Here is a 282,906-nt window from a genome sequence, read left to right on the forward strand (position 1 = left end):
TTCATTCGCCAGCTCCAGCCAGCAGATGACGGGTGAGTGGCTAAGCTAGTCAAGGTGCTGGTGCGTGCTGGCACTGCTGTGTGACCCGGCAGGACGATGGCACTGCTGTGTGACCAGGCAGGACAAGGGCACCTCACGCTGCCAGCTATAACAGGCTGGCAGAACCAAACAACCCCCCCCGGGTGCAGAGGTGAGGTGTTCGCTGTGACTGGGCGGGAGAGGTGCAGAGCTGACACAACTGGGCTGCAGGCATCCGCTCCGCTGCCCGTAGGATACCTGCAGGTCACTGGCCCATGTGCTCAAGTTTTAGGAGCAACGCAAGCTGCCAGTGTACCGTGCTGGGCCACCGCGTGTGGAACGTGGAGCCTTGTTCAGGCAGGGCTTTGGGGCACGTTTCTTCACCTGAGAGCAACCACCCTCCGGGGCCAGGACCGGGGCTGCTGGCTGGCTGGGTGCATATGCTGGGGTAGCAGCACCTCAGCATTTCTCCCGGCCACCCTCTGGAGTGTGCATAAGCACCAGCTGGTACACAGGTGGTTTAGAAGAAAGTTCCAATGGGTTCACGGCTGTGCTTTAAATTCAGGGTAGAGCTACCCAGTGGGTCCCTTTCAGTGTGCAGCATTGGGGAAAGGAGAAAGGCTTCCTGAGGAATGGGTGAAGAAGAGCACATCCATCCTTTATAACTGTAATACCATCATAGATGGCTGTCAGGCAGCTTCCCTGGGGTGCTGTGTTTGCTTCTGGTTGCCCTGCTGTGAAAACAGGAGACATCCAAAGATGGGTGCTGACCTAAATTAGGGCTGCAGGAAAATTTCCCTATGTGGAGAATAAAAGTCCCACTAGTTTAGAGCGGAAACTGGTGAAATGCCGCGTGATAGAGATGTGCAGAGAAATGCCTGGCATAGAGATAAGTCTGTTCCTCTGCTCACCCCCTCACAAGATGTTCAAAGAAATGGAAAGACAACTCATTTCAAACTGGTAAATTGACACACTTCTCACAGAGCCAGCAAACTGGTTTGTGCAGGTGGACAAGACGCCATGCTGGCCAGCAGTTTCAGAGGGCTCACAAGGCATCAGGTACTGATATGAAAAACAAGGATACCCAAAACTCGAGAAGTTTGGCTTAAAAAAGATAGAAGATGGCATGGTTCTCAGACATCTGCTTTGGGGTTCAGGTAAAGAAAAGTGGGAAGGACTTTACGTCTTTTTTCATCCCCTTTTTGAAGCCAGTGTTGCTGGTTGTTGGTAATGGCAGGAGGACTGTCTCTTCAAGCCCGGGCCTTGCAGCAGTACTGCTGACACAGCTTAGGGTGCAGCACTTCTCCCTCGTCCCACATCCAAAGCACCGTCAGGGATGAGGCACTGCCAAGAGCCTGCAGGTCAGCTGTGTCTGAGCACTGGCAGCCACTGCCAAAGCCGTAGGAGAAGCATCCATGACCCAAGAGGCTGGTTAAGGAGCACCTCTGTCATGCCAGGGCACCAGGATGCAGGGGTGGAAAGCACAGGATCAGTGGTCATCAGAAACTACCCTCTCTCCCTCCATCCATCTGCTGCTGTGAGCCCCCTGGGAAACCTGGCGGGGGGGTTGCAAGCCCTCTGAAGTAGCCAGCACTGAGCAGGTCCCTCCCTCGTGTCTGGGCAGTGCAGCATGAACCTCTCTCCTTGCGTTCTCTCAAAAAGGCATTGAGGAGCTCTGAGCCGGCCTGGGCTCTGAGGGATGGACCAGCCTAGGGCAGGGGCTCATCTCTGCTGCTGCCTGCCCTGGCAGCCCGCTTGGGGACGGGCTGTCTCCTGGTGAGCTGCCAACAGGCGAGAGCCATGCGTGCCAGCCGGCGGGTGCACCGGCACGTGCCAAGCAGCACCCAGGGCAGACAGGGCTTCTCTGCATTTGGGTGTGTTTTGGTAACTCTGCCAGTGTGGAACTGCCCATCGGCGCTACTTACGTGGGTGCCAGGTGCACCTTCTGCACAGCTCCTCTGCCCTCTCCTTCACAGCTGGTCTGCTCCACACAGCCTGCCGTCCCCCTGCGCACCTCCAACACGCTGTGCTCCAGCACCGCTTGTACAAGCACCACGCATGCCCTGGGTGCCAGCTCACTGCACGTGCGCCCACCAGCACTTGTGCTGAACGCTTCCTCCAACCACGCTGCATGAGCCGAAGGGTTCGGGAAGCATTTGTTCCCACCAAAGGGGGTGAGGGGCAGAACCAGTGTATATATCCCCCTAAGCCAAAGCAGATCCCATTAGGGTGGGGGTACAGTACTACTAGCATGAGTGCCGTTCACAGGTGTCTCCTGCTGAGATGAGTGTCTTGGAGTCTGGCTGCAAGAACAAGGCCTAAGCAAGCTGTACTCAGTCCTTGGGAAGCTTGAACGTGTCTTATGGTGATGGGTGATGTCGAAGAACACCTTCCTTTGAATGGAATCATTGAGCAGCCACATAATACACTCAAGAGTCATGTATCAATTTAGAGATAAGTAATGCATCCAGCGCCCCTGCCCCCGTGCCACAGGCCATGGCTGCAACCAATGCCCAGTGAACATCAAACGCCCCGCCAGGTTGTGGTCATCCCCTGGAGCACAATTCTTGCTGCTTGGTTGCTGTGGTTGGATTCGCTGTAGCACTAGCAGAGGCCCAAGGTTGGGTCCTGCTGCCACGGTGGCAGGGCTGGACAGCCATGCATCTCTCCTGCCCTCGCGTAGCCTGGAAAGGCGCACGCTGGCCAGCGTGAAGGAAGCTGGGGCTGTGGCCCCTTACCAGCACCGGTAAGTTTACCCCTGGGTGGATCAGCCTTTTTGGTTAAACGGGTCATTGCCCTTCCTCTTTGGGCCTTCCCCATCATCACTGAACGAGACTGCCACCAAGATGAGTCAAACTGTCAGACAACATCTGCACCCTCTGCACGCCCCGTCCATGCGCTTGGATAGTTCAGCTGGGGGGCTCAGCCCAGGCAGCGGATGCAAAGAAGCCTGGGGAGGGGGGGGGGAGGGTGGCAGAGCCTTTTTGGTGTCCCAGGCCTCATGTACCCAGCATGGTGGGGTGGTCTGGCCTGTTTCTGGTCAGATCCCAGAAACTAGACAGGGTCTGTGAAGACAGCAGTGAAAGTTTGGCCTTAAAATGGATGTACTCTACCAGGATTTGGGATCTGCTGACCTGCAAAGCCATGTAGGTGCACGTCTTGAGTACTCGCATCAGCTGCTAAGTCCTCACCAGGAGCAGATCAGAGGTTGCTCAACTAATTACCCAACCAGTAGATACAGACAGACAGGACAGGACAGGTGGAGACTGTGGTTCATCCCTTCAGTAGCCTGGGATGAACTCTAATTATCTGTGCCTTGAAACTCCCGTAAGTCTCGGAGGCCAGACCCTGACACCTTCCCGAGAGCCCCTGAGCTGGGAGGCTCTGGCCAAGCTCACTGTCCCCTGCAGCGGGTCACCCCCCCCCAGCTACCTGGAGCTCTGTGTCCGTATCTGGAAAGCTAGCACAGCTGGGGTTTCCTTTCTATAGCTTCCTTCTTTTCAAACCTAGACATAAAAAGCATTACTAATGACATTCAAAAAAACCCATAGAAGTGGCAAAGCCAAATACTGAATAGCTGGAAATTGCCAGAAATGGGTTTGCCTGCACAGCTGAGCTTCAGCGGTCTTGTGCGTGCCATCACCTCTTAACATTTTGCCCTGGATTGCCACCTCTTCCCAAGAGGCTCCCTCAGCCAGAGGGAACGGTGAGCTGGTCAGCTAGGCTGCCTCCTGTCTTGGCAGGGCTGGGAAGCTCCTGCCCAGTCGGAGAAGCAAGGGAGTGCAGAAAGAAAGGAAGGTATCCTGGCTAGGCGCTGGGTACCTTCCTGGAAGCTGGATCTGTGCCTGCCCCTGCCTCGAAGTTACTCTCCAAGTCGGTGAGCCGCACCAGCGAGAGCTTTCACAGGAGCAGCCACATCTTCCTCATTTGCCAGAGCTGATTTACAAAAGTGATAAAAGGTTGCAGCTGCAAGGTATCAGGAGCTGGGGTTTGGTTAAATAAAGCGCTATGTAGAGCCAGAAACACTGAAAAAATAGATCCTAGTTGGTTCAGCCTGTGTCCCCAAAATGAATGAGTACTTATGACCTAAATCTCTCTTTGTCTCTTGTTTTGCAACTGTTAAATAGGGGTAACTCCACCCCCGCACCTGAAAAGGTGGCTGAGGAAACAGCTTAATTAATATCCCTGAAGCACTCAGTGCTGAAGTGAGGAGCAGTGGAACGAGTCAGTGGAGAAATGGAGCAGCAGAATGTCTGAGCAGGCTCTGACCGCAGGACAGCAATGAAGGTAACGCAGCCATCCTAGGGAAGGAACCTTTGTGGATCACGCAGTTACGCAGCACAGCATGTTATATGGCATGAGGGTGTAAATGCAGCCTGCTTAGGGGAGCTAATTCTGGGATTTCCACACTTCTGCGTGCTTGACTTGCAGTCCTCGTCATTTATCAGATGGTTGGGGTGTAAAGGGCCCGTTTCCTGTACGTTGGCTGGCTGCCCCCAGTAAGGACTGAAAGCGTTTGTGTGATGGGCGTTTGCTCTCTGCTAGGTGGGACGAATTTGGTGGGACTATACTTGAGCTCTCCTGCCCCAACCTCGCTCTCACACTCGCTCAGCTCGGCCAAGATGGCATAGCCCTGGTGATGGAGACAAGCCATCCTGCCAGCTGGGGAAGCTGCCTGCATCGCAGATGGGACCAACACGTGTGACAGAGTGGGACGTGGCAGAAGCTTGTCTGGTAGAGAGCAAGGACTTTGATCAACACCACCATTCACTTAACACCGCCTGCCAGCACCGAATGCCACACAAAAGTCTTCAAACTCATGGGGGGAATGGTAAACAAATTGTTGCAATTGTCCAAATATTGTAAGAAATGATTTGCATAAAATGCTGCATGTGAAGCAGAAACAGCCTCAGTGGTTTACAGGAGGCTGAAGGTGGTAGGTAGCTGCTCTAGGTTGGATTTTTAAATAGCACTATGCACTGAATGGTCATGCAAACAAGAGGGCTGAGATGGATGGGGTGAGACACAGTTTTGAGCGTTGCTGCCATAAGCCTGCAGCAGGTGAGAGGGCTGGAGCAGCGGGTTTACAAGGAAACCAGCAACCACCTCTGCTGAGATGAAGGGATATTTCTGGGCTTTGGAGGCAAAGGGACTGGCTGCAGTTAAGGCTGAGAAATGCCCCATGTGCTCTCTGGGCTCTGAGGAGCCGATCTTACTAGCTTTATTTTATTTTATTTTATTTTATTTTATTTTATTTTATTTTATTTTATTTTATTTTTCCTTCTTTAAACCTTGGGAACATAACTCTAATCCATCCTGCAGAGGCAGGATTCAACCTGGACCCTTTCTGACAGAGGTTTGTTCCCAGCCACTTCATATGAAGGGGCTTGAATAACTTTCCTGAACTGCCCATCCCAAAGTCCCTCTAACCTCATCTTGCTTCAAACCTCAGACCTGAACCTTTCCACCGAAAACAGCTGACCACCCTTTCCATTACAACATATCAAAGACTGCTCCTTCTTCCGCCCCCAAGACTCCTCTTTTCTCGGCTAAACAGACCCAACTTCTTCACTCCTTTCTCTTAGAGCAAGGTTTCTGTGTACTTCTCCTTTGTACTGGTTTCTTCTGGACTTTTCCACTTCTGGACCTGGGACTGTGGGGGGGGGTCCTGGCCTGCAGAGGCAGCGCAGGGCTGCCCTCTCCTCTGCCTGGCCCCCACCCCCAGGCCAGTACCCGGCCCCTTTGCGACACCTCTGCACTGCTGCTGAAGCTTCAGTCTATGATGCTCTGCAACCCCCGGATTTTTCCCTGCCATTCTGCTGCCCAGTCAGTGATTCCCCAGTTCTTCTACCTACACCTTGCTTTACATTTGCATTTGTTCTTGCTGAACTGCGTCTTGCTGCTTTCAAACCATTTCTCCAGCAGTCGAGATCATGCTAAGCCCAGCCTCTAGAGTCCCTGCAGCCACCCTGTCCCAGAGAGAACAGGACTCCCTTCAGCAGTGCCTGCTGTTATTTAGAAGGGATAAATGCAGAATTGGATGGCCCCATCCTTCCCCTAAAAACCTCTGGAAATATCCTGGCTCCATCAAGCTGCTGGTATGGTGGTAGCCTAACACTCGTGAGCTCAGCCAGTGCCACTGACAGCAATTTCGCAGTGACTGCGATTAAGATCAAGAAACCTAAACGATCCCAGAGACAAAATCAGGGGACCTTATTCATGGTGTAAATTCAGTCACCTAAGTCAAGCACAGAGACCAGGAGGCTGCCTCCTGAAGCTCCCCCTGACAGCGGGGGAAAGGGAGAGCCTGGGGAGGGACAGCAGGATATCAGCTCCCCATGTTGTGCCTGCAGCAGGCACCCAGGGCAGCACCCCAAGAGCTGTGAGCCGATGCTGGTGGAGCCACACCGGTGGTCTCTGCTGCTCTGGGTTGCGGGGTCGTAGCTCTGTTTGGAGGAATGGCACAGGGCGCTGCCTGTGAGGAGGCAATGTGGGTCCTGCCCAGCCCAGGGCAGTGAGGTGAAGGCTCTGTCCTCCTTCCCACCAGGAGATACTGTCTCATTTACAGCATGCTTATTCATTGCTTATAAGTGACTGGAATTCATTAGCATCATAGCCAGCTTGAGGGCGAGGAGTGTGTTTGGTCAAGGAGGGAAGAAGGACGCTCTCTTACTCCTGCTCAGCAAGACCAAGTGTCCAAACCCTCTCCCAACATCATGCTCTCCTGAGATTTCTCAACCAGCTGTTAATAAAAGCCCAGCTCTGGGCAAACTGGGGTACAGCTCAAAACTTTCTTTCTGTGGATCAAAGAATAGCCTTTGCCATAGCCAGGTTCTGGGCAGTTTCGCACTGACCGTCCAGCTCCTGCCAGGACACCCAGCTTCCCTGCATGGCCGCCTGCCCATGCACCCGCCGCCTTCCCGATCGCCTGCCTTCAGCTGCTTGGGTGCAGAAGGAGGGAATGCAGCCTGTTTGCCCAATAATGGAACAAGGATATTTTTCCCTGGGGAAGGGCTTCCCTCCGTCCTGCCCTGAGCAACAGCAGCCTGCACAGCAGGGGGCCCAGGTGGTGGTGGGTTTCCTTGGGAGAGCAGGAATCCAGCGGCATGCTTCCCGGAAAGGAAGCGGCGCCCAGGGTGGCAGAGTTCAGAGGAAGCGTAGTGATGCAGCGAGCAAAGGGATGCTTCAATGCTTGTGCCACCAGCACCGGTGCCTTGGGGGGCCTGAAGTCGATGCCCTATGAGCCCCTGTGGCCCCAGTGCCTTTGGCTGCTCCCTCCCCAGAGCTGGCTGCGGTGGAGAAGCCCTGCCTGCTGCAGGGGGGCTGCGCTGCCAGGAGACATGGGGTCCCTCAGGGTGCCTCATGCTGAGCAAGCAAACACTTGCAGCCATGTTAGAAAGTGTGGAGGATCCTAGCGTTTCCCTACAGCACACCAGGAGGAAACATTCTCTCAAGGCTGTGAAATGTTCAGATAATAAGGCCAAGGGTAGTGCACCAGCATCACAGCATGTTTCTAAAGAGGGAAATGGGGCAAAAAAGAGCAGTTTTGCAACTGGAGCTAGGCTAGGTGACTTCCCGGAGCTGCCCAGCCCACAGCCAGCCCCATGTGGTTCTTGCTTTTGGCCACATTTGCCCCTGTGTTGGCTCTACGAGTGGCAGGGCTGGGAAGAAATGCCAGCAATGCCCACACAAGTCTGCACCGTGCGCCAAGCATGTGCTTCTCTGCGTGTGTGCCTTCTGTGCTGCAAGAAGGCGGCAAACCCAAAGCTGCCAATACTTTTGCCCTAATGACAACTGCATCTCGAGTGCCCTTGCTGATGCCCTGCTCCTAAGACTTGCTCTCTGCTCCTGCTTGAGGCAGGAGAAACTCAACCAAAATACTGATATGCAACAAAAACCGGTAAGTGGGAACTGGGAATTGCTGCTTTCCACAGGAGTGGGTTACTGTGGATGGGTTCATGCCTGTTTCTGTATCTGCTCCTCAGGGCACATGACAGAACTTAGCTGCTCTGAAGATGTGTGATTCTGCATGGATGGAGAGCCTGTTGGGCACGTGGCCCTGGTTTTTCCCACTGGCTCTGGCGACACGAGCAGGTCAGAAAGCAAATGGCTCTTTCTTTGGCACTCCCTGCTCCTGCACTGACACCTCCAGAGCCACTAGGATGGGGTACCTGAGGGCACTCCTGAAGCACTGCTGTCCCAGGGCTGCTTGCACATCTTCAGTCTACTTGAGGCTCGTGCTAAGGATGGAAGCAGTCCCACACAGTACAGACCAGGGGAGAAACAAGGGGATGCAAAGCACCCTCTCTTTGCTGCTGTCTGCATGGGCCACGGTCACGTTGGGTGCTGGCAGAGAGAGAAGAGCAAGGAAATGACCTCCAATGTGCCATAATGCTCCTGTCTCACCGTAGTCCTGTCTCACATCTTCTGCCAGCTGCAGTGAGAGCGGGCTGGAGGGGAGCAGGCAGGGAGTCAGGACCCCTGCACAACAGTCGCACCCCCTGGGCTGTAGCCAAGGTCAACATCATGGCGCGGTGTGAGAATTAGGTCTCAGGTTTAGCTTCTGGGTCCATCGACCGTTACATTTACAGCACTTTAATTTGTGTGCCAGAGCTGATCTTCCCCTTACCAGCCAGGTACTAATGAATATTTAAAGTGCTAAAGAGATTTTGGAAAACACCAGTCCTACCAAACCAGTCCAAACATTCTACATTCCCGAGCCTTTCTTTTTAGGTGGGACTGGTGCTTCACCACACACATGAGCCGTCTGTACAAACAGCGTTTACGTGGCACCTGCGGAAGGTACCCGTCCCCTCCCTGGGACCCGCGTCAGTGGTGGTGGGGGCGGCGGGGGGGTTGGGGGTGGTGGATGGCTTGTGGGAGGTGGGTGGCTGCCTGGAATTTCCCTGGCTGGGCTGGGGGTGACAGAGGTTGATCGAGCTGGACGACCTCCTGCCTGCCACAGGGCTGGCACGCGCGTGGTGCCCCTGGAATTTCTGGGGCTCCCGGCAGCACCTCCTCCGCACTGCCCTCCTTTGAGGGTCCAGGTTTCACAGCCAGAGCTGGGGCTTTGCTTCCTTCCATCTCTGCTGTTGTCTCGGGAAAACCCATCTTGCTGTTTTTCAACTGCCCGAAGGTGTTTTTCGGGGGTTTTTCAGGCTATTTTGAAGCTCATTTTTCCCAGATGTGCTCTTTTTTTTTTCTTCTTCTTCTTTTTTTTTTTTTTTTTTCTGTTTTCTTTCTGTACTTTCTTCTTCGCCTTAAAGTTTCCGGCCACGTGACTTTCAGCTTACATCCCCGAGGTTCTGAGAAACCACAGGAGGCTGAGACCTAAAGGGAAGGTGCAGAGGCTCCGAGAGGAGAGGCAGAGAAAGTGGCAGAAGGCGGGGAGGAGGACAGCGTGCCTCCGGACGGGCAAGAGCCGGGAAGCCAAGACCATCTCGGAGGGGCAGAGGAGGGCAGGGGAGAGGAAGACAAGCAAGACAGAAGGCAGGCACACCAAGAGCGCAAAGGAAGCTGAAGAGGCCCTGGGAGCCAAAGGACGGGAGCCATGCCCCACAGCTCTGACAGCAGCGACTCCAGCAGCTTCAGCCAGTCTCCCCCCCCCAGCAAGCAGGTAAAGCGGGGACCCTTCCCCAGCTGCCCTTGGCCGGAGACTCCTTTGGGGTGGGCCATGTGTGGGCAGGAGGAAGGCCACCACTGGCATTTTCACAGTGCACTATGGCAGGGCTTTCTAGGAACGGCTGTGGGGAGAGGAATGCAGGGCTGAGCCCAGCGCCAGGAGCCCTGGCCACCAGGCTGGCTACAGGTGGAGAGAGGGAGGTCTGGTTGCCTGGGCTATGCCAGGGGCAACTTGGGGGGTCGGGACCCCGGCACGGTGGGCCTTGTGATACATGCCAGGCGTGGATGTCGGTGCTCCGGGAAGGAGCCTGAGCAGCCACCTCCTCGCCATGGAGCGGGATGGCTCAGGGGCAACCGGCCTGCTTCCCCCTGCTGTGGACAGCCCTTGGAAAAAGCCCCCAGAAAAGCCCTGCCACTTTGGGGCTGCCTTCTTCTCATTCAGCCTCAGAGGTTTTTTGTCTCAGTAATGCTCAACAGAGGGATTTTGTTTTGCTGCATGGAGCACCTTAATAGTAGGTCTTTCCCTGGCAGATACCGAGACGAGTCTGAGGAATTTCCACTGCCTTTTCTGGCTAAGCTTTATTACATCCGTCGCTTGCCATTTCTCTAGGGCTGGAAATGGTGGCAACCTGAGACTTTGCTCAGAAACCTTGGGGATGATCAGGGCAGATGATTTTTGTCTTGCAAGCAGGGATGGGGAGGCATCCTGGTAGAGAAGGGAATAAAGCACAGGGGTTGCTGCAGGATAGGGTCTGGGCTTGGTGCAGGATGTGGGAGCTGCTGTCTCTGAGACATTTGTAGGATATTGAAGGCAAGGATAAAAGAGGTTCAAAGAAAAGAAAAGATCTTGGGCGGGGTGGAGGAGGGAGAGGATGTGGACAGACTGATGGGCTGGGAAGATAACTTTTGTGGCTGAGTTTTGTAGTCCTGTGGAGAAGTGGTGGTGTGAATGTTAGAGAGTCCACAAAAGAGGCAGCGCAGTATGAAAATAGAAGATGAAAGAGTCTGCGTGACGGTTTCAACTGTCAGAAGGCAGCAGCAGGACCCGATCTCAGCAAAGAATGGCTGATGCATGAAGCTTGTGACCTGGAGCCTTGGAGACCTGTGTTCTCCCCTGCCCAGGGGGCTCAGGAGTGTAGCAGTCAGCACTGCAGGTGCTGCTACCAAGGGACTCCAGAAAAGAGCAAGCACAGAGATCAGGAGCTGCAGCAAAATGAGATCTGGGGAAAACCCAAAAGCTCCAAGACTGTCTAGTTAAACTAAGCAGGGGTCACATTGCACTGTAAAGGCCTGCAACAGATAAAGCCTGAGGGACAGGGGTGATGGAGACGGGGAAGGGATGAAAGGAGGAAAACACAGGCTGAATCTCTGGAAAGATGGTTTAGCCAAGGAGCTGGAATTTCTGCAGTGCCGTATGCCTGCGGAGAGAAGGGGAAGAGAAAGCTTCCTGTTCAAGGAATTTTAAACTGTTTCTGTTCTGAGAGAGGTCCTTACTCTGGTCCCTCAAGCCATATCCCAGGCCCGTGTCTTGGTGAAGGGGAGCGGGTCATTCCCCAGCCACGCTGGGATGCCAAAGGGTATCAGACTGGCCCCTCATAGCAACGGGGATGCCAAAAGCATCACACATCCCTGGGGTATGGCTTTATCCTGGTGCTGAGGGTGCGTATCCCATGTCCTGTGCCTCAGTGGGGTTATCTGCTGTGTCCCCTTCCCACCTACTGCTCTGCAGGGGCAGGGTGAGGGAGGGGATGCCCCAGCACTTCCATGCCTTGTTTCCCTAGGACTCTTCTGATGACATGAGGAAAGTCCAAAGGAGGGAGAAGAATCGCATCGCTGCCCAGAAGAGCCGCCTGAGGCAGACCCAGAAAGCAGACACACTGCACTTGGTGAGCACTCCCACCCTTCCCTGTCCCCAGCGCTGAGGGCTCACATAGAGGACAACGTGCTTTTCCCCTGGGGACTCGAAGTGGAGATGCTCAGTTGAGGCAGGACAAGAAAAGTGAGGACAGGGCAGGATGTAGGAGTCTGTGCTCACAGCAAGAGCACACAGCCCAGGATAACTGCCAGTGAAACATTCGGTTTTGCAGCTAGTTTTGAATCCATCGTTATCTTTCAGTCTGACAGTACCGATTTCCTTTCCTAACCTCTTCTGACCGGCTCACTCAGAAGCTCTTTGAAAGCACAGGCTCACCCAGGCTGGCTCTCCCTGGATTTGTGCTTCGCTGTCACTTACACAGCGGCATAAAAGCATACACAGATGCTTTTCTGAGACGGTACTTTGAATTAATTGGTATGGATGATGGTGCAACCTAGAGTGAAATGGGCCGTCTCCTCTGGCTTGTTCCCTGAGATGCTACACAGTGTAGATAAATACTAATAATTTTTAAATATTTTTAAATGTCTTCATGGTAGTCCTTGCATCTCTTTCTCCATTTAAACACTGTACAGCACCTGGAGGCTTTTCCTGTTGTTTAGCATGGATTTTCCCCCTTTTGGTTTCACCCTGCTGTCCCAATCTCCTCCTGTGGCACCATTGGCACCCCTGAGGCTCTCCCCAGTGTGAAGAATTAGGCGTCTGCTTTTCAGAAGGGATGGTCACTTCTGGCTCTATGTGTTTGGACGGGAGTGTGTGATCAGTGTCGGAGCACAGGGACTGGGCTCCTTGGCATTTCATGTGTTGGTAAGTGCAGTCCCGTGTGTTTTGGGCCACTGGTGGGCAGGATGCAGAACACGCAGCCTGCACTGGGCACAGAGCATCTTTATCCCTGCGCTGGGCTTGGCTGCCCTTTGGAAAGTTGTAGTCAGGCTTTTGAAAAAAACATCCTTTGATTTAACAGTCTTCATATTCCCCAGGATCCCTGTTTTTGGGAAGAATTCTTGAGAAGCCAGTCCTAAACCCTCCTTCCTTACATAATGCCCTCAGTCCATGGTTGGAGCTGGGGTTGAAGACAGAGATTTCACTCTTTGCTCAGTAGCTGATGATCCTTCTAGAGCTGACATGGCTCTAGGCCGATTGCATTACATCTGCCAGCAGCGATGGCTCTGGGCGACTGTGCATGAGAGGGGTGAAAGGACGCCCTTTCCTCGAGGACAGTGCTCTCTCCAAGGTAATCCTAGAGGTAGAGAGGAGCTCTGATCCTCCCCCAGGAAAATCCTGCCTAGCTGTGCACCGAGAAGAACTGGGCTGCCCTTCTTAGAGCAGATGACAAACCACTTGCTTACCAGATTACTGCTGCTCAGCTAGCATTGATAGCACACGTTCCTTATCTTCCCATGGGGATGGGAGCAGGGGGGCTAAGCCCAGTTTGGGTCAGACAGAGAGGATCGTGGCAGGGAGCTGGAGAAATGCAGGCAGGCAAGTGGAGGATGGATGGTGAATTTTTGCTAATGTCTTTCTAATTCCTGGCGGACAGTGACCCCCTGCTGCTCCTGGGCTCATTCCCTGGCTGCTCCTTGTTGGCTCTGCACCGTGGACTTTGCTTCTCTGATGTGGTTCTGCTCAGAAGAGCATGGCTCAGCTTGAGCTATGGTGGTATAAAAGGAGCCTGCAGTTCCATCTGCCCCAGGGCTTTGTAGCTCTTGTTTTGAGGGGAATGAGTCATGGGGAGGCTGGGGCTCCCTGTGCCTGGTGATTCCCATCATCTCCCGAGTTCAACAGCAGTCATAATTTCCAAAGCATTTAGCGTCTTCTGAGAGATGCTCGTTTGCTGTGCAAACTCCTTCTCTGACAGCCGCTGTCACCGCTGGGTGCGTTTCAGCCGGTGCACGGAGAGCGGGCACTGTCAGAAGTCAGCGCTGCAGCAGAGGGGTGGCAGTTTGCTTTGCCAAGGTAGTAGTGCCGCTTTTCAGCGCTTCAGAGCGCTGGGTCCTACTTTAGCTGTCTTTGCTGACTTTGCAGAGCCTGCTGCCACATCCTCCCTCCCTCCTCTGGTCCTGCCCAGGCTGCTGGCTCCATGGTCAGCTGGTGCCTGGGATGCTCCAGCCTAGAGCTGGCTGCACTTCAGCAGCAGTAGAAGCAGCAAAGGCTGCAACGCTCAGGATCGTCGAGACAAGGCTGAGCGTCGTTACCAACACCTTTGTTGTTATTCTCATTAATAACAGTATTAATTCAGTTCTTCTGAGGCCTCGGTTTCTCTTCTGACTCAAGCATCTCCCCTCCTCCTCACCGTGCCGCTGGTTTCCCCGGCTGCTAGCAGGAAGCAGTGAGTCTTTTCTTTCCAGGGCAATGACAGGTTTCCTGTGGCAGGTGGTTTTCTGGTTAAAGACGGCAGTTATTGAGCGCGCCCTCCCCCCGGCCGGGTGGCCCGGGAAGCGTGCCCCGGTGTGCGTGAGAGGGAGCGAGAAAGCCTGGGCGGGAGCACATGCCACAGTCACTTCTCGTAAGCTGGGGTGCACGGCTGGGCCTGCCAGCATCGCACCCGCGCCCAGCCTGGCCGCCTGGGGGAGGGGGGGCTTGCCCAAGCGCGGCTCTGTGCCGAATTTACCAGAAACATGTCATTCTGGAACCTCTGCGGGGCATAGAGGCGCGACGCCGCGAGCCCTGTGTCCCCAGATCATCCCTGTGGCTCCTGCGCTGAGGAAGCCCCCTGTGGTTTTGTCTCCTCAGGAGAGCGAAGACTTGGAGAGGCAGAACGCTGCCCTGCGCCGGGAGATCAAGCAGCTGACAGAGGAGATGAAGCACTTTGCCTCGATGCTGAGCTCCCATGAACCGCTCTGCTCCATCCTGACGTCCCCTCCACCACCTCCAGAAGTGCTTTACGCCACACACTCCTTCCACCAGCCTCACATCAGCTCCCCACGCTTCCAGCACTGAGCCAGCCAGCAGGACGGCAGCCTGCCAGCTCCACTGATGGCCAGAAGCAACATTCTGTGGGGCTCGCTTTTCCATCCAAGGGAGAGAGACGGACGGACGGGCGGACGGACGGACACCCCTTCTTAAAGTGTGTACTCTGAGTCACTTGCCAAAGACTTGCTCCCTGTGCAGAAATGGCAGAGCCACCGGGAGGCATCTTTGGGCAGTTTCCAGCTTGGATCCTGGGAAGAGGAGGCGTTCGCCAAAGGGCACCAACCCCCTTCCCCGGTGCTTGCTTGGGGACGCTCACAGGAGCGTGTGGCACTGGCAGCCTCCGTGCGAGCAACTGGCTGCGGCACGCAACAGCTGGAGCTCCAGGGAAAGGAATGGGAGTGGGGGCAGAGGGGAAGGTTGGGGGCCACAGAGTACCAGAGCAAAACTGGTTTATTTTTGTAAAATAAAGATTGAAAATGCTTAACTCTTTGTTTCCAAAATAGGACCTGAGCTGCTCCTGAGGCCTGGCGTGACACAGTGAGGATGCAGGCAGCAGGAGGGGAGAGCTTGGAGTCCGGGGAACAGCCCTGCATATGCTGGTGTCTAATCCAGGGCCAGCAGCTAGAGCCCCACATTTAGAAGGGGGGCCCATGTGCATGCGGGCAGGCTGAGGAGCAATGTTTTGTGAGGTGATGGGGTCCTTGGGGTACCTCCTTGCTGCAGGGCTGGACCTGGCTAATGAGTCTGATGTAGCATCACAGATCTCTTCCCTGCCGACCCCCTTAGCTCCTGTGGCCGATGGCTACACACATCTCCGGGTCTTGGTGGGCTGTTGGAGCCTTCAGCTTGACCAGCAGCACAGCTGGGAAGGTGCATCACAGCGTGGAGGGGGGTGGTGACGCTGTGCTGGAGTGCACAGGGGAAGCAGGACCTAGCGGGACCATTGCTCCAAAGCACCCTGCTGTAAGGCATGTAGCTGCAGCCTACACTTTTTCCTCTTCCCCACCAGTTGCAGCTCCACAAAAGGCTGCTGTACTACCTCATGCATCGAAGCAGCTGAAATCTGAAAGGTCAGTGAAGAGCAGATTATTTCTGCTGGGTCTGGTCACTTGGAAGCACAAGCTGGTCCAAACAGACCTTCTCTGCATTTAATGCCCCACCAGCCAGCCTGTCACTAACACCCCATCAGCCAGCAGTCTGCCTGTCACTCTCCCTCTGTGCACAAGGCTGAAGCCCACCGGCCAGTGCAGGTCCTGTTGCTAATGCTGGGTCAGGACAGCTGCCATCTCCAAGTAGCATCAGCTGCAATTTTTTCAGCACAGGATACCACAAGCAGCGCCGCCAACGTGGGCAACATGCCAACAACTGAGCTAAATGGGCCCAATTTGCAGACACCCTTCTTTCAGGCACAATAAAGTAGCGTATTTCCAAATGGGTTTTGGGCCATTATCATAGCCCTCAACCAGCTGGGAAAAGTCTGCGATGTGCTGTGCTGTCCCCATTTTCTCTCTCTGGTTCGCGCTAGCAGAATGATAACCAAACACTGCCATGCCTCAGCAAGCTGTCCTCGGGAGAGGCGCAGGTAGCACTGCCATTTCTCCTGCCACAGGCTTGTGAATCTCCTGTCGCTAGCATGGGAAGCATCGTGGCCAGGGATGCCTGGTGTTAGCACGTTGGCCTGGGTGTCACCACCCTACAAAAGCAGCGCTGAGGCAACGGGTGATGCAGCTCTGCCCCCTGCCCCGAAAGGGATGCTCACACATAGGGGAGGAGAGTGGTTATTCCAGGTGGGCAGCTGGGTTTCTGCATATAGGACATACAGAATACATCTACGGGCAGCAAAATGGTTCTAGGCACATTCACAAAAAAGCAGCAGGAACAATTTCAGTGTATCTTACACCACCCCTTTCTGCTAGATCTCACACCCAGGCTTCACTTCATCCATTGGTCCAATGACCAGTGCTGCAGATTCCCCACACAGGCCATGCTTTCAGCCCAGGCTACAAAGGCCGTTCCCAAACTGCTTTTCTATGGGATTTGTTCCTTTAAGCCTGGGAGAGACAACCTGCTGCAGCTCTAAAGAAGCTTGTTTTCATAGGCTCCACTTCTGCTCCTTCAGCTTCTGGTGGGTTTCCTCACAGATTTTTTCACTTGCTGTTCCTTAAAGCTCTGATGCTCCCATGCTTCCTGGGTTACACAGCATCAGAGAAAACCAGCTACTGCTGCCTTGCTTGGGGTTTGCTGTGCAGGACACTGCAGCCTCATGCTCCGCACTGGAGGATGCAACAGAGCCCCGGCAAAGCTTGCACTGACTTAAAACACAGCATTGCCCACAATAATGAGAAATCTCCATCCTTGCTGTGACCTTTGTGTTTTCTCACGGCTACAAAATGGTAAGCTTGGTTTTAGTTGCAGACGGAGAAGGTCCTACCCTGATGTGTATGTATCAGCTACGCCTGCATAGACACAAAGCCACTATTTTTGTTGCAGAGCCATCGAAGTCTGAGATCCTGCAGGCTGGGTGGGGTTCTGTGTAATGCCCACAGAATTGCTAGACTACTCACTGGTAATGTCTCAGCTGCGACTCAGAATGAAAATAAGTGGTAAATGGTGAGACTGGGAGACGGGTTTGCAAAAACATCCTCTCCAGAACCTAAACAATATTCTTGGCATCAACCAGTTAAGATGCCTTTCCTCTGCATGATGCATGGCTGGCTGTGAGCTGGAAGGCCTCCAAGCAGTGTTGTGGTCAGCCGTTTAGGCCAAGCACTGGGTGTATGTTGGTGCTAAGGGAAGCATCTTCTAGTCTTACTCCTCTCTGCCCCAGTCTTGCCCTCAAAAACCTGATCAAAGAAGATGATCTGCATGTTTCAAGCGGTTTTTGACCTCTCAGTTGCTTCTGGTGATTGTTCGGTGTCTCAGATGCAGTGTCTTTTATTTAAGAACGGTTCCCCTGGGCGACCGTCTTTATCACCCAAGCAACAAGGGACAACATATCCTCTCAGGGCCATCAGCCCCTTTCATCCAGCCTCTGAGAAAGAGATCTTTTCCTGAGGCTGTTTGCGGAGCTGCACAAGCTGCCTGTTCAGGCTATGCAGGGAGATTCCCGCACTTCTACGCAGGTGCTGCCTCTTGCTTCCCTTTCCCAGGCTCCTGGCCCCCACTCAAAACTCCTCCAGGCAACTAGTTTTGATTTCTAAGTAGCCAAGTGCTTGTCCTCTGGTGTGGCCCTCACTGTTGTCAGCAAATGAACTGTTAATGAACTCAAACGAGGAGCAAAGGGCAGGGCGGTGTACCAGGGCAATCACCCCTGATTGCTTTCGATTGCCTTCTCCTACTTGCACTTCCCTTTGATCTTCATTCCCCCGGCATCGGGCATTTCTGAAATGTTGTGTGAGTATTATCTGGCCATGCCCAGCCTGCAGGAGCACCGTGCTGCTCGCTGCTTCAAGGGAAGGGGGTGCTTCTGGACACGCAAGGGGAGAAATGGGGTGATGGCTGCGCCTGGGGCAGCTTGTCCCTACCCACGCGGGGTGTCACTGCTTTCTGTCGCACCGCACGGTCCCCCACTGAAAAGCGCCTGAAAGCAGTAAAGGGATGAGGGCTCGCAGGAGGCTGAGAGACTCTTTCCGAGCTGGGGAAGGCCGGGTGGCGAGGCAGCCCTTCCCTGCGAGCACAGCCTGCCGACACTGCGCCTGTGCTGGCCTCTGCTGGGCAAAGGCTCCGCTCCCGCTCCCGCAGCCGCAGCGCCCCGCTCCGCGCTCCCGGTGGCCGGGCTGCTGCCAGGGGCTGGGAAAAGAACCGGGAGCCTCAAGGTTAACGTGCGTGGCGGCAAGGGCTGGGTAGAGCTGCCTGAAAGGGCTGTCCGGGTCCCAGCCACCCCAGATGTGGGGCGGCGAGCTCCCTTGGCCGAGGACCGTGTAGCTTAGGCAAGGGGCCGGTCGTGCCTTGTGGTCCTGGCACGTTTGCATTGCTGCGTGAGGGTGTGGGGGGGCTTGGTTTGGTGTCCCCCACCTTCCCCAGCTCCCTTGGGGCTTGCAGAGCTGGGTGCTGGCGGTGCCGGGCTGGATGTGGGGACCGAGCACTGGGTTAAATAAACACAGACCTGGCCGCAGCCCTGGTGAGCTGTAATTGCCTTTACGGACACCTGTGATGAGAACGGTGGGTTTCAGCATTTTGATACCCAGGAAAGGTTTTATAAAAGCACTTGGGCTGGATTTCTGCCTGGCAGTCTTGTCACAGGGGCTCTGCTGTGGGTGCATCCTGGGCAAAGCCAGCCGAAAGCCCGGTCGCCTGGGGCTGGGAGGGCAGTGAGGGCGGGTGGAACTTGGCGCTGCGGGGGCACCTGCCATGGGCACTTTTCAAACCTCAGTGACCGTTGCTTTTACATTTACTTGCTGGCTGGTGTCTTCTGTGAGGGCAAAACAGAGGTGTGTGGCAAACATCTGTTGATATGATCAGAAGGTAGAAATGGGAACCAGGGGACATGAGAGTTACGTTTTCCTTTACGGCCTTCACTGCATCTCAGTACCTCCTATGGATCAAGGGAAGCTGGCAAGTCTGTGTAGAAGGACAGCAAGTCACAAAACATGGAGGGTGCAGTAATTTTCTCCCTTTCCATCCCCCTAAAAGGACATGCTCAGCACTTCACAAGCACTCAGCATCAGCATTTCAGGGCTGCTTCCATGGTAAGATAAATAAAGATATGACATTTGGTGCTGACTTAAGCTTAACGTATCTCCCCAGATGGGAAGCCCAGGGCAATCTTTTATGCCTGGTATTCCCTTCCTGCTTTGTCCTTCTCAGCTCAGCTGCAGGCTCCCGATGTGACAGGTGCCAAGGTGTGGAGACACAGAGCGAGCCCACCCAGGGGAAGGTACATTCATCCTACTGAATTGGGCTGTTATGATTCCAGCTGTCATCGCTATGATGCCCTCCCTCTAAATTGATTCATATGTGAGTTTTCTTTCTTGTGGGACAGAAGAAGGGGTAATACTCAAACACAGTATGCATAGAGCCAGAAGAGAAGTAAAGGCATGTCTTCAGTTCGGCAAAGGACAGACTAAGCAGCTCTGTTCCCCCTTTGCTGTGGCTTCAAAATATTTATGCACTTGTTTGCAAATCCTGTCTCAGAAGTCACTTCTGTTAGTGCTGCCAGCCCTGCATCAGCAGAGGATAATCTTCTGCATACTGAACCAAAGCAGCAGCCCACAAAAGAGACGCTCTCTCTGCCTCTTACAATGATCACAGTGTCCAAAGCAGCCCTTGTCATTACAAGAATGCTGTCTGGATGCTAATATTTGAGCACACTGAGATCAAAGAAGATCAGGAATCACTGCTAACAGGCAGAGTATTTTTATGAATCGAAAGCTGGAGAGAAGAGAAAATGCAAAGCATGGCATGAAATGGCGAGACTTTCTCCTAGCAAACAGCACTGTGCTTGCTTTGTCCAGGTTCTTCTTCTGCCGTGTTGTTGTTGCCTTATTGATTAATGATCTGGAGGGGATTTGAGCAGTGAGGCAGCAATATGTGTATACATAAAGTTTTTTAGGTTAATCAAAAATCTACCTAACTAAACAGTAGGGAATGTATATTCATTTCTTGCCAGGGCAGGATTACAACCAGTGCGTTAAGGTTACTACACGAGACTGTAATTCTTCTTGCAGCTGAGGTTGCAGATGCCAGCTGCTAAGAGTCATACGGCTTCAGAGACATCCGAACAGAGAATGCATGTTCCTCCTAATTCCTGTACCAGTTCTGCACTCTTTCCTAAGATGCAATCAACTTTTCTCCTCTCACAACAGTGATGGTATAGTGCCCTGGTCCCCAGGACTTGTCCCAGGTTTGTCTTTATTGCTGCAAGGTGAGTGGGAGAAAGAAGAGGAACATGCCCATGTTCAGCAGTGAGCCATGCACATTTCCAGCATTCTTTAATTATTAATTAATGCCAGCTGCAAGCATTAGGAGATGAAAAGCTTTTTTTGTGTCATTGGCATGAACTGGTATGACTCATTGAGATGGAGGCTGGAGGATGCTGAGTAAGAAGGGCATATATACTTCGAGCTTTTGGTATTTGGGGTTAATCTGTGACCCTGATCTGGTCTGGGGATGTAAATCTAGACTGTGGCTGAGTTTTGAGTCTAGCTGGCTCTTTTTTTCACTTCTTTTATTCTGAGCTGAGTGAAGAGATCTTTGTGTCCCATGTGCATGCCTGGTGCGCAGCAGAGGAGTGAGCTGGGTTTGCTCCAATGGCAGAGCAAACAGAGCCTATGCATGGCTCTCCTCACAACTAGCTGTATCTCCGCAGCTTTTCATAAGCAAAGGTTGAGAACTGGGCTTAGATGCTCAAGCAGTGCAGCAGGCTAACCACAGTCACACAGCTTTTGGATTAGAGCTGGTTCTCATCCGGCCAGATCAGAGCACGGGGCTGAGTAAGTTAATATCTGTCTGCAGAAGGCCACGCAGAGGTAGTATAACCACCCTGTCTCTCGAGGGCTGTGTACTAACCAACAACGGCACGTCTGAGGTACCATGGGTACAATGGCTCTTCCATGCTGCATGCTCCTTTGTTACGGCCTTTTCTGGCTGCAAGAAGGCAGCTGAGAATATTAGCACCTCAGCCATGCCGTCCCATGTACTCTTTGCAGTTCAGACCTATATGATCCATCCATACAAACGTTAAACTTCAACTGGACAGAGTTAAATTAAAGCCATTGCTGTGTTAAAGCCAGGCTTTGAACGAGGAAATAAGATCTGTGAAGAGGTGGTAATTCAAGCTGCTGTTGGGCAAGCCCTTGCAGCTAAGGTTTGAAGGTAGTTAGGACAGTTGCATTGACAATGGTCCTGCCCCTGGCAGGGCCACAGGCAAATCACCTTAACTTTGTGTGCCCCCGTTTCCCCTGTAAAACAGATGTAGTGATGCATCCCCAGTGAAGTTCTCCGAGACCTACACATGAGATATGCTGAAAGGATGCAAAACATTATTTCCCTTCCTTGAGTTATGCTTTTGAAAGGCCTTACACTTTGAAGAGGCTAGGTTTGGTGCTCAATGTTATCCTCCCCCCACACCCCAGCTTTGGTGGTTCTGATGGCTGCAGTCTTCTCTAGATGAGATTTTAGATGGTGCAACTAAGCCATCACGTTCTGCGTAGAGGAAGGTAATTCTTGCAAAATTTTGAATGCTGTCAGAGGCTGCGTGGTGCACCACAATAAATGTAGTTGTCCATCATTGTGCGTGGCCCCATACCTTTACACAGGAAAAGTAACAGGAAAGATTCATGAGGGTTTAGGCTATCAAAAGAATCACGTATCTAACCCACAGCAATACACTAACCCGCTGCATTTATAAACGTTACACCGGGTCCTGCGTTCTGGCTGCTCCTGGGATGCAGAAGCTGTAGGTGCCAGCAGGGGACTTGCAGCCCGCCCTGCTCCAGTGGCAACGAGGTGGCCTTTGTCCCACCGGGCTGCCCTTGCCAGCCCATGCCGCACCGAGTGTCCCCAGCTGTGTATCCAGTGTGACCAGAACAACTGGGTGGCTCTGCCAGCTATGCTAGTCTTGCCATTTGGTCTAGTGATACAACTATCTCACTTCTGAACATCTCCACTAAAGCAGTTTGGGTGCTGAACCCTGTATAAAACATTCTTCCTCCACCACCAAAGACCTTGTGATCTCCCCTGCGATGTCTGTGTGTGGGATAGACTGGGAGGTCTCCTGACACCTCTTCTAGACCTTAATCCTATCAGTCAAAATGGGATAGACCACCTGAAGACCTGCACTAGCTAGGCCTTCTAAGTGCCATGGTGAGATTTAGAAGCACAAAACACAATGCTGTGAGCTTGAGAGCAAGGGACGTCCTGTGACCCTGGCAGCTTACACACTTCCCATTTAGAGGGAACCTAAGCATCCTCTTAAGTCTCTGCAGGAACTGCGTGGCCAGAAGATCCAGTAACATTCCCCAGTACCTGCTTTTCCCTGGCAACTTTCACCCTTTGTCCACCTACTCCTTGAACTTCTGGTCCAGTGTGGGAGAGAAAAGGCATCAAGTTATTATTCTTTTCACAATAATTTTCTAATATGCCTCCTGCACACCTTCCAGGCCAGTTCCCAGCCCCCATTTGTTGTTGCCTTGCTTGTCATTGAGGCCTGTTTCCACCCACTAGAAATCAGAAAGCTGGGTTACCATCGCCTGCATCATCCCTAGCGTTTGTATTTATTGGGTGTGCTTTCAGAAAACCAAGCTTGTTCCAAGGAATGTTCTTCAGGCCTTATAGAACATAAAGGAATTGCATGTACTCATTGGTCATAAAGGTGGAGTATGTTCCAAGAGTGTCAGAGGTTGGATTTCTTGAGATCAGTAAGGAAGCCAGAGATGTTAGGCTCTATCTGATGGACTGTAGCATTACATTGTACATTTGTACATATGTACAAAAACTGTAGCATTTGGCCCTGCTTCTGCCTCTGGTTTAGTGCCTTCCAACCTCACAGATACTTCTGGCGACAGGATCCTGTAACCTTTTAAGCACTTGTGTCAGTCTCCATGTAAAGGAGATTTCCCTCTAGCTTTAAAATCCACTTCAAGGGGTTGTCCTGAAATATAAATAATTTTTCATGGCTAAGAAATTTTTATATAAAGACGCTCTGATGAGGGAAATCCAAAAGCAGCTGTGGTATTGCTTCAAGAAGGGAAAGAGGCTCTTCTGAGTAGAAACAGATGCAGCAATGAAGAAAGAAAGAAATGCAAAGCACAGGAGTTCTATTTCGGTCCAGAAACTGGCGAAGGATATAAAGGGGCGATTGAACAGTTCACATAGTCAGAAACAAAACAAAACAGCCCTGAAATGAGAGGAGTTCTGGGAAATGTGGGCCTATAGGTAGGAAAAATACTTGACTAAATTGGCTTTGGGGGAGCCAGGCTTGCTTTCCCACCTGGCTCATGTTCACTTGACAGGCTGCAGGCACCAGGGGCTGGGAGCTACCTTCTTCCACCTACTTTCAGCTGTAATTTCAGCAGGGTCTGTGTTTTAGTTGTTTTTGATTCACCGTTTGCCTTTTCTGATAGGACTAAGACATTGGTTTAGTGCGAACAAATGCACCTTGCTTGGCAGGCTCTGGCTTGCTATGGACTTTTTGTTGGTGATGGGCAAAACTGAGGATTTTCCAGAGAAATTTATGAGCTGAAGGTGGGACTAAAACACAGCTCAAGATGACAAACTGCTTCTGACTCCAGTTTGGAGCAGGGCTGGTGGGAGGCAAAGGACCCAGCGTATGTTTCTTATTCCTCTCCCATTTATCTAAAGATTTTTCGATGTGTGTGCTTTTTTAAGTCACATGTAAAGAAATTTAACTGTTCCCAGTTTTCCTGATGTATGACAATGTCTCCTCAACTCCTTTATTTTTTCTGCATACTCTTTCTGCTTTTTCTTTTTCTGTTATATCCTTAGAGTTCTCAGACTAAGCAGCTGTTGAACCATGACAGTCCTTTTCCTGCTCCATTTCACCTCTGCACTCTCTGTACTGCTATCGCTTACTGCATTCCTGATACATTTAAATCACAAATCTATTAGAACAAATTCCTGTTCTTTCTGTTGTCTCAGGACAGAACTTGGAGTAACTTCGGGTACCTAACCTAATAATAAGTGGGACTGAAAACCTCTTTTCTGGCTTTTGCTTCTGAATTTGCCTTTCCTGTTTATTATGTAAAAGGACCATATTATGGTTATGTTGTACTGTCATAAGCATCCCAGGTGAGGCTGGAGGTTTGCTGGCAAAGCTGCGGCCTGAGGAGGGGGAGTAGGAAGGTTTGCAGCTCTGCCCTGCGGTGCTTTCAGCAGAGCACATAGGGAAGGCTGCGCTGGCTCTGCTTGTCTCCAGCTGTGCTCCTTGCCACTCTGCTGGGAGTAGGAAACACAAGGGGGTGACAAGAAGTGAGCTCTGGGAGGATATACAGCAAGAACCACTGAATTTGCTCCTCTGGGAATAATTTATCCAAAGCTAAAGTGTCTACTTTTGCTCCTGGCCGTAGTCAGGTGGATAGCTGAGGACAGCGTTCCACAAAGTAAATACAAGCCTGAGAAACTTCACTTTTTCATTCTCTGACCCCAGCCTTTGTTTCAGGAGTATCGCATCCCAAAGACAGGTCATTGCTCCCATTTTTCCAAGTGAACTTTGAGCTGTATGTTCAATGCTGGAAGAGAGCTGAACAGCGCTAGCATGTAACCAAGCCCACATTTTAAAGCTCATGCCGAGTAATTGTACAATTCAGATAACACTATGTTAATTAAATGAACTGCAGGTCATAAGTGATCTCCAGGCAGGAATCCATCAGTGTGGTACATTGCTAAAGAGGAAAACAAGAGCTGACTCATTAACCGCAAGATCCCCATGAGGATGAAAACAAACATCACTTTTGGCTTTTGCTTCAGTTGCATTGAGATGTTTTGATTTTGACTTCACTGGATGTTTTCACTTTGTAGTGTGCCATGCCATGAAAAAAAAGTAATAAAAAAATCGGGAGCCAGCTCAAATGAAACCCAGGTTCATCCTCCGGGTGCCCACCCTGGCATCTGGCTGGGTCAGGCACTGCTCACAGGCACACGGCCTGCACCCAGGACACGGGGCTGGGGCCGGTTGTGTCCATCGGCCTCTCCCGCCCCGGGCCTCCCGCTCCCGCCCCGGGCCAACCGCTCCCGCCCCGGGGCCGCTCGGCGAGGCCCGGCTGCGGCGGCCGTGGGGACGGGGCCGCTACCCCCGCTCCACAGGTGCGGCGGCGGGGCCGGCCGTGCCCCCGGGCGGTGGGAGGCGCTTCCCGCCCCCATGCGGGGCGGGGCGGAGGGCAGGCCGGGCCGGGCCGGGCCGGGCCGGGGGCGGTGGCGGCGCCTCCCCGCGCGGTGGCAGCCAGTGAGCGCGGCGGGGGCGGCCGGGCGGGGTTTCCCGGCCAGGTGGGTGCCGGCGAGGAGCGGAGCCGGGCCGGGAAGGGCTGAGCCGGGCCGGGCCGGGGGCCTGCGCTGGCGGCATGGTGCGGCAGGAGCCTGCCGGGGCGGCGCGGGAGGCCGCCGCTGTCAGCGCCGAGGTGCGGCTGTCCCGGCGTCGCTGGGCCGTGCTGCTGCTCTTCAGCAGCTACTCCCTGTGCAACGCCTTCCAGTGGATCCAGTACGGCAGCATCCACAACATCTTCGTGCGCTTCTACGATGTGAGCGCCTTCGCCATCAACTGGCTCTCCATGAGCTACATGCTCACCTACATCCCCCTGCTCTTCCCCGTTGCCTGGCTGCTGGACAGGAGGGGCCTCCGCCTCATCGCCCTGGCCGGCTCGGCCCTCAACGCCCTGGGCGCCTGGGTGAAGCTGGGCAGCCTGAAGCCGCACCTCTTCCCCGTCACCGTCCTGGGGCAGGTCATCTGCTCCCTGGCCCAGGTCTTCATCCTGGGCATGCCCTCACGCATCGCCTCCGTCTGGTTTGGCCCCCGCGAGGTCTCCACCGCCTGCTCCATTGCTGTCTTCGGCAACCAGGTAACGGCCGCTGGCCTCAGCCAAGGCGGGGAGGGCGGCAGGAGACGGGCAGGGCCTGGAGGGCGGCAGCGGGGACGTGAGGCGCAGGCACAAAATTCCCCTTGGGAAACTCCTCCGGCACCTGGAGGGACGCAGCAGGGGCTGGCGGTGGGCCGGCACACCGAGGGCAGCGGGGCCTCAGGCTGCGAGGCTGGGGGCAGCGTGGGTGCTGGGTACGGCTCTGGCTCTGGGGAGTGTGTGGACTGGGGGTCTTCTCCAGTGCTGCCCTTCTCCTCCTCCGTGTGGGAATCTCCAGGCCAGGGCTTTGGTTCAGCGGAACCATGGATGGACTGGAGGGGAATGTGTGGTGCTGGGCAATGGGCTTTAGGCAGAGATTCCTGTAAACCTCCCATCTGCGGTGGCATCTGGACTTGACACTGCAATATCCTCCCACTGACGACAAGATGGGACGAAGGAGGTTAGCTGTTTGCTGAAAAGAGTTCTTGTGACTGAGCCTTGGGGAAAAAGAGCTTAAGCACTATCATACCTGCTAAAAAGTAGGTACAGAGTTTCCACAAGCAGTTGCTTTGGAAAGAAACAAACCTTCCATCAGGTTAGGACGAGGCAAGCTCCCCGAGCACTCTTGTATCAAGGTGGGTCAGGGAGGCCAGCAGCCCGCAGTTGCTCAAGCTGTGGTGGGCTTTTCTTGTAGCCACCTAGTGCTCAGAGGAGATAATTTTTTCCACAATTTTGAAAGGACCAGGAAAAGAGCTTCTTGACCCTTGCACCAGAACACCCACTCATCCCTGTTGCATGAAGCAGACAGGCCAATAGTGTGATGCAATGGGGCGTAAGCAAAGCAAGTGTGGCTCTGCAATGCTGACGCAGAGATGAGGCAAGCAGAACCTGGCCTTAGCTGCTAGGCTGGACCTGTGCCCCTTGCTTTGAGACCCGATATACTACCCTGCATATATCTGTGCACCATCCTGGACCATCCTTGATTCAGCCTGTGTGTGGCTGCTATTCGGATTGCAATGTTTTGCAATTTGGGTAGTTTCTAGTGTGTGGTCCTTCCTCACAGATAACTGTGTGCAGTAGGTTTGAGGTCTCCTTTGCCCACATTCCTGGGTTTCTGTATTTATTTAAATACTGCTGAGGCAAAAAGAGGTGAATACTCGGAGACGGTACTTGAAGAGCTGAAGTTTGTGGAACAGCACTAGGGAATTAAGGAGACTGGTTTACATCTTTTGGAAAGAGGAAGCATGGTTTACATCTTTTGGAAAGAGGAAGCATACTTCTCTTTCTCTGCATGAATCTACTTTACTCTTTGCTCTTATCACCCAGCCTAGTGGGCTGGTTTTTATGTGTTTTAAATGAGTTAGTGTGGAAGGCATTTAACTTGGCATGAGCACTCTGCTGATTTAGGAGTAAATAAGTAACTGAGCATTTTGCTGTCAGATTTTTTTTTTTTGATTGTTTAGGTGCAGTAACTCAACCGTATGTGTAAGAAATCCAAACAATGAGGTTTTCAGCCTCTGCTATATGCCTGTGTGGTATCCTCATTGTCCTAAAAGGAGTGGGTTAGTATAATGGTTGTGAAAAGCAAACTTTGGCTACACTGGTGCTCTGCACGCTGCCCTGGGGGTTGAAATGACATGGCAATGAGACCTCAGTTTAGTACATAGTCTTTGCTTTGTAAGCCCAGACTTTCATTTTAGAGAATTGGAGAAGTCAGAAATGGCAGTGGCTTAAGGCAGGGTGTACTCCATAGGAAGGACCTATTAATTCCCTTAGTCAAGGGTCCTGAGGTGCGTAATCACAGTGAGTGAAAAGTAGCTGTTTTGTTTGCTGTTGATGTTGAGCGGGGTGAAGAAACAGAGGCATCCTTTTATCCTGACTCTGCAGTTAAAGACTGTGTTTTAGGGAGTGTTAGCAAAGGATATAATATAGCGGGTTTGTAATTGCAGTGTGCCAGTATGGCAAATTATTCCCTATGCTCATTCCTCTGCAGCTGTATGACAGTTTTCCTTTCCTTGCCACGTCAGTTACAAATCATCAGGGTGGAAAACTCTGTCGTGAGTTGTTACCATGACGGTGATTATTGAATGCCGAGCACCAGTGTCCCTCTACATCAAGAACTGCAGCCAGCTACATGGAGGAGTGGGGCAGTGTCCCTGCTTCTCTGATACACTTGCTGTCTTTCTGCTCCTACCCTCTCAGCCTTAGGCAGCACTTAAGCAGCACTGTCCCGAGGAGAACCCTGCCTGCTGGTTCACGAGGACCTGCCAGGGTGATGTCTCCTCAGGATGCCGTTGCTGCTTGCTGAGTGATGGTAACCTTCAGGTTCAAAGTTAGCCCTGGAGAGTAAATCATTGAATCAGTCAGACTGGGTATGAAATATCTTTTATAAAACAAACCAACCCTAGCAGATTATCAGATTCTCCTCACTTGTTTCTGGTCATGTGCTGGCTGTGGTATCTGAAGTGCAAAGAAGGCTTAGATTGAGCACTCCTGAATCAAAGCTGGAGAGCTTCTAGAAGAGAAGAGCATCAACACCTGTGGAAGAAGAGATCACATTCTCTTGTTTACCTGCTGCTGGTTTTTATGACATTTTACTTTTCCCCATTTTAACAGGGAGATGCATAGGGTTTTCTGTTCTTTTTCATTGTGCATCTATGGGGAGGTGTAGAATGACGTTTACTTGCATGTTGGATAATTTGGCATTAAAATGTTAGTGTTACTAAAATATTACCAGCATCTCATTGCTTAAAAGACTAGGAAAAATCTACATGGGGTCTTTTCCTCAGGCTGAAAGTCTAGGGTAAGGGACCAGAAGTGTCTTGGAGAGTTCACTGATGTCCTTCAGATGTGTTTTGAATATTGGGCTGAGTATGTCTGACACGCTTGTGAAATACAGCTGTTAGTAGTAGCGTGTGCGCTACATTCTCAGTAGTGTCACTTGTGGAGGAGCTTGGTGCCGGGCATCTACATGGATTCCCATGCACAAGAGGTGGGCAGGAGAGAGCGGTTTGTGTAAGGCCATACATTTAGTGTATTGATTCATCAGGCTGTTCCCTATTTAGGGCCACGGTTCAGACCTGACGGGTTGGAGCAAACGGGCTTCTGATTTCTGTGTTGGAGGGAAACTGTCCCCTTGTCCTCTCTGCTGACAGGACCAAAGCGGGAAGAAATGCTGACGTATTAGCATTTGCAGGAGTATGTCCTTGCTGGAGCAGCAGGCCTTGCCCTTCCTTTGACATACTTGCTCTTCTGTCTTTTGGAGATGAAGAAACACGGTGCTGTGGCATGACAGCACTAACATGGTGGTGAGGGATGTTTAGATAACGAGTTAAATTCTCATGGCTTTTTGAGATCTATAAACTGGAGCCTGGGTGGCCAGGTAACCAGCTCTCTGTTTCAGCTTCCATGGTGTGTGCTGGACTGCTGTGCTTGGGCCATGCGTCTTCATGCATCATTCTTACCGCTATATCTCCCTGTTGTCGCTTGGTGGGCAAGGGACATGGGTGGCATGCAGTAACTGGGAGTGTGTAACTGTGCTGCACAGGGGCAATGAAAGAACATCTGTGTTTGTGACCTTGTATTGCCACCAGTGGTGGTAATTTTTTTGATTGAAAGAGACCTTGTTCCTGGCTTGTGCCATTCTGACAAAGAGAAACAAGCAGCTGATGGGCTTGGGAGTGAGGATGCAGGTGTGTTAGATGATCTTTCTGCTGCAGTTTTGCCTCTTCACTTTTTGACAGGGATTGATGAAGGGTGTTGGTGTGGTTTGGGAGGAAAGAAGCCTTCAGCTTCATATGAAACTCTGCCTCTGGGGGAAAAATGATGCAGCACCGTACTGATGTTCTGGTCCTTGTTCTGATGCAGCTGGCATGTGACTTCAGACATTTAGGGCTTCCGTAACAGACAGCCTGAGGCAGAGCTTTGAGGTGCTATCTGCAGACTGATGGGGCTATCAGTCTGGCAGTGATTAGATGATGGCTTTTAAAGTGGACAAACTGGATTATAAACCCTGAAATGTGCTCCCTCCTGATGGGTCCTTTCCTCTTGTGAACTGGGGGAAAGAGTCTTCATGGGGTAGTGGGTGGGAGGGTGTTGCTGAATAATCTGGTCTGCAGTACCTGAATTGCCATTGGTTTTGTGCTGTTTGTGCTGAGCATGTGCTGCTATTTGCCTCACTGCTAACTGTTCTGTACCTTTTGCCCTTCAGGGAAGCCAGCATCTGAAAGTCTAAGAAGTGGTGTAGAAATGGAGCACAACCTGTGGATTTCCTGTCTTCGAGTGGACTTCTAGATCTCTTTGGCTGTTCTGTCCCTGCTGGAGGTTCCCCAAGTCTTCAGATGAGATTTGGTCCCTGTTAGAAATAGGGCAGGTGGTGGTCTGCCTCACAGCCCTCTGTAGCTTGGCCCTGTATCTCCTAGGGTTTTAGCTATTAGAATAGAGAAGACTTTAGCAAGGAACCAAAAGAAGCTGGTAGTGGCAGTAGTTAATGGTTGACATTCTCCAGCCCTGGATCCTTTCCCCTGTAAAGAAGGGCAGGGTGCATCAGAGCAGTTGGATTACAAGGAGTGCTGTGTGGCCAGCTCTCCGAGATCCTGGATGTGGCTTACTGTGGGAGGGTGTGCTGACCAAATAGCAACGTGGCTTTCTCAGGAATGCCTAATTTTCTGTAAATGGACACTGGAGCCTGAAATGAACTTTTTATACTCATTTATCTGGTGCTCCTTTCCCAGCCGTACAGCAAAGGCAGCTCCCCCTTCTCTCTCACAGAAGCAGTAGGCTTCTGGGTTACGTTCTGTGGAAGTTGCATGGGAGTTAAATGAATGGCTGCAGTGTTTTTGCTGGGAGGGGCTGCTCTGTGGCACCCTCAGCACTTGCCCCTGCAGGACCCCTCGGGGATGGCTATGTTTGATGACTGTAATAAGTCCTTGACCAAAGTGTTACATCCCAACTGAGGATTCCAGCAGCAGCTGAGGTATCTGTCAGAGCTGAAACCCCTCCCTTCAGCTTTACTCTTTTATCTACTGCTGTTGTTTTGCTGCGTTGCATTTTTTTCCCAGTAAACTGGGGGAAGGTGCATTCAAGGCTGAGAGGCCCTGAATGACTTGCATGAAGAAGTAGTTTTCATCATATTAAGCAGTATGAGATGACGCCACAGAAGCAGAAGTGTGTTGAGGAAGGGAGTTGGCCTTGCTTCCAGAAGAGCTTTAATTGTGCAAGTGCAGTTTGAAAAAATACATTATCTCCCACATCAGTGGGAGAGTAAAAAAGAGCCTAAGCCCTATCTTATCTTGTCACAAGGCCTGGACTACAATTTTTCCTTTCACAACTTGGGTCCTTTCTGCTTCTTAAAACACTGCAAGAAAGGTGACTAAACTGGTTCCCAAACATTTACGTATGTTGACTTTCTGACTATTTGGATTTCACAGGTTCTTTTAGTTTTGCTGTCAGTGGTATGGAAGAAGCATATCCTGGACAGCAATCCATACAAAAATACGCTGGGTAGGAACTGTCAGCTTCTACTTTACACAGCTCTTCATCTGAGTATTTTCAATTCTACTGTAGCATTTTATATAGTAAGGCAGCTGGGACCTGTGCTGATAGCAAAGGACTGGGAAGCTGACGATAGGAGTCAGGGTGTGAGAAGGGGGTGGCTGTCTGCTTTCTGCAGATTGCGATACGTGAATTGTAGGGTCAGAAAGTTTAGCTGCTCCTGTAAAAACGTCATGGTTATAGCGTGGGAGGCACCTACAGTTAGAAAAGGAGGGCGCACCACAGGGCAGAGCTTTGTCCTGCAGACAAGAGTAGAGGAAGAGGCTGTGTTGCCCAGGGCTTTGGAATAGGTACCTCCTCAGAGGGGTTCCGTGAGTGAATGGAAATCCAGGTCTGCTGCATTTAATTATGCTGGCAGAACTGTCGGACAGGCATCTGGCACGGGTCCTGTGTGTTTTGACCTTGGTTCAGAGTTCCCCTCTCATACATGTAACAGCAATGCAGTGAGGAGAGCCCTTCTGTTCCCCTTCATAAGGGCTTTCTTACTCCAACAAGAGGTGCATTGTTCAGATCCAGCAAACTCTGCAGCTTCCCCCTCCTCCCACCTGTCAGATGTATCCTTTTGCCGCTACCAGTTATGTTCTGCATCTTTGCACTGGTTTGTGTTACAGGGTAGCTGGTGTGGGCTTTGTGACACCCTGATCTAGTCTCAGCTGTTACTGAACAGCACAGACGTTGCTGTACTTGGCTTGTGCATTTTGTCTGTAAGATTTTTGGAGAGACAAACTATTGTGGTAGTGGTGATCGGAGATGGAGGTTTCTGGAAGGACAGCAGTTGCAGTGTGCAGGCTTCCTACTCTTCACTGAGAACCTTATCTTCCCTGGTGATAATATTGTCGGGTCAGTTCTCATCGTTCATTTGGGGAATCCCAACAGGATTTGTTTCTAAGCTCTTGGTATCTGAAGCCACTTATCTTAGAACCAAGTATAATTAAAAAAATACAAAACAAAACCCCAAACCACTTTTACTGTTGTGTCTGGAGAACAACAACTTGAAAATGTGAAGCCCTGTAGACTTAGATGTATCTGTCAGAAAACACGGACATCAGTGTGTACAGCAGGACCGACTTGTTAAAATGATGATGTCAGTCATTATCTTCCAAAGCATGGTAGTCCCTCTGGTTTTCTAGAGCATTCTTCATCTCTGTGTTCCTTGGTTGATGTGGGTGTTGAGGATTAGAGGTAGCATTGTGCGTTCTGTAAGTAAATGGTTCAAGACTGGTATTGCATCTCTCCAGCAGTTACGTGAATCTTTCTGCTCCCCTGCTTTCGGAGGCAGTGGAGGAGGCTCTGTTAGAAATGGAGGGGTGGCCCTGGAGGGAAACGGTTGGTGTGACCCTCAGAAGACTTCTGGCAGTGGCACTGTGTGTGTGGCTCAGTGTAGGGCTGCCAGGAGGGAAGCATTGGTTTTTTATTCATGCTTTAAAACATTGAATTTGGTGGAGTTTCACAAATGTCCTTCAAAGAGAGGTTTGCAGTGGGTACTTTAGATTCTTCTATTTCTGTTCTCCAGGCTGATCTGGGGTGGTGGTGGTGTGATCAATGAGTCAAAATGAGTGTTAAAAGACGCTCTTCTGGGAGTGGAAAGGTAGAGGAGCTCCAATGGTGTGTTGACAAAAGCAATGGGCTCTCTTTGCTGAGAGCAGGTGAAAAGTGCTCAGGGAAGGACAGTAAAAGAGTGTGTCCTCTTAACTCTCTGAAGTCTTGGCTTGGGAACTTGCTGAGATTGTGTTGAAATCATAGTGTCTGAAAAGCCTGTTGCATGGTGTTTATCGATGCGTAAACGTCAATATTTTGATTGCTATAGTTCCTGTCCATTTGGCCAAACTAGTATGCTGCTGGCCCCAGGGTTTCCTGGCACTCGTGCCTGTGCCGGGCCTCTTGGAACTTCGCATCACATTTCCCTTCCTCCCTCCTGATTTCAGTATTTGTAACAGCAGAGTTAGCAGTTTGGTGTGTTTGTGAGCGAGCAGCATGGGGTTTCTGTTGAGTTGTTCTGTTTTACTCCTGGATGAATACCCTCTGGTCCTGACGCCTCATAGATGAAATCAGTTGAAATAAATTGATTAAGATCTTCCACTGATAGCACTTCAGATTTTTGCCATGCGAAGAGATTCTGTTGATGCAGAAATCTCCCATAAATATCGTGTCATGAACACGGGTGCAAGACTTCATATAGTTCTCCCTTTTTCTTGAATGTTCTCCTTCCACAGTGATCATCTTTTGGCCCTGCAGACTTTCTGGCAGGCTTCCTGATTTTGCTGTGTTTTGACTTAGTTTGTAAAGTTGTTCCCCTGCCTTTTTTTGCCTAATAATGGTTTTACTTTAGTCTGGTCCAGCTTGCTCTCTTTTTTTCTTTGCTTCAAGGAATAATGCCTGGGTTTTGAACTGGATGGTGGTTGGTGTTTTTATTTTGGTGGTTTTTTGGTTTTTTTTTTTTGTGTGTGTGTTGGTTGTTTTTTTTCTCCCAGCTGTGGTTCCTTTAGTCTGTTCTAAAATCTTTTGCTAATATTCTCTAGGCTTACACTGAGCCTCTGATGCAGTGTCTTTACAGCCTTAATGGTGCTTGCAAGCATTTAATTTCTTTGGCTTTTTTTTTTTGTTTAATAATTTCATTTTAACAAGCTTTTTCCCTTTCAGGCAGCTCCCTCTTGCGAGTTAAATACTGCCATAGTGCTTTGGAGGGTGTGTTTTTTTGTTGCTGCTGCAAGGAAGCTGAATTTGAGTGCAGTGCAGAACTGTTCTGTAATATTGATTGTGGTCACACTGTGCTGTTCTAGGTCTAAATCACAAATTGTGCTGCCTCTTATAGGTTATCCTCAGAAAAGAGTATTTATGGAATCAAAAAATGCAGTCTCTGCATCACCCCTGTCACTTAGCCTGCAAGGGCATTGTCGAAATTTCTCACTGTAGTATTTTTCTGCCTTTGCAGTACCTCTCTCTTTCTATCTTTTAACACTTTAATTGACCTTCTGGGTTTGGTGGTCTCTTCTGTCAATATTTGTGCTTACTTATGGATTTTTATAGGGCTTCTGTATTCCTGTTGCTGACTCTTAGTTTTCTTTGAGGTGGAGACCCACTCCTCCATTGATCATTCATTTACTATTTTTATGCTGATACTGCACCGATTATCTTCCTGCAGCAGACTCTTCGTATTCAAACAGCTAAACTTAAATTAGACATCCCATTTTCCATTTCAAGATTTCAGGTACGTTTATACCATCTTATTAGCCACTTGCTCTTGGTTTTGCGCTTGAATCTTGAATATGGTGTTGTTGTTGGGATTGGTCCTTGACAAAATTCAGGTAGGAAATGCATTCCTTCAATTCTTTATCAGCCTTTAAAGAATAAGGTATCTGAACAGTGCACTCTGCTGTAGTTGTTGACTTCCCTGGTATTATGTTTAAAAATTACCCCAAAGTCACCTTGAAATAAAGTGCTAGCAGCCTGGCTCCTGAGGACAGATTCTTGGACATCAAGACAGTGTTGTGTGTTTTAGGTGTAGGGATGCTGAATGATGTGCTAAATTTTGGGAACTAGAGCTTATCTATATAGGTCTTGGAAACCTTTCTGCCTGTACAAAAGTTGGAGATGCTAATTTGTATGCTGGTGAGAGGGACTGCACCCTGAACTGTAATGACTGATGGATGGTCTCTGTGAGGAAGGTAGCACACACTGTTACAGCACCAACCTTGTTTTCACGTTGCTATGTTTTCCTAGCCATGATGTGATAGGTATGAAGGGAGACAAGTTATTTTTCCCTTGCTAAGACATCTTTAAATTTTCTGGTTAACTGGTTACAGTGCTGTCTGTTTGGCTGATGGTGATGTGGGTACTAGCCTGCTGAGAACCAGGCTAAAGATCTCCTTGGGAAAGGTAAAGTACCCGCTGTATAATACTCATTGTGTTGTTGAGAGCTTGGCTTCATTGCTAAAAATGGTATGAATAATCAATCCAGGGTCTGTGATTATCCTTCAGGAAATCTTCAGTTTTAGTCAAGTCGAGGAGCCTCATTTTCATAGGATGAGTAACATTAGTTGCTCTGAAATACAAAATGTAGCTCCTATTGCTATGACTGCTGGGGTTTTTTTTCCCCTCTATCACCTAGTCCTTCTCAAGGGTTTAACAAACTCCTGAGGGATAAAAGTGATTCCTTTTTTGGGAGGGGAAGGGAGAGTACAAAACATTGATTTATGGTTAGAGAAATAGTTCAGATCTTCTGAAAAGACAACAGCAGTTTCCAAGAAGGCTTGAGTAAGTTAGTGTCCTCTTGGGTAAGTGATGACTATGTGACTACCCAGTAAAGGATTTCTGAACAATTTGCAAAACAGATTCTCAATGCCCTCTCTGCTAGGTACATCAAGGGAATCCTTACTTTGGTCCTGGAGAAACTTAAATAAAGCCTGAATCTCTCCTTTCTTATTCTTGTTTCACTATGGTTCAGCACCTTGTGGAATTAGCATGTGATTGCAGAGTGCAGGAAGCCAAGAAGCACCTAGGACAGGAATCCTGCCCAGTTCTTCCAAGAATGAAGTGCTGGTAAGACAAAGGAGCAATTTCCAGGGAGGTATGTATTTATAGACCTTATTTGGTGAAAGGTGGAGGTGCATGTGTGAGACCTGGTATATAAGACCCAGTAGGACTCTTCCCTTGAATGGAAAGGAGCAATGCTGAGAGTCTTTCCCTTGACCTTTGGGAATGATAAAGAGATAGGAGTGAAGCCCAGTGTGGCTGTGTCCTGGGCTAAGCAGGCATGCCAGAGCCACAGGCTTGCACTTTGGTGACAAGCAGGGCAAAACAAACATGCTGCAGAGACAAACCGGCTTCCACCCTCTAGGGGTGATCTCTCTGAACATCTGTTTGGTGCAGTTGCCTTTTCTGTGCAGCTGCAGGCTTCTTTCCCTTGGGCAGAGGAGGAGGAGGCATGCAATTTAATGAAGATAAGGGCTTGAAGCCTCTAAGCTAGCTGATAGTTGTGCTTATTGGGAGTCAGTGAACCTCAGAGATCAGTGGGCAGTGCAGAGGAGAGCAGACGTGACTCACTGTGACAAGAGGCTGGGGATAGGCCACATCTGCACAAAGTTGAGCTCTGGCAAGTTTAGTCCTGTGTCAGAGGCTGCCTGTGCTGTGTGGGTGTTAGGAAGGTTCAGCCTTCTAATGGTCTCTTAAATTTCCTCCTAAGCTCTTTCAGTCCCTGACTTGCTATCTGGGACAGCACAACTTATGTCTGTCTTCAGTCCATATAACCAACCCCTGAATGTTCTCATTCCTGACAGTGCCCTGAACTAGTGGGGCACACCTGTGATCTCTTGGTGACTCTTCCCACCGGCTCCCTCTGATGTCCCAGCACAAAGAATGGACTCGGCACAGATGCCTGTTGCTGATCCGGACCCAGGCTGTTCCAGGTCCCAGTGGAGGGCACTGTTTGACACAGAAGTTTGGCCAGACGTGGTTGAAAATTACTTGTTCATAAGCTAAATAGGGTGTCTGAGTCTAGCAGATAGCTCTGTTTGAAACATAAGCATTCTTCCTGCCTCAAAAATCCACCAGCTGGATGTATAAGGGAGGGAATTTGTGGAGAGTTTTCCAGGGCTGATTTTTATCCCAACTACCAGATATGGTACCTGAAATGTATTTGTTCTGAAATGTATTTGATCTTGATCCTGGCCAGTGAGTAGACCTTCCAAAATAAGTCCATCGGCATCCCAGAAACATGGAGGAGATATGACAGAGAAAGCATGCAGAAAGCACAAGGAGTTTTTGCTGGAAAGCAGCCCAGGCAACGTGTCTGCACTTGTGCCTGGGTTACAGGGCTCCTGGGTCGTTCCACTCTGTATGCTGGCATGCTTGGCTGTGGTTCATGGGCAGCATGCTCCTTGCCTTTCTTAGTCTTTGCTTTCCGTACCTGTAGAGTAATAGACCCTTTCCAGGGACTACGAAGACATCAAGCACTGCAGAATCCTTCTGTAGGGCAGCAGCTGGTTAGTGGTGCTGTCGTGCTGCTGTTCAGTCCTCACTGAGGCATAAACAGTATCCTCTCAAGTCCATTATCTTGGGACAACAGGTCGTGGTGGTGCTAATTGATTCCTATTGATCTAATGTTTCTTACATGGAAGTAGTAAATGCAGTGGGCTTAATTTGACTATATCCTCAGTTCCATGTTTTGCATTCTCCTACCACCTCTCTTAGTGTGATGAGGGCAGCGGATCTATAGAGGCTGTATTGGTGTAGCATGAATAACTACTGTGGGTGGGATTTTTCTATGCTGCTAGACTGTACTGGTTCAGTTAGCGCTGTTCTGGTACTCTTCATGCTTTTCTGTCTCCAGGCAAATGGTACAGTCTGCAAAAGAGATTGGAAATCTCCTTTTCAGGCAAGGATGAAAATGGCTGCATGGCCATCTGGTATCTCTCTTGGGTGCTTTCTCAGTCCTTCCATCTATTGGAGGCTGTTGTGTGTGCCTTGTCACTGTCCACAACAGCGGACATAGACTTAAATCAGGAAATAGCAAAAATGAGGGTGTTGCGAAACAAAAAATTGCTTTTGCCCTAAACCGGGGTGAGTGTGCAGAGCATTAAGAGCAAGCAAGAGCTGAGCTTGAGCATGGCTTTTCTTCTGATATCTGAGAGGGCTGCAACTGCTGGGCAGGGCCAGGGAACAGGTAAATACATGGTGCTTGGGAACCAAATGATGATTAAAATGCAGCCACAAACAGTGGAACACAAAGCGGGGTGGAGGGAAGTGGTTTTTTTTAGGCTCCCCTTGTGTTTAGATTATGCATGAATGTGCTGAGTGCACTTTGGGACTCACTTTATGAGGTGTGCTCATAAGCACCAAAGTAGCTATTTGTTACCTCTCCCATTTGAGGGTGGCATTGAAGGTCTGTGCCACTGTCAGTCCCATTTATCAGTGTGGCAAAATCTGTGCTGCTGCAGCTCCTTGTCACTATCCTAGAGAAATAGCTGTGCAGTTAAAAGCCTTAATGTCCTCCCTAAAGTGTCAGCTGCCACTGCAGGGGCTCCCCAGCTGGACGTGTGGGGCTCTTAGCACAGTGGAGGCCAGAGCTGCAGGGGTTTCATTGTGCAGCCCTTCAGATCAAGCATTTTATCCGGGTGCAGTTGCCAAGCCCCATTACACAATCTTCATGTTTAGGGTACATGCCGTCGTGCTTCCTTTGCTCTCAACCTTGATGTTTTTCTAGGTTCACCTATTGGTCACAGGGTGAGCCTTGTCTTGGGAGGGGGCTCATTAAGAAACAGCGTCATAAAGTGGCTGAACCAGATTAATATCTCCCTCATTAGGAGTGAGCAGGTTTCTGTCTCCGCCGTTGCGCTTGTCTGGCTGGAAAATAAATTAACCCATTAATAAATTAACACATTAACCCAGCAAAGAATCGTGGTGAGTTTTGATGGTCTTGTTTTCTGCCGTTTTTGATGAGCAAAATTGGATTACCAGTTGATCAGGCCAGCACCAGAGCAGGTGCAAGGTAGAGTGGGATGTGTGTATGGACAGGAACATACATGTGTGTGGGAGGACAGGGGAAGCAAGTCCTTCATCTTGGTGGAGGCAGGTATTCATTCTGCTCAATTCCATTGTAATATGAATGAATATCCTGACAGTTGCCTTGAATATCCTGACAGTTGCAAGTGCAAGGGGGTGCTTCTTTTGACGTAATTGCAATGGGTAGCTGGCTTTTATCTCTCAGTTGTTGGGTGGTAAAGAAGACTTTCAACTTGGTTGTGAAATTGGATTACTCTCAGTTGAGCCCTTACTGGGCATCAGGGGGCTGGGCTGTGGGTTGGTGGCAGTGTTGTGGTTCCATGTCACACCTCTTCATGTCCTCTTTCTCTCCTGCTCAGCTCGGCATTGCTGTGGGCTTTCTGGTCCCTCCAGTTCTGGTTCCCAATGTGGAGGATGTGGAGAAGCTGGCCTACCACATCAGCATCATGTTCTTCATGACCGCAGGTGTGGCCACAGCCCTATTCATCCTGGTCATTATAGGTAAGGAGGTGGGAGCATGCACGTGGAACCACGTGGGACTGAGAAAATCAGCCTCTGTGTGTGAGGGGCCTGTGTCCTAGGAAATGGGCTGGGGAGGTCATCTGGGGATGTCTCCTAGCATGCAGCTGACAGGGTCATGCAATATCATTTATTGCTGCTTCAAGCCTTTGATGAACAGCAAATGCAGAAGGGAGTACAAGAGATTGTGAGTGAGCCTGCCAAAGTGTTCATTTCATCCTTTACCTGCATAATAAAACACTGGTGTGAATATGGCCTTTAAAAGCCAACAGAAATTTTCAAAGGTTCACAGTCCTCTTGCCTGCAAACAGGGTGCTGGGCTTTGGGTTATGTCTTGGATCTGACTAACTCTTAAGGGCAGGGAGAAATGGGCAGGTTATATGGCATCATAGAAACAAGCTGTTCCCAGGAGAAAAAAAAGGTTACCAGTTATAATGGGAGAGAAGGAAGCATTAAGAGCAGTAGCCGGACACCAGAGGTACAGTTCCTCTGCTTAACATGTGAAGTGGAAGCCAGATCTTTAACATGAAATGCTGGCATGCTCACTGGAGAGCTGAGCTTGTCTGTTGAACTCTGTGTAATTTATTTTTTTTTTTAATAGGCACATCTTGGCAGCTTGTTCATGTTGCCTGGTGGCTGAATCAGATGTAGACTTTAAAGAATCTGGGGCAGGGAATAGACAAGTTACAGAAGTGGCTGTCTAGCACCTGGTACAGCAGTATCGCCTTTGACTGGGATTTCTGCATGCCACTTTAATGCTGCTTAGGGACAGCAGATGGCTTGGCCAGCCTAAGAACTGCCAGGCCTGAAATAAAACCTGGCATAGGTCATGGCTCCCTAGGCACTGGGCACTGCAGGGCACCAGGCCATGTTTGCGAGCTGGATTTTCCCACTCCACTTTTGCATTTGTAACTCCACACAACATTTTTGCAGCAACTTTGTTGCTGCCAGACACTGTCTACACAAAAAGCTAATTGAAGGCAAGTGTTTCCCCAGCAGCAGGAGTTATTTTTGGAGAGACCCCGTTCCTTCCTGTTTGTGGAGAAGTTCATGCATGGAGACCAAAACTTAAGGGTGGCGGTGTGTTTTGTAGACTTGGTTTTACTAGCCCCTCTGCCATCCCTCAAATGGCTCTACCCACAGTGTGTGCTCAGGCTCCCTGATTGCACTGCTACAAACAGGTGTGCTTTGTGTCTGGTTTCAGTCTTCAAGGAGAAACCCCCACACCCTCCGAGCCGAACTCAGGCCTTGATCCAGTCAAGACCAACAGAGGAGTATTCCTACATGCAATCAATCCTCCGTCTGCTCCGCAATGCCAACTTTTTGCTGCTTATGGTCACTTACGGTAAGGTCCAGCCTTTCTTGTGTGCAGTTATCATCACTTAGACATGCTTAGCTTCTCCCTCCTTCTCTGTCCTCTGCTGGGAAGGTAGCTGGCCTGAGTTTTTTTTTAGGGGAGCGTAAGGATAACTGTGCTACCACACATACCAGGAGTCCTTCTAGCCCAGTAATCTCCAGCAGCGGTACAGGAAAATGCCTGGGGAAGAACAAAAGCAAGGCAAGTACACAGAGGACAATATGCTCCCACTACTGTTCTCCCAGTCTTAGACTGTTTTCTGCTTAGGGAAATCCCCTTAGCCTGTTGTCTTTTTTTTTTCCTAGTCACTTAGTTGCTTGCAATGAATTAACCTAAGTGCTTACCTAAGATATATGGAGCTGTGTCTGAGTGCAAGTCACAGCAATGAGTAAAAGTCACTTCCCAAGGCAAGGGTATGGCTGCCAAGGATCCCGGTGGAGGTCATGTGGAGCATGCAGATGTGCAGACTGCATCAGCTTCCTTGGAAGTCTCTATGAAGCAAATGGAAGGAAGGATTGGAGGACATCTTCTCTTGCCAGCTGTCCTTGCACACTGGGTTTGTTGCTTACCGCTCTTTGGCAGTCTTGGTCTGTTTCTCTGAGGGCAGTGCAATGTGTTGAATCTGTTCCTGAGGCTGAATTGTCATATGGAAAAGTGTTTTTTCTGTTCAACAGAAAGGCCATCATGATCTATGCTTGGCTGCATAATAGGATATACTGTAGCCAGCTAGCCTGCAGGGACTTCTGTCCTCACTTCCAGCCAGCTTGCTGTGGAAGCTCCTCAGGGGCAAAGTTAAATAGTGCAGGAAGTTCTGCCAGCAGTTGTGCCTAAAGGACCTGGTGGATGAGTAGCCAGGATGGAAAGTGAGATGGTGGCTTTGTACCTGCTGAGTGTGCTAATGGTCTTTGGAGTTGCTGAAATCTCTGCTCCCTTCTCAGTGCAGTAGTCTTCTGGAAATGCCCCTCTCAGATGGCCCTTAAGCTCTTGGTTTGCATTGCAGCTGCTGTTTTTGGTTTTTTTTCTGTTTTTTTCCAGGGGGTTTGATATTAGGTGATCTTTGAAGTCCCTTCCAACCCAAAACATTCTATGATTCTATGATAATACATGATGTCCTCTTAGAAGATGGAGATAGAAAAAACTGTCAGGCAGACTATGGAAGTTGGATTTTGTCATCTACTTAGTTCACACTTAACCTTCAGGGAAAATAAAGAAGAAAGCATTTGTTCCAATAGATCTGAACAAGTCCTAGAGCAGAGAGGAGGGCTCTGAGTACGAAGAGGATGTTTAGAATCTGACATCTCTGGGATAATCCCTTTCTGATGGTCACAAACAGTGTGGAAAGGCTGTTCAGTGGCTCACAATTCAGTCTGCCTTCCTGCTGGTCTGTGCATTTATTCTGTTCCTCTCTGTGTGAGCTTCAAGTCAATCTCCAGCTTGATTTGCAGTGGTGACTGTTACTCAGAGAGGGAACTATGCTGTGAAACTTCTTTTTTTTTAAAAAAAAACTAGTCTGGCTTTAAAATGGGGAAAGATTTTCCTACTCAAGTCAAAAGTTATGTTGGCCAAGATGTAAGACATCTGCAGCCACAGGAGTGTAACTGAGTCATCCTCCCTAGCTAACACAGAGATACCTGCAGCATCTCTTAGCTTTTGTATTAGCATATGTGTGTCAGGGGAGAGAGGGGGAAGCCTGCTGCTTGTTCATCTCGCCTGGCTGTAGAAAGAACGGGGGTCCTTACATGATGCCAGAGTCTGCAGACTCTGAGGTCTTGATATTACCAGCAGCTGCCAACTCCTTTCCTGTGGTAAGACTTGCAGTGCTGGAAAAATCGGTGGCGCTGCAGCTATGTTAGTGTTAGTGAACTGTTTGTCAGGAAAACCCTCAGCCAGCCTTTTCCCAAAGGCTGCAGACGCTTCCATAAAGCTGAGGCATAACATGGAATGGGCAATAAGAAATTCTGAATTTATTGGGTTGGGCTCTACACTGGAGAGCATGTTGCTACTGGGAGGCAGTAGCCAGGAAAAGGGTGGGAAAGGCTGCTAAAGTGGGAGTGATGAGACAGCCCCAAAGAATCATCATTTGGAAAGATGATGGTGCAGTGAGGAGGAGGAAGAGCAGTGAGATCTGCATAAGGAACCATTGTGCAGGAGGATGATGAAGGTGAAGAAGAGGAAGACCAATAGTCTGGCATGCAGGCAATGAGCTGTTTAGCTATAGAAGACTTGGGTTCTACTCTGAGGCTTAATAAGGGCTCCTTTTGGAGCTGTAGGCAATAAACTTTCCCTTTCTGGCCTCTGTGAAATAGAGGAGACACTGTGAGGTCTCAAGAATGTTCTTCTACAGCACGTTACAAGCAAACCATGGTAACTAGCTAATGAATCAGGTGGGGCTGGACCTTCGGATGTCCTGCTCCCAGCTAATAGTACTGGTTTTCCTCAGCTGCATGGGCAATGGGCACTGCCCCACTGGAAGCAACTGTTGCCTGTTTTACGGGCATCGAAACAGCTGTAATTCACAGAGAAACTTCACTGCAACTGTGACATGTGAAATGCCTACAGCTTTTGCCAGCCCTCACAAATGCAAATTCGGCACATTGTCTTGATTCTTAGAATATTTTGCCTGACTCTGGTGCCAAGTGTTGCTGCCAACTCTGCATCGCTTTCTGCCCAGCTTGGGAGCAGGGGCCCTTCTCTCTCTTGGAAATCGTGTGCATCAGAGAGCTGCTGTGAAGCTGGCGTACTGACAGTATCAGCTACCAGAGCAGCGTCTGGCTGTCCTCACAAGGCTGCTGTCCTCTTGGCTCAGCAAGAAGTAGAGGTACACAAATGACTGGTCTATGTTTATTCTCAGCTTTGAAGTGAAGCCGTAGTGGGTAGAGGGATGGTGCTGATCTGCCACACTCCCATGTTCCGGCACTGCAGTTTTTGGTGTCTCTAGTGAGCAAGGTGCTCCAGAGGTGGAGATAGGATGAAGCTGAGTTAGGCTCTTGTGGGCTGTTTTGCCATAGCCAAGTGTCGCAAAGAGCCAGCTTTCAAGACTGGAGGGTGCCCTCTTGCTGTGGGCTCTCCAGTTGCTCTCCTCTCTCTCTGGCTGCTGCCCCTTCTGGGTTTCCAGCCTTTTTGAGTAACTTTTGGAAAGTATTAGGTGGATTCCTCCTGCCTAAAGAACGTGTTGCTCTGCTTACTAGCCTCTCCTGTAACCTGACACGTGCTTTTGAAGCAGGGAATGTTGTCACAGGCAATTGTGATCCCCTTGTTTGGGATCGCTTGCATAAGATTCTTCATCTGTTCTCTGTGCCATGAAGCTGTGGAGTGAGCTCTGCTTAATGTTGTCAGAGATGGCATGTGAAGGAAGTGTGATACCCCCTTCAGCTGCCAATCTTGAGGCTCCTCAGAGTGCTTCGTGAGCTATGTAGGGCAATGCGTATCCAGTGTCGCATTGGAGGAGTGGGCTAGGTGCAGGATCGCCGAGTACTTCAGGGTCAGGGGAGCTGGAGGACTTCAGAGTTAGGGGAGCTCCGGGTTTTGTTCTTTTGTCAAAGCTGTGCCTGCTACACTGCACTTCTGTATCCTGTATTGTGATGTTTCTGCTTTTAGCTGAGGCTGAAAGAAGAAAAGTAGGAACTGGGAACCTGACGTGTTATCGTTCTGTCAGGATTACAGGCATCTGTGCCAGAGTTTTTCAAACCCATGCCTCCTTATGGAGCCTGTAGATGTATGAACTGCAGTGGTGAAATCTGTGTCCCCATCCCTCCCCCCATCAGGATCACCGAAGCCTTGAAGAGAAACTAACTGCAAATGTAAATGACTTTCTGAGAAGAAAGTTGCTTTGACTGTTACAGACCTCATCCACCTGGGGAAGGTTTCTCAGTATCGCCCAAGGTGAGAGTGTAGCCGTTGCAGTACTGCTGGTCCAGTGCCCATGTGGATGTTCTTGTTGACTATAAGCAAAGCTCTTGGGTTTTGTGCGCTTTGGGAAGGCGTTTAACTCAGCCAGAGTTGCACGTAAGCTGGAGCAGAGTGTCTGAATGGGACTTGACCAGTATCACCCCAACGGTTTCCATTCTCACCTTGGGTGATACTGAGAAACCTTCACCAGGTGGCTGATGCCTCTAACAGTTAATCTAACTTCCCTTTCAGAAAGACAATTACTTTCACAGTTGGGTTTGTTTCTTTTTTTTCAGGCTTCAGTGATATCTTTTAAAATGCAAGACTTTTCCCATGCAGACACACACACCAGGTGCCTTGGGGAAGTGCTGTCTGTGCTTCATCATCAGCCCTGCTCCTGCTTGCCTTCTGGTGTTTCTTGGCTTGGAGAGGATGTTTTTTACTGGCTCTCAGCAGGGAGAGCGCTATCGGGCTCTCCTCTGGGGAAGAAACCACACAGGTCAATGGCACTGGTGTTAATTGAATCCCAGGTCCTTATTAATGTGTGATGCTGAGGCAGGTGCTTTTCTAGTATTTTACCTTGGCTGGGGTGGTAAGAGGTGGATTTGGCTGTGAGGGAGGGTTGAGACCCTATGAAGGACTTGTGAGACCTTTCAGTACCAGAAATGCGCACAGCCCTTTCGCTGCTAAGGTAAGAACCATCTTGAAATGGCAGGGTGCTTCCTCCTGCATGCGGAGATCTGGCTGACCTTGATCTGCATTTCTTTCAGTAACCTGTGTCTAGCCAGTCTGGCTGGCTCTCCTGAGACTTGGCAGCCTTGTTACAGATCGCTGCTCCCAAATCTATCTCTCTCTGCATTTCTAGCCTTTCACTATCCAGCAGGAGAGTAGCAGGCTCTGAATGTACTGCATTTTTATCCCCCTCTCAGGTCTGAATACAGGTTGCTTCTACGCCTTGTCCACTCTGCTGAACAGCATGGTGATCTATCACTACCCAGTAAGTGTATCCAACCCTCATGGCTCTCTGATACTTGCTGTTGTCCAGCACTGGTTGCCAAAGGGAAGTCTGTGAGAAATGCAATGTCATAGCACTTCTGGCTGGTGCTGGCACAAGTTGGCTGGCTGGCAGAAGAGTGTTGGTTTCTTTTAGTTCTTTACACCACCCCATGCAAAAGCTGGTAAGCTCTAGCAGACACAGCTCCTTTACACCCTAAATGACAGCATTTTCTTCCTTCACCCTGTTCCTGATAGTGATTTCTGCTGGGACATCTGTACCAGGAGGCTGCCCACACTTGTGCTCTGGTGGCAGAAGGATCGGGTGCCTCGGAAACTGAGCTACTGTAGCTGGGGCTGTGTGCCAGAGAGCTCCTTTCCGTGCTGCCTTATTGTGGATCCTAATATTTCTGGGTTGAACTGGCTCAAATCCTAACACCAGACAGCAAGCTTCATAGACACTCTCAGAGGAGTCAGCACAAACCCTGTCTGTGCTGGCCAGTGCTCTCCTTTTTTTCTGGGTTGACTCAGAGAGAAGTGTCAAACCACTTTTCTTCATGGGCCAGAATAGGATGCTGCACTGGCTCATAGTGGGCCCAAAAGTGTTCTTGCAAAGGCTAGTTCTGGTTAGCGTGTTACCAGCAGAAGAGGCATATGGACACTAACCTTGGTGTCTTTTCCTCTCTGGGTTCTCTGCACTTTGCTTCTTGTTGGTTGTGACTTGGCTCCCGCATTTGTGTGAGTGTGTGTGTGTCTCGCCACAGGGGGAGGAGGTGAATGCTGGCAGGATTGGACTCACCATTGTACTGTCGGGGATGGTTGGGGCTCTGATCTCCGGCATCTGGTTGGACAGAACCAAAACCTACAAGTAAGTCCCTTGTTTGCCTCTGTGTCCCTAGTGACTGTGCTCTTCCCCCATACTGTGCAGGGAGTAACCCTGTGCAGTTGCAAGTCGGCAGTCCAGGGACTGAATCGTTGGGAGGGTTTGCGGGGGAAAAAATATTGTTTTTCAAAATCCATTTAGTCTAAAGTGAAATTTGGAAGTGTGTGTTAGTCTGCACTGGGCCCATAGAAGATCTGGTTCTAGAGGCCCCTAGGGAGGCACAGGGGGAGGATGAGATGGCCCAGCAGCTGCTTAATCAGGGATGAGAGAGTTCTTGGCACAAGCAGAATCAAGACTGTACCAGACCATTTCTCAGCCCTTACAAATCAGCTTCTGTGAATCTTTGTCCAGCTTAATGAAAGGCACATTGAATCCAGTGCCCAGAGGCATTGTGTGAGGGCGCGTTGCTGTATTTAGGGCAGGCATAAGGAGTATTGGGGTTGTAAGTGGATGATTCAGAGTTTACTGCCTGATGGGTTGGGGAGACCGATCTGGCCAGCATGTTCTGCCACCTGCAAAGGGACAGCTAAGAGTCTTTGGGTGCCCTGCAACTCCCAGTCCTCAGGAACTCAAATCTCACTGTCACACCTCTGCAGGGTGTCCCAGGGGATGAGGGGATGGAGAATGCCTCTTCTGTCTTTTGTTGGGGTCCATGTAATCAGCTTTTCAGTTGCCCTGCTGGCTTTGGGAACTGTGTTATAACCTGTTGTCTGATCAGGTTGGGTGAGAGGGAGCTTTACTGGTGGTGAGCTGAGGCAATTTGGAGTTCTTTTCTTTGCGACAGCTTTTCACCTTGGGGAGTCCCACTGCCATTATTCTACCTGGTATCTTGGGCCAGAAAAGCATGTTCTCGTTGCGTGCAGCTTGGATGAATCTGGCTAGCTGTGGACTTCCAGCTTCTGAAGCGTCCCTAGCTGTCAAGTACAGGGATCAAAAATGGAGAGGAAATGGGCTTCTCTAACACGAAAGAATGGCAGCTGAGGACTCCTGGGGGCGCTGGAAAGAAGAGCAGATGACTAATACAGAGACTGGCAGGTCGCATGTTGCTGTTTCTAGATTGTTGTGTACCACTGAGCAGTTCTCATTTGGCAGTCCTGGGAGATGGAAACACAGCTGTTATGAACTGCACTAGCTAACTGTGCAATCTAATTGGTGTCTCTTTCCAGCCTGGGGGCTAGTGGTAAGGTAGCCTCAACTGGCCCTGCTAGGGCAAGGGCAGATGGTCTTCCTGATTCTCCCTGAGTGGATCTAGGTTGCAGCACGATGGCTGAATAGCTTTCTGTGGCTCACCAGGCAGAACTGGGACTTAAAATTTAGCATAATGGGAGAGGGGAAAAGTATAAATCCTGGATTTGTTCCCCAGGCTGAGTGCAGAAAAATAGGATTATGCCAGCCATGGAATTTGTCCTACAGACCCCAGGGGCTATCTGGGGATAGATTTAGCCCTAGCTGAGGAAAAACACTGCTAAGAATTTGTTCTCTGTTGCAGCCCACAAAGTGGATTTCTGTGGAACTAGCAAAATTTTTCCGAGTGCCACAGAGTCTTTATTTAGCTCCATTTAAAAGTCTATTTTAAAAAAACTGTCAAGATGCCAGATGTTCTAGGTAGGTACCCTCCCCCTTCCCTCCGCTGCTCAGATAGTGTCAAGAACGAAATCATAAGCACATGAAAATCAGGAAGGAAAGATGTCAAGTCCTTTTTTTAGTCAGCTTGGAGAGAGAGAGGGAAGCAAATGAATGGGATCCAGCTGTGACTGAGGGAAGCAGGGGGAGGTTAATAACAGAAGGAATTGCAGAGTTCTGTATGTGTGTTTGATCTTTACTGTCCCATCAGCAGTTCCTTGAAAGGGTGAGGCTGTGCTAAGTCAGGCTTTCCCCATCTGTCATGCTCAGGCACCAAGTGGCCTTGCATTCTTGCTTTTATTTGGCAGGCAAGTCCCTGCAGCAGCCCCTGTGCTGTTTTTATTTTTGGAATTATCAGGCACAGATTTGGCCTGTACAAATATGCGATATATGTTGTGATGAGCGAGCGGTCCCTGAACTGGAGCTGCCTCTGGTGGGACGGTTTGTTGAGAACAGCCCACCTCTTTGAGAGAACATGTTTTGACATCAAGTTAAACGGGGCTTCACGTACATCCTTCGAGTTCCTGGCTCATAGGAGAGATGTGACAGCTGTAGACGGCTGACTGTTTTGGTATTTGTAGGGGAGTCTGGCTCAGAATCAGGGGTTTGGGGGCTGGATTAATCAGCACTTCACTTTGGTCACATTTTGCTTTTAAGGGCGGTGTTTACATGGCCTCGAGTCCAGCTGGTTCCAGGCAGCACTTCCACTGTCATTGCTGTATCTGTAAGGCAAGATGTCAGAAATAACCGTCCCTCTCCATTGATTCAGCAGAGAACCACCAGTGGTGTTTTAGACTTAGGTCTGTACAGGCCCAAAGCACATTAAAATTTGGGCGAGGGAGGAAAGACTTGGATGTTGGAGAATGGGGCACTTGTGTCTCTTCCGCTGGAAGGCGAATGCTCTATCAGCCTACCTGGCCTGCTGTTCGGGTCATCTTGTAGCCCTTTTCCAGGTTAGTACTTGTATGGTGGATATGCCTTCACCCTGCCCTGCTGTATGTTTTGTGTAAATAACTTATCAAGGCTGTCCTTTTTTGTGACCTTCATGCAGGAAGAGAGTGGCGTAACACTGAGTGCCAAAGGACAATGGGGTGGTGAAAACCAAACCAGCTCACTTCAGTTCTTCCCTTCTCCAGCATCTGACACCTCAATGTCTTCAGCAGTGAGATCCTTCTGGGAGTATAGGGACAAGGTTCAGGGTCTTGCTCAGTCTGGTATGTGCCGTCCTCATGGCAAAGCCTGTGGAGGCCATCTGTCATCCCAGTCCATGCAGCAGAGCGCTCTGGAGCTGCACACAACATCCCCGTGAGCAGCTAAAGCCGTGGCACTTGGCTGTGGCCTACCCCCTACCCCTTGTTCATTTGTTGCTTCAGATGTTGCTTGACTAGTGTTTTTGCAGTGCCAGTCCCCTGTGAGTCTGGTCCTGTGCCTTTGGCTTTCCTTGTCCAAGTGACCTTGTGAGACACTCCTGGGCTGGGCCATGCCCGTTCCTCACCCTAGGGCTTCCTCTGGAGTTGGCTGAACAGCAGTTGTACTCTCCATTTCAGTCCTGTTCCCTGCTGGTGCTGACCCTGGCTGGTTTTTTTCCCTAAGGTCTCTCTTTTCTCACAGCCCTTTGTGTGAACTATTTAATCCACCCCTTCAGGAGCGTAGGGAATGTGGCTGGGAGGGCAGATGAGTGTCGGGGCAGCTTAGGTTCACCTAAGTGACAAGCGTGTCGGCTCCTTCACCAATCTGCCTCTGGCTCTGCTGCAGAGACTTACTTGGCAGCTGGTGCCTTCTTACCACTGCTTCTGCACTGATGCTCTGGGCTTCCTTCCCACACCCCAGCGCACAGGGGTGGGTTGACCCTCGTTGTCCTAAGGTGATGTAGCTTCAGCCTGCAGTCACTGCACTAATGAGCCTACGAAGGAGGCTGGCGGTACCTGTTCCGGGCGAGGATAATTATCAGTCCCTGGAGGGCCGTCATGGGAACAGGTTGCTAAAAACACTAGAACGCTGTGCACATGTCCTCTGTGAATCTGCTTCTCCTCTTTTGTGTTTATATGTCTCCTGTAAGATTTATGGCTATGATAAGAGGCTTATCAAGCAGAACTGTACATTCTTCCACGTCCATTTGCCCCGAGGGCCATGGAGCATTCTTCTTGTCCTCTAGTGAGCATGGTGACAAAAGCCACTTCCTGAAAAACTGGTGGTTTTCTGAGAAACTGGTGACACTGCCTCAATGTCTTTCCCCAGGGATTTCCTTGTTTCCCTGTGCACCAGTGCCTACCTGTGTCCCAGTTAAACCCTTTTCAAAATTTTGGGTCTTGCTTGGACTGCTGGACACTAAATTTCTATTTTTCTGTTGTCAGCTTGGCAGAGCAGGGTTTTGCTAAGGTCTGGTTTAGCAGAAGTCTCCTTGTGTGCTTGAGGCTGTTTCCTGCAGAAGGAGTTGCGTTCAGGGCTGTCTGTCAAGTCCAAGTGGAGTCTGTTCAGTCCCGTGGAGAGCAGGTAGCTGCTCAGCCTGTGGCTTCAGGGTGCTTCCTGATGTGTGAGTTCCACAGCACACAAGTCTGCTGTCTTGTTCTTTCGCAAGGCTCTGTTGATTTGTTTTGTCCTGCTGGATCCTAATGATTTGGGGAGGTCAGTGAGGAAAGCTTGTAGCCTCCTAGAGCCAGCTAATGTGCGGTAGATGAGGTGCCCACGGCAAGACCAAATGTTTTTCTCCATTTTGTCTCCCACTTAGTTCTGCGGTTCCAATAACACTTTCAAGAGCTGCCTGCTTCTATGAGCCTGCTTGCTCTAGTTCTCAGTGGGAGACTGCATGTTCTGGGAACTCCTTTCTTGCAGCTTGACTAATGACATGGCATCAATGTGAAGCAAATTCCTGACCGCATCTGGCCACGAGCAGCTGCTGGCAATGATAGAGTGAATCGGATATAAACTACTTGGAATACTTGAACCATAAGCCTAGGAAGCAGGGTGAGATTTTGTGGGACTATCCTTAGAGCTCTGCGCTGAGATCAAAATTGGCAATGGGGAGAAAAAATAATAAGCCCCTTCCATGTGCCAGGTGTCCCTGCTGACAGGGACTAAGCTTTTTAGGGCCACAGCCCCCTCCTGGAGGCCTGCACTATTGTAGCACTGACTGCCGTGTAGTTTGGAGACTCCTGTTTATGGATGGAGCACTCAGTTTAAACTTGGTCTGTGCAGCCCACAGGGAGCTGTAATTCTGGCCTTGAGCCCCTTACCTAGTCAGCAGTTTTCCTCCACAGCTACTTGTTAAGAGATGGGAGACATAAGAACTCATCAGAGATATCTGAGGAACCTGTATTGAGCAGAAAAAGGCTTTTACCTGCTTCTCTTTCTGGGGCTGTTCCTTAACTCCTCTGTCAGTCTTTCATCTCTTCTTCTGCAGCCTCCAGGCTGCGTGTTGGCCACGTAGCAGCTCTAGAATGGGTTATAGCAGAAATAAAAGCCTCTCTATGCTGCCTTCACAGATGACTTTTTTCCTCCATGAAAGCATTGGAAAGAACACATTCTAGAAGTAACAGTATTGGAGGTTAAGGAATTTGCCTACCACTTTATTACAAAACAAAATTAGTTGTTACAGCAAAATGTTGTTTAGCCTTTCAATACCTTAAATGTGTCTGGTGAACCTTTGCAAGCATGGATCGATAGTTGAAGTCTGAAATTAGCTGCTAAGCCTGTATTTGGGTAAGACTTGACATATGAGCATGAGCCTTGCTGACTTCATTGCAGCAGTGAGGGAGGACACAACCTTAGCTGGAACATTCTGGTTTTATCTGTAGTATTTCAGTGTACTGGAAACATTTTATTACACAATATAAAACTAGCTGCTTGTTTGGGGTTGGATTTTTGACAGTGGCCACTTGCATTAAAAAGGAGGAAACAAAGTTAAAAATTTGAGGTCTAGCTGCTTTAGTAGCATTCTAGGAACTGATACGAAACACATTCTTTAATGGATTAAGATTAAATACGGTAGAAAGTACACAAATAGCTTGTGGTTATACATTTAACTTCTTCCTAAAAGATGATGGCCAAAAAGTTTTGTCAGCTCTGGTAACTGTTCTGCTTTTTAGATCCTGGTGGAATTTCAGTCAGGTAAAGTGTTTACCTTTTCCTTCCTTCCTATGTGGCAAGGGTTCTCTTGGCATCTACTCAGGGATGACAACTGCTAACTTTTCAGTTCTGGTAATGTTGGCCTGGGCTGCTGCATGTGTTGCACAGTACTGAGCTGACTGACGTTCCTCACTGTGGCCAGACTGCAGGTCTGTCAGTTCCCAGGATTTGCCTGGCATGATTTCTGGGCATGGGATTTCTTTGTCCCCTCTGCCCAGAGACAAGAGCTCGTGGCTCAGCTCCTGTTGGCCATGGAACTGGCACTAGCCCTGCTCAACGCTCCTGTGGCTTGGGTGTGAGGCTGCGAGAGCAACATGGCTTGCAAATCACCTCTCTAAGTACAGTAGGCAGTTTAAACACAGAAAGGAGCAGCAATGAAAGGTGTTTTGGATAGCACTGAAACATTGGCACTTCTTCCCTTTGCTTTCCTGCTTGGAAGTGCTCAATCCCCTTGGCTCCTGCTTATAAGTAAGTGTGTTCAACTGGTTATAGTACAGAGAGTGCCCAAGAAAGATTAGTGATCTCTTTATTTGGCTCTTGTTCTCCCCCTCAAGAGGTATGTACAGTATGTGACCAGGGACATGCAGCCCATGGTAGGATCTCAGCTTCTTGGCTGCCTCATAGGTGCCTCCTTATAGATGTGATGCCCTGACCCCACAGGGAGCAAAGGCCCCGGTCATGAGGTAGGGATGTTAAAACTCCTAGGTCCTGTTCCTGCTTCTCCTGTTGCCCTGCTGTGTGTGCAGGCCTTTCTGTGCTCTCTGTCAGTCCAGTTCCTCTGTCTGGGGTAAGGGTGTCAGAGCACTGTGCCGCTTTTTTTAGTTTTTATTTTTCTTTAAACCATGTGCTGCAAACTATACCAAGATTTGTGGGCAAAAAGGAGGACTGGACTAAATAAAACCCTGACTCTGCTTTTCCTTGCAGACAGACAACGCTAGTTGTCTATATCATGTCTTTCATGGGAATGATAGTCTACACCTTCACTCTGAGCTTAGGACACCTCTGGGTGGTCTTTGTGACTGCAGGCATACTGGGGTAAGTTCACATGCAGGCTGCTTTCCTCTACATGCGAGCTGCTAGGGGGTGAGCAGGGAGGCAGAGGTCATGGTGCAGGAAGGATTGGGGAGAGCTGTAACCTGTGTGTGGCTCCTGCATGGTTTAAGGACAAAATGACCTGCTCTTCCCATCTCCCTCTTGTGTTTCATTAGTCAGGGACATTAGTATGGCCCTGCTCAGCTGCGGCTGCCCTAAATGTTCCAGGTAATCAAGTGAAAGCATTTGGGAAGGCAAGTGGTACCAAAGCCCCAGAGATGACCAATGGGCAGGACTAAAAAGCATGTGGGCCTGGGTGGCTGTTTGACCATGCTGGGGCTGATGCCCCTTAGAGTTACTTGTGGAAGATGCTGCTTTTAATGCCTTGTTCTTGCAGCAATCAGCAGCTCCCTGCTGGCCTGGCTCTGTGCCTTGAGGCTGTGGGCAAAAGTATTTCTGGGTAGGAGAGGGTGCCATGGTGAGGGAGTCAGACCACTGCCCAGATTATGACAATGCTAGGGGACACATCCTGTGCAGTCAGTGAAGCATCCCAAAAAGGATATGGGCTATACTGTGCCTCTTCAGTCTTCCTTCAGACAGTTGCTGAGTCTTCCTTTCTCCGTGTTTCTTTACAGGTTTTTCATGACAGGATACCTTCCCCTGGGCTTTGAGTTTGCTGCAGAGTTGACATACCCAGAATCGGAAGGAACATCATCAGGGCTCCTTAATGTCTCAGCACAGGTAGGTGTTTTCACTTTGCTTGCCTCTTTATGATTTAATCTCTCTGCCTATAGTTCCCAGGCTTGAACTCCTATGTCTTGTGCATGACTATTGTAATGTACTGCAGGTCTATGCACCCCGGGACCTGGCTTTTTGAATGATGTTCCTCATGGCATTTCTCTACTGGCACCCATTCAGTTTCTGCTTAGGAAAATCTATCGGGATGCTAGTCATCCTTGCCTTTTCCAACGTTGCTCCTAACACTCTGGGACCTGGCTTTTCTCCACTGAGAGATGGGATTCCAGCCTTAAGGGTCACATGTCTTCCTATCAGCTGCAAGGAGGTGCCTCTGGATGTGGTTATAACCACCCTTTAGCCTCGCTAGGCCAACTGCTTGGCCTGCCTGAATGCTCTGATACTTTGGTAAAGCTGGGAAGTTGTTCAGGCTGCTTTATAATAACAGTACAGCTTGACATTGCCTTTGTTTGTAGATTTTTGGTATTGCCTTCACCATTGGCCAAGGGCAAATCATGGATCACTTTGGGCCGAGTGAAGGAAACCTCCTTCTTTGTTCCTTCCTGTTCCTGGGGACCATTATGACAGGTAATTAAAATTTTCAATTTATTCAAAAATCAACAAATTAAATTGTTCCTCTGCTGTGACTCTTCCCTTTGGGTTTGGCATATGAATTGGCGGTCTTTTGTGCATAGTGGTACCTGCAGGAGAGGGCAGGACCCACACAGTAGTCCCATAGCAATGCTGCTGTGCTTCTTCAAGCATCTAGTCTGTGTTACAAAGAACATCTAACACTTCTTGCTCTGGCTGCTGGCCGAGGTCTCAAAGACACACCTTCTACATGCTGGAGGTATATAAGGAGTCTGTCCTGCCTGTTTCAGAAGTGCTGTCTGCCTCATCCAGGAGAGTGGTTTCCCTTGCTCACCACAATGTGTTCCTACCTCCTCTGGGGCTTCTGCTGCCCCTTTGAGTCCTGGTGAAATTGATTTGGGCTCTGCACTGTGACTTAACTGACTTCACATATCTGTTCCTCCCTCTGTCCCAGCATTCATTAAGGCTGATCTCCGAAGACAGCAGGCCAATTTGGATAATGAACAGACGGTGAGTAAACCCTGTCTTGAATCCCTGCCGTGCCCCTGATATTAGCTCAGGACAACACCCAGCCTCTCTCCTTTCTAGGAACAGGGCTGGCCCTTTCCGTTACGATTGCAGCTGTGGCCCTCTTATCCCACTACTTCTTGCCCAGCCTGTGGGGAAGCTCCTTGTTGGCATTTCAGACAGGTGGCTGTAGTCCCAGCTCTGCCAGCCACCAGGGCCTTTGTTTGCTTTCTGTTAACGTCATGCAGAATCTGTAAGCTCTGGTCCTTTGCGAGTCCGCAGGGCTTCACACATCTTTGTCTTGACTAGGGACAGATGTACGGCAGTGCTGTGCTTGCTTCTCTCCCCTGATAATGCACTGAGCCCTCCAGTGCTTTGCCCTTGTTTAGAGCTGGGTAACTATTCTTCCAGGCCCCTAGGGAGGCGGGTTGTTCCTCTTATTCTCTGTCCTCAGCCGCCAAGTGGGGTTCAGTGTATGGACCTGGAGGAAGCTAGGTGGCAAAGCCCAAATGAGGGCTTGAGCAGCCTGGCTCCCCACACTGTGCAGTGCTGCCGACAAGGCTGCTAGTGCATATGTGCACACCAGAGCTTGGGGTGTGATGTCCCTGTGGCACGCTGTGCGATAAATGCAGCTGTTTGCATGTGGGAGAGGGCCTCTGGTAAACTAGTTGCAGTGGATACTCTTAGAACCTCTCCCTGCAGGGAAAGGGCATGGTTGTTGAGGCTCTCTTCCTTATTGCTCTGGGCTCCTCTTCTAGGATGTTAGCAGAGACATCCACTCAAGGTTCATGAAGCCATCAGCGACCATGACTAGCAAAGTGCATAAGCTCGGTTCTCTGCTGGCTCGAGTCAGTTCTTTTCAGAAGACAGTGCTGCCTTCCTCCAGATAATCTAACCAGTCCAATCTGGAGAGAGACCAGAAGGTCCAAGAAGCAGCTCTGCTCCAACAGCTGCCCAGGAAGGTGGATTTTCAATTACAAAATATATGGGGGGTTTTATTTTTATTTTGCTTTTATTTTTTATTTATTTTTACTGAACTGTCTGAGCACAGATGCAGAGGGTAGGAGAAGTAAAGGGAATTGATGCTGCCTTGAGTAGTTCTTGCATATATAATTCCAGACTAGATGGGGGAAGGGGAGGGGGTGGGTGGGGAAAGGCTGTACAATGTATTCAGTTTGGGTAAAGGAGGCTCCCCTCGTTGTCATAACTTAAAAAGAACTCCTGCTTTTTTTTCTGCTCTGAGGCTTACAGCTTTGGCTGATTTTAGCAGTGGTGAGCATCATGTTCTACGGGACCAAGTTAAAGACAGCTGCTCTCCCAGAATCCTGGTGTCAATGGGGGTAACTGGAACACACTTAGCTAAGCTGAGCAGGGGTAAAGACTAGTCCGTTTTGATACATTCTCTGAGGAGGGCATAAGGGACACCCCATCGCTCCCCCAAACATGGCCTCCATGTGGCTGAACTCACCTGGGTACTTCTCAAGCTCAACAAACAACCCCGGGTGCTCAGCCAGCTGAAGGTGGGCTGAACCTGATGTCCTGTGCTAATGCAATCAGGGGAGCAGCCAGCTGGGCTTGGGCATTATGTGCTGCCTTCGTGAAGAGCTCTGATAGAGTCAGGTACTGGAGCTTTTCTGCATGGCACAGCTGCCTCACATGCTTGGGTGACTACTGGTTTCTTCCTTTGCCTGTTCCTCTTATTTCCCTCCCTACTTGCCTCCATCTTTTCTGGGATGGTGACTTCTGGCTGTTGTTACAGAGACTCCAAGGCAGCAATCAGCTCACGGATTACGGGACTGTAGCTTGTAACCCTAACCCCATCAATTCCCATTCCTGCTCACTAGCTCATACACAAAGGTAGGAAAATCGCACTAATCTGCTTCTCTGAACACTCACAGGTGGCGCAGGCACCAAGCCAATGGCACTTCTGGGGTGACAGCAATGGCTGTAGAGTACTGAGAATCTTTCTGACCTTCTCAGATGCCCATCTGAGAGGAAAGACAAGACAGCTTTCAAGAACAGAGTGGAGATCCCACCAGACTTATGTCAGACAGGGCCATAGGGATTCAATTAGGTGCAGCAAGGCAAAGCCAAAGCCTGGCGCTGGAGCAGATGGAGAATGGAATTGTCAGGGAGTTACTGAGGAGAGGAGTTACAGGTGTTTGGAGACTCTTCTCTGACATTACTTTTACAGTCCAGATTCATAGCTGGAGTGATACCAGGAGCCCTATAGAAGAGTCTGGCTTTGATTACAGCCAGGGCGCATGGCCAGCTTCAAGAAGGAAGTTTAAAAACATCTAGTAATAACAGAGTCATTGGGTTGGTGCCTTTTGGTATAAGAATACCTGAAAATCGTAAAGCTCTGTGCTTGCTGATCTGTGAATCTCAATGGCACTTGACATTTTCTCAGCTGTTGCTCAGGGTGTAACGCTTTATTACTCACTGCCTTCTGCTTTGCACTCACTGGCTAATCTGCCAAGTTAACTACATTACCCTTTGCTTGTCAAGGTGTTCATTGAGTGTGTGTATCACTTAGGGCCACAGCCAACAGGACTAACAGGAAAAAGCAGAGTGAGTCTGTTGGCAAAAACAGCGTTAATACTGCTAAGACTAGAGCGTGTGTTACAGGGAGCGTGAAGCTGCGGCCCTTTTGTGCAAATGTGAGGAAAAGTCCCATGGGCAGGGAAAGATCCGACTCCAGGCTGAATGCTTCTGAAGCTGTCTCCGTGCTGCAGTCTGTGGCAATTTTAGCAGGGTACACGTGTGGTTTTGATTTGGGAGTTAGTAGTTGAGAAGATGTAGCTGCATGAGCTGGGCGAGCCTGCTTGGGGTATGCTGGTATTTTTTTGATGGCTGAAGTTTATGTCATCACGTTTGTTAGCAGACCTAGTTTGGTACAGTTGCCAGTGTTACCACTGACATCCCAGTTGCAAAATAGACACTGCGAGGCTCAGGCATATTGCTGCGTATGCCCTGTGTCAAAACTGCTTCCATAAAGAAAAAAAGGTCGTTGTAACAGGAGAGTCCCTTCTGAAGGGAACAGAAAGCCCATTCTTGGGGAAATCTGCTGCCTCCCTGAGGCCTAGGTTAAAGATGTGAAAAAAAACCTTCCTGCCCTTGTATGGCCCTCAGATTATTACCCATTACTGATTTTTCAGGTAGGCAGTGACGAAGTTGCAACAAGAAGTCTGAGGGCAATCAAGAGACTTGAGGGCCTTGGGATGGCTGGTTAAGGGATCAGGAGCACAAGCAGTGTTCTCCTCTGTCCTTCCAGTTGCAGGGAATGATGGGTGAAGAAACAGAAAGAGCCAGCGGATCAATACCTGGCTTCGAGCCTGGTGTCACGGGTAGAATTTTGGTTCTTTTGGTCATGGATTGGTTTCCATGACACCAGGCCTGCTGGCAACAGGTGGGGTGTACCTGTCTCAAAGTAGGAAAGCTATCTTTGCACAGGCATTAGCAGGGTTCACTGAAAGAGCTTTAAACTAGATTTGAAGGGGGAAAGGGATGAAACCAGGCTTGCTAGAGGTAAACCTTGGTGTGCGGCCCCCATGTTTGAGGGACAGTGTGGTAGCAAGGTCCTTTGGTCTGCCATTTCAGTGGGGGTAGAGGATGGAGATCCGCACAGCAGCAGAGACACAAAGGGTTATTGATGTGTTAGAAACCGTGGAAACACCTGAGAATGGTTGTGTAGGAGTTAGGGCTTCTCCCCCCATGAAGGTGGTGGGATAGATAGCCCAAGTGAATGTCTACACCAGTGCATGTGGCACGAGCAACAAACAGGAGGAGCTGGAAACCCTTGTGCAGCAGGAAAACTATGGTATAGTTGCCATCAAAGAAACGTGGTGGGATGACTTGTACAACTGGAATGTTGCAGTGGATGGCTATAAACTCTTCAGAAGGGATAGGTGAGGAAGGAGAGATGGTGGCGTAGCCCTGTATGTCAGGAAGTGTTTTTATTGTCGAGAGCTCAATGATGGTGACATTAGGGTTGAATGTTTATGGGTGAGAATCAGGAGGAAGGCCAACCAGGCAGATATCATGGTGGCAGTCTGCTGTAGACTACCCAACTGGGAAGAAGAGACAGATGAAATACTCAATAAGCAGCTGGGAGAAGTCTCACAGTCACCAGCCCTTGTTCTCACGGGGGACTTCAACTTAACAGATGTCTGCTGGAAATACCGTACAGAGAGAAGAAACAGTCTAGGAGGTTCCTGGAGTGTGTGGAAGATAAATTCTTGGCACAGCTGGTGAGGGAGCCAACTAGGGAAGGTGCCCGGCTGGACCTGCTTTTTGTGAACAGAGGAGGACCTGTGGGTGATTTGGTGGTTGGAGGCTGTCTTGGGCCCGGCGATCACAAAATGATAAGAGTTTTTGATTCCTGGAGGAGGGGGTCAGCAGAAATGTCGCCTTGGACTTCCAGAGGGCAGGCTTTGGCCTGTTTAGGAGATTGGCTGACAGAGTCCCTGGGGAGGCAGTCCTGAAGGGTCCAGGAAGGCTTCAAGAAGGAAATCTGAAAGGCGCAGGAGCAGGACATCCTCATGATGGATGGAAGAGGAGCTGGTGGGGAAGAAAGCCAGCCTGGCTGAACAGAGAGCATTGGCTGGAACTCAGGGAAAAAAGGCGAATTTATGACCTTTGGAAGAAGGGGCAGGCAACTCAAGAGGACTACAACAATGTCGTGAAATTTGAAGGGCCAAAGCCCAACTAGAACTTAATCTGGCTACTGCTGTAAAAGCAATAAAAAAATGTTTCTATAAATTCATTGATACAAAAGGAGGGGCTAGGGAGGATCTCCATCCTTTATCAGACATGGCGGGGGGGGTGGGGGTGGAAATCTAGTGGCAAAGGATGAGGACAAAGGATAAAGACTCAGGCGAAGAAGGCATTAACAGTAAGACCAGTTGTTTGCTGGATACCCAGCCCCCTGAGCTGGAAGACAGGGACAGGGAGCAGAATGAAGCTCCCATAATCCAAGGGGAAACTGTTAGCAACCTGCTGCACCACTTAGACACACACAAGGCCAAGGGGCTGGATGGGATCCACCCAAGGGCACTGAGGGAGCTGGCAGAAGAGCTCACCAAGCCACTTGCAATCAAATTTATTACCAGTCCTGGCTAACTGGGGAGGCCCCAGTTGACTGGAAGTCAGCAAACGTGCAAGAAGGGCTGGAAGGAGGATCCAGGGAGCTACAGGCCTGTCAGCCTGACTTTGGGGCTGGGAAGGTTATGGAGCAGATCATCTTGAATGCCATCACACAGCTTGTCCAGGACAACCAGCCAGGGTTTATGAAAGGCAGGTCCTGCTTGGCAAACCCAATCTCTTTCTGTGACAAGGTGATCTGCTTAACGGATGAGGGAAAGGCTGTGGATGTTGTCTACCCAGACTTTTGTAAGGCCTTTGACACAGTTTCCCATGGCATTCTTCTGGAGAAACTGGCTGCTCATGGCTTGGACAGGCATACCATTCACTGGGTAAAAAAGTGGCTGTGTGGCCAGGCCCAAAGGCTTGTGGGACAGCCAGTCACAAGTGGTGTTTCCCAGGGCTCAGTGTTGGGGCCAGTTCTGTTCAATATCTTTATCAACGATCTGGGTGAGGGGATCCAGTGCACCCTCAGCAAGTTTGCAGATGACACCGAGTTGCCTGCGGGAGGGCAGGAAGGCTCTGCAGGGGGCTCTGGGTGGGCTGGACCGATGGGCTGATGCCAACTGTTTGAGGTGTAACAAGGCTCAGTACCGGGTCCTGCGCTGGGATCACAGCAACCCCACACAGTGCTACAGGCTGGGGCAGAGCGGCTGGAAAGCTGCCTGGGGGAAAGGACCTGGGGGTGCTGGTCAACAGCCACTGAACAGGAGCCAGCAGTGTGCCCAGGTGGCCAAGGCGGCCAACAGCGTCCTGGCTTGTGCTTGAAACAGTGTGGCCAGCAGGACCAGGGCAGTGCTCGGCGCCCTGTGCTCGGCACTGGTGAGGCTGCACCTCGAATCCTGTGTTTGGTTTTGGGCCCCTCACTGCAAGAGGGACATTGAGGTGCCGGAGCGTGTCCAGAGATGGGCAGCGGGGCTGGGGAAGGGGCTGGGGCACAAGTCCTGTGAGGGGTGGCTGAGGGAACTGGGGTCGTTGTAGCCTGGAGAGCAGGAGGCTGAGGGGGATCTTGTCACTCTCTACAGCTGCCTGAAAGGAGGTTGCAGTTAGGTGGGGGTCGTCTCTTCTCCCAAGTAACAAGTGACAGGACAAGAGGAAACAGCCCCAAGTTGCACCAGGGGAGGTTCAGATTGGATATTAGGAAAAATCTTCACTGAAAGGGTGGTCAGGCATTGGGACAGGCTGCCCAGGGAGGTGGTTGTGTCACCATCCCTGGAGGTGGCCTTGGCAGTGCTGGGTTAATGGTTGGACTGGGTGATCTTAAAGGTCTTTTCCAGCTGAAACCATTCTGTGATTCTGTGGCTGCTGCAAGGACAATGCTGACATGCAGAGTCAGATGTGAGCTTCCAGAGGATGCAGTGCTGTGGAGTTGATGACAGTGGGTCTTCCCCTGTCTTGACCCAGTGGAGGTGCACTCCCACGGTAGAGGTAGGCAGCTGGCTTACTGTTTCCTCTGGGGGCTCATCATCCAGAGCATTGATCTACAAGGTGTGATTCTTCCTGGTGAAGAAGCAGAAAAGATCTGATTGGAAAACTGTCAAAATCTTTAGCTGGATGCTCAGCTGTTGAGTGGCTTTGGTGGAGAGTAGGACTGTGGAACAGCCTGATTTCCCAGTGTATTAAAGAACACACGAGGGAAAAACCCACATGTTGATCTCACAGGGAAAGGGCTTCCATTTTCACCTGGTAGTGACTTCCAGTGACAAAATGGAAAGCCTAGAATTTGGCTGAGCTGTTGACTTTGCAGGGAGAAGAGCAAAGCCATACTTAAAGCCAGTAGCTTCAGTGGCAAGAATCAGCATTTATCAGCCTGGACTTTCTGTCCAGGAATCACAGCCTCTCAACAGGCACCTGTCAGAGCTCTTGGCTACTGTGTCCACACTGCAGGATGTTTTCCCTTCTTCCTGCAGGACCTACCTTGTGTTTACGAGCAGTTTGTCTTCTATCAGTGCCCTTATCTGCTTATGATTATAATCAAACAGATGTTGCAATTAGTGGAACTTGTAGTGGGAACTAAATTAGCCTAACGGCATCGCGGACACCTTGTCCTCTATTAAGAAAGCTGTAGTGTGGTTCCAGCAATCCTCCCACTTGTGTCTGCCTCAGTTCCCAGAGTGCCAGCAGGGTTAGCTTTCTGCATCTCTAGACGCTTGGATCAAATGCCCGTTTTACACGATAATGAGTCTCTTTGTGGGTTGCCTTTGTTGTAAGTACATCTGAAGCCCTTCCAACATTGTGCCTTTAGGTTTCCTAGTCTGTCAGTTGATTCAGCATGCATGTGACGCTGACAAATATGCTGTGCTCAGCCTGTGTGCTCATCTGCTCCTGGTTTCCAGTCTGTGCAAACCTTCCTGTATTGTTGTTCAAGAAGAGTCTTAGGCAGCATCTTGGAAATACTTATAAGCTTGTGTAGGTTTTTAAGAAAGCAGCTATCATACAGAGTGCAAGATTTCAAAGTGGCAGGACTGTCTTTTTGTTCAAATTTGGCTTTGCTAGGCCTCTTTGAAACCTGCAAATGTGATTAATGTGTTGAAGGCACCTGAGACTACTCTGTGCTGCTCTTATACAGTGGTAGATAAACTGAAGTTTTTTGTGTGTGTGTTTCTGCGAAGAACCTATTCTTGATAGCAGAGAGTAAGGAACAAAGTGGTTTCAGACTTTGACCTAGTTTTTGAATTGTAATAAAATTTAAAAACTTTTGTCTGGAGTATTATGCTACCAGCAGAACTGAGCACTTGTGAATGGATGATTTGGATGACCAGGGACCTGCTCTGGGTGTACAGCCACAGTAAGTGATTTGTTTAAAACAGGACTGAAGTTCTGCTGTGTCCTGAAACCATATTCTGGATAAATCAGGACTCGATCAGGGCCAAGTACCTTTTTTTGCTGGTTTTACATCTGCCTGGGTGTAAAGACGAATCTGACGGATCTCAGTGCAATACCCAAAAGCATGTTGCTTTTTGCTCCCGAGGCCAGCGTGATTTAGAGGCTGGCTTAGGGCATGAGGGCAAGCCCTAATAGCCCTCAGGAGCTTACTGGAGTCCCTTGCAAGCTGTAGCATGCTTACTCTCTAGTGAAATACTGCCAATAAAAAAAACCCCTGCTGGAATCTTGTGTAGCAAGCAGAAAGTGTGCACGCCATCCTCTGCTTCGTAAACTTCCCTGCTCCATTTCTGTGCTTACTGTATGGCAAGCAACCTTTCCCTCCTATTCCAAAGCCATGGGCAGGCCATCGGCATCCCCTTTTCCAGTACCATGACTCCTGGCTGTGAGAGCAGCCTTCCTTTCCCAAGGCGGTGGAGCCTTGCAGGCTGCCTGATTTCCTACACCTTTGTTCCTGTAGCTCCACGGCAGGCGAGAGCTGTTTAGACCCCGGAGGTCCTTGGGCAGCCTGTTCAGAGTTGCCAGAGTGCTTCCATGCTGCATTCTGGTGGGGTTTCCCAAGCCTAAATACAGCTTTCCTCTTACTCCTCCCGCTGGCACTACTTCATGCACGCTGCTACCCCTCCTGCTGGTAGGAGTTCCCTCTCTGCGTTTCCTGGCTTGTGCTTCCAGGCATCTCTCTGAAGCTTTCCTGACCTCACTCCTCAGCTTTGGGATCTTGCTGCTGACCTCTGTAAAACGTTTTCACCGGCAGTTTGTCTAAGAGGCTACTCAAAATGAAACTGTTTCCTATCTCTTGCTTCCATGTTGCCTGAACTTCTCCTGAACTGCAGTGGGGATGTGAACCTCTGTCCTGTGTACCTCTGACTCCTGCCTCAGATGTCAAGTCTTGCCCCACAGTGAGTTAACTCAGAACCCAGGCTGTGGGAGGCTCCGTGTTTACCCTTGCAAGCCTGCATGATGCTGTCTTCTGAATCGGTGACAACTGGGGTGTCTCATTGTAAGCAGAGCCAGAACTTGAAGAGACGTTATCCAAAATCCCCTGGGGGAAGGAGAAGCTTCGGGTTTAATCCTAACACACCCCAGAAAGGCTCAGCAGAGGAGCTCATCAAGCTCCACCCAAGAAGGCTGAACTGGAATTGCAAAAGTTTTGGCAGTTCCATACAGCCCAGGATAGGGTGGTAACTGGGCAGGAGTTTTCGGTTGTCTTTGCTTTTCCTCTGGGAAATGTGTGGGAAATGACTCTACAGCTTCCTCCATCTTAAGGGAAGAAATTGTAGGAGGGTTCAAGGCATCAGACTAGTTCTTCTATAGGATTTATGCAGAAAATTTCTGCATAAGTTTGTTTGTCTTATGAATAAGTGAATGTTTGCCTCTTAGGGCTTTTTAAGATATGAGTAATGAACTTTGGAAAAGGCCTTATCTGTACCACTGTGTGGAATTATCCCAGCTGTTAAGTCCAAGCTGGGGACAGGGAAGAAGCAGGGCAGAGGGTGCCAGCCCTGAATGGGGGGTGGTGATGAAAAGACTTGAAGATGAGCAGAACCAGCAATCTGTCTGGGAGTTGATGAGGCCCTCAGATATACTAGAGTAAGGACAGAGAGGAGCTAGTAGCTGTGCTGAGCCTCCTGAGGGTGCATAGGATGCAGGTTCTTTCTGGTGCTTGTAGGGACACTGCGCTGCCCCATGGCATGGCGGAGGAGCTCCCAGCTCTTTCCCTTGCCCAGGGAACGGGCCCTGCAGCTTCACCACTTTGAGGCTGATCTTGTGTCACAGTGAAATATCTTCAGTGAGCTGGCTGTGGGGCTGATACCTGGCTGGGCTGGCCCAGCTTCTGTGAATTAACTGTGGTCTGAGGACTACAGCAAGTAGGTTCAGGGAAGAGGGACCCTTGCTCTGCCCTGCTGCCCAGCAGCCCTTGTCTAGAATGGTCTAGAGGAGAAGGGAACCAGGTGCACTCCTTGAGGATGGTGATTCTTGTCTGGGGATTTTTCTGCAGACTAGCAGGAGCTGTAAATTACCAGCTGGTCTCTCTGAGGCCTGGGTCTGGCTAGCCAGGATCCTAACCATATTGTTTTTCTCTCTCTGACTTGCAGAAAGTGATGCCAGAAGCACACACTGATCCCATAGTCCTTGAGGAATCAAAGCTATGAAATGGAGAGGCGGCAGAGCTGGGAGATGCAAGCCCCCTCATTCCCATCTTTGCTACCTACACCGTCCTGTTACATGCACACCATGGCAGAGGGGGCAGCCTCAGGACAGGCGCCCAGTGAACTGCTTGTGGAGGGAGGGTGTGAAAGAGCAAAACAAGGAGAGAGTTGCACTCTTTAGTTATTACCTCTGCATCTTGCTGTTTTGGAGACTTCGCTGCTTGGGAGGAAAAGTTGGGAAAATCCACTGCTTCCCCCCCCACCCCACCATGTACACTTGAAAAAGAGAAAGAGCACAGGCTGGGAAAAGCCATAGTTCCAGGCTAGCCTTGAGCGCATGAGGGTGGCACCCTGCACGTGGCTGTGTCTCCTCTCACAGGCAAGCTGTGACATGAAATGCAGAAGCTGGACCACACTTGCTCTGTGAACAGCCCTGGAAGAGTTTTCAGCTGGCTTTCTGCCTTCGTGCCCGTGATGCTCTGTTGTTGCACACGTGATGGTAGAGGCCTCGGCACATCACCAGCAAGTACAAAGCAGTGCATCTGCCACTGCCAGCTCTGGTTTTATTATGGGGCTTTCCCAGATGAAGCACTCTTAGTCTCTGGATAAACCTCTGCTCAGAATTCACTGAGGTTGCCCTGATATTCCTATATATTAGGAGTAATTGGGAGATACCAATATGCTTCCTTCTGCCTAGAGGCATGGACTAGTTCTTTAGCTTATGTCAAAGCTGCAGCCTAAGCCCAGCCCCTCGGTACACCAGCAATAGGAGTCAGACCACAAGCTCCCTGGGCTTAGGACTGTGTTTTCCTCCTTAATGATGAAGTGCCTTTTGTGTGTTTCAATATTACGTAAATTTTTTTGTGAAGTGTTATATTGAGATAACTGGGCCAGGGCTCTGGTGTTCTTCACAGCCACAGAGCAGGGTTTGAGTATGATGGGAATCCAGATCGGCTCCACTGTGGAAGCTTAATAGAGAACAGGAGAAGCCCTCTTACTGGCATTTGTGTCTCATAGACACTGCCCCTCTGTATGCTGCTGTTTATCTTCTAAACACAAATACAGACCCTGAAATCCCTTCTTCTTCCTTTCTAGCATCCCTCCGCTGGTGGATACAGCAAGTGTCCTTGTACTCCTCAAATCATGTGTGTGTCATTTGAGGGGACAGACACCAAAACCACAACCAGGTGGCAATGGACAAAAGTAGTCCTCTGACACACCATTTTTTACAAATCATTTTCTGGGTGAAATTGAACAGTCTTTTGACACATTAAAAAATTCAATTCCTATCTGTGATAGCTTGGGATTGAGGATGGGGGTCTAAAATGGCTTTTCAATAGAAGGTTTTATATAAAATAAAAATATTTGAACTGTACAATGAAACCTGATATATTCATATTAAATAGCTCCAAGTGTCTGCATCTGGCTTTTTGAATGGCCTGAAATGTTTTGCAGAAGGGAAAAAAAATCATCTTTCTGCTCTGCTACTGTTGTGCTCTTTTCTTTCCGTGTTTTTCCTCTCTTCTGCATTACATCGTGTTCCCAGCTAGGAGATCCTGCTGGTTCCTTCCTACCTTTGTGTGCTGCCCATCTGCTTTGGGCATTGTTTCATCTAGGTCTCAGCAACCTGTTCCTGTTTTCTCTGTCTTCTGTAGTTATAGCTCACTGCAAAGGTAGCTCAGTCCTTGCTCACAGATGCTGCATGCAGGTTACTGTCACCAGTATGTTGTGGAAGCAAGAGCTGCAACAACTCTGTTCGTGTGCGTGCATGATGTGAGCGCTCAGACCTGGAACTTTGCAGGAAGGTCAGGGAAAGGTGAGTTTGCTGTAAAGAGAGATGATCGATCCTGCAACGTACAGGACAAACTGCTGTTTGCTCTGAGATTGTACATCTGCCTGCTGTAGTGTAGCAGAAAAACAGACAAAGCACCCTGCAGTTTTCTGTCATTTATTAGAAATGGCCCCTGAGGAACACAGACATGCAAGTTACACAGCAGCGCCAGGGCAGCACGCGTTCGTTCTTTCCGTTCTGAAGCGTTCAGTGGATCCCGGGTAGCTCTACACCTCCTCCCCACAGGTATACTGGGAGAAAATTCCTTAGTGCACTGGGCACGCCTGAGACATTGCTGGCCATCCGGGGAGGCAGTCACCAACCGCCCCCTGACAAGCTTTGACACAGACTCCTCTGGGGCTTGGTCTTTGAGCTCAGTCAGTTGCAATGTTGCCTGGGCAAGAGAAAACACTTGGTAATGAAGAACAATTGACAGAGTCCCAACAATGATCCACCAGTGGAACTGGTGTCCTGGAGAAGTTCAGCCGAGCTTTAGTGGAAGTTTGGCAGTGAAGTTAGGAGACAATGCTGACCTACACAGGGCCCTCGGCTTCAGTTTTTCTTCTTGTTCTGTGACAGTGCTTCTACCTCCAGGTACTGCAGGCCAATCAACATCCCCATGATAGAGAAACCTGTGGTGGAGACAGGGGATGAATTGTGTTGAAAATACTAAACAGGAGATGAGGCATTCCCTCCCACCACACCTTCCCTTAGCTTTTAGCCCCACGGAGAGTTTTCCTATGGGTCATAGCTCCAAGGGGAGTTTGTGGGGGGAGGATGCAGAGCGAGTTCCACTTACTTGCTACCATGAGGGGTGCCATAATTCCAATTGTCAAGGCTGCAGTGTGGTAAATGAAGACCTCGGAGAGGAAGTGAACAAGGGCCAAAAAGAAGGTGAAGAGCGTGATGTAGTAGAGGCTGTTGGAGAGCACAAAGAAGCCAGTTATATAGCCCATAGCATGTGCACCAGCACGGCTGCTGCCCCATCTGTCCTCACTGTGGCAGCACAGAGGGCACTTCGTCCCTTGCCTAGTGGAGTGCAAAAGCTCCCTGGGCGACAGCTGAGAGGACAACTGGCGGCGTGTTCAGTGGTGCATTGAAAGTCACAGGCGTTATTTGGCCTGGAAGCCGGTGAAGAGGGGAGAGCAAGGGTAGGGTGCTGGTGAAGTGAGAAGCATGTGCGCACACAAAAAGAGGGCGAGACCTGGATAAGAACTAGGGCGACAGGAATTGGCAGCCCCCAGGCTGCATCACCCAGCACATGTTCCCACCTGTGTTCTGCTACTCTCTAGGGGCCACAGCTGTTCAAAGGGAGCAGGTCCAAGAGATGCAAGATAAAAAATGCAAGAAACAACTGGCTTCACGGTAACTGGCATTGCCACCACCTCCTAAAAACAGATAAAATCAAGTATCTGTACCTCCCTACCACAGACAAGCCCAGACAATCCAAGGACACGCAGGCTAGGTGAACACTGAGTTCTGCTGTGGGGCTGGGGGAGGCACTGACAAAAGGGTGAGTTCTAGCAACTTCCAACACAGGTGTTCACAGACCCAGAATCAGGCTGCCTGGAAATCCCCCTCGTAAATACTTGCTACCACAGGGAGAAATGGCGTGCCCCCCACCGCAGCATCAGGCTGCACCTCGAGCATGGTCTTCAGCCCCAGAGGAGCATGTATGGGAGAAGGCAGCGGGCTGAGACCACTGTAAGGGGCTCCTCACCCTGCCACAGCCTTTACCTGAGCTGTCACAGGAAAAGAAGCACTGCCTATCCGTCAGGCCACAGCAGTAGCCAGTGCTTCACGTCAACGGAGCAGCAGTGCCATGTCAACAGAGCAGCGAGATGCTTTCCAAGCTGGAGCTCTGAAATGTGTGCCCCAAGTTCCCAGTTCTCCCGATTTCTGCCAGAGCAAAGAGCCGGAGCCCCGGTGCGCAGGCTCCCTTTGCAGAGGCAGGAGGGTGCAGCAGTGGCCACCCCCCACCCCCCTATTTACGCGGTCTCAGGGCACCTTTCAGCCCAGCCCAGCGCCCTCCCCGCTCCCTCGGAGCTAGCCGCTCGGGGGGCCACCGGCCCGCAAACCGCAGGCTCCCGCCCGCGCTCCCGTACGTACGTCCTGTTGCGGATGTCGATGGCGCAGAGGCAGCGGATCACCGATGACAGCAGCGTCCAGACGCCGAAGTTTCGAGCCTGCAGCCCGTTCACTGCGCAGAGAAGGGGGGATGCACTTAGAGACCACGCACCGCCGCGCCGGCCGCCCCCCAGACCCGCCAGGGAGGCGCACGCCCCCGCGGCTGGCAGGCGGCCCCCAGGCCCCGCTTACCGAGGCCGGGGCTGGCGGTGTACAGCTTCTCCGAGAGGAAGCTGTGGTCGCGGAAGCTCTGCAGGGTGTTGCCGGCGGCGATCACCGACACCATCACCAGCCAGCTGCGCAGCACGCTCAGGAACCGGCTCATCCTCACGGCCGCCGCACAACCCGCCCGCAAGAACCGGGCCGCCGTCGCTGCCCGGCGCCGCCCATTACGGGCCGCGCTCCCCACCGGCCCCCTCCCGCGCCCGCCTCCCGCGGCACGCCCCGCCGCCTAGCGCTCCCATTGGCCGCGGCGCGCCGCTGCACCCACGCGCCACGCTGACGCGACGGCCTCCGCCGCCAATCGAAGCCCTGGGCGCCCGGGAGGCGGTCCCGCCTCTAGGCCCAGGCCGCCGCGCGGGGGGCGGGGCGGGGCGGGGCGGGTGCGCGGGCGAGGCGGGCCAGCCGCCCGCCGGTTGTTGTAGTAACGGGGAAGCGGCGGGAGGGGCTGCGGCTGCCGGGCCGCCGTGTCCCGCCCGCGGCGGGCGATGCGGGAGCAGGTACGTGGAGCTGCGGCCTTAGTGCCAGGGGCGGTTGGCTGGCGGCCTCTCCGGCGCTTTCCGCCGCTCTTTCTCTTCCTGAGGCCGCTGGGCCCGGCCGCCGCGGGGTAGGCCGTGCTGCGGGCGCGCCCGGGCCGGAGGGCTGTACCCGGGCCGGTGGAGGCCTTGCAGTGCCCGGCTGAGTGGAAGGCTCGGCGCCGGGCAGAGGCAGGAGTTGGTCCGGGGCTGGGCCTGGCGCGGCCTTGTGGGAATGTCCCGCTGGAAGGTGGGAATGGCCCGCTGGAAGGTGATGCTTCTCCCTGTGCTCCCCGGGCTGGGAGGCGATGTACAGCTTGTGGATAGTCCTGTGGGAAATGAGTATTGATAGGAGCTGGGAGTTCGGTTCCCCTGTTTCTCCGGCTGCGCTGCTCAGCTGTGCTTTTAATCCTTATCGCAGGTAACTGCCCTTGCAGGATCCCTTGAATCTGCAGGAAGGAGTCGGAGAGGCTGCTGTGGCCAGGCTGTATGAAAGCTCTCAGAGGAGATGTCAGTTGGGATGGCTCGAGACCTGGAGGAAACTGGCTCATCCTCGGAGGAGGAGGAAGCTTTAAATGGACTGGAGTAAGTAGGAAAAGCCTCACTTCTCTACTGTTTCTATCTCCTTGTGCTTCTTGCAGGATTTTTACTCGTCTGAAAAGACAGTTGCATTCCTTACTCTCCACTTATCTATAAAGTGGAAGATGGTTGGTTTGGCCCTCGAGCCAGTGAGCAGGCTAGCTGCCTTTGTAGCCTAGAAGACCACTGTATTTATCGGCGTTGGAGGTGCAGCTCTTCCTTGGCTCCTCTAAAGTCCGTAGTTTCATTGGTCTTTCTCGGTTGTGTTCCTGAGCTGGGAACTTTCCTGATGATGTTTAAGAAAGCAAAGGATATGAGCATCCTTTCTTTTTGCTTCTTTAGTGTTTTGTTTTAGTTTTTACTTTGCTGCAGAGAATGGAAATCGACTGTACAGTAGACTGATGTGCAGTGTTTTAAAAACTTTTTAAAAACCGGTCTTGTGAGAACTCAACTCCTGGACTTCTTATTACTAACATTTGTTCGGTCTATGTGTAGGAACTTATCTGTGCTTGTGAAGGGGTCGCTCCATTAATTTTAAAGAAAAAAGAAAAATTTCCCCGAGTGGAATCTCTTTTCTGTTTTGCCTGGACTTGCTTTAGTATGTCCTGTTTGTTTTCTTTTGGGTTCATATTGTGACTGAGTGCCCAGCTGCAAACTGCAGTAATGGTTTTCTTTCTGTGATCATAGGATTTTATATAACAGATCTTAATTTTTTGATGTTTAGAGGAATGTTGCTTCATACCAAGTAGCTGGCTCAGACTTGCCAGAGCCTTGTGGATGGAAAGGTCCGGATGACTTCACCTAGAATGTACTTGTAACAGTGTGTCTGCATCATGTGACCAAGGGTCATGCTAGGAATGAATGACTGTCACCTGGAGGATTGAGCCTTACTGCAAATCCTCAGGACAGGCTTAACACAAACTCCCGTTGCCTCGGCTCATTTTCCTGTTATATAAGGCTTTGGCCTGTACTGTAAATTCTGGAAGCTTCTCAGGTTCCTTCCAGCCTGAACAGCTAACTACACCCTAGTAGCTCATTCTTTTTTTAAAGCTTTTTTCTTTAGAGATGGTGGGAGTGCTGTAAAATTAATTTGTCTGGGTGGTAATGGTAATAACTTGGGTAAGAGGACCAAGGTTACACTTAAGAATACTTGTCCTAGCATCAGAAGGTTGCCCTTTTATCTCTGTTCTTGTGTTCTAAGTGTCTTTTGTAGTTTCTCCAAACCTTTGGCAGACAATGATTGTGCACATTTTATGGACAAATGCTTCTGTGTACCTCTGCCAATCTTTGTATTTCTTTTTCTCTGTGTAGATAGAGTTGTGTCTATGTAACTCCTCCGTCTCTGTTTTCTGTTAACTTTTCCATGGATCCATTTCCTTGCACAGTGAGAAGTAAGCAGTCTGAGCTTTATTTGCTTAGGAAGGTCAACAGGTTTTCTTTCTGTGATCTTAGCATTTTATATAACAGATCTTAATGGTTTTTGTGTCCTTAATTCCTCTGAGGAGGTGATAGTTCCCAATGTAGTTGTACTGTTTTGGACAGGAGTGATTGTGTATGTAACCTGTAGCTTCAGTGACTGACTGGGGGCATTGTTGTTGAATTCTGGGCTTGCATTCCACTGCATCTAGCAGAAATTAAAAAGGAAGAACACACAAGTTATCTGTTGTGTTGTGCCAAGCCTGTTCTCATCTGTCAAACTCTGCATGAGTGCCTTTTTGTGCATTTCAGAGTCCAGGATTACAACCAGGCGGCATGCACTGATTTGCAGTTCTTAAATTTGAGACTGGAATCTGGGTTGTAAGGTCTGGTTGTGTGGATGTTGGCCATTATGGTTTATTCTGAATCATAGATTTTTGTTTTCAGGCTATAAATCCAGAGAACTGTAGCTGTGAAAACTCATGGGGTTTTTCCCAAATTACACTCAGCAAAATAAATACAAATTAAATGGAACTCCGACTTAGACTGGCGAGACCAACCTAAAAAGAGGATGATCTGGAAGATTCCCTGTATAGCTGAATACCAAGTGTGTCTAGCGTTATGTGTGAGTCAGCATAGGCAGGGCACAGAAACAACCACAAAACAGCAGCTAAAATGCAAAGACTAAATTTCTTTTTCCTGCCTTGCCAACATGGGGATCCCCAAAGCAGCACCTCGGCAGAGGTACACAAGTGGGGATGCAGACCGTGGAGCTCGGTCCTTGCCAGAGGATCACCAAACCTGCTGTTTGTGCCTGTGTTTCAGGGATTCACACAGATGTAGTTTACCACTGTGCTTTGATCTTCCCACAGCAAGGCAGGAAGTCTAAAGCGTGTTCAGTAGGGTGTCCCTACATCTATCGCAGGCCTATGTCATCTGAACACAGACGTTCTACTAGTCAAATCCATAAGGATAGACAACAATTAGAAAGATACTTGTATTTTGCTACACCCCAGCTTCAAATCACTTGAGCATGTTTGCAGTCTTCCTTGCCAGTCTTCCGTTATTCTCCCACAGTGTGTTTACCTGTGTCCTGCCCACAGGCTAGGTGGACAAGCATGGAGAATTGGTGTGTCCTCGTTGTAAGTAACTGCTGTGTGTGAGGCTCGGCAGTTGCTTATACAGACTGTCTTGCCGTTTCAGGGATCATCCGTGTATCAAGTGGACTGGTGGTGGCTGCAGGAGAATCCCTGTCTTGGTGTTTCACGCTGAAGCCATTCTGACCAACGACAGCTACCTCCGCCTAATTGGAGGTGGGTGCAGCTACGTGTCAGCTTTTGGCCTGAAGGCATGAGGTGGAAGTCTCTTACTTGGATGTTCCCTTCTCTTTGTGGTGGGGAAGAGGACATGGTAGAAAGGAAATTACAGTCTTCTCTTGTTTCTGAGTAGAGATGTTCAGAAACACTTGATCAGCTGGTGAATGTTTATCGCAGCTTTGGGTTGTGACAAGTGTCTGTTTGTCCCTCCATTGGGTCCTGATGTGTTTTGAGTTGAGACTGTCTGCTTGCAAGTCAGACTTGGAGGCTGTGCTAGAACTTACGACCAGAATATAAATGCACCACTCTGTAGCTAAGAACTTAAAATCAGTCACTGCAGTGAATTTTGAGAGGGTTTCACTGGGAAGTAAAGCAGTCAGCCCCACAGTGGTAAGAACAGCGGGAAGCTGTAGTAACAAATCTCTGTCTACAGCCTCACAACTGTGAGTAAAGCCATAAGCAAAATGATTGCTGCTCTGGCAGCACTTGAGTTGGGAGACCAAACCTGTCTAGTGTCATATAAGGGAAAGCCTCTAAATAAGAGGCAGAGCTGTTATAAACAGTCACTCTGGATTGTGAGAGTTAGTGCTTGCGGGCATGTAGAGCTGGGAGCTCATTCTGGATGTGCTGAGTTGGAGAAAAGCTAAAATCTACTCAGCTGCTTTTTGTGAAGATGCTGACACTTCTTTCTTCTCTTGCTTCTCCCTTTCTTAGGTAATTGGTGCCCTCATTTCTAATATCCTATCCAAGCAGAAATGCTTCTGGCTCATTGGGGTAAGGGGTGGAAAAGGTGATTTGTGTGTGGAAACTCCTGATCCTTTTCATGTGAGTTAAAAACATACTTAAATGGTGGCAGAAGCTGATGGTAATAGTAACTTGTATCCTAACTGGAGTGTGGTGTCTCTTCTGCTTTTTCTCAGGAGGTAGAGGCTTTTTATAGTTTCACAAGTCTACTGCTGAATAGTACAACTTGTTAAACTTCTGAGCTTTGTCCAGTCCCAGATTATGATGCTTCTTACTCTTTTCTTTAGAGTTATTTTTACTGGTAGAACATATTTTCTGAGGTTTAGTCTAATTTTCATGTTTCTGTTCTCAGTTTGAACCGATTTGTGAAGTGCCTTTTCCAAGTGATTCTTCATTCTAGCATTACAATTTCTGCCTCTGCTTTCTTTGAACACTTTTATGGATTGCCACATCCTTCCATATGACAACCGGCCTCTGGTCTTGCTGCTTGCTGTTTATCTTACACCTTCAGTGCTGCTTACTGCTTTTGGTTTTTATGACTTGGATAGTGATTTTTTTTTCTTACCTTGTCCCATTTGCTTTATTTCCTACTGTTTTTTGCAGTTATTTATTGGAAGATCAGTACAGATGCCTGAGATGTGAATAAAAATTTGGTGTTTTATTTTGGGTTTTCGAGATCTAAAAAGCGATCATATAAGCTAGCCATGTCAATGAGGAGCATATGGCGTGACTACTTTTAGCTAGGAATACCAATCTTGAATAAAGAGCTGAAATCGTTTGGAGTGTTATAAAGCAGTCTATATAAAAAGCTGTTTAAAATAAAAAATAATCTGGGCATTTTTTAGGATGTCCTGTGCTGTATATTGATATGATAAGTTCAGTGATGCAGCAATATTATACCTAAGGATTGATGTAAGTCAGTTCAATGCCATCATTGGAGTTAACGCCCCAGGAGATGGACGGGCATTTCCTACCATCTTTTGCCTGTTAGGTGCCACTACTGTGTGGGTGCTCCGCTGTGGATGAAGTGTAGCTGTACTGTCGTGAGTCCTGTCATGTTCTGCTCTCGTCTTTGGCAGCAGAGGTAACTTCAGTTTATTCTTCTAGATGCAGACTCTTATTTTTGTGTCTCTTGCCCTCTTAACAGAGCGCTACCACTTATCCTATAAGATTGTGCGAACAGACAGCCGTCTGGTTCGAAGCATTCTGACTGCCCATGGATTCCATGAGGTGAGTACAATGAGCTTCAGATCTGATTATGCACTGGTCTGGGAGGGGATGATGATTATTATTATGGTTTTTGTTTTTTGGTTTTTTTTGTGGTTGGTTTGTTTTGGTGGGTTTTTTTCACTCTGCAGAGTTAGAACGAAGAAGTTGCTGTGGACCCCTGTAAGTTGTTTTGTTTTGTTTTTTCTCTTACATACTCAGCCAGTCAGACAGGAAATATGTCATGATTTTGCTCTCTCAAAGGAGTACCCTTTAGCCTTAAGTCTGCAAAAGTAAGGAAAAACGGATGCTGAAATTAGGTCATGTGTTTTTTCTCTTCTCTCTTTCAAAATGTCATCTCACACCCATGGGAAGATCTGAAGGATTTAATTTCTTAGCCTTTGCAAGCTCACAGAAGCATTTGATGTAGTGCTTCACATTTCTCTTCTAGCACCTGTCTTGCTCTAAAAAATGTCCTATGGGCAGCTAATGACAGTTTGAGAGATGTGTGTCTATGGTGGATTTTCTTCTGAATAACATCAAGTTAAGGTCTGACAAGTTTCCTGGAGAAATCTGAAACACTTTACAAATTGGGTTTAAACAGTCTATAAAAAGAACAAAACAGCAAGTTTGTTTAGAAAAATATGACATGGTTATTTCCCAGTACTACTGTGCAGTAGCTTAGAACAGGAGCCTGGCTAGAGTTGTCCTAATATTAGAGATAGGTAGGAGAGATTGTCTTAAACTAGGATTGCTTTGGTCGCATAAACAAAAGGTCATGATCTGTAGGGTAAGTGGTGCTTTTCATTAGTTCCATGCTTTTGTGTGGGGTTTTTATGTTGCTTTTTAGGTGCACCCTAATAGCAGCGATTATAATCTCATGTGGACAGGATCACACTTGAAGCCCTACTTGCTGCGTTCCCTTACGGATATTCAGAAAGTCAATCATTTCCCTAGGTAAGGCCTTGATATCATGTTTTTCTAAGCATCTTTGTGATGGTTTGCAAAAATATGAATATAGATAGCTTTTAAAAAAAAAAAAAGAAAAAAGTAGCGTATACATGATACTGTAAAGTCCCAATGCACTGGGCCTGTGCTACATGCCGTCTTCATTCTAAACAGTCTTTGGTGTTTTGGGGAGATAGTGTGTGAGTTAAGTGCTTCTCTGTAGCCCAAATACAATTTTTTTTTCTTTATTTGGGGCTTTGGGTTCTTAGTTAGAGATAGTGATGTGTCACCTGCTAAAGTTTACAAACATTGTAAGTTTGCTGTGCTTTGGTCTGTAATGGGAATTGGAATAGGTGCTACAAGTGAGGATGGGTATTGGTACGGCCATAGTACAGAGACAGTAAAACTGGAGAGTAGTTACAGGTTAGGGTTTAGACCTCTGATAGGGCTTCAGGTGCTTTAGTAACTAGGATGAAGGGTTGCTGTAATGTGGTGTGTTTTTATCTGGGGAAAAAATACATACAGTCTCTTGTTTTGGGACTTCAGGTCATATGAACTGACACGGAAGGACAGACTATACAAGAACGTCAGTCGTATGCAGTTGGCCCATGGATTCAAGACGTTCCATATCTTACCTCAGACCTTTATCCTCCCAACGGAGTACCAGGACTTCTGCAGTAAGTCTGGGCTGATGATGCCCAGACCTAAAGCAAAATAACTGGATGGGGGGGAAGGGAATTACTTCTAATATCCTAGCCTGTTGATTGTGCCAATGGTTAAAACAACAAAATTAGAGGAAGCTGGAAGGACAGTAGAAAAAGCCCACATTGTTTCTGTATATATACAGCTTCTACTCTGCTGTTTACTCGATGCCTACCTAAGTCCTTAAGAAACTGATGTGGGCTTAAGGCTCCAGAATTGAGCTTTTTTTGTGTGCACAGTTTTGTTGATGATCAATTTCACAATATCATTGACTAATGTCTGGGAGCACTAAGAAGTACCAAAAGGAGGCACAGGGCAGAGAACTGGATCTATTGGAGCAGCAGGAGGGGCTTCAGGGAGGGGCCATAATAATTGCTGTGAGTCCCAGGGGGTAAAATAGGACATCAAACAAGTAGACTTTGATCTCCTTGTGAAGCTCTCCAAAGCCTTTATGGTAGGCAGCATTCTTGATTCCTGCTCTTCTGTAAACAAGCAAAACTGAAGATATTTCAGACTTCTGCTGTTTTCTTCTAACCAGATACCTATTCTAAGGACCGAGGCCCATGGATAGTGAAGCCCGTTGCCTCTTCCAGGGGTCGAGGTGTCTACCTGATAAACAGTGTAAGTGTTCAGCAAAAGGACTGCTCTTCAGTAACGCTGTCTGCAAAACTATGCCAGCTTCTAGGCAAGGGGCATGAAAATATTAACCAGGCACTGGCCCTGCTCTGGATTTCAACCATATGTTGGTGAGCAGTTCAACAAGGCCTGCTTGGGCCTATGCTGTGTAACCAAAAGCAATCTATTTCTTTGTATGCTGTGCTTATCTTGCAACCTGCTTTCAAGTCAGCTTATTAGGAGCACGTTTGTGCTCCCTGAGACAGTTTGGGAAGCTGTGCTGCCTCATGCTGTCCTTGTGGCTGACAGTAGGCCTGCTTTGGGAAGGTTCCCAGAACTTTCTTCAGTTGTTTCTCCATGTGACCTAAACAGTCCTCAAACAGTCTTGTCTCCCTCTTCCCCCTTGAAAAGGCCAGTTAAAATGAAAATGAAACCTTATGTGATGCGTTAGGATGTATATCCATCACAGAGCTGTTATCTAAATGCCAGTGTGCCCTTACTGAAGTGTAATGGGGGTGATTCTTGTATTCAGTGTGCTGCTTATAGTGTCTTTTGCCCTTTTTGGGCTTCGCAGGGAGTTAGGTTGTCATAGGTAACAAATACATCTGGGCAGGAGCCAAACACATGAGAAGATTCCAATAAATATTCTCAGCAGCAAAACTGACTGGTGAGTCATTTTGTTTTCACTCACTCAAACCCCTTTAGCCTCCCCTGCACTGAAGGGGTCATGCTGCCTCATCTGTTCTCTACTTGGATCATTTCCCATAAAATAAGGGAGAAATTCGCCAAGTGTATGAGGTAAGTATTTCCAGAGCTGCACTCAGCTTTTTCTTTGCTTGAAAGAGAGGAACGAGCTCAGGCTTATGTGGCAGTTGGCCATGAACTGGGGAAAAGACCCTTCTGGGACCAATCTCCCTTTGTGTATATCTGTTCCAGAAACACTTTAGCTAGTTTGGCCCAAAGACTTCACTTTCCTTCAGTGTGATGCCATTAAGGGAGTGTCTTCTAGAATCTCATTACAGAAGTGTTTAAAAACAACAACAAAACCCGCAACAAAATGGCAAACCTTTGAATTTCTTTGATCCATAATAAAACAGGCTGTCGCTTTCGTGTGATGTGCTGAGGGACGTTGAGGTTGCTCCCTCACATTGCATATATGCACTTTATATGCCTAGGCTTCCTGCTCACAATGCTGGTGATGTGGCTGAATACATGCAAAATTAAATAAAGGCAGGATGACTGGTTCTCTTGGCTCTTTTTCAAACTGAAGGCAAGAAAATGTTTTGCAAGAAACTGTTTGTATGAGTAGTTAGAACTGGTTACAAGAGAGAGGCTTGCATGCAGCAAAAAGTAAAGGCTTTTTCAACAGATCCCATGACTTTGTGATGTGTATTTGTCATAGATAGAGCTGCTTTGTCACAGATAGAGCTTTTTGTTCTGACCTACAAGGATAGCGTCTTCCTGGTACAGTAACCACTGCTGTGAACTGAACCTCAGTAGAAGGTGTGGTACTTACTCAGTGTAGGCAAAAAAGTTGGCTACCAGCCCAGGATCTAGCTATAAAGATCACAAGTTAAGGAGTCATTTTCTTCACTTGTGACTTCCTCACCAATGATACTTACAGACTCCTTTCAGTGTCTTCTAAACCCCTACTCCATGTGTTTTGGTTAAAAATTTGAGAAGTAAACAGAATGTCAGTCACTTCTTTAGATGTGGTTTTTTCCTGCCTATTTTCTTACATCATTGCCATGTGGCTGTTAAGTCTGTATTCTACTCTAAGGAGCACTTAACTGGAAGATTCAATGGGCAGGTTTTTTGGTAATGTAATAATTCCCAGGCTTCTGGTTAGGGTATAATTACCTTAAATATGTTGTGACTGACAGTGTTTTTTAATTTTGTGTTTGTTTCTTCCCTCCCCAGACATAGTTGTTGCTACAGAGTTGCTTTAGGAGGGAAAGGCTGGAAGAAATGGTGGGTTTGATCTAGCATTCTTCTTATTCTTTAAGCCTCCTATTTTTTCACTCTTGGATTCTCTGTTTTTCTGTAGCCAAACCAGATTGTCCTGGAAGACAACATCCTGGTTTCTCGTTACATCAGCAACCCCCTGCTCATAGATGGTGAGTGTGCTTAGGAATTGCTTTTCTCTTCCCCCAACCCCAGACCTGAGGATCTCTGCAACCTTTGCAGGAATTTAGTCGAATGATGGAGTGGTCTATCATCTTCTAGTACCTGAAAAATGTAACTAGAGAATTCCTTAAAATCTGGAAGCTTTTCAACTATGAAAGCTTCAAGCACCTACATCAGCAGCAGATAACAGTTTATTGCTCTCAGGGTCTGCTGTAATTCCTCAACTGGATATGATGTCTGAAAGATATTTGCAGTCACTGACTCATGACAACTGTATTCCAGATTTCAAATTCGATGTGCGCCTCTATGTTCTGGTTACATCCTATGATCCACTTGTCATCTATCTCTACGAGGAAGGATTGGCCAGGTAGGGGAGGTTTCTTATTTCTCAGTGTACTGCACTTGGTGAACCAAAGATGTCTTGGCTTGCCTCCTGACACAATGACAAATGAGGGAAGTGCCAGTTAGGGAGTTCTGCAGTTGAAATATATGATACTTCATCGTGCTGTGTCCCATCAGTTTTCATTATATAGATTATAAGATCTTTAGTGAGGCACTTTATTACATATGTAATAAATAAAGCAAGTTTTCAACTCTTAAGGCTTCAATGACCACATGCCATCATTGGTGTGTTCATTCTCAAGTTCATGTTCTTGAAATCTCTTTGGACTTCTGGTGCCTTTGTGCCCCTTTTCCATCCTCCCAAGGAGAAGGGAACCTAGACTTACTAAATTACTGTTTAATCCGCAAGACAAAAGCAGTTGGGAGACCTGTTGTTGGGTGTGTTGGCCTTTATGTTAATACTTTCAGCTGCTCTTCTAAATTTCAGGTCAGTATTTTTATTTTCCACAGTATCAAGTGGGTTTAGACTAGTTCACTGTTCTTACCCTGCAAGGTGTCAGTTTTCTTTTGCACGTGAGTCTTGAAAGATACTTAAGATTCCCAGGAGGAACACTTGTCTACTAAAAATACCTGTTTCTCTTCATCACAGAAGTTCAGCTAAATACCTTTCTATAGTAACTAATACATTTAAAATAATCACTGAATTTCCAACAGATCAGAAACTTAACTGTAGTGGTGTTTGAGAAGACTGCACCATAGGGCTGTTTTCTGCAACAGTTTTAGACAATGCTGAATATGTCTTAGAAGCCCATCTGACACACCCAGAAAGAGTATCTCTGGGGTTCAAGCCTGCACAGCTTTGCATTATACAGATACTGAATCCAACTTATCTTTATCAAGAGCAGATAATGAATCCAAAAAGATACATTAATACAAGAAAAATTATCCTTTAAATTGTTTAACAGATCCCTTTCAGGTGTGTTGTGGTGTGCCTCCATCTGCAAAGGTAATGTGAACAAACTGTTTCCCTAAAACAGGGCAGGAGAAGGTAGCTCATCTTGATCAGTGGAAAACAACTATATTCACTTTAGAAAAGGAGTGTTAAGCATGCCTGGCATGCAAGACTTTCTCTTGGAAATTGGCAATAAAATTATTAGTTGCTAATATTGCATGTTATTGGAAAGTGAAGAGGGAAAACAAGATCATCGATTGTGAATACATGAGGAGATTGCTAGGATGTTCTGAAAATGGGCAGTGCACAGCAGGCCTCCAAAATAGGATTTGCACCATCATTAATTTCTTAAGGGTGGTTCTGCTGATCCTCTTTAACAAAAGAGTTTACTTCTAGAAATATCTAGCTGTGTAAGAGAAAAGTGTTCTACTCTGGGGGCACGTGTGCTATTTCCATGATAGACAGCGTTTTTCTCTGGCTGTACAGTAACATGTTTTGCTTGGAGGGGAAAGTGTATGTGCGGAAGTGCATACTTTCTTTTTCTTTTAACAATTCTAGGTCTAGGGAAGGAAATGAGGAAGGAAATAGGTGTATTCTTTTGACTGAAACACACTGGTCAGACAGTTCTAGTGAATCCCTTAAGACAGACTCATCTAATTATTTAAGTGGGAAGGGAAGTCTGGAGGTTTTTAGTCTAACCTTCTTCTCAAGACTTTCTTAAAAGTTTGGGCAGGTGCTTTATGGCCTTATACTGTAAAGTTTTGAATGTCTTCCAGGAATGGAGATTCCATAGTCTTTCCTGACAACCTGTTCCAACATTAGACCACTCTTACTGTGAATGTGTGTATTTCTTATATCTAATGAGAATTTCTCTGGCTGTAGTTAGACTTGCCCCTTGTCTTTCTGCTGTTTGCCTTTGAAAAAAGTCTGGCTCTGTCTTTATAGCCATGCATTAAGGAGTTGAACACAGCAGTTCAGATCTATTCTTAGCAAAACAATTGTTTCCTACCCAGCTTCTCACTGCACACTGTGTTTTTCAGCCCATTTTAATAGCTCTCTGCTGGACTTGCACCTATTAGTCGATGCTTGTACAGGGAGGGTTCATAGTGGACACGATGTTCTAGATGTGTGTCCAGTGTTTGCCAAGCACTCACAAATAAGAGGTACTGTTCACTTCCCTCAACCTACTGGCTACACTCTTGCTGATACAGCGTGGCACATGGTTAGTCTTCATGGTGGCAAAAGCAAACTGCTAATTTGTGTTCAACTTGTCCACCAGGACTGCTTACCTGTTGTGCGGAGCTGCTTTCTATCCACCCAGCCCGTACTGTTGAACAGGGTTATTCCTTCAGGTGCAAGCACAGGAAGTGTGGATGGACAGTGAGGTGGATTGCAAAGTGACTGAATAGCAGAGCTCAGAGGGCGACCCTTCTCAGAGGGTCAGCAGCGCAGTCTAGCTGGAGGCATCTAACTGGCAGTGATCCCCAGGAGTCTGTACTGGGTCCAGTCTCATTCAACTCACTCACCAGTGGCCTGGATGAAGGGGCAGAGGGTGCCCTCAGCCACTTTGCTGATGATACAGAACTGGGAGGAGCGGCTGGTACCCCAGAGGCTGCGCTGCCATTCAGCGAGACCTGGGCAGGCTGGAGAGCTGGGCAGAGAGGGACCTGATGGAGTTCAGCAGAGGCCAGTGCAGGGTCCTGCCCCTGGGGAGGGACAGCCCCGTGCACCAGTACGGGCTGGGGGGGACCTGCTGGGGGGCAGCTCTGCGGAGAAGGACCTGGGAGCTCTGGTGGGCAGCAAGTTGCCCACGAGCCAGCAGTGTGCCCTGGTGGCCAAGAAGGCCAGTGGGACCCTGGGGGCATTAGGAGGACCGTGGCCAGCAGGTTGAGGGAGGTGATCCTGCCCCTCTGCTCTGCCCTGGGGAGGTGCATCTGGAGTGCTGTGTCCAGTGCTGGGCTCCCCAGTTCGAGAGACACAGGGAACTGCTGGGAGGGGGTCCAATGGAGGGCTACAAAGATGATGAGGGGACTGAAATATCTCCCTTTTGAGGAAAGACTGAGAGAGCTGGGTCTGTTTAGCCTGGAGAAGAGAAGACTGAGAGGGGATCTTATCAATGAATACAAGTATCTTTAAGGTTGAGCGCCAAGAGGATGGGGCCAGGCTCTTTTCAGTGGTGCCCAGCGACAAGGGGCAACGGGCACAAAGTGCAACTCGGGAAGTTCCTTCTGAATATGGGGAGAACCTCCTGTACTCTGAGGGTGACAGAGCCCAGGAACAGGCTGCCCAGAGAGATCGTCGAGTCTTCTTCCCTGGAGACGTTCAAAACCTGCTTGGATGCGACACTGTGCAGTCTGCTGTAGGTGAATCTGCTTGAGCAAGGGGTTGACAAGATCTCCAGAGGTGCCTTCCAACCTCGACCATTCTGTGACAACACTCCAGCGTGAGCAGAGGTTGACAGGAAACTTTCGGTGGGCTGTTCTGTATGGCCTCCAGATGGCACTAGTGGTCTTTAGCGTTGGCGATTTGGATTTTTCCCATACCGTGGATTTGCAGCTTCAGTCTGAGAGAGGTAAGGAACCTGGAGCTACTGGATTCTGGCTTCGTATTTAGCTTTTTTGCCATCCATTTAAATAGTGTGAGTTAAGTGCTGGAAGAGACCCTTTTATTGCCTCACACAGTGTAATGCTTTGGTTTAAAGCTGGGACAAAACTTCAGCTGTGCAGGGAGAGGGAAATGCTTTAACCTTTGGGAGTAGAAGATCTTTTACTCTTCATTTAAGAAAAAAAACCCCACACTGCTTAAGAGTGGAAGCAATTTGTAGCAGAGACTGGGAGGTAAGATCAGGACCTGGAATCAAAGGTGATATTGAAGCAGTCTAAGAGGAAACCCACGAGCAGAACAAAAGAATCTGTTTTCGGGACCTTCGCTATTGCTTGTGGTGCACTATGGTGACTTCCATGTTTTGAGTTTGCTTTCTGAAGGTAGGTAATCTTTGAACTGTGGTCAGGGTGACCTCTTTCATGTTCTCTTAATTTTCTTTTTTCCCTTTTTCTTAGTCTGTCTGAAAGGTAATGTTCCTTTCCAGTATTATGCTTTGCATATTCCAAGTAGAAGAGAAAGCTGGTTGTTCAGTGAAGTTGGTGACCTCTACCAGGAAAGGAGTGCTTTCAGGAAACCATAAGATGTAATCAACTTTAAAAGGAACAGATCTGGTATAACACACATTTGTGATGTTTGACTAGATACTTCCTTAGGCCTGGTTTCTCTTGGCACAGCTAGACTTGCCATGACATGATCTAGAGTAGAATTTGAAGCTTCAGTGCTGAGGAGAAGAAAGGGATTATGGATCCAGCATGTGCAACCTGTGTTTTGCTTTCTATGTGGAAGAGTGAAGAAAAAGTTTCCTTTGAGGAAGATGTAAAGGGTATGTACCCAGAGATGTGTGTAAAAAAACCAAAACCAAAACCAAAAAAACCCACTCAACCAAAACTAAATACCCCACAAAACAAGTAAAGCCTTTACCTGTTGTTGCTTGATTTGTGCTGCCCTGGCCAAAGTTGGGGGCTTTTTTTGGGTGGTTTTTTTTCATTCTTCTAATGCAATTTTTAAGGCACATAACTGACATCAAAGCTTTTTTTTTTTGCTTACCCCCTAAAAGTGTATTGAGTACAACTTAAGAAGTGCTGATGTTGAGTAGGTTCATTTTGTAGCTATTTCCACCCTAGTCCCCATGGAATAAGCTGAATTTAGTAGGGACAGAGCCTTAGGTCAGCAGAGCCAGGTGTCAGACTTCTTGAGAGTTAACAAGAAAGGTATCAGTGAATGTGCTCTATATTTTCATCTTACAACAGTACTTTTCTGGTCTCGCCTCCCTCAGACCGTAAAACCTTCTGTTGCATATTTTGGGCCTGGTCCACCTCTAGAAGGAATGCTGCTAATAGATTCATTTGGGCATATTCAGTGATCTGTTTGGAGGGAGTGGAGCAGGGTTTTTCCTCTCTCTTGAGGCTTGAAACAAGACTGAAGCTGTGCTTAAGGCATAAAGCAGCACTGGGTGACTGAAGATCCTTGTCTGTTGCATTGAAAAATGTGTTGTCAAACACTTTTCTAGTACATACTCTTAAAAAAAAAAGTAGACAAAGCATGCTGCTGTACATCTGTTAAATTGGCAGATATTAAGTAAGTTGGTGCTGGAGAGGGAAGTTACTGTCTAGATTGGCTATTTGTGATTTACAGCTCGGAGAACTGTAGCTGGGACCTTTGCATCGAAGGTAAAGTTTTGGAGAATGAGATGGTCTTGGCAAGCTTGGTCCAGGTTTGCTTAAAGTGTGTAACTCAGTCATCTGATCATATGTTAAAAATCTACGTAGTTTTATCTGAGACTTGCAAAATATGTGATGGACTATATTGACATGCCTTTTATATCCTATTATGAATAAAAGGTACGTTGTAATTAAACCCGTAGTTTATTAACAGACTTTGCAATGTTTTTGAAAGTGACTCACCAAGCCCAGTTACGTGGAGGTCCCATGGCTGCTGTTACAGCCAACTGTTGAATTGGTGGATTATGCTGGTTTTTGCAAGGGCATCCATGCAAGGAGAGAGTAACAAGCTTGACTTGTGTCTGAAGTACTGCTGAAGAGGAAATGGGGCCAGGGACAGCCTCTGCTGTTGTTGAGCCTTCCCCGTTCTGACAGCTTGAGATGCTTCTCTTTTTTTTCCAAATTTTCCTTCCTGTGTCCCTCCTTGTAGGACCGAAAGGAGCCTAGTGGATCTATCTTGTTTGGTGCCTGCGTACGTAATGGAGACTTGACACACACTGTGGGGAATTCATAATGAAATGGCTCCTTGTTTTGGGGAGAATTCTCTATAGTCTACTAAACCTGGGTGTTTAGGCAGCCTTATTTCTGAGCCTGAACAGAAGGGGCCTAGCCCAGCAGGTTTCATGGTCAGGTTTACACTGAATTTGAAAAATGGATTTAAAAAAAAAAAGAAAAAAAGGCAAAACTGAGCTGAAATGCAAATGTTCTTGCCAAGGCCCCAGTGACCCACCGCTGGGGGAGGCTTTCCAGAGGGACAGGGGAGATGCCACAATGGCGGGGCTGCCTGAGCTCACCCCCTCACCTCACATCGACCCCTCCTTCTGTAAGCCTGGCCTCCTAATTAGCCCTGGCTCCGCTGGGATATTTACCTTTTCTCTGCTGGATTCCTGTGGTTTCCAAAGAATTCAGGTGCTCGCTTGGAGCCAAGGAATTCACATTACCTCACAGGCTGCGCTTAGGCCAGAGCCGGCTGGGCCGCAGCTGCCCTGTCCCCCTGCCTGGCCAGCCTCCGCTTCAGTGGGAGCGTGACTGGCGTCTGCACCGACACTGGGCTCCGGCTGCGGCCGCTCCGGTGGGAATCGCCTCGGCAGAAGCTGCGGAGCAGTATTCTTCACTGTCTTTTTCACTAATGGACTTTTGGCGAGTGGGTAGTGTAGCGAGCCAGGAGACTTTCTGCTGCTTTCATGCTTCTTAATTAAGATAAGCAGGATCAGAGTCACTGAGGGGACAGATCTCTCTGTTTATCCATATATGTCTTTTAATAGACATTTGCTGCCTATAAAGACACCTGATTTTTAGACAATGTGGTTTTTCCTTTGAATTGTCTTCTGTAAAATGGGATCATTTGGCTTCAGCCTGCTACTGTTTGAGGGTTGCAAGGAAGCCTACTATATGTATTTTCATATATATGTAATATAAGCATTTAAAAATATTTTTTACTATATGTGTCAGGCCCCTTGATGCCCTGTATTAAATCTTGTTCCTGTGTCAGGTAGCTAGACACTTGTCTGTGGTGTAGGAGTGGCCCTTAGGGCCCTTGGACAGGGGTTTCATTTTGAATAACCTACTTCTGTTGAGCATCATCAAATCTCCTCTTTTGGTTGAAAGAGTTGTTAAAAAAAAGGAGTGGGAAAAATGGCCCCTTGAGCACTATTTGTATACCTTGTAGGGGTGTAGTTACAATATTGACATAGCACGTCACTGTTGTCCAGTAAAAAGTGTCTTGCTGCCTTCAGCAACCTGTCTTCTTGAGGGCATGTTTTAGGAAATCCTGAAGGAAAGGTAGCTAAAGACTAACTAGCAAAATCATTTTTGATATCTTCTATAGATTCCCCCCTCCCTATCTTCCATGTACTTCAAACTACACGCCCACAGCCCGCCCCCCCAGCCCTGTCCCTGTCCTCTGAATCTGTTTGGGTAGCAGAGGGTGGTCTGCCCAGGCACAGTGGGTCTCTGGGTATAACTACATGACACTACATAGCAGACATGATTGGTGTCCTAAAGAATCAGGGAGGCTGGGCAACTCTTGGTGACAGTCTGTACTGTGAGAAACAGAACAGAAGAGGTTCACTGAATCGCAGAGTGGCTGGGATTGGAAGGGACCTCTGGAGGTCACCCAGTCTGGCCCCCCCTGCTCAAGCAGGGCCAGAGCTAGTTGCCTGGGACTGTGTCCAGACTGCTTTTGAGTATCTCCCGGAAGGAGACTTTACAACTTCTATGGGCAGCATGTGCTAGTGTTTGATCACCTTCATGGTCTTTTCTTACGCATCGCAGGTTCAAAGCACTGTTAATGGCAGTGCATAAGCTGAAAATTTACAAATCTGTGATGAGAAGATAAAAAAGGAAAATATTTTTTTTCCTGTTGCTGGAGACATCTGGTAAAACTGCTCCTGGATCTTGTTCTTTAACATAGAACTGTTTGAATAATTTTATCCAGCTTTGGTTAGAGAAACTGCCATCATAAGAGATATCACCAAAACTTTTTTTTATGTTTAGTAAATCACTTACAAGCTTTGGCTCCTATTCATGCTCAGTTGCTAACTGACATACCAGGTGGATGCTGTGGAAAATACTCATGTTGGAGATAGTGGGATTGTGATGGTTTCAAGACTTCTGTTTTCTGTCCTGTACTGCAAGGGAACTGGGTCGCAGGTGGTATTTTGGAGTCCTGACCTTGATAATGTTAAAGTGGAAGTATCTGTAGTTCTCCTCTACCAGTTCTAGTCCATAGAACAATTCCCTTAGGGCATCTTGTGTATTTTCATCCTGATTTTAACAGTAATTCATGGGAACCAGAAAGAGAATTGAGTGGTGCAAACAACTCTCTCTGTGGCCTTAGTTTCATAAACAAATCGGCAGCTAATAGACTGTCAGTGAAGCCAAAGCCTAACATGTGTGGAGGGGAGGGAAGAGGGATGAGGGACTGAGAAAGTGACTCCAAGCTTAAAATGTGAGGAACGTGCTTATAGAAACACTACACTAGTTATTTCTAGGACATTTAAGCAGGAGCTCTGTGTGCAGTCATGGAAAAGACTATCATAATGTGTGCTTTTTCTGTAGTACTTGTTTGAGAGAAAAAGGATTAACTATTCTTTCCTTTTTCCCACTCCAGGGTCTTTTCTCTTCCTCCTTTCCCAGGCCCTGGCTAGATGTCTCAAATAAGCATACCAGAGCTACCAAGTTTCATGCAAAACCATGTAACATCTTATGTAAATATTTAATGATCCAGTTTACATATCTCCAAAATGTCTTGCATATGACAAACTTTACCTTGTGGTCAATTCGTTTCCTGAAATAATGCTGGGGATAAGTGGTGTACAACCTCTTGAGTAGTGTTCTGTTTGAATGTGTGGCAGTAAAAGGGTGAGTTGTTTGAGTTAAGGCAGTGTGGGGAACGTGTGTTAAGGGCAGATCAATGTTTGGCATGGTGTGGTGGATTTGGGGATTTCTAGAGATAAGTGTGGGCTCTGTGATGTGTTTTGTAGATTGTTAGGTCAACAGGGAAAAGTGCTGCACGTCACTTGTGGAGTAGGTGGCCTATTGAAGGTGAAGCTTAAGCTTGCCTATTAGGCTTATAGTGAACTGTTACAAGATGGGGAGGGAGGGCAGTAATCTGTTGTATCGGAATGTCAAAGGTGATTTTTTAAGAGGGGAGGTCTGAAGCATGACAGGGAGGCAGAGAGCTTGGATGCCTCTAGGTGATATACTGTTAGTCTAGAGGCTGAGAGTACTTCTGGAGTCTGAAGGGATTATTAAGGTTTTCTCCCTTGACTTTCTGTTCCTGCTGCTGCTACTGCCACTCTACTGATTGCTTTTGAATGCTCTTTGCCCCTGTCTGATCCAAGAGAAAGTATGGAGGGAAGGCAAATGTGCTGTTGTTGAAGGTGAGCTCTGTAGTGGCGTGTAGTTCCTGGTAAAGGGAACTGGTTGTTGCCTTTGTCCGAGCTGCTGTGTCCGCGTGACTTGGCTGTGACCAGCTAAGGTATGGGCAGATGTGTTGGAACAGTTGAATGTATGAGTGTAATTTCTCTATTCTAAGTTTTGAATTCAGAATGAAGGGCATCTCCTCTGTCCTGCAGAGGAAGGAGGAGCTGCAGTGAACGGGAGGAAGGCTGCCAAGGGCTGTTCACAATATGATTGCTGCTACTTCTGCCTGGGAGGCTGCGTTGCTGGCAGCAGTTTTGTGTGGAAACTGAACAGAGCACAGTCAACCTTGGTTTAACCTTTCCTATTTCCAACTGTATTTTTGGGGTAGAAGCTTTCCTGAAATACTTCTGTTTAGATGCTTTTGGAATCTAATCTATTTGATCGTGATTAGATTTGGAATCTAATCGTGTTAGTAGGTGTCCTTGATTTCCTTAATTTATCTCTTTCCTCAGATTTTAAAAGGACAAGATTCATTAGAAGGGGACGATCTTTGAGAGAATGGGAGTACAGTAAGGCCAGGGAAACAAGTGAATGAAAGTGAAGATCCAAGCAGTATGTAACATGAAGACAGGGGAAGGTGCTTCCTATGTCCTTGCTGCTATGAGCTCTATTATCCCTGTGTAATACATATCACAGAGGTGACCCAGGTTAATACTGTGTTAGGGGACCATTCCTTCTGCACCTTCTGCCTGCCTCCCCTCCACCTCTCAATTCCATTGGCAGGTGACAGAGAATTCAGTCAACACAGGAGAAATCCAAGTTTGAAAACTTGTGGTTAGAACCTGTGTTAACGGAGAAAGCAAATCTGAATTTAGACCAAAACATAGTTGATAACCTTCTAATGGTGGATACAGAACAGACATCCGTTCCTTTCTTGGTTACCTCTATGATATTTCACATTGGTAACAAGAACTGCTTGGTTTAGGTGAGTTGTGGTGAGAAGAATGCACCGAAGAGTAGGAAACCTTTTCTGAGGTGGAAAATTTCACCTGTTACTAGATATTTTTTTTCTACTTGATAAGTCCCATAGAAAAATTCTTTGGAAGAATTCAAAGCAATGTGGATCCAATTGTTTAACCATTCAGACCACACAAACTTAACTACCAGCGATATGTGGCAGTGCTAAGTGTGTTGGGTCTCTGCATTGCAAGGCCTATGGAGTAGTCTAGAACTTGGACAGGATCAGATCACAGTGGGGGAAAACAAGAGTTGTTTGAAGCCGAGCAAGGAAGAGGTGGCGTTAGTGAGCAGGAAATGGTGTTTTGAAGAGTTTCACTTGATAAAATAGTCTCCTTTGGCTGAAGATGCACCTCTGCGTGTGGACAGTCCAGCCCCCAGTTTAGGAGTACTCTTGGATTCCTGGCTGATTGCAGGTTCCCACATAGCAGCATCCACAAGTAATGCTTTGGCTAGGAAACAGTCCTATCCTGGCAGATGATGACCTGGCCTCAGTTATTTGTGCCTTCATCACTCTTTGGCTGGATTATAGCAATATGAGATACCTGGGCATGAAGCCTTTAGCGCTTGGGAAAATATCTCGTGCAGAATGTTGCAGCATGTGCTTGTGGTAAATTGTGTTAGGGAGAAAACAACAGGCTCACCCTTTATTTTCTGTGCCACCTTACCATATAGTTCCTAAATTGCTTTTAGGATCTTGGCCTTTATTTATTCTATTATGGTAAGTGGCCCGGAATCAGGAAAGAAGGGGCTCCCAAAATGAAATAATCATCTAGAAGACTGTAAGATTTTTTTTTTCCTAGGTGTTAACCTGAGGTCAGAGTATTTTACAAGCGTTTAAGTTTTCCTACTTTCCACTCTTACTGTAAGGCTTGTTCCTATGACCTTAGGTGTCTCTCAAAATAGCCTGTAAATTTTTGTTGAAGAAAGGCATTCTGTAGCATGCAGGTCTCTTCTCTTTCCTGGGGAGAAGTAGTATGCTGGATGAGTGGCCTTGTTACTACTGTGGAAGAAAGATACAGTGAAATACAGTATGAAAAGCTGTAGAACTATATAGTACTGAAGGTAATTGTAACTGGTATTTCAGTGGTAGTAACGCTCTTCCATCCCAAGCAAGTGTGAAAAACAAGCGTAAGGGGTGTGGGCTATTGCGAGCATTGTACTTGGATCTGTCACCATTCTGACATCCAGAGGCTATTGATAGAGGCTCTAGAAATAACTTGGATTTTCCATTTGCAGACTTGAACTTAGCATGAGGCTAGTAAGACTGTCTAACCAGGTCTTGGAGGATATATAAAGCTGGGACTCAATTCTGTTGTTTAAAGCTTGGGGCTTTTTGATAGTAGATTTGAATCATTTAATGTTTTGTATTTTTTTGATGCATTGCTGAACAGGCCTGTGATATCCCTTAAGATGACAGCATCCCAGTAGAAGAAAAGGTTTATGTACTGAGAGGTGTAGAGCACATTGAAACCCTTCTGAATAATCAGTTGCCATGGAAATGTAAATTCTATGGGCATGGAGCTTAGACCACTTAATAATTAAGGATGGTCTCTGTAGAAGAAAGCTAATGAAAGCATTTGCAAAGTAAAGAAATACTGTTGCTTGGAAGTATTGTCTACATCTGCCAGGGGTTTATATCCTCATATTTCTGATTATGTGCATAATTAAAAACAATAAGAAGCTGATAGGCATGGTGAACTTAATTGCCCTGTATTTCAAAGTATTGTGGGAGCCATGACTTTGTGAAATAGCTTGCTGCTTGTGCTCAGTATCTTCCAGGATCTAGCTGAAAGTATATGATCAACAAATGTTTTCAGTACACTGCCAATAAATTATCGTTAAAGTGGAGATGATAGTCATAATTAAGAACAAAATATATAGGGCTGTTGTCACGATTTTCAAAACACAAGTGCTAAATCCAGGAAACTTATAGTTAAACTGAGAAGAAATTCAAATACTTTAAGCTGTGGAAATATGTGGAAAGGGAATCCAAACTTCCAAACTCTTTTCTGTTGCCAACTGCTCTGACTTCATATGTAGTTAAAGCTCAGAAAAATACGTTGCAAAATCTTTTTCACTTTTTTTAACCTTGCTACTTAGTTAGTTACATCATGGAGTTGGTTTTTTTTTTCCTGCTCCCACCTGGGTATTTAAGGATAGCTTTAATCTGATGAGCATCTTCATGGATTTGTTGGTACAGTTCTTGTGGAGAGAGAAATATTTCTCAAAATGGCTACCAAGTGAGGGCAGTAGTGGCTCTGTTTTCACTGAAAAATGAGATTTGGGGTTTTTTTTGGCAGTTCTTTCTAAAGGAAGGATTTTTTTGTGTGTGTAACTTGTTAGATGTCCTTGTATAGTTCAGCTTCTGAACTATGGAAAATAATAGGGGAAGGATGAAGAGAGATGACTGTTCATAAAGCAAATTGGGGATGCATTCTTTTCTGGACTTTAACTTCATTGCACAGCCAGATGTCCCAAATTCCCCTCCCTCTCTCTCTTCCGTTTTTCTTGAGCATTGCTGCCCTTTTCCTTCTTTCAGGCTTCACCCAAATCTACTCGCCTCTTCTTGCAACTAACCCTGCTCTCCTTGGTACTTTCTTTCCCTCTTGCCAGAGCTTCTTAGGATAGTGTATGTCTGACTTCCCCTTTACCCTTTTTTTAATCCCCTTCATCTCTTTCGAGACATTAGCATCTTAAGCTATTGTGGTATGGGAGGATGGTCAGAGTGAAGAAGAAAGTGTGTTTTCTCTTGTTGACTTTGGTTTTGAACTAGATAGAACATGCTTGTTGTTACAAGCTGTGGTGGTTAGCAGTGGCTCGTACTGGTCATTCTGCCAACCAGATGCCCTGGATTCTGCCCTTGGTTTTTTGTTTTCTTTTTCTCTGAAGTCTGAGACCTAAAATATATTTCAAAACAGGATTTGATTACAGGCAGAATAAGAAAATGATTGCATGTGGACTGCATGGTCATTGTGGGTCCTTTCCATCTGGAACTATTCTATTATATTGTATTTAGCTTGATGGCGTGTCCTTGTCTGGATGTAAGATTTTTCAAATATCACCACAAATAGTAGTATTGTCCGCTTAATATTTGATAATTTCTAAAAGTTGTTTTGTGGCCTGCTCCTAAAACGGAGGTGCTGCCCTCTTCCTGTCCTGACTCTGCATTATAACTCTCTCCTATGTTACGGCTGCAGGAGGGTGTACCTGCATCTGATTGGAAGTTAATCTTTCTATATTTGCTCAAGTGGGTGTTCAGTCAAATCTATGAAGTGTTCTGACTTGCCGGTGGCTATGTAATTTGTGGAGCAGATCAACTAGAGTGGCTTGAGTATGCAACCAAGCAGGTAATGAGCTTTCAGCTGCTGTGCATCCTTTGATTGACAAAGGCTGATCACGCAGCTACATCTTTAGAAAGCAACTTTTGCATAAGATGTAGTTTTAAGCATCTTAAATTGGCATGGCTATCAAGAGAAACAGTCCTGCACCTTTCCTGGCTGCTGTTCCCATTCTCATGTTGACCTTTTCCTTTCCTGGAACAGGTATACGATCAGTTTCCCTGACTGCGCAGTGCAAATTGGAATGGAGGAGTAGCATGGTCAATTGTACTAACACCTGGTTGCAGGAAGCTACTTTGCTTCCCCCAGAAGCTTGTATTGTTTCAGCATTCATTCAACCTCTTCTCAAAGAGGTGTGCTATTGATAAGAGTACTGTTCAAATGGCTTCAGTGCAATTTTGCGTGTATTCCTGTGCTCATTCAGGGGCTTGTGTCCATTGTATTGTGCCACCACAAGCATTTCTGGACCCATGCAGTGAACTGATCTGATTTGATAAATAACTTAGCAAAAAAGGCTGGTTGTAGATGGCTTGCTGTGCAGGGTGCTCTTGTGCCAGTACTATGCAAGTAAGATAAAGGCAGATAGCTGAGGAAATAGAGTTAGACGTAGCTTAAGTCTGTGTGGCTGCTGAAGAGGGGGAAAGGAGGAAAAGAAAAAGCTTATCAAGTTACAACTTTGTAGCTGGATCAGGGAGCTGATCTACCTTTATCCTTATGCACCCCTTTTTACCTCTCACATCCTGTTCCCTCTGCCTCTTCCCAAGACAACACCGCCACCACCAAAATCCCTCAGACACCTTACGGACCAAAACACCGGGCTGTTTCTCAGTTGGATCAATTCTTTGATTCATTCCAACACAAACATTTGTGATGGTAGTGTATGGCTAAGGGAGTGGTGATGGGGTACGTGGTTACAGGACAAGTAATGCCTTTTAATCAGGAGGTTACCACTGTTTCCATAATAAACAGGCTGATTTAACTGTCGTATTGTTGGCTGTAACAGGGTTCATATGGAGACTAGATAAGCATGTAAGAGTGTCTTGCTCCTGATTGTGATCTTCCCTACAGTCTCTTTCCTTGTACACAATTAAGTGACGTTTTTGAGATATGGAAGGGCTTTGTAGTCCCTGAGAATGACAGCACAGTGCAGCAGATGCTGCCTTGTTGGACAAACTGATCTGGCCTGCAGGTTGTACCTGTTTTCCTGGATGCCTCTTGAGAAGGAGGATTGGCAGTTGTAGGCTGTGTAGCTGGTGGCACTAGAAATCTTTTCCCACCCTCAACCTTTCCGAAGGCATCCTTGGAGTATGTAAGAACTGAGCTGTGCTTGTATGAGACTTCAGGAAGTATTGACTGTGGTATGCATATTGTATATGATTGCTCTGAATGTGTTCCTTTCCCAGGACCGGTGGATCTTAACGTATTTGTGGTGGGTCCTATTGCGAAATCAAAGGGACTGTGACACTGATTTGTCTAAGGCAAAGTGGCCTCTTTTGCCAGAATGCCTGAGGGCCACAAATCTAAGCAGTTGAGAAAAAAAAAATGTGCCTACCATGATGTGGACACTGTTAGGCTGTGAGAACTCCCAGGAGAACAAATGGAGCTCTCTGTTCCAAGACACTGAAAAAGAGACTAAATGCACCTGGATGTGGCCCTTGAGAATAAACTATTTCTTGTGAGGAGAGGTTGCATTTGATGGAGTCTCATTACATGCATTCTCTCCTAGCTGTTATTGTTGAGTCGTCTGTGTAGTAGGTCATAATTACAAGCATGTCACTTGTCCAAGAAATACTGTGAATCTTTATCCCTCTTTACAGATTCGCAACAGTGAGGTATGACCAGGCATCCAAGAACATTAAAAACCAGTTCATGCATCTGACCAATTACAGCGTCAACAAGAAGAGTGGAGATTATGTCAGGTACTTGGCTGGAAACTGGAACTTGATCTCTAGAGGTTGGGTCAATTTACCTAAGTTGGTCTAAGGCTGGTGCAAATCTGTAGAGGTAGGCCAGTGGTGTCAACCTTCTGCTTTCATTTGTTTTTAGCTGTGATGATCCTGAAGTAGAGGATTATGGAAACAAGTGGAGCATGAGTGCAATGCTGAGGTACTTAAAACAAGAGGGGAGAGACACTGCAGGTCAGTACAGATCTTGTTGTTTTATTCCTTTGTTGGATCTTAACCATCTCACTAGCGTGAATCCTAAGAAGTCAGGGAAGAGCCCCAGTGAGTCCCATTTAGCACCAGAGCAGGGTGGAGGGAAGCATTCATTGTTCCTTACAGCTTGCTCGCTAAAGCTGTGGCTTTCATTCTCTATCCCCAGAGATGAGTCCTATCCCCAGAGATGAGGCCTACCCCTTCCCTTTTGCAAATAGTATTCTGAGACTTTCTCAGGGTGTGTTTCTTAATATTTTACCTACATTTCCCGTTTCTTAAGGTCATTCCATTCCTTCTAAAAGCTTCCCTCCCTCTACTGCTCCCATGGCCTGTTCAGTCTGATGAGTGACCAACCTCTGGAGAGCTGTGCCAGTTTGAATGACTCTTGGATGTGGTGTCATCTTTCCATGGCTCAGGTTTTTGCTGGGTGTTTTCATTTCAGTCTGTGTTCCATATAAAATAGCTCCCTCTTCCACACCTTTGCCAGGTCGGCTGGGAATAAATGCATCTGCAGAGCACAATCCAGGTATATCCTTTAAGGGATAAATTACCTGTGATACTGAGGCATCAGTAACACTACTGATAGCAGCTATGTCCATATTGCAAATGTTGCGAGGGAACACTTAGACATTGGAGGAAGGGGTTTGAATCTGGCTTTCAGATGGAGTAGACCTTTTCCCCATCATACATGTGCATGGATGTCCAGTCACATGCACCATGTGTTCTCAGTAAGCTGTGCACACGTAATTATTTATATCAACACATTTCCACACCACACGCAAACCTAAAGTATAAAACTGCACTCCTAATTATTAAGTAAACTGCTGAGCAAGGCAAGCAGGTTTCTCTAACTATCCGTTACAAGGCTTCTTGCACCTTTCTCTGATGCATCTGGTTCTGGTCATAGGGAGGCAGAATGCTGGCTGGAAAGTGTTGGCCTTGTCTGGGCTGGCAAGATTTTTGTGCTCTGGGGTGTTTATATACACTTAGATATTCCCATGCTGAGTTGCTTCCACTTAGTTTTCTTCTGGCACAGAAATTCACATCTGAATTTGCTTGCATGCTCCTCTGTAATTATTCAGGTTCCTGCATGTCATTATCTGAACATAAGAAATAGTAATTGTAGGCCTAAATCGGACTCTTTAGTCAAGTGGTTGGTACTAGATGTTCTTTGGGACAGGGATTACCAAATGTTTGTGTGGGTTTGCTGGAGGTCTTGGCTGTTTGCTTGTGCTCCCTTTGAGGGGTGAGGAAGGCTGTCCTATCATCCCTGCTAACTTTTCAGACTAGGATTCTAGTGTTTGTTCATTCCCTCCTCCTCTCACTTTATTAATTATACTTGAAAACAGAAACTAAGTGTGGTGTTCTTTCTGTTGCATGACTTGTTCCAAGCCCAGTGTAGAATCCAGGTCTACATCTAATGTGGATCTTTTCTTGCCTTTTGCTCTGTCAGCTCAGATTTGTGGTCCTGAGCTCTGTTTACAGTCTCATACAGGAGTTGGAGAGAGCTTCGTTACTGAAACTGCAGGTTATCTGTAGGTCAGCAGGACTGGAAGTTGTCACCAGTCATATCATTTTGAAATGATTTGTGAATCATGGTATGGGAACAGCTGCTTTAGAGGAAGGTGCAACATCACAGAACAGTTCTCTTAAAGTCCACAAGAAAAATTTCTGTATCTCTGTGGCTGTGGCTTATTCTCTGTAGTTTAAGGGCTTATCTCACTAACCCACTCTTGTTTAATCCTTCCTACTACTCTGAGTGGGCAATGATCAGGCTCCAGCTGACTTGTGCTGATGTGCTTGCCACATGTTTCTGCTTACTTGCACTGTACGTATACTCACTTCTGTCATTCCCATTTGTGAGTATTTTTGCACTAGGATACTTATGCATGTATCTATATGCTTATGCTTGCATGGATTTCTAAATGTCATTGCTTTATCATCCATAGGCTCTCATGTGCTTTGATTCACAAAGGTATCTGTCCATATGCATACTCTCATGCTTTTCTCGATATTGTGTGTTACTTCACAATCTACTTTTTTTTTTTTTCCTTCTTCCTCCCCCCTTGCAGCACTGATGGCCAGCGTGGAGGACCTGATTATCAAGACTGTAGTTTCTGCTGAGCTGGCCATTGCCACAGCTTGTAAAACCTTTCTTTCACATCGTGGCAGCTGCTTTGGTAAGACACTGAGGGCATCTTTGTTGATTGACTCAAGTACTGTTTGAAACTTTCAGCTTTCATAGAATCTTGGAGTGGTTTGGGTTGGAAGGGACCTTAATGATCATATAGTTCCACCCTCCCTGCCATGGGCAGGGACACCTTCCACTAGACGAGGTTGCTCAAAGCCACATCCAGCCTGCCCTTGAACACTTCCAGGGATGAGGCATCTGATGCTACAGAGAAGCATGTGCTGCCTATTGCAAGGAGGCTGGATGCTGGTTCTTTTCTCAGTATAGATCTCTGTGAGGGCAGGGGACATTGAATCTCGGTTGTCCCTCTGCCAGCGTCATTCATCAGAATGTCATGCTAGAAAATGGGATGATGAAAAGGGACTTGAAAGGGAACTGGGAAGTGCTGGGAAGTTCAAGTTACTGACCCACTAGTGCCCTTGCAAAGGATGGATGTGGATTATTAAGCATCCCTTTAGAGCACTTAATGTTATCTGTTGATCCATCTAGCCCAGTGTAGTTCTGAGTTATTGCTCTACATGCGCCTGAGGACTGGGGACGAAAGCGCAAATGCCGCGCTTGGAAGGACCGGTGGTGGTACATGCTTCTGGGCTTGTGCTTGTGCGAGAGTACCGCATGGTGGCGTCAAAGCCTGCTTCTGGCAGAAGCTTGATGCAGAGCTATGTGCTGGCAAAAGGATTTGAGAACTGGCTGGCAGCAGTTGCTGGGATGAGGTCCAGAAAGCAGTGGCTGGTACCACAGTGTGCCTTCTCCTGCTTTCCAGTGGCTGCTTCCCAATCTTTCCTAAAGAGGCCTCCTCCTGCTCTTTAGCTGCCTTTTGCTCATGTGGATATATACACGAAGATGGAGTCTCAGGGCAGGGGAAATGAGTCTAGAATTAGTCTCATTCAGCGCTTAAACTAAAGATCAAGCTTGGCTTAAGCTATCCTGTGTTTAGGTATTGGGACTTAATATTTAAACTAGCTGTGAAGGTAGGTCCATTTGTATGGCCCTTGTATTGCACTTGAAAGCTGCAGAATTATCAATACTCAACACTACCGTAAAGGCTGTCATCTTTGGATATTTGGGGTGATGAGAAAATCAAGAATCAAGTAGGAGCCATGGCTGATGTCTTGTTTAGTGACCTGCCAAACTAGCTGCCTCTCTGGCCTTAGCTTCTCCTGACTGACTCTGATGCCTTTGTTCAAAGTTGGAGAACCTTGGCATACATGGGGATTTATGAGTTCGAGAATAGTTTTAGTGAAGTAGCAGTTTATTAGATACTCTAGAAATATCAACAACTGGATTGGAAAAAAAAAAAAAAAGGCACACCAAAAACTTTTAACTGCTTTTTTTTTTGGCTTCTCCCTTTTCCTCCTTCAGTTGTGCCTCTAGATGCCTCTGAGCTGTGTATGTGGAAACTAATGTTCCTCATGTACTTTCTGCTGGGCCTGGCTCTGAGGTTATTCCACTTCCTGCTGCCTCCCCAGGGCTGCACTAACCACCCTCTCAGATGCTCCCCCACAAATAAACTGTTTTGTTCCATTTATTTCAGTGTAAACATAAATTAAGAGCTTCCCAGGAAAAAGAGCTTAAGTAGGAGCCATACTGCTTCCCTAGGGAGCCTGAGGCATTTCCAGAGTTCAATACTTTCTGCCACCTTCCCCCACAATTAAGTGATGGTCCTTGTCCCAAGGATTTGAACTGCCCGTGTTGTGCTGTATGGCTCATTTTTAATCTGTGTGTCTTGTTCTGACACTTTCTGGTTGTGCTACTTCTAACTCTGTTGTAAAAAAAGACAGGGGTTTTTTTTCTAGCTGGAAATGTTCAGAATGGCTGAATTCATAGTTGTTAACATGATGGAGAAAAATGGGAATGAAGGTTTCAAGGCAGCATGCATAGGTTCCCAAGACCCATTGTACTTTTTGTTTTTTGGTGGTGGTGTGTGGTGTTTTTTTTTTTTTTTTTTTTAATTCTGGGCTGTGAACAATGAAACCGCATGTGTGTCCTAAGAAACTTTTCAAATGATCACTATCTCAGATTTCACAAACCTGTATCTGAGACTCAGATACAGAGGCCTTGCTTGGAAAGCTTCTAGAAAAATGTAACTAACTTAGTGTGTATTCTACTCTGGTCTTTGTAATGCTGTTCTAGGAAGTAGAACTTCAACATAATGGCCATCTAGATAAAAATTAAATCACAAGTACTTATTTGTCTGGATTAGGTTGCCAGCTTTATTCCTCTAACAGTTTAGCGCCGTTGTGGTCCTTCATTCCTTTCCCAAGTAAATTATTTTTGTTGTATACTTGTTTTCTGGATTTAAGGGAAGAGACTCCATTCATGGCTGCTTCATGTTTTAAAATAAGACTAGTGAAACAGTCTGTATGGTTCCATCTACCCATGCTTGACTAGAAAATGAGCGGTAGGTCAGGATGATTCTTTTTCTAATGTCAAAGTGGAGTGCTGCTGACAACTTGTGGAAAGATTGTAGTGATTCTCCTTTTGACCATGTCATGTGAGCTGCTGCATTCTAGTAATAATCAGCTCTCAGAGGATTTGGGATGCTCAGAAGTCTTGTTCCTCTGAAGTGCATTGCAGAAAGTAGTGTAAGTACTACGCGATTTGTTGCAGCCTTGTTCATGCATTGTTATTATCAATGTGATCTCAAGCCTTTATTTTGTTCTTTATGGTTAGCTAATAATTCCTCATGTAAAATTAAGCTGCAAGTAAAAATTGCCTTAACCAGGAGCTCCAGGACTCTGAACCACTGTGTTGTCCTGAAGCTGGTCACCAGCTCAGGAGTTGGTTGCCTCTGGAGCCTTATTTAAGAGAAGCTGCATTTTGCATTGACTTTGAGGGACATGACATCTCAGTGTGGGAGCAGGGGAGATGATGGGAATACATATACCTGAGCTGATTAAAGGTGGAGGAGTTCTCACTCCTGGAGTAAGCACTTCTGGGTAGGTTAAAAAAGGCAATGAGGCCTGCTGTCAGACAGTCTGAAAAACTAGCGTTGTTTAGTAGGGGATGAAATGGGTGCAGCACGTATTTTTGCCAGCATCCAGTGTAGCACCATTTTCTGTACTCACTGAAACATGAGCCTGAAGAAGCAATAGATTTATGTCCCCCTGCTTCATTTCCAGCTCTGGTCCACCCAGCCATGACACTGTTGAGCTCTTCTGCAATCAAGAAGGCAGGTTAGGATAGGATATAGTAGATGTGTTGATCCCACCAAAGCAACGAGTTTCTTACTTAGCTGCTCCTGTGTCCTAAAGCTGAATTGGTCAGGTTTATGTTTCTACTCGCATCTACATTAAGATGGTATAGAGCAAACAAACTATTGTACCACTTGAGTGGTGCTGACCTGGAGCTAAATCCTTAAAAAAAGTCTTCATTTGTATGTAATCACCAGTTCTCAACCATCTGTGGTGCTGTTCTTCATAAGCATTTAATTTTCTTAGTAGCAGCAACTGACCTGTTTGGGGGAATGGTAGCCTTTTGTAGTATTGAACAGTGCTGGCCTGCTCCATAATGAATTTTGCAGGACACTAGGAATTTCTATGCAGAGTTGCTTGACATGAGTATAGGTGAGTCCCTACTTGGAGACTTAGGTCAGCCATACATGTACCATACACAGATCCTATATCTTTTTCTGGTATCATAGGTGACCTGTCAAGGAAAAGCAGAACAGGTATTCCCTCCGCTTATCTTTTTTTGCAAAGCTTAATCCATTCTATTTTTATACCCTTACTGTCAGGCTTTGCTTTAAAGCCAGTATGTAAAGATGCTATTTTGAATCTGAAAAAGGTTGTCCTTGGAGTCCTCTGGCACCAGATTCAGGAACCCTGTGCCTTTCAGGACAGGTCTTTTGATGATCCAGTGTGCCCAGGTAGATTTTGTAATATAACTAGATCTTCAGAATTTAACACAACTGTCAGTTGAGCCTGAAGGGTAAAACTAGTTCAAGACATAGGTCTTCTAGTGATAGAGCCTGTAGGAGTAGGGGTCTATCGTACGCTGTTTTCCTTGCTTATCACTTGATAGTTCTGAATGGTATTTGATTGCTGATGATTTAGCACCCGGAGCTCAGCAAAAGAGTCAGGATCCCTGTTGCTGCAGGAGCTTTCTGGTTTCTTTAGGAAGCTGTTCTCAGCTTGGTAGCATCAGTTTACTTTCTCAGGGTGCTTGAGCAGATCTGGGAAGCATTAACTTTCCCCAAACCAGCCATAATGAAATGACCAGCATCGTCAATTTATCATCAGTGGACTTGTGTTATCGAGGTCTGAATCAATCATGGCTTCTCATTCCATCTTCTACTGTCATTGGTTCTTGTAGTCATGTTAAGGTCTTTAGCAGATAGATGAGAACATGGAAGTCAGGAACAGCAGTTATTCTTGTCTGCTAGTTTGCTTGGGACTGAAGTTGTTGGAGTTAGGACCTTGAAATCAGAAGTTGGGCTAATGAAGGCAGGAAACATGTTCTTTCTCCTTCACCTTATGTATCGGTGTATCTATGGAGTCAGCTGGCTTTTATTTTGATCTACCTGCTAGTCCATTTTCTTAATTTGGCCACTAAGTTTGTTGAAGAAGTAGCAGCAGCATTATCTACTCTTCTGTTCCTCAGTGGCATAAGGGAAGCTAAGTAATCGCCAAAGGTGGTTATTGGGATGTTAACCTCTTTGCTCACTATGATTTCACACACTGGGTTGAAGAGCTTTCCCCTTCATGGTTGATGATTTATTTACCCTGTAAGATTAGGATTATAAAAGTAGCCCAACTTGCACCAAGATTCCTGCTCTTTGATGTTAGCCTTGAATATGGCCTTACTAGCATTTCTGACTTCAGAGCAGAAGGGTGATTCCGAGTCTGGTATAGGTGATGAGCCTGACTGTAATCTTCTCTTCACTAAAACCAGTGGTTTATGTAGAGAAGGAGGACAATTAAGATGATGAAGGGTCTTGAGAGCAAGAATTATGAGGAGCAGCTGAGGTCACTTGGCTTGTTCAGCTTGGAGAACAGAAGGCTGAGGGGTAACCTCATTGCAGTCCACAACTTCCTCAAGGGAGCAGTGGACGGAGCTGATCCCCTCTTTCTAGTGACTACTGATAGGATATGAGGAAATGGAATGGAGCTGTGTCAGGGGAAGTTCAGATTGGACATTAGGAAAAGATGCTTCACTGAGAGGGTAGTCAGTCACTGGAACAGGTTCCTCAAGGAACTGGTCACAGCACCGACCCTGTCAGAGTTCAAGGAGTGTCTGGACAATACTCTTAGTCATATAACTTAGTTTTAGGTTGTCCTGTGAGGAGCAGGGATTTGGACTTGGTCATCCTTATGGGTCCCTTCCAACTCAAGATATTCTATGTAGGCACTCTGAAATTAATCCGCTTCTGAAAACTTTTATTTGGAATGTGCCTAGGTGTCCTTCAGGCTTCAGTAGAATGAAAAAAGGTTGAGAAGTAATCCTAGAAGCGATAGACTTTCTCTGGTTACCTATTGTGAAGAAAGTGCCTCTAAGTGATGCAATTACACATTTGGCCAAGCTAGTATGACAGACTCTGGCAGGTGCAGGCTGCATCTTATGAAGTAGGCAAGAACATCCAATGTGTGGAATAAGTCTGTCCTCTGTTGTTCGGTCCTTTTCTGTAATACCACTGAGAGAGAACTTTATTGTAACAGGGAGAGGCTTTATCTAAAAAGGAGTTAAGCTGTATTATTTGGAGTGCAATACAAATTTTTGCACGAGACTACAGCACCAGTACTTTCCCCAAAGCCTTTAGTGTCCAGAGTAGAGGCTTCGACTCTATTACTTGATATGACAGTGTGGTCTTTTGCTTATGAAAGCCTAAACAGTTATGCTGGCTTTTGTAGGGTAACAGGAATGATTTGGGACCTGACTCTGATAACCCCTCCCAAGATGTAGACCTGTTCATGTCCTCATAGCTGTCAAGATGTGGTCTACCAGAGTTGAAGCAGGTGCTGTACCATCACTAGATAAAGTGATGGAGTTAATTCACAAGATACTGTTTAGTCTCTGAAGCCTCAAGTTTGGCAGTGTGTTCAAGAAAGCAATACATCCATCGCTATACTCTTAGTTTTTCCTCTCCTGCACTGGCTGGTTGCTGCTTTGAATGAAATTGCAGCACAGTTAACTTTTCTAACTGAAGCTCCTTGGTACACCTCATCTCTAAACACAGTCTGTAGGATACCTTTAGATAAAGCACAGAAGAAGTACGAGGGCAAGATCAATTTTAGTGGCACAGGTGTAGTTCCTTGCATTAGGAATGTCTGTAAATATGCTCCTGCTTAAAATGAGACAATTGGTTGTTACTGCAAAAGTTGCATACTATGCAGCTTTTTTCGGTGTGTATGTGTCCCTTAACCTCAGGTTGCCTCCATTCAATTGCAGACCATGTACTCTGCAGTAAAGCTGCTTCTTTTTCCCCAGTGAACAAGCTGAAAACAAAGACCAGAATTACAGCAGTCCTCTAGGAATTGAGCTTATTCATTCTATGCAAAATCATGAAAACATTGTTTGTGCTACCAGGCTATCGCTTGTGACTTAGTTTCCAGACTTAGAGAATACCAAATTCTTTGGGGATAATTTCTAAAAGGGAGTGCCAGTGCAGTCTTTAACAGGAATATAAGCCAAACTTGGTTCTAGAAAACTGCACGTATTCCAAAAAGCTTGAGACTGTGTCTCTAGCCTTCCTCTTAGTCTTAAATAATTTCATTGGCAAAAGAATCTGTGTCTGATCTGTTTGCAGTTAGACTTTGGTCTGAAGCTAGCCCTTCTCTTAGGGAGGATGGGAAGCTTGGTCAGCAGTGACTTCTGTATGGGAGTCGGAGTGGAGAGGCAGGCTGTTCCTGCTGTGTGTTGGCAGCAGCTGGTACCTCCTGATACAATTCCAGTCTGTTTAACAAACTGCAAGCGTGAAATATGTCTTTCTGGATTGTAGTAGCAAGGGGAGGGGAGCAAGGGAAGGCACTGCAGAAACTTGGTATCTTAGTTTTTTCTGTTTGTGCCTTAATATTAGCAGTGCAAGGTGAGTTGTCATAAACTTAGCATTGCTACAGCTCAAGGCATGTGTTTCAGTCATTCTGTATTCTTTACCCTCTCTACAGAGGGAAATGGCAGTCATGCTTAAGCTGGTAATTGCAGAGGATATAGTTCTGATCTTGCTATGCTCATGTGACTCTGTCTTTGTGCTGCCTATGTATTTATTTTTACAAATGATAGCGGAGTTTCACAGTAGAAAGGATACTCTTCAGCGTTTAATCTAGGTAGTGCATTTTCCAAATGTGGAAGAGGGCCAAGGAGATATTTCTAGGGTAGTTGAAACCACAGGCAATTTCTCTTAACGCTTGTGCCCTGGTATCCCAGACGGACTTGACGATCCCTTTGTGCTGAGCACTGTGTGGCAAGCTGTGAGGCTTGATTCTGTTGCCAGAACGTGGTTATTGCATAGCTCCTGATGCCCTGAGGTGGGAGTGACATCTGTCTAGGGGTTGTAGGTATGACCTAGAATACAGGAGACTTGGGACATTATGCAGCAGCAGTGGAGTTTTCCTAGGAGACCCTAAGGCACTGCAGATGGCATTAGACGTCTAACAATGGAATTGATTCAACAGGGATACCCTGAAGAGTTTACTCTCCTAAGAAAACAAGGCAGACTACAAGGGAAGGGAGTGTAAAGCACTAGCAGCATGGTCAACAGGTTTCCCATGTATACTTGTAAAAGTGGATGGACTAAGTGAGTAACTGGGTGGGAAAGAGGGAGGTTTAAAGAGCAAGTGGTTTGGAAGGGAGAGAAGTGTGGGAGAGGAGGACAAAGCCAGAAGAGCCAAAATACTAGGAAAGGTCCTTTAAGGGGCAGAGGGAGGGAATGGCCAGCAGCAACAGAAGTAGCAGCTAGTCAAAACAAAATGCTCTGCTTCCTGACTGAGGCTGGGAGGTTGCAAACCAGCAGCTGCTACAGGTCTACTGGTTGCGTCTCTGCCTCGGGCATCAGCTGCCTGCCCAGTGGAGTTTGCTGTGCCTTTAAGAGTCACAAGTCTTCACCAAACCTGAGATTGTATTTTGAAGTAACGTCTTAAAATAATCAGAGGTTTCTCCTGGTCAAAATGATTTGCTAATGTTTACACTTGTAATCCCCACCTCTTCCTTTTCCCTCTACCGCAGCCTTTCTAGTCTGGGGAGCAAGAGAGCCAAATGTAGACTCAGCCTCATTTCTTTGGAGTGAACCAACTCTAACTCTGTGCTGGTTTACTTACCACTTGGTGTCTGGCTACACAGTCTAGAAAAGTGAGCAGGCAATACTCACTCTGCTGCCATTTCCTCCCCTTCCAAGCCCCTTCCCCCCAGCTCATTTACTTCCCATTATAAGCTACATGAGCTTTTTGCACAGCTGCCTGCATAGGAAGATCTTGTCAAGCGCTCCAGCTCCCTGGAGCCAGCATCAACGTCAGGCAGGTGACAAAAGGCCAAGGCCAGAATTCAAGGAAAGCAGCATGGCAAAGAAATTCTCCTGTTTTCACTCCAGGCACTAGGGAACTGGTTAATTCCATGGAAATCCTTCTTCCCTGCCAATACCCTGTTCTGCGGTGTTTTAAAAAAATGTGCATGAGTTGCCCTGATGATCATTAACTGTATTTCTTAATGCTGGAAGAGAAAATTGCATTAATGCCAACTTGTGATTTATAGTCATCTTTGTGTAGCATCCTTCTTGCAACTCCTTCCAAGCTAGAGAGAACGTGTTGTATAGACTGAAATAGTAGAATCAGTCTTGGAATGGGAAGCTGGCTTCAGTCTGACCTGTGTAAAGCAGAACACATCTAGCAGATGTAATATGTTATGAATGTTTTAGAAACTAAGGAAAAAAATATTTCTGTAGTGGTTTGCTGCAAAGTGGCAAGCTGTCAGTAAGATAAAAAGAAAAAAAAGGGACATTGTCTATGTAGATGGAGCTGCTGAGGGTAAGACTTTTGTACTCCCATGGGGTTATTGCAGAAAAACATACAAGAATAATGGAAAAGAAGTTGATTTTTCTATACCTGACTGGAACAATGTATATAGAGATTAAAAAGTTAAAAGGAGAATGAAGTTCTTTGGTTTCCAGCATCTAGTGGAAGAAGTAGATTGGACCTGCTATGCTTCTGTCAATTCTTTGTGAAAATAAGTAGTAGAGTTCTACGTTAACTGCAGTTGGGTCAGCAAAAGAGTTTATTTTTCTATATAATACTTTCCTAAGACTAATTTTCTGCTTCCATTTTCCCCCCACAAACAGAATATATTTAACCTTGATTCTGAGGAAGTGAAATTTCCCACTTGTGGAATGTTACTTGTTCAGCCGTAGAGAGTTTGCTGGATTTAATATAAATTATATAGCTAGAAATGACTTGACAGAGACTAATGTTGGACCTTACCTGAATGTTTAAAGGTGCAGTAAGGTAAACTTACAGTGTCTGCTGTATTTTTAGAGCTGTATGGTTTTGATGTCCTTATTGACGACACTCTCAAGCCCTGGCTGTTGGAAGTGAACCTATCCCCGTCATTGGCTTGGTAAGTGATTCCCAGTTTAATATGAGGCTGGGAGTGTTGCTAGAGATGGTTGTCCTTAAAACTTGTGGTCCTAGGAGGGCATAATTTCATGATGCCTGCGGAGTATTTGTTCCACTGCTTATTGACAGAGAGGACAGTCCTTTGCTTTTCCCTTTGCGTAAACAAACTTATTGCAGCAATAGGTTTTGAAAGAACCCAGTTGGGATTCCATTTTCTTTTTAATTCTTTTTCCTCCACAGTCCGTCATCATTGTTAACACTTCATAATCTCCCATCTTAGGCAAATTTTGAAACTCTCCAGACTATTGTGTGGGGTTTCAATCTGATTGGCTGAGCAGAAGATTTTTGGAGTCCAAGCAGAGTTCAGGCATTATGCTTAACTTAAGTACGTAGATGTATGCTTGAGCTCAAATTTTTGGTCTAGTACTATTTTTTGCTAAAATCTAAAGAGTGTTTTCTGGACTACTGTTTAGCTTTACAGGACACAGATGCACAATACACTTTTGTAATACTGTGAGTAATATTTCAGTCATGACAGTGTAGATAAGCTTTAAGTTATATGTTCCTGGAATAGCCATATCTGACCTTCCTCTTTTTTTTTTTTTTTTTTTTTTTTTTTTTTTTACACCCCCCACCCCCCCACCCTCTCCCTGCGTCTTTATCCTGCATTGAAATATTTTCACACACTGTTTGTAACTCTAGAGTCCACAGTACCTATTTTGTTTTCGGGTGCAACTAGAATGTTTCCACAACATTCAATTTCCTGGTTTGGTGGTTTGTGCTTATATACATACACACTGAACTATTTCCATCCTTTACTACTTAAAGCAGAGCAAAGGATGCAGTTATGATTGCAGTTTTCTTTATCCAAGCTGTTGGCATCTATCACTGTGCTGTAGATATGTCTGACTTTTCTGGTTGTAAGGAATCAAACTTTGCCTGTCTGATCTGAACTGTATTAATTGATTTTTGTGTATGTGTGGATGGGTTTTTTAGGTTTTTTTTCCCTGCTGGATGCTTCCCATCTGTCCCCACTGTCTGACCTCTTCCTGTCTATCACCTTGCCATATAATTTGTTCCTATCCACTAGAGCTAACCTATCCAATTTTATGATGTTATGTGGAAGAGGCATAGGTAACTGTGGGTTTGAAGAATACTATGACAAAGACCTCTATCTACTCCATGAAATGTAGCATAGATACATTCAAAGAAAATGTTTGTAGCCAAGCAGAGCTAAAACAAGGCTGTATGTTGCTGCATTAGAAGACTAAAGCTGTGAAAAAGATCAACAGATTAATCTGTTGCTGTTTTGTCTTTACCTCTGTGTATGAAAATCATCTAGTTTTCCTCCCATGTTGGTTATGTCTGTGTTAAGGACAAAGCAGTTATATTGGAAGATATCTCAAATATTGATGCTTTCCTTTCATTTAATGCCAGACAAATAATACCTTTTGTCCTCTGTTGCATGTGGGGATAGTGATGCTCCTTTGGACCTGAAGATCAAAGCTAGCATGCTCTCCGATATGTTCACTCTTGTAGGTGAGTGTAATAAAAAGCTCCTTCAATCTTTCCTTGCTTTTCAAAAGCAATAAAAAGTAGGTTTATGAGCTGCATGTTATTAGAAGAACGTAATAGAGGAGAACTCTAGTTAAGGAGAGCAACTCTATTTATCACTGGGAAGTTATACGTGGGCATCTCTGCTTCAGGATAATCTGGCTGTGATGCTTAGGTGGTATTAAGAGTCCCTAGTTTGGTATTTAAAGACACTACTTTTTAGCAGGTGACTTCTGTTTAGCCCTCAGAATCAGTATTCATGTATTTTTTTAGGTTGAATATGTTGGTTCTGATTAGGCTCTGTTAGAAATGGAGTCATGATCCTGAAAGCTGTGTGATGTCTAGTGCACAGCACCTTTTAGGTGTCCCTAGTACATCTTAGTTCAGTTACCTGATGCAACTTACCCCTAATACTAAAAAAAGCAGAATTCACGTAGCTTGCTCAGCTGTTCAAGAATGTCACTATGCTGCTATTCAGTAACCCATCTTATTTAAGTACTTGGTTTTGAAGCAAGTTCCAGTTTTATTAAAAAAACAAAACACAACCCTAAGGCAATGTACAGTTTGGCATTAAACAAAGCAAGGTATAAAAAAGGAAAGCATCCTTTTTGGTTCTTGCGCAGGGACAGGATGGTCATATATAGACTGAGATCATTAACAGGAATGCTAGGTTTGTATTTCAGGGTTTGCCTGTCCTAAAGTTCTCATGTGGCTCCTGATGCCCATAGGCTTCGTGTGCCAGGATCCAGGCCAGCGCTCAAGTCGGGCCATTTATCATTCATCTGAATCTGTCAGGAGAAATCCGTACCAGAAGCTGCAGGTAAGTGACGTCAACAAGCCAGAGCTGACGAGGATAGCATGAAAGTCATTCTTACTGATTTTGGCTCACTGGTGAGAGAGCCATTGAATGAGTGAGATGATCTGGATTTCTAGCATAACTACAGAAGAGACTCGGGGGATGCACCTGATCCATAGGCTGTACAGCCACTTTTGTTTTGGTGCGGACCACAAGCTTCCAGAACCCAAGAGTTTTATGAATGTCTTCAAGACCACTTTCTGGGCAGAAAGAGCTTTTTGCATTGCAAATGCATTCACTTGCTCCTGGAATCTCTCACTTCCTTTCCCCTGGATCCTTGGACTGAGGCCTGGTGGTTTGCTGTGACTGTCCATTACCTTTTGCGCTGAGATAGCACTCTATCTCTTTTTGGTTATGAGATGGATTTCATGAATATCTGTGGAAGTGGAGCACTCATAAAAGCCGGGGAGATCCCCTGTGTCATTTGGACACTCAGACGCATTTCTCCTCAGGCAAATGGTACATCCTGGCACTCTCTGCAGCTGATGCGTATGCTCCTGTGAGGGACATGCAGCATGGCTGTGTAGCTCAAGTTCAGTTTGGAAATGAAAAGTCATTTTTGTTCATTGGCAGAGTACCAATACACTTTCCATTTTGGTATAGGGAACACTCACAGAAATAGCAATTTTGCTTCTTGTAAAACTCTTGAGTTACTGGGAGAGAAGTGGATAGCTGGTAAGGTGAGATTTGAGTATCTGTAGGATGTGTGACTGAGTCCAAAGCTTCCAAGGCCAATTTAATAGATAGGGTTTCAGACAGATCCCTCTGACCATTAGATGTGTCAGATAAATTAGGAACCATTTCAGAAGTAGTAACTTCTGTGATCGGATTCTGCAATTGTAAGGTGATCAAATTCTGATTATTTGATGTCTTTTATCTGAAAAAAAATTACACAGGACAGTTTCAGAAAATGGAATTGTTGGGGAGCTTTGAGTTTTAAGGAGACTTTAAACTTCCACATTTGTTTTGTTTAAAAAACTGGAAAAGGGGTATAAGGTGCAGCCAGCTGAAATGTGCAAAGATTCATATGACAGAGCAGTGGTTATGAGATGGGGATTAACTTATCTTTTGGGACAGGTGTCCCCCTTGCCAGGAACAGGATTGTAATCCAGTGATAACGTTTTATGGCATGTTTTTAAGTACCTAAATGGAAGTCCCATGGCTAAATAGGTTTATGGGTCTTTCCATGGTTCAAGAATGTTTTGATCTGCTCTTTGCTTGATGCATTTTGTCTTAGATTGTTGTATCTGTGATACTTCTGTTCCCATTCTCAGTTGCAAAGGGTACTCTGAGGTTTTTTTTTTTGTTTGTTTTCCTTAACTCCTTCATGTGTTAAGTTTTGATTGTTCATGTAGGCCATCTTTAATTATTGTAAAAGTTGCTTCTTGGGAAAGAAATGCTGATACGAGCATTCTTGATCATGAGATACTTACTCTGTTTTTTGAGTTTCACCAGACTGTACTGCAAGTTCCTTGTGCAATCTCTTTGGTTTGATGCTGAGCATTTCTCCCTCTAGGGAAATGAACAATTTAGCTGATTCCTTTGTAACTTCTTGTTGATTTGGGTTGAAGCTCTTTTAACTAGTTGTAAATAATAAAGGGACCTTGAACATGTTTTGTATAGACCAACTGTAGAGAAGAAATCGGCAGTAGTACAGCTAGAAATGATAGATAGGTCTCTTGAGAATTCTTTCTTACACCATTTGCTCCTCTGGGGCATTGGAGAGGAGGAAGGCAGCCTGAGTATCACTGAAGGCAAGAAAAATCTAAACTCCTAAGGTCGTAATTTTCTTTTGAACCTACCATTAAACTGGTCTGTCTTGTAGGCCTGATGCCAGATAAGTAATACAGGGTGCTTTTTGACATTCTGCTGCTGTTTCTACACTGTTTTGGAATGTTAAACAGCATCATGTTTCTCCACAAGAACTGGAATATTTTTGAGATATTTAAACGAAATGGCTTCTGGAATTTCAGGATTTTTACTTTTTTTTTTATACCCTCTGTTCTATGAACAATTCTACTTGACAACATCTGTTTCTCCTTAATACATAGCTATTAAATATTTTCCTCTGGCTAAGTCTTATCTTACAAAAATATGAATTTTGCTCATCAGAGATGAGTTCATTCATCCATTCTGCAGAGCTCTTTTGTGTGCTTTTGAAAATTACATGTATGTCCAGATGCATTCTGCACAGTTGAGCACATCTGAGGTTAGGATTAGTGCTGTGTTTGGAATGGGGACAGGATACATTTGTGGAGAATATATGGGAGATCTGAACTGAGATGATAGGAGCTGGTAGTTACATCTCTGGACTTCAGTTATACCCTTTTGCTTTAGGGTACTCACCACTTCTCTGCATCTTGGGCAGGGATTATGGTGTCTTGGAAAACACAAGTTTTTTATTATCTTTGTGTCTATTGCAGCGTCCTGTGTCTGCGCAGTCACAAACAGCAAATGCCAGATTGGTAAGTAACCTTCAGCTCCCTTCATCAATATAAAGGATGCAATTTCAGATGTTACCTGATACAATACTTCTGGTGCAGCTGGTCCCAAAATATATTTTGCAGCTAAATAGCTGGAGGGGGGCGGGGAGAGAGGGTAGCCAAAAAGAAAAGAGGAGGTGAATAGGTACTGGCATGCATTTCCATGTGGCAAGAGAGAAGGTTGGTAAAACATTTACATCTGTTCTAGTAGCTTAAAACCAGAGTAGATGAGGTGTGCTGAGAGTCAAGGTCAGCTGATCATATGCCTTGAAGTTTTTAAGCCTACAAGTATTTCCAAGCTGCATTTTAAAGAGATTGGATGTAGATGTTTAAAGATAAAGTTTTCACTCTGATCATCAAATAATGAAGACAGTGGCAGCACAGTGTTTTGGATTTGGTAGGTGATTGAAAAGGAAATTGCAAAAACAAAGGAAGACCTGGTGAAAGCAGCAGCAAATAGGAGTGTCCCACCAAAAAGGAGATAAGTAGGTTTTTTTCTTGTGTACTACAGGGGTTAGAATAAGTCTGACTGATAAGGATAGCACAGGTGAATTTGTATTGATAAAATTCAGGTGGCCCTATGAGAGAAGTAATTATTTTCTGTGAGACAGTCATCTGAAGGAAACTGCAAAAATGTGACTGAACTGGGTCAAAATAGATAGAGAGATAAGAAGGGTTTATTAAAGATAATAGAAAAATGTAGAACTATTTTTAGCATAAATCAGACTGATCTACCTTTCCAAATGTTGTATTTGGCACCCTCCTTGCAAAGCCATATGGAGAAATCAATGTTAGTTTTACAAGTCTAACCACCTGGCTGGCTGCGGGCGTGGTAGGCATTATTTTGCTGCTGGGCTTCCTGCATGAACATAATAGCAATGATTCTAATTTTTTTTTTTGAGATTTCCCAGCAGGAAGGAAGGTAAGACAGATGGAATCAGCTTGAGAACCTAATTCATTCTGTGCGCTGCCGTTTATGTCATTCTCCGTAAGTTTAGCTGAGGCTAAGATGAGTCTTATCGAATAATGAGGTTTCATAGAGAATAGGAAGGATCTTTGTGCCAACTGCTGTCAGTGCTTAGTATAATTAGAATCATGATGTGGGAACCAGAGATGCTTTCAGAATTTGGAGATAAAACAAAGTGGTTGGATTTATATATACTTATAAAGATAAGCTGGGTCAAACAGGAAACAAGATCTTTGTGAAGCTGGAGATATTTCTATGGTACAGCCAGAGAGAATTCTGTAGTGAAACACTGAAAAAAAGTGTTTGTGCAGGAAGTTCAGTAAAGTTTTTCTCTAGTATTTTGACAGTAGTGTAGTTTTTTATTCTCAGGCGCCAGAGCTTCACTAGTCATAGGAGCCAGAACTGCCAATATGTAGGCATACATTTTCTGTTTGTAACCGATGAAATCATCTCCATTGTATCGAAATACTGGAGATGATTTCGTTGAAGTATTTCCTTAGTGAAGGAGATGATCTGATATGATGAAAAATTTCCTGTAATACTCTCTTTGAGCAGCAGTTCTCACACAATAATTGTTACCGTAGCATCAGGAAATGGTTTTTAAGAGGAGGTTACCTAGTAGGAGGTTACCTAGTAGGAGGTTACCTAGTAGGAGGTTACCTAGTAGGAGGTTACCTAGTAGGAGGTTACCTAGTAGGAGGTTTTGGAAGAAGTTACTAAAAAAAGTTGTTGAGCTGTGCTTTTGAAATGCAGGAAAGCTTAGGAAGAAAGACTAAAAGCCTTTCAACTTAATGCCATCTACAGCATCAAGCAAACCCGTTTGACTACTGACATTTTTATTTCTTCTGCAAATGCTTGTGTTTCCTACCTTCTTTCAGATTGTCTTGTTTTCACTTGGCTTATTTAATCAGTTTTCACTGGGCTTAACAAAATGTTTCAGCTGGCACCTGCTATGTCTGTCTCCTTTTGGTTTTGGTTGGTTTTTTTTTTTTTTCCTCTTTCTGTGCCAGTCGCTGCAGTGTAACCCATTCTAGTGCAGTGCCTGTTCCTTTCGCAATCGCTTCATCTGCAGATTCTGAATAGCCACTTGCAATTTCTAATGAAACAGAGAATGGGATTCAATTCCAGTAATCCTTACAAATAAAGGTACAGCCTGATCTTGCCATGAGTTTGGTTTTTTTGTATCTGAGCAATATGGAATATTCCCCTGGCCTTATCCAGCTTATGGTTTCTGTCATGTTTTTCTCTTCTTTCTAGATTAAGAAGCCTCTGTGCATTCTTTGCTCAGTGTAATGCTAATAGAGAATTTGAATTCTGTATAAAGGCATGGGACTTTCTCAGTTAGGCCCTTTCAATGTTATTTTTGCAGAGGTAGTTTATCTGAACTGGGCCTAAGACCAGTTGAAATGTACTTGAGAACACATTCAAAGATTTCAGTCTTGCTGGGATTTTAAGATTTTTACAATCCTGCTAACTTCAAGACACTTTGAATTCCTGTTCTTTGTTAGAATTGGTCAGGACTGCCCATCAGGTTAAGAAGGAGCTTAGAGAGACTGACTGCACATTATTTCTTTCTTTACTTTTTAAATTTGCATATGCATACAAATTTGCATGATATACCTATGTACATATATGAGATCTGTTCGTTAAGTGCACTAAGTAGCAAGCTGAGATCTAGCAGTATAGTAACAAAAGAATTAACAGGTGGTGAACTGAATTTTTCACTTTTTCCCTGCAACTTTCTTACCAGTGAATTAACAGCTCTGTTTTTCTAGTGCAGCAACAGAACTGGAACAGAGAATCAAGGTTCTGGTACCATTAGGGTGTGAATCCAAGTGTATGTGGGGCCTGTGAGTGTGAATGCTGGCTCTAAGTGCCTCTTGGGTGAGGATTTTCATGTATGAAATCCTGGAAATGGTGCATCTGGTTTTCTTCCGGAAGGGGCCAGGGGTGTAAATACTGGCACTGATGCCTGAATTCTGAGTCCTGCTGTGCTAAAAACTGGGAATGTAAGTACTCACACTTAATGCCTGCTGGGGTGTGGAGTTTTCAACAGCTGGAGTGTGGAATTGTGAATTCTGGCTGTAGTACTCTGGAGTGTAAATTCTGCCGGGAATGGGGTCCTGGAATTTGAATGTTGCTTTTTTTCTTAAAGTAAGTTGAGAGAGGAAAAGGGGAAAATCTGGATTCACACTGTCTCAACAGCGTACTCGTCCTCTGTCTGCCAGTGATGCTGAAATTAAAAACCCAGTGCCCTCAGGCAGGGAAAAAGCAACAGGAAGGCAAGGCAGCTCTGTGCTAGGTCTCTCCATGGAGGAGGTAAGTAGACTGTTAAATATTTTTTTATTTACCTTGGCTTTCATGCAATATGTGGGGCTATTTGCTCAGGAAAGAGCAAGTGGATGTATATGAATAACATGACAGAAGTAGTATAATTTTTGAAACGGAACTGCTGAGTTTTACTGCTGGTACTGACCTTGCCCTCAGTCGTGCCAGGCATACATATGTGCTCCAAGCAGTGGAATAACTCCTTTAGAATTTAAATGCAAGATAAAATTTCTTAAGAATATCATATGTGCCCAGTCTGTTCCCAGGACTGCAGTAATAGTCTTGTCCTCTGAAACAGAGATTTTTCTAAGGTTTGTTTTTTATTGTATCTATTTTACTGGCTGTTTTCTTTTTCCTGTTTTTATTCCAAGATAAAAGTTCTTCGTCGAGTGAGAGAGGAGAATGAACGGAGGGGAGGCTTCATCCGGATATTCCCCACCCCATTAACATGGGACCTTTATGGGTAAGAATATGAACCCAATTGGATGGCTCAGTGTTGCACTGATTGCTCTGTGTTGAGGGATATTCTGTGTTAGGTATATGTAGATCAACCAGCTTAACAATCAGATAGACATATATTGAGGGATTTGGTAGAGGTATTTTAGTGTTAAGGGATCAGAAAAAAAAAAAAAAGCATCCTTGTTTTTAACTGCTGCTGCTTCACCTAACTGCACTGCATGAAAAGCTGCCAAGCATTGCTTCTGATGTTGCTTTTCTGTCAGAATAAAAATTTCTTCACTTCATGTAATCTATTCCTGCTACCTGCTTTTACATCCCAGAGCTGTATATACTGTGTACTCTGTCATTAGGCCATAAACATAATATAGGACTCATCCTGTGAATGATACTGTATTACACTTTTCTAATTTTTTTCCAGTCTGCACTGTTTCTCTGTCTCTTGCCTCACCAGGAACTTCAGCTGAGAAGTGATGGCTCTCTTTTCCTCTTTTCTGTTATGGTACAGCATATTGTGTCAAACTACTTTTGGGATGCTTTTTATAGGTCATTTATTTCTGTATTATGCTGCCTTTCATTGTGTTAAGCTTTATCTTGGCACATCCTGTATTTTGTTTTTCTAGATCCTTTTTAGAGCACAAGACATCAATGAACTACATGCTGGCTACACGTCTGTTTCAGGACAGGTAGAAAGCTTTTCCGTTTGGGAGGGAGGCAAAGGGCACAAACAGAATGAAAAGGATTGATTCCTCCTTTAACCGGTATTGTAAACACCAGCCTGTGATTTACAGGGGTGATAATATTTGTTTGTATCTTCTCTAGTGTGCCAGTGGCTGTGGAGGTTTCTCACATTTTTTACATGTTGAGCTTCTGAGCAAAACAGACAATACACAAAGGGCATGGGAGTCACTGGAGTAAAAAGATGACTATAGATATGAAAAACCTTCAAGCACCTAGGCTCTTCTGTGAAGAGACTATAGGTGGTCCTTGCTTACCTTTTGTTTCAAAGCTAAAGTCACATTAGAGCTTGTCCTCGTGCAAAGTAGGCACTAAAATCTGTTCCAAAGATTTAGTATCCCTATTTGTCAAAGGTTTAGTATTCCTGTTTGTGCAAGTATGATTAGATGCCTCCTTCTCTGGGTTGTGCTTGGTTGGAAATTACAATTCATGCCACCGGCTGAACTTCCATTGAGAGTTGTATCCAGTATCTTTCACTGTATGTACTTCCTTCTTGATTTTTCTTATCCAAATTTGAGATCTACAATTAAGTAACCGTCGAGTAAGGGTAAGGTTGCTGAATGAGGAGATGGTATTTACAGAAAGTCTTCCTGCATCAGCACTGTACAATTTTTTTTTTTTTTCTGTGCACTTTTGGGATATGTCTGGAGGGTAGGTCCAAATGACACCTTCTACAATTTACACCAGACAAATGCAAGCATCAGTTATAGAACAGCTGCTCAGACTTCCTCTTTTGGAGCCTTTTTTTTTCCTTTAAGTTAGAGCTCACAAGGAATTCTGTAAATTTCATCTGTACAATGAAAAGCCTTTTCATTGTACACATGAAAGACTTTGGAGGCTTTTTAATCCAGTCGATGACCCAGAATGGAAGGTAATTTTTGCTGTTTTTCTCTTTGCAGGAGCAAGATGAAAAGAGACTTTGTCACTGGGAGATCCCGGTAAATGGCTTCTTAATTAAATAACTTATACTTTGTAGGATTTATTTTGAATTTAGATTTCCACAGCTTCATATTCCAAGTCCTGGGCTAACACCTTTGCTACCTGAAATCTGTCAAAATAATTTTAGAAAAGTAAATACGGTGAGCAAAGAGTATCCCAGCACATGGAGAGCTTAATTTTTAAGGAGTAGACCTTACAATTGTTCTTAGGCTTCCTACTTTGGCATTCCTACCACCCAGATTTGTCTCTCTTAAGGAGTCTGGCAGGGTTCCTTCTCCCTTGGTTTAGGCAGAACTTGTAGAAAGGTTGTAATTTTCCACTCAGATTATGTTAATGTTCTTATCTTTGACAAAACAGTGAAGAACAAGCTGTCTACATACAAGGTTCAGAAGACTGGACTCAGGTCCATGTACACTCTTTCCGCTCCTCTCCGTTGTTTTGTACTCTTGCAATTCCGTTTTCCCTGTTAATTGTGCTTTTGAGCTGCTACACAATGGACAGATGCTGCTCAGTCATGAAAGCATGACATATTAGATAAGTGCATTTTGGGGCTTTAAGAGACGATGTCTTGTAAAGACTCCCTTCAAACATTTGCAGGCTTTAAACAGAACAAAGTTAGACTGATCATAAATATTTTTTCCCTGTGTCAGGGAAACTTTCTTTGAAGAAGTTTAATCTACCAAGTCTCTTGTATCATCAGGGAGAGAAGGAGAGAGGGAGATTGAGGATGTCTCTGTATTATGCTTCCCAGAGCAGGTCTTAATGGAAGGCTGGATATGAGGCTGGAAGCTGTAGACTCTCATGCTCTCTTTTATGAGAGAAAGCTTGTTTCGCTGGAGTTACGGAAGCGCCGGCGATGTCATGGCAAGACTAGAGCAGCACGGGCAAGATCATCAGGTATGCATGGCTAGAGTCTTAGATGAGCAGCTAGTCAAGAGCAAGCAAGCAACTTCTTCTCATTTGAAATGTGTGTGAATGGGGTTGTTCTGGCCTTTGTAGTCCCTAAAGGGATTCGCAGGTTGAAGTTAATAGTTTTCATTTCAAGTGTTAATAGTTTTCACTTCATTACTCTTCTGAGTTTCCTGTCTTCTTAGCCTAGTATTTCATTCCCACCATTCCACATCCCCATGTATATGACTAAAGATAGTCAATATTTTCTTGAAGGCAAGCTTGCAGTTGCATTTTTGGGCACAAGAATTCAACAGCATGTGTGCTTCTCTAGTCCTCCAGCTTTTCAGAGAAAGATGAAAACTTGAGACCTTCCAGGCTGGTGGTTCTTCATAGCAGTGACTCTAAGCTGTTGGAAAGAGAGAAATCCTTATCCAAACTGATGTGGGAAGAACTTAAAAAGGTGTACAGAGGTGAATGGTCCTCACAAGTGGCTGTTCCCAAAGCCGTTATCTAAATTCTTTCTAGTAGCTATGTGATACTGACTGCAATGGGAGAGATTGTATGTCATGAAGTGATTTTTAGTGCTGTGTGAAGATACGTGATGTTTATTGGCACATGTGGAAGTTTATATTTTATAGTTGTGTTTTTTCTGATACTCATTTTTTGTTTTTTCATGTATATATGTTAAGTATGAGTCTCTATGTGTGTGTGTAAATATATAAAGAGTCAGGAAAATGCCTTTGTGGTGTTGTCCTGTGTCTTCCCCACACCGTTTTGTAGAGTTAAGACAAGAATCTTGGTCTGTTTTCTCTGATACTGGGAAAATGGGCTTCTCAACTGCCTGATACACAAGCAGAAAGACAGAAAATAATAAAATGTAGTGATACTGAAGATGATGTTCTAAAATGGTAGTGTTCTGTCCTAGCAGTAAACCAAAGGGCATAAGTAGCGGAGCAGTCTTCCCCACTTCTTTTCTTCTTAACCAGCTTAGGTAATTTCTCCTCTGCTACAGGGACATCAGAAACAACAAAACTGTCCCTCAAATCAGACACAGAAGGTGAGGAGGAAGAGGCAGTAGATGCAGATGCAGATGAAGAGCTGGATAGAACTGTGGGCTCTCTTTCGGACACCCAGGTGAAAAGCAAAGCAAAGCTCTCTGACTTGGTGAAAACTACTCGTAAGGAGAGGTTGCCAAAAAAACTTGACAAGAAAACTGAAGATGGAGGAGAGCCGTTGCTTCAAAAAAAAGACTCAGAATCTCAGTTTAACTTGCTGCAAATTCTTCAAAAGCATGGAAACCTGAGGTGAGAGAATTTTGCATGTTGCATTGAGTTTTGACTAACAACTAGTATCAGTTAAAATGTGCCACATGATGAATGTGAGGAGGTAAGAGGACCCTAGAGAAAGGGGCCTGGATTTTGGTTTTAGCTCTGGGCTGCCATAGCAAGTAGCTGGCACAGAAGGGAGATAGTTGCAAAGACTGGCAGTTTACCTAAATACCTGACCTGTTTGATTAGTATAAAGCATAACCCATAGTTTCCATTGCTGTTCTTTAGTCTGGTGATATAAGCTGTTCCTTGGTCAGCTCAGGCTTCTGAAATGCCTCTGTCTTAATGCAGGATACCTGCTATTGAATTCTAAAGTTTGTCTTTTCATTCTTTGCACTTCCAAAAAAGTGGGTATAAACATATGTTAAACTATCCAAGAACGGTTGGGTAGGAATACCTCAGTGTTGCCTCCTCCATAAAATTAGTTTTCTCATTTTTGGTGATAGAATTTTTATCTCTGATAATAATCTCTGCTCAAGGTCATCACCTCCTGAGAACAAGGCAGGAGGTCATTTGACAGAGACAAATTACTGAAACATCTCATTGCCTGCTGTTGAGTATGACTGTGTGAAGCAGGGTACGTTCTCCTGTGTGGCTCTTGCTTGAGAAAGAGAGGTGCTGGAGATTCTATAGAATAACAGCAACCAGGGTCCTACTAGATGTCTAGAAGCATGGTCTTTCCGTGAAATGTGTGTAGTAAAACTGTCTGTCTGCAGAGGGACAGGAAGGGCAACAAGAGTTATCATATATATCTGTGTAGGAGGATTTTACATCTAGATAAGAAGCAACATTATGTTTTCTGTGGAAAAACGTCCAAAGGTAGAGAAAATAATTTTACTTGTTGTTGCTGTCTTAGTTTAGTTTCTGAGAGGATTTATGAATGATTAAATGGATTTGGGGATTGTTCTGGTATTCTTGTGGTAAGGACGCTTACTGTCGTGACAGGGAAGATTCTGAAACCTGTTTCGAGGATGAACATAGCAATGCTGTCATCTACCTATATATGGAACCAACTCCTGCCAAGAACATGAGCTTTGTCTGATGTTCTGGCAGAATCTTGCTGAGTACCCAGTCCTGTTGGGATTCCCCACAGAAGTGTGGTGACCTCATGTTCCAGGATTGTGCTAGGCTTGGCCCTGTCTGATCTGTCATTGATGAAAGCTTTGCTTGTGGGATCAACAGGCAGAGGAGCTGGGGTAATGAAATTTTCATCCAAAAGAAACCAGGTTTGTTGTAGTCAGTTGTTTTTTCAAGTGGTAGGACTTTACTCTCTCCTTTAGTCGGCCTGATGAGGCAGTCTCTCTGCCTTCCACACACTGGGTGTTACTCATGAAGAAGTCACAGTTGAATGAAACATGCTCCCCCAACTGTGCCATTCCTAGGGAAGTAAAATGAAAAGGGAATTACTAGTTCCTGCATTTAGGGCCTCAGGTTTCAATATTCCACACGCCAGAGGAGAGGCAGTGTTAAACAAGGACCTTCTCCAGTTTCCCATTTTGTAATCATGGAATTATCAGGTGCAGGCAGAGAACTGTATTACTGTGCTGATGTTGATAACAGGGGCTCCTTAATTCCTGCTAGTGCAAATCTTGAACTTCTGGTCATGAGTTGTTTGAGCTCCACCTAAAACAAACCTGGCAGCCCTAGAGAGCCTTCAGGGGAGAGCCTTTTCTGATATATGATGGCATTAATTCTTAGTCTGGGTTTAGAATGTTCTCCTGTTGTTCCACACATGTGGAACATAGGTAGGTGTGGTGGCTAGCAGTATATAGAGCTCGAAGGTGTTACAAGACCTGCTGTGCGTTCTGTAGTTCACTGGAAGACAGGAATTGTGACTGGGTGTTTTTATCATGTTTTAGTTCTGGCAGTACTAGTACAGCTATCCACAGAGGATGTTAGTTTTGAGACTTTTGTGAACTCATCATTTGTTTAGCCCCTCTTTGGGCCTGGCATAGTCTTCCAGAAGCATCAAAAGCTAATGATTAAGCAGATGCATGGATACTTTTAGGTAAGAACTGAAAAATTAAAATATATTAAATCGATGCGTTGATCTCTGTAAGTGCTACTATGTTGTATGATTTTTATGTAACCCTAACAAAGTGATCATGAAATTTACAGATATTTCTGGACTGAGTTTTTAATGACATTTCAGGGACTCATGTACCTGGAGTCATAAGGACTGTGTAAGTATCTGAGAATATTCCTAAAAATCAGACAACAAGTAGAGGAAAAAATGGTGAGGTTCCTCAGGAATCAGTCTGAAGCTGATCTTAATAATAAAGTCAAATGTAGAAATGTGCTAATGAAATTTGCTGCTGAAAAAAAGTTCTGAGTCATTAATAGGAGAGAAAAGTAGTGGAATAAATATGGGAAGAACTGGGTGACTTTGAGGATAGGAATAATAAAAGATGAAACTTGATAATTTTATAGAAAAGATGACATTTTCTGTGATGAAAGGGGAATCTGTTACTGACACTAAAGCCCATCTGCTTCTACATTCTTATGAAAAGGAAAGAAGTCATGCTTGGCAATCCAAGGGACAGCTTGTAGTGACTGTGGGAAAAACTATGAGGAAGAGTGGGGATTGGTAGAGCAGAGTGGAGGAGGAGCAGGAGGAGAGGGTTTAGGCCAAGATGACAATGAACAGATTTAGGCAAAACCTTCAGCAATTTCTCTCACAACAGATGCATATGCTAAAGTGACTTCCATTGTGAGGGAATGAAAAGCAACGTGTCCCTCCCAGTCCTACCCCAATCCTCTCCTCAGTTCATGCACACAGCTTCCCAACATGTTCAGCCAGCTGCACAGCAGACTTTTCTGATGTTCTTTCATTCTCCAGTGGTGCCTTGCTCAATGAAATTTGGCTTGTGTCCTTGGGCCAGCAGGGGAAGGGCTCACTTTCACAGATTTAATTCTTTCATTTCCAATAGGAATTGCAGGGCCTTTGTTGTAGCTCTGGCACCAGTACAGAGCCCTTTATTTATTTTACGGTCTGTTGTTGTGGTGTTCAAAATGCTTGTGAAGACAGAGGCCCAAGAGAGCCTTCAATTTGGTTTAAAAATACACAGTTTTGCTGATGTTCATGTTATTGGCTTTTGGAGGAGAGTGGTTAAGGATGTGAAAAGGGAAGGAGAACATTCCATTTTTGGTGACTGTTTTAGAACTTAGTCTGCTGCCTTTTGTATCTCCTGCAATACCTACCCCATCTTGGTGAACTGAAGGTCTCCTTGACAATAGTGGTGGGGTGAAGGGGTCTTTCTTGCCTTGAGCTTCAACATTTGTGCACCTAGGAGGTCCTTGCTGACTGTACTTGGGTTCATAAGCTATGCCTGACTGCTGTAACTCTTCCCATTAATACTCTGAAGATAGCTGACTGGTTCTTTTGGTCCACAGCAAAGTGCAAGCTCGCAGGGCTTTCTCTGCCTATTTACAGCACGTTCAGTTGCGACTGATGAAGGAGGCTGGTGACCAGATCCAGAATCCTGCCTGGGCTGCCAAAGAGGATGAGCAAATGGTAAGAAACTTTGTGTTGGTCAGACTGAGAAGCCGAGCTGAAATCTGCCTTGAGAGTTTTGAGGCCAATTCCCTTCCTTGGAAGAACTGAAGTCCAACTGAGATTATAGTTTTCTATCTTTGTCCAGCTGCCAGTGCTGTATTTCTTAATATACAGACAAGGTAAAGGCTGCTGACTGATACCTGAGCAGCGATAAAGAAGGCAGCTTTTAAGGGCTAGAGTGTGGTTGACATCCAAGCTGCTCAGATCTTTTGCTGATTCTCTGGTTCTCCTTTACTGATCTCTGAGCTTACCTACTCTTGAATTCTTCTTTCTAAGATTCTTTAAGATTACTTGGCAGTATCTGGTTTCCGCTGTGTTAAAGAAAGCATGCATCTACTCAAATAAAACGGGTACCTAGTTAAGCTTTTTCAAACAGGTACCTGCTTTTCTCCTATGTAGTGTTTTACTCTTTGCAGACATCTGTGCTTAGGAATCTTCTTTGCATTCTAGATAGAGGGGGGGTGGGGGGGGAATAAAAGCTTCTGAGGAGAGAGAGTTACTTTCTAGCATAGGTGGTTGTGTGGTTTTGTTTATTTTTTTGTGTGTTTTGGTTGGTTTGTTTGGTTTTTTTAAATGTGATTATTTTTTCTAGGCAGTATTTTGAGGCCCTATATTTGATGTATATACATTTTAGAGTGCAGCAAGCCCAGACCTCCTCACAAACCTTCCTAAAAAGAGCTTTATACAGTAGGCTCTTGAGCCTTCTGCAAATCCAAACGTATTCTTGCTGAACGCACGTTGCAGGGAAGCAGCCAGTGCAGTTCAGAGATAAAATTGTGTGTCAAGAATAATCAGTCGACTCAGTGGAAAATGTTACCCCTGCTCTTTCCAAGTGGAAATTAAAACTGGCTTTTTGAGAGTCACTTTGTCTGCTGTACTGTGAAAAATAATGTTTAAAATAACAGATCAAACCAGCCTGGAGTAATGGCAGTGAGAGGCGAGCTGTGAAATCCAATAGTTTGGCCGTGAGACTGCTCATTTATGCATTAGCAGAGCTCCTAACCAAAAGCAAATCCAGAGGGGAGACAGAAAGGGTTCAAAACACCCACAGGATGCATCTTGCCTTGCCGTATGTTTTCCCCACCAGAGGTCAAACAGACATGGTGAGGGATTGGAATTACATGGCTGTAGATGCAGTAATCTGTTGCTGTGGAGAGGCTGTGGCAATTGGTATACATATATGAAAAGTGATGAAATGGGGCTCATCTCTGTAGTGGAGATATCTGACCAAGATCCCCTTCCCTGTGATAGAGCTGAGAGGGTTTTATGTCAGTAGACTTCACCACAGGCTTTCTTTAACACATCGGAGGTTGTTTTTTGAAATTGTTCTGCTAAGGTATTGGACTTCACAGGTTATTTTGTGTTGCTGCTTTTTGCTGCTTGATGGTTTTGTTTGTTCATCTGCCATGCTTTTCAGACAAACACTCCACAAGTGTTCCCAATTCTGACCCACCTCAGGCAAGATACGCCGTCAGTCTTCTCCCCCCACCTTGGATTTGTAGGGCTATATTAAAAATGTACATTGCAGAATGCTTTTCCTTGCCAGTTGTCAGCTCATCGTCTCAGGACAGTGTGTTTAGTTCTTGCCAGTCATTAGCTGCTGTAGTACCTCTGCTCTGTTCTCTTCTACCCGCATCTTGAAGCTGGTCCGATGTTAACTCCATCTGTCTTGCTTGCAGGAGCTTGTGGTGCGCTTTCTGAAACGAGCTGCCAGCAATCTCCAGCAGTCCTTGAGGATGCTGCTCCCCAGCCGTCGTTTAGGACTAAATGATCGTCGTCGTATCCTGGCTCACCAGCTGGGCGAGTTCATAATCTGTTATAACAAGGTGATTAATTCTTTCTTGATTCTTCTTTTGGTAGCTCTTCTGGTTTCTGTTGTCATCTTCTAAAGTATCTCCTGCTGGCTGCTGTCAAGCAGAGTGTTTTTAAGGCTCTGTTCTGTAATTTACGTGGTCTGTTCACAGTTGCGCATCCAGTAATGGTAGTTTGTCTGTTCAAATTGTGAGAATGACAACGGTTTTACTACATCATATATGCAGTTCAGTAATCATGTACACAAAAGTAAAAAGAAATGTTGATTTGAAGTGGAATTTAACTGGCAGCTTGCTTTTTCTTTGGTTTGTCTTTGATTTTAGTGCTTTGTAATGCTTCTTCCCATTTCTCCCTATTTTTGTGATGCTTCTTTTAGAGATTACATTTTTAATACAGAACAGTATGAAATATGTATTTTACCTTTGTTTGGTATATGGAGGGACTGCTACCTGTCTGTAGTATGGGACTCTGCATGTGCAGTGATAAGGAGAAGTAGGTCCTAATTTAAATAATTTTCACCTCTTTAGATGTAAAAGATGTATTTAGCATAGTGGTTTCATGCTAATCCTTGTTTTGCAAGAACAGCTTCCCCTTTTCTTTGCCCTCTAGCATTTCTTTAGTGTTAGAACAAGGGTAGTTTAAATTTTGCTTTCAGAGGCTGCTGTGCCCACAGGCCTCCAAGCTCCTACAGTTAGCAGAGGATGTTCACTTACATTACCTTGTCAGAACTGACATCTAGTAACTTGATCTGTCAAAGCAAGGTTGGTATTGAACCAAATCTGTTCCAGGGAGTGCCTTGTATGCCTAATGCTCATGGAATTACTCTGTTAGGAGTAACCACAAAACACTTGGGTGGTTCTGTGGTGAGTGAAGAACGCAGCTGCTTTGGATCTAATTTCCACTCAAATTGTATTCAAGCATCAGGATTTTCTGCTAACTCTTGAGTAAATTCACAAACTAAAGCTGTGTAACTGGTAATAAATCAGTGCATAAACATATTTTCTCAGTTAAAACAAGTGAGAACAGATCACTTGAGGTTTTAAGACGTACACATTTTAAGCCATTGAGAGACTCTTAGGCTATGAGGTTTTTTGATGTCAGAGTCCAACATACAGACTTCTTTAACCGACTTGTAACTTCAGATTTAGTAGGGGACTCCTACTAGCAGTTATGTATCTTCTGTAGTGACACAGAAGAAAAAAATAATACCTCCAGCAAACTGAGTAAAACAGATCACATTGTCCTGACTTTTACATGAGTAGTGAAGGGTAGAGACATGTCCCACAGTGGCTTTTTCTTCCCCCTCTTGAATTATCTTTCAAAAGGTCTATCTGACCCTTTCATCCTGGGAATGCTCAAACTACCAGTAGGAAACAATGAAGGGGAGGTCAAGTCTGGTCAGATAAAGTTTGTATGCTGGTATAGGTATTTCAGACAGGCCTGTAGGGTTTTTTTTAATTAACAAAAATGTTTGTATCAATACAACTTCTAGTGTCAACAAGTTCTATTGTGTAAAATAGAAAGATCACTTATCTGAGAGCTTGCTCCCATTCTCACACACAAAGGCTTAGCATGCTTTATTCCAGTATGTTTTAGTGTGTAAATCCATATTTGCCACAATACTGTTTTACTTTCTTTGCTTTTGCTAAAGCAGTGTATTTCTGGTATGTAGATAAGCCTTTGGCAATTTGCTGCGTGACAAGAGAAATTAACTCAAATGAGAACTCCTAGTTTACAGTAGGAAATGTGGATACCCTCAGCATACCTCCTTGATTGAGTTTCTTTTAATGTAATTTTATATTTTTGTTTTCCTTTCTTCCTGAATATCTCCTTTTGGGAAAGACGCTCAAATAAAAGCTATTTTGAAGAGCTCAGTATTTGTGACAGAAACAGCAAAAGTAGAAAGAGGATCTAATATCTGTAAAGAATGATTCTATTTTTTCCCCTCCATACTTCCTTATTTCCCAGCAAAGAGTATATTGGAAGGAGCAGCATGTATTTGTGAAGACTTGACCTCTTCTCAGCAAATCAATTCTAATAAGTTATGTCAGGTGGAGGAACGAGTTTAGTGTATGCTTAGCATGCTGTCTCTGGGGCTGTCTATATTTATCCATTCTGTTGCACATAGTGAAATGCTTATAATATGGCTCTTTGGACTTGATGGGTTTTTTTCTTAGATCCCATGAAATTGCTTTTTTGTCTTCTCTGAGTTGTAGCTATGCTGTGGAACATAAAGTGACTACGTAGAGACACTTACTGATACCGCTTATTAACAGGAAACAGAGCAGATGGTTCAGAAGCGATCAAAAAAGAAACAGGAAGAGGAGGAGGAGGGAGTGAATCCTGAAGGTTTTCAGAACTTTATTACCAGAGCAAGGTAGGAATGGATTTTATTCCCTTTGATAAAGGATGTCCCAGCCCTGAATGTGATGGAGTTGTTCTAAAGGTGATCTGATTGATCTGTAAGCCACTAGATACCTTTATTGACCATAGCATCTGCTCCTGCTCTTGCTGGGGGACAGAGAACTTGTCTTTTCTCTTTTCTCCCTTGCAGCAGCCAAACACTTGTAGCATCAGCATCTGGTGCATAGAGGATATACAGTGGATGTTTTGACCATTAAGTAGATTCCCAAAGGACAGCAGTGTACCCTGATTTCAGCTGGGATAGAGTTAATTTTCTTCTTAGTAGCTGGTACGCTGCTGTGTTTTGGATTTAGTATGAGAATGTTGATAACATACTGATGTTTTAGTTGTTGCTAAGTAGTGCTTACCCTAAATCAAGGACTTTTCAGTTTCCCATGCTCTGCCAGTGAGGAGGGCACAAGAAGCTGGGAGGGAGCAGAGCCAGGACAGCTGACCTGAACTAGCCAAAGGGATGTTCCATACCATAGAATGTCAGGCAGGCTCAGTATATAAAGTGGGAGGAGTTGGCCAGGGCAGAGGCTGCCGATTGCTGCTCAGGGACTGGCTGGGCATTGGTCAGTGGGTGGTGAGCAATTGCATTATGCGTCACCTGTTTTTTGGTGTCCCCCGCCCTTGGGTTTCATTCCTCTCTCTCCCTCTCCTCTTCATTACAATTACTGTTGTTGTTATACTTTATTTCAATTGTTAAGCTGTTCTTACCTGAACCCATGGATTTTAACTTTTTCTGTTTCTCCTCCCCATCCCAGCAGGGGAGGGGAGTGGAGTGAGTGAGTAGCTGTGTGGTACTTGGCTGCTGGCCAGGGTTAAACCATGACACAGTGGTTGCCCTGGTCTGTGTAAATTTCAGACTGGTGCTGGTGAGCTAATGGTCTCCTTTCCTGTGATGCTGGAGCAAATGTGGCAGTACTTTGGAAGGAGAATGAAAACAAAGCTTCTGCTTAGATGGCCTTGAGGTGCTGTGGTTGAACAGTTGTGGCTCTGGCTCTCAAGTTTCTGCTGTCGGAAACAAATCTCATGCTTGCTGCCTCTCCTCAGGAGCTCTCTAGGTCTGGACTTTGAGGTGAGGAAGGAAGGGATTTAGACTCCCTGTCTTTGTCCTAGCCTCTTGTTTGGTTTGCTAAGGCAGTTCAGTGCAAGCCATTACTGTCACAATGAAAAAGCAGCATTTTCGAATAGTGCATGCTCTGAACTTTATCTGCCTTAAACTTAACAGGAGTTTGATAGGAAACGTACTTTCAAAATAGGTAAATACTCTTTATGGCATAAAGCACTGTATGAAAAACAATGGTATTAGAGCTATCTGACTATGGAGAGATCTGAAAATATTCAGCAAACCAGAATTATGTCCTCAAAGTCTCTAGCTCTTGAGCACAAAATCCAATTCCTTTCCACTCCTTTATTTGACCCATATATGCCATGACTATATGGGCAAGGACCCCCATCAGTATCTGAAGACAGCTGGAGTTCACCGGCCTTTTTAATGCCCTTCTACCTTCTCTGGGAAGGTTGACAGTCACTGCTGCTTATTTGTAATCAGTTACAAAACTTCTTTCTTTTTCTCTGTTTGGATACCACTCTCAGTGACTGATTAGAAGTGGATGATAGCTGAGGCTTCTTAAAGTTCGGGAGGCTTCACGCTCTCTTTTGATGCTACATTCTCATGGAAACGGGTTTTAGATTTTGCTAATATAATTGATGGAGTCATTACTGTGACAGATTCATGGGCTCCAAGAAAAATCTCGCTGCTTTTCAGATAATGTTCTATAAAAGAAACCATACTCAAGACATCTGACTACCGTACACCATAACATCTACTCCTGTCACTAGAAATGTAGATTACATGGGCCCACAACATGCTTTTGGTTCTCTGACATCTCTGGCCACTAAAATGACTGCTGCCTCTTGGGGCAGGATTTTTTTGCTTTTGGCCAGAAAAGCTAAGAGATGACTGTTTGGGGCAGAACTGCATACTCTTCTGTTTCTGTGTTATGGGCTACTGTGCCATCATGGCCTGATGCACAGTCTAGGCAGGGGCTGGAAATTTTTTCTGGATCACCTGCTTGAGCGATAAAAAATAGCAAAAGCCGGTTTGCCAACGTTAAGACAATTTCTAGCGATCATTTTTTGCTTCTTATGAAGTAGTAGGTACATTTGAAACCTGATACCTGACACTACTTGGCATTGTGCTTGAAGCTTAAATCAGTGAGCTAGTTATTTGGAGCCAAGCAAAGGGTGTAGATTTCCACTTTTGAGTGTTTGTTCTGCAGTACAGTGAACGCAACACTGGAGAAAATGGGTAATTGTTGTTGCCACTTAATAATTGGGATTGTCTCATTGACTCTCTAACTTTGATATCACATGGATGGCATTGTGTTTAGTTATACACATGCTACAGCTATTGCCTCTAAACATTCTCAGTGCAATGTGGAAAGTATATGCTGGTAAATTCACTTACAAGCTTACACCAGCGACTTTTGATTCTTACATTTCCTCTTCACCTCTATTCTCACTGGTTTGGAAGAAAAGGTGAACTCTGCAGCGTGCAGAAGGTCCAAAAGCCAGTGGCTTCAGCTCTAGATATTGCTTTTACCAAAGCTCAGGCAGGCTTAGACTAGTGCAAGTGTGATATGCAGAGGGCATTTTGAAGGATTGATTATAATTGCTGCTATGCAAATTTATCTTCCTATGTCATCTTGTAGTGTTACTGGCACTATACTTCTCACTTTTGGTGTTTGCTGTGCCATATACTCACTACCTAATGCTGAGGCAACACTCTAAAGCAAAAGGAAAGCATGTTAGATATAAAAACAATTAGAGTTATAGCTTGCACGAGCTCTAATATGAATGGCCAAGTAACTGATACTAGTTTGAGACCCATAGATGCCTAGGACGTCGGGGCAGTTAAACTCTATTCTTGTAAAGAAAACAAGAAACATATGTAAGTGTCGTGAGATTTACAAAAATATGGACTGTTGTGTGTGTTTGTCCTACAGTTTTGGCTAATTAAAAAGCTCTTCCCTTCTCTTTCTTCTCCTCCTCCCACTGCTGAGTTGAAATTACTAACAATGACTATAAAACAGAAGCTGAGCTGAGTTCTGTTATAAACAAGATAGCTGCTTGTTCTAGAGAACACATGGGGAAGATTCACAAATTTAGCTGTGAACTGAATCTCTCCTGTTGAGTTGATCTCACCAAAAATATGTTCGGTGTTTTCACTCACTCTTTGTTTATCTTGGGAAGGCTCCTGAATGCTTTGAATTTTCTAGTGCATAAGAAAATGGCATTTCAGTGGGAATCTCAGGTTTAACCAAGGCGTGTTCCTTTCCTTCTGGTCCTACCGTGCAGAACTGAGCAAATCATTACTGCAAATCATCACCTTGTCTGACTTTCACCTTTTTTTCCACACTCCCTTCTTCAGTCTCCTTATAATTTCTTGTCTTTGATTGTTAGGTGAATGCAGGAAAGCTTGGAATCCTCACTTACATCTGTTCTTCTTTCCTTACTGTAGTGAAAGTGACCTGGAAGAAGTGCTGACATTTTACACACACAGAAACAAGTCAGCAAGTGTCTTCCTAGGAGCAAATTCCACAAGCACAAACCCCAGCAACACCAGTAACCAGTCAGAGAAACAGCTTCAAGGTGGTAAGTTTTACAGGCAGTTCTGAGATGATGTCGCCCAGACAAATGTATAACTTCAGTCTATGGAAAGAGAACAGGCCCCCCAGAATGTTGCTAAGGTTTCTTGAGGTTGCATATCTTCCCCCCTGCCCCCTCCATTGACTTTGGGAAGACTAGAGTAACTGTAATCATACCTTCTTTGCCTGAAGTAAAGTGGGATGAATCTGGATTAGCGTTTATAAAGAAATAGATACGGTGGCTCATGACTAAAAGTTGAATGAACAGACTGAAGGCACTGAGATTTGAAATGAACAGGGAATCCTGAACTCAAAGTAAGGGATGAGAGAAATCAAGGCCTGTTAAACTGTACTACCTACAGTGAGCATACCCATTGGATGCAGAGTCTGTATATTTGACCCTAATTAGGTGTTCCATGGGAGGAAGTTCATTGCCAGCTATACATATCCAGTAGTCCATGTCAGTACAATTGTGATCATTAGAGTTGCATGGTCTACAGTAAATATTAGCAAGAAAGTCCATTGTAACAAGTTTTAAATTCTGCAGTCCTATTCTAAAGATATCACGGTTGCATTGTTCTACTTTCTAACTCCTTGATTTTTGTTATAGAGCATCCTGAGGTGGTGAAAAAAATAAAAGGTGATCAGCCCAAAAGTTCAGTTGCAGGTCTGCCTGCAGAAGGAGCATTAAAAGGCTATAAACCCAAAGAAGTAAAAACAACCTGTAAGTGAACTGGCTTAAATCATCATCAAGAAAAATAACAACTGCACATACTCTTTTTAATAGTCCTTTAAACAAAGGTTGGAACCTTCAGGTTCAAACTGAGGATTCAAATGCCCGGTCCTGGGGAAGATTCTGCAGGTTTTTTGTTTAAACTCAAGAGAAGATACTGTAGAGTGAGCAGTATGAAAGTTACCTGCTCTTCTGTGAGGGAAGATCTAGATATGGCAAGCTTTGAAAGAGGATATGCATCATGTAGAGCCTCTTCTTGTGTTTGCTGGTAGATGAGGCCATTTTGGCTTCACTGTGTTTGAGTTATCTTTGGTATGTTGTTATTATTTAAAAGACCTGAAATGCAGGTTTTTCTCATGAAGTGTGCTCATTATCTTTGTGTAGTTCCAGAAGGATCCACCTTCTCCTTAAATGCTGAAGTGAAATCACCTCGGTGCAGTGCTCCTAGTGCTTCTTCCTCTGTTTCTGGTGCCACGTTCCAGAGAAGTACCAGATCCTGGATACCATCTCCGCCTGCAGCCTCTGAAAATTCACAGGTGCCTGGTCACCATTCATTGCCGGCTCCTCCAGTGGGTTCCAGGCCGATTCAGTCCTCATCCCCACTGCCCTCCTCACAGAGCACAGCTCCTGACAGCTGCTCTGTTTCCACAAACCCAGTGTCCAGTGATACTTCTAGCCTTGCAGGGTTACGCCATTGTCATTCTGGTAGCTACACCATTGGCCCGTTCTCATCTTTTCAGAGAGCTGTTCAGATCTACAGCCAAAGGTTGTGCCGACCATCCTCTGCAAAAGTAGGTAAGTATTCTGAGATGCGTAATAACCTGTTAGTTCGGTATAGAGACTGTGTAATCTCTGTTCTGGATTAGCTAGAAATTTTACATTTCCAGAATTGAGTCTTGTAGAACATGGCTTACCAATGCAGCTTTAGGTTGTAAGGAATCTGAAGGGTAGAAGAAACTCTAGGATTTATAGATGCAGACTGTAATCTATGAGGAAAGTTTTGGGAACAACACACAGGTTAATAGCTGTGGTCCTGATACATATATTTTAATTTTTGTTTTAACGATGGTGTACATTTGCTTTAGGTTGTACATCAGGGTCAGCAAATGTTCACTAGGGTTGCTGTTGACAACTTTTCTAGCATTAAAATAAATCTGACTTTCCAACTGAGTAGCTTATTTAAGGGCATCTGTTTTTAAGGAAAAACTTTATAGACTTATCTTAGGTGTCAGCAGCCAATATTCTCTTGAATTGGGTGCCATTAGATACATTATAATAAAGAGAATATAGGCTTGGAATTGACGAAAGCTTATATAGGCAATACCCATGCAGAAAAGAAGGTTGTATTCTCCTTACAATCTGCAGAAAGTATCATATGTGCTTTTGAATCTCTGTGAGCAGCAGGCTGAGAGTCTGACATACCACGCACTAAGCATATCCAAATGTTTGTTTGCTAGGTTTGTGCCATCGCAGCCCAAGTGGGCAGGGCGTGGGCTCAGCCAGGATGCACAAAGATGCAGAAGATACTTCTTCCCAGGGCAAACGTTATAGCCCCAGTGTAGTAGCAGCAGAACTGCAGCAGCTGGCCGAAAAGCAAGCAGCCTGTCAGTATTCCCCACCAAGCCACATCAGTCTCCTTACACAGCAGGTATGTAAGCAGTAAAGCTGGAGTCCCTGTGACAGCAGAAAAGGCCATCAGTCTGTCACAGGCTTCTGTGTCAGCACTGGGCTGAGACATACTGGAAGGAGTAAATCTCATGAAATCAATTTCTGTCATATTATTGTTTTAAAGTGTTTACAGCAAACAGAATTTTGATTTTCTGTGAGATGACAAGAATGTTGGTAAAGTCTTTGTATAGAAGAAAGTGAGACTGGATTAGAAAATATGTTCTAAAAAACCAAATCTATGCTTGGTCTCATTAAACAATAAACCTAAGTCTTCTCAGATTTGTGCTTTTGTGCAATTTGCTTCCTCATTCCTCCAGTGTGTCATCACGGTGCTGGGAATGGAAGTCTGCAGGATGGGTTCTGATGTAAATCCTATATTCAAATAACATCTTAAAGACAGAATGAAGTGCTTAGCGTAGGATATGATAATCCTTCTGCTAAACGTGTGGTATAGATCAAATTTACATTGGCTTCTGGTAGAATTCCACTTAGTTTCGTAATTCTGTTTGAGTTGTTATGGCCTAAATGGCTACACACGTGGTCATGTTTTGTTCTTTAAAATATGCTGTAGTTGTGTTCATCAGATGTGTTCAAGTTGGACGCTTCTCAGTTAATTAAGCTGCCAACTGGATGTTCTCCAGGATAGGTAGGCACTTCACCTTGGAAATAAATTTTTCCCCTCTTTACTTGCTAGGGACAAACAGTTTAAGTATCTTCACTCTGGTACTTTGATTTTTGGAAGTATTGTTTTAACAGTGATACTTTGCTAAGTTTTCTGAGGCATGTTTAGTAGTTGTAATAGCTACTGTTATTCACTGTTTTTTGCTTCTTTCAGTTTTATTGTTGTATGTTTGGATTTTGAATATCTGGTTGCGTGACTGGCAGTACATCTTTTTCAAAAGGTGGAGTGCATTTATAACTCTAGGAAGCTGAATAGATGTTTGGACCCTTCTACATTCTAGTTAAAGGCTTTGATTCAGTCTGAGCAGTTCCAAAACTAACACTGGCACTCTGATCTTTGCAGATAGGTCTTGAACTTTAAAGGTTAAATCACAAAAACAAACCACCATCTTGATGATGGACTCAGCAGAGAATGTGAACGCTGAATATACCAGTGATGCTGAGGCCTGATCTTGCATCAAGCCAGACTGTACTTAGAGAATTTGATCTTTCAGAGCTTGAAGTGGAATGGGGAACATTGGGAGAAGCTTGTTTGCTTGTCCAGTAATATTCAGAGCTGTTAGTCTGGTTCGCTTAATGAAATCAGAATTCAGCTTTTTTAAGCTAAACTTTGTCAATAAAATTGTTCCAAAGAGATTTGGTAGTGAAGCATTTTCATTTAGGAAATGCTGATTTGTTGAAAGCTAAACGTATGGTGGAAACTGCTTCCACGGATAAAAATTAGTGTCTAAACAAATATTTGGGGAAAAAATTGAAATGAATCTTAATTTATTTCAGTCTTTTCAGAAAAAAGCTTTTCAAAATAAATTCATAGACTCTCTCCATAAAATCACTCATTTCCCACTTGGCTCCAAATGTTGTGGTTTGTTAGGTCTGTCTAGAGAACCGAAGTTGTCCTCTTGCTGCCATTTATATAGCTATTAGATGATTTTTAAACTTTGGTATTCCTACCATAGCTAGTTACTTTTAGTTAAATTAGGAAGTATAAAAGGGGGAGTCCAGAAGGGAATTCACAAAGATCTGCATGGGAAGGGCTGTGCAGCTTCCTGAGCACAGCTGTGTTGGGTGACAACGGTAATTGTAGGTGGTGGAGGCTGAAACCTGTCAGTCAGTCAGTGTAGGTAGGTATACTCAAGTCTGAAAGTGGATATGAAGTGCTGTGGTAGCTCTGGAAATGTGTTGGTCATGGTAAATATGACTGCATTGCTTTTTGCTTCTGGGTTCTCCCAGGATACTTTACCATAGAAGAGGTGGGAGATGTATGGAAGGAGAATGAAGGTGCCGATTCCCTTATTCAAGACAAGCAAACAATAAAGACCTTAGCTCCTAGCAGACAGCGTACATTTTCTGAGTGACCTTGATATATATTGTATTTGGCTACATAGTGTTTGTACAGGCTTTGCTTCTCTAGGGAAATACAGAAACAGGGGTTGGGTTGTGTCTTAGTGGTCTTCTCTTGTCATGAAAAAGATCCGTGTAGAAAGGGATTCACAAGTCAACGAACAGTTTAGAGCTGGAGCTCTATCTGACAATGAATTTTCTTCCTGAGCCCGCATTCATTCAGCCCTAGACATCTGCTCTCTGCTGTGGTTCTCCAGGCCATATTTATGCTATAATCCCTTTGGAGAGATGAAATCTGATTGCTAAGTATGAAAATTTGGGTGGTGTAGTTGAGAACAGTTTTTCTTTTAAGGCAATCCGATTCTTCAATACTGAATTTATGGCACACTAGTTACTAAGCTGAGACTATTATTTTAATCATACATGAAACGGTGATGTTTTGGAAGGTTCAGGTGTAACTGCAAGGCCCAAAGGAATGCAGCTCAAGCATATGGCTGCTACTTGAGTTTTGGTTGTTTTTTTTTTCCCTAGACATATTCTACTCTTCTGTCATCTAAGTCATTCTGATTATTTTTTTTTTGATGCAAGACTGGCTTTTAAAGCCTGCTGGCAACAAGGACCAAGGCTTTTAGTTCTGGGGGACGACAAGGCTGGTATGACAATGAGGGGTGACAAGAGGTACCAGCATACAATAAAAGCATAATAGGGCAGCAGATTCCTGTACAGGCAAAACTGGAGGAGCCGTGCAAGTGTTGGGCTGATTGTTGAGGGACCTGGAACCTGAACACCTGGCACTGAGCCAATAGGGGTGGATGCTGATTTGAAGCAGGGGGATGGAATGAACGGGAGAAGTGCAGGCTTTACGGAGTAGGCTGGCAGCCTGGGAAGTGATTTGCAGAAGGGTAGATATTAGTGAAGTTATTTTTGAGCACTGCATGGTTATAGATTTGGGCAGACAAGGATTTGGTCTGAACCAGGAGGGGCAGAGGAGGTAGAGAAACATGTGGAAGTAAACAGCTGGAGAAAAGTAAGAAGTCAAAGGCCATTGGTATGTGTTGAAAGGGCGAAAGTCCTGGTATGGGAGCGTTTAAGAACTCTGGGTTATGAAAATGATGGCTTTGGGACAGGAAAAGTAAGGGATTGAAGGCTGAGAGGAGGTTAGAGATAGAGCTTGTATGAGGGTGATTTAGTTAATCAGGGCACTACTTCCCTATGCATTTCTAGACAGGAGCCTGAGTTATTTCCCCCCTTTTCACCCCTCTGTTTAAGTCACTTGAAATATAATAGTCCTTTTACTTTAAAAGCATTCTAAAATAAATTGGCATGAAGATGACCCCTGGAAAAGAACATCATTTACCTAAATAACAAAAATAGTACAATTAAGCCACTCCAGAAACTTGTAGTTAGTCTACCTTGTTGGAAAGTACCTGGCTGGTATGAAAGGGACTTGATATTTGGATTTAATTATGTTTAATGGCAAGATTAGGACTATTGATTTGGGGGGGTGTATGAAAGAGAGACTTTTGAAAATACTACTATTGCTGTCGACCGCGTTTCTTTTCCAAGGGCAGGAACATCTATGAGAGTTGAATGCCTTTGTCTGTGCCTTGGCTCCCTGTGTTGTGCCCAGCTGTGTCTTGGGGGCGGGGGCACTCTGAATACATTATCTCCTTCCAAGAGCAGCTGGGAAGCTTGTTTTCTATTCCCATTCTTGTGATAATTGCTTCTGGTATCTGTGTACTAGCATGGGTCTCCGGGGTTCCCAGCAATGTAACCTCAGCAGCTGTGCTTGGAATGATGTTGCCATTATGGTTGGGAGTCCACCTCTGTCTTTGTCCAGTTTCTGCTGTTCTTCACAGTTTCCTACCCATGCCCAAAGCACCTGTTTCACATTTTCTCTCTTGCTCTCTTGTATTCTACCTTCTGATTTAGAATGGTTTAATTTATTAAGCCAATTGACCGCTGAAGTGACAAATGTTCAAAGGGAAGATTTTATGTGTAAGTATCTGCCAAGCTTTGAACCAGACACTTAAAATCTGTCATCTTAAGAAAACAAGATTTTTGTGATTACATCAGTTTTCTGTCTTGTCAGTCCTCTTCATTCACTTCTGAAATGCCAGATGGGAACTTCACAGTGATACTCATAAAATGAACAGTTCTTATAATGTGGGAGGTGGAGACGGTAGGAAGGTAAAGCCTTACTGAAGTGCGATTTCATTCCCTTGTACACAGTTTTCAGTCCTCACAGGCTGTCTCAAAAAGTGTGTGAGAACATTTGGCATTTCATTAATTTGTATTTTTGAAAAATATTTTTCATTATAAAATTTCACAGTGCATCTACAGGCTTATAACATGGATGGAAAAACAAAGGTGCCTTCATAGTGTTACACAATAGAAATATTGGTCTGAAACCTGTAAGTCATTACTTTAATCTCCTGCCTCACTGTATGATGCCTTACTGCCCAGTTGCAGGAATGAAAGAGAGATGAATAGAGAGAAAAGAGGAGCAGTATTATATCTTAGACTAGAAAAGGAGCAGCTGTTTGGGTAACTTTTGTAGCTGTCTTTAATAGTAAGTGCAGGAAAGGTGTTGCCTTGAGGACACACTGGAGTATGACAGTCTGCAGTCAAAATAAGAAAGATAAAATATTCAGCATTACATATTAATAAATGCAGTGAAGCTGCTAGGGAGAATCTTTAAATATAACTGTTAAGAAGGAATGTTAGTTTCTACTTCTGAGGAATCTTATTCCATTTTATTTACTTAAAACCACAAATTTACAATGTTTTTGTGATTACATAAGTCCAATAAAAAAGCTGATTTTAAGTTTGTGACAAAGTGAGAGTTATGTACCTCTGTCCATAAGAGGTCTTTCAAACACTGTCTGATTTTTGCAGTACTCACCATCTAACTATAGTACTCCATAGTATCCAAAAATAACAAGGTGTTCCTCTAGTTAACTACCCAGGACATTTGGGAGTTAGCAACACAGGGATCTCTATGGAAAACGTGTATCTTTGAGGATCCAGTATTAACCTGATAAGTTCATGGCTGAGTAGGATAATAAGGAGGTATCTGAGCTCAAAAGGTCTTAAGAAAACATGTAAGGAAGAAAAAGCCCCTGTCCAAATTCCCCAAGTTTCAACTAAATCCGTCTTGAAGATAGTACATCTTACCTGTAACATCTTTCCATTTTATGAAAAATGTTAAGTGTACAGAAGTGCAAGGCCCATGAGAATGTGTCCGTCGAGGGCTAAAATCAAGGGGAATTCAACATGCTGGACAGCTGCCTAGCCAGTCAGAATGCATATATTAATTAGCAGTGAACAGGCTTCTAATTTGGATCTAGATGCAACATGTGCTGCTACTTCCTTGTGAGTTGGGGGAACATAGAGAGGAAAGATCTTCAAAATATAATATGCAACAGACTTGTGAATAATGTAGTTATTAGCCAGGGAGATGTGTGGGAATGGCACAGGAAATCAGATTTCCTTAAATATGCTATGGATAGGTTAATTTCTCGTTTAGGGGGGATATAGTCTAGGTTTGTAGAAACAAATTTTAGAGGATATGGGCATTAGAGATACTAAATATCTTGTGCATTATTTTTCACTGTAGTATGTACAGAAGAGAAATATTTTTCTTTCCAGGTAATGAAGTTAAGCTCCTAGGAGCAACGATGAGCAAAAAAATGTTTTGTGAGACTTCTGTGGCTGGACAGTGTACATGTAGGTTCAGAAACAAACCACGAAGTGACAAAGTTTCTACTGAAAGGTGTGGTAAAACTGGTGTAAGAGGACAGAAAGGCAATAAATGCACTTACCTGTAATAAGGATCCTAACGTTTCCTGTAAATTAAAGCAGTGAATCTCGCTCCACTAGCAGATATATATTAAATTGATGTTAAAATGGAATTTTAGTTCACCCAGATAAACATAATTCAGATCAAAAAAACTCTCCAAACTACCCAACCTGTGTCTTGATCTATTAGAATTGGAACTGAAAAAAGTAGCATCTAGTAGAAGTGGAGTTCAAACTTTCAAAAAAGTTTTTGACAAGCTTTCAGCAAGGACTGTTAAGCAAGCCAGGTCTCTGAAAGGTGGGAGGTAAAGTTTTGTTACAGATGAAAAACAGAAAGAAAAAAGAAAACAAACAAACCACCCAAACACCACACCACCCCCCAAAAAGAAAACCCTACCACACAGCCAACAACAAAGAAACCCTCTCAAAACCAACAACTGGCCAGCAAGTGGATAACTGAAAACTCAGAATACACATGCTGTAGTGTAACATCAAAGATTTGCAAGGAGGAGGTTCATAATGACTGGCGAATTTTATCTAAAGAATGAATATAAAAGCAAGTTATTTTAAGGTAATAAGGGGTGTGAATTTACAGTAGATTAACTACTCCATAGTATTCATCCGTGTGAACAGATGCTTGTGCAGCTCATGTTCACTACATAAGGTAACTTCTTGTTACCTTCAGTACAATGTGGGCTACAAGTGTCCAGATGTTCAACCAGTGTCAAGCTATGCGTGTGCTGTAAACTTAAACTTGAGCCTACCTCCTGGTTATTTGTCAGTACATCTGTATTCTTTTGTTGATTAGTATGAGAAAAGCTAATTTAACAAAGAGAAATTTAACTACATTCTCTGCCTTCGTCTTGTCCAGAGTAAGTCCGGTGTTTACAAATAACTGATGATGTGACAAGCAATAATTTAAACCATTTAAAGTAATAAGCTTCAAATAAATAATTTAGGGAATTAAAAATGAGTTTTGTTCCAGAAAGCTCCATGAAGGTAAGTGTTCTAAGTCAAGCAGTAAAGGCAACAAACAAATTATCAGCATGTTTAAAGGACAGGATAGGAAATAGTATGTAATTATGTAAGCAGCAATTACATGCCCTCCCTTGGAAAATGGTTTCAGTTCTGGTTGCCATTCCTAAAGTGAATGTAAGAAGAATAACTGGGATTCACAGGTGAATGACTATAACAATTAACTGCAAAATGCATTTTTAACAAGGAAGCAAAAATACCAAGTAGGTTTAGGGAGGAAGTAGGTATGAAGGGATTATGCAGAGCAGCAGATGACAAGGTAAATAAAGCTCACTTTATTAGTGTTTCTTATAAGAAGGGGATATTCAGTTTAGTAGAAGGACATCAGAGTAAAAACTGGTTCTAAAAGTGAATAGTTATTTTCACAGAATATACTTTCTGAAACTTCCTACAGCAAGGTACCATTAAGGCAGAAAGCTTAACAGGCCATTGCTACCTCAGACAGAATAATGATCATTTTGCAAATGATAGATCCCTAGCTTTTAACATACAGAAACAACAAATTAATTTTCCTTAGCAATAAGATGTTCAGTTAGATGCATGGAAAGTAGAAGTTTTTCTATCTTCTGAAATATGTCAGGCAGGATAGCAAGTTTGCTGGGCCATTGCTCTGAACTGACCTTTTGTCTTTAATATTAAGGAACGTGTGCTATGCTGCTGCTTCCATATTTATGACTTCTTTACTACATTGCTTTACTGTAGTCAAGCTAAATTTTTCCTTTATGGTAAGTGGGTTATTGAGACACTTGTGAGGAAATCAATATCTAGAATTAGCAATTTCCTTAGTTATGGCATGCAGATGATGGGTAATTATTTTTGAAAGTGGTGATGTCTCTGTCAGTATGTGTACTGTCATTGTTTGCCTGCAGTGTTGTCAGTGTGTTAATAATACTCAGTTGAATTTTTCAATTGTCCTGAGATTTTTGTGTTGTTTGTCCATTGCCTAGCATAAGCCTAAGACAGTAACAGTACTATTGGAGAATCAAGGCAGATACATTGGTGATGAATTGGGGAATGAAGCCTGAAGACGCAGTTCAATTAAGTTCCTATCATTGTATAGGGACTAATTGTTTTTCTTGTCTTGATTTGTGCTATAGGGACCTTGCTGGCTACTATTTTACTTCTGGACAGATAAACTAGGAGGGTTTTTTTGCCTGTACCTACTGTTAGCCATTGGCTTATCCTAATGGATAGATGGATGAAGGCTGTGACCAAAATAATCCAGGCTTCTTTTCCCTCTGCTGTGTTCCTTACCAGGCATTAATCCTGAAGTCTTTATTTCATGTATGTTTAGCATAAAATATTTCTCTGTACTTGCGTTGTGGGACTTTCTACAGGCAGGGCATTAAAATGCACAGCATGTGTGTAGATCCGAAGCCAGGTGGCAGGATCCTAGATATGTATGCATTTTTTTCTTTGTAAATAGCGTGCTACTTCTCTCTGAAATATGCTGTAAGGTAAAAAGAAGGTTTTCTTCTGCAGTGCTGGATCTGTGTGGGGTCCCTATCACTGGCTGGTGTATGGGGCTGCAGCTGATATGTACCAGGCTGTAGTACTTTGTAGTTATTAATGCTAGTGAGCTGAAGAATGTGGTTGAATTGGCCAGCTTCGCCAGGAGGAGGAGGAGGAAGAGGTGGAGGAGGGGAGGCCTGGTGGGAGCTCTGCCCCTCTCTGTGAAGGAGAGTGTGAGATTTCAGGACCCAGCTATCATTAGGAACAGCTCCAATTCTTCTAGCCAGGGAGTTTAATCACAGGGATAACATCAGACCACCCAGGCAAGGGCTATACTGAGCTGCCTCCATCTCTGCTATGCAGCTAGTCAGTGCCCAAGATTAGGCAGCCAGGATTCCTGCAAACATGTGGACAGATTCATAGGAGGATGGGGTACTTCTCTCATTCTACATTTTTCACTTGGACAGAAGGTGGAAATTAGCAAGAAGTAGATAAGTTTGCTAAACCTTAGGATGAGGGCAGAGAGAGAGGAAGAATTGGAACAGGTACTTTACAGTGCCCCAGAGTGACCTTGTGGGGATAATATGCCACAGGAATCCCAAAGCAGTGAGCTTCACCTTAACATCAGCTACAACAATATGGAAACCCACACCACTCCTTAGTTACCCGTCTCAATTACACGGTGCGGTACTCTGGCCTGCCTTGTCCTCAGCAGAGGAAAAGTGCCACAAAGTGAACTGCTCATGTGCCAAAACACACTGTACAAGTCCCAGTGGGCCAGTGGGTATCAACTCTTTCAGTTCGAGACCTCAGCAGTGCAACATGGTGGCTGCAGAAAGACCATGAAACTCAGGGTACAGCAGATATTTGCAGAAATTCGGTGGGAATATTTTCCCCACTAAAGGGTTTTTTTCCGTGTTAGTCCCTTACCTTGACTCAGCCCACTTCATCCGAGTCTTAATCAGACTTATTTTCCTTATGTTACTGTTTGGTGGGCTTTTACCTCTCCACTGATGGAGAGGAAGGGAAGTGTAAGGGAAAAAAGCATCTCACTGTAACTAGGAAGAGGAGCAAGAAGCCAGGAGGTGAAGTCTTGAGTGACGTTTTCCTTCCTCTCTCACATAGCTCTGTACTGTTGAAGGGCCCCATCTCTTCCTCATCCCCATGCTGTTCACACAGGATCTAGAATTACTTTTAACACTACTGATTTGTGGCATCAGCAGGAATATAACTGGTCTCAGCAGAGGTGGTAGGAAGCGAAAATGTCAGTGTAATTTCTGCAGTACTCAAATTGAGCCCCTTCTGCTCCGAGGCTCCAAAGGGAATGGGAGCAGAGGCTTTTGTTAGGATGCAGCAACATCTGCAGAGAGTCACCAAATGGGCCAGGCTGAGCAGCTAGAACTCATGTTATGGGAAAGATTACGCCCTGATCATCAAACATTTGGCAGGACTGTGCCTTATCAAAATTACTCCCACTGGGAAGTTTTGAGGCAGAGATTGTCTAAATGAAAGCCTGACTTTTTCAGGAGAAGGAATAGAGGAGTTCAGCCATCCACAGCAGCAGCTCTAACTTGGTGGGGTTTTTCGGGGTTTTTTTGTTATTGTTAAATGGATGCATATGCTGGAGACACTACAAAGGAATTTGCAAGTTTGTCAGGTTTCCCAGGAATGTCTCTGGCAGGTCTTTGAAACATTTTCTGGAGACGGGAACACTTGTGCTCTGTATGCATATGTATATCCTGTAAGCTGGTAAGCTCCACGAGCAGAGAAGGAATGTCACAGGCCTTTGGCCAGATCAGCCTTGGTGCACACACAGTTTTCACACTTCCCAGCCTGTTAGCCCCAATTCTTCCCTTCTTCTGTCTGGTTGCTCCTGCAAATTCAAATCTGTACATAAAATGAAGGTGTTGTAATATGGGGTGTGGTTAGCGAGCTGGCCTGGGTAACAAAAATGTCCCTAAAAAAATCTGTTTGTATTATATGTTTTCTTCAAGGAATTTGTTTTAGGTATACTTTGTGCCACTATTCAGACAGTGAAAGCGTATGTATTAGAGATTTGTGGTTTGGGATTTCCTTGGCCTCTTAAGGGAAGAGGTAGTTTAAGATCCCGTGATGTTTCCCACAGTAGCATGGCCTGTTGCATCCCAGTATCTCAGTGTATGAAGGCAGGCAAGGCAGGTGGACTGTTTCCAATAGTACTGGAAGACCTGGGTTCTCTGTTAGGCCAAGCCGTGCTAGCCTGCGCTAGATCACAGGTGTACATGGGAGCTCTGTGGTGAAGCCCAGAAAATGCAGCACACAGACTGAGGAGAGGGCAGATGAACAGTGAGTATTTGTATTGTTGTAGTATCTAGTCATAGTGATCTCTGAAGGTTGAAAGAAGAAAAACATAAGTGAAAGAATGCAGCAAATTTTTTTATTTTTTTTTTTCATGGCAAGTTGTTAGCTGCTCTTCTCTGTTCCTGCGAATATAAATATTTTACTGATCTCGAAAGCCTCAGGGGTATATGTGTCTGAGGAAGGCTTGGTGGTTGAAAATACATTGACTGTGGAAGCCAGGTCATGGAAGAAAAGAAACATTTCTTTTCCAAGCTATTGGATGAAGATGGCATTGCTGAATGAACAGTAAGTAATAAAATGGAAAACCAAGGATTGACTGAAGGATCTTGAAGGAGTCAAACAGCACACAGGAAGAAATAGATCAAAAGGCAAAGAAGATCTTACAAATGCTGAGACATTTTGCACATTGTTGGTTTTCTAGTGGAATGTTTCCTTTTTTGAGCTTATGATACAGTGTCATCTTGTCCTGTGTGAAGCATCAAAACCTAAAGATTCTGCTCTGCTCACAAGGTAGAGGAGCAGTGATCTTAACGTGTGTCTTATATGATCCCTGTCCAATCTTTCTTTATATGAAAAGGTTTCTTGGTGAACAGTTTATGTTCGTATATACCTTTGAAAGTTGTTGATAGGTTATGTTGTGCCAAAAACATTGTGGCATTAGGTCTTCTCCTGTTTCAGACTGAACTTGAGTGCTTTGTAGGCGACAGGATGTGACTGACCTCTGGCAGAAAAATACTAAAACTTCCAGCTGGGGAGTGTGAAATAGGCATTTTTTTTTTTATTTTTTGTGTTGCTGCCCCAGTGTTGTCACACACTGACCAGTGAAACTCAGGATCTGCTGTTCAGGATGTTGCTAGTGAAAACTTAAGTCACTTTTCCACTCTCTGCCAAGAGGAGCAGAATAACAACTTCTAGCGATGATGTGTCCCTGTTCACCCTGGTTGACTCCTGCAAACTAGCAAGAGACATACTCAGGCTTTTAGGAGGCTTTTCCTCAGTTCATGAGGGTTGATCTGCAGCACTGATTTTTTTTTTTTTAATTGTTATTCTTTTTATTTTTGGACATTGTTAACATTTGATGCTTTAGCTTATTTGAAACATTAGACAAGATCAAAATACTTTATTATAGAAAAAAGATTCTTGAATATGATAATGGGAAACTACTGAAAGGATAGTACAGTGTAGATCAGAATGTGAAAAGACATTATGCTCCTCTTCTGACTCTTGCTTGTGATTTCTTAAACTTGCTATACAACGGGTCTTTATCTGTAGGGTGCTATTCATTAGAAACAAGTTCTATCCTGGGACTGACTTTCTTCCTATCTGTATTTGGAGATTTCATATTTCTTATTTAAATTATAAAGGAGACTAACAAAAACAAACCGCTCAGCTCTTATATCCAGCACTTTCAGTTATCATTCTTTGTTTTGGCCTTGTTTTCAATCTTAAATTTATTCAGAAATTTCTCTGAACAAAGCAAGACCATAGAGACCAATTCTTTTAAGCTTATGTGTCTCTGCTGTCAAGAAGGCAAGTGTATTGCAGTCATAAACTTAACTTATAATGCTTAAAAAAATCAATAAATTATGGCATTATGCCATAATTTGTCTTTTGGTTATTGCCATTATATTGAACTAACTATAACAGTACATATATATGCTGTTAGGTTTTCTAAGATAAGGCTCTGTTTACTGATATGGCTGTGACAACTCACGTGTTCTTCCCTCCCCTATTTCTTGATGTTATATAATAAATAGAAGTACATCAAGTGGGTTCTCCTTATTCCATGAGAGCTTTTTGGAATTTACTATCCCATTGTGTTCTTTACTCAGCATGTTCCTTTCGGCTTGTGACCTTTTTGCTGTCCCCAACAGTTCAAAAAATGGGGCAAAACTTTATGAATCATTCTATCATGAAAGATACTAGCTGTGTGTTGTTTTGCCTTTTACAGGCTCCACGTAGAACATATTGGTGTGAGGAGAGGTGTTTGAAAATAGGGATGCTTGAAGCGTGCAGTGCAGCACACATGTCTCCTATCATACTGTCAGTGTCAGGAAAAAATACTCTGAAGTCCCTCACTGCTAATGAGAAACAGGAACCTTACCAAGCAGGAGAGTTTGAACCTGTCTTGATACAAATCAATGTGAAAACTTTATTCCAGTAAATCCACACCAAGAAACACTTTCCCTGCTGAGCCCCACTAACCTGTCTTGGTTAACCTGGGTTTTGGGGTTTGTGTTTTGGGTTTTTTGGTTGGTTGGGTTTTTTTCCACTGCCGCAGTTTCTGAGGCTGCAAAAGCTATTCTTTATGGAAATTTTGGTACCTGCTTTGGTTCAGGTGTTGTATGTTACCTTCTTTCAAACCAAAGTAGCAACTGATTTGCTGCTAAGTATTTGCCTGTATGAAGGGAAGAATAGAGTTTCATTAGGTGCACAGGAGGACTAATCACTAGAAAATGAAGCCACTCGGCTCAGCACAGATGTGTTGGGGGTGCCCCGGCAATCTACCAAGGCAACATCCTGGCAAGCTAATTATAGCAGCTGAAATATCTCAGCACATGGCACAGTAACAAGCAGGAACACCCATCTGGGTGGGCTGGCTGCAGCTAAACCTTAACACTCTTGCTGGTGTTCTCTCCCTCATTCTGAATCCTTTGCTTGTGTTTAATCCTGCTGTAGTTTAAACACCTGTCTATCTGGAATGTGTGAAATGTCTCTACTACCCATGCTAAGCTATTTGCTCACCTGCTTTGCTTAGAAAGACAGCTTTCAAATAAACAGTGATACAGTATTAGAGAGTAAAGCATATTGTGTTAATAGAGCAGGGGTGAGGTGGTAATTCATCAGACTAAGTGGGTCGTGGTATCAAGATGATGAGGAGAGAAAATTGGATGAAGTCATCTTCATTTCACCATTGGATGTGTTAACAAAGTTGTGATCGCTGTTGCTGACAAGCTAAGAATTGTGTATATCCTGTTTCATTTACCATGTTGGCCTCTGTTTGCCTCATTTGCCATTCTTGCTTCTTTTCAGACAATATACTCGTTGTGGCCAGAAACTGTCATTGTTAGGTGTTTGTATAGTGCCTGGCACAGTCAGAGCTAAACGTAATTAGAAGCTTTCTGTTATTGCAATGAAAATGCTTTACATTTTAATTAAATTCTACAGAAGGCAACACATTTTTAAGGGTGAGGTAGAGGCTCCAAAGTGACACCTAATGCTGTTTTCCGTATCAGGTAGGCAGCACTGCCCATTACTAAGCTTGCCTGATAAGTCCACTGTAAGACCTTGTTTTAAATTGCTTGTAATGTTCTGAAACGTTGTCCATTTGGATGCATGTTTTCTGTGTTTAATGTTCAGTTTTTGGAACACTTCAGGCAAGGTGAAGTGTTCCAGCCAAAACCAAGGCTGGATAAAAAAAATAATATTTTGTGAGTTTTAATATGTGTAAACCTTTTCTTTTAAGTCTCTGGATCTCCTATGCTTCAGAATAGCATTTTGGAATTTAAAATTCTGTCCAAGCTTGACTGCACAGTAACTATCTGAAAAGCTTCAGGTGAAATATACTCCGCAACGCCTACTAGAGCTTCTCAGCTACTTGGAGGTTCCCTCCATACTGAGGATGCTAAACTAAATATCTCTGTATTTGCATGTCTAGAGTACTGAGGCTTGAGACCCTGTTCTTCTGTGTTCTCAGTGACCTGGTGTGTGCTGGGTTTGGGAGCCTATCTGACTTGAATTCCCACTTATTCTGCATTCTGCCAAAGCATGGAGAACAGCTAGGATAAGTAGGTTGTGAAACTGGACCTGGACATAATTTGGGAGAGGACACTGGGAACCATTTGGGTGAAAGGGCAGAAATAGAAGGAATGGCAGTGTGGTGGTCCAGTGAGGAGCCCACATTCTGGTACTGGATGAGCAAAGAGGCTAGCAAAAGGAGTGGGCTGGAGAGGGGAATAAAACTAGAACCATTTGGACATAGGGCATGTGAGCAACCAGGAGAGGAACTAAGAAGAGAGGTGTGGGAAGACAAATCGGATTACTTCTGTGGGAAGTTCCAGGCCAGAAGTAGTGGGTGGGCCAGTGCTAGCAGTCTGTAAGAATGAAACTAGAATGGGTGGAATAAAGACAGTAACACCTGAAACGTGGAAGCTGGGACTGACTGGGTGAGAATAATGACACACAGGCAAGGAATAAGAACAGGAAGGGACAGAGCTGAGAAGTGATGAGACAAAACCAGTTGCTTTTGGAGAAGTGGGCAGAAGCCTAGTGCATAACCACTACAATTTAATCCTGTCCAGAACTTGAAGTAGGAGTTAAGACTGAATTTACAAAAATGCTTAGATGCCTTGGGCTACTAAACCGGGGAAGGAGTGGCAACTGTGTTGCCAGTTGCAATGTTAGTTCATGTTCCAGGGATCAGGCAGAGAGTTGTAGTTTTAATGCTGGCATTTGAATTGTTGGTGTCGTCTCTCCTGCTGCTTTATGCAACTGGCATGGTTTTTCTGCATCTAAAGATTTCCCTTCTCTAGCAGTCTTCTCTTAGTACATACTCTGTTCAGTTTACTTAATGACACCTTTTGCTCTTCTCTTGGCTTTTAATTGTTTCTGACAGTGGTTTATTGTTTTGGTTTTTTTTTTACCCGTTTAGTTAACAAACCTGACCTGGGGAAGTGGAGCTATAAGCAAGGGGAATGCAGCCATCCCACAGAGCTACCGGTCACCACTCAACAAAAGAGGGTCATTGTGGGCTGTTCAGTCAGATGCTCATATAGCTGACAAACGATCTGTCTCTTCATCAGTCAGGTAAGTTTAAATTGCTGCTGTGGCTTTTTGAAGAATGCAATGCGCTCAGGAGCTCATTTGTCATTTGTGTTTAGCTTCTTGCTCAGGTGTTGGAGCACATCCAAAGAAGGCCAATGGAGTTGGTGAAGGGTCTAGAGCACAAGTCTTATGAAGAGCAGTTGAAGGAAGGGGGGGTTGTTTAGCCTGGAGAAAAAGAGGCTGTGGGGGGACCTTGTTGCTCTCGACAACTACCTGAAAGGAGGTTGTAGCGAGGTGGGGGTCAGTCTCTTCTTCCAAGCAACAAATGACAGAACAAGATGAAGTGGCTTCAAGTTGCACCAGGGGAGGTTCAGATTGGGTATTAGGAAAAACTTCTTCACTGAAAGGGTGGTCAGGCACTGGAACAGGCTGCCCAGGGAGGTGGTTGTGTCACCATCCCTGGAGGTATTTAAAAGACATCCAGGTGTGGTGCTTAGGGACATGGTTTACTGGTGGCCTTGGCAGTGTTGGGTTAACAGACTTGGGTGATCTCAAAGTTCTTTTCTAACCTAAATGATTCTATGAATCTATCTAAGGGCCTAGTACAGGTTCTTCTTAGGCCTATCCTAGAAACTAGGCCTGTGAAAATAGAGCTGTGTTCCCAGAGCTGGCAGGTTCACAGTGAAATAAGGGCATGAATGAGTGTGTAGAATAGAAGGGAAATGTCTGTTTCTTTTTGATCATTTTTCATTCATGCATCTGTAAGTTTAGGTTTGTTGGTGTTGAGACATATATGTAGAATGCAAACTTATACCTGATACTGCAGAAACCTCCACTAAGGCCTCATCTTAATGCTTTTTCCTTGAATATCAAGTTTAGATTGTTCAAAGATAGAGCATCATCTTGCAGTGTTTCTTTTTCAAATGGCTTCTTTATGCTCTCTATTAACTTTGGACATTGGAATTTCTATTTATGGCTTTTATACTCATGGGACTCAGGGCAGAGGACTGTGATTCTGCAGTAAAAGCATTCTTCCTGCGATTGAAAGAGCAGTAAGATTTACCCTAAGGATTCTGGATCTTGGAAGCTGGGAGCAAGGCGACCTTGCTGCAGTAGCCTAGGCTGGATACAGGCCCAGAACTGCTAGGGGTTTGAGTTCTTCCTTTGCCACTTCAGTAAATATTATTTATTCCTTTGCCTAAGCCTTTACTTTTGTCTTTTCAAATAGAATAATGAGACAGAGCTTCTCCAGTACATGAGTTTAGGACTGGAAGGCACTGTATACATGAAAATACTGACTCTTTTCAGTGGTGCTTGAAAGCTACTGGAAAATGGAGGGAGGTGAGAGAGGCAGACACATAGTGCAGAAGGCATGTGACCTGAGTGGTCATCATTTCCCAAATGGATCCTTCAGTAGGAGAATTGGAATGGGATTTGGAAAGCTCAAGTGAAATTGTTCTTATTTCATCAGTCACTGCTTTTCATCCTGCCTGAAGAAGAGGAATGTGAGAAATGAATTCCTGGCCTGTTTCTCTTCCAGCGCAATGTTTGCCTCTGGGGTTTAGAGTTATTGAGAGGTGGTGGTGATTCTGCTGTTGGAGCCCAGCCAGGTGAGCTATTACCTAATCCAAATAAAGAACCTATCCAACAGGTGTAAACTGCCTTCCCCTCCAACATAGCTTGAGAAAGCAGCAGAATGCAGGCTGTCCTAGAGCCTCTGTTCCTTTCTCAGCTCTGTTTGCACCTCTGCCTGCACTCAAAAATAGGCGGAAAATGATTACACATGGTCAAAATCTTCTGTTGCAGAACTCTGCAGATGTCACTGTAACATTACCATGTTGCTCTGAAACCATTTCAGTTACACGTTACCTGTAGATCTAAGAACCCTCCATTTAATGCCCAGAATTCTACTCTGAATGACTTCAAGGGCTGTAGCTCATCTAGCATTGTATGCATAGTTCAGTGCCTTTAAGAATTCTGTTTTATTTTGTACAGCAGTCCAAAAGTACTTCAGAATTCTCTGGCCACAGCTGGTGTAAGACTTCATCTTCAAACCTTTTATGAACCATTTAGTCTTTTAGTACTTCAGTTGCTCTATTTTTATCCTCAGAGCAAGAGACAGAAAGATGTATTAAGACGCTTTGTTGAACGACTTTATCTTCATGGCTGTTTGTATCAAATGGCCAGAATACCAGGAGTTAAAGGTTTTATGTAAATCTGGAAATGAAAAAAAGGGATTCTCGAGGCAGTGCTGGATTACTTAGGCTGTGAACTTTTATTTAATGAGAGGGTTCCAAAAGGAATATCTGGGTCATGATATATGGAGATGGCTATCTTGTATTGTAAATGTCTTTTTTGCTGTGTTGGAGCAAGAAATTCATAGAGAGTCATCTGATGGATGTCAGCCTGTGCTCAGTGCTGGATGACTGAAGAAAAGCTTCCTGTTTTGTTCCATTAAGGTTCTGGTCTATCAGTTGTAGAATTGGGCAAGGATGGAAATATTTTGTAAATGGATCTCTTATCTGGCTTGCACTTGGCTCCACTTCAAACATCTGCCTCTGTAACTCAGTTTTTTGTATGCCTCTGTGGTAAACCTAAGTCATTTTAGTGGTGCTGATGTTGGTTTGAAAAATTTTTGTTTAGATGCTTGCAATCTATAGGATTCAGACTATTCTTACTGACAAATGTGCCTCTTTAGTTCCCACTCTCCCAGTACTGACTTCTCTAAATGCTTCTCAAAAGAAGTTTTCCCTTTTGCTGAATTTTTGGCTGTAAGAGATGAGGTGCCAAATTGGTAGTCTGCTCACCAAAAAGCAAAGGAGATCTTGAGTTCGTAATATAGAGACAGAGAACAGTTCTGGATGTGTTAATCTGTACTGCTGTGCCTTTTGAGATTTATTTTTTTTGTCACTTTCTATAAGCATTAGTGTTATTCCCACTTAAATGATGATTTAGGCTTTCACTGTGCCCCAGACAAAGAAGCCTGCAGGGCTACACAAGAGGTGAAATGTTCCCAGTTGTATATGGGCTTCCTTCTGACTACTGTAACATGGCAGTCAGCTGTTGGCCTCTGCCACGTTTGCTGCAGCCCTGCCTTTGTTGCCCTCTGAAGCTCATTGAGGCTGTGCCAAATCTGCTGGCTCCTCCATTAACTCTGATCTTGTCTCAGTGCCCTGTTTCAGTTCTGTCTCAGCTTCTTACCCTATCCATCATGCAGGATTGTTACCCTTTCACGTTCTGATGTCAAGGCATTAAACATGGTTACATATTTTATAGTGGAAGTATTTAAGAGTCTCATACATAATTTTAATCACAACTTTAGTATTGTAATCTAAGGACAACATATATGAAAGTGATTCCTTATTATCCAGTGAAACTAATTTCTCATCACTGAAGCCAAGTCCTTACTAGAACTGTTCTTGAAAGTGTTCTTAGCTGCATAATAAAGATAAAAAGTCAGGCATTTAGGAGAATGAAGCCTGCTGAATCAAACCTAAACTAACTTTTGAGTACCTGTTGGAAATAGTTGCATAATCCCTATGGTGGTAGAGGTTCCTAGAAGCTTCTCTTCTGGCACTGGAATGTGCAGCTGTTTCTTTGTTGGTTTGGTTTTTTTTTTTTTTACCTTCCCTCCTGCCCCACCCCCCCCACCCCCCAAAAAAAAAAAAAAAAAGTGAGTTTCTCCTCAGAGAATAACTTGGGCTCTGTGGTTCACTTAGTCTCCAAGACCTGGAGCAAAGCTAGTGAGAAAGACTTCTTTCTCACTGGTACAGATTTTTGTGTTCTCAGTGGGCACCTTGGATTCAGCAGCAGCCAACCTTGCTCAGATTCATCTTTTAGAACTCACATGCACAGTCAGTTGGCAAGAATTCAGCAGTGAAAGGGACAGTGTTTTCTCAGACCTCTGTTTCATTAGCTTGTTCTTTCATAACATCTTTCTCAAATCCGAAGACAAGACTAACCTAGTGCTTCTAAAGTACTCTGCGTATTTTTTTCCTGGGATCTTCTGACAGATTTATCTAACTCTGTTAGCACAGGCAGGCAAGCACGCTTCCCTGTCATCAATCAGAGGGTAGAATGGCAGTCCAAATTATAAGACACCCTGGGAGGGCTACTGCAATCAGAAAGAAGGGATTCTCCTCTTCTCATTACTTGACATGCCTGAAATACTTCTTAGCTCATAATTTCAGCCAAGGTGCTCAGGTTCATCAAAAAATGATGTTTTGTTGGCAGGCTGTCTAATCAATTTTCTGATCTAAGCGTTTCTAAGTTTAATTTGCTCTGGTGTCGTTCTCAGTGGTAGTAGCAGTGGCAACTGCTCAGGGTTTCATGGGCTGTGTGCACATACCTGCCATATGTTCAGGTTCCCAAACAGGCTCTGCTTTGTGTATTTTCGTTTTTATTTTTCCTTGCCTGAATGTATCGAATGGGATGGAAAACTAGGAGATGCTGCCCAGACATTTGCCATCTCAGGCTTTCAGAAACCCCAAACAGTATGCCTCGTGTCTGGAAGTTCTGGAAATACCTAATGTGTAGGAACCCTGCAGGTATTTTGGACTTTGTGCCCATTCACAGCATAGTTAGAGCATTCACATAGTAGGTGCTTCTGGGTCACATTGCGTGTATTTACTGCTCACGTACAAATCAACTGAACAATAGGGTGCAGGAAACCCAGTACCACTTAAAATGTTAGCTTCCTGTGCCTGTTTTATCCCAAAAATTCTACACAGGAAAATGACTGTACACTCCTCTCCTGTACACCTCTGCTTGCAAGTTAAGACTCCTGTACTGCATCCCCTGACAATCTTACACTGCTGTAACAGTCTCCCAAACCAGGACCTTCTTTTTAATCACTGGCCTTCCTTAGCCTTGGCTGGATAGTGGATACGTAATATCTTCCTCCTTCACCTAGTGCCTGCTACTGCTTCATGCCATTTCATTTACTGCTGGACTAGATGCACTATGTGTTCTAGGTTTCAGATGCTCTGCTCTGATCATACTAAGTGTGTGTATATATCCTTTGGACTTGTGAGGATGTGGAAGAGCCTCTGACCTCTTTTGAGAGTTTGTTTTGTGCAGGTGTTAAGTGGCTTCTATATTTCCACTGAAACTTTTGAGTTTTGCCAAAAGATTCCAGACAACCATCATAGGCTAGTTGTGATTCACTGGTCTTGATCCTTCATGTCAAAGGGGCAGCTTGATGTGTTTGATGTAAATGGAAGGTGAAAGTGGTATCATTGTTTCCTCAGTTTTATTTTAAATTTTGCAGGTGTGGAATGTAAAATAAGAAATCAGGCTTGGACCGTAACTAGACAGCCTCTGAAGACCTATGAGAAGAGTGATACTAGAGTAATGAAGGGATGTGCTAAACGTGCAAGGTGATTCTCACAATGATAGAAGGGTGAACAGTTGATGGCACACTCGCTTTTTTGCAAGGCTCATGAGCCAGGCCAGGGTGGGCTTAGCATGGCAGAAGCAGCAAGGATGTTGCAGTAGGGGCTGTCAGAAAGAGCTAATTACATATGGGTTTGTAGGTAGAAGTGACGAGGAGAGAATTTCCAGGGATCTTGGTAGCTAACACCAAGTTTTCATAAGAATAAATCTATTTGTCTTTGTTATGTATGTGTTGCCTTGTAGTTCTGCATCTTAAGGGTTGACAGTGACTTTATTCTCTTCCAAATAATTTGTTTCAAGCTCCCTGAAGTCTCTTGCAAGGTAGAGGCTGCCTGGCTGCTGTCGCGTGCCGCACTTGCCAAGTGGTTGGAGCCTATTTGTTTGAACAGCATCTAGGTGCAAGCTGACTTGGAGACTGTGCTGTGCTGATGGCTCTGGATGAAATGACAGGAGAAAGCAGAAGGCACAGAGGGTTACACAATAGGCCTTCAGTTTGGTTTGAGCAAACTGCGTTGACCTTAACACCTCCCTAGCTAAGCAGCACAGAAGTGCCAGAGCAGCAGCAGACCAACAGCACTGAGTCCGGCCCTGTGCTAGTGTAGCCACGTGTCTGCTCGTTGCTCCTCATACTGCTTGTCCTCTTCTCTTTTCTCTCTACCTTAATGCCTAAATTAATTCGGTTTCTTTATTTGAGGCGGAGAAGTGATTGATGGTGGGTACGGTGATTTTTCTATGACTGATCCCGTCTGCAGGTCCTCGGCAACTCTATCATGCTAATTCTGCCTGCGGTCCCTGAGAAGCAGTGTTTGAGTCTATCACTACCTTCTGCTCAGAGGAGGTTTAAGAAGGGTGAGCAAAAAATTGTCGTGCTGCCTGGGTAGCTGTACTTTCTTGCAGCTCATCCTGTCTCTAGTTTGTGCATGTTCTTCTCTACTCATGCATATTTGTGTCTGTAACAGCCTTCCCCTGCCCCGGCAACCTCTTACCTCTTTTTTTCTTTTAACACGTCTCCCAGGATCACTGGTGACAACTTGTTAACTGTGGAAGTGAACTGGCTGACTTAAACTTCAGAAATACATGGCTTGCCTTGTTTTTTATATATTTTTTTTTTATTTCCTATATGTATTTTAGTCACACTAAAGAAACTTGTGATGGCAGGTCCAATTACTCTTCATCCTGCTTGGAAATCGCCCTGAGCCTCAGCACCATGGGTTGGCACAGTCCTGAAGGATCCCTGCTTCCCACAGCTAGGCCTTGGCTCTGTCTGCCTGGAGCCTCCAGGAAAGGAAAGGCGGAAAGCTCGTGACTTGCCCAGACAGTCTGAGGCCTGGCCCTGCAGCCTCAGCTCCCCAGACGCTGTTGAGTCGGACTTGGCTGGCAGCCGCTGCGCTGTTACTTTTCCGAGGTAATAAGTGAGATTAATCACAGGACCCTTTCCAGAGGCGAAGGGGGTTTGGGCTCTGTGCAGGGAGGCTGCAGGAGCCAGTGCTGGGGCCGTGAGCCGGAGGCGAGAGCTGGGGCCTCTCAGCAGGGCAGAGCGGGGCACCAGCGGGCCTGTGCAAGCATGGCCTCTCAGCTATGTCTGGGAGGCTTTGCTAGAGCTGCAGCCTGGGGTCTCCCATGGACTGGCTCTAGCTGAGCCCAGGGGTCACAACATCGGCATGACATGTGTCTGCTGGCCTTGGGCAATTACGGTTTCTGCAAATAGCTCTTGAAATTTGAGGGGGACGTGTTTTGTCTTTGTGTGACTTCCTTTCTGAGAAGATAAGTGGATCTTTCCCGCTGTTCCCAGCAAGCACTCCATGTTGGTAGGTGGAGGCGAGTGGCAGGGGCTTCGTACCTTTCCCCAAGCTGATACTGTGTAACGGTTTTGGGTTTTCTCCTTTCAGCTCCCTGCATAAACTGACCCTACCCTAATGTACACACAGGATTTGCCATCCCGGACTGGACTGCTGATCTGTCTAGTTTGCCCATCTTGTGCTTCAGAGCAACTACCACCACCATCTTCAGTAGAAACAGAGAGCGTTCCCATGAGCAGCGGTGAAATTCCCTGTCTGGGGGCAAGCTTGCTTTTACCCTCCAACTCTTAAGAGCTGGCTAGTAGTTCTCACAATACTCCCTGTTCTGCATAGTCTAGTGTGGATGTTGTCATTAGTCATGTAACTTTACATTCTGGAAAAACTGTAGTCTCATTGAGCTGTAGCAATGAGTTCCACAGGTGAATTACATAATATGCAAAAATTTCCTTTTTTTTATTTTTCCCCAAAATTTGACAAAAGTCTCTACGCCCTTGTTACTTAAAGACAAACGGGAATGCTTGATTTATTTTCTGCACTGTTTATTCTCTGTTTCTATCATATTCTTCTTAATTGTCTCTCCTAAACTAAACAGTCCCCTTCAAGTTCTAAATGGAAATCTTCCCAGCCCTCTAATTGTCTGGCTGTCTTTATAGAGATGACAAGAAATGAAAACAGTACATCAAGTAGGAGTAAAACATTGGTTTTATGTAAGTAAAGCTATTGTATCTGTATTTTCTAACTCATAACTTACATATGCTAATATCTTGCTGGCTTCTGACCATGCTAAACACTGAATTTTTTATTATTATGCAGCTGTTTTCCTTTGGTTATTGCAGTAAATGTAAAACTGGGGAACAGGTATAGGCAGCTCATGCTAACACAAGTTCATGCTGATACAATATATTCTTTTTCCCTCACCGGTGAACTTTGCTCTTCCTACTTTCAGGTGCCACCAGTGGATTTTGTTGGCTGTGATGGAAGTCACATGCTGTTTTCTAATAAGCATCTAATTCAGTATAGAACAAGTTGAAATCTTTTTAATGTCTTGCGCTACTTGACTCATAACCTCTCCCCAGCCATCTCTGATCTTAAATCTGTTTGAAATATCCTGTGTAGGTTCCAGATATTTCACATTGCAAAGTGACTGGCAGATCTCCCTTTCTTCTTATTTAAACTTCTTGATCACCATTAAAATAGCTGCTTTCCAGAGTGGTATTCAGAGGGTTAAGGTGGCTGTAGCTCTCACTTCAGTAGCTCTCATGGAGGAGATACTCTGCTGCTTACAGCCTTCTAGGAATGCAGGGACTCCTGTAGTCTGGTGCTCTGTGGGAACAGCTCTGGCCACAGCAGCCTTTCTCTCTAGAGGAGTTCTGAAAGGGTTACGAGGAAGCCTTGGCTGTTTCTTTGAGCTATTTGGAAAGAACGGGCCTCAGACAGCTTGGCAGGAACCTGGGGCCCTGTTTTTTCCAGCCCAGCCCTTCCTTCTGCACAGAGCTGTCAGGGAATCCCACGAATGTCTGGTTTCTCCCCTTTCCTAATTTTTTTGAGCAGTATTTTTATCTATCCCTGGCTCTTCCCCACACAAGGACCTCAAGTTTTGTCCGTTGATTGGTCTTGCAGGTAGTGAGGTAGAAATGAAAGTTGGGCTTCCATGCCATAGCTGTTGGAATTGGTTCACAGTTGTGCAGCTGAGAAGGGCATTGGGAAGCTTCCCAGAAGAGCGTCCTTTCTGGCATTGATCTTAGGGCAGGTCCATCTGGCCTAAGAACAGAGGGATTGAATGGGTCCATCTTTGAACTGTGCTATTCCTGTGGGTCACAGTGAACCACTTTGAAATCTCAGAGCTGCATGTTCTGTATCCTCCCTACCAGACACACAACAGAATGCTGCTTTGTAAAAATGGAAATCCCCTTTGTAAGCCAGGCTTATGAAGGACAAGGCAGGTTTGCAACTTTTCCTTCATTTGCCTCATGTTGTCCAGGGCTGTCCTGAAGTTGAACTCATTGTGAATATTCTGGAGATTTCCAAGCCTGCCATGTACCTTTTCACTCCAGGAAAATGGAGGTGTCTAGAGGGTTGTGTTAGAAAGGAGGTTTGGTTACTGGTGAGAGTAAAGGTCTTGAACAGCTGAGTTGAAGACACTGGTGTTGTACAGCTGAGAATGAGAAATTGAATTAGGATTATTTTGCTATCTCGGTAAGCCTGTCAGATGTTGGGAGCAGAGTGTGATCTGAGATCCACATGGAAAACCTTTCTAGAAGGCAGCCCTCATGTGGGGCAGTCCCTGGACAACTCTGAAGTCAGCAGCCAAAGGGCTTGAAGTCATGCTGAGTTAAGGGTTTCAGTGACCAAGTACAAATGCCAGAGCAGGACATTGCAAAAGGGGCCAAAAGGTTTTCCTTCCTGCTAGGCTTCATGGCTACCTTCCATTGTACAGTGAAGTTTCCACCACCAATGCATATTCAAATTTTCCATCCAGCCTGAGGTCACGCTTTAGCTTGGCTTGCTCAGAATGAGCATGGTGCCCTTTTTGGTGTTTTATCTTGTGATATAAATGGGAATTCCCTGCCAAAAGCACAGACACCCCTTTTCTATCCCTGAAAGTGTTAGTCAGCCTTTACAATGAAGATCCTTTGTCACATAATTTTCCCCACCTTTCAGTCTGGGGGAGTTTTGTAGCTGACACAAGAGTTTGTGAATTGTATGCTGTTGGCTCTATGACAGCCTGTTATTCTCCAGGGCTTCCCTGGGCTGCAGGTATCAAGCAGCAGCTGTTTGTGAGCCTTGCAAGGCTCCAGCATTTAACAGAAACCTCTTTTGAAAAAGGGGAGAGGGGGGAAAAAAAGTGTAAAGCAGCAAGTATTTCAGCTTCCCTATGCATGTGGTGACAGCTTTGCTTGGTGATCCTGTTGATTAGCTCATAGGCTTTTGAAGGGTATATATATTATATAAGATGGGCAACCAGAATGCCACTGTGGAATGCCAGCTTTTTGTTTAGGGAATAGTCTGAATTACGATAATGAGTAACATTTGTGCTCAGTAGTACTTTCTTAGTCTACCCAACACTGGTCAAACTACTCACTGGCTGATAGTACAAAGTGCTCTGAGTAAGAGAGGGCTTGGTTGGTAATGAGTAAGAAAGCGTTTTGGTGGCTCAAGAAAGCTGGTTATTGGATTGTCCATAACCAGTGCCAACTACAAAGTTTAAGTGCTCTGTTAAAGGTAGGCTCTGCAATGTCAGGGTGGAAACACCGACGTATCCAGAGTCCTTTACCACAAGCAGTTATTTCTAGGGCTTCATTCTGTAACAATAGTTGAAAGATGGATATCCTCTTTTGAAAGAGAAAAAAAAAAAAGAGGGTGGGGGGGGAATGATAGGTAGTGCTTAAAGATACCACAGTTTCCAGACACTCTCCTGTTGTATTCACTGAACTCTTATTAACATTTCTCATCCAATTACTGTCCACAGCAAACCAGGTGGGGAGAGGCCAAGGCAGCCTGGCTGATCCAAGTCTACTGAAAACTGGCTCTGGGACAATAACCTTTAGTAGAAGGAATTTCAAAGTGCGAGAGCCTTATCAAAGACTCTGTTTATGTTCCAACTGCTGGCATTCATGATGTTGCGTGGCAGCTTTGCTTGAATTTCAGATTGCATCTGGCTCAGTAAATGTCTTCCACTACCCTTTCTATCTTTCTGCTGTCTGGCACATGGCACTTGACTGAAAAGTTAGTATAAGAAGATTGTTATCTGGCAGTGCTGCACACGCTACTTGGCAGCTGTCGGTCATGGATGCTTAGCCTGGGCAAGTCACCCTTTGGAGCAAAAGGACTGTGGTTTATGTGGTCTAAATCTTTTGTATGCATAAAGAATTCTTTATTTGCTTCTTCCTGAGAAAAAAAAATATTATAATCTTCTCTGTGAAGAATGAAGCCAAGTTGGGCTGTGAGTATTTTCAGTGTTGAAAACTGAGTTTTCTGCAAAATTCAGCTCAGAAAACGTTCAGTTTGGTAGACCATGTGAAGAGGAGGAAGAAACCTCAAGTCTGGACCTTCTGTTTCTTTTTTGGTATTGGGATAAAGATGCTGATGAGTAAAAAGGTGTCAGCTTCTCTTCACTTAGCGTTTTAAAAAGCTGCAGATACCAAGACTTGAAATGAGTAAGTTTTAAGAATTTTCTTTCTTGCTTATGATGACTGAGTGTAGATCTGCAAGGAGGTAACAGTCATACCAACAAAGGCTTGGCATTCCTAGAAACGGTTTGAACTTTCGGATCCACATCTATTATTACAACTAATACAGCATCTTAAGGGAATTTTCTTTCCTGAGATTTTAGCCACAGAACAGCATAAATGGAATAATACTCTTTAGTCAGAAGCTTGGGTTTGACACCTATGTTGGTCTTCTATGGTACTGATACATAAGTATCTAGGATTTATGACTTCTGTCACTTACAAAAAAATCTGAATTTCAAATGAGAACTTTCCAATACTCATTAAAGACAACATACTGACTTCTATTTCCCATGGCTGTTTCTTAAAATCTCAAACTGTGGTGTTAGAAAAAACTTGAAATGACTTGTTAAAAAGTGTTCTGTTCAATATATTTCTGATCGCAGCTCCACTAGAAGACACTTGGGTGTAAGAATCTTTGCCAATCTCATGATGCTACAGATTTTGGCTTCTCTGTAAATACCTTCTGGTAGATGATAATTTGAACAGCAGTTAAAGGTTTTCCAACTCAGGCAGTCAACATGGCAAAGAGAACACAATCTCATCTGTTGTGAAGAAATCAGCAAAGAAAACCATGTGTAAGGTCTAAGCACAGGCTCTTGAAACTCTGAGCACCCCGAAAGTGATTCTTCAGAGACGGTGCTGTTCTTAAAATTAGGTGTGTTGCTAAACATACCTCTTTCTAATAAAGAACCACATATAATATCTCCAGAATATTCTCCAAGAGAGTGAGATTTTGTTTCCTATTGACACTGATCACCCTAGCTTTCTGTTTTCAAATTTCCTTACAAAAGAAAAAAAAAAGAAAAGCAAGTTTAGAGCCTATCCCTTATGAACAGTTCCAACAAAAGCTGCCTATTAAGATTTTTTGGAACAGCTGCCTTTCATAGAGTTTGGTTTTGAATATGGAGAACTCACTAATCTTTCTTCAAATTTGAAAACCCTCAAGAAGGAGCTGTGTTTTAATGTGGAATTAATTTCATTAAAAATCCAAAGGAACAATAACTTTCTTTGTTATTTATTAAAGTTCACAAATACTTTAATGTAGTTAAATGCGTATCAAACATTTTAAAATTATTTCTTAAATAAAATAGCTTAATAGATACTGCTAAAATAGTTTTGAAAGCCCAGTTTTAATAATTGGATTATTCTGGTAGATTTCAAGAAACTTGGATCTAATCCAGTTTTAGTCATTTAAGTGTTTTGTCCTGTTCAGGACATTGTTTGCATAACTGATTTTGGTTTTTTCAAAGGTCAGAGTCATGTTTTCATTTGTTTCTGAAATTCCACTTTCTTGCTGCTGCTGATAACCTAAATTATATAAATACTAAAGTATCTTCTACTTATCTGTGTGAAGACAAGGGAAGTTATGAAGCTATGCGTGACTTTCTAGGTCATTTTGAGGCATAGGGGGCAGAGTAAGATTCATGTAGTGCAGTGGTTTTCTTTGTTGGTATTTTCTAAACAGAACAAAATCTTTGTTAACATATTATAACCTCTGAAGCATTGCAGAACCTGAATATATGAGTGTATACATTAGGCTTGTGTTACAGGAGCACTTCTGTGAAAGGCAAGAGAACTATGGTGCTGGGTATTTTGTTGTTTGCATGTCTCACTCTGAAATTATCTAAATTCCTGATAGCATGTAACTTCATAGACTGAATTGTTCTGCTTGTTGCTGCAGAATGCATGGTTCTTTGCATCTTGCTTATCAAAATCTCACTCTTTTTATAGTGTATATTGTTAGGTAGCAAAACCAGGTAACAACTACTCTCATCATTTACTTTCAGCTTTTTTCTAATGTCTGTTATTCACCTTTATGCAAGAGCTTGCTTATTGTCTTATACTCCAACCAGTCTCTAGAGAGCCATAAACAGTACACAACGTGAAGGTTAACCTCTTTGTAAATGTTCCTGTGTTCAGCTCAAGCCATCTGGGAGGCCATGTTTGCACTCATATTTGCCTTTACTATAGACTCATTTTCTGTGAAATATATCAGTTGTGGCCTTTGTGAGAAAAGTCTACTCTATTTAGAATGTTTGCTGAATCATCACGAAAAGGCATCAAGTATAAAGTGACATATAATGGAGATGTCTTGATCCAACAGTGGACACTATTGTTATTGTCCTCTCTTGATGTGCCTTATCTATGTTAGGAGGGGACTCTTGAAAGGACATTATTCTACCAAGTGGCTGGGATATTTTAGCCTGTCCTTATAAGGGTTTAGTATCTGCAGCTGCATCTTTGATGTGCTCATGCTTAGCTTTATGTGCAATCACTTGGTGAAATTCCTGAGGTAGTGATTCCATGGTTCCCATCTGTGTTCCTGAGTCTGGGAGCTTCTGACTAATTATACAATTTTCTCTGTACACTGTAGGAAACAATTCCATTTTGGCTCTAGAAAAAGGGATTGGGTTGGAATGGAGTATAGAATTGCATAACTTTTTTTCATCTTTAACCACAAATTCCTGTGAAAGCTATTGCACTTCCTCTGAAGATACCTACTCTTGGCTTTTGGATTTCAGAGTCATTAGAAATATTCAACACCCATATACAGTCCAGAAGACCTAGCAATCGAAAGGCCTACCCATAATCAGTCATTAAGGAATCAAGCAAAGTTGCGTTCCTAAGGAAGCAGCACTGTCATAGATTCCTATTCTTAAATCCCAAGGGGAAAAGATGGATATAGTGTGCAGTGGGGATGACCAGCAGAGCTGGTGCAACTGCATCGTAGACTCTTCTGTCACACCGGAGGAGGAAACATCACAAATATGGGTGCCTGTTCAAATGGACAGAATCAAAAAGCTTTTTCCTAGGTGCTGCAAATAAAACCAGTGCTTACAGTCTCTACCTCCTAGCTGTAGTTGTAGATGGAGGCAGAAATCTCACTTAAAAGATTTCAAGCTCTGGGTGATCCAAGTAAGTTTTGTACAACTTGAGCATCTTCAGCAGACGGGATCTGACAGAGAGGGATCTTTTAACAAATCTTAGGCAAGTCTGGGAACTGCCTTTAGAGTGTGCCAGCTCTTTGTACTATACAGTATAATTATCTGAACATCCTTTTACTCATCTTCCTCTAATGACAGATTTTGTCTGTCATCAGATTTACAGTTTCTTGGGGAAAGATATCATTGACCCAGCTTACTGAAGTAAGTCTGGGCCTTTTCTGTAGTTTCAGAGGTGTAATCACAAAATCCCTGTTCTCTGTGCTTAATTGTGGTTTGTCAGCTGGCCTGCTTGGTCAGCACATGTGTCGCTGCCTGCTGGGGAAAGAGGGAGACAACTGAGTGATTTGGGGCTCTCCCACAATTTTCCACTCCACCACCTGCTTTGGAAGTGGCTGTAGAGCTGCCAAACATGCTGAAGTGGTTAAGTGTACCAGCTCCTAAAGAAGCTGAAGGGGAGGAGTGGTTCTTGCCTGATGGGTTTTCAAAAGGAGCTGAGACTTTGAAGTTCTGTTTTAGCAGCTGCCAGGTATGCCGCCTCAGCCCTGTGCAGCACTTCTTCCCCCAGCCTTCGTGTGTTGCATTCTTCTTTACAGTGCCAGGATAGAGAGAGGGAAATAAAATTAAATTAATTAAACCAAGTATGTGGGCATTAGCAATAGTATTGCTTTATTATATTTTACTCTTTGAGTTATAGTGCCTTGTGCCACGTGTCAGTGAAGCACCTTGCACTTGCTTGGGCCTATTAGAGTAATAAATTTATTTCACTTCGATTTTCTCTGCCTTCCTAATTACTGCTTCCTCATGGTTCTTCTGCTTTGCCCCCTCCTAATATAATCATAGTAATTTGAATCTTTTGTTCTGTAATGGCCACATGAAATAGGCAGAGATTTACATCCTTGATGCCCCAGAACTTCTTGAGGAGACTAGAGGGACCAGATCATCTTTCCAATAAGGAAAGAGAGAGAGAGAGAGAAATGTGGTGGCTAAACTAAAGCTTCATTAAAGCAGGAATAGACGCTACTCACTGCCGTATCTGCTGGAGACTGGTTAGCTGGGAGCTTCCCCTTTACTCACTTAAGTCTTCTCTGCCAGAAACAAGATGCTGTAACATGGTTTACTCCATTGAATACTGAACTCCTTTGGGATAAGGTGAACTCCTCCATGATTTTTCTTGTTGAAACATTGGGTTACTGGAAATGCTGCAAGCTGAGCTCTGTTCTCAGGTAAAGTAGATTGATCCCAATAGGAGGTGGGAATTTATGGAACAACGTATTAGAGTGGCATGGGGACTGTATTCTGTAGAGCTTAAAACAAAAGACCAGCAAGGAGGCTAAAATTGTAAACTGAATAGTCTCTTCTGGCAAGGCAACATGCTTCTGTGGTATTAATCTTTTGAGGACAGACTGCCAATAAATGGGGAGATTCTTGCGCTGCAGTACTTGAAGAGCTTGCTTTCTCAGGTGAGTCTTTATAAAAAGAAAGTCTTTCCACTCTTTTCTTGTAGTTCTTTATAATCCAGTCCTGGTATGTGACCACAGCTTTCTGGAGGCAGTAGTGAGGGATGGATACACAAGAAGTTTCGGGAAGGAGATGCGCTGGGGGTATTTTTGTTGTTGTTCTGGTGCTGGCTATGGATTTTTCTAAAATATTTTCTCTTTCCATATTTAAAATTTATAACATGTAATTGAAAATTGAACCTGTCATTCTGTTCTGAAGGTATTTTGTAGGCTTCAGCTGTCAACAAAATACAGCAAATTTGTTCGAAAAATACCTTGTGGATTTTTAAGGCAGAATTCTTTTCTGAAAAGAAGTTTGCTGCAAGTAGGGAATATCTGGAGGATTCTGCGAAGGAACACTACAGACCTGGAAAACTTCTGTCTGTTTTAGTTTGAAGACCATTGCTAGAAACTTACACTGTCTTGGTTGAAATAAGCAATTCCAGAATGCATCTCCTGTTATGTCTAAGGAAGTTGGGCGACCAGTGGAGAGAGGGGAAAAGTAGTATTTAACTTTTACAATACAAATACAGCATTGTGTGGCCATCACGAGGCTTGCATGGATTCCAAAAAAGATAGCTGTAAAACAACTAGCACCACAGCCCTGGGATTGCTTTGGTGCCAATGTGCCATTGGCCATAAGTCTATATGTCATGGTTTATGTTGTCTGTGGTCTCTCTCTATCAGTAGCTTGCTTTTTTTTTCTCTGCAACGTTTTGTGATAGGATGGTCTTGTCTATGCAGCATACACAGCTCCTGAGTCAGCTTCTGCAATAGGTAGTAACTCATACTAGTATTCTTTCTTTGTGGATCTGAGCGTATTCCACCCACCCCCTTACCCCAATTACATTTTATGTATTCACTTTGTTACAGACTTTAGAAAGTGTGTGCTGACACAGGCACAGTCATCTCTTCCTATTCTTTCTCTATCCCATTGTTAAAAGTTCAGGGAGCCACAGCAGGTGAGTTATCTTTGTGCAGGAGGTAGAGGTAAAAACATTTTCTCCCTTAATTCCAGCATAACATAACAGCAAAAGGAACATGAGGAGGAAAAAAAATGTTCTGTGTAACAGGTGGGAGATCACTCTCAAATCCAGTCTGTTTCTTGTCCCGTGTTCTTACCTTATCTAAACCCACTTGAGGGACAAGGAGAGCAGAAGCTGCATACAGAATCAAGTTTATAACGTCAGGAGGATAAGAGTGCTAGAGATGCTTCTTTGGCCAGCTTATAAATGCCATTGGGCTTAGGAGGCTGCGTAAGTTTACCTTCTGTTTATTGGGAAACTCCTTTAGCTTCATTACATTGGAGCTAGGTTGATAAGTTTCAGTTGTTTAAGGGAAAAGATCTCTTGAGGACCTTTACTCTGCCGTTGTACAGATGCTTGGGGAATTGTCCAAAACCAAGAGTCTGTTAACCACAAGCATACAGCCTCACGGCAAGGACCCAGAGAAATGACCTTTAGTTCTTGGTTTTTTTGTTTTGTTTTTTTTTCTTATTTTACTGCATTTCAGCAGCTAGATGTTATACAGATTTAGTTGTGTTACCGCATGGTAGCAGCAGATGCATCTTGCTGGTGCCGTGCTACTCTGCTGCTTACCTTGAGCATTTCTCCTAACGTGACTGGCCTAGCTAGCTTCCAGGTGACACTTTCCACAGTCCCCGACTAGGTGAATTTGTACATCTTTGCTCTGGAAGTGCAGAACAGATTCTGGCCTTCCCTTTAGGTATATTTAGGTATAGATTGCAAGTGTAGAAGTGTCACTTCTCTTGTGAAGTTCTGCGATGCCAGGGAACTTTATATTTCAGCATGCTTCATCCCCATAGACAGACCATTTAAGCTTTCAGATTTATCAAGTCTTCTCTGAGATGTTTGTTGGAGGGTCATCTACCGCATAGCAAGATGATAGGTGTACTGGATGCTAAGCAAAGCTGGTTGCTTTAGCGAACGTCAGTGGAAATTTTGTGGAACCTAGAGGCTTGTCACGTTCTTCAGAGGTTTCTTTATGTGCTTGGTATTAAATATCTGGACAACAAAACACCTGAAGCTAGGAGCATATGACATCTCTACTCCATGGTCATACAGCACAATTGAAAAATTCATTTGGGCCTCAAGTGGTGTGACACCTGGACAGCACAACCCTGGAGGAACCCTTAAGGCCCTGTAGTGTTAACACCATCCTGTGCTATGTCTTCTGGGAGGCTGATGGTGGCAGGAGCATTTAGCTCTGAGCTGGGCCAGTGTGCTTTGACTACTCTACCCTGTCTCATGAATCCTAACCCTACAAAACTCAACAGCCTGGTTTTTGTTTGTTTGTTTGTTTATTCTTCTCAAATGCTCTAGATTTCACCAGGTTAGCCCAACTGTAACTTCTTGCTTGCCTCTTGAGACTTGAACAGGGGGCCTGAGCTGCTTTCTTCATTCCCCATTCTCTTATTCAAGTGGGATCTTGCAGCTGCTGCTTGAGCACATATAGCAAAGAGCACCACACTCTGGGAAAGCCTATGCAGGAGGAAACTTCATGGAAAATATTAAGGAGAAAAAATGTGTTTGATGGACTTTTAATATAAAAAAGGGGGGGGGGGAAGAGTAGAAAAGGGGGAGAGGGAGACTTACTCACTGTAATAGGAACCAAATGTTGGCTGGGACAGCAGCTGCACTCTCACTCCTTCCCTGTAAACTGTGTGATCGGCTTTTCAAAGGAGGCATTACAGGGTGCAGGGCTAACTTACTGGTCCTGACTTAACCCTTGCCTCTCTGGAGAGAGGTAGGGAATATCGGTTTCCAGGAGAGATTAGTGACTTCAATTACAGACCCAGTCATAAGCCTATTCTAGACAGATAGCAGTGTCTATTTACTGTTTCCATCCTTATGTGCTACTGCTGCTATCCACCCATAAAATGCAAAATCTGCTTGGCTAAAGCACTAAAAAAATATATGGCTAGGAATAAATAGAGCCTATCAGTCTTTTCCAGTTTGATTTTCAATAGACTTGCCTACATTGATAGCAGAAAAGTAGAAGAGTGTCAGTACAAGTCATGTTTTTTGTTGATCCACTTGATCCATGGTAGCATTTTACAGTGGAAACTGTGCAGCAAGAAATACCCTTCCCATCTCTGTAAATGGTGCAGTATTCCATCTTAAGTTTCTGGTACTTTGAGTTCTGTGGATTGTGTATAATCACCCCAGAAACTCTGCCTGGGCTAGACAAATGATCAAATTCAAGGTGGCACTTAACGTGTTGTCTGAGTCTGAATTACTTACCTTAAAGCACAGCTAGACAGTGCAGTCAAGTAACCTCACTCAGACTCTTCCTGCTCTGTCTGAACTTCATTAATTAATACTTTAATTATACTTTAAAATTGGCGGGATGGGGACACACACCACATGACACTGTTCAGGCAGTTGCATGTCAGATTTAAGCAGCTAATCTTCCCCAAGGTTTTCTTATGAGACCACAATGATACCAGATTTCTGTGTCAATCTTATTGTATCTATATCTTGTTAAAATACTTTTGCACTATATGTGCAGGAAACATGAAGCCAGAACCACCTTCCACTTCAGTAAAGTTCACCCCTATGTTTGTACTAATTGAGGGTAGAAAGGGTGATATGATTTTGTTAATGTCGATCACATGGAGATGTGCTCAGTAATCTAGATTACATGGAGGAGATACGCTCAGATGCCTTCATTGCTTCTCCAGTGACCTGATGAGCCACAACAGGACGAAGGCATTGAACTCTGCAGCCAGCTGGCTGTTAGTTTTCTTGATTTAGCCTTTCTGCTAGTGAATTTCAAAGCTGCCATATGTAAAGAGAAGAAAAAAAATACAGTGGTGTTTACCTGCCAAGTATTCTCCAGATCAGAGAGACTGACAGTATTTTGTAACTGACATGGAGCCAAGGATGCTACTAGGGGCCCAACAGAAATTGGCTCCACTGAAGGGTAAATACTTCATTTGCTAAGACTGGCAGGTTTAGTGCTCCTGGAAGTAAAAGGTTGATAATGCTAGCTAAATCTGGGAATAGTTGAGGTAGATTAGGCCTTGCCTGCAGAGGTTCTCCAGTGCTCCATAATCTCACCTGCCCTTCCCCTCCTAGACTGTCAAAGGCTGCTTTGATGCACCCCATTGCTAACCTGCTACACTCATGAATGTGCCTGTATATGGGGACCCAGGACCTAAAATGCACTTAATTCTTGATCTGCAGAACTGGGTAGGCACTACATTGCCTTTGTTATAAGAAAATCTTTTTGCTCCAAAAGGCAGGTTTCTCAATGGCAGGGAAATAGGAGGAAAAATTTTCAGAAGCCAGGGAGCAGGAAATAAATTATACAGCACCATATACCAGAAAAGGAGGCCCATGAACTTTGATAGTACTTATAAAGTGAAGGAGCAAGAAGGCAGTGGGCTTTCCCTGTATAGCTATTGTATATGCACATCTGGAATAATGTGCTCAGTTTTGAGCACTTGCCTAGCCCCAAACACTGATAAAGTGGAAGAAGTTCAGAGAAAGGCAATATACAAGCAAAGGCCAGAAGGGACTGAAATGAGGAAAAAGATGAAGGAAGGTAAGTGTGCCAAGGCTGGCTAAGCTCAAGGGAGGCATAGCCCTAGCAGTGAAGGTTTAGACCTGAAATAAGAGGAAGGTCATGCAATAAACCACAGAAAATATAAGTTTAATTAGGAATCTCAGGGAAAATTGTTGTACCTGCCTGTGGAGTTATGCAGCTGAGAGTGTGACACATGAACTCTTCCAGCCACTGAAACATGTGCTAATCCTGCACTACAAGGAGATGAGTTGGATGCTTTTGTTCACATTTTTGTTTTTGAATAAAATTCTTGTAACAACATCAATTCTTTCAGTTGAAAGGGGGAATTGTGAGAATAGCAGAAGGGGACTCCTGGCATTTGCTAGTAATTATGCACATTAAAACGTCCTCGGATGCTTGAATGATGCCTCTGGTAGCTGTTACAGTTAACCTGTGAATGGATCTGGAGATTGTAGTTAAGTCCACGGAACTTTTTGTGTTCTTTGCCTCAACCAATTTAGTCCCAAGGCTTTTCCTATGGACCTTGTACATCTTCTGTTGTCTCATGGCACAAAGATACTGATGGTAAGAGCCTCTGTGTAGGTAATAGTAGCTTGAGCTGCTGGGCAAGTGGGGAGCTGAAGAACTAAGGCTGGAACTATTACAAGATGCCTGCATCTGTGCCTGATCACTAAGGAGGGAAAGTTTGATTGATGGTCTGGGACAATAACTCCTACATCTCTGCAACACCTTCACCACAGGAGATTGTGTTTGTCACTTTGAACTGGATTTGAACCCAAAATGCAGTTCCACATGTTTATTATGCCAGTGCAGCCTTGACAGGCTGCTCATTAACTTTAAAAGCTTTTCCTTGACTTCTCTTGCAGAGCTCAAAAGCAGACTGCAGGCCAGGTGATGGCATCCTTGTTTTATACAGGCCAGCTGCTTCCTGCCTGCCCTTTCCCTGTTCAAGTGCCTGCACCGTGGCGAGTTCTGGACAGCTCCCTGGGCCTCAGATGACTCCCAAGTCCTAGGCTGAGCTCTTTTAGGGATATTAAAAATGCTTTGTTCCCCCCTGTTTTTTGAAAAGCTACCTTTACCTTTGTAACATAGCTGCCGCTGGATGCTTTACGGGCTTGCACATTGCAGCAGTCCGAACTACAGACCATGCTAAAATGCAAACTCTTGCTGACTAATCTACAGCAAAGTCACTCTTTTGTAGATGCCCCTGATAACAGTAGAAGCCAGGAGCAAGCCATCCTCAAAGACTTGTTGCTCTGTTTTTCAGTTTTTAATTTATTGCTTTTGAAGCTGAGGGGAGGGAAAGAGGGAGAAAAGACAAAGAAAGGCCTTGAGGCAAGTGGCGCTGTGAGAGGCCCGACAGTCCTGCATCCCAGCCAGGCCCCCAGCATCCTGGGCTTTGTCCCACTATGTTTATCATTGCTCCATAGCCAGCCCCAATCTAGGGCCTATTGTTAGGGATGGTAGAAGCATGTAGTGTGCCAAAGAAAATGTTCTGTGTTTTTCTGAGTGCCTGAACATAAGTCAGCAGGATACTGGGAGCTGCCATACTAGACAGAATCATCAGTTACTATGCCAACTACTTTCTAGCAGCTGGTGCTCGCCCAGACTTTGTACTGAAAGCTTCCTGGACTTGTCATACCGCCTGAATGCCCTGTGGGAAAGAAAATGTTGCCCAAGATTGTCTTGCATTCCGTGGCAAGGTGGGAACACTGATTTATAAATGTACTGGGTTCAACTTATTGCCAGTAACGGCCCTTGTTCATCCTTAGCTCTGGCCTTTACAGGAAAGGATGCAAAGTACTTTCGCTGTCAGCTTGTTTCCTCATTTAAGAGGAGGATAATTCTTTTCTCAGTTTGCTAGACCTCCAGCTATACTTACTCCTGCTATGATCCTATCAGTTCTCACAAACTAAGCAGGGTTAAACATAGATGAGTATTCTTCAAGAATGCTGAAGTATCATTTTGACAGGTAATTTGAGCCTAGTTTGCATTGCCTTTCAATGGGATGTAGGCACATTTCAAATGTTTCAAAAGTGCCTGCTTAGTGAGCAATATACGAGGAACGTCAGTATACGTCATAATTGGTATTGTTGCCTGCCACAGAGGAGTTGGTATCAAACAAGTGCCCAGCTGTGCCATTGGAAGAAGGCTTCAGTTGAAATATAAAGGAAAGCCCTATGTGTAATATTTATGATATTAAAAAATCCTTAATTTTTTGGGGGGGGGAACAGTGGAAGCTTTAAACCCAATTTATATCCAAATTACACATTAAGAAAACATATTCTGGATCCCTTCTACTCCTGCATTGCTGTCCCTTCCCTCGATTATTTCCTTGTAGTTTCACTTTAGTAAGGATTTTTTGTTTCCCTGTCCTCTGATACTGTCTTTTATTGTATGGTATCATTCATCTCAGCGGTGGTGGTGTGGTAGTAGACCTTGCTTTGTCAGGTGTTTGAATGAGTTACTTAGGGATGATGGATGCTAGGAGAAGCGTGAGCTATATCATTAGTAGCTACCAGCATCAGTCTTTTAGTACAGACTTGCTGATTGTCAGATAGAATCTCATAGTTACAAAGAATTCTATGAGTGGTGTTCTGTGGTCTGGTCTTGTCTACAGCTTCGGTCCCTGGTATTGCCTTCAAATCCATTTGAAGTGGGAATGGAAACCAGCTCTCTCCTTTCTGTAAGAGGTGATAACCACATCCCTTCTGTATGGAGGCTGGATTTTATTAAGACTTTTTTTTCCCCTGTAGTCAACGAACAAAAGTATTAATATTTTATTAGCATTTAGTATTTTAGTGCACTAGCATTAGTTTCTAGTAAAGGGTAAGCAGTTGATTGCATAAGTGTTGCTTACATCAGAAAAGGGCTAATAAATTGGAAGAGAGAACTAGAGCAGAAGGGGAATTTGGAACCAGAAAACCTGGAGATGAGTGCATGGTGTTCTAGCACTTTTAGGCTGGGCTGTGATCGTAATAGCACAGAGATCTGTTGAAGTCTGTCTCAGAAGCAAACCTGTGTCTTTTGTGATGCAAAATGCTGCAGAGAGGTCCTATGCTGTCGGTGAAGAGGAAGAGGGAATTCTGGCCCAGGCTTTATGAAAGCTACAGTTGAAAGAAAGGAACGCTGTGGGTTTCTTGCCAAAAATACTGAGTAGCCCTAAGAGCTGCTGGAAGGACAGAGTCTTGCTTACAAAGGATGGGCCATAATGCCAAGGCTGAGATTTCCTGTACATAGTGAAGGCCTGAATCCTGGCCAGGTCCTCTAAACTAAGCAACTCATAAATAATCCTGAGCAAGCTGTGAGAAGATTGCTCACAACCAGCCTGGCTGACAGAACAAAACCCAATCTCTTCTGGTGGCACAGGCAGGAATTTCTCTTTCCCATTTACATGTAGGTGCATCTATGTCTATATCTGTCATCTGTACATGTGAGCAAATGAATATTGAGTCAATCATTAGTGTTCAAGCACTGAAATGAAAACAAGCAGGTCTGTGAGTGCTGACTCTATAATCGTCATTTCTATTGGGGGTGTGTGGGGTTTTCTGGTTATTTTTGGCTTTGCCTAAAATGGTGCGAGTTGTGAAAAAGCTTTTCCTTTGGTTTGGGGTATTTATGTAGTCTCGGTTCCATGTGAACTCTATAGTATCTGTTAAGGTGTGAGGTCCTTTACCGCTTTTTTCCAGCCTTCATTACTATGCTGAGCTGCTTGTAGAATTCCTTAAGCAGAAGAGCCAACTTCAGGAAGGGAGCAAAGGTGCTGTCATCCTTGGATAAATCATCCAACAGGCAGAGACTGAGAATAGAAGCTGCACCATGATGCATTCATTCCTGTGAGCATGGCAAATAGATGGAGAGCTGGAGTATGTCTCTGGCAGCAGCACATTGAGTCTCAGATCCTGAGCCATGTTCTGTACCAGGGCAAGCTTTACGTTAGATGTAATAGCAGCAACTTGATAACATGTTACATGGGGACTTTCCAAAACTGCAGATGAAACATCTTCCTGTGAAAGTGATCCTAAGACTTGTAAATATGCAGGCTTTCTGTTGTGAAATATTTAATGCTTATATTGGAAAAGGTTGAAGTGATGTATAATGAATTTGTATTGATTTCCATCTATAAAGAAGTATGGAAGCTAACGGAAGCATACTCAGTCCAGAAGGATTCTGCAGGCCATGAGAGTAAAATCTACTCAGGCAAGCAACAGTGTTTTCAATATAGTATCTACAGAAAAGTAAGTTCTATTGTGCTGCATTGTGTGGAGAGGAGGTATTGGAACTGCGGGGAGTTGTATACAAGACAGTCTATGCTGCAGAAAGATGTTAGCCAAAGTCTTTGTGTTTGGTTTTGTTTTTTTAAATTTATTTATTTAGTTCCTCCTAAAGATATAATACCATAGTTTCAACAGTGTTTTCCTGGGTAGTTTAAACCAAGCTTATCTGGGCAATATTATATACTAAAGAATTTATTTTGGACTCTAGATCATATATTGGTTAAAACAGAAAAAGTAGATTAAAATGGGTTAGAAACAAAATGAAAGCATTTGAGAATTAAGTGGATGAAGGTTGGAGCAAGGCAGCAATCCCAGTGCATTTTTAAAAATTGGACCATCAGTCTTCAGTATTTGTATTTCCATGATTGTTATTCCTTTGCTAGATATCTCAAAACAAAAGAAATGAGGATCAAGGAAATGATCCTGAAGTTTTCCCATTCAGTTAGTGGCTGTCACAGTACTACAGACTGCAGTCACAGTCCATCGTCTCTGTGGCACAAAGCCAGTTTGGCTATCAGCAGGCCCAACTTTAGTGGAGTTTTCATTTACATCAGTTTTATCTCCTGCATTTTGTCTTACTTCTGTTTTAGAACAAATCACTCAGTCTTTAGCTTCCCAAGCATTCTTTTGGATCAAGGGATAAATTTTTTGCCTTATAGATTCTGAGCTGGAGGTAGATACAAGAGAAGTTGGAACAGACACTAGTTTCTAGAATAAATTGTGTAACTCAAAAACTTTAAAGAGTGTTTGACTGAATTCTCTGACTTCTGACTGAGACCTGAGACAAGTTTAGTTTCAAACCCCTGATGCATAAACGATACTAGTTGCATTTTCACAGACGAGATGGATTATCTGGTTCAATGTCCTGCTCAGACAGTGGCCCGTGGAGGAGCAGTAGGTGATGTTACGGAATGGTGATACTTTCCCCAGTACTCTCTGGGACTCAATAATCAGTGATTTTTCTGGCCAGGAGATGGTATCTTTGTATATAAACAGTGTTAGTGGCTTTTGCTTCTGTGAGTTTGTCTAATAATTTTTGAACCCCTGTAAATTTTTGGCATCCTTAGCTTCCCGTAGTAAGAAGGCATCCACAGTTTAATTATGTGTTATGAGAAAAACTACCTCCTTTTGTTTGTTTTAACCTGCCCACCTGATGACTTCATTTGGTTTTTCCTATGTCTTATATCGTGAGAGGTGAGTAATTGTTCCCTATTCTCCTTCTCCTTGAAGCTCATGATTTTATAGATATTTTTCATATTTCCTTTCAGTTGTCCTTTTTCCAAGCTGGAGTCCTTATTTATTTAGTCATTCCTCAGTATATAAGCTGTTCCATACCTTTGATCATCTTTACAGCATTTCTTTGTACTTTTTCCAGTTCTACTGTATGCTTTTTGAGAAGAGAGGAGGCACAGGCATTAGAACTATCCTCAGTATGCAAGAGGTGGATGCAATTTTGGTTTATATGTTAGCATAGTAGTGTTTTTTTTCCCCTATACCTTTCCTAATAATTTCTAACACTTGAGTTTGCTTTTGAGAATATTTTAGTCATGTTTTCATAGAAAAATCTCTGATAGCTGTAGTTATAAGATCTCCTTCCTGAATAGAAATAAGTAGTTCAAAGTCCATCACTGCGTAAAACTAGGATTGCATTTCCCTGGGTACATGACTTCATAGTTATTAAATTGAATGTTATCTGCCACCTTAATGTCTGATGATTCAGTGATGTGTTTATTTTTATTCGTACTTCTCAGTGACTTTCAGCTTTTCAGCAGCAAACTTATTTTTATTTCTTTATTTCCTTACCCCCTCCTTGATCACTTACAAATGTTTCAAACGGCAGAGACTGTAGCACAGATTCTTGTGGGACCCCAGTGGTAATTTGCCTCCATTGGAAACTCTCCATTTATTCTAGCTCTGGTTTCATGTGTTTTAACTAGTTATGAAATCTATGAGACGTAACCCCTTTAACCGATGTTGGCTTATGCTATTTAGGAGCATTTTGAATGAACTTACCAAATTTCCTCAACTGAGAAATTGCTGGTGTGAAAAAGTTAGTCTAGGCAAATGGACAAATCCAATTGTTTAGTTCAAAACAGAGGTGTTGAATATCATAATCTTTCAGTAATACTGATGAGGAATTAATCGGGCTGTTTACTAAGCAGCAACATGACTATGATGGAGCTCCTGAATGCTCTTCAGCTTTGTATCTGGTACAGTTGATGTTTGTTTCAAGGGCTGGTCTGCAGTGTCCCCCAGCTATCTCCCGAAGGGTGCATCCTACTCCCAGTACAGTCCTTTGTGCTTTTCAGCTATCAGCATAACTTGACTTTACTGGGAGGGGTAACAGAGACTCCAGCTGCTTCGTGCAAAGGAGAAGTCTAGTGAGCTTTAACATCTGAATGGATGGTGGAACCTGTATCTATGCAGTGGAAGGAGCAGATACTACCCTTAGGATGGGAGTTGAGTCCAGGTGACAGCAACCTGCTGATAACCTGTGTGGTGAGCTGGTGGGATTGGAGAGAGGACAGCTGGCGATCATTTCCAAGATTCCTTGTGTCTTGTCTTGTCCTCCTCTGAAGTTAATGCTTTTTGTGGCATCCTGTGCCCAGTAGGTGACAGTGCCGGTCGGCTAGCAGCACATGTGCATCCATGGGTTGAGAGCTGAGCAACTGCAGGTAAAACCACAGCAGCAGAAGGTGGTGACCTCGTTACGGGGGCAGAAGGGGGAAGGCACGTTTGGAAGAGGGAAGAGCTCTCCCAAGGTTAACCACAAAACCAGATTCAGACCTATACAACTTGGGTTTCAAGGCCTGAGTACTGTTAGCAGCATTATGGTTGTCACTTTTCCAAGCACTGGTAAAGGGGAAAGAGCTAAAAGACTGAGACTCTTGTAGCAAAAGGGAGCAGGGGGTGAGAGTCATTTAGTTAGTGTTGCAGTGTGGTACAGTGAAAGCAAAGGACTGAGGAAGCATGGGTGAGATCCCTTGAACAGAGTCTAGGGAAATCTACCTGCAGCTAGTGGCCCGTAAGAGTGAAAGTTGTAGTGATGCTCCAAGCAGGAGGAGGCCCAGAGGATGCTGGGTGGAGGTGCTGGTAGCTGAACTCCTTTTCCACTGGGTTGTCTTACTCTTCTGTTGCTGAAGAGCTGAGTATGGAGAGTGACCCTTGTCCTTGTCCTCTTATTTGCTTCGAAAGGGATGCATTAGGTTATTTTTGAGGGAAAGTGCATAGGGCTGGCAGTTGCTTCTGGTCTTGTTTGAAACAGCTTTCTGAATATTTTAAGGGTTTGCTGTGATGATGAAGCTTGTGGGGGAAGGTGCAACACATTCAAGAGAGGCTGTGACATGTTCAAAGGATCTAGGTTGTAAGTTTTGATAGGACCCTGAAGCAAGAGATTGCAGTGAACTCCCTTGCCAAAAGCATGACCCTGCATTCCAAAATGTGGCGTGAAAGATACCAAATATCTTATACATCCCAGTTACTAAGGACATATGTAGGAAATACAAGGGAAGTTTGCTCTTGAAATCCAAAGGAAATATTTGTAAAGACTGGCTGAGAGAAACATGACAGAGATCAGCAGAAACTTGGGCCTCAAAGGTTTTATTAGCCAGAGTGTCAGGATTCAGTGGGTCATATGGCATCCCGCCTTGTGAGCACAGGACGTGTGCGTTGCTGGGCCACTGTAACCTCTTCAGGACACCTTGTGGTCCTGTCAGTCTGCCACCTGCTCTGTGCAAAGCCCCTCGGCCTTGTGTAGAAGTGTGTTGGTGCTGCCTTCTCACCGAGGCTTACAAACTTTAAAGCATGCCAGTGAGCTCCTGTTGGTACTTATCATGTTGCAGGCCACAGCTGAACTGCCACTGTAAAAGCCTGGGTTGTAAGAGCTCCTGCCTCTTTGCAGGAGGCCTTTTCTTCTCTGGGAATGGCTTGCATTACTCCGATGAAGAAATGAGCCTATCTTCAGTCCCCTCAGGTCTTTTAGGTTGTAACTGTATAGAGTCAGTATGTGCCCTAGTTGCAACCTCACCCTACCAGTCCTTTATCCTCTCTTTGAATATTGTACTGAATGTCTCTCTTCCATTCTCACTGCAGCATGTGTATGCTTCCTGTAAGCCTTGTGTTAGTGTATTAACAAAATCTCTACAAATCCAAATAAATAATTATCTCATTAGTGATGGGAGTCCTTAGCTCTTTTCCTGCTGCAACTCTGTCTCTCTTAAATGCTAATCAGCCACAGACATGCTCCAGTTCAGATTTTTTTCTTGTTTTTTCCTTTGTTTTTCTCAAACATGGTTTTATGGCTAGTAATACAGTGCCAGCCTGGAATTCAAGAAACTCCTTAGAAAGATGGCATTTGGCACATGACACCTGTAGCAGGTGTTGTGCTTGCTGGAGCCACTTAATACAAATTTGTAGCTGGCTAAGTATTATTTTAGGAAGCAGCAGTGCCTTTGTAAGCAGAAGTCCTTATATGCAGAGTGGTGAAAGCATGATGGCTCTTCTTTTCTCAGGGCTCCAGAAAGTCATCATTTTGCCCGGGAAGGAGAGATGGAGAACAGTGTCTACAACAAGGTGACACGAAGTCCACTGCCACATCCCAACTATCAGCTCCATTTTGCTGCGCAGCAGCTTCAGCAGCAGAAACTTCAGTCACAACAGCTGTTGGAGCAAAGCCAAGTCCGGCACCAGGTAACTAAGAAAAAATCCTGCCTGGGATGCAGCAGCGCTGCGCGAGTCTTAAATGTGCAGAACCACCCCAGAGCCAGTACATATGGCACAGCTCTTATGAAGGCAGTAGCTCTTCAAGTAGGTTGCAACAAAACTGATATCACGTGCACTGATTTTGATAGCACTTTGATGCTGTAGTTCCCAAAGGCTTCTTTCACTGCATTGGCATCCTCTTCTGTTTGGCCACTGGCATGCTGCTGTTTGCTTTCCTGCACCAGTTCAGGGCAGCCCCTTATCGTTCCTCAGACAGCCTTGGAACTGTCTGTGGTTTGCACAGTTCATTGTCACTTAGTCTCGTCGCTGATGCTTTGACTTGAGTTCTTCCTGGGCGGTGCTTCAAGCTGGCTCACTGTTGTATTTCAGCCTTTCTAAACATAGGGTCTTGAGGTTGTGTTTGCAGCTGTGTCCTCTGTGGCAAATAGACCCCATCAAGGCTTTGTCGACTAAATTCTCCTCCTCCTGGATGTCTTCTCATATGATGTAGCTACCAAAAGAGCACTATGTTAAGGGGACTCAAAAGTTATTTAGGAAAATCTTCATTCTTTTGAGCAAACATATTTTTTTTAAGAGTCTTTGGTGTGCAGGAGGCATGGCCACTGACTCTGATGCCAGATGCAAATTTTCTCTGCAACCCTGAAAATCTTCTCCAGGCCTCCTACGCATTTTGTTATTACTACATTTAAGATCTTCTTTCAGTGCTTTGCACAGAACTGTCTGACAAGATACATGACTTCTTTGTTACAATTGCAAGGAGAAAGGATGGGCCAATTGTCCAAGAGCTAGAGGAAATATGAAAAAGGGTTTGTATTATTGATGTTCTGGACAACATCTAGATGCCAGGGTGGGGACCACGGTGGCTGGAACAGCATTTCCATCCTGCCTGAGGAATCTTCCAAGGTTACAATGAGTTCATCGATGCACTCGTTACCGTTCTTTGTTATGATGAGAGATGTGTATTGGTTCTTCTGAGTGATGTCCAAGAAGTCTTTGGGTGAACAAACCTTCACTCAAAAGAGATTGGTCTCTGTTAAGAAGGAGCTGTTTGCTGGGCAGTGGGGCAGGACTGGACTCACAACAAAACTGTGAATAGAGCTAACATGTGGAGGTCTGAACACCCACGCTCCCTCCTGTGAAGCAGATGAGTCACTAGTCAGGATCCTTGAGAATAGGTTATAGGCAGATTGCCCTCATCCTTTTCTGGGAGCATCTTGAAGCGAAGAGGCCCTTATGCCTTTGCTCCTTGCACTCCTCCTTTCAAGGCCCTCACTTAGCTATGCGGTTTCCATCCTTAAATTCCCTCACTTACAGTTGTCTTGCTCCCGCTCTGAGCAGGAGGTCTTCTTTTCATCTCTATCCAAGGGGCTCTGGGTGGGCAGCTGTGGCTGCTCATGAGCTCAGGAAAGGGCTGTAAGCTGGCTTGTGCCTGTGAGGAGGCTGGAGCTGGCCATGGGGCCTGGCTGAGCCCTCTTCTAATTGCTGACATTGAGCTGATGTTATTCTTGGCCTGGGGCAGAGCCATTACTCAGGAGTTTCTGTTAAAGTGATTCTTTGTTAAACCTCCTCTAACCCCCACAACGTCCCCCTCCTTTCTCACCCTCCCTTCTCCTTCTGAGCCAAGCAGTTTGGAGTTGCAGTATTGAGGCCATTGCCATGCCGCAGGGCTCAGGCTGTGCCAAAGTTGCCGTTAATGAAGAAAGGTATTTGCTGGACATGGGGGCTTTCAAACTTTCTGTAGTGAAAATCAGGTCTTAATAAAATTATTGTCTCTTGGATGCTTCCTCTCCCACTAGACATTATATGGAGCCAGCCAGACCTCCCCTTCCAGTCACAGTTGCACCGATCCTCTGATGCCCCTCCCAATCACTGCACTACCCTCATCTTCATCTGTCTATCCCTTGCTCTGTCTTTATTTCCTGTCACCGAGCAATTCCTTCTGCTGGTTAGCTTCTCAGACTCCAGTCCTTTAACTTGGCCTTTCCAACAACTGCCTTCTCTTTGCTGCTGCTTACACACTCCATGCCCTACATCTCTTTTCCGCTCAAACTGCTTCAGCTTCCATCCCACAACTTCCTGCGGGCCATCATTTGTCCTTTCTTTTCCCCCACGCTGATGTAGCTTATCCTAGCCTGCATTGCTTTACCACACTTCCTAGTCAGTGTCACGTAAGCCACCTATCTCCTGTCACCTGCTCTTTCCCTTCTGTTCCTTCCCACACATTGAGATCTTCTCCACCCTTTGTTGTCTTGCCTGCTGTGTTCAAGACCCTCAACCTTCTCTCAACAGAAGAAATATATGCCTAAAACCCAAAGGCCTATCACTTGAAAGGGTGTCATGACCTCTCTGCTTTGGAGAACACGTGCAAGGATATCTCCAAGCCTGTTTCACCTGATGGTTGAAGTTCTTGTTACGGTTGGAAGGCGGGCTAGCCATCTGTCAGTAGGTGAAGTGCATTTATTAATGTACCTAAAGGCACATCCTGAATATAGCATGATCATAGAACAAGACTAGATGCCAGTCCTTCCTTCTCTCTGTGAAAAATGGACTGGTCATATGTATATGGATAGCATGTGAACAAATAACAGAAGCACTGTAATTAATAATATAGGCAAATGCTTCTGCCTGGACATTAAACAGTTTGATATGTTGGAGTTGAGGTGGATGCGTTGGAAAGCATGGAAGTTCCTAGTCAGGTGTTTGTGTAATAGGAATACCCCCATCTGCCACGCAGTGGATGTGTCTTATTATGAAGACTTATTGCATACTTCTTTGTGGCAGCACCCACTCTTGGCTGAGTATTTTCCAGACACTTAGGAATGATGGTTTCTCTTCTGTGTATGTAGAGGAAGAGGAATAATAACCAACAGTTTTCACTCATTGTATGTGGAAGTTAGTTCACACAGTGTAGTATGGTGGAAACAGAGCTTTGGTGCCAGAATAGGTGCTTCATTCCCTGGACAAAAAGAAAAACACCAAACTGACCGGATGAGAATCTAACAAACAAATGGATGCAGTGGTAGGGCCCAAGAACAGAGGCAATACAGAGCCTGAGAAGAGAGAAAAAAAATAGAAAGGGGCAGAGTTTGAAAGTGGAGACAAGAAGCTTAAATCTAATATCAACAAAATCAAGGAACAAGAATTACAAAATCAAACCAAAGACAAGAAAAACAGGCTTATAGCAGTATTTTTAATGTTTAAAGGAGACTTCATGTGACACGTTATGACCTAGATGTTAGTATCACTGCTACAGTTGGCAAGGCAGTTAATATACCATCATTGTTTATTCTCTAATTGTTTCCTGTACTGGAAAAATGCCATTAGCTGTTAGGGAGGTTCCTCCTTCTCTGTGTGGCTATGTTCTGTCTGCTTAGCCTAGCATCTACTGGGTTTAGAATTTTATGCCAAACATTTCACATGGGAAAAAAAACTAAACTAAAACAAGAGAAGTACAGTCATATAGTGGAATGATCCTCATCAGTCCTGCTTATATCAAAAAAAGCTCATGTTAAAAAAGACATAAATCATGTTAATGACTTGTGTGGTCAGTTATGATCACATTTTCAATTAGAAGTTTAACTAGATTTTATGTTATAAAACATTGGGCTAAGTTAATCTTAGATAACTCTCCTCTCAATCATTTAAAAATTGTACGTTCTGTGAAATGTTTTCCAGTTCATGAAGTTCAGCAAAATTTTTTCTTTGAATGTATGTGACTCTCTTCTGAATTCCATACAGTTTGTTTAGATCTGACTGGGAATGCTGAGTATTCAGAACAATATTCCTAGTATTGCTAGAAGTAACATTATTCCTGCCCGAGGACACAGGGCCTATTTGATTGTGGGCTTAAACATCATTAAACGGTTTTCTAAACTATTATGTATTGGACTGCTGTCAGATTTGCAGTCTCTCTTCCCCTTAAGTCTCTTGTTCATTCTTGTTTTGCAGCTTTCTCCCTCAGATTGTTTTCCCACTAAATGTGCTACCATTTTTCCTATTTGAGTCTTGTGATACTGATGAGTCAAAGTCTCAGTCTAAGTAAAGCAGAACAACTGTTCTGAAAGCAGTAGTCTGCTGGTTTATACCAGCTGAGATTTTGTCCCCATGTTTCTGATCCTGTCACTATTATTAGAATTATGGTAACTCCCAGATGTATTAAGTATCTTTCCAATACAATGATATAGCCCAATCCTTGCCCCAGAGAACTCCCAGTACCGAAAGCGAGAACTCCCGGTACCAAAAGAGAGACAAAGAAGGTGGCACCAAGTCAACTTATTTTAGTATATTTTAGTCTAATTCTGGAGAATTTACCAAGGAAGACATGCTTCAGGACAGTCTCTGCATACCATGAATTTGCTTTTCTTCCTAAGTTTTTTGATGACCCCAAGATGTTCCTCTTACTGCAGTGTTTAACACTGTGAATAGTACATTTTGAGCCTGTTCTTTTTTGCCACTTTGAGAATTTGCAACTCAATTGATTATTGCATGCAAACTAATTTAACTGAATTCATTAATACGTGCTTGAAAGAATCTCCACTAAACAATTTATATGACTCCAAAGGTCTTCTAAGCCTTTTAATTATCTGTGTTTTTTCAATGTCATCTGAAATGCAGTTGCTTTTCAGAAGTGGCAAGTTTTATTTTGTTTGGTTTGCTTTTTTCTTTTTTTTCTTTTTTTTTTTTTTGTTTTTTTACTTAAATCTTTGTCATTTTTTATTGCTTAGAAGCATCTCAGTTTCCAGTGCTAGTGATTTGGAACTCGCTGCACAGATCTTTATGCAGCAGATGAGTGTGTGCATCTGTCTGTCTGTTCTCATGCACTGCTGGCTCTCATTGTTTTCAGACTTGCTGGTCCAATGTAAACTGAATGGCTATGGGTTCAAAATCTCAAAGCTATGTTTCTTGTAAATTTCATAAAAATAAAGATTATGTATCTGGAAAGGGGATTAAACTGCTGTTCCCGTTAAGGCAAAGGTGCTGCAGCAGGGGACCATTCCTAATTAGACAGCAGAAAATCAACAGAAGAATGCCCCAAACCCATGAAAGGAGGCAGAATTTGGGGCATGCTTTATATTAGATACTGTACGATTCAGCCCCAAGACAGATTCACAGGAAATGAGCTTCATTACCTCCTCTGGTCACAGAATGAACATGTTTTTGCTTGCAACATTTGTTCCGTTACTGTGCTAGGGATGGGTGTTAGATACAGGGATGTTAACTGCCAGGAACATTCTTTCTGTTTTTGAAGATCTTAATATATCTGCTTTTCTTCAAAGTACTACAGTACCTCCCTGCTTTTAATCATGAGCAGCCCAAGTTCAGCAGCTACTGGCTAATACTCTTAGATGTGCATCATATTTACTGACAAGCTGTACATGTTGAGATTTTCTAATTAAAAACTACTGGTTTTGTACAGATAACGCTTTGTGTATGGTGTTCATGTGTAGATGTGGAAGCAAGGAGAGGTGTGATCTAATGAGGCAAATATTGGATTGGGAGTCAGAATCTTATCTGAGCTCTCAACCTAGGTTTTCATATTGCTTCAGCCTGTGTCTTAGGGAAATTCCGTTTCTCTGCCAGTGCTAACATTGTTCATGTGTGGGACAGGGTTAATGCTGTCCTACCTCCCCAGAGAATTACGTAAGAGAAGTAACTCATTAATGCTTTACGTGATTTTTAGCTAAAAAAGTCTCATAGTGTTCTAAGTATTTTTCAGATTTGTAGCCCTAAGAACTTGTTAGGGAAGCAAATGTCTCCTCAGCACCAAAGTTAAATCTGCCAGCCTGTGAAGTGTGGTTCAAAGTTTTTTTACGTGCAGCAGCAACAGTTGTAGGGTGCTACCTGCTTCAGGACTGCCTCTGTCAGCGTTTGTCTAGGCTTGTGCTGTGCTTAGAGCCTAAGCCTTCAGAATTCTGAGTGATGAGGCCTGTCTCCTGCTTCTTAGATGTGCTGAAACCTCTTCCCAGCCCTCCCTTTGTGTGGTCAGGGGCTGCTCTCCCCAGCTGCCCTCTTCGTTTGCATGGTAGCTTCTCCTGGTTTCCTGTCCTGTCCCCATGGAGTTCACAGCAGGGCAGTATATACTTGGTAGCTGAATCCAGAAGCCATGGTCTGTGTCAGCCTCCAGGCTCCCCATCCTTGCCTGGAAGGCAGCCAGAATGTCAGCACAGTGTGGAGACAAAGGCCTTTTTGGAAGTACATTATCCTCCTCAAGAAAAACATCCATGACCTTTCTTTAGGCAGGTCTCAGCCCAGCTTTTGCTGATCAGACTTTGTTAGAGCATCCACGCTTGCTGTTTCTTGAAAGTCACGGACCTCCTTGACTATGCACATTAACACAGGGAAGGGGCTAAGACTGTATGTTTTGTGGACTCCAGGATCTTAGTGATTTTAATAACAAGAAAAAGAACTTACAGGAAATACGCATAACATCAAAGAGAGCACAATGACATGTCACTCTGAATAAGAAGGGGGTGCAGTGGCTTGAGGGTCTCCATCCCAACCTCATGATTTGTCAGACTCTTAAGATGCAAGACACTAAACCAAGTTCCATTTTAGTTTATTTTGCTGGGGGAGGTGGGGTGTGACTGCTATTTTCCAGACTTCTGCACTTGTACCAGCTACTTATTCAAAATCTGAAAGCTGCGGTGAAGGTAGAGCTTCGGGGAAGGGAGAGGTTAAGAAGGATTGGGAGCTCAAGGGCATCTTGTCAGTGAGGTCTAGTTAGGAAACAGGCCTGTTCTGGCTCCTGCGCTTCCTTTTCTCCCTAGAGCTCTGCCTGTCAGAAACGCCTTCCCACACACCACTGCCCTGCCATTTGCCAGAGAATTGCGGGGGAGAGGGGCTTTTCCTGTCTGTGCGCTGAGACTCAGCCAGCCCTCAGACTGTGGTTTTCTCTGGAGCCTGGAGCCCACTTGCTGTGGTTTTGGGTGTTTTGCACCAGAGAAGGAACTGAGGACAAACCCAGTGAAGGGCACTGCTCCCAGGGTCACGCTGAGGTGACTGGCGAGTGCGCAGCTGTTCCCCTGTCTCCTATCGCTGACCTCTAGCTGCCAGACTACACGGTTACGGTATGGCCTCTTTGCCCTGGGAATGTGACCGACTTGGAGGAAAGGCAGAACTCCCAGCAGGTTGCTGCTTTCTGAAAAGAGTTGAGCAGTTTGCAGAGCTCCCGTAGGGAGCCATTCCCCACTCCTTGCTTTGCCAGTCCACTGCTCAGCTCTCCAGTGTCTCATAACATGCAGATGCTTTTGTTGCCTGTGACAATCTCCAACTTACTTACTCTCCCACCTGCGACAGGAATAGAATTTTCTGTTCCCTGGTATTACTGGGGATTTCCTTTTTCTCAGCAGCTGATCTGAAGTTCCTTTTTCAGAGAAGGGACCCCAGAGCCTTTCTGTTATTCCAAGCACCTACAGCGTTAGACCGAAGAACTGGCATTGTAACATCTTCCCCATAACCTTTTTCTTTCCTAGAACTGTATGTCAATCCCACAATCTTTTTCTTTCCTAGAACTGTATGTCAATGCTACCTCCCATACAAAGAATAATTTAGCAAGATACACGCAGAAAGTCAAAGTGATAAAAGCTTTACTACTTTGCTCGCTGCAAGATCAGACCGTGGATAGGACCTCTTGTTTTTCAACCCAGAATTGTATCATTCTGTGGCAGTAATAAGCTCATCTGCCTACCTAGAAGCTAGTCCCAGCTTCCGAGGGTATAAAATTCAGCTTTAAAAACTGCTTCACTGACTTGACCACTTAACTCTTCTTTTTATGGCTGGGACTGACCCTGGAGCTCTGGGGTGCCTTTACCAGGCATATCCCTCTCAAAAATGTCACCCACTTCCATCAGCTTTCTCAGCAATATTCAGAGAGGTAGTAACCAGCTACTATAATATTTTTGTTGTCTTTTTTTTTTTTACCCAGGCTCTCTTTGCCAACTACTCACAGTCCAGTACCAGCCATATATCTGTGCCAGCTGGCTCTGATGCCCACAAGACATCTAGTGCCACTTCTAGTATCCAGAAGGCAGCCAGTTTGCACAAAGTGATGCCATCCCGGAGTACGCCTTCTCAGCTGGTTCCAAAGCCTCCACCAAACAGCAGGCAGGCAGTGGTCGGAAAGGCTGCAGCCCAGAGGATTTCCAAGTAAGTTTGATCTGTTCCCATCCATAACAGGGAATTGGCACTGGTTCCCCCAAGAAGGAATATTGGAAAAGAACCTGTCTCCATGTGAGACTGACATTGATCTTTTTGGTGATGCTGTCCAAGATAAATCGCAGAACAACTTGAGCAGTGTGTACTGAAGTAGGTGCGCGCTATGTTGCAGTTTCGTGTTTCACAATGGTAAGGTAGGTAAGACTGTAACATCAGGCAAACATAAGGACATAGGAACTGCCAGATTGAATTAGAGAAGCATCTGATCCAGGGTGGGATTCACTTACCTAAATACAGGTTGCTAGTGATGTTTTGATGCCCAGGGCTCTTCCACCTGATCTCCGGGTGAGACACAAGTCTTCTTCAGATCTTGTGTTGTATCTGCCATTCCTGTGCAGATGTCTCAACTTGACAGTACCAAGTATGGTACTAGACATCTATATTTAGGCACTTGAGTCACTCCTTCCATGTTTAATCTTTGATGGGGGCTAGAATCTGGTGGGTCAGAAAAGGCTGCCAAAAAAACCCCAACAATATCCTTAAGAAGCTAATCTGCCCTTGAGCTGAGTTTCTCCATAAATGTAACACATAATGATTGACTTACATCTTCAAGCACAGGTGTTTATTTTGTTTAAAGTGTTTGTGTTGTGTCTAATGTAATGATAGCTTTCCTTATTACCTGTAGAAAACTTTCTTTTAACTTTTACTAAGCTTTTAGTTATACAGTGCTTGCCGTTCTAAGGTAGATGGATTTGGCATATGTTACCTTTAAAAGCAAAAAAAATCATCACGAAATGTTTCTTACTGGTTGTAAGTTTCCTTCCTTTCCATTTCTTGGTGTGTCTTCTCTTTCATGCATTATGAGAGAATGTGAGCAAGACTTCTGGGCTTTCTTCTTATCCTTTACTTTTCTTGGTAGCTTCCTTAACTCTGTTTATGTCCTTTAAAATGGCAGAACTGCTTTAGACTAAATTCTTCATCAGATTTTTCCTCATATATCCTCAGACTTATTTCATTCTTGAATACTGAAGGGTAAAAATTGCATTTGTAACTTCCTTCCTTACACTTACTGTACAGCCAGAAGAGTTGTAAAGCTTTCACAGCAGGTTCCTGTGAGGTTTCCTGAGTCTGTGTTCCCTAACTGTTTAGAGAGAGAAGTTTTAGTAGAAGATTACTGATGAAAGACAGCTTATGAAGATGCTACGGCACTGTCAGTGTGTGTGTAGCTCAAATCTAGAACTGCAAGGCATATTTGAGGAGCTTGGACAGAACTGCTTTGGGGAAGCTTGTGTATTTCCTGCCTGTGCTCTTGCTATCTTAAGAGATAGCACACTATATTAATCCCCCAAAACTATTTAAAAAGAAAACAAGATGTTAGTAGACTTTGTCAGCTCAGCAAATGCAGATGTGTGCATCAGGTCTGGCCAGGTATATGCTGGTGGGTTTGCTATCTGATTTCTTTTATGTTTTGTAGCTCATGTTAGTATAGGTGACAGGCTATGTCAGTGGGTTTCTCTGCCGGGCAGCAGGGATGTGTATTTGAAGATGCCGGTGTGCTGTGCTCACTTCTTGGCAGAGGAAATGTTTATTCTTGTGAGATGGAATTGCAGCTCCTTGGACAGACTTTACTTTGCTGCATTTTTGTGGTTTCTGCTCTGTGACAGGCAGGAGTGTGGGAAAACCGGAAAAAGTTCAGCACCAAAAATGCACAGAAGGGGGAAAAAAAGCAAAAGATTCCTTCAAAATTTCAGAAAACTAATCCAAGTATTGAAGGCTGCAAGGAGCCACTCCGGAAATACTTTCCAAGTTGCCTTTCAGTCTCCAACATGAGGCTCCAAACCCATTCTTGCCATTCATGGGATCTTGCAGGAACATTTTTTCACTTACATGGAAAACAGAAGTGCCCGGCTAAATTTCCAGCATACTGTGAGCTGATAATTTAAAAACTCTATGTCTCAGTCTAATTTAATCCATTCATTTTTGTCAGGAAAAGACCAGAGATGCATCGATAGAGGAGAGTGAATGGAGAGAAGCCTCAAAGGACTATAGATTAGAGAAGAAAAAGATGTCTTGCATGCTTCAGCCCGTTCCTTATGGTCCCTAGTTATTCTTCACAAAGTATTCTCAAACACTGTGTGTAGTCTGCTTTCGAAAAACTCCAGTGGCAGAAACCCCACCATGTGCTATAGAAGACTATTATAGAAGAATCTAGACAATCTTATTATCAGAAAGTTTCTCCTGATGCACAATCTGAATTTTTCCTTTGTTTCATCCTGTTATATCTCATTCCTTCTTCTTGAACTTCCCTAGACACTTTCCCTTGCAGATACTTTCCATCTTTTGAATATCCTTCTACTTCTTGGAGTTTCCTATTGTTGCTTAGACTTGTTGAGGTTTTGTTAACTTCAGGTATTACTTCCACCTGCCAAGTCCTTAATTGTCTTGAATTTACTGTATTTGCTTCAGTTTGTCAGGGTGCTTGCATTGTAGCACACAGAATTGTACTTTTTCAGTGTGGGACTACCATATTCTTAGGTTATGACATGGCAAATACCCCTTTACGTAACATCTAATATGATTTTGGCTTTTTGGCTGCTTCATTTTTCTGTCAGGTCATTTTTGATTCAGTGCCCACTCTCACCCCCTAACAGTTGTTGAGTTGGCTATTTTCCTGATCTCTTTCCTCAAAGAAGATCTCAGTGCTGTATATTATTTCCACAAGATTGACTGAAATGACTGCTATTCTGTTGTTAAAGCTCTCATGTGTCTTCCCCTCTCTCCCCCATATATTTCAGTAAGCCAGACCTTATTTCCCTGTCTGCTCTTGCACCACCTGGCTTTTGTTTAACATCTTAATAAAGATCATCTTTCTAAAATTTCTATGTAGGATTTCTCCAGAGATTGGATTGTGAAGACAAACTAAAATCAACTTTGTCTCTTTGACCTGTCTCTTCCTTGCATGCGTTATCAATTCTCTCCCAGCCAGCACACGTCGCTTCCAGAAGAGGAAGAAGACAGTACCAAGTAGAAAACTAACTACAAACAGAATGAGATGCTAAAGATGAACATTACTGACTAATTCAAAAACTATCTAGTAACTTGGACACTTCCCTGGTTAAAACATAAAGGAAAAAAGTAATGGAACAGCCAGACAATTCAGTCTTGTCTTTTCAGTTCCTGGCCTCTCTTGTTTTCTCAGTCTCTCAACTTGTAAAAGGTGGTAGGTTGACTTTATAATGGATTGTGTCCAAAGCAGACTCCTTGCTTAAGCTAACAGAGTGGAAAACTGGGGGCCCATATTAAGGTGTGGAAAAAGACTAACTGGGAGAAATGGTTTAATATGTAGCTCTACACTGAAATGTAGCCCCATAAAATGGTCTCATGAGGCTCCATAGTTTTGATTAAATGTGCTTGTATCACAAGTGGAAAGATAGTTTTTGAACAGCTAACACAAAAAGCTCTTCTTTTGTTCTAAGAGTCTGACTGGCTCCTTTCCAGGGCTTGTGTTGCCACTACTGTTGTCAGGTCTGTGAACCACGAAGAGACCTGCTGATAGCTGAGAGCAACATTTTGAGATAGAGATCACAGATGTAGTATTTGTAAGCTGTGGAATGAAGCAGATGTCCCTGGAAGCAGCATTTGGTGTATCAAGTCTTCACATTACAAATGACAGCATGCAAAGTAGAAAAATATAGTAGCTCAACTGTCAGAACCCAGAGTGAACTGATACAGGTGGTAGAAAATCTTCCTGCTTTTAGGAATGACTAAGGCACAACCAATACAAATTTCTGCACTGTCATTCCAGTAGTAACTTTTCAGAAACATGCTCTCTAACTATGACAGCACCAAGTAGAGCAAGACCTTGAACAGGCTGTGAACAGAACTAGCAGTCAAAGGAAAGATGTCAGAAAAATTCAGTTGCCAATGTTAGACCACTGTATATGAAGAGAGGAAGTGCCAGGTAAAGGAGCGTATGGTTCAAGGTGTTATCGGGGAGGGAGAGAGCCCAAGAAGATCACCAAGTTTACTAGCAATACACTGGAACATCACAAAATGTTGGGGATGTTGATCAACGTGGCATGATTTCTTGTACTGAACTTGTCTGTAAATGTCATTCCCAACAACTCTATTCAGGAAGCCTTTTGAAATGAATATTCCCTTCAAGTCCCAACACCACAGCACAAAATCTTTCTACCTTGTTCTTCTTTTGTATATTTGTTTTGCATGGTGCCAGCAGCAGAAGAGCCAAAGTTCTGCTCTGTTGTAACTAGCACAGAAATAGGGTAGAGGTGATGCATTTCTCTAGGGTTCAGGAAATCCATCCCACAGCGGGGTGGAGTTCTGACTGCAGTTGGATACAGCAGTAGCCAGCTGTTCTAAGACAGGCTGGCCAAGCCTGGCAAATGTGCCAAAAGTAGAATGATGGCCACAGATTGAGCCCTGTAAAACATTATGATTCTGGTTTGTATCCTGTCTTGTCCATGTGTGCTTATTCATAGGCATGTGTGAAGTGTTGTAAGTGAGCTGGGTACATCACACGTACAAATTGAGTGCCCACTGAAAAGAGGACAGGCAGCAGGAGAGCAAGCACGTAACTGTTACTGGAACCCCTTTCACTTTTTTGCTACTGCTGTGCTGTGGCATGCTTGTGTTTTTAGCTCCTGAGCATCTGGGTTAATCAGGCTGCCTGACCCTTAGACATTTTTGGCAGCAAAAGTAGTGCATCTGAGAGACATGCCTTGATTTAACACCCTGACACAGCTGGACTCACTAGGCCTGTAGAGCTCTTAGCCCTTGGCTAGCCTCAGATCATACACACAGATACACATGCAGAGATACCCTGTCCAAGAGCAACAAATTGGAACAATCCTCCCTGGCTCTGGGTCTTCACATCTGTTGCTGTCCTCTCGTCAAACCTGGGCTTTTTGTGATGTGAATTTATTAGTGTCAGTTCTGTGTGTCCCCCCGATCATTAGATGCCTTCATAACATCCCAGGAATAGGTTGTTAAAACAAAGGTGTTCAAAATTTAGTCAAGGTATTCCTTTGTCACCTGTGGGACAAGAGCGTCCTCCAAATTTGCAGTCCAAGGCTGGGCAACTTAGGGCTGGTTTAGTGCCTAAATGAAGGCAGTTGTATCGGTTTCAAGGAGGAGTTAGCTGTGTAAGAGATAGAAAAGGACAATGACAGATACTTAAGTGGAGGGGGGCAGTGGTTTTGTTAGTATTGAGGAAGAAGGAATGGAGAACATAACAATGGATTGCATTGGAGAAGTGGAAGCAAAACCAATGGAGATACTAAAAGCAGGAAACTGAGAAAGGCAGTAGGGTTTCAGCCAACCCAAGGAGGAAGAAAGTGGAAAGAGATTAATTAAGTTTAGTCAGTGAGTATGTTCTGGCACTGAAGCTTCCATTCAGGACAGCAGAGGGAACTTGAGGGGTGAGCGTAGTGTGGTGGGAGAGAAGAAATGGGTAGGCAGAAAAGAAGGGCAAGTCTGTAGAAAGAGATTCTCTAAACATAAACCACACTTCAAGGTAGAAATGTGACTATAGTCTGTTTGGGTTGGTAGGTTGTTGCTATACTTAATGGTATTCTTGACATTTTCAATCACTAGTTTTGTATTCTACCTACAGAAGGGTGAGGTGAATTTGGCTGTCAGTTGTGCTGTATTAGCAAAGCGGACAAGCTAATTAGGAGCATGGAATCTCTATTTAAGAAGCCTGAAGATCCATCTGGATTCTCAGCTCCCAGAAGGACTGTGCAGTATCAGCAACAAAAGAAACCATAAGTACAGATCCAAAAATATCTCCAAGAGACAATAAACATAGAAACAGGCACCTCGTTTGACAATAGCATTTCAAATTGTGGCTGACTGAAGTAAGGGGTTGTGTTTTGCAAGTATTGTATCTGCATCCCTCTCCCTTCCTCTACGGGCTCCAATTTATTTCACTAAAATCCAATGGAGAGAAAGTACAGGAGTCCCTCACTGGCCTTTTAGCTGCCAGGAGCACCTGGATTACTGGCAACTTGCTGACTTGAAAAGCAAAAGGTTTCAGACAAAACTGTAGAAACTGCATGCATGTACCTGGGTCTGTTAGTCATCAGGGCATCAGATGGGGATTGACGATTACAGTGGTCTCTGGGTAACACTGGATGAGCGAAGGAGAAGAGCTCTGGCAGAGACGAGTCTGGAGTAATCACAGTAGAGCTGGGCAGGAAAGAAGGCAAGGAGAGGATAAGGGAGGAGAGGACAAACCAGGAATGGATGGATCCATTATATAGATATTAAGGACAGAATAGATCATTGCAGCTGGATAATTTGCACTCACCTTGTGAGTAGACCCATTTTTTATATAGGAGGGCATGTCTCCATTTGGTAATGAATCTGCGTGGCAGTTAAAGGAAGTGCAGTTGTCCTCCACAGAATATAGTTTTGCTGTAACTCAAATGCTAAGATAAATGCAGGAAGATTTGCATAAACTATCTGCTTGAAGGTTGGCACTGGACTGCTGGAGATTAAATGCATCCTGTAAGTCTCAGTTTGCCAGACAAGTGAGAAATGTTGCCTAAATGCTGTCTCTGCGCAGACAAGATGCAAGGACTTAACTTTTGAATGTAGCGTGTTTTTGCCAGCATGTGCATTTCTGTTTTAAGGTTGCTTAATCATTTTACTTCAAATCATTGGAATAATATAACCACTAGCATTACTAGTTGAATTGTGCTTTGGTGGTCTAATACCGTTTACTATCTCCTTTATGCTCTAGAATCAGCTTCCAAGGCACGTGGGACAATTAAGTGTTTTAGGCATAGCGAAGTCTTGCTGGTGGCTTGAGTGTTCACCTGTCTTGCTTTGCCTTTTTGGAGTCAGTTGCTGTCACTACCTTTTTCATGCCATGCTCAGGCACAGCTACATAGGTACAATTCTGCTGGATTACGTGAACTGGGAGAATTCACTTTTTTTTGTTTGTTTGTTTGAGACTTTTATTCTTCCTTGGTATATCCCTTCTTATCTCTCTCTGATTTGATGCTTTTACCTGTTAGGGTGACCTCCACTGAAAGGCAACTGAACGGATTCCAGAACAGCCTTCACAGTGCTGCATCCTGTGAGCCAGGGACAAATTCCACAGGTGAGTGCCAGTGATGAAGACTAGGAAAGTCGGGGGGGGGGCATGCTGGGATGCTTTCATCTTTCTCAAGAACTGGCAGGGAAAAAACTTTCTCAGCAAGAAGAAGAAACACAGCTGCCTAACCTCCATGTAGTGGTTCCTAGGTAACAGTCTGGGTTCAGCTGTGCAGGGAATTTATTTCTCCTGGGATTAAAAAGACTAAACAGAAGGGAGCAAAGGCTGAGTTTCATAGAGTTGGAAGAGGAAGATCCCTAAAAATGTGGCTGGGAAAAAAAACTTGGCTAAAATGGCTCCTTTGCTTTAGGCTTTGGCTCAAAGATGCTCTGTTGTTTAAGCTTGGCCTGTAATAAAGGGCCAGGACATTCTTTACATTTTTCTTCAGTCTTGCAGAAAAGCCCCTTAGTTCAGAAAGACATAGCTGAGACTTGTGAATCAGCTGCTTAGTGAAGTCAATCAGTAGAGGTGAAAGTTCCCAAGGGGAAATCACTGAGGCTTACAGAATCAAATCTTCATCATTCCCTAGTGGCTAATTAATTCAAAGAGGTTTATTTGGTGTTAAGGTCTCAGTAAATGAGGACCCAATCAATTTTTCATGGATGCAGACCTATTAGCAGGTAGAATGTGGTATTGATGAACCCATATTACCCATGGCCCACAGTAATTTGTGATGGTGCTGTAATGGAATTTATGGACAAATTATGGTCTAGAATGCTTTAAAAAATACAGTTTTGACCTTTTGTTTTGCTATGAAAACATGACTTGAGTATTGCTACTGCAGTGATCTCTGTTTTCACAGGATGAAAGAAAAATTTGCACAGGGGTGAACTACCCAATTCATCTCTTGGATGTTTAGCTCTGAAACTTAAAGATGACATTTCCATTATTAATGTCAGTGATTTTATTGCTGATCCTCTAGCACATTCAGCTAATGCACTTACTTTACAGTTCCAAACTGTCTCCTACGCATTACCACAAGCCAAAAACTCCAGTTATCCTACCAGAAATTTTATAGGGTGAATAGCTATAGTCCATAAAAAAGACCTTACAGCACACTGGAATGTGACAGTGTAGGAATGGAGTATAATGGGATTATCAAAATAAATAAAATTGTCAACACTGTAGTATATGTATAGTTGAGGCAAAGATTCTGATCAACCGTATAGTTCAAGTTGTGTTTTTTGTGGGATATATAAAGCAAAGTTACACATAAATTTACAAGTAAATGTAAAAATGGAATTATCGAATGGTTTGGGTTGGAAAGGACCTTAATGGTCATCTATTTCAACCCCCTGCCATGGGCAGGGCCACCTCCCACCAGACCAGGTTGCTCCAAGCCCCACCCACCTGGCCTTGGACACTACCAGGGACGGGGCACCCACAGCTCCTCTGGGCAACCTGTGCCGGTGTTTCACCACTCTTGCAGCAGAGAATTTCTTCCTAACGTCTAATCTAAATCTACCCTCTGTCAGTTCAAAGCCATTCCCCCTCATCCTGATAGGACAAATGTCAAAACTGAATCTGAAGCTAGGGAGGAAACTTCTTGAACTAGGTGGTATAGACTTGATTTTATTCCCTGTAATTCCCAGATTTGTATCTAAGCTTAGTTGCAGGATGATGCACAGTTGTCTGTTTACTTTGGACATTCACCTGGCCCCCATATTTGCATGAATGCCAAGTCCTGAAGGTACGCAACTCTTTGGAATGAAGTTTATCGTTATCTGTAAGGGCTTAAAACAGAATCCTGAACTTCTAAGAGACTAGTTGAAGAATATGAGGATTAATAAGCTGGTTTGGATCTAATCCATGTAGAAGGCAGGCTGCTGTTCTTAGTTTTCTAGTGATTTCCTTCTTTAGGCTAAGGTGGAGAGCAGTGTCTGAACGCCATCCAAATAAGATGCATGTGCAAGCGGTGTGCTCCAGTATAGAGCAATGAATGGAACCTGCATGCAAACTAGTGATAGTAAGGAGCAATTATGCCCTTACTCTTCTCTGCATCTAGCATGCTCCAGATTTTTTTTTTCTTTTCACAGGAAATCTGCAAGTAGAGTGTGTTTTTCTAAAGCTTTTCCTGTCCAAGATTATTGTATGGTCCTTCTTAAGGTCATGTATGTCTTGTTATTGGAGACCTGAAATAGAGTTAAAGTTGGAGGTGCTAAACTGTGACTGGCTGTTGTCCACCCGCTGCTTGAATAACATTATTCCTGAAATGCAGTCTCTTTTATATAAGCTTAAGGAAAGAATAGAAGAGATTGTTTTAGCAGGTATGCAAAAGTACAAGCTTCAAAATTGTCCTGCACCAGCAAAAGGGAAAATAAAAAAAGAAGGCAAGTAAACACAACAGGCATTTAAACAAGATGCATACAATCACTTTGTATTGTTTGCCAGATCTAAAAAAAGAAAATGCCTAGGATTTGGAGATTCTTTTATCAGCCAGCGTCTCTCAGTTCTCTTGGAGCGTAAAGGGTGGGGATGGGGTATGTACTTTTGCCACTCTGCATGGCCTGTGTCAGACTTGCAGCCGTTTGCTACAGTAGGGTGGAATTCCCAGCTGCCCAGCCTTGTCCAGGCTTCCTCAGCTTCTGCCAGGCTCCTCTGCAGCCTCGGAAGGCAGAAGATTGTTGAACACCAATGTATTTATTTTTATGTCGTTACCACATTCTCAAGAGGAACCGTGGCTATGATTTCAGCTGGTCTCACCACACTGTCCAAATCCTTCATCAGGAGCAGCTGGGAAAAGAAATCACTCAGGTTTCTGCACAGCACATTGCTGGTACGCCTCCTCCCTCCCGCTAATCCTGTTAATTCCAGTCTTCATTTGCCACCCTCCTGGTTCTCTCTTGTTGCTGTGACTGACTGCACAAGTGGTCTTGACTTGGAAAGGTGACCTTCAAATGGGCACCTCGAGTAACCTCTGCCTCAGACTACTTTGGTTACACAGGCACAAGATATCTTATGACGCAAAAGAGCAACTTTTGATGTCACCTCATTACTTAGCGTGGTCGAGGAATGGAGTAATGATGAGCTCTTCCACTATTAAATACTTCCAGAACCAACCGTCTGGCTGAGAAGCTCTGGGTGGGTCACTGAAAGGGAACAGTAGTGTGATATCCAGCACGTGGCATCAAACCTCTTCAGTGCAGCCGTACAGCCTTTGTCATCAGCAGTAATAACATCCTGTCAGCATCTCTCTCTATAGTGCCATCTCCATACAGAGAAAGGGTTATTAAGAAATGGAATCAGTCCATTTTATCATGTTTTGGAAAGCAGTGGATCTTGAGGTGAATCCTACTATCGTGCCTACCTTTTTGGGAGGGCAAAGAATCAGTTAGAACGGAGGGTATTTGGTCTCACATTTGTTTTCAGACTTATCATCCTAAAGCTATTGTTCTTTCTTTCACACATCACAAAAACATCCTGGATCTTTTCTCTCTTTCCCCTGCTGAATTTCACAGTTTCATAAAGAGGGCAAGCAGGCAGAGGGGAGAAAGAAATTTCTTTCCCTGCTCCAGTTGTTGCATCTGTTCCAGGTCAGATAATGACAGACAAGCCCCTAGCACCAGATCATGGAATTATCGAATGGTTTGGGGTGGAAAGGACCTTAATGATCATCTAGTTCCAACCCCCCTGCCATAGGCAGGGGCGCCTTCCACCAGACCAGATTGCTCCAAGCCTCATCCAGCCTGGCCTTGGACACTGCCAGGGATGGGGCATCCACAGCTTCTCTGGGCAACCTGTGCCAGTGTTTCGCCACTCTTGCAGCAGAGAATTTCTTCCTAACGTCTAATCTAAATCTGCCCTCTGTCAGTTCAAAGCCGTTCCCCCTTGTGCTGGCACTGCATGCCCTTACAAAAAGCCCCTCTCCAGCTTTCTTGTTGACTGCCTTTAGGTACTGGGCAGGCTGCTATAAGGCCTCCCCGGAGCCTTCTCTTCTCCAGGCTGAACCACCCCAACTCTCCCAGCCTGTCTGCATAGGGAAGGTGCTCCAGCCCTCTGATCATCTTCGTGGCCACCTCTGGACTCACTCCAACAGGTCCGTGTCCTTCTTATGTTGAGGGTCCCAGAGCTGAGTGCAGTACTGCAGGTGGGGTCTCATGAGAGCAGAGTGAAGGGGGAGAACCACCTCCCTCAACCTGCTGGCCACGCTTCCTTTGATGCAGCCCAGGATATGGTTGGCTTTCTGGGCTGCAGGTGCGCATTGCTGGGCCATGTTGAGCTTCAGGACCACCAACAGCCCCAAGTTTTTCTCCTCAGGGCCGCTCTCAATCCCTTCTCAGCCCAGCCTGCATTTGTGCTTGGGACTGCCCCAACCCACATGCAGGACCTTGCAGTTGGCCTTGTTGAACTTCATGAGGTTCACACAGGCCCACCTTTCAAGCTTGTCAGGGTCTTTCTGGATGGCATCCCTTCCCTCCAGCGTGTCAAGCAGTCAGATGGACCAGAAGGGAAAGAAGGGTAAAGAGACTTCCTCCTTACCATATTACTTGGTACTGTTTGAAGGAACAGGGAACCATTACTGTATGACTAGCAATGAGCAGATACTGGTGTGTCTAAAGGATACCTTTAAAATAGATAAAAGTTATCAACAGGGAATGACTATGTTTGAATTTATCCAGTTATCAGAAAACTGTATGTAAGTCTCATTAAATCCTGGCGGAGTGTAAAGCTCTCCCAAAAGCAGCATTCCAGGCCCTTCTCACATGATTAAGAAGATAATGTCCAACTCAGCCGTCACCTCTCAGCTAGAGCTGAGGGTCAGTGTTCACTTCTCATGTTCACAAATGACATTTATTCCTTTACTTGTGAGAGCAGTCTGCCTCTCACATCTTCAGTCAACCTTTTCCCTTTGTTTTATGAAAGGAAGGAGCTTTTTCCTGTTGCTACAGGTCTCATGCCACTGAAAGGACGTTCCAAGCCTCAAGACCACTGGGGAAGCAGGAAAAAAATGCAAGGACGGTCTCTAGAAATTGGCTTCCCTGTTGAAGAACTAAGAACCCAGCTTGAATTTTAAGAGCCTTCACTTCTGACAGGCTCAAAGAAAACTCCGAAGCAGGCTAAGTAATGAGTTCAGGCAGCTGGCATTTTTGCCTGACTGGAGGCTGAGCATTGCTTGTTCTCGGTAGTTAGGTGATGGCGAGCTGCCTGTATTTCCTTGCTGTGTTGGAAATGTCATTCAAGATCAGGTGTGCAAAGACTGGGGAGAGGTTATATAATATCTTGGCTGCTTCTGTCTCACATCTGGCCCTTTGGCATTAAGCTACCTATAGAGAAGATGACTTTGCCCATCCAAATTGGATTTTGTTTTAATCTGGCGTTATTTTATTGAGACTAAAAATAGAAGCCAAAATGTGTGTGAATAGGGTAAAGGAGTGTCTGAAGTTATGAAATGAAATGTGGGGAAGAGCCAGAGAAGAGAGAGCCACAACAAATCAGGGAGGAGGGTGCTGAATAAGAGAAATCAGAATGAAGGCTGTCATGTACAGAAAGGCATTATCAGTCAGGTTATGGAGCGCACCCAGTGTCTTCTCTGTAACGTGGGGAGCAGGAAGGCTCATGTTGGCTTCCGCTGTTATTGCTCCACTTGTTAATGAGGAGGCTCCACTGCTCTTTCCATGCAGGGAGACTTCATTTGAATACAGTTGTGTGTACTGTTTGTGTGTCATCTCATCCCCTGTCCCCCCCTAACTCAATTTTCATGACTCAGAACTGCTGCTTTCCCTTGCCTCCTGGTCCAGCAAGCCAACTTGAAATTGTGCCTAAAAGATGGGGGAGGGAAGGCTGGCCTTCTGTTGTCAGCTGTCCTGGCTTGCTAGTGTCACTCACACATGGATATAAATAAACCCCATCTATTTATTGCCTTAGTTGCACTATATATTATCAAGAGAATGCTGGGCATCACTCTAGGATTAGAAATTCCCTCTGCTCTAGGATAAAAACCCCTGAATTTCTAGGATTATCAGAGCTTTTCAGGGAGAAAGAAAGTTCCAGTTTTCAACACTACATTCAGGAGGCTTCAACGTGCTTCTCAGTTCTTGCTGTGGGTATGATGAAACAGCCCAAACTAGCTCTAAATATGTTAGCATGGGTCCCTGACCCAGTGCCGTCATCTAGCTTAGTGCTCTGCTCTCATTCCTGCAGCTTAGAAGCAGAGTAGATGGTGGCTGACCACGGTTATGTACATCTCTGCTGGGATGTCTATGTGGCACTGAATTTTAGCGTGCAGGTGTCCCGTACGTGATGTTACACAGCTCCTGTGATTTTCCTGTGACTCAGAATCATGTCCGTAAAATAGAGGTAATTCTTTTTCTTCCCCCTGTGTAACTGTTCTAAGTCCAAAAGCGTTAAAGGTTTTGAAGTGCGGTCATGGATGACATAATAGTATGTAAGCATGTGAACGTACAGGCAGATACTTTAACATCTCCTGGCAGGCAGAGAATAAAGGAGATCCATTCTGTTGTACGTGGTAATTCACTGCAATGACTTATCACTGGGGAGAATCAGCCCTTAATGTTGGCTGCTGGCAGGAACGAGGGGGTTTTTGTCCGTGCTACTCAACCAGAAGGAGGTGGAATGCTTGCCAGCAGCTTTGAAATGAGAAAAAACTTCATAAATGATATACATGAACATGTATGAAATGATCAAATTGGCCATGAACTGCGTTCATGGTAGAAACCTATGTATTTACTTGTAAAGGTAAGAACGCCGCTCTTTGTGTTGAGTCCTCAGGGTAGCCATACAAGAGAAACTCACATAAAGTTACTTTGTTTGTGAGAAAAGGCAAAATGTACTGTGCATTTCTGTAGGAAAAGGAAGGCTCAAAAGTCTCTTCAAAACAGGAAGATGAGGTTGAAGTTGGCTGCCTCTCTCATGTGCCTTTGTTTCCTTAATTTCAGCATCTTGCCAAGGGATAGGTTTCTGGACTGGTACCCTATCTTAATACACATGGTTGACATTTTGGTTCCTAATTCAGGTTCCAAACTCTCTGTGCAGTGACATAGCTGGCAATCCCGCTTTCTAAACATCTTTCCAGATCCTCTCTGCTGTGTGATGTTTGGCTCTGTGCTGGGCTTTCAAGGAGAGTGTATTTTTAAAAATATAGCAATATTTTTAATAAATGGCTCTCAACAAATGTCAGTCACATTTAGGAGCAAGCTGATGTGCTAAATACACAGGACAAGCTTTACCTACTAGATTAGCTGTAAAATGCAAACTGTCCAAAATAAACTTGGTACATTTCGAAGTGTTTTGGATTTTTCTTTTTAAAAGACTGTCTACGGATCTTCAAGTAAAAGAAATGAAGATGACATTGACTTTTTCCCATAACGCCTAAGTTGGAAAATGTCACAGTATGTGGAATTAAAATCTATCTCTATAGTAACAGGAAGAAAAAAAATTTCCCTTGTGCCCGTTTTGTTTCTTTCAAAGATCAGCCTTTTCACACCCCCATCTCTCCTGCACCAAGGTCCTCAGCGTGTTTTGGAGTGGGAAGGTAGACACCTATGCAAGCAAATGAGTAAAAGAGACAAAGAAAGAGACAAAGCATACTGATATGGGGGAAGGATTTAGAGCTATTGGAGGAGCATGTGAAGAGATGAGTCACATCAGTCAGAGGCAAAGAGTGAAGAAGGTGTTGTAGGCCTTGAGAGAGATGCCAAGCGTACTTTTTCACCCAGTAGCTTGTTAAGTTAGATTTTGTTATACTCATCTGTGATCTCATCTGTTATGGCAGAGAGAGGTTGTGTGATAGGGAGGTCCACATTTCTGGTGATCACTGAGATTTGCCGAGTAGTGCAGCAGGTTTTCCCACAAAACAGTCCCCTGTGATTACTCAGATTCTTTGCTTTGTGTTTTTTCCAGCCTCTGCTCGTAGAGAAGGACTGACACTGAACACCAGGTGAGGAATCCAGAATGTTGCTTCAAGTGTGGGGCAGAGGAAGAAGCAGCAGTGACTTCATACTGCCACGCTCCCGTAACACCCAGGAAAGCGTAGAAAGGAGGCCCTGGAAAGAGGACAACCCACTGAGGGGAGTACCTGGACATCTGTGGAAGCTGGTGATACGCCTGCAAGCTGAGGTGAATGATTGCCTCTGAGCGCTTCTGCTGCTGACTCTTGGAGTCCCTTCCTTCCACCTCTTCCTGATCACTAAACCATGAGATCTTCCTGTAAGACGGAGCTTCTCTAGCTGTCTGTATTATTCTTCCTAAGGTCCAAATTTGAACGTAGTCTTATTTGCTCAGCCGTTTCAGTCTGTCCCAGCCTGCTAACAGCCAAGATTCTCTGCTGTCATTGCATGGCAACCATCAGCAGAGAAAAATATTAGAACATATGACTGGAGACATCTTTGTTGGTTGCCATCTTGCATTTTGGCACAGAGCCATAGAAATTATTGGTTTTAATAAAGTAATTTCATTTGTTTGTTTTGGTTATAATTTCAGTTATTAATTCACACCCCCAAAATATTTGCTGTCATTATATTGGACAGGATTTGAAATCAGTCTTTATGTTTCACTGTTGGATGCTTATGTTCTGTGTGGCTTATTTTTGTATTTTGATTTCTGTTTGTTTAGGCTTTATAAACTTTTTTTAATTGGCTGATGTTTTCAGACCCAAGCATGAACCCTAAGGCCCAGGTGGCTCCTGTCATTTGCAATAGTGGCTTGGTGAAGCACTCCAGTTAAATTTTGCCTAATGCTATGAAAATTAATTTGCTTGTGTTAGAAAACAACATCAGCAGCTGGGAAATGTATTGGAGAGAAGATCCACCCATCCTTAAAACGAACAGGAAGCAGCTTCAGCTCTGGCTCTTTGTCGGTGCCAGGTTAAAGGAAAATTCAGTATTTTGCAGCTCCTGCCTTGTCAAACAGCAAGTGGTACGGTTGTAATTCTTAAAGGGCACAAAATCTCCTGTTGGTTGTATCAGAGCCCTCAGAAATTTGATTCTAACAGACTGATTGATCTGTTTTCATGCTCCACAGCTCCCCTGTCATTTCTAGCCTGTATAGTCAGTGTTGAGAGGTTGTTCTTATGTGTTGGCAAGTAGATAATGATCAACCCAAATGGCTGACAGAAGAAACAGAGTCAGAGGGGGAAAGTGTTTTTTCTTGAAATGATTGTGTTCATATTCACTCTTGGATTGTGCATATTTTCTGGTTTTCAAGACCAGATAAATTGTGAGAAGATGAAAAAGTTATGCTCATACCCCGTAGTTTTGCTATTGCTTGCTCCAGGCATGAATTCATAGAACAGAATATGCATTTTTCTGTTGCAGTTCCATGTGCACATATGACACACTTTGAATGCTTCAGTTGTCCAAAATGCAGTTCTCTGATGTAGCTGTTCCCTTTCTTCATCGGCTTATCTTTCATTTCCTAGATAGTCATAATCACCCTGTTCACTTTCTCTGCGTTTTTCAGCTGTTCTTCAAGAATCTCTACAGCATTTTTCTGCTGCCTGTGCTGCCGTCACATATCGGTGACCGAGAGATTTGTAGAATCTTGTAAGTTACTTTCAGATCATGTCCCTGCTGTCTGTAATCACTGAATTCCACCCATGTATCTCAGACATGTTTCTACCGGTGTATCAAGTTGTCAGCTCATGATTAGAAAATTTAGTTGCAGAAGTTGTTACTTCAAACTTCTGCACGTCCTCAGCACCTGTGGGCTTCAAGACCTTGGGTCTGTCTTCTCATAGCCTGCTCTGCTACATGTGGTATTGGCTGTAGCACCCAGCTCTGTTCCAGAACTGTTGGAGGGGCTATTTCCCTGTAAGATTTAGCTTCAGTAAATAATGGATTCCATTCCTTTTTTCCTCCCAGAGGATCTGAGTTACCCTTATTCCACTGGGTTTCATGTTCAGGACTGAGTAGCTATGGGAAATACATTCTTGTGGAACTCTCATCTCTGCTTTTGTTCTCTAGTTTCTTTGTTCAGGTTGTCACAGCCACCACTGAAAAGTATAAAGAAGTTTGGAGGATAGAGATTTAAATGCACAGTTAGCCCAGGAAAGGTGATTGTCTTCAGAGGATTATTGGCAGAAACAGCATTCTTACATTTTTGTCTGGCAAATTACCAACTAGTGCTGGCTTATTATAAACATAATTAATTCTTTTGTCAGCTCTGCCAGTCTCCCACCTGCTCATTTTGGGATAATGATTTGTACTCAGTTATAGCCAGCATGTTTTCTGAACTTCTTTGCATTGCATGTTAGGTACAGCCAACACCACATCTGTAACTGTGTTGACTTAGTAGCAGTATGTCAGACATCTTGTCTCTTAAGATTTTTGAATTACTCAGAGAAATACACATTTTAATCTAAGGCCCTCATTTCAAAGGGATTAATTTTTTCAGCTTCAGTAGCAGTGAAGTCTTGCATCCTTTGTCCCTGGAAAATTTTTCTTCTGCCTCCAACAAATAAAAACCCACCCAGATATCAAGGCTGGTCCTTCACCTCAAGCCAAACACCTAGACCTTGAAGTCCTGTTCAGCCTCAGGATATATTAGGGCAGCCAGAGCATCCAAGGAAATAGCAGTATTCCTTTGCCTTGGGCGTCTGCTGGTCCCAGCTCTGAGCACAAATGCTTGGGAACATACGCAGTAGAGAATCAGGAACAAATTCTGTGATTCCAGCATCTTATTTTTTTCCACCTCCCTGTACTCCTAACTCTGGGGACCGTGTATGCCTTTTTGCATGGTGGATACTATGTGCTGAAGGATAGCATATCTATGTTGTCTGTTTACAGCTCTGCTACCTCCATGTCTGTCCCTTTTTCAAAAACCTCTCAGAGAGTGCTTCAGTGAAGAGATTCAGTGGGGAGGCACAGAAGCGTTTCCCACACATCTTTGAGAGAAGGCATTTTACAGGAAGTGTTTTCTAGTAGAAGGGAGGGCAGGAGAATAGCAAACCATTTTGAATTTATCATAGTTGCATGTGAGGGAAGTACAATTATATACATGCACCTCAAGTGGGGATTAGTTTTCTCTGCTTTTATGACATTTTCTTCCCTTTATTCATCAATGAGTTTCATCAAAAGTGCCTTTGTTTACTGTGAGAAAAGAAAATTACTAAGAGAGAGCCCCAACATCCATTAGCATCTACTTCAGTAGTGAGACTAGATAATATAACCAAGGGGTCATTGTCTTCTCTCCTACACAGTGATGTTTGTATCACTTCTAAGTTAAGGAGCCTGTTCCAATGACAGAGAATCAGGCTTTTGTTAGTCTTGAAAGGAGTAAGGTGCACATCAGAGTCACTGAGGCAGAGGTAATGCAGAGTTCACAGAAGCATTTTGTGCTCTATTTAGGTGATGAGTATACCACAACGTAAAAAATTAAGGGAAGGAGATTAGATTCTCCCCTCTCCAGAAGCAGCTGAGTTGTACCCAGTACATGAAGTATTAAGTTCACTTTCACATGGCTCATCTTGGCCTTTAAAACAGCTTCACAAGTCATGTGAGTACCATCAGTGGGAGATCATGTGAAACTAGATAGAACGCTTAATCTTAGATGTCAGTGAGACATACTGAAGTTTCCATTCTCAAGACTAGATGGGCTTTTGGACAATCGTGGTTTGTTGAAAATGTTCCTTGTTACGGTGCCTGGAACGTCAACATACCTATCTCTGGTACTGGTTCCATACTGTGGCAGGAGGTTTTGGTATTGAGACCTTTGTTTACTAGTAGGAATCTTAATGCTGTGCCTCTTCCTCATACTGGAATACGGATAGTCTCGGTGTGCATGGAGTGGAATGGCTGGAAGTGCTGGACCATTCCTCTTCTGTACCTGTGAAGGAGATCGTCAGTTTAGAGATGAGTTCACAGAACAGACTGGATTCTCAGCTTGCCACCTTTCAGGTCCGTATCTTGTACTAATACAGCAGTTCCAGTCATTTTGGGTTATTTGCTGGAAACAAAAGTCATCTGGCTCCTGACTTTTTTGTTAAGGTTTATTTGATCAAATTGCCAAGGACTTTTTTCCTCGGTCAGTCCTACCTTTGCTGCTCATGATAATTCTGGGCTCGTTGTTTGAATCTGAATGGGTTATTTGTTGATGTTTAAATAGATATTTTTGGTTGCAGTAACTGGCTGATTGATCCTTTTCATACTGTTTCCTTCCTGGACACATTCTTCCTGTGGATCTGTCAAGAGTTTCTTCCAAAAGAAGCTTCTGAGCTTTATTTAAACCTGGGACTTGACCACCTTTTTTTCTTTCTAGAGCTAAGACATCTCTGTTTATGCCAAACATCAGGAGGACCTTATTTTATCCTTACAGAATCCAGTCAGTCAAACAGTCCTTGAGATCGGTTATACCAAGAGCACAAAACTTAATATTCATAGTTCTCTGCATGCAGAAAGTGGTTAGTTGGAAAAGAGATGGGTGAGGAGTGTAAGGGAGAAGGTGGAAGGGCAGTAATTGTTCACAGTCTTGCCCGCAAGAAGAAGCAGGAGCATCAAATGAAACTAACAGGTATCTGATTAAAAGAAAAAAAAAAAAGGGGGGGATGTGTGTATGCAAATTTTTTTCATAGTATGTAATTGACTATGGAACTCCTTGTCACCAGTGTTTGTGATTTGGAAAGACAAGTAGTCAAATCCATGAAAAAGTAATCTGTTAGGGCATATTAAATACTAAAACTGAAAACAAGCAGGAAGTTTCTAAGACTTTTCAAGTGACTATTCTGGAGAAGAATCACAATGGGCTTTTCCAATTTTTAGCTTGTCTGTCAGTCATGTGCTGTTGACCACTGTCAGAGACGAGAGGTGGGCTAGATGCTCTTGTAGTCTGACTTTGTATGGATGTTTCATTTTGACAGTTGCAGCACAGCCTACTGGAATAGCCAAGGCAAAGCTGCCTTTCATGACAGTGGCATGTTCCCCCAGAATTCACTGTGTGGTGTTGGGTTCTCCATTGCTGACATCTGCCAGGTTGTCACATGCGGCTTGTCTACACCTTCACCAGGGTGGGCACTATATATTGCAGAGGGTCTCAGAATGATGAAGCTCTTGCAAGAGCATAAAGGACACCAAGATCCACCAGTTATGATTTGAGGAGGAAGTAGGTTGCTGTATGGAAGTCATCCATGTTATGTTTGTAAATGCTTAATCGCTTAAATGTGGGAAAGAAAATACTTGCCACTAACTGAAGCTCTGAAGTTATCTTACTCATACACGTTTCACTTCTTACCATCTTTGTCTTCCAAAGTGCTAGAGTGCAGAGCACCTTGAGGGTGAATGTGCACAACCACAGCATATCTTAAAGAACCACAGTACCTGGTAACTGCTTTCCTTCCCACTTCAGAACCCTGCTGCCCTTTTCCAAAGAATGGCATTAAGTTTCCCTGCTGCCTTGGAGATGAGTAGTTAGGAAACACAAGCTGATCTTCTCTTAAATTGTTGGATTCCAAGTTTTTGAAAGAGCTTGTCTGTGCTGTTTTAACACAGAGGACAAACTCTACTGAATTAAAGGTGACAAACAAGACACCGAGTCTGCCCTGAGGAGTCTGTTCTGTCTGTTACCTTACCAAAAAAGGATTTTACTGGCCCTCATTGAAAAACAGTTTTCACTGCTGTTTCCAATTTAAAGGAAAGAATCGCTGATCACTGTGGAGACCCTGGTGTGAAGCCTTTGCCAGTGGTATTCAGTGAATCATAGCAGTTCCCTAGGGAAAGGAGTAGACTTGATGGGGCCTCTTCTCTACAAGTCCATGCCTACACCGTACACAATGAGCTTGAGAAATCTTATATTCTTTGAAAAGGAGTGGCTTCTTTATCTGACCTATCAGACAAAAAGATTGAATTGGCCTTAAAACATATTTGATGCAATTGTCAACAATTTGGGGGCTGTTAAATGTGTATCTTTTATTACCAGAATTTTTGTCATTTGGGGCAGGTGGAAGAGGTGCTGTTCTCTCTAAAAGCAGTTTCAGCATTGTATTTGGCCTTTTACCTACTGGTCTTCTGGGATGTGAAATAGAAGGCAACTCCAGAACATTAGTTTAATTTGGTGTCCCTGCAATGGTATTTTAGAAAATCTCATTTCACCATAGTTATAGCAATGTTAAATTGTAGTCTCCTTCTTGCCAGACTAAGAGGAGACAAGTTACTGTAATCAGCGTAGTTGTGTTCAAAAGTCATAAAATCTCCTCAAAAAAATGTTTCGGGGTTATAGATCTAATCCTTATGTCTTGAGTACTACCATGTCAAAAGTCAGGAAGAGATCTTTGAAAAGTTCCTCTACTTGCAAGTCCAAATGTTTGACTGTCATCACTCCCTTATTCTACTATAAAATTATTTTTTTCTGAGATTGGGGAAGAAAAATGACAAGGAATTTTGTTTCCGATTACTACATAGGATTCACCTCATTTTTCAAGGGGTTTTGGCTTATTTGTATGAGCTTCTGAAAAGGTCATGTTGTCTCAGATGTATTTAATACATCTCGGATGTCTGTGCCATTCTTCAAGGTGGGCAGAAGGACAGCTGGGAATCTGCTGGGAGGGCAAATGAAGTTGTAGGCATCCCATCAGTGCTACTAGTTACAGTACTTATGCTTCCAGTTGCATGATGCTTCTTCCCCCATTCAAATCAAGGTTGTGTTCCCTCCTGAAAGTGTGTTCTTTCCACCATTTCTAATTCCAGAAATTCAATGTAGAATACATTTTGTCTATGATATCAGCTAGTATTTTTTTTCTTATCGACAGACCTACAAAACTCATGTCTGCATATGTCTACTGAAAATTTCTTATGCAAAATATCTAAGAATAAAGATTGGTGGATCCTCCTGCCAAATTGTGGCTCTGCACGTTTCTTAGGTCTTTTGAATGAGGGCAGGGGAAATTCATAAAAATGAAAGATAATTTAAAATGTGTGCAGCACATTGTAACTGCTGCCACACCATACTTTCCTGAGATTTTATTGCCATCTCCTTTATTTTGTTCCTCTTTGTTTGTTCTGTTTGTTTGTTTCCAGTTCTTCAGGTTAGTATCATAGAGAACTTAGCTTGGTAGTATCCAAGTGAGATCTTCAGATCCTAAAGTATAGGTAGAGATTTCTATAGCAAGTGTTCTTTGAGGGGGCACAAGGCAGCTTGTTGCAAGCTGGATGTCTTCCAGAGACTCTTGTTGTGAGTCAGACTGTCTGCTACTGCATTCCCCCACAAGTGGAGTTTCTTACAAATTCTTTAAAACAGTGGACATCTCCCAAGCATCTAGTCTACCTGCAAGAGGGTTTCCACACTTCAAGACAGTAAGTTTTTGTTTCAAGAAAGAACCAGAACATGGTTACCAAGACATTCCCCAGTCATTACTCTACATGTATTGAACAAATCCTGTAAGATTTGCCCCTGGCTGCACAGCAAATCTTTGTTTTGTCTGCTTCCTGAAGAGGATAATAACTACAGGAGAAAAAAGAAATCCTTCCTGAAGAATGTCAGCAAATCTTTGGTTTGGTATGACCCAGCTGGCTTCTTTCATCAAGTGATGTACATGCATTGGCCGTGATATATTATGATAATGCCTCATGCTGATTTCTATATGTGATGAATGAATATCTGTAAACAGCTAGTGAGGAATGTCTGAGCATTGGCAGACCAGAAAAGGAAGTCACCTTTGCTTTCTGCAACATGTGTAACCCCTACATGTAATTACTGCTTCTGTCAGTCTCTGTGGACAGCAGTGAGGTATCATCTTGCCTAGACAACTGAGTGGAATGAGAGATGAAGAATATCACCCTGCACAAAGACCACTACCCCTCTGAAAGGAGGAAAAATAAATCTTTGTCTTTGGAAGATACCACTTGAAAGATTGGTATTCCTTGGTATAATTCAGCAGTGCCAGCACATACCACAGGGGACAGTTTCTGCCTGAAAGATGTTCACTAGTCTGCTTCCCACTAAGGATGTGGGAAACCAATAATATGTGGGGTTTTTTTGCCACAAACTATAGCTGGAAAGAAAGCTTTATTCTGTACTAGATATAAAAGTCCTTATCCCTAAGTGTATTTTCCATGAAATCATAACCCCGTACTGGAAAAGGCCCAGTTGCTTGGCTGAATGCCTTCAGGCCATCTCTGCCATCTTCCCTACGCAACCTGGCCCTAGATAAGAATGTTCTAAAAGCAGCCGAGTAACTGAGGTCTGTAATCTTTGAAATTAGTCTTTTCTGGAAACACCACGTGACATTCAAGGTACCGTACCATATTCTTTCTGAAATTATGGGCATAAGTAGCATCTCAAATGCCTTACTGTCACTTAGAGAAGTAAGAGAATGGCAACCGTTAATCAGCAATTTTAATTTGCTGTATTTCTTGTTGATGTATCTGAATTAATTTCGAAGACAATCTATTTCCCAATGAGTAAAACTGTTTCGTCTCTTCTATGTTGACTTGTTGCATGATAAAGGATCTTGCATTTGTACAGGGCATCTGAAGCCTCTTTCAAGAGAGGACAAAAGACACTGAGCTTAGTTCCTTCCATCTGTCACTTCTGGAGCTGCATCAAAAATGAACCAGGGCTTAAATGACCTCCCTGTATACACAAAAAAATATTGGTAAAGCAGAGACCTGAAAGTCCAGGTGTTCTTTTACTAAACCCCATAGTGTGCATGTTAGTTATTTGTTTTGTACAGCTGTTGACCAATGTAGTCTCGTGAATTTGAATGTAAAAAAAATTATAATTAGTAGGTCTTATTTTTAAAGATTTAGAAGGCACGTTTTCCTCTTTGCACTGTATCCAAATTGCTGCTGTTACTCTAAACCGCAATTAATGGAGGTTTTAGGCAGCCCATACAACCTTCTATTATTTTGCACTACCACAAATCAGTATAGTTTTGCAGGTGTGTAGATACCACACTGTTACCTCCATATGTATTGAAAACTGTATTTTCTTGATGTATTTCATTGCCTTTCAATCACCTGTTACTAGAAGACACCCCAGTACTACAGAGCTGATGTTTTGCATGCCACTAGAAGCACTTGTAGAGGGCAAGAAACTTCTGCACAATGGAGCTGGCCCTAGGGCTGCATCCTGCTCACCGTGTGGTGCTGAACCTGCTCTGCACTGGGCTTCAGGCCATACTGAAGGCGTCTGCCTCTTAAGACGTTGCAATAGATCCTTTTCTGTCATGGGATGGCTCTAGTGATTTCATTTACAAATGTGTCTGAGCCTGGAGATCTCCTGCGTTTCTGTCTGATGAGGACAGGTAAGGAAAGCTTCAGAGCAGCACAGAAAGATAAAGAAAGGATGTCAACTGAGAGAATAGACATGTGGTAGCTATAACAGAGACGTGAGACATCACAGGACAGAGCAGAACAGAGCTATGATGTTGCCAGAGGAGTGGACAGGTATGTTTGTCTTTTGTATCTTTTATTACTTTTGGACACGGTCTATCTTGTTTACTGTGTGTATTGATGTCTGTTGGTTATGGAAAGGTGAAACACAAAGCAGCATATTCCAGTTCACACAGTGGTAATGGGGATGTGCTACTGCTTTTTGTAAGTGCGGTGAGATAGCTGGGCACCCAAGACCAGGGAAGAGAGACTGACTTAGTCTGCAAAGACCGTTCTTTGCTGAAATACCAGTGTCTGTTCCTGTACTGCTGAAGCAGTGTTCCTTGCAGAGCTTTACAATGCACTACAGCCTGGAAAACAAAGTCAAGGTCTAGGCCTCTTGCGTGCTACAACAGAGTATGCCAGAGAGCAGCAGGGACTACACAGACGGTCATTTGATCATCTGTGTAGGGTCTGTCTTACGGCAGTGCAGAATAGGGTTTTTTCACTCCTTCTAACCATTGATCTTTGTTAGAGGCAGAAAGTGTGCTGCGATTGTTTTCATCAGCTTTTGTTTGTTCCTGCAAACAACAAAAGGGAACTGTTGGGAGCTGTATTCAGTGTTGGCAGTGAAGATCCCACTTTTTCTTTCCCATTGTCTTCCTCAATTTGCCAGCTAGTAACAGCATATAGAGAACTGCCCTCTGCCTTCTCATACGAGAGCCCTGAAGTGTTTTGGTAAGCCTGCACCCAGGTTTGTGTTCAATCTGTTATTAACCCCATGTAGATAGTGTAGTTTGTTGCTGAATTACAGTGAAAACACCCCTAGAAAAGCTATTTTAATTGTGAGAAAATGAATTCAAATCCTATTTAATTTGAATCTCACAAATCTAATTATCAAATGTTGCTAGGGAAACAGAAGGCTGGACAGAGAAGCAGTAACTGAAGTGTGCCTGTTAGACTTCAAGGATTACTGTACCCATGAGATTACCTGTGTCCCATGAGATTACTGGTGTACTTACTGGTTGGACACCCCAAGGCTCTTCTCCCCTGATTTTCCATTGCTCCTTGGAAAGGAGACAAAATGGTTTGGTCCTTCTGCCACCCACCCTGCCACTGAGGAGCAGCAGTGAACAAGGGCTAGTAAACCAGACCCACCTCAAGGGGCTTGCCAGGGTTAATCCGTGGGTGGTTTTGACGTGCTCCAAGTGCCACGTAGGACTGTGAGCTGTGCAAGTGTTCTAGCTCAGCCCTTTGCAGCTCCCCCTCCTTGGTTTGGGTTTTTATGGTGGTTCCCCCCCGCCCCCTCCTTTACTAGCAAGGAAGCCCTTCAATTGGATGGGCAGCAGAGCCAGCCCAGGGCTCAGGAGGAACAACGACCGAAGAACAGACTGCAGCTTGTAAACCAAAACCTCCCCAGGGGCTGCTGCTAAAAGGAGATTAGAAAGAATTCCTAGGCCAATTGGCATCTGGATTTCCCCCCACCCCCCACTGCAGCCACTAAATTTCTGGCCTATCTATCAGCATGGTAGTACAGTCATAATGCATTTATTTGTTCCTGAAGCACGGGTAGGGAGAGCTGCCCAGTGCTCAGGAACGCAGTAGTGCTGCAGGACTGATCAGAGCTGCACCTTTCATCATGGCACCCATGACAGGTCAAGGAGCCCCAGGGAGATGAAACGGATAAAGCTAAGCGCTGGGGAGTGCCTCTATCAGAACGTGCGTGCCCCAGCCAAAAACACAGGTTACACAGGTCGGCAGGCTCGCTCCACTGACCCATCCTTGCTGACCTCTAGCAAGCTGGTGATGGTGCGGGAAGGGTTGTTTACAGTTTATTAAGATGTTTGAGATTACATGTCATGGCAGCCTCACATGAGGTATATGGAAGCAGCCGCTACTGTGAAGGGCTGGAAGGAGGAGCTGGATTCTGAGCTGCCCATGGAGAGCCCTGGCCACAAGCGATTAACCAGCGAGGTGTCCTTTTACACGCAGTTACTGGGGGCCAGGAATTGGGAGGGGACAGGGAGGAACCTCTGTGGTCTCCTGAGCATGACTTTGAAGTAGCCGTGGTTTGGAGAGTCAGAGAGGTAGCCTTGTGAGCGTCACGTGGCATGCAAGTGCTGGAGATTTTTACCCTCGGGAGTATCTGTAGCTGAAAAAGCCCATACTTTTTTTAAAAAGAGTACATTGATTTCTTGCCTGGGCAGTATCTGTGAGCTTTTTATGAGCATCTGCAATGTCCATGGTAAATTGGGGGGAGGGGTGTGTTATTTACCTGTATGTACGTTACTGGCAGACCATATATATCCAAATGGACATAGGACATTTGTCAGCTGTGGCAACTGCACTGCCCTGGCTATTTAAACACTATTGTTGGAAGTATTTTATGTTTGAGGGGACCTTAATACAAATCTGTCAGAAGCAGATACCAGAGTACGTGTCTGAAAGACCAGGGTGGGACAGGGCACGTATACACCAGGCATGGTTTGAGGGTACCAAGGCATTTCCATTATGGGGGTCTCTGGGTGACCTAAATTCTGCATGTTCCTTTGAAGATACATTTTGGATAGGGGAAGATCTTTGACTGACAGAGTATGCCACAGCAGTAGCAGTTTAAAAACCCCCAACCATCTAACCCTCCAACAAACAACCTGCTTGTGGAAAAAAAGAGCATCTCCCCCCCGCCAAATATTTATTTTTTACAATGTTTTTGAGATTACTATTTTTTAAGTCTTGGCAGGTAAGGCCTGGGCCACGTTCAGGTCATCGTGCAGAACAGGTGCAGAACACCCCAAAGCACCTCACAAACCACAACAGACAAGAGGTCCTCAGGGTGTATCAGCCCATGAATGACTGGGACCAATATTCAGGTACCCACAGATATTGCTCCTGCCCTGACCCAGAAACCATCTCAGAAACTCCAGGAAGGGAAAAGACCTGAATGGAGACATCAATCCCTCTGAAAATGGACTCAGCACCCTCTTTCCATGTATTTGCCCACGCTCAGCAGGCTGGCTGGAAGCCTTGCAGTTTGCATTTAGAAACCAATAGCCAGGATCTGCCAACTGAACTTAACAGGTTTGGCAGACACAGAGTTTCAGTTGCAGGACTCCTGGATCACAGCTCTGAGGAACAAAAGTCTAACTGTATCTCTGAGCATTTCTTCTCTCAGCAGCTTCCCTTCTTGGTGCATTTTCTTTCTGTACAGAAACTTCCAGGGTTTCCTCCTCCAGGGGAAACCTTTAATTCTTCAGGCCAGTGGGGAGTGCTGAGGTCCTAAGATAGCTAAAGCTAGAACAGAAAACATCTCCCCATTTTCATTCCCCCTTTCACCTGCTCTTTCTCATCCCCTTGCTTTTCCAGCTCAACCACCCATCATTCAAACGCACAGCAGTTCCTCTACCCTGTCCTTCTCTTCCACACCAACTGTCCAGCCATTTTGGAGAGTGTGGCCTTCGTGTCACCAAAGTAACTCCCAGAAAGAACATGACACTGCCAACAAGACCAAGAAATGTTCCAGAAGAGATCCCCAAGGGCTGCCAGACCCTAAGCCACATAGTTCGGCACTCGGCCCTCAGCATGCATAGTCTCTGACCCCCAGTTCCTTTTGTGTTAGCCTGGGAGCAGGAGAGTGGGTGCTGACAGTTTCTCTCTTGGCTTTGGGCGGGCCAGGGTGCCTTTCAGCTGCACTTGCAGGATTTCACCACCATGTTGGACAGCTGCTCCACTTTGGGGGTCCTCCCGACATAGTACAAGATAGTGAGTGGCTCCAGGTCCTGGGGGACACAGCAGGGCGAAGCGGATGCCTCAGGGTTCAGAGTGTTGTATAAGCCCAGCACCTGCAGAGATGAAGTAAATGTGGTGACAAAGTCAGGAACACATTTAAGTGGTTGAGGACAGGAAGGGACAGCAAAGCCAACAGGCCTCTACGTGCTTGGGCTGTGCTCATCAGAGGGTATTTCCCTGGGGCAAGTAGTCCCCTGTCACTTCCCGATTACAGCCTGCTTCTAAGGGGACTCACCTGCCCTGGCCTGATGCCTAAGGGTTGAAGGAGTGCAAGTAGTCATCTCCTTTCATCTCTAATTTCGTATGGTGTCTAATCACAATTTTTGCTTTTAACAAGACTGGGTTCCATTAAAGAAACTCAGAGAAAGAACATGAATGCTGCTTATTTCAACCAACATCTCTGGATAGTACAGCTGGATGCCAATCCTCTGGAGTATCCGCAAATCCCTCCCAGCTTTGAATGGTCTGATGCTTTCTCCCTACACTGTGTCCTCTAAGTCATTACACTATAATGCTGGAGCCAGGACAGTGTCCTGTGGGACCCCACTGGATTCCTCCTCCCAGCTGGCCCCAGCCCACAGATGACTGTACACTTCAGCCATGTAACCGCTACAGAATAGTTGCCACGTTCTTGCCAGAGGTGGCCACTTCTCAGTGGTAAGCAACTTCTTGAGTTGCAGGGCCAAACCATGATCTCACCTGCACTGCTGTGGTCTGATTAATGCATATCTGGTATAAACAACAGGGTCTGGCACATTGGTTTTTAACTACTTTACAGTCTTTGGGCTGAGAGATGCTAAGGAATCATCCTGTTCTGTCATCCAGATCCATGTAATCGCAGTCGTTCTGTTACAAGCTCTCTGGGTTACCAAGCAAAGTACCCCTGGCTGTACCAGAGGGGTACCATGTGCTCCAGGGCTGCTCTACTCAACAGAGACAGTAGATAAAACAGACTGGTGAGAAATCTTCTTTTCACCATGTTTTTTCTAGGTGTTGCTGGCAAGCTGTCTGCAGCTACATTGTTCTAAAAGTTTCTTGGATCACTCAACTGACCTTGATGCTTGATTGTTTCCTTTCTCGCTCAAGAAAAGAACATTAGGAACCATTCTAAAATCTCCTTTCTCTCACACTGATTCAGTCCAGTTATCTCCTAGAGAGCTCCTCAGGACAACCAGATGGTAAAGCAACATGCCCATTACCCTTTCAAAGCTGTTCATTCCCCTGCTTTGTCTTGTGCTTAATGCCCAGCATCTGTTCACTCCTTCATTCCCACAGATCAACTGTTCCCACTGGTATTAGTCCTTGAGCTTCAGCGAGCCTTGCTGCTGTGCAGACTCTCAAGCCGTCAAGAAAATGTTAGCATCTTTTCTGCAACATCATCTTTACCTAGTTATCTGTTCTTTAGCCGAACCGGCTTTTTCCAGTAACTTTTTAGTGAAGCCTGAAGCTAAGCTCCCAGTGAGCTGTTGCAGTCTGCACTGCTGCCTTTTCTGTGGACAGAAGCGCAGGGTTTTTCCTCTGGCTTTTCGTACCTCAGCGATGAACTACCGGCTCCTAGTACTTCTCCTGTGCTTGTGCTTTTCTATTGCTTTGATTTTCTTCCACTCCAGACAGCAGCCAGGCTCAGGTGGTATTCTTCCCAAAGACTGCCTAGTGTACTCATGTTAAACAGAGGTAATGCGCGAGTTACCTAAAGACGTTTACTTTCTGTTAAGTTTTACTTGTGAATCTCACTGCCTAGTAGGTTCCTCCCTGCCATAGTTCAGGTGGGATTTATACAGCTGGAAAGGATGCCTGTGCAGAAAGGGAGAGTTCGCTGCATGGCTGTATTGACTTCTGGACATGGACGTGGATTTCCCTTCACTTTTGGGCTACAGCTGCCCCTGTGGTAGCAGATGGCAACTGCGTGCCATAGCACAACAGTTTTGCATGACAGCATGGCACACAGCGCAGGAAAATCCTCTGTCCAGTGCAAACTGCAGGAGACATTTAGGCAGAAGATAATTACCAGAGTTGACATTTGATGTGAACAATTCAGTTAACGCTCTGGCCATTACCAAATAAGTACCCTAAAACCATTGGTCCTGCTGTTTCACATCTTATCCAAGAGACAGCATCCTCCTCCTCCCTCCTCAACATTTGGCTGGAAATACGGACTTGGTATTGAGTCCAAAGGAAGCACATTTTCCCTGCTGAACCACCTGGCCTCTTTTCTGCAGTTTTCTTGGACGGCTTTTTTACAAGTATTGACCTGAACTGCTTTTGCTGCTTTGAAGTGACCGAACGTTGATGAGACTTAGGGAGGAAGGGGGAGTCACAGCCACAAGCCCTGACAGGACAATGTAATGGATGTACCGTGCTGTGAGTGGTGTCTGCGCTGCGGAGGTACGGACAAGGGCCCGAACAGAAGTTAGCGAAGTAGCCCTTAGGCTCGTGGACCCATTTCCAGCCAAGGTCCTGTCGGAAGTCGATGTACAGAGGACGCACGCAGCAGTTCTCCTCCAGGTTCCTGAAACACAGCATCGAAACACAGCGAATCTGAAGAGGGGCCTTAGACGCGATGGTGTGACGCAGCTTTCTGAGCAGGACTATTACCGGCAGTGCTCTGTGCGACGTGGTGTCTGCCTGCACCAGGTGCGGAGCAGTGGCACAGGCGAGCAGTGGTGGGCAGCTCAGCAGCCTGGGGCTGTTTGTGCCTGCCGGCAGGCAGCTTACCCACTGGCCCAGGGAGGCAGCACCCCACCTGTCCACAGCAGCACCCAGCTGCTCTGTGGCACCTGGAGCTAGCAGGGGGCTGCCACCGGTCCCTGCTCCAGGTAGCCGCTTGCAAGTCTCCCCCTAGCCAGTGGCTCAGCCAGAAGCACATAGTGACTCTGCTGAGCTGGCCAGCACCCTCTTCTTGGACACCAGAAGGAGCAGCTGGCTAAGCTCTGCATGTCACGTGGCCTCTGTGGCACCATGGTGACCCACACCCCCCTCAGAGGGCTCTGTCCTTCCCCGTGGCATGGTGTCTCACCATGCTTGCCCACCTCAGCCACGGGACCTGGTCACCCCAGGCAGGATTCTCACCGGAAACAATAGTTGGTGTCCAGGGCCCGTTTCTTTCTCTGGCCTCCCAATGCTGGGCTCTCCAGCCGATGTGGGGGTAACATCATCAAGATGAGGTGGGGATTATGCAAGTCTTTCTGCTTCTTCAGGCGCCCCAAGTCCCCACGGCCATAGTCATCCTCACTGTCAATGCCTTCAGAAAAAACAGGATCCCCAAAGAAGAAATCAGCATGGAAGTGGAGGATGCAGCAAGACTTTTCCTTTAAAACCCTCATGCCTGCCCTCGAACCAGGGTGAAAAGGATTCAGGCACCACGTCCACTTCCTCTGGGCCTTCTTCCCTCACAGGGACCCCCGTGCTCCTGGTGAATGTGACTGCTGCAGGCCTGAAATAGAGGCTTGTGGGCCACCTGTTTTACCATTTGCAAACTGCTGGTGGGGCCGTTAATCCATCCCACTCACTCCTGGCTTCGGTCCCAGGACAGGCAGGAAGATGAATGGTTTAAAGAAGATGTCAGATCATTGGCACTCTGCAGAACAGCCTCAGAAACGGAGCCTGTGGGGGCCAGTGGCTGCAGCCCAGGGCTGCAAGCCAGGAGGTTCCTAGTTCTTAGGCCAGCCAAGCCACTGACTCGCTGGGCCACCTCACACAGGATGCCTGACTTCCTTGTGTTTCAGTCACCCTAACTGGAAAGCAGAGCCTCCGTGGAAATCTGAGAAGGCATCAAGCTGAACTTCCCAGAGAGACACTGAAATACAAAATTATTTCTTTCTGCAGACACTCGTGCAAACCCCCACCCAGCCTGTACTTACTTTCTTCCATTTCTAACCTATGTGCAAAGTGGATATACCCACATAATCAACACGCAAACCCAGATATGTATGCTTTAAGATGAATGTTATGCAACGTAAAATGCTCAAATGTGCAAAGCAGGACCTCGTTTTTTCTTTAGATATTCCAGGCTTCCCCAGCAGCCTCCCCTAACCCAGCTCTTTATCACCTTTGAACTTGATCTCCAAGACCTCGTGCAAATTCTCCAAGATGTCCCCATTGGGTTGAAAAGTATGGCACGGACAGTGTATGCTAATTTCCAAGCCAAGGTTGGACTCTGCAAAGAAGAGAACTCTGTGAGACAGTCTTCCTCAGCTGGGACAACTCCTGGCATGGGGAAGTTTCACTGAGGACATGTACTGTGATAACTGCTAGACTGTGCGTTGACAGACTCAAAGTCAGGGATGCTATCAGAGTTGGGGAACAGAAGCTGCCTTGGAAAGAAGAATGGGAAGCAGAATCTTGTGGCTTCACCTGTGCCAAAAGCCTTGCTCTTGCTAAAGGGAGCTTCCTGGGCAGGTGAGGAGGGTGCTCCAGGTTATGTTTTTTGGGCAGTTCAGCATCCAAAAGCATTTGTGAGCTTCAAAGAGCTCCATTGGAAAACAAGTATTTTTAAGAGCTGGCTTGCAGCGTCTGTGTTAAACCAGTTTTGCCATCCTCAGTACCTGTCTGCTATCTGGCTTCTGGTTAGTGTCTGAAGCAGAGATCTGAAAATGAGCAAGTTGGATGTGGACAAGTAATTTCACTGCAAGCATTTTTCTCAGCAGCTGCAACCTCCTGTTTTGTTGAACTGCTAGCAGTCTAAGTCACACAGACTTTCCAGAGGCAAGTCTATTTTCATAACTTCCTGGACCAGTCATGCTGTGTGGGCCTGACTAAGGGAATACAAGACTCTTATGAAAGATACTTTTTTATGTTGTGCCATGAATTAAAACATCTGGCTCCCCAGGGCATTGACAAGGTGCCCAGCACCTTTTTTCCTAGGCACTGTACACTCTGTGATGTCTTGTCAGCTAGTGTGTCTGCCCAGAGCTCACTGCAGTTCCAGCCCTGAACTCCAGCCATCAGGACACAACTTAGATTGCTTGAAAAAGGAGGAGCCTGCAAGTTCGCAGCTTACCCTTCCAGCGAGCGGCTGCTTGCCAGTACCTGCATTCCAGTTTTCAGTGGCACCTAGCTTCTATCTGTGAGGCCAATCCAGCTGTGAGTCACGGTGCCTGTGTTCCAGCTGTGAATGGGGTCAGTGTTCTTGCTGGGAGCTGCCCCATAACTATCTGTTGGGCTGCCCGGTGGTGGCAGAGGTATGTTCGCTGCAGAGCTGAAGCCTCCATCTGTCTAGGTGTGTCAGCCTCTGGTATTTCCTTACCTTTATACCTGACAAGCTGTAAACTGTTACGGAAACCAGGATCCTTGCTGGTTTTTTCCCCCTACTAGATTTGCTCTGCTCCACAGGAAAATTAAACCAGGACAATCCTCATTTTATATGTATTACAGATGATAGTTTAGACAAGCAGAGGGGTGCCCTCTGGGCTTAGAACTGAAGAACGAAAAACGTTCCAGCATCTCTCATTGAAAACAATTTCCTCCTCCAGAGGATGAATCCTCATTCTGACTCAGCCCACAGAGCTACACAGTGGGGACTCCAGGACAGAGCTAGGAATCTAGCAAACGTCACACACTGAGGTAGCTCTCTGGGGGAAGGCTTGTTCTCACACTGAAAGCAGCTGTCCTCTACGTGACCCAGGCTCCCGCAAGAAGGGGAGCAGAGAGATACTCCTGTCAACATTGATCCACGCTGCTACAGATGCTTTGACACCCGATCCAGCTAAGACCCCTACCTCTGTGCAGAAGCCACTCACGCACAGTCTCGGTGACATCAAAGGACAGCCACTCAGGGGAGCCTCGTGTCTGCACGTTTCTGCCACTGAGGTAGCGCTGCTTTGCTATGTGCTCATCCGGCCGAAGGATCTGCGTCAGAAGGAGTGAGTGGTAGAGAGAATCAGCCAGTGCCGTGCATAAGGAAGGGACAGCCTTGGCTCTTTTTTCTTTCACAGCTTGCTAAAAACTAATTCAGAAGGCTGGCCCCAGTGAATGAGACACCAGGAATACCCTGGCACAGGTGAGAAGGATGTGCTTCACAACCAACCTGAGCTCCAGAGATCTGCACAACACTTATTTCTGTGTCCTAAGCAGCCCACCTCCCTCAATTCATCCTCATTTTGGGGCACATATCCAGAGGCAGAAGCACACAGCGATTGATCTAATGGGTGGGGTTTGATTCCGTATACACCTGTGGGATGTGGGTCTGGATTTCAGAGTAGAACCAGCAGTAGGCAACAAGAGTATCTTGCCACAGGTCCCTTGCCCAGCAAGCCTGCTGAGTCCTACACTGTGGTATTTTCAAGTGTCCGATGCTCTTCAGCTTCTATCACAACACAGCAGGGCTGATCAGGTTTGGAGACCTCTCCCCCTGCTCTGGCATCTCTTCCCACTTCCAGACAAACCGCCACAGCCTGTGCAAGGTGTTCCTTCCTGCAGGAGCTTCACTCCACAGAGCACTGAACCTACGGAGAAGCTCTGGGAGGGATTGCCTCCTTGTCAGTTGTGTCATCTGGTGGACAATTGCTCTGACCTTTGAAGCTGAATTCCAGGAAGTTCTCAAGAGCTACCAGCCACAGGGCAGTTTTACCTGCACCCTTACTGCAAAGTGGACAGACACCAGCCTGTGGGAATGTGCTGCCTGGACGCTAAACTGTACAATTAGCTGGATGGTCCAGCCCAGCCTAAGACCACTTCCAAACCCGAACCAGACCTTGTTCTGCCAGGGGAGTCCATAGCTTCAAACCAAACTCCAGAGAAGTACCTGAATTAACAGTGCCATGAATTGTGCCCCTGAGGAACTGCTGCTGAAGGGAACGTTGAAAGCAAGCATTATTTTTCCAGTAAGTCTGCAACAAGATAGAGAGCTCCACCCGTTGGATTAGCACCAACTGCACTGCGACAGTCAAAGGAACAAAACTGCTAAGGGACCTAGGCATGCGGACGTGACAGGAGGGTCAGGGCTGCTGCACCGGTGAGGAGCTCCCCTTCCCAGTGCAGTGAAGAGCTGCGGTGGGCACCATGCCAGGGTGCTCAGAGCAGCCAGCCCATGTGATTGGGGAAAGGACAGCACCACACCGTAAAAAGAAAAAGTAGGTGACTATCACTGCATACGCTGGAAGAAGCCTGGGCTACAGCATGGGACTTCTCTCTCTCTTCTGTGGCCCAGCACGTCCCAGTTGAGGGAACCATTAAGGAGCTAAGCTATTCTGGGCTCAGGCACAGGGGAAGGTGGGAAGAATACTCACCTGGAAGAGCTCGATGCGCTGCTCACTGCGTTTGGAGCTCGGATTGGGCACACGCAGCACCCGAAACTCGGCCCGGAACAAGTTGGTGCTGTTCTTCTCTGCTGAGGACACATTGAAGCGGAACACGTTGGAGGTGACACCTTTTGGACAAATGCCCAGCTCATCTAGGAGAAAGAAAGATGGAAAGGTGGAGAACCATAGGTCAGAGGGGTGGGATCTCAAATAAATACCATTTCAGAAAGAGCTTTCCAGCAGAGGCCTGTCACTCAAACATCTCGCCACCTGTGAAGCATGGCTACCTAGCTAACACAGGATGAATTCCCTCAAACTTGGTCTTCATTGCAACTTTTTGCAACATCTTCCCCCTACTGCCACTGATACATTTCAATGCCACAAGCCAGAGAAACAGTAGAGATCAACCACAGTATTTTTAATATTATCTCTTCTAACTCTGCTCATCAAATGTTGCTAATGGTCGTGAGTCTGCTGCATCCAAAATGACAACCCCAGCCAAGGCAATGGGGCAACCCCCCTGCAGCTAGTGGGGCCCATTCCCAGTAGCAACGATGGTGTGGCTCTGCTTATGCTGGAGATAAGAAGCCACAGAGGAGGTGATCCTGTTGTCACTGAATCTTAATTTTACAAACCTTGACATTGTCTCCTAGAATGAAAGCCAGCCAAGCATCCACAAAGCATGAGGTGTGGAAGACTTTTTGGGGCAGTTACTATTCAGTGTATGTTGAAAGAACTGGGGTTTAAGATAGGTCTCACTCCTAAACTGGAGAAGGAACTAATGAATAGTACTAGATACAGGGTTCTTCAAGGACAAAGCAGTATGCTGAGCAGCCTGCAGAAATCAGACACAGGAGCAGAAAATAACGCAGCAATTCTCTGCCTTGATGTGTGCCTGCTGAACAGAAAAATCCATTTCATAGATGCCCTGGAAGAGAGTAGGTAAAAGCTAGGAGGTCCAAAACAAACACCCTCAAGAGAAAACAAGCCTTTCTCCAATAGAACCATTTTGGTCCCATGGAAAAGTCTTTGTCGTTGCTGTTGTTCCTCTCCTATTGACCTCTGTTAGCCTTCAGGGATCTAGCATCATTAAGGCTTCCTGCAGACAAGGCACAGCAGCTCCTGCTGTATGACCGCGTGCAGGTTTGTTGGCAGCCCTACAGAGCCTCTTGTGTGACCTCTGACTGTTGTCCAATGCAACACGGAGCTCTCATGTCAGCTGATATTTAAGTCTGTTTTAAACAAAAAAAGAAACAGAAAGAAAAACTATCACCTGTGCCCAGCCAGCGCGCCAGGCTGTGACAAACAGGCTGGCAGCCCTAGCTGAAGCAACCTTCAAGTTACATTCCCGGAGTTGGCCCCTCTCCACACCACCACCACTGTCTCCCCAGGGAAGCAGCTTCTGAAGATGTTTCAGCGCCTGAGCACAGAGGTTCACCTCCCGTGCCAAATTCTGCTTTGAGCAACACTGATGCACTTCCAGAGTCATGTCCATGAAGATGAAGGTCTTCCTCTTGTGCTACAATCAGATTCAGCAAGCAGCAGCCTGCCGGCTTACAAGGATGTGTTCTTAGGGTGCTAAAGTTTTACTCAATAAGCTAATGACAAGATGCTTATGCTGGGCTTTAATTGGAGGGGGGGTTGTCATTTTTACAACTGGAACAGCTTTTCCACACAGGCGAGTCTCTGGCAGCTGTTGAAGGGATGGATGTTTGAACAGTAATCCCAGGAGAGCAGACCCCATTGCATCCATGAGCTGCTATGCTCAGCACAACCGCACAGAGAGCACACCGGGGCATGTGAGAACACCCGCTGTGGTGACTCCAGCACCGTGACCAGTCCTAGGTTTTATGCCACAGAAAAGCACAGCAGAAAACCCAAGCTCTGATCTCATTAAATGCCTGCCCAAAGGCATCTTCCCAGCTGAAGTCTAACGCTGATAACTGTTCTGTGTCCTAGACCCAGGCAGATACTGTTTTAATACCCCCTTAAGCTGTTTGGCACTCCTAGCCCTATTAATAGTGCTGTTAAACAGCCTGCCCTTCCATTTCAGACCTGGCTGCCTGTCCACGAGGGGTGTCCCAGTCATCATCAGAGTCACCTTTCTAGATCAGACCAGCGGTCAGTCTAGCCCAGTATCTGCTTCCAAAAGTAATGCTTTATCTGACCAGCTGTTAAGAGACTGTAGATCTGGTCCTACAGCACAGATAAGACAAAGTAATTTACTGTTTATTCTTAAGCTTTTTGGCAAGCTAGGCAGCCATGGCGGTAAGAGATCACCATCTACTGTATTTTGCCTGCTGTCCCCACATTGCCTTCTACCTATTTACTTCACGAGCAAGGTACTAGTGTCTTGGGAGACCTTCCTAGTGGCACCAGGAATAGCTGTTTTCCCTAAGAAATTGTTTCACGTTCCCTTTGTACGCTGGGAACAAGCCCTCTGTGATGGGGAGATCAAGCTGCGTTGGGTGTTTCACTCTGAACACCGTGAGGTTGGAACCTGCTCCTCATAGCGTGGTGTCCAGGGTACAGGTCTCACTCCCAGGAAGCCGACTCTCATGGGGTAAAGAACTTTTTGCAAGAGGTCACAGGCAAAAGAGGCGAGGTGATTTTTCAGGCAACTTGGTCCAGTCCCAGGCTCAAGTGTATTAACCACACTGGAATCCAGACGTGTCCCAACTACCAGCACAGAACAAAGCCTGGAGGCAATATTCCTGCAAGCTCTTCCAGTCAGCACTCAGTGGCTGTAAGCAAGCCTGGAGACAGGAAACCTGTGATGCCCTGTGCGCCCATGCCACGCTATGTCTGACACGACAGGACCTACCCTCACGATTGGACCCTGCTATAACTGTGCAGCCCAGAGCTGTTGACTGCACAAACAACAAGCCCAGCAGCCTCTTAGCGCAGACGATGTGATACGCGGAGCAGGTTCTTTTGGGAACTTCCCTCTTCCTCTGCTCTCAGCGAGGTGCAGGTTCTCCACGTGCTGCTGTTGATACACAGGTGGTGTTTCTGGCAAGCCCCAAGAAGGCTGATGTCTGCGTGGTTAGAGTCTGATGTCAAGGAAGGGCAGGTGGTCTGCAAGAAGGTACCACTTCACTCTGTATGAGACTATTGGTACTTCAAGATGTTTCATGCAAAAGCTGCGTAACTTTGGAGAAAAAAAATTGATCCTTCTGGAACTCTGCAGGCGGCAGGTTTGGAGGGAAGAGACGCTTGGCCCATGGCTTTAATTGCCTTGTCTCTCAAGCTGGCTTGGAAAATGGCATCTGGTTTTCCTCAGGAAAGTAAGCAGAGCTGTTTGCAGGATCGTTGCAGATGCTCTCTGAGCTTGAACCAAGTCAGTGCTCAAGGGAGCCACATCCCCCATGAGTTACAGGAGATCCCTGAAGTGAATGGCCAGTTGAGAGCAAGTTATTCTCTGGAAGAAAGGCCCCTACGATTCAGGCAATGTCGCTGAGAGGCACAGCAGAAAGACCATTCTGTGAGTCACCAAACAGCTCAGAGCAGGAATGGGGAACCTGGACCTGAATATCCTTCCTTCCTAGAAGGATGGGGCTTTCCCAGCTGTTATTTGTGTTCTTCAGCTCTCCTCACTTTTGGGCCTTAAGTCTTTGAGAAGGATTTCTCTGAGCTAGCGAGCCGCTTGACTAATAGTTTGGAGCTAGAACAGCGCGTGTGTGTGCGCACACACTTCAGACTTGTCCGTATCATCCTTGCAGTTCCCTCAATGGAGCAGTCCTCCCCTTCCCCCCTCCAAGAGGAGACTGGCTTTGGCTCAGAGTGTGCTCTGAGATCACCACCTGGCACAGCGACAGAGTCATGGGAAAGTTGAACATCAGCCACTTCTGAAGACACAGGGCCAAATGCAGCCATGGTGTAAGCGATGAAACTCCCCAGGTTTCAGAAGGAGCACATGTCTTCACACCACGGCCTGTCTGGAGCTAGTCTCTCCCAGTGTGACCCAGTTCCAAAGTCCCTCTTTCTCTGGGTGGTGGCATCTACACTGCCCACTCCCAGGAATTCAATCTCAGCACTACTTGGTCTTTTGAACCCACTGCTCAGCACCTTCCCCTAGTGTCCTACAGGGTCAAGGGACAGGTTCATTCATTTCCATAGGAATTTTTCCCAACCCACAGTTCCTCCTCACTGCTCCTTCTCATGCACCACATGTCTTCATTCCTCTTTCCCCTCTATTCGTCCAAATCCACTCCTCTGACTTCATTTCCCACTGTTGTGCTTTCCCAGTTTCCTTCCCCAAAACACACCAGTTCATCAGGTGGCTGTACTATTTTGCACAGACACTTGATTTCCCCATCTATTTTTAGAATTTCACAAACAACGCTTCGGTAGGTCAAAAATGTTGAAATAACGGGGTAAGCTGCTATACCCTGTCCACTTTCTGTTCCTCGAGCCTTGGTGTCTCCTGAGGAAGAGCTAATCATATAACCATATGGAGCGCAGTCTGCTAGAGATTAAGTGAAATTTGTTGCATTACCACGCTGTAGCTCTTATTCCAGCTCATCATATGTCAAGATTAACATAAACCTGGCAGAGTAACTGCATTCTGAGGCTGCCTGCACCAAGTCACAGCTCCTCCCCAAAACTGCTGGCGTTCAAATCGTGTCCCCAGGACCGCGCTACATCACAGGAGGACACCCTGGCTGGTGCTGTGACTGCATGCCCACGACCATCTTCCAATCCTAAGGAATCCCAAGCACAGACAGAAAGAATTGCTGGTGCCTACATGTGCTCAGCATCTGCAATCTGCTTGGGGTTCATGTCTGCTCAGTCTCTGTCTTTGCATCTGCATCTGCTCAGCTTCTGCACCTGAATCTGTTTAGCAACCGCATCTGGGCCGGCTCATGATCTGCTCCGCACCTGCTCAACATCTGTCACGTTTCCTCTGTGCCCACGTTCCCTCGAGGGGTGCCCTTCACATCACTGTCTGCTTTGCACCTGCTCAGCATCCCTGTCATCTCCCACTCGCCCTCCGACCCCCGCCACTCTCCGAGCGACACCCCCGGCAGCATCACTCGGACACCGCCCCGCCACCTTCGCTGGGCCCAGTGCGGGTGCCGCACAGGTTGCCCGTCTCTCTGCGGCAGGCGCCGGGGCTTACAGCAGGGAGGAGCCCGTCTACCTGCCCGTCACCCAGCGCCGAGCCCGGGCGCGCAGCGCTCTCCCCGAGCCGCCCCGCCGTGTCGGGGCTCCGGCCGCCGGCCCGGCTCGCCGCTCCCGGCGGGGACCCCGCAACCCGCCGCCGCCAGCGCCCACCTCCTCCACCTGCAGCGAGGCCGCCCCGTCGGTGCGCCCGGTGCTCCCCGCCCCCCCCCGCCCCGGCCCCCGGCCCCGCTCGCCCCCGCCGCACGCGCAGACGCGCCCCACGCCCGGCGGCCCCCTCCCGCCCGCGCGCGCCCGCCCCGCCGGGAAAGCGGCCCCTCCCGCGGGGAGGGGGGGGGGAGGGGGGGGCAGCGCCCCCCGTCCTCCGCGCCCGGGATCCCGGGCAGCCGGCCCCGCGGGCGCGGCACCCCGGCCGGCACGGGGGGGGGCCCGGCACTTACTGTGCTCGGGGAGGCCCTGGATCATGTCAAATTTGTGGATCTCTTTGGCATAGTATTCGGACTCGGTGTTGTCCTGCGAGCAGCTCTCCTCCTTCTCCTCCTCCATCTCCTCCAGCAGCTCCCGGGTGCTGTTATAGAGGGCCAGGATCTGGTAGGGCACATGGGCCGGCCCCACGGTCTCCGGGGGGCTGGTGAGCCGCAGCTTGCTCAGGATCTGCCCCCGGATGGCTTCCACCCGCTTCTTCTTGATGTGGTCCAGGTCCAAGGTGGTGCAGGAGGACAGCGAGAGGCTCACGGTGGCGAAGCTCAGCAGGGAGAGCAGCACCAGAGCCCTTTGCACGTACATCTTCATGTGCGAGGGGGCGGCGGCGGCCCCCGGGAGAGACCCCCGGGCGGCGGCGAGCGGGCGCGGGGGACCGGGCGGTGTGCTGGCGGCAGCCTCCCCAGATCCCGCAGGCTGAGGCTTGGCGAGGAGGTGCATGAACTCACTGCGCCGTGCGCGACTCAGGACTTCCAGGAAGAGCTGGCAGCGCTCCGCAAGGAGAAGCGGCAGGCGCCGTGCCTCGCCGCGCCGGGCTCCTTCCCCATGCGCCGCCCCGCGTCCCGCGGAGCCGGGGGCGCCCCGCCGCGCCGCGCCGCCGCACGTGTCAGCGGCCCGCACCGCCCCGCCGCCGCGGGGGGAGCGCGGCGCCCGCCCCTCTCGCTGCACCATTCATGCCCCCGCCGGGCTCCGCGCCCTACATCGCCCGCTGCCCGGCCCCCGCCGGCCGGCACCGCGGCACCGCGCCGCTCCCCGCCCGGCCGGCGGCACAGCCGGCACCGCGGGCTGCGCTGGCCGCCGTGCCCTGCCCCGCACCGCACCGGCGCCGCGCCGCGCCGCCCCTCCCGCGCACACTGCCGCCGCCTCGGCCCCGCCGCTGAAATTTTATACCTCCCTCCCATGACGTGCCCGGGACGGGGCTCGGGCGGGGGAGGGAGCTCCAAGCCCGGCCTTCGCCCGCAGCACCGCGCTAATGGCTTCAGCAGCAGCGCAGCCGCCGCCCGCCCTCCGCCGCTCCCCCGCCGTCTCTAGCCGCCCCCCCCCCCCCCCCCCGCCCCCCGCGCTGCCGCCGGCGCCGGGCCCCTCGCGCCCCGGGGCCGGGCCCCTCCGCGGCGGGGCGGCCCCGCGCGCCCTCCGACGTGGCCGCCGCACCGCGGACAGCGGCGGCGCGCGGGCGCCCCCTGCTGGCGCCGGCCGGGCAGCGGCGGCGCGGGGCGGCCGGGGCTGTGGCGGGGGTCTGCTGCGCGCTGGCGGGCGGCGCGGGGAGGCCCCTCCCGCTTCCAGCTGCGAAATCGCATTAAAAGCGGCTAAAAATACCCCGAATACTTTCCTGATGTGGTTTTTTTCCGAGGGAGGCAGGGAGGAGGCAGGGAGGGAGGCAGGGAGGGAGGCAGGGAGGGAGGCAGGGAGGGAGGGCCCCGGCGGCCGGGGGGGGCCGGGCGCCGCGCTGCGGGCGGGGGGCGGCGGGGCCCGGGCAGGCGGCGGGGCCGGCGGGCCCTGCGAGGCCCCGGGGGCAGGCGGCGGGCGGGCAGGGTGAAGCCCCGCGGCCCCGAGGGCAGGTGGGCGACCACCGGGGCGCTGAGCCCGCCGCCGCGGCAGCCCGCCCTGAGGGGACGGTGCTGCCCCGGGCGCCCGCTGCCCTCCAGGGGGCCGGGGCCACCCGCGGGAGAGGGGCCACCTGCCCCGGCCGGGCTGCGGGCCCACGACCCGGGCTCCTCTCCCGGGGTCTGGCCGCAGCCCCCTACCCTGGGCGGGCCTGTGCTCGCTGTGCCCAGGGGCTTCACCGGCAGCCGGCCCCTGCCCCAGGTGTGGTGGCCGCCCAGCCCAGTGCCCGGCCCTTCTCCCGGGCCCGCAGAGGGGCAGCCGGGGCTGGCGTAGGCGCCCGGCGGCTTCACGCCTGCCCGAAGCAGAAGCCAGCGGCCAGGCTGGGACGCAGCGGCGGGCGAGGTGGGAGCAGGGCCTGGGGGCTTCGTGCTCTGGGAGAGGTGCGCCCGGCGACTGGGGGCAGTGGGGTCCGCGGTGACTCTGTGGCTGCGCACGCTGGGCAGGGCTGCGGGGAGCGGTGGCTCAGCGGTGACACGGAGCATGGAAGAGGGTCGAGGAAATGCATGGGGCGGCTGGGGGTGCTGGGCACCTGGTGAGCCCCTTCCCTGTGGCTCTGAGGGGGTCAAAGGGTGAGCTGTGCCTGCGTCACTAGGAGGAGGAATTGGAGTTCCTTGACCGAGCAGACAAAGATGTAATGAGATCTGGTGGCTCAAAGATGATGTCAGGCTAATCACGACTTGGAGTAAGGTGCGAAGTCTGAGCACCGCTGTTAACTGTCCGTGGAATATTTTTCTGTAGATCGGCATGGATGTTTCTATAGCTCCCCAGGTGCTTCTGAAATGATTTCTGGATGCTTTTCCATTCTGGGACCTCCTCTGCCCCGCGTCAGGTTGGAGGTCACACTAAATGCGGTAGAACTGATTGCTCTGGACTTCAGTAATCCATTTGCTACAGTGCCGCATGGTGAGTTATTAGTTAAGATGGAGAGAAGTACAGGAATTATAAGAGATTATTCTAGAGTTCCCCAGTGGCTGGTCCCAGGCCCAGTTTTCATTAATGATCTTGGCACGCTGAAATAGAAGTGCTAATGAAATTGGCTGCTTATCCAAAATTGGGAGGGATTGTCGATATGGGGGAGGACTGGGATATCCTATAGGAGGGGTAGGCGATTTTGATGGCTGAAATGGTAGAAATGGGATGAAATGCAATAGCATGAAATGTAAGGTTACGTTGCTCGTGGCTGAGAGCAGACTTGTCTTTTAGGAGTTGACAGTGGGGACTTGCCGCTCGGAAATAGTAGCGGAGAAGGACGTAGTAGGTGTGGTGCTAGTTCCAGTATTGGGCCACTCATTTTCTGCTCTAGGTATTGCTCTCTCTCTGGGTTGAGAAGAGGCGGGGAAGCTCCGTGGCCTGACATGCACTGGAGCCGCCGCTGGTGGCTGCTAGCAGCCATCGCTAACAGGTTGCATGTCTTGGACGTGCTGGAATCCAGCTGGGCTGAGGGAGAGCCCGACAGGGCTACTGAACGTGTATCATAGGAAATATTTCACACTTGGCAACCCTGACTGGGGTTTGACAGTCTGAGCTGGGACTGATGTAACCCGAAAAGTGTCTGTTCTCATGGAGATCAAGACAGGCAAATGCGTGGGCCCTTTCTGCCTGTCAAAGCCCCTTCCACTTTCCAGAGGGAGGAACCTCCCGTTTGAAGCTTTGCAGTTGTCAGGAGATTTTGTCCTGGAACCTGCACAAATAACAGAATATTTACAGTTGTTTCCCTCCTCCAAAACCCCTTAGGGATGGGGTAAATGCTTTTGGGGTGCTTGGAGAAAAAAATTGCAGAAAAATCAAACTTGGGGTGCTTGGAGCTGCTCTCTTAGAGCTAGCAGTGGCGTGGAGCCGGCTATGGCAGCAGTCTTCGCCGAGTGCTTTGCTTCGCCGTGGAAGCTTAATGTTTTCAATGAATTGGCCCGCGCTGAAATCGGGAGTCTGGCTGGCCGCCTGACACGAGCACTGGGTGAGGAAGAAAGGCGCAGCGCTGTGTCACTGGTTGCTACTGGAATTGCCCTGCATCCCATAAATCCTACTGCTGCCAGAGAGCTACTGAACAAAACCTTTGGCTGCGCTGAATAAGGTGGTCATTGTTCTCTCCCACAGTAGTGCTACATGTGGGCTTTCCACCATAGCTGTAGCTTTAACTACGCATGTGTGCCCTTGCTCTAAAGGTGGTCCAGGACCAGAAGCATGTGGGAGTGCTCAAGTGTGATTGCTTTCCCAGACTCTCCCGGCTTTCTCTTGAGTAGAAGGAAGACCAGACACAAGCTCTATTCATAGGTCCAGTCAAGGAGTAATCAACAGCAAACAGCACTAGTGGGGGACCCTGTTAGTCCTATTCTGCGCGATTGGGTTTGGGTTGAAACCAGATGGAGAGAGTCCATGCTTAGGTGTGAGAACTTGTCCGTGAAAAGAATGCTTGCATAGTTCTTACTTGCTGTTCAGATGGGAGGGGGTGGCAGCAGTGTGATTTATAGCAAGGACAAAACTGAACAAGTAAGGCAGACTGAGAGCTGAGAATACACCTGAAGCTGTACGCTGGGAAAGAGAAACCATGGCACCACGGACCTGAACTGGATGGACAACAAACACAGAAAGTGGCTTTAGACAGCGACAGCAGCACCAAACATTTGTCCTGTTAACTGTCCCCTCCTCAGCTGAGTGGTGCTGCTGTAGGCCCAGGATCAAATGCTGCCTGTGCTGTCACCGGTCAGACAGAGGAGAATTAAGCTGTTCAGAAAAGGTGACCCCAGCGTTTAAAGCAAGCAAGATCCATTTTGGCCACCACACGAAATGATGGGTGAAGACTCTTTCTGCCTTGTTGCCCTCCACAAGCAGGCAAAATGCATCAGGGTGGGTGATAAGCCCCACTGCGATGACTGGAGAAGTCCAGAGGGACTGAAGGCCGGGCAGATTTTAGGTTTAATTTTTTCTGCATGTTTGTTCTCTCTCATCAAGGATCTCTGAAGTCAGAAGTCACAGTTCTGAGACAAGGCTTGATTCCCCAAGTGCTTGATTTTTTTCGGTCCTGCACGTGGACCCCACCCTCCTTCAATCAGCCTGAGACTGCTGTCACTGGGGTGGGCAGCAAGCAGCACGGTGTGTCTTGGGGGGGAGCTGGGATGTGCTAGTGGGATGGAGACCTGAGGGAATTGTGAGGAGGGTCTCGGGGGGCATCGGCTCCAGACAAGTTAACCCATGGGTCCTGCTGCTTCATGGTCTGTCTGCCCAGAGTGGCACCCCATACTGTTCCTACGCTGGTAGGAACACCCCACCAGCTACCTCTCTGGGGCCACAGCTGGCAATGCAGTCCTACCCAAGGATTCCCAGCGCCAGGGATGCCCTTCCTGCTTTAGCAGATGTTGCTCTGGATGCTATCAGGCTCCTTTTAGGACGCTCTTTTCCTGGTCAAGAAGGTCAGCTGTGAGCGTACGCTTGTACTTGGACATCCTGCTACTGCAACCTGGGGGCTACAGCTCCCTCCATCTCCTGGTATCTGTGTAGCTGCACTGTTCCAGCAGCTCTTCGGAGGCACGGATTGGAACTGGGAACTGCAGGGCCACAGTCCCACGGCCCTGGTGGTGAAGCATGGGGCTAGGTGAAAACTGCCCTCTCTACCCCATGAGGACTTGAATCTTAATTAAAGGAGAAGAACAAAGTATCTGGAAGATCATCATTTCATGCAGCCTAACCGGCCTGGCTTCAAAAAAGGAAAATCACATCTCACATTGAATTCCTTGAACATGTCAAGGTTTGTAAAGGGAGATAGTATCTTTTATTAGACCAATTGATATAGCTGGAAAAAACAGACAAGCTTTCAGGCACAGAAACACTCGTATGTTTTTTTCCAGCTGTATCAGTTGGTCTAATAAAAAGTTATTACCTCTGCCCACAAATCTTATTTCACTTAATCCTTAGATCATCACAGTCACAGCAAAACGACTTGAAAATGTCAGTAAGGAATGGAAAAAAGGAGAAGTATTTGACACAATTTATTTAGACTTTTTAAAGTTCTTCAGCCAGACTGTGAGCTTCTACTAAAGCTAAGCAGGTACAGGGTGAGATCTGGTGCCTTGGGTAAAAGGTATTCCTGGAAGGCTTAAAACTTTTGGGTTACACGGTCAATTTTCATCACGGCAAAGTGTTAACGGTGCAGTTTGTGGCGTGGCGCAGTTTTTCACTGTAGCAGCAGAATAGATGGGTGACAATGATTTAGGCTAATGAGGATGGGTGAAGATTGGGAGGAATGTCAGAGATGCTAGCAGAATACAGGCAAAACGGACAAATCACCAGAGAACAGAATGTTTATTTAACACCTGGCGTTAAACCCAGGTCTATTTACAATCAATCTGTCCAGCCGAGAAAGGGACTGGGGTTGTGTCGGTGGAAATCCGTGCACAACTCATGCTTGGGAGGCGTGTGTGTAATGCTGGTTGTGCGACCCCCGGGCCTGCCTCCCGTGGGCCTGCCTCCCGTCTGGAACCGGCGTTGGAGAGCTGGGGACCGGGCCCGGCACCAGAGGCCGTGAGGAGACCCGGCACCAGCGTCTGCGAGGAGACAGAGCCCCACGGCTGGGGCTTCTGCGGGGCTCCGGAGCTCGGTGGTGGCTCCGGTGTATGAAGAGCCGGACGCCGGTGCGGTGGAACGCTGACAGCCCGGTGCTCACAGGGCCCGCGGGACCGGCAAGCGGCGGCGCCGTTAGTCAGGCCAAGGCTTACGGTCGCTAAGGGGCCCGGTGCGGGCACGGTTACCGGGGCGCGCCCCGCCGCCCCCCGCGGTGCGGCCGGGGAAGGGGGCGGCCGCGGCGGGGCCCACACACGGGGCGGGGACGGCACCGGCGGGCCGGGCCGGGCGTCGCGGCGAGGCCGTGGCGGGGCGGCGGGGGCGGGCTGTCCGCCGGAAGCACCGGCGGCGGCGGATGGAGGCCGAGGCGGAGCGGGCGGAGGCGCCGCGGCGGGGGGGCGTCGCTGGGGTGAGCGGGCCCGGGCGGCGGCGAGGCCGGGCCCGCGCTGGCCGTTAACGGCGGCGGGTGCGCGAGCGGCCGCCTCAGGGCCGGGCCCGGTGTCCCTGGGCGGGGGCTGGGGCGGGGGTTTAACCGCGGCCCGGCCGGGGGAGCCTCGGGGCCGGCAGCCCCCGCGGCGCGGCGGCGGAGGGCGGGGAAAGCGGCGCCGGCCGTTCCGGGAGGCCTGGCCGGGGCTCCCCGTGGGTCCGGCCGCGGGGCCGCCGTGCGGAGGGCGGGGCTGTGCCGGGCACCGGCGGCGGGCGCTGCTCGGCGGCGCTGAGGGGAGCGCGGCGCCTGGCGGGGGCTCGGCCGCGCCGCGGAGCTGCCGTTCGCGTCCCCCCGGCTGCCAGGCGCTTCTGTCGGTAACCGTGTGCCCTCTGCTCCTTTGCGTTTCCCCCGCACTGCAGGTGCTAAAGATGGGCCGTCGAGCCCACCAGGAATTCTTTCCAGATGAAAATCTCAGCAGGAAGAATTGCCCGGCTGCTTCTCCGGGAGAGGTGGGTGTCCCGGCAGGGGAGCGTGTCTGTAGCCCTGCTGGGGTCTCCAGCGGGGGATTCTCTGTTTCTTCTGAGAGCCCTTCCCTCGGGGCTGCGCAGTCCTCTGAAGTTAGTCCTTAGCGCTGGGACCCAGGTGACTGTCCCCTTCCTGGTGTTGCCCTCTGTGCGATGTGTAGTTTTCGCACAGGCTCACGTCTGGGGCTACGGTTTCTCATGTGTGAAGCGTGGAGGGTAGCATCAAACAGGGCTTGGGGCCTCTCCCTCCTCTACGTGCCTATCTTCCATGGGAGAGCAGGCCCATCATTTTGTGACCAGTTGCGCCACCATCTATGGTAGCAAGGTAAGCAGATGCCGTACTTTTGCAATTTGCTTTGCTAGAGCCAGAGTACAGTATCTGAGATGGTCACTCTCAGGTTCGTGTAGTGACGCTCTTTTTCCTTTCCTCCCTGCGCAGGCTACAAAGGTCATGCTAGGAGCCAGCTTTGCAACATCTGAGGCTTTGTCTTGTGCGTAATATATGCAAACTCTGTTCCCGCTTGGCTTTGGAGAAAAACTTTTGTTCAGAGTGTGTTCTGTCAGCACATATTCAAAAAGTAGAAGATGGTCTGGAACACACTTTCATGGGAAAGTGAGGTAACATCCTCTGGTGCCCAGAAAGATGAATCCTAAGCCCTTTTGATTCACTTTCTTGCTTAGCACTGCAGAATGCTCAAATTCCACCTGTGAGTTTGCTCTCTGATGTTAGCATGGCTTCTCCACAGGCATCTGCTGCAGGAAGAAGCACCTGTGACATACAGATTTGGCCCCCTGACACCTTCAGGTGGAAAAAAGGACCATTAGACTTCTGCTTTATTGACAGTGGTATTTGTTTAAATGAGATAATACTTAGCTTTTTGCAATGCCAGTCATGGTCTCCAGTGTACCATGTCCTTGGCATCTTTAAATTGCAAACCCGCTGGCCACCCTGACACCAACCGTGTTTCAGACTACGGTGCTCAGAGCCCTGGAACCTTCTGTCGTGGAAGTGGCTACTCCCTGATCCTCTGTGCAGTGACAAACCCCGCCTATTACACCGAGTAACTGTGTCTGCCGTAATGGTTTTGTGGGAGGATGTTTCCTTGGAGTCCCTGTGATGCTGTTGGAAATACACTCTTAAGGCCTAGCTTTAGCTTACTGTTCACCTCCCAGAACAGGCTTTTTTTCTGGAGAAAGTATTCTCTTTTCTCTTGATAGGCAAAATGGAGAATCATCTCCCAGCTATGCGTTCTTCCCTCCCCGGGTATGCTCTAAGAGTTCAGGAGGGATTCTGTGAAGGTGTTTGCAGAAGGCGTAACGTAAGAAATTGAAATAACCATGGGCCTCATAGGTAAAGAAAGTCTTAAAGAAACCAGCTGGTTGTTCAAATGGGTGTAATTGTTGGTTAGCCTCCAGATTAGGGTGGCTCACTGTCAGATTGTTCTCTTACTGGAACTGGCCGTCCTAGTTCATGGACGGATTCCCTGGTTAGAAGGAGACCAGGGTGTGATGCAGGAGTACAGCTGACTGACCGTAACTTACTGCAGTTGTACTTGGTGTGTCTTGCAGCACAGCCATTATAATAGGTGGGAAGGGGTCACAAAGGCTCCAGTCCGTGGGCACCCCTGGAGACAACTAAGAAATAGTTACAATCTGTTTGAAAGCAGCGAGCTTTTCAGCAGAAGAGGGGTGAGGCCTTCCACGCCTTACAAGATTCAAATATGTTATTACTGGATCTTAACCACAAGGAAGAATCATTTGTGTCAATAGTCTCCGTTCAGACAGTTCTTTGTTGCTAAATGTTGCTGTTAACTGAAAACCTTGGAGCTACTGGAGAAGAGACAAAATCCACTTTAAACAATCCTCAGCCTTTTCCTTTGCTCCAGTATTGGAGGCTTCTCATACATGTTTGCATTTGATACCAAAGTGAGCACTTAATAGAACTAATGTTGGTTTTTCCTTCACCCTAGATTGGCAATCACCTTTTCTGGGAGCTTGGCCTTGGCTTGCCTCCAGGTGGGGGGGTCAACTGTTACAATGGATGTCTCATTCAGCCATCTGGTCATCTTGAAACCTTTTCAGGGAACCTTCCCAAAAGAAATGCAAAATTAAAAGAACAGTACTTTTTTTAATGGAACTGGCAGTAGTAGCGGAGGCCCCACCTGATTAATTTCAGCATAGGAGGTTTTATTCTTATTACTGATTTTGAAGACAGAGGATTTTGTCTTAAACCTTTGCTGTATTCACACCTTCATGTGCAGTTTCACGTTCAGGGTGGTGATTCTGTGCTCAGTACTTCCTCAGAGTTTTAAAACTGTTCTAAGATTCGCCTCTACTTTTGTTACTTTTTTAAATTCCACGTCAATCCACCAAGTTTCCACCCAGCTCAAATTTCTGGTATGAACGTACCGTTTGTGCTGTTGTTCTGGTCTTTTTGTGACACTGAGAACCATCCGGGAAGTGTTCTCCAGTCAGAGCAGCTTGCTTGAAGGAAGCAAAGAGTACCTGTCTGTCCATGTTTCAACATTTGGTATTATTACAAAGAAATTCTCTCTGAGGGGTGATCAGCTCGTTTTATGTAATTAAAACCATCTTTGTTTTGAAGTCAATAGGCAAGTCATCTGACTCGGAGCATAGATTTTACCACATTACTCCTGATCTCTCCTTGACCTGGATTCCGTCTTCCAAAAGAGACTCCAAACAATGGTGCCTCTCCTCAGCTGTGTTTCTCTCACAAATGTGTTGTTAAAACCTCCTTCCTTAGGGCACAGCTGCCATCTCCTGTGCCTTGTAGCCTCAACGTACTTCCCCCAAGCTCAGGTGTCTTTTCTGTGCCTGTTGTGTGTATGTATCTCCCACAATAAGTTCCTTGACTACAGTGGTGGATCTCCAGTTCCTCTGCCCAAATCTGTATTTGCTAATTCCCATTCCTGTGTGGAAGTATCTGCATTACCTTCAGATTTCGAACCCTTGTCCTCTCAAGGGGCTCGCTAAGGGTCACAAAGCTCACAGTCTGCCATCTGACATGCAGAGCATTCCTGCCTTTTCAGAAGTACAAGTACTAACAAACAACGCTGCAGCTATGTATTATTTCATGAGGCAAGAAGGAACATGATTATTTGCTGTAATTGGTGCAGTCAGCATCCTCCTACAGCAATGGCTGTGCATGTTCCTGGCCTTTAGAGCTCCTTGGCAAATCGGCAGGCACTTCTTGGGCACCCAGGGGAATATGCTGTAAATGGGAATTCCTAGAGATAAATCTGCTTGCTGCATGCCAGGACTCCGCATTTCAAACATTCATTTTCAGAGGGGTAATGTGTCCATTTTTCCATTGGGAGGCCTTTCCCATCCCCTGGCTTGATGTGTTAACTTTTTACTCATCTTGATGCTATCAAGTTTCTGACAAAATTGGACAAACTTAAGCTGGTCGTGTTACTTGTATAATGGGAGGGGCCGATCACATAATGAGATCTGCTGAAGATCTTTGCTGTCCCATCTTACCAGGCCTTCTGGACACTTTTATAGAACAAAAGTCAAACTTTTTTTCACGGCTCTAACATCAGTGCATCCAACAGCCTGAATGCTGGCTTGATGATATCCACCAAAAGAAGCTGTTTGGCCAGGTTTAGATCTCTTGAGGAGATTGATTTGGAAAGCTGAGTGGAAAAGCCATTTTTTTAAAATGTATCAGCAAATTTTTCCTTTTCTGTGTCTTCTCTCAGCAAGGGTGAACTATTTGCTGTTCTGTAAGAAATCAGTATGCATGAATATTAAGTTATCCTGTTTCCACAGTCTGTTTTCTCTTCGTCCTACAGTGATGGGATTCCCCTGGGACCTTGTTCAAGACTTCCCTGGTTTCTACCTCTTGCAATCCCAGTGTGATGTTGCCGCTGTCTCTCTGGAAGCACTTTGTAGATCCTTGTGAGTGGAGATTGCTGTAATAGCCAGTGTGTCAGCCTGAAGGATGAGGGTTTTCCAGGCTGTGTTGAGAATATCTCCATGCGGGTAGGACAGGATCACTTTCACTTTGTGTAGGGGTTTGCCCCAAAAAATCAGATTCTAAGTTCCCTGCTGGTTCTCTTCCCCACATTTCACCACAGGCTGGGGAAAGGCTCTGTGCTTCCACTTCTGAAAATATGTTGTTCTCTTGTTGTCCTACGTGATATTTCTAAGCTTGCCTATGTACTTGTGGTCCGTGGGTGACAGTTAAAAAGTGAGCATTTCTGTGCTGTAAAAAAAATACCTTATTGAGGACAGATTCATGTAGACAGACAAAAGCTTGTGCCACCTCCACTGCATATTGGAAGGATATTAACACAGGTGAATTTTGCAAAGCACCTATTTGGACTTCCACCACCCAGCTTACAAACAGTCCTGGCAGTGATTCTTTAGGCTGACATCCAGGCATAGTTTAAATAGGACTTGGTTATTTAACCCAAGTGAATAAACAACTGTAAATCAATCGCTGAGGGTGAAATCCATGTGGCAGATTGCTCAAAGTAGTGGTTATTTAAATGCTTTTCTAACATGTGTTGTCCAGCTGGATTTCCTTCTGTGCTACTGCGAGTTCTGTACCACTTGGGCTCCATACATTCAGAGAAGCTTAGGTCATGTTGGGCCCCACAGAAGCCTTACTGCTCTTGGGTGTGTGAAGTCGTTGGTCCCTGGCTGACAGATACACACTTCCAATAGATTTTACCAGTTGGCTAAATCTGATCTCTTTCACACTGATCACTGATAGGGACGCTTCTGTACCCCAGCTGCCCTAAGCTGCATGTAGCTTCCCTCTGCTGCTGTCATGGTAAGACCTGTAAGACCAGATGACAGCACAGACACGAAGTCAACTCAGATACCAAACTCCTTTAATCAGAGATACATGCAATTTGTGAATCACATGGCTTCCCTCTTCCACAGGGGAGATGATGCAGTCCAGAAGAGAAGTCAGGTGGGTTAACGTAGTGTTTCTAGCCATCCTGTGCAGGGTCACGAGATACCCTAGATTTTTCTTCCTGAGTGATTCTAAACACGGTCTTTTCTAGGACAGCATAAAGTTTACCAAGTTGTTAACTGCCTCCTCCTTGCATTTGGTACCTAACAACTGGTTTTTGCCACTGCTCGTACTGGCAGTCTGCTCATCAGAAAGCTTCTCAACCAGTTTGCAGCTTTTGTAGTGATTAACAGGCTGCTTTCCTTGAGTTACTCATCTACCCCATAACTAAGCTACTCCCTTATACTATGTGGTTAGCTAAAGTTCATCTACTAAAGCTAATATGGTTGTCAGCTACGCCTGTCTTATGCTAACAGCTACAGCTCCTGCTCTTAGTGGAAGATCTCAGGTTGCCTTGAGAAACAGCTCCTGAAAAAAGGGCTGCAGCCTGCTACAGTATATAACCCCAATTTCTGGTCTCTGGCATGGTTGCAGAGCCTATCCATACAAATCTTTCTAGCATCCTACACACCTGAATAATTTGGGTTTTCTTGAGTTATATGGAGAAGGAACTAAGTCTGTTCTCATTCTCAGTTGGAGGTATTCATTTTCTTTAGTACGCATTTCAAGGTCTGATGGTTGGCAGACTTTCCTGCTGTTGCAGTCAAACAGACCCGCTTTATAGCGTCACAGTTGGTATGTGCATGGACTGTGGATATAACATCTTACAACAGTGGGATCAACTTTGTACTTTGTTCAAGTGAATAAGGTTGCAAAGCGTGTGCTGCAGGACAGCCATTCATGTCAATCTTCAAGCTATTTTGTGCATTCTTCCTTTTAACTTCTTTCTCTGTTTTTCCCTCCTGATCCTTCTAGGATGAAGACCCTGAGGAAAAGGTTGACCATGTAAGACTAGAGGCTTTCTAGGTAGATGCTGGCTTCTCTGAAGGGGACTAGGAGGACTAACCTAATCAAGTGTCTGGAGACTACCTTAAGTGGAGACTCTTGTATTGGAGAGTAAGACAAAGTTTGCCTCAGATGCAATGCCTTTCCTGCATCCTCTGTCCTATTGCTGTCAGGTTTTTTTATTGTCTTTTGTAACAGCTGCTCTTATCAGCTGCTGCATCTTGTTCTAAGGTCACAGATGTATATGTGGCCCTTAGGAAAGACACTTTATTTTCATTTAAAAGTCAGGGTGGCAATTAGCTTGTAGAGTACAAAACCTGACTGAGCCTGGAATTGCTGTCCAGTATGGTTAACTTGCTCCCACAACAGGAAAACTTGTCTTCAGAGATAATGAAGTCTTGCTGGTGCCCCAGAGGAGAAAGCCAGCCAGTAGTAACAAGGATGTGTGCCTTTGTATTTTCTATGGGTTTTTCCTTTTTACTGGACCAGCACTGGAATGCTAGTGTCTGTGGTTGATAGGATGGCATAGTGCTTCTTACCAGGCTCCTGTTACACAGAGAAAAGGAATACACATATCCTTTCTCATCCTGCAGCAAAGCTAAAGTACATCTCAACGTTCATTTGGCATTAGAAGCCAGGGTGGTGCTGTTCAGAACAACCTGAGAACTGGCACCTGTTTCTGGTAAAGTCTGTGAGCTAATTGTTTTGTACTCTTCCTATCCATGGCATTGGTGTTGGCCAGTTTTTCCTGGCTAGAATTGCTCTCTGTATATGCTAGACAATTAAAGCATCCTCTCCCATACTCTTTATTCCTTCTGCTGAAGCGCCAGTCCAGTGTTGGTAGCATAGTAGATTCCTCTGTGAAATTTAAAGCCCATAAAAGAAACCCCTATCACCCATCTCATTAATTCTGGCCTCAGAAGGGGACGCTCATCACAAGGTGTCAAGACTATTCAGATTATCTCAGTTTTCTCTTGGTACTGCTAGAGATTGTATTGTAGGAAAGATCCACTGGGTTTATTCATCAGTGATGGATGACTCAGGACTATGCCCAGAGCACTTTTCCATTTATCAGGCAAAGAGACCTTCCACTGATGGGTATAGTTTTGGGGACTGGTTACCCAATAGAAATTTTTCCTGATAATTGATCTAAACTTCCCCCCGCCCCCACTGGAACCAATCCTTATAGTCATTTCACTGGAACTAATTCTACCTCCATACAGTGCCCTAAATCATTGATTCCCAAGGTCTGCTGTACTGAGTGGTGGCTGGTCACATGCCACAGGCGGCTTCTTGCTCCTGGCTGCTAAATTTCATTAAAATAACTAAACTGATGTGACTCTTCCACATGAGCAATTGTTGTTGCTTCAGGGATGTTATGCAATGGTGCCTGGCAAGGAGATTTTCCTTGCTATGAAGCGATCCCTGCTTTGAAACCCCTCTTGTCTGGCTAATTCCTGCACCCTTTATTCAGGCTTATGCTCTTAAGCATCACAGTCACACTTTATAGTATTTTTCCTTTTGTAAATGCCTGTGAAGGGTAACAAAACGGTTAACTGAGCATTCAGAAATCTGACTGGTCAGTAAGCTACTTGTAACTTACAGTACTATATGCTTACAAACTTCTGTTAATTGTATCCTAAGTCTCTTCCAAACCAGTTGTTAGCGGAGCTTTATATTATAAAGTGTGATCCAAAACTTGTTGCAGTATATCCCTCCCTTAGTCATTGCCTGGCCAAGCTGAAATACTTGGCTCCTTGAATCATTTGTCCGAAGTTGGCCCCTTCGTCCCCCTGATGGCTCATGTAACCCTTCTCTGAACTCCCTTTGGGCTGAGCTGAGTGTTACAATCTGAACTCTTCCTGGATTTCGTCCCTTTCCTCTTGCTGTGCTGAAGATACTTTGTGGCTGCCTGAATACTAGCAAACAGCCCCATCTGGGCCGTCAGTGTGAAGGTACCTGCTGAAGTCCTGCCCTCCAGCCATCTTCCTGCTCTGAGACTTGTTTTGCATCCCCTGGCAAACCACTCATCTTGGATCTGAATTTTTGCCAGTTGAATCACTCATTTGGCTGCACCTTCCAAGGCAGCCTGGGACATTTAGCCAAAGGCTGTAAGGCTGATCAATAGTATAATAAAGGGTGTATCCTAATATCTGAGTTAATTTGCAGAGGCAGAATAGGCAGGAGGAGTATGAACGTGGTTGTGAGCCAAGATTTTGCTGGGTTCTTTTCCTGGATTTGCCACGCAATCGCTCTGGGGCCTTGGAGAAGTTCCTCTTCTAGTTTGCTTTAGTCCCTGTCTGAAAGGAGGGCTAGAACTTTATGCAGAAGAACCATGGGGATTCCCTAAACGCAGATCCACAGGGCAATTGAGATGCCTTATCCTCGCAGCAAAATCCACAGCCTGTGTTAGGTGCCTGTGTAGTATGTAGACAATCTCAGGATGGCTGGGGACCCGGTGTGTCTGAAGCCCTGTCCTTCGGTGGCGTTATGGCCCCACTGGGGTGGCGCTGGGACCGCATGTCCCTGCACTAGCAGTGATCCTGATCCCTGTGCTGTGTTTTGTAGCCTTCAGCAGTGGAGCAGGGCTTTTCCTTGCCTTTGGGGACCTCCAGGGATGGAGGTGTTAATTTTGATGTTGAAGCCACGTGCTTTATACAACTTTTAAACCCACCATCTCCTTTCCAAACTGGAGGGTGCTGATTTTTTTGTCCTCTTCCTCCTAAAAAATGTATCAAATAATGTTTTCTACCTCCCTGGAGAATATTATATATTATGACAAAGCTATGAGCTGTTCTGGGTCTGAGAAGGTTCAGTCCTTTTTCCTGAAGCACTCTGCTTTGCAAATGGGACTAAAAGAATTTTTGGGCTGCAGGGAAGGACTTTGTAACTGAAGGCAGCAACATTTCAGTGGGAAGGCATCTGTTCCAGTCCTCGTGAGTCCAGCCGGGACCTCATTCTCTAGTTGTGCTTAGGTAGACATGCTGTAGGTAGTCTCAGGGTCCTTCATGGACTAAAGCAGGGAGAGCATCTGATTTCTGACTCTTAGCTGGGTGGGTGCTGACCTGTGTGGCTCTGTATCAGTCAAAGTTTGAGTGATGACATGCTTTAAGGCAGCAATAGGAAAGAGGATTTGAGGATCTGACCTTTCGAGAGGGGACAACTAAGGCTTTTTGTAGTTTTAGTTCCCAGTGCTTTTAAACCAACGTGGGTGGAAAAATGGGCTGTTGCTGTTTAAGAGATTTAAGAGATGATGTCAGGTACAATTGTTTTCAATGAATATTTATTGGAAGAACAACTAGCAAAAAAATAAGGACCTGAAATAGGAAGCCGGTTGTGGACTTACGTTGCTAAGTTGCCCAGTTCAGTGGGGTGGTTTGAGTGAGTGTGTTTGAATCTTAAAATATAGTGCAGGATGATGCAGAGATCTCCTGGTGAGAAGCAACCTGCACTCTGCCCGGGGAAGTACCAGCTGGTTACCAGAAGCACCCAAAGCTAGGCTGCTTCCAGATCTGAGCTGACTCACACGTATCCTGCTTGCAGGTGTGTCTGCACCTGTGGTGTAGACATGGCCTGGGGCTTGATATGATCTGGGCCTTTAATCAGAGCGGTGTTTTCCTGACCCAGTTCTTACCCTCGCGCAGTGGTTGGCACCCAGCTCCAAACTCTCATTCCATTGTCTGGTCCGGTCTGGATCTGCACAGCAGCCAGCCCCCAAGTGTTCTTCCCCGTGTTCCCTGACACTTAGAAATGTGTGACTGGGGAGCCCAGCACTGGCTGCACTTAGCTAGCTGAGTGCTTACTGAAGGACCTTAATTTTGTAAAAGTAATCACAGTGGTTTAGGCACTGCCCAGCCACTCTAGTTCAGAGAGTTTGTGACCTAAGAGGTTGTGTGTAATTGTAATGCCATCCCTTACAACCCGTTTTGTATCTACAGCTTGCATTGAAGTAAGATCCTAGAGAGTGTTGGTGTGTGGCTGGGACAAGAATTTCCTATTCCCAAAGACCTTGCAGTCTGAATGCATTGTTTTCCTCTAGCGTCCTGTTCTCCCGTGATCTTCAGCTTGCAGAAGGGCCCTCACCAGGGGCTAGCTGCACTTTGTATGCAGCACGTTGCCAGGGTTTTGCCTTCTTAGGCATGGAGTTGGGAGTGGGGTGGATTGGCAGCAGATAGCTTTTGAAGCAACTGGCATCTCTGAGATCCTGGGAGGGTTCTCTGAAGCAGAATTTCCTGTAACTGTTGCATGTTGTGAATGCCCTCTCATCTGCGTGTTTGTCCTGGGCTGAGCTGAATTTGTGATGTCCCAGAGTTTCTGTCATCTGTTTGGATTCCTGCATTGAGCTACTAAACACCCTCCACCGAAGGGAACCAGCATCCAAGGAAGCACTGACTTTTTTACCTGCTTCCATTTTACAGGGATTGCTGCTTTTTTTCCCAGTGGTCTTCTGGTTGCTTGTAGAAGTGCTTGGACTCCCAGCTTGTTCCTGGGGACCGCTCGGCTGGAAGTTGGCCAGATTCTCCAGGAGGAATCTCAAAAATGCAGCTGAACTTTTGTTCCCTAATTAGGCCAACTTCCCCAGTGTGAGCCCCAGCACTGCATGGGCTGGAGCTCCCCAAGGCCTTGCGCTGCCTCTCTCCCGTGCACCCCGAGTGGCTGGCTAGTAGGGCAGTTATTTCCAGCTTTCCGAGCTTATCTACTAGCCTTTTGATGACATCTACTAAAATAGCATTTCTAGTCAGCCATGTTTCCCAGCTTTTCCACTAGTATCCTTCCTGCTTGGCTACCTTGATGTGGATCAGGGACGATCCCATCGAAAATAATTTTATGAGGAGCTTTTCCTTTTCCGCACATTTATTCCATGCTTTGAGTATTCCTGGACCCACCTGAAGGCAGCAAAAGAACTGTAGGAGTGGTGGAGGTGGATGGGAGCGTGTCTGACAGGATGTAGCACAAGGTAGTAGCAAACTGTGTGAGGGGTGTTCATGCCTGGGGGGGCTGGAGGGGCGCTTCCCTGGAACTGTGGGTTGTGAGAGGGCTCTACCTGGTAACCCCTGGCTCAGAGAATCAGATTGCTGTGTGCTGGCCTTCACTGTTTTCACGCAGGGGAGAGCAGTAACTCTTGAGACAGGTTAAGGTGCCAAATCCTTGCCTGCAATATGACAGTTTTCCTGGCAGGCACACGTGTAAGCTGACTAGGTAGCTGCCGTTGGTTGAGGGAAGAAATTCTTGGTAGCTCTTTAACGATATGAGCTGCTGCTTTACCTGCTGATGACAGAGAATATGTGAAGCCCCCTGAGAACTTTTTCTGTCTTGATAGCACTTCCCCTAGTAAAGGATGGTCAGTGACCGTTAGAGAAGGACAGTTTGGGGATGAAATGGAAATCCAGTATTTTCTGCTAGGCATTTAAGACATGCAGAAATCCTTGGAGGGTATTCATTAAAATCAGATGCACTACTTGAACCATCCGTGGACATGATAAAGAGGGCTAGCAGAGATGGGTTGTTCTTTGCAAAAAAACGAGGCTTTGATCTGGGAATTGAACCCTTTTTGATATCATATATGCTCTGAGATCGGTATAGATTGTAAGCGTTACGTGGCTGCTCAGAGACAGTGGGGTTATTTGACTTACAGCTCCTTAATTGGCAGCAGTCAAAACTAATTCATCAGGCCTGTTTGTGGAGATTTGCTTTTCCTCGGTCAGGGGAGCCTCAGGCAACGTGCTGGAGAAGAGGAAAGTCGAGACTGGCCATACTTCTTTCTTTCCGCTCCATGGTCAATACTGGATAAAAACAAGGCACCTACATACTGTACAAAATCTCACAGTGTTTGTATGTTGAGCAGAACATAGATCCTGCACATTTTAGGAGATGTAGTATATGACAGAAAAATTATGCGTCCTCTGTTGCGCACTGTCAATGTCATTTGAGTCCCTGCTTCCCTGCACAGAGTGCTCACAGTTTCAAAGGAGTTGTTATGTTGATGAAGGTAAATTAATCTGTATTTCCAGACCCACCTGAGAATCTGAGGGACCCAGTATGCCCATAATCTGCCTGTGTCGTGGTAGGTCCTAGAAGAAACTGCTGGACCCTCCCTCAGGATCCAGAGTCACACAAGGTAGTTGCTTCCATGAGGGAAGCAACATCCAACTAGCTACCTTCAGAACTGCAGACATGATCTGACAAGTAGCCTGGAAATTTCTGCCTTAATGGGGAAGCCAAATTGGAATTCTAAATCTGTCTGATAAGAAAGGCCCTGACTACATATAAAGAAGAAGGTAGAGTTCCTACTTTAATGCAGGTGAGATGGAATTCAGGCCAGTCATTTTTCAAAGGAAGAGATAAAATACTGATCATGGTGGTAGTATGAAAGTGTTGGTGAGGAGTGTGGCCTAAGAAATACTGGAAAAGTGCCTTCACAAAAATGGTGAACTAGATCTCTAGAAAAAATAAAATAAAAGGCTCAGACCATTGGCAGTGTTCCTTGAAAAAGGGACGATCTGCAGAAACTAAGGTAGAGGACTTCTGGAGATAAACAACTGACAAAACTTAAGTGGAAAAGCAAACCACAGCAAGCAAGAGGTTAGTTGTGTTAGTTGTGAAAGAGACTGAGCAGCAAGAGCCAAGAGACAACACTTGTCAGGAGCTGGTGGCATCTCAAGTGTTTTGAACACCAGACTGTTTGGGTGTATAGCTCAGCTTTGCATTCAGGAGCGTACATAAAAATCTTGTCCAGGATACAACACATAGGCACAAACAAGTTCTGATCATTTCAAGCCCCCAGTCTTTCTCACCAAAAAGATGTGTTCAGGAGCACACTTGCTCCATTACAGAGGAACAATATCCTCTGTTTCGGATCTGCTTCATCTGGGGTTGACGTTCTTCCTACTTTCTGCCTCAAGTTCTTGCTTGCAGCTGCAATGTCCCTACCTGTCACCATGTTATGGCAATGCGTTCTCAATTGTAAATTATGCTGAGGTTTTGGAAATGTGAAAGTATATGAAGGTAAGTTTATTTACTTGACAAAAATGCATGTGGCATGTGACCTTATTGCTGCACTTTCCAGGCAACTAGCAAAGAAAAGCTATTTATCCTCAGCTGACAGTTAACATTGCCTTTCCTGTTACTAGTGCTCCTGTAGGCACTTCAAAAAGAATTACCTGATTTATTGCAAGAGGAATAAAAGACCTGTAGGTATATGTGAGGTGTTTGTCAGGGTCTGACAGACATTCAGGGTTGCCTGGTGTGTATGATCAATGGGAAGACGTTACAATATTGGCAAGACACTGGAATCAAACCCTTGGATGCCATGGAATCGTGCCCTGTGCAAAGACTGGGGCAGTCATTCTTGTCACCTTCTGATCTGGAGTGTCCTGCTTGAGATACCTTTGATCTGAAGGCTAGTTTTGATGAGGGAATTACGTTGCAGGTGCCATTGGAATGCCCTGGACTTGCCTTCAGCCTTACGACCCAGGTTCTTTGGTGACATTTGTGTAGCTCCATGCACCTTTGCAAGGAGTTGTGAGGCTGTGTGTTGGGAACGTGGCCTGCTGGCTGCCAGAGGGATGGTGTCAGGGCAGGAGGGAGGGGGGTTGTTTGCACGGGAAGGATCGGTGTGGGAGGGAGTGTGTTTTTGGGGTAGGGGTGTGTGTAATGGGAATGGGGATGTTTACGTGGGCATGCACACCCATATGTGGTGTGTTTTTCCCCTTTTTCCTGGGCTCTGGGTGTGTCCAGATCAACTGAATTCGAAATGCTCCTTTTTTGGCACTGTAGCCTCTTCTCTGGTTTGGCATCTTAAGAATCTGGGGGAATCATTTAAAGATCAGAAAACTCCATTCACTTGGGCCCCTGAAGGCTTCACATTCTGTGACATGGTCATTCCAGTCGACTGAGCTCTGTCCCCTGCGGATGAGCCCGTATAAGGAGGCTGTTTCCTGCGTTCCGTGCTCCCTGCCTGTCCCTCTGCCCTCCTGTGCTCCCTTTGCCGAAGAAAGCTGGTATTTTGGGACTGCAGCTCCTGCCTCATTCCTGCTCCTTGTTTATTTTCGGAGGATGACTATTTTTGCTCCTATCGGGGAGCTATGCAGGGTCGTGCCCCCTCCCTGCAGCAGGCAGTGGCTGCCCCTGGCAGGGTCTCTTCAATTCCCACACTCACAAACAATGCTTCTGCTTCAAGAAATAAACACCGGAGACCCCTACCATCAGGGGTTAGTTCAACCCCTTCCTCATCTGTGGCAAGAGGTAATTTGGCTTTGGCTCAGAGTTGACCCCACCACACATGCAAGGTCCTCTCTGTCAAATCAAAAATCCTCATGAGTCACCCAGGTCATTCCCGTTCTTAATAAAAGCTGTGGGAGCCACCTGTGTCCCTCCCCCCCCCCCCCCCCCCCCCCCCCCCCCCCCCCCCCAATCATTCCAGCTTGGACTTCTTTGCAGTTACCTTTTTTCCCTGGTTTGGGACATCTTTTACCCAGTCATCTTTTCTCATGATCACAGGTCCCTGTAACCCATCTCTGGTGTCTTAATTGACTTTGTGTTGACTGGAGCTGGCTGTAATGTGTCTCTTCTCTTTATTAAAGGGTCCACCACCTAAACCCCCACGCCGGCAAGGAGGCTGGGCAGATGATCCTGTACTGGCATCTACCAAGTGAGTCCTCACCTTTTTCCTTACTAAGAGGGGCTTAGGCATGGATTAAGTGAACATCACTAGTTGGACTTTGCTGTCACAGGCATTGGAACGGTTTTTCTGGATCTTATAGATGGCCTGTGTCTCCAATGTCATTGCAGCTCCTTCAAAGCATTTGAAATATTGCTCTTGCTTGGTTCCACTGGCTAATGCTCTTTATAAATTGGCCTGGTGGGGCTCAGAACTGTGTACATGTGCTGTCTGCCAGAGGCAGTGTATTCCTCACCTGGTACAGTAACTGGAAAGAGTCAAGAACATAATAAGCATGTTAAATGCAGGAACTGGGAGGGGAGGATTTGACTGGTTGCGTCCTTTCCAGGAGAGTGACACATGACAGTGCCCCACTGACAAGAATGCAATGATCAGTTCAGGATTTACTGATCAGCCTTGACAGTAAAGGTGAAATTTGTCAATGTGTATGTGTGTATGGGGTTATGGTATAATGGAGATGAACGAAGGTGGTCAGCGAGAAGAGATGGGAGGAAAAAAGTATATAAAGTGTAGAGTGTAGGTTGAGAAGCCTGATGTTTGTGAAGGACACCTAAGGGAAAGGAAAAATCTGGGCATGGTAACAGAATCGTTATGAAAACTAAAGGACAGTTCAGACTGGGAGGAGATGACTTCGTTTCAAGTTCTTTTGTTATTTTTCAAGCTGTAGAGTTGTGCTGGTGGTGTATTTCCTATTCACAGAGCTGAAGGGCTCAGTCATGGAGTGGTGTGAGATTGCTTGTGTACATTAAGGCCTGTAGTAAGAGTATATATGTTTGGACATATACTTTGGAGGCATTCTGATTTATGGAAAAGTTACATATTTTCTTTCCTGGAACCCCGAGAATTCTGGAGGGGACATCCAGAAACCTGTTACATGGTCAGTATTTCTTGGGAAGTGAGCAAGGCGGTCTGTATTCTGGGGTAGCCTTTCAGGAAAACAGTACTTTTCTGGGAAAATCATCATTCTGTTTGTCTCTGAAGAATAAATCGGCTGAAAATCTGGAGACTGGACTAAAGCAAAGGAATAAAGATCTCAGCCTGAATTCCTTCTGTTCCTCTCCAGTTTAACTCTGATAACGTTATTAGTTTTCATAGGCTGGGTGCAGCTAGAAGTTGCCATTGCAAAGATGTACCTACCTCAGGGTTATAAAAGAAATGCCATCAGTGATCCTGGATCTTCGTAGGACCCAGCAGAAGCTTTATGGAAGTGCGACAGCATAGAACACGGGTGAATTGCATTGTTTAGGAAAAATAAATTATGTAATTGTTGGCTAGGTGAAGGACTGGATTGGAGGTGATACAGTTATTCAGGGCTGTGCCTAACGTGCCCTGAAGGACAGTGCACAGGTTCCTAATGTAACAGCACTGTGCCATGTGCTAATTTAGGGTGTTTTCCACTGTTTGCCATTAGCCTCATGAGATAGATTTGGAGCAGTAGCTGTCAGTGGTGCTTCTCCAGCATCCCAGTTGCGTGGTTTACAGATAGAGCAGGTGTCTGGAGTAGCTGCTTGTATGAGGTTGGACACAATTCAGCTGAAGAAGCAGAACAGGAGATGGAGGGCTGCAGACCATTCCACCTGTGAGACCCTGCAGATGGAACACGAGGTCAAGATGTGTCCCTTGCTCAGTCATGCATACAATATCATGTAATACCTGACGGTATTCTTTTCATTTGTGTTAAGAGCCTTTATTGAATTAATTTTGTGAAGGGGAGGTTTGTTCTGCCTTTATTTAGTCATGTGAGGTACAAGGATTTTGTACAACTAGTTCTCCTGTCTTTTGTTTCCTTCAGCTGTGTATTCTGCCCAAGCTGATCTCTCTCCTTCTCTCCCTTAAAAAAGTCTGAGATGCTGGCCTGTAAGGCTGTCTTTGTGACACATCCCAGAGTAAAGCTTTCATGTGAAAAGTCTGAGTCATCGGCTGATGTCATGCCACTGTTGCTGTAGCTCTGTTGTTTTTGTTTTCTCAGGCTCTATCTCCCCACAGCTTTTCAAACAATTTGACTCACTTTGGAAGCCCATCAAGTTAACTTGCTCCAGTTTCAGTAGTGTTGCTGTAGTTAGAATGACATGCTTCTATTGATACATCTGATGTAGGTATAAGCACTTTTATGCCATTGTAACTGAGCCTACACTTGGGAACTGTAATGCTTTAAGTAATTTTGTTTTCAGAACTAACAGTGTTAAAATCTGGGATATTTTCGTTTTGTGGTTGTTTTTTTTTCTTTTTTTTTTTTTTTACTTAGGAAGGATGAGCAGAGTGGCTACATTTACGTTTTCTGTGTTGAGTAAATATATTGTGGATCAGATGGGATACTGCAGCCACTTGTGCAATGTTCTTGTAGCTGTTTATGTGTTAGTCTCTCCCCATTTGAAGTCCAGGTTTTTAGTTCTGTTTCTGACAGATTCAGCCAGTTGCAACTGCACACTTGTTGCTTTTTCTGCAGGGATAATTAAAGTCTTTTCTGCTGTGTTTCTAGTTCAGAGTCTTCTCAGTGTGGAATGATCACTTGAAATTGTTCTTTTTGTTTCCATTTTGGCACATGCTAGAGTAGAATTTAATTGACGACCTGTTTTTCTAACTTTGCTGCTCTGTCTTAGTCCCCTACCTGCCCAGCTCCTGTCATCCCTAGGTAAACTTGCAAATATTCTCACCATCTTGCCGATTCTTTACATCAGACTGCTGCTGTCTCAGACTGTTGTAAGATAGGAAGAGGAGGAGGGACCTTAAAGTTTTCCAGCCCGTAATTAGTTTTGAAATCTTTGCACAGATGGTGTGCAAGTAGGATAAAGTATTTTATTATGAGTTCCCATAGCATTTACAAGTGTCAGATATTTAAATTCCTGAGAACTATCAAAGTGCGGTTGTTTACTGCTAAGTTTTCAAGTGTCAAGCATGGAAAAGATTCCTTTGGACTCCCAGTACCTCTGTAGAACAGCTGTCATTGCTAGGAGTCCCATTTTGTAAATCTGGATAATGATGAAGGCTGTAGTTAAGTGTCTGAGCAAACACTCAGACTGGTTCTCTGCAATCGGCAAATAAACGGTGCAGAGTAGTGACAGAAGAATCTTTTTTCTTTGCTGATGGGGACCTCTGCATCTGAATCTGCTGTATTTATTGAAATTTGTACTCAGAGAGAAGAATCAGTCTCCATGAGAAGAGGCAGTCCCATTGCTGCCCCAGCAATATTCTGGCCCCAGTATTAGAGGAAAGGGGACCAGCCAAGAACCAAAGGCAGCCACTTGGGGCCTAGTACCCTGCTGAGATTACGTAAATAATAGTAATTACAGCTGGATTTGCTACAGAAGCAGCTCTCTAACCACTGGATGGAGCCCAAGTGCCATTCTGAACGCTGTGCTGATGTCCTTAATGACATCGGTGTTGACACTTGTGACAAGCAAAGCAGAGGTTTATTGTCAGGTTATCTCATGCATCAGAAGGAAGAAACACAAAGTGCCTGCCAATGGGAAAAGGAAAAGGGAACTCAGTTTTGCATGCTGGTGAGGATTTGACACAGGAGAGGTGCTTCCAGGGTCCATTTAATCCCAGCTTCTGCTGATCTCATCTATCTGACTTTCCTGATAGAATTTCTTCCATTTTTCTCTCTATTAGTATCTTCATTTCTTTGCTTCTGTCAAAAATTAACTATCCCAGCTGAAACCAGGACAGCTTCTCGGGACACTTCCAGTTTACTTGGGTTCTTGATCCCTCTGGTTTTGCAGTCAACCCCTTAAAATTCATACAGTTCTGCAGACAGCAGCTAGGGTTGTTGTGGAAAAAAAGCACAGCTCGTTTCAGGTGGCCCTGCAAGCAAACACGAGTGCTGCTTTCAGAAGGAAGTTCCTTCCAGTGCCTGCACATGTACCTCCTTTCTTCTACAGGGATCGTGGCAGTTTAGCAACAGATGCTCCAGCTGCAACTAAAATGTCTTCTTTCTGGCTGATAGGTTATACGGAGTTGGAATAATCAGGCTTTGTTTAGGAAAATGACCATGCTGAAGTATTTTGGAACAGAAGTGGTGGTGCAGTGTCCAGGAATAGATTTAACAGGAGGCAAATATTAAGGGCCCGTAGGAAGGGAGGGGGGATGCAGTCAGCGTGACCTTTAGAGCAGGGTAACCCAGCCTCTGTGTAGATACCATGTAGGGCTCCGGGGGGTGGGCAATGATGAGATTGCACCCTGGAGCTGGTGGAAAGTTATTTAAGAGATTAAGGGGGTTTATGATTCAAAGTCTCTAGAGGTAAGCAAAGTTAAAAACCTCCTGTTTCAAAAATACGGGCTTAAACTATCCTGTGGTATATCTATACGAAATGACCCCTGAGAGTGCCCGTTTTATAGAACCTGTAGCCATCCCTGTCTTGCAAATGGGAGTAGTAAAGTGCTCATGAGTTTCTCTGTCTGACATGGTAGGGGACGCTTGTGTCATTGCTTCTGCCCTCCGCTCCCCGTCCAGCAGTGCCGAGGTAAATCTCAGGCTGGGCTTCCCTGTGACACTGCCGTGTCAGCAGCCTGGCTGCGGGGAAGATGGCAGGCTCACCCTGCATCTTGCAGCCATCTGTGGGTGTCCTCAATGATGTGAAGAGCATAGCCACAAAGGATCAAGGCTGCCAAGTGAGGGGGCACAACTTAGAAGGAGAAGAAAGAAAAGGAAGTCTGATTAAGTTTTGTCTTGAAGTGTCTGTTTTTGGGTTTGTCCCTGCATTGATCTGCAAGGGAATGAGGCAAGTAATGGCCCCTTGGGGACCTTCAGGACTTTCCTCTCAATGTCAGCCGTCATTTTCAATCACCCTCTCCCTCCCAGCCATTAATTTTGGCCCAGGATCATGGGGACTTGTCCATCTATCACTCCTAATTGACACTAAATGATCTGTCAGTTTATTGATGAACGGCAGGAGTGGAATTGTCACAATATATTTTACTTTCTAACAACTCCTCCTGACAATTTTACCTTGTCCATCTCACTCTCCTCACATAAATCTCCATTGGCCTCTCATTCCTTCTCTTGGGCTGATCTGGTGCCAGCCGCCTCCATGCCATCGGCACGCATCAAGGACATCAAGATGGCGGTAAGCTGCAATGTGCAGGCCCAGGGTGGGTTTTTTTTTTCCTCTCCACCCCCCCCCACCTTTTTTTTTTTTTTTTTAATAGGCTGGATGTTCCAGGAATGCTAACAGGCTCTTGTCCTCTTGTCCCTCCATGTCATTGCTGGGGTGAGCTCTCCTTGGTGTTTCTGTTTAGACTGAGTAAAGATAACTGGCAGAAAAAGGAAAGTCCCTAAAAGACAGAAGAGTCACCTGAGAATCCCTCAGTACCATGGCTGTGATGGAATTTTTTTTTCCTTTTAATCCTGCTTAGTGTGACTTGCAAGGGTTTCCTGCAAAGGGAAAATGCTAGACTTGTGCCCATTCCTGTGTCTTTGCAGTGCCCAAAGGAGCCTTTTTTCTTGTTTTTTCTTTTTCTTTTTCCTTCTTTCTTTCTTTTTTTTAAGCTAGACTTCTGTTTATATTGTCTCTTTTAGTTAAATTTTCTTTGACTTCTTTTTCCTGAAGGACACTGGGCAATGGAAGAAGGATTTCTTCCTTCCTTCCTTCCTACAATAGTAGGGTTGTAGCCTCTTGCTCCCCTAGAAAATGAAGCCTGCATGACAAAAACTGAGCAGGAGTGTGACGTTTCTGGTAGCAGTCCATGTAAGCTGCTGAGGTGGCAGTGTGCTCAGGGTGAAGTCTCTTTGATCTTTTTGATTGAGGACAAAGCATCTTCCTTTCTTAGTTCTATTATCTCCAAGGAATTTACCAGCAAATTCAGGGGATATTATCCTTCCTGTCCCAAATACTTCTAGTTTAAAAAAGCAAAACCCTCATGAAAAAGACATGCAACTTGCAACCCTTTTGAGTCTGTCAAAGCCAAGGCTAAAAATTTGTCCGGCCTTTGTAGGTCACCTCTAATTTGGCTGTGAAGTCTAGCTTAATGCAGTTTACCTGTGGAAAGAGACCTAAGATGACCTGATCTACTTGCTTGGCCCTATTTCCCCCTCCCCCCATCCCCCTCCCCATATAACCCCTCTACTGTTCTCAAGTTCTTAATCCAAGTTCTTAAAATATCTTCTTTCAGAAGCTGTTGCTCTCAGATGACAGCACAAGGTGCCATTTAGCAATAAACACCTCGTTCTTTCTAGTGTTTTTCATTGAAATGGTTTCAGTGAGGCCCATCACAAGTAAAAAGTCTTTGGCCTGTTTCTTCTCTGTTGTGGGCTTTGAAGGAAAAAAAAAAAAAGGAAAAAAAAAAAAGAAACATCCTTAGATACTTTTTCTTTGCATTCTAGTTCTCCTTTAGCAGTCAGTTCTTCCATGTAACCATGAGGATCAGAAGTGTGCCCTTCCCTTTAAATGGAAACTGAAATGCTCCTGTAACCTCAAGAACCATTTGGTGTGAGAATTGGCCCTGGTGCTTACTGGAGACCAAAGATGTGATCTCTTGGACAGAAGCCCCCGTTCTCAGGGACCGAAGATGTGTGGTGGATACCTCTAGAAACTGCAGCGCTGTTTTCCCACACAGCAGGAATTTGTATTGAGTGTTGTTGTTTTTTCTGTTGCTCAGCAGGAGCTCTGAACAGCTCTGCTGGTCAGCTCTCCACCAGTGAGTGAGTGGGGGAGCCCTGGGAACATCTATTATGGGGATGATGCAGTGAGTAGGCTGAGGTTCAGTGACCCCTGTGAACTCTCTGTCAGCTTGTTCTTTCGTGCCAGTTCCTAAAGTCCTGCTTTCCAGAGCTTTCCTCCTTTGTTGTCTCTGTTAAGAAAGCCCACGTATTAGGACGTGAGGAGAAACACCACCACTTCAGGCTAGAGAATGGTTAGTGCCTCACAAGCCCATTTTGGCTGGAGCTGGCTAGCCGCAGCACCTCAGATCCCGCTCCCAGAGTGTGCCCACTCATCCCAGCATCTTTCTTCCTCCAGTGTCATGCTCTAGGGCAGTGTGTTCAATGTGTGGTCCAGGCAGCCCAGGGAGCCTGTGAGGTATCAGAAAGTGGAGAGTAGGACCATGACAGTTTAAAAAAATATGCGTCTGCCCAAAACCCTGTTGTGGAGCTACAGATAGCCATGTGCCACAGGGCTTGGATGTGGAAGGCTGTGAGGTGACATCCAATGACAGAAATAAAGGCTCATGGTAGTCCTCGCTCTGCTGAAATCAATGGCAAAACTCGCCTTGATTTTAGGAGATGTGAAGATTGAACTCCCCGATGTAATCAAGGCAAATCTGGTTTTTCCAGGCTGCCACAGTCCAGGGAGAGAGGGAGGAAACTTAAAGTGGTCAGAGCCCAAAGGAAGGTGGTGCAATAGCTGAGAAGACACCCTGTGGTAGCGCTTTTCAGCATAGGCTGCAGTTCTGGTTTACATACATGTTTTTCTCTCCCCGTGCCTGAGCAAACAAGCAGTGACCAAGACCCACGCCTGGAGAGCCAGGAGAACTGATCACTGAGCGCTTGTGCGTCATACTGGATGTGTAACTTGGTTGTGCCTTAGGCTATCGAACAAGCTGCAACTCGTTGCTCACCACCCACTCGCTGTGGTGATGGGCACTCAAAAAATACTTGAGCAAGTGAGTACAATGTCCTTTTAATCTTCGCCCCCCCCCCCCCCTTCCTCCCTCAGGCCTAGACCTGAATTACAGTCTGTGCCCTAGAGGCAGAAGGCTTCATGTCTCACTGCGGGCTGAGCCTTGGCATGGAGGTGGGCGCGGGTTGGGCTGGGGCGCAGGGGATGGATGCCGGCCGGTGCGGGGGTTCCTGCACACACAGCCCACCTCGGCTCCCCCCTGCATCGCCCAGCTCTCTCAAAACAAAACAAAACAAAACCTCTCTCTGAAGGTCTGGACCTTCCATCTCTTTTAGCAAGAGGGCAGCTGGAGGTGGCTTTTTGGTTCCACGTGATTCATGAAGAGCAGTGGGTCGAGACATGCCAGGCAACACGGTAACAGGCGGCCGAGGCGAAATCCTCTCCCGCTGCCAGGGCCCGGCAAAACACCGAAAAGACCCTTCGGTCTCACCTAGCGGCGGTGCGCCCCCCCCGGTGCAGCCCGTGTCCCCGGGGCAGCATCCCCCCACCCCCCGGGGCAGCCGTCTCCCCGGGGAGGCAGCCCCCCGCCCGCGGCAGCCCAGTCCCCCCCGGGGCAGCCCCCCGGCAGGCTGCAGGGGTGACCGCCCGCCAGCAGCCGCCCGGCAGCGCCGCCGCCCGCCTCCCTCCCCGCCCGGCGGCGGCCCGGCCCGGGGCCGCGGTCTCGGCGGGCGGCGGGGGCCGGGCACGCGCCGCCGGGGCCGGCAGAGGGCGGCCGCGGCCCGGCAATGCTGCGGCGCCGGCGGCCCCGGTGAGCGCGGAGCAGCGCGGGCCCGGCGGCACGCAGGCCCCTCGGCGGCGGGGCAAAGCGTCCCGCAGCGGCGGCCGGGCCGGGCTCCCGGCCATCCCCCTTCCGCGGCTGCCGCCCGCCGGTGTCAGCGCAGGCACGGCTGGCCCGGCGCCTCCCGGTTCTCTCGACCGAGCCACCGGAATTGCTCCTGCCGCCCGGCCTCACGCCTCCCCGGGCACACCGGAGAGAGCCTCGGACCTTGCGCGCTGGCCACCCGGCTGTGGCTCGGTGCAAGCATGCGAGTGTGCCCAGGGCTCTCCTCGGCTCTGGGCATTGAAAGATTTCAAGGACGTTTCCCCCCATTCATCCCAGTTATGTCTCCTGCTAAAATAGGTTAACGGTGTCTAATTAACCACTGCACATTGTCATGCTGCATAAAGATAGCATCCTGGCTGTTCTCTGAGCCCTGCTACTTTATCTCCATTTAGATCTCCGTGGTAGTCCATTAAATGAGAAAGAAACAGTTTAACAGAGATGATGTCTACATTAGAACTGCCTTTCAGCCTTCAGCACAGAAGCTGCAGGCAGCTCTCAGGCAGCTCAGCTGTACCTTAGTGGGGGTGGGGGGGGAAAGCCTCGGTTTTGAGGTTAAACCCCGTCTCATTCATGTGGAGGGAGGATTCCTGCTGGCCAGAACTGAGCAAAGGCAATGCTCAAGTGCAAGATCAGGTCTATATCCTCTGTTCCAGGACACAGCTAGGAGAGAAATAGGTGTTCTGTACCAGGAGTTACGTTACATGGGGTTTGTCAGGGTCTTCTGCCCATTTTCTCAGCTATTCAACACCTTGAAATAGAGAAGGGGTCAGCAGCTGATGAAAACCAGAGGGAATATTCTGGGGTTTTGGTTATATTTGGGAGCACAGACAGCCCTGCGGTAGAAGGGAGGTTAAACAGGGCTGTCCAGGTGACAGAGTCGGTCCACGTTCTTTGGTCCTCCAGGTGCAATGGGTTTATCAGAAGAAACGAAAGAAACAAAGAAACGGAGGTATCACTGTCTTACAGACACTGGCGGTGACTGGTGCGCTGTAGGCATTTCTGAGCACTGCTCCCACGATTGTGTTGTTTTGTTTACCCTAACTTGAGCGAGTGTATCTATAGTTCATAGAGAATCGTTCATTGTAGGTGCTTGTTGCTGCCCTCCTTGGGCTGTGCCTCCTGCTACGGTGAGCAACCAAACCAGGGCAGTGCACTTCTTGTTGCTGAGACCGTAAGAAAAGGGTAGGAAATCTGTCTGTGCTGGCTTGAGTTTACAGTCTGGTTTCTTCCATGCCTGCTTTTACTCGTCACTAGAAAGCTGTTCCCGTGTGGTGAAAGAAGAGGATGCAGTGTACTCAGGCCTGATAGTCCTGAAGGATGAAAGGTTGGTCTCAGAATGTTGCAATTGGCATTGGTAAACTGAGCCCGTTCTCCATCATGCTTAAAGCAGTGTGATAACTTCATGAAGAATGCCTGCGGGGCCTCCGTAGCACCTGGAGGGCAAAGAGGCAAGCAGGTGACAGGTTCTGCAGGAGCAGTATCTCCACATATAGCTTAGCCCTCAGCTAAGCTTATGGAATGTAGGGGCTCGGAGGTAGGGCACCTTTTGAGGATCTATTTATGACTTCCATAACTGCCTTGAAGGTTTTTAACCTTCAAGGACACAAGGCAAAGTTTGTCTTTTCTCTCAGGGTCCCATTGTTAGTAGATTTAGGTATGCAATTGAGCCAAAAAAGCAAAGGATTAGTCAGGAACAAACCAAAACTATTTTGTGATTTTTTTTTTCCTGCCAGTCTGAAACAAGGAATGAAAAAATAATTTGGCATCAAACACAATGAAAGGAAGCCTTATAAAAACCAGAAGGGAAATAGTAGGTTGGTTGATATCTCCTTTACCTAATAACTCAATCATTAAGGCCACAGAGAGCATAAAATACGCAATTCCTTCCTGTGCTCCAGAAGCTTCAGACTATATTTCCAGGATAGTTCTCCACCCATGAGCTTATCAGCTGGTTTGAAATGCCAGTTTCATCAAATAATGCTATTCCAAGTCATATATTAACAAACACATCTATAAAAGGCGGCTGGAAGCAGGTGTCTCACCTAAACCAAACAACAGTCATTTCTAGCTCATGCTGTAGTGCTGCTGGTATTTAAATGCCCTGTGTCACCCATGGTACTGTGGGCATGGGAGACTTGTGTCACCCACTGCCACCTTCAGACCCTGCGGCATAGGGACTAGGGTGTTCTCGGGGCGGGGGGCTGACTGCAGGGCTTTAGCTTGCCCTGGAGAGAGGAGGGAGCTCTCTTGGTTGACCGCAGAGTGTTCTAACACACCTGCGGTCTGGGATTAAAGGAGTCGGTACTATTCTCCCCTACCGGTTTATGAATTTGTTCCCTACATTACCGTTTTTTTTCCAATATAGTGCTGCTATTTCATAATGAAGTATTTGCTTATTGCCTTGAAGAAGTCCTTTCCTAACATAGCATGGAAAAGTTGAGAAAGGTTGAGTCTCAGAAGATGAGTGAAGCAGTCTCTGCCTCTAGGACTAACATATGACTGCGTTCCCTGCGGGCCATCTGGATATCTGTCATGACAGGGAGCTCAGGAAAAAGAAACAGAAATTGCTTACAGGGATAGCAGGAGTGACCCTCTCCTGGGAAGCATAAACATGCAGAGTGTTTCACTCCTGCCTGGGGACAGGAGATGAGCAAAGATGTAAGGAGTGTGAGTACTGAGGAACAGAGTGTTATTTGGGGCTGAGCAATTATCTAGAGTAACGGAATCAAGCTAAGAAGAGGTCAGGTTGCACCTCCAGGAAAACATCTCACTGTGCAAGGCTGTGCAAAGGCTCTGAAGACAAGGTGTGGGAAACAGTTCTGTGAAGGCAGAAGGGAGGGATGAAACAGGATAAATCTTGCATCATCTTTCTATCGCTGTCTTCGCAGATTCTGAACTCTGGTAAGAGCTGGTGGAAGGCTCTCTGAAGCCATCCATCCCTTCCCTTCTTCGTACCGTCAAGGGCTTTGCACAGAAAGGGCTTTGCACTACCACTAGGGAGAAGGGTGGAGCTGGACAATTATTCCTCTCTGGAAGAGCTCTTTCCTAAATTCCCCAGCTCCATTGCAGTTCTGCCTCTTCTGATGAACAGAAGGGTGCAGATACAGTCACCTACACAGCTGCGGTTCCAGTTATAGCAGTGGACATTACTGGGCTTAGATCACTGATTCAGTGTCACGTTCAGCTTCTCACAGACTGCAAGCTCCAGGGAGAGCAATGGAGTCAAGGGGCTTTCTTCTCTTCATACCTAGACATCCTCTTGTGCCCCGCTCCTTGCTCTTAGAAGAGTAGATTATTCACAGGAGAGCTCAGTGAGGACCACAGCCTGCTAGAACAGAGAGCAGGTGAGGAGAGGCCTGTCCCATCCCATGGAAATGCTTTGAGAGGAGCAGCGCAAGGCAATGAAGCAACTTCTCTTAGATCGTGGTGTGTCCTGGGACAGGGCATGTGGTAGGGGAGAGCCCCACATATTCTTTGTCACGGCACCCTGGCTTCAAGGGAGGGGAGAATATTTATTCCCAACACATAGAGATGAAACTTCAGTCTGCAAAATGGCCAAAGCAATCAGCGAGTGATGGAGTATCTGCTAAAAAGAAACCTGGCATTTAATTAACTTTTCAAAGTGCTGGTTCAGCAACCTCCATGTTTTACATTTTGAATATTGAACAAGCGTCCCTAATCGGGACTGAATTACTTCTGGGCTTGCTGGGGTGGAGAGCAAGGGAGCTGCCATTTGTCGTTGCCTCCCCCCTGTGTTGTTATTATGAACTCCTGTTAACTCAGCCAGATCAACCCTGATTTACTGCAGCGACAGCATGTCTGACCTGAACTTGGCCAGCTCAGGTGGGGCTCCTAACCTACAAAGGCAACCAGATAATCTTTATGCATGACCAGGGGGAGGAAGGACCTGTTGATCTCTCAGGGGTAGGCAGACAAAGTATAGCATCTTCTTTACTCCTTAACGTGCTGACCTCCCTACTCAGGTAAGGCAAGCTTTACCTGCTGATGATGGCAGAAAGGATGAAAAAATACCTGAGAAGCTAAAAAAAAAAAAGAGACACTCTTACTGTGTCTGGGGATGGCTGTCTTTCTGGACCCAAATGGTTCTGCTTTGATCTGATGCGCTCAGGGACTTTTTGATACATTTTAATGGTCACTCAGAACTCTTTAAAGGTATGATGTATTATTGGACCTCGTGTAGGAACTGTTTTGCACAATAACATGATATAAGGAAAGGTGCGATTTTAATTTTCTCTAGCCTTTTCTAAGCATAAGCCTTTCTTTGTCTTGCAGGTCAGGAAGAAAGCATGCAGAAGAAGTAGAAGAGTAAGTTCCCATTGTTGCTGAGACTTCTTGCACAGCTTTTACATCTGCTCTCATGGAGAAGGGATGTGTGACTCTAAGCACCAGTGCACCAAGATTAGAACTTGGGAAGGGCGCAGAGCCTGGCATGAATTCATGTCACGTGTCCTGGGATGGGGCAAAGCTGGTCACTCTGTAGTTCCCTGGATGTGGAGTAGGGTCTGTCACTCCCATATGACAGAAAGAAGGAAAAGTAGAAAGCAGCTGCTTGCCTCCCAGACACACCCCAAGCCTGACTGTGCAGCCTAGGGGGTTGTCTCAGGTACAAGGCATCTTGCTTAAGCATCCTTAAGCTGAGTTTTCTGCTGAGTCCAACAATGAGGGATATGAAAGAAGGTCGGTCTGCAGGCTAAGCGTACTTGGGACTCTCCCCCTGACAAGCCATGAGGCTTGTGGGGAGGAAGGGGACACAACAAAATGCTTTTCTGGGCTTGCAATTGAAATTATTTTTTCCTTGTGTTTTGCTGCAGCCATCGTCTCAGACAGCAGAGCCTGGAGGCATCAGATGATGGAGGAGGTAAGGTAACACCTACTTGACTGCAAGAAGTGCCTTCATGCATGTCTGGGGGTTCATCAGTAAAGTGAGCAGAGGCGTCTTGTAAGAAATTGAAAGGAAATGAACCACCCTGGGGGTAAACAAATGGGGAGCTGCTTAAGTCTCCCCAGCTGATGAGCGAGGGAGAAAGAGCAAAGGAGATGGAGAGGAGGGTGAGGAAGCGAACCTGTAGTCTGACTCTGGCTCTTCATTAACACAGAATGATAAAGCGCCTTTGGGAGGAAGGAAAGCGTCGATGATATGGTTTTCTTTGTGATTACCTACACTGTGGAGAATAGTAGGCTGGGGCAAAAAGAGAGCTAGAAGAGCAATAAAAGGTTAAGAGCAGGGAAAGAGATCACTGCTGTCCCCTAGTTTAGGTGATAGTATGCTCTACTTAAAGCCTCTCGTGTTTTATGGTAGCATCCTTGTCTTGCTTCCATCAGGACGAGTGTATGCACCACTCTCCTGGGGTCTCTGTCATGAAGCAATTGCTAATACAAAAAATCCACTTGCCCTAACCCAAGATTGTATAGATCATAAGCTGTACATAGGCACTGGTGGGTAATCCCATCTCATCCCTGTACAGGCTGCTGTGAAGTCTACTGGACTCCTGACTTAGCACTAATTTTCTTTATAGTGTATATCACCTGCTCTTCTAGGACTGGATAAGCCAAGAGAAATCTCAGGAAAAATCCACAGTATGAATTTTGAGATGAGCACTGGAGAACTGTGGGGAGCATAGAAATTCATTAAAGTCTCTAGGAGCTAGCTCAGTTTTCAAGGGCTAAGAATTTTATACAGTCTATAAAATAAAGTTGCATCTGTAAAATATCACCAAGCATCAGAAGAATTACCAGGAGTCACAAAGGATCAGACATCAGTATGGTTAATGAGATTAAATGAAGACTTATTTGGGTCTTCCAGACAGATTAAGCATTGCAACATATGACTGCCAGAAGTGGCACCTTTATAGCATTGGCATCTTCAGAATAGACTTAATTTTCCCCCTGGGAAGTTTCCTGGGCTTCTTAAATTTCAGCGTATGTCACTGAGGCTGATAGTCTGTTCTGAACAGCTCTTTGACTGTTTGCATACATGCTGTCCTTCTTGTTGAACCCTGGTCTTGTACTCAGAGTATAATAACTGTCTTTGCTAACCAGGCATAAAAATGCTTGCCACATGTTTGCAGTGCGTGACTTTTAATGGTCCAAGACCTTGGGTAATAAATACAGAATAGAATTGATGCAGAATGTGGTATGAAGATATGGCAAGTCCTGATACACTTCACTTATTTATCTGTGCCTAGCCTGTGGTTAACAGTTGACTTTGGATTGTTTGCAAAGCAGAGTTCAGCTTTGGATTACATCTATGTGTTGGAAGAAAGATCCCACTGATCTGATTATGGTTCCTACCCAGGCAGTTTCTGGTACAGTCAAATATACGGGGTTGTGGATCTGATTTGCATGTGGAAAATCTCTGAATGGATCAGTGCATTGCATGCTTGTGGTCTTATTTCTACAGAGAGATTCAGCAAGCTCTTCTGGGAGAGGAGTGTTCCATATGGGCTCAGCAACTGCAGTGAAGAAAGGTGACATATAAACAGACTCCAGAACCTGAATAAAATTGCTTTTTTGAATAAGCAGAGACACAAAAAACTGCCCAGTGTGGAAGGCAGGGAGCAGCATGCTGTGACTGTGCAGTAAGTTGAGCTGTATCAGCCTCCCCTTCACACAGAACTGCACTTGAGCTTGTATCCTTAAGTGTAGCAGTGAAGCTCAGATTTTAAACATACAAAAATCAAGACATTGGTGTATGGATCCCTAAGGATGGGTCACGGTTATTTTGTGCTGCATAATGTGTTAGCTTGTGCACCTTAATATGAACAGGCGCAGTTGTGTAATGATTGCTGCTGTCAACCAATACATTTGGATCGCTTTCCTTTAACCTATTAGAAAGCTGAGCTGTACCATTCCATTAACATTGTTTGTCCGCCATCCAACCTTTTCATTAGAAGAATGAAGGACAAAACAATATGCCCTTAAAAAGGTGTTCTTGTGTATTTGAAATGTGCTCAGTTATGATCATTTATACATCACTAACACCCCGAGGCTCAGAATTTGGAGTCCATTGGAGAAAGTGTTAAAAAAGCATAGGGCCTGGAGAGAGCCCGGTTTGGCATATGGAGAATGAAGGGAAGGGTGTATGTCCAAGTGGAGACTTTGGGGCTTGATGTGCCTCTTAGTTTCAGAAATAAAAGTAGAATTCTCTCGCTGCTCCTAGCCGTTCACCCTGTGCATGAAATAGCATCTGATTCCCCATCTCCATGGGAGTTTGGGAGAGAAGGAGGTTGCTTCTCGGGCTGCGTGGAAAGACTGAGGTAATATGAGAGATTGTAAGTGGGCAGATCAGACCGGGACATGCATGGAACTATCTGGAATTTTAGCCATTCCTTACAGTTGCACAGGGAAACCCAGAAGGTGCAAGTCATCCATACTGTGCAATACAAACCACTGAAATACTAGCAGTGAAGTACCTTGGCTCAGATCATGCTCAGAATTCATTTTCTCTCATCTATATTTCTTCTTCATCAAGGCTAGTCCAGGACAAGAGAGTCACTTTAAAGAGGAGCCAGTTTTGAGTTACAGGAAAGCAAAGACCTGCGTTTGACTGAAAGCACTGTTTGCTCCTGTAAAGCTTCAGGCTGGAAAGACCGTTTTAAAAAAGTGCAATGTCTCTCCAGAAATAAATAGCTCTGGGGTGTCTAGGTGATGGATATCGGGGTTTCCTACAGCACCTGCTGAGAGCTTGGTCCCCATCCTCCTGAACACACACCGGTACCTGCTAGTACAGAGGCACAGCAGATGGGTAATGCACCTCTGCCAGGTGGGTGTGTGTCCAGCTGAACCTTGTCGCGGGGGCACCCAGTCCCTCTGCGTGGTGGGAAGCCTGCTTTAGCAGGATTTAATGCATCACAGCTTGAGGAATAATAAACCTTCACAAGCAACACAAAAGTGTTTAATTCCTAAAGGACAGACCTGGTTGAGTCACTTTTGGCCAGGGGCAATTGGGGGCTTAATGTTGTGTATGTAGCAATCTGGGCAATCTGAGAGAGAGGAGTTTAAGGGTAATTGCTCAATTTTCTGTCCATGTCAACAGGGGAACTGGGCGGCAGTGACTGAGCTCTGTATGGCAGGGAGACGTGTATGAGATGGGAGACGTGAGACTATTGGTAGAATTTTAAAAGTGCTATCTGCAGAGCACTGCTTCCTTTTCTGTAGCAGCCAAGAGCTTCTCCCAAGTGCAAACGATTCTTTGCCGTGTGGTGGGAGGGAAGATAGAAAAACCAACTTCACGTTGAAGGGCTTTCCCCTCCCTTTGCTTCTTTCTCCACGGGGGCGGTAGAGTCTCTGCTTCAGCCTTGGGTGTTTCATTTGGCTTTACTCTCTGGTGTGCAGCTACAAAGGGCTGTTTCCTGTTGGGGTGAGAAATGCTGGCACCCTCCTTGCTCCACACCCCACCCCCCAACGTCCCCCCATCAGCAAACTGCTTTGTCACTTTGGCTAAAGGTTTCTTTGTTGTTCCTTTCTGGCTCACCAATTCTGCACTGTTGAGCTGCACAACCTCAGGTGCCTGTCTCCTCACTACATTGCCCTTGGATTTTTCCCCTCCGCACTCTATGGGGGCTTGTTAACTAACGTTGTCGTCTCTCTCCCAGCTGTCTTCCCCCATGGACTGTTGTCCCACCTGCAGGAGTCCTTTCCCTCTTTCTCTCTGTTACCCTTGGAATGTGTAGCTCCTAGAACAGGGCTTTTCTTGGAGGATTGGGATGTGATGTGTGATCCTCTGTCTGCTGGAACAACGGCTTGTTATTTTAAACCAGATAGTGTGTGTGAATGGGACAGTTGATTGAAATGAAAGCCTGACTATGCTACACAGACAACCCAAACCTGACCTGCAGGTGAGGAAAGCTGCCAGGAGACAGTCACTAGATCTGTGCCCTCAAGGCAAACCCCCTTCCTGCCTGCTGGGAAGCCTGCTCAAGGAAGGAGAGCTGACGATTAGACCTCTCTATACAAATGTCAAACCTCTAGAAGGACTTCTTACCCTTCTGGAGTGTGCCAGCAGCTCCTTTGCATTTGAACAGCATGGGATTCCAGGCTGTGTGCACAACAGAGGAGGAAGTGGGCATGTGCCACAGTCCCCACATCATTCTGAGTACACCGTGTCTGTCTTGTCTGTTAAGTGGGAAACAGCCCTCACAGGATATTTGGCACCTGGAATTCACAGCCATAAAATATCAAACACCTCTTGAGCTGCGTGCTAATAAACACCAATGATAAAATTGCTCCAAACCGAGCTGAGAATAGAATGCAGTGTGGGTTGTTGTTGGCTCTGTCATTCCCAATAAAGTTTGCCAGTTGTTTCCCCGGTGAGCTGCTGCTCTTACAGAGCACACCAAGTGCTGGTAGATTCCAGGTCTGAGCTGCAAGGACAGCTGCATTGGCTGAGCATGAGGGTAAGAGAGGGGGGGAGTTTGCAGGAACAGTCAGGGATATGGCCAGCGGATGCTTCGTAGGCTCAGGAGGCAGTGGTGGAGTGGTTTGGGGAGAGCTAAATGGTCACAAAGTTCTGAGCGTCAGTGGAGACAGAGTGAAAAACATGGTGTTTTGGAAGTGGCTGAAGAGAGGGGCCTGGGACAGGGAGTGACAGTGTCTGCTGAGTTTCTGGGATTCTGCACTGTGACACTGTGTGTGGCTCTGTCAGCACCCCACAGTCCTCCCCTTGGCTGCTCCCCTAACGCGCTACCCCGAGTCTCTGTGCAAAGTCAACGAAGGGCAGACTCTGCCCAGCCTGATGGTTTCCACTGAGCTGTTGGTCCAGACCAGTTTGAACTCCTCCAGTGACTGCTGGCATTGTGATCTAGAGCCTCTGGTGTTCAAGGAGAGCTCCATCCTGACAGCCACAGTGGGCAGGGGGGAGCAGGGAGTATGTCCCAAGGGGTATGTCTGAAGCCCTGTTTGAAGCAGCAGACCACTAGCCAAGGGGCAGTGGGCAGGTTAATTGAAAGGGAGCACATGCAGCTTCTTGGGGGCTGCAAATGGTGGTCTGGGTAAGCACCTTCCATCACTAAATTTCGTGATATGGTAGATACACAGTCATATTGGGTCTGTGATTGCTGAGTCCATAAGTGTAGTTGACGGACTAGGTTTACCTAAAATACCCTTTAAGAAAAAGCTCTTGAAAGATGATTACAGAATTGAGACACCATCATTTAAAACTGCCTGAGGCAAACTCCTTTGAAAATTGCAGCAGTGGAGGGACAGAGAGAGAACCGCGTAGCCCTTGATTGTAGTGTCGTTCCCTCAGGAGCCGTCCCCCCTCCCCCTCAGTTTCTCATCTGATATGAGAGAGAGCAGCAGTAAGATTCTTCATCTGTCTTATGAAAATCCGATTCTGAGTGGCTCTGATCAAACCCGTCTGGCTGTCAGCAGCGCTGGCCTTGTGTGGAGGGAGGGAGGCTTCTGAGGAGTTGCTGGATGTGGAAGTGTCATGGGTGCTGCCGATCAAAGAGGCATTTTTTAATAAATATATATAAGAAAAAATAAAAAACCTAAGGATTTAGCATAAAAGAAATGTAGTTTGTCTTGTTTTTCCAGTGTAACATGAAGAGGATGAAATAGAATCAGACACGCCTGCTCCCGAACATACTTCCACAGGAGCATCCTGAGAAGCTGCTTTCCCTGCCACAGTAATGCTCTAATGCAAAATCACTCACTTCAGCATTGTTGAGGAGGGTTTTGTGTTTCTGAGTTCACCAGACCCTCCCTGGGCACCTCATGCCTTCTCATCTGCTGCCCCACCACCTTCTGAGTGTGTTTCAGCAGGGGAGTACTGCAAAGGAACAGGGAACAGCCTTTGAAAAACGGAAAACAGATGTTACTGAAAAGGAGGGCAGGCACGGTGCTCTGTCAGCGGGCTGCTGGCAAGGCTAGGAGGTGTGTTACCACTCTTAAATGCTGATAACCTCAGGAGTATGGTGGATTCCAGGTCCTGAGGCTGGCCTCCAGTCTCTCCAGTCTTCTGCTGCTGGTGAACAAACCTATGCATTAAGAGATTCCTCATCCTTAAAGCCACCAGTGTCTGCTCTTACTTCTTGCACGCTACAAAGCCATGGATTACTGCCTGTTGGAGCCCTGCACTGAGCCCCGCAACTCACCTGACAGGGCTGTTCTGTGCCCTGTCTGTGCTCACACTTCCCAGGGGCTGAAACTGGGCAGGGGCTTTGTGTCAGCAGCAGCCTTGGGAAGGAACAAATATGCCTGATGCCCGTCCCCAGCAAGCTCTCAGGTGAGGAAGAAGCCATGCCACGCCAAGCACTCTGTGAAAGCACAACGCTATCGAAGCAAATAGTGTGTCGTGGACCAGGCAGCCTCCCAGCCAGCCATCTACCTAGCTGACAGTATCATCAGAGCTTGGTGGCTGAAGAAAAAACTGTTTTGTCTGATGCAAGGCAAATGCATAGTCTTTTAAGGCAAGGCTAGAGGGTCAGCACTGAACCTGCTGCGTGGCCTCCCCTAGGTGCTGTGAATCCTCTGGCTCACTGAGTGACTTTTCCGAGCAGCTTGGCCGGGTTATGCTGTTACCATTCCCTTCTCAAATGGGTGATTTGGGATGTGGGACACTCGGGTTATCTTTTGCTTGTCTCAGCTTTTAAGGCAGTGCCCTAGTAGCTGTGGTACTGCCTGCTTTTCACTCTGCTGTTTTCATCTCCCTGCCGGCTGATCAGGCAGGTACGCTGTTCCATATTGGCCGACTAGTAGGGCAATTTCAGTCAGGGAAAGGCATCCCTATGAAATTAATGTCCAAGCATCCAAAGAAGTGTTCTCTATCCTCTCCATTTGCCTGCTGCTCTCCTGAGAAATCTTCCAAGAGGCTTCAAGCTTGTTTGTGTGTTCAGCAGAAGCTGTCTGTGTCCCTTGTTCCTTATGTTTTTTTGAAGATTTTTTTTGCCTGTTGCTTTCCACTTTTTTCTTTTCTTTTTTTTTTTAATTCTCCATTTTTCCACTTAGAGAGAAAAATTATTTATTGCATTGAGATGCGCTAATTAAAGCCATTTTCTGGTATTTGGTTACTGAAGTGTTTGATGTCTCTCTGACAAGACCATGAAATGCACGGAGTGTCCACAGGGACAGAATTTGCTGAACACGGTGCTTTGTAAATGAGGGGACACAGTGTCGCAGCAGCTCATGAATATGAAACGCCCATGATGCTACCTCAGTGGACTTGGGAACACAGATGAATCCTGTCATGTGCTAAATGAGACCAATTTCTTTCACTTAACTTCATCTTCAATCAGACCTTCTTCCATTTGCCTGTTTAAAATTCCCCAAACGTGATGCAGAAGGTAACAGCATTCAGTAAAACAAAGTTTTGCAGCAGCAGAAATACTGTAATTATTTCAGTTTTACATTTTATGAGCAAGCAACTTAAATGAAAGTTGGTTTCATTCTGATGCCTGTTTAGTGGCAGGGGACCACCTGCTCCAGATGCTGCTACCATCTCTGCGTTCGCTGGATATGGTGGTGTGTGGACAGGGAGGGCAGCACGGGCGCCACGGCAAGAGTGTCCATTCAGAACCGGCCTTGGAAATGCTCACCCAGTGGGGGGAAACAAATCAGGCTATGTGAGATGGAGTCATTTTTTTGGGTATCAGGTGTTGGCTCAGGAGACTTCAAAGCAGCTCAGGGAGAAAGTGGCAACCACAGTGCTGACTAACTGCAAGCCTGACCTGGGACGTGGTTTCTAGGTCCAGCTCTGGCACTTATTTATTGCCTGACCTTGAACAGATTCTGTCTGTCCCGACTTAGGTGCTGTCTTGTGTCTAACAGAACAGCTCTTTGGGGCTAGGACCAGGTCTTACTGTGAGCTTACAGGATTGTAGGGGACCCAGCCTGCAGGTGTTGCTACTAAACCAAAAATCAGCTCTGTGTGGGAGGGGAATTGCAACTCACCGGTTTGCTGGAGCAGCTGGGTATTAAGGTGGTGCAGGTTCCCCCACCTCCTGTTTGTTGCTTTCTGTGGTTGTCTTCCTCAGCTGTCAGTAAGTTATTTGCTAAGAGGCAAAAAAGGTGATTGTTACTGCATGTGCTCTAATATGAACGCGTAAAAGCCTTCCTTTGATTTTGACTTAAAAAGCTGTTGTTCCTTGCTTATGGTTTGGCTACCTGCATGGGTCACCCTCAGTCTTCCCTCTTCATCTTTTTCTTCCTATCATCCACACGCTTCTGCTTTATGCTGTTGGTGTCTTGCCATAACTTAGCTATGAAGCTAGCTCAGTCCAGGTATTGTAATAAAAATGCTACCCTTATATGTCGGGACTTAGATGTTCTGAGACCATCAGTTTGGTGCAGTGTAACTCCCCTGTTAGTCAACGTTTGGTACTGGTGTCTCCTCCTACCCCACTGTAAGTTCCGCATGGATACCCTCATTTTGGTTTCATTCTTTGTTCACTCTGTTCACCATCATCTGGGAGATGGAGGGGGGTTTGCATTTGTCATCTAGCATTTGGTGCTCACTCATCGTTCCACATCTCTGCCATGAGCAGTTTCTAAAGCCAACATCTTGTTTCTTTATGGGCTGAGAAATCCATGAGGAAAGGTTTTGTGTTACTTTGTTCCCAGTCATTTTGAGCCATAAAGAGAATCCTTATCTATTTTTTATACCTGTTTTAAGGTCACTGCAGGCACTGAGTTTTTGTGTTGCCCTCTCCATCTTCTCTTGCATACACTCATTTCTTCTGTTTGTAAAATGCTACCTGATGTGTCTACCTATTCTCCCCTCCCTTCAGCTGAAATGAATGCAGGGTATTCCCAAATGCTCATTTTTAGGAGCGCTCACCCCGGGAATGTTATCTCCCATATGAAATAGAGACTCAGAGGAGTTCTGTCTGGGGGAGACTGGTTGAGGGAGGTGACATAGGTCACAGCACTTTGCAGCACAGCGTTCAGAGGCCAGCTGGGAGACCAGGGTTGGTAAGATGGTTTGTACTCAATTTGATCCCCTTTTAAATACTTTTTACCAGTAACTCAACTTTTATTTTAATGTATCTTACTGTTAGTATCACAGCAGTTTGTTCTGATTTCAAAGTCTGCAGGAAAGGATGTGGAAGTGGGAGAAGAACAGCTGAAGCTGTAAGATTTTCACGTTGCTTCTGAGATTTGCCTCCAGTTTTGATTAAAATTTGTTGATTTTAAAGACAATATGGAAGCTGCACTCTCCTCCAAAATGCAGCTGAGTTAGGCAACATCCACCACTATCCGCCCCCCCTATAACTAGGCTGCAGAGAATAATTTTTTGTTTCCAGGTTTTGAAGCTACCCCTTGTTCTCAGCTGCAAAAAAAATTCTTTTTGCGAGGCACAGGCCATTTGTTCACTTCATTGCAGTGACCTGGTACCTGTGAAGGGTTTTCCTTTTGCACACAGGCGGCTCCTTAGCGTGTAGGTACACTGTGCAGTCATTTCTAAGGTTTACCTACATGGGCACTAAATTCAGGCATGAGAGCTTGGACAGTGAAGTATGTGTCAAGATTCTGCGCCAGAAACACAAGCTTATGGAAAATGATCTGACACCCCTGCACTGAACAGGAGGGAAAAAATGTGGGTCACAGAGCAAAGCACACAGGGTGTGGGATTGTAATGTAACCTTGTCGTTGGAAAAAGCTGCAGTGTGAGACTGGGAGGATGTGGTCATGTGAACATTTCTGCATGTACTAATGTTATACATAAGTAGTATCACTGCAGGTAACAGGAATATTAAAAGTAGAGCATACGCCTACGCTCTTGCAGGACAATAGCCTGTGTGCTTCTTCCCCCTGCAGCTGACACAGTGCCGTGACTTGGCTGCATTACCAGAGCTTGCTGGAATGAAAAGATGTGAGTCCTAAGAAAAGCAACAAAAACAATTAGGGGGCTGGAGACTGACTGAGGGGAAGGGCCGGGACCTTGGTGATAAAGTGAGAACTGAGACACTTTGCAAACTGTACAGGGAGAGAAGGGAGAGGGACTGTGGAGAGGTGGCACCATGGGAATTGGCAGAGGGAAGAGGAAGCTGAGTAACAAGTGAAATAAAGACCCAAATAGTTTAGGGCTGATTTGCCACTGGCAGCAGTTAGCCTGGGGAGCAGGTATTTTCTTATAATTTGTGACGTTTTTGTTCTGTCAGTCTCTGACAGTCCTAAAGGGTATTGCTTCTGCCTAGAAATGGACAAATCATCCACGCTTTGCAGTAAGGAAATCATGCACTGGCCTTTGTTGGTGGGGCTGGCAGGAGCCCCCAGAGTGTTTCCAGCTCTTCTGTCTGAAATACTTTCAAAGTGTCTATAAAATATCAGAGCCTTCAATTTCTTCTGGAAAGAATTTATACGTGATTGCCTGGATTTTGCTAATACAGAGTAGAGGTAGCACGTGGCAAGGGGTTTGGGAGTCTCTCCACATAATTCAATGGCAATGAGATAAAATCATCACTGGAGAATCCAGGAGTCTTTGGGAACTTGCAAAATGGAAGGGACATTACTGATCCGAGCCCTAAATTTACAGTTTTTTCTACTGCAAAAAGAGATCAACAAAAGCAAGAGGGAACTGGGAGGAGGAGACCCCAGAAATAGCTGCCAGAACAAGCAGTGAGTGAAGAAATTCAGTTTGATGCAAACACCTTCCACATTTCTGCTGTCAAGAGAGGATAAAGTTATGACCTTCTCCTGCTGCAGGGAATGCTGCTCCACGGGTGAAGGCAGCTCTGTTCCCAGGTAGTTCTTCATTTAGTTGTGTTTGCTGAGCAACATTCATGGTCCCCTGCTGAAAAGGATAAATTAGCTCAGGAGAGTTTAGACTGTTCCTCATTCCCGTGCCCATTTGCCTGGACTTAGGAGGGCACCTCTGCCCCGTGCTTCATTCCTCCCCTTGGACCTGTCTCACCTCTCTGTTCCCTCTTTGGTCTTTGTTGCTTATACACAGGGACTTTCTCCCACATTATCCCTGAGCAGGTTTTACCGTCTGCCTCCGCAGGTCGCACTGTCTGTCCATGGAGATGCTTTTGTCCCCTAATTGCATTTTCCTACAAGTTTTACCAGGAGCCAGGAGCCCCTGCAGGGAAAAGCCAGTGGGACAGCAGCTTCTACTGTGTGTTGTCCCTACAAGCTGAGGGGGCAGAGCTGTGCCCCAGATGCCCAGTGACACGCCAGTGAGGCATTTCTTGCACATGCCTCCGTCTGGGGGCCTGTGGCCTGTTGCTGCATTTTCCCTTTTAAATGTCTTTGGGAAGTTTGCTGTGGTTGGAGAGCGGCTCCGCAGGCACCTGCTCCATGGGCGGCTGGGGAGCTGGGGGCACAGCTCTGCCGAGGCCGGCCAAGCTGTCACTGCCTTCCACCGCGGCCAGGCTCTCGTGGCAGCCCCGTCCCCTTCAGCCTTCCGCCAGGCAGCCAATTAGCGAGAAATCCCACTGTGTGGCCGGCTCCAAACGGCCACCGCGCCACGGCCTGGGCTGACCCGTGCCCTGGCGCAGCTGGGCGAGGGCTGCCCCTCACCCACGGCCGGCGTGCCCGAGCTGGGGGGGACGCGCTGGGCGTGCGGCGGGCAAGGGCAGCCGAGAGCCGGCCAAGCTCTTGACAGGTGGCAGGACAAGGGGCTTTTCAGGAAGACCCTGCCCTGAGCATCATAGGTAGGAACGTCTCTCCAGCTCCTGAATATTCATCTCAGCCTGGGCTGCAAAACGGGACGAAGCCAGGCCCAGCTGCCAGGCCCAGCCGCCTGCTGCCATCCAGCAGTAGCATGGCCGCGCTGCCGACGGAGCAGCCTTCTCGCTCCAGCAGCAAGGGCGCCAGCTCTGCCCACACACTGTACAAGTGAAACCTCTTCCCAGAGCTGAACTGCCAGCAAATCCGTGGTCTGAGGGCTCGGGGTCTCTGGGGAGCCTTTGTGGCCTTGAGTCTTTAAAGCAGCTCTGTACTCTGCAAGCAGGTATAACCTGTCCTTGCTTTGTGCCTCCAGTTACTTTCCCTTCTCTTCCTCGCTCCTTTTTTGCTCTCTCCATCTCTGTTTACAGTGCTATATCAAATCAAAAAGCATGCAGTGCTGTCAGAGCCTTGCTCCTTTAGCAGGATTCAGTGTACACCCAGTCCTTCCTCCTCTCCTCCATTCTTTTGTCTCTAGCATCCTTTTTAGGTGGAATAGCCATAGTCCTTATGAAGAGAATATGCTGGGAATGACCCAGACATCAGCCATTCCAGGGTCACCCTGGAAATCACAAAAAGCTTTATGACATTACAACTAGGTGCGTCTTCCCTAGTCTTTGTATCAGCCAGACCACCAAGCAATTCCCTCCTCAGCTATCAGGAAGGTCATGGGCTTCTGCACAGCCCGAGACCCCACCAGCAGCTCCTTCAACATGTAGTTTGAAGTGGCTTCTCTCAGTTTCTGCCCCACATTTCATTTCAAACAGTCAAGGCAACTGGCAGCTGAGCTAAGCAAATGATAACACGTCTTGTAAGAAGCAAATTCTTGCCAGTCTTAGAATGATTGCAGGTAGGCAGCAGCGTTTAGCGCAGCTGGCTTCTTTCAGCTTCAAGGTTGTGTTGAAGTGCATGGTCCGTGGCCTGTGGGGTCCTTCCCAGCCCAGAGCTGCTCCTCTTGCAAGGTTTCTTTTTGACCCCAAGCTTCAAAGCTTTATTGTCTTGTTCTCATATTAAACAATATTTTTTTAATCATTGCTAAATAACTCTCTTGTGTTTTCCTCTAATAAAAAAACAGGCTGTTTCATATCTGTGAAGCAAGGGAACCTTTTGTCTCTTGTGAGAGGAGCGCACAACGCTCTCCACTTACTGCTGCTGCTTTCTTTTGTTGCAGACATTCCCGTGATCCCTGACTTGGAGGAAGTCCAGGAGGAAGATCTGGCCATGCAAGTGGCAGCTCCCCCCAGGTAAGAGAACTGCCAGGTGCTCTTGAGGCTCTCATCAGCAGTGTGAAATGGCTGGTGAAATTAAACTCCATGTTATCTCATGCTCTCTGGATGTCAGCAGCGGTGCCATTCAGCAGGATTTGGTGCTGTGCATTGTGGCAGCAGGGCTCCAAGCTGAACAGTGCAAACTTCGTGTTTCCTGTTACACAGAGAAAGCAATTACTGCGTATTTTCTCTCTCTATAAAACCCCTACATTAGACTAATACATTTGGTGTTGCAAAATCAAACTCTCATAAGTGAGGAACTGCTTGATTTAAGGCTGCCTGTAAAACCGCAGATGCCTCCAGTACACTTGTGTTATCACACACGCTTTCATTATGCATGGTTGTAAGGCTGCTTTGCCCTCCACAGGATATCCAGAAGGATATTCAAGTGCCTAGTTAATTTGCAAAGTACAATCCTGTTGTTTGAAGGTGTTATCAGGGTAGTCTTGGGGTTAGCTTAAGGGAGACCAGCAGGTTTTCAAAAACGAAAGTTTTTGGGGTTTTATCTTAAACGTATCAAGAAAGTCTTCTTTCCTCTGTTGGGCTTATTGACAAGATCACAGACTGGGATTTGTGTTGGCCCTTATCTGGGGAGGTGGGATATTTTACTCCTGACCACAGATGCCTCTCTCACAAGTATGGAGTAGTTATTGTAATTAAATAGCTGTTAACAAAAATTTAAAGTGTCATTTCTTAGTAGATTTAAAATTGCTTTGTTTCTCACCAGTGTTCATTTCTTTATTTCCTCTTTTTTATAATCCCATCTGTACCTCCTGTGTCCATAGTCTCCCTGCAACAGAAAAGACAAGTGATTTTCATGGACAAACACAAAACAGAAATTAAATTAATGTAGGTCTTTTCTATAGTATTGCATCACCTATGAAGGGGAGTGTGGCACAACAGTATTTTACCCACTACACTGTGTTTCTTTTTGAAGGCTACATTTTAAGAAATTGTATTGGATAGCTGTGGCTCGGACATGGAAATCACCAAGTCCCTACTGTTCTGTAGCTTGTACGGTGGGGGCTTAGCTACGGCACTGGGGCTGTTTGAACATTCACTACGTTCCTGTTTTCTTCCTGGCCCTTGTGGCTAGTCTGTGGCTCTTCTCTCTGCCATGCTGGCTTCTCCGAGGGAGTCTGTGGTTGCTCCACATCTTATTTTTACGCACACGCACAACCTGGCACGCAAATTTGTCGGTGCCTGTTCATTTGCTGAATGAGATGTGCTTCTGTCCAGGGACGTCCATCTCAAAGAGTCCACATGGGTGATGTGGACACTCAAGATAGGTGTCACCAGACTACTGTTCATGCCACCCTTCTCCTTAGATGTGCTTCCACGCTTACCCAGGCTTGTATGTTGACCCTTTCTGGTTGCAGTGTGCAGGTGAACCGGGTGCTGACCTACCATGACCTGGACAAAGATCTAATGAAGTATGCTGCCTTTCAAACTCTGGTAAGTAGATATGGCTATGGGGTGACCGATGTGACTCCTTCTCCTTCCAAGCTCCAGTCATCCTCCGCAGGGATACTCAGATGCATAAAATGCATGGCCCTATCATACAAACAATTTGCAACGTGCCTGCTAATCTGTTCCTCTGTGCAGTGTGGCTTTCTTGCTTGTTTGTGTCTGTAAATACTGTGAGTATGGTGTCTGCTGCTCAGATGAGGCTCCTGCTGTTGTCCTGGACAAAGTGTATCTCCTTTATAAGGCAAATGTGCCTATTTCTAGCAAGACCTACCTGGTGAAATGATGGTGTCCACTTTCTCGCTGTCTGTAAGACTTGTGACTGTGTGTTCATAGGATGGAGAGATTGACCTGAAGCTTCTCACCAAAGTTTTGGCTCCAGAGCATGAACTACGAGAGGTGAGTCTGTCTTTTGTGGGAACACCAACAAGGCAAAAGTTTCTTATGTGTCTCAGACTGCACTTGGAAAGTAAGCCTTTTGTCAGTGGGGCAGAGGAGAGAGGTGAGGAGGTAGTTTGTCCAAGCTGATGGAGGTTTGACTTCCCCAGCAGATTATTTTAAAGATTTGTAGGGCTTTCTCTGTGTGGTGTTACGGCATCACTATGATTGGCCCCCTTCAGCATGAAAGAGCTAGTAAGGAAAATGTGAAGGATCTAGCGCTGTCACAGATCCCTGCAGAAACAGTGCTCTGTTACGTATTAGCTTTTGGTAGCCACCATGAGCTCCAGGTGGTTCTACAGGATGGTACAGAGGGACAAAGGCAGAAAGCATTTGGGGTTTGGGCAGGGGCATGTTTTAAAGCAGGACAGAACAGTCTCAATACAACTGGGCAGGCAAGAGGTCAGGACTTGCAGCAAAGGATTTCTGCAGCTCAGAACTGCAGATGCTTCAGCAGAAGTGAAGAAAGGTGGAATGTTTTTATGGCTCCTCTGTACACCATGCTTGGGAGTATCTAAGATTAACAGGTATCAAAAACTGTGTCCTTTATGGAATTTTGGAACATGAATAATTCTGTCAACATCTTGAAATTGTAGCAGGGATTCACATTTCATTCTGGCTAGGATTCCTGTCCTAGCCAACTGGATCTGGGGCTTCCCTGGCTGGGGAAGTTGCGATTTAATTTCTGTCTTTGCTGTTCATCTTGAATATTTGGCATCATTCAGAGACCTTTGGGTGTCACCAGTAATGTTTCAGCATGTTTGTCTTTTTCCTCTTGGTAGGATGATGTCAGCTGGGATTGGGACCATCTCTTCACAGAGGTGTCCTCAGAACTAGTGACTGAGTGGGACCTGGGACAATCTGAGAGAGAGGAGCACCTCAGTCTGCACTAGAGCACTGGCACACCAGACATCTTATACATGCATCCCCTGTAAATAGTTTAGCACTTTGCTGTTTGCTTGTTTGTATTTGAGAATTTTTTTAGACATGAAAATAAATAGGACCTTGCTTCATAGGAAAAGTGACTCTGGAGAAGTTTTTGGTATTTTGTAATAATAATTGTTTTCTCAAAAGAGATTAAGAATTCTAAACACAATAAAGTATTTACTTACGAATAGTCACTTCCACCTCACTAGCATCTTTACAGATAACTGCAATGGTTGATCTTTCCTTTGCCAAAATGCAGCCTTTCTGGAGTGAACTGTCTTACAATGGAGTGTGGTTTTCAGCGATGGCTATCAGAGAAGCTTATGCTGCTACAATTTGTTTGCCTAGGACATCAAGATATTACCTACATTGCCCTCACAACAGATGCCGTGAGTCGTCAGGATATCCATTTTACATTTCATCCAGCAGCCTCCAGCCACCCCCTGCTAGTTTAACCTCGCTCCTGGAACATTACCTCTGTATTGACTCAGAGGAAGCAGCATCACCTATTAAACTGCCAACACCACTTCTTACAGCATCTCTTTTCTCCCTTGAGGTTTCCCAGCTAAGTTTTGACCAGGCCTAACCTCGCTTAGCTTTTGCAATCAGATGAGATCACAGCCTGAATGGAGATAGCTTCAGGCAATAGGTAGTTTGCAAAGAAAATACTGTTTATTCCACGTGTGTCAAAGAGTGGAGCCTGCTGCTCTGAAACAAGGTAACTCCCTGGTGGGTGTCTCCTTGGAACCAAGTAACCCACTGTTATTGTCATCTAAAGAAAAACCCATTTAGCTGTTAATGCCTTATCCCCATAGAACCGTGGTCATTATTGGCAGGAAACAGTAGCATTACTTCTAAACCAATGTCCTTCAAAGCCTTGTCCCCGTGAAGAATCTTGCTGTATACTTCTGGGGGGCAGTGCAGGTGCTGCAAGGAAAGCTTGCTGTGCTGCTTTTCTTGACTTGTTTGGGCGGTCTAATAGAGCACTGCATTCCCGCTCTTGTACTGACAGCAGGACAGGTCAAATAACTCTGTGTGAATTCGGTACTTTGCAAAATATCAGATTAGAATTGATATGCCAAAAAATTCTGCCAACGAGAGATAAGCAATTGGGTTCCTGTCTGGGGGCATCAAAATAAGGGGAGGCTCATCTGTCTCAAGGAGACGCTATGTTTTTTATGACCAAGAAATCTCCCCTATAACTAGGAAACTAGGCGAGACGAGCTTGGGAGGCAACGTGTGTGGGATAATCCTCAAGTCTTTCTCCAAGCAGAGAAACTTGTTTTGGTATGAACAGAAACTTCCCAGATGAGCTAGCATCTATTTTTCTGTGATACCCATGGTTCTTGGCCAAAGAGAATTTAGAAAGTTTCCTGCATTCCAGGGAAAAAAATTAAATTCAGCAAACTAAAATAATTTAGTAAGTCGGACAAACCCAACATGCCAGTCTGAGAGGGAAAAACCAGGGGCCTTTTGCTACCCCTTCTGGCTCGGGGCCCTGGGCAGGGATGCTCTGGAGTGGGAGGGGTGTGTGCCAGGCCTGAGCCCAGCAAACACCCAGGCAGAGTTTGAGAGTAGGGCTTGAAAAAAATCACAACCTCATCTACTTTAAGGCAGGAAGAGGTGGCTTTGATCCTTTAGTCTGACCTGCTGTAATACAGGCCATGGCAGAGCACAGTGAGATGTGGCTGTGCTTTGCCTGTCTTTTAGAAAGGCAGACAGTATAGTTGAAGTCTTCCCTGGTTAGTTTTTTTAATAGGTAATTGACCTTATGGTTCGAAATCAGCTTTATTTCTAGAATCAGTTTTGGAATTTCATCTTCTGTTCCCTGAGCCTCCTTATGCTTTCACCTTCCCAGTTAAGCCACGCTGTCAGATATTTTCTCCTTGCTTCAGTATTTATGTGCACTGTGATCAAGTTGTCTCTTTAATTTCCTTCAATAAACTTAATAGACTGAGACTTGTTTCCATGTCTTTCCAATTCCTTCCCCAGCTGGAGGAGGGGAGGCGAGTGCCTGGCTGCTGGCCTTCCTCCAGCAAGCTGTTCCCACCCACCTTCCTTCCACAGTTGTCTTTTGGTTGCAGTGCTGGGAAGGTGACTGAGACCTGTTCCTTCAACTCTCTCAAGTCCTGATGCTTTCAGAGGAGAACCTGCTCCTGTTACTCTCCTTGCTAACAGAAATAATGAGGTGCTTTTGCATGCCCAGGCCAGCTCGTGGTGATGCACCAGCGTGTATTGGCTGTGACAGAACTGCCTCAGGAACCCGCATTTCTGAGAAGTCTCGTGGAAAGGGCATGCAAAGGAAGAAATGGCAGGTGTACATTTTTTCTTGTAGCCTGCGAAGGTGTAGCTCTGCTTGATCCTCAGGTGAGGTGAGAAGTGAGAGCCGTTTTCAGAACAGTGCACCCGGTTCCTAGGAACTCGGGTCAGCCCTGCAGGCTGCGCCTAGCCAAGGAATAGAGCAGTAATCCCTTGTCCACCTCCACAGACCTGTGTCACAGAGGGGTACAGCAAGGTGCAGTGGTGTGCCCGGGGCCACACAACGAATCTGTGGCAGAATCGGGCTGAGAAACAAAGAACCTCAAGTTCCCAATTCAAACATGGTTTTCATATACATAGTGTTTCCCATCTTCAATTCAAAGACAGCGATTCTGCGCAGGGAGTCTTGCGTCCTGCTTACTCTTTGTTCTGCTCTGTTCATGCATTGCTGAGGGAGAGCTGCAAACCCATCGACGTGTGTGCTGTCAACAGCGTGTTTAGCTCAGTGAGCTGATCGGGGGCGTCTGCCCATGGACTCGCTGGGATTCTGGAACGAGTGTCAATATCTACCCGCAGATAGCCTCTTGCAGGCTCAGAGCTCAATAGACTACCCGGGCAAATGGCAAGCCTCATCACAGATGAAGCAGAAGAAGTGCACGAAGGAAAAATTAATTCTAGGTCCTATCGGTTTTAGGAATCTCTGGGTTTGCTTAGGATAATAGATACAATATAGACTTTCTTGGTGGAGGTGCCTTACTAGAGTGCAGTTTGTCAGTGGTGGTGGGATGTTGGGGCTGAGGCAGGATATGCAGCACTGGGAAAAAATGTAGAAAATAAAAGCTGAAGAAAAGCCAGACCCAGCAACTTTCCATTAAAAAGCCTCTTAAAGGGACTCTGGCTGGCTGTTTTATTAAGTGTGACAAAGTGATGGGAGGTGGCGGGGAGCTCCTATGTTAATAAGTTGGAAAGGCACCACTGTGCCTCTCGCTGAAGCATCTCAGGGAAAGTGGAATTAATTCATGGCATATGCTCTCAGCATCTGCCGCGGTGACCCGGAGTGGCGGGAGCGCAGCGCCAGGCAGCGCGAGCCAGAGCCCGTATTCCCTGCTCCCCCCTCGGGCCCTGCTCACCGCCTGCCCGTGGCTGAGCGCTGGGGCATCGCGGCCGCGCCGGTGGCCTGGGTGGCATGTCACAGCCCGTGGCCAGAATCTTCCTCCCTCTGATGGAGGAGACGTGCTTTAGACTCGGGAGGGAGAAGGGGATGTTTGGACAGAGGAGGCCAGTGCAAATGGAAGCTAATCCAGGTGGTCCCAGTCAGCCTTAATTCCTCCCACAGGTTTCCCTGACCAAGTACTCCCTAGTCCAGCCATCTGACTGCTTCTGGGGCTTGCTGGGAGGCTCTGGCTCCCCAGTCTCCCTCTGCCTTCCTTCCCACTGCATCTCTGCAGATGATTTGGTCCTTTCCTTTACAGAGAGGACAGAGGATATATTTGCTGTTCGGTGGGATTTCACTCTCTGTTTAATGGCTCTCAGGAAGTAACGTTCCACACCTTATTTCCCCTCAACCGACCCGTACCACGGCCAGGAGTTGTATCCAGCTAGTGCAGGTGGGTGCACCGTGTTGTTTCTAGGCTGCAGCGATCTTTGCCTGTGCTTCATGCTCTGCGTGTGAGCTTTCCCTTGGGAAAGGGCACCCAGAGGCAACTCTCTGCTGATTGCTCTTTCTTCAGCCACATTCTTCCACCTTTTTGGACACCTGCTGGGGATATGGGACACTTTCCTGGCCTGGACAGTTGACAGAGCCAGGAGAAACCAGAGCAGTGGGTGATCCCCAGGCAGGGCAGGGATCCCTGCCACTGTTTCTGTGCTCTCCCAGCCACTGCTACACGACCTCAGCAGTTTCTCCTGCTTGCGCTGCCTTTCATCCCAGTCCTGGGCTGTGCTGGCACTGCGCAGTGCTGAGTGAGGGCCGAGACAGGGTCCCAGCTGTGGGGCACCACAAAGGATCCA

At 46.0% G+C, this 282,906-nt stretch overlaps 6 protein-coding genes across 22 annotated transcripts; 4 read left to right on the forward strand and 2 right to left on the reverse strand.

Moving 5' to 3' along the window:
* The first annotated feature begins 9,293 nt into the window (after nucleotides 1-9,293).
* Nucleotides 9,294-14,850, forward strand: BATF (basic leucine zipper ATF-like transcription factor). Its single transcript, XM_037396163.1, has 3 exons — nucleotides 9,294-9,634; nucleotides 11,421-11,525; nucleotides 14,246-14,850. Exons 1-3 carry the CDS (start codon nucleotides 9,569-9,571, stop codon nucleotides 14,450-14,452), a joined length of 378 nt encoding a protein of 125 aa, XP_037252060.1. The 5' UTR covers nucleotides 9,294-9,568; the 3' UTR covers nucleotides 14,453-14,850.
* A 10,485-nt stretch (nucleotides 14,851-25,335) lies between these two features.
* Nucleotides 25,336-66,834, forward strand: FLVCR2 (FLVCR heme transporter 2). Of its 5 annotated transcripts, XM_037394699.1 has the most exons (12): nucleotides 25,336-25,935; nucleotides 39,345-39,486; nucleotides 40,709-40,849; nucleotides 45,679-45,746; nucleotides 46,507-46,610; nucleotides 53,298-53,408; nucleotides 54,041-54,146; nucleotides 54,617-54,728; nucleotides 55,186-55,241; nucleotides 56,998-57,095; nucleotides 64,097-64,162; nucleotides 65,360-66,834. In XM_037394699.1, the coding sequence occupies exons 1-11, from the start codon at nucleotides 25,441-25,443 to the stop codon at nucleotides 64,128-64,130; spliced, it is 1,467 nt and encodes a 488-aa protein (XP_037250596.1). In that variant the 5' UTR covers nucleotides 25,336-25,440; the 3' UTR covers nucleotides 64,131-64,162; nucleotides 65,360-66,834. The 5 variants fall into 5 exon arrangements, with proteins under 5 accessions (XP_037250596.1, XP_037250599.1, XP_037250597.1 ...); XM_037394702.1 differs by lacking the exon at nucleotides 64,097-64,162; XM_037394701.1 differs by lacking the exon at nucleotides 56,998-57,095 and having other exon boundaries at nucleotides 25,337-25,935.
* A 511-nt stretch (nucleotides 66,835-67,345) lies between these two features.
* Nucleotides 67,346-69,797, reverse strand: ERG28 (ergosterol biosynthesis 28 homolog). The gene is made up of 4 exons (XM_037395975.1): nucleotides 69,564-69,797; nucleotides 69,354-69,444; nucleotides 68,044-68,162; nucleotides 67,346-67,876 (listed from the first exon to the last, which is right to left on the reverse strand). The coding sequence occupies exons 1-4, from the start codon at nucleotides 69,694-69,696 to the stop codon at nucleotides 67,797-67,799; spliced, it is 423 nt and encodes a 140-aa protein (XP_037251872.1). The 5' UTR covers nucleotides 69,697-69,797; the 3' UTR covers nucleotides 67,346-67,796.
* A 173-nt stretch (nucleotides 69,798-69,970) lies between these two features.
* On the forward strand, nucleotides 69,971-207,070 carry TTLL5 (tubulin tyrosine ligase like 5). Of its 6 annotated transcripts, none has more exons than XM_037394820.1 (34): nucleotides 69,971-70,090; nucleotides 70,527-70,690; nucleotides 73,304-73,413; nucleotides 75,308-75,390; nucleotides 76,217-76,323; nucleotides 76,861-76,991; nucleotides 77,555-77,637; nucleotides 79,679-79,748; nucleotides 80,041-80,125; nucleotides 95,420-95,521; nucleotides 95,649-95,740; nucleotides 97,831-97,938; nucleotides 107,408-107,489; nucleotides 108,966-109,027; nucleotides 109,771-109,862; nucleotides 112,322-112,363; nucleotides 115,554-115,667; nucleotides 116,048-116,139; nucleotides 116,756-116,818; nucleotides 117,770-117,808; nucleotides 118,561-118,706; nucleotides 119,713-120,004; nucleotides 123,422-123,542; nucleotides 125,264-125,410; nucleotides 127,673-127,773; nucleotides 131,329-131,462; nucleotides 132,066-132,179; nucleotides 132,573-132,983; nucleotides 133,646-133,836; nucleotides 149,158-149,312; nucleotides 178,476-178,653; nucleotides 186,611-186,831; nucleotides 193,881-193,966; nucleotides 201,821-207,070. In XM_037394820.1, the coding sequence occupies exons 2-34, from the start codon at nucleotides 70,614-70,616 to the stop codon at nucleotides 201,859-201,861; spliced, it is 3,972 nt and encodes a 1,323-aa protein (XP_037250717.1). In that variant the 5' UTR covers nucleotides 69,971-70,090; nucleotides 70,527-70,613; the 3' UTR covers nucleotides 201,862-207,070. The 6 variants fall into 6 exon arrangements, 5 of the variants coding, with proteins under 5 accessions (XP_037250717.1, XP_037250719.1, XP_037250720.1 ...); XM_037394822.1 differs by having other exon boundaries at nucleotides 70,543-70,690; XM_037394823.1 differs by lacking the exon at nucleotides 97,831-97,938.
* A 5,986-nt stretch (nucleotides 207,071-213,056) lies between these two features.
* Nucleotides 213,057-228,685, reverse strand: TGFB3 (transforming growth factor beta 3). Its single transcript, XM_037395582.1, has 7 exons — nucleotides 227,807-228,685; nucleotides 222,231-222,394; nucleotides 220,722-220,851; nucleotides 219,053-219,160; nucleotides 218,074-218,245; nucleotides 217,360-217,513; nucleotides 213,057-215,057 (listed from the first exon to the last, which is right to left on the reverse strand). Exons 1-7 carry the CDS (start codon nucleotides 228,516-228,518, stop codon nucleotides 214,899-214,901), a joined length of 1,599 nt encoding a protein of 532 aa, XP_037251479.1. The 5' UTR covers nucleotides 228,519-228,685; the 3' UTR covers nucleotides 213,057-214,898.
* A 5,240-nt stretch (nucleotides 228,686-233,925) lies between these two features.
* Nucleotides 233,926-278,831, forward strand: IFT43 (intraflagellar transport 43). Of its 8 annotated transcripts, XM_037394249.1 has the most exons (11): nucleotides 234,852-234,941; nucleotides 238,772-238,877; nucleotides 239,871-239,901; nucleotides 240,760-240,789; nucleotides 249,372-249,439; nucleotides 262,202-262,234; nucleotides 262,741-262,787; nucleotides 275,709-275,781; nucleotides 277,185-277,260; nucleotides 277,609-277,671; nucleotides 278,493-278,831. In XM_037394249.1, exons 2-11 carry the CDS (start codon nucleotides 238,774-238,776, stop codon nucleotides 278,601-278,603), a joined length of 636 nt encoding a protein of 211 aa, XP_037250146.1. In that variant the 5' UTR covers nucleotides 234,852-234,941; nucleotides 238,772-238,773; the 3' UTR covers nucleotides 278,604-278,831. The 8 variants fall into 8 exon arrangements, with proteins under 8 accessions (XP_037250148.1, XP_037250150.1, XP_037250152.1 ...); XM_037394251.1 differs by lacking the exons at nucleotides 238,772-238,877; nucleotides 239,871-239,901 and adding an exon at nucleotides 233,926-234,076; XM_037394248.1 differs by lacking the exons at nucleotides 238,772-238,877; nucleotides 239,871-239,901 and adding an exon at nucleotides 234,355-234,414.
* The last annotated feature ends 4,075 nt before the right edge of the window (nucleotides 278,832-282,906 follow it).

Source organism: Falco rusticolus, chromosome 7, assembly GCF_015220075.1.
Source record: "Falco rusticolus isolate bFalRus1 chromosome 7, bFalRus1.pri, whole genome shotgun sequence".
Classification (NCBI taxonomy): domain Eukaryota; kingdom Metazoa; phylum Chordata; class Aves; order Falconiformes; family Falconidae; genus Falco; species Falco rusticolus.

Coding starts and splice junctions, on each gene's coding strand:
- ERG28 (XM_037395975.1), bottom strand. CDS start 69,696: ATGAGCCGGTTCCTGAGCGTGCTGCGCAGCTGGCTGGTGATGGTGTCG. Junction 69,445..69,563: donor CACCGCCAGCCCCGGCCTCG/GTAAGCGGGGCC, acceptor TTCTCTGCGCAG/TGAACGGGCTGCAGGCTCGA. Junction 68,163..69,353: donor ATCGACATCCGCAACAGGAC/GTACGTACGGGA, acceptor GCTCTCCAACAG/CCTCTACTACATCACGCTCT.
- FLVCR2 (XM_037394699.1), top strand. CDS start 25,441: ATGGTGCGGCAGGAGCCTGCCGGGGCGGCGCGGGAGGCCGCCGCTGTC. Junction 40,850..45,678: donor GCTGCTTATGGTCACTTACG/GTAAGGTCCAGC, acceptor TCCCCCTCTCAG/GTCTGAATACAGGTTGCTTC. Junction 57,096..64,096: donor TCACTAGCTCATACACAAAG/GTAGGAAAATCG, acceptor CCTGAACTGCAG/TGGGGATGTGAACCTCTGTC.
- TTLL5 (XM_037394820.1), top strand. CDS start 70,614: ATGTCAGTTGGGATGGCTCGAGACCTGGAGGAAACTGGCTCATCCTCG. Junction 115,668..116,047: donor TAGGTCTCTCCATGGAGGAG/GTAAGTAGACTG, acceptor TTTTATTCCAAG/ATAAAAGTTCTTCGTCGAGT. Junction 132,180..132,572: donor CAAAGAAGTAAAAACAACCT/GTAAGTGAACTG, acceptor ATCTTTGTGTAG/TTCCAGAAGGATCCACCTTC.
- IFT43 (XM_037394248.1), top strand. CDS start 234,361: ATGGAGGCCGAGGCGGAGCGGGCGGAGGCGCCGCGGCGGGGGGGCGTC. Junction 234,415..234,851: donor GGCGGGGGGGCGTCGCTGGG/GTGAGCGGGCCC, acceptor CCCGCACTGCAG/GTGCTAAAGATGGGCCGTCG. Junction 277,261..277,608: donor ATGCTGCCTTTCAAACTCTG/GTAAGTAGATAT, acceptor GTGTGTTCATAG/GATGGAGAGATTGACCTGAA.
- BATF (XM_037396163.1), top strand. CDS start 9,569: ATGCCCCACAGCTCTGACAGCAGCGACTCCAGCAGCTTCAGCCAGTCT. Junction 9,635..11,420: donor CTCCCCCCCCCAGCAAGCAG/GTAAAGCGGGGA, acceptor TTGTTTCCCTAG/GACTCTTCTGATGACATGAG. Junction 11,526..14,245: donor AAGCAGACACACTGCACTTG/GTGAGCACTCCC, acceptor TTGTCTCCTCAG/GAGAGCGAAGACTTGGAGAG.
- TGFB3 (XM_037395582.1), bottom strand. CDS start 228,518: ATGGTGCAGCGAGAGGGGCGGGCGCCGCGCTCCCCCCGCGGCGGCGGG. Junction 222,395..227,806: donor CCAGGGCCTCCCCGAGCACA/GTAAGTGCCGGG, acceptor TCTTTCTCCTAG/ATGAGCTGGGCATTTGTCCA. Junction 218,246..219,052: donor CTTGGAGATCAAGTTCAAAG/GTGATAAAGAGC, acceptor TTTTTTCTGAAG/GCATTGACAGTGAGGATGAC.